This window comes from Dicentrarchus labrax, unplaced genomic scaffold (assembly GCF_905237075.1).
Source record: "Dicentrarchus labrax unplaced genomic scaffold, dlabrax2021, whole genome shotgun sequence".
Taxonomy (NCBI): Eukaryota; Metazoa; Chordata; class Actinopteri; family Moronidae; genus Dicentrarchus; species Dicentrarchus labrax.
This window is the reverse complement of record NW_026136715.1, coordinates 18,698,798-18,987,155: the sequence shown is the minus strand read 5'-3', so window position 1 is coordinate 18,987,155 and position 288,358 is coordinate 18,698,798. Positions and strand designations below refer to the sequence as shown.

Sequence of the window (288,358 nt, the reverse complement as noted above, 5' to 3'; positions counted from 1 at the left end):
AATCCAAGAGCACCGCAAATGGCTAGCAACCCTAAAAACAAGGCCACCCCCCCATCAAATCACACTGGGCCAATGCAAAGCTGTTGAACTGTACCAGCTAATGCCTTTGGCTGCTTCAACAGCTGCGCTGCCCTTCCTCGTCCCTCATGTGCACTAACAAGTGATGTGTGCGTAAATGCAAGTGTGTGTTTTTCTGAGGGGGGAGGCATGCGCACTTACTGCATATGTGTGTGTATGTATGCAGCCATTTGCATAGCACAGGCCATAAGAAAGACTTCATTCACAGCTTCTGTGAAGTTAGCCAGAGACTCACCTCAAGATGTTCACACTCCAGACCTGCCAATTGTAAACAGACTCAACTCTGTCTTTCTGAATTTACTCTCTACCACACTTTGGTTTTTTTGATTGGATGCCTCTGAGTTAGCTCAAAGAACCAGCACTTTCAGAGAAGTTTTAAGTTAATTTCTGAAATTTCAGCTGAATAAAATCAAAGTCTGTGTGTGTTTTTATCAACTGCCTTTATACAAGAGAATGTGAGATTACATACAATTTACAACTGTGCAAAAGTAACTCACAGTAAATCACAGCATTTAATTGCTGCTTCCAACTTAAGATGGCATTTTTGTTGTTTGTTAATTTTAACAGCTGCTGGGTTGTTAGAAAGAGTTGTGGCTTGCAACAAGGGAATTTGAACTTGGGATGCTGTGGCCAGATTTTTTTATTGGATATTTTGTATTTTAATTCTATTTTGGCTTTCTGATAGAGTGGAGGCATGTAACAGTCAGTGGCAACATGGTGATAACGCTTTATCAACAGTAGATGCAGAGGTACCACAACCTATGCAAGGTATGTTTGTAAAATATGTTTCTCGATACAGCAACTGTTCCATCTCAGCCTCCTGTAAAGACTACTTCCCTGACGAGTGGCTGGAAACATACCATGTAGCGTAGTGCACTGTGTTATTTACCAGCTTATCTTTTTATCAACATATGTTGCCTGAACACCAGTTGAAAATTAAAGGCTATGTAGTTTATTCTCAAGATATTATGAAATGTTTACTTCATTAAGATTTTCTGAAGCCTAGCATTGAACCACTGACCCCTCAATGGCCGGCACTTCCTCTGATGGCAGAAAACCTGCCGAGTCAATTTGATTAGCCGCCACTCTTTCTTCCAATACAGCCTCAGGTAATGAGGTATGTCTGGAAGAAGGTAAGGCAAAATAAAGTGGGGGTATTGGTGTTTGGGGGGTTGGCTAAGGAGGGTGTGCGGAGGGGCAAGGGACCCTTCAAACTTCAAAGGCTTCAGATTGGACACGAAACACACGTTTCGAGGAGGGGGAAGAGGAGGGACCACACAAATCTAATTTTCCTAAAAAGGGGAAATGCAGACAATGAGGAGTTGGACGTAAACTACTTGTGACCCCACTTTTACCTGGCTACCCCCACCTCTCTGTTCCTCATCCCTTCCTCCCTCCCTCCCTCCTTTCCAGATCTGATTAAGCCGCAGTGGAAGGGAGCCTACACTCGTTAAGGAACCCTGTCATGACAAATAGAAACACAAAGCATGACCTGCCTTCAATTGGAAACGGATCCGCAGTGGAGGGGCAAATAGGGAGGGAGCCAGAGGAAGAGAAAGAGGGAGAGAGATGGAGATAATTGAATCAAGGCTGCGGGGGAAGACAGATAAATCTTATTATTGATACTTCAGTTGAGCAGAGAGACGGAGACAGAGCGAGAGAGAGAGTGAGCGATCAGTCTCACTTCATTAAAAGACAACTAATATCTCTGGATCATTTAGCTGCCTGCTAACGTTTAGAAACAAGCTTTTGTTTTCATTTTAGTCAGGCCCATATTTTTGTAGGGTCCAAATTGTGGAATTACCTCGTCTTTGCTCCATACAACTGAAAAACTCAAACAATGCATCCAATGCTGTAAAACACACCACAATTTACCTCTTCTTACGTCTCCCATGATGCCTCTAAAAGATTTCCAATCATCAGAAGATGGAAAATAAAGGTGGAAAGAAAACTCTGATTTGTCTTTTCCCAAAACAAGGTATTCTGTCCAGAACAAATACAGAACACATGTGTCATTTTTCCAGCTTTCCAACTGGCTAATTTGTTGAGGCCTCATGTTGTTATTGTAATGTTCCTCTTCACAGAAATGCCAGCTAAAACAATTGTTGTCTTGGTAACCATGTTCAGATAGGTGGCTGAGCAGTTACTTTCCCTCACTTATTGGCTCTGCTGAACTGCTGGGCTCCTGCACCTGAGTTTGAGGAGGTAAACAGCAAAGGTACGGTCTATGTATATCTAGGTGTGTGTGTGTGTGTGTGTGTGTGTGTGTGTGTGTGTGTGTGTGTGTGTGTGTGTGTGTTAAATGTATGCAGCGTGTCTGAATGAAGCATTGAACTTCACAGCAATGCTGAGGAAACTTACAAACCTGTAAATTATACCGATGACTGCAGTGGTCACCTTGGCCATACTGATGAGCTCAGACCAAACACACACACACACCAGTTGGCAAAAAGTTGGGAAAACAAATGCGCTCTTCTCCTTAGAAAGCCACACAGGAGTTGTAATGTGTTCTAGAAGCTGGTGTGAATGAATATGGTCAATAATGGATGAAGAGGACAGCGAGGACAACTAGCTATGTGGAAACTCAAGAGGCCGGAGAGCTGAGAAAACTGTCTCGCTCACCTATTCTCTGCTCTCCCCGAGTCTTTATCTCTCGCATGCAAACGCAGCTGGCATGTACGTAAGTGAGCAAACACAGCATATATGCAACCAGACATGCGCACAGAAACACACAAACACACATACAGAAAGAGAGCCAGCTGCCATTTGAAACATCCTGATGTGTAAATAAACACCTGAGAGCCTTTCCAGCCAAACAAAACCAATTTTCAAAGCTCTACAAACAGCACCGGACCAATCGCGACACTGGCCTTTCTTTTCTTTAGAGGAGACGCTCAATTAATATGTCACCACAAGTCAAGACCACGAGACCCTGCTAAAATAAGCCAGCCACTTCAGCCCTCGCCCCTGGAGAGAGACGAGAGAGGGACATAAATTGCCCTCTTTAGAGTGAAAGAGTCATCCAAAAAACCAATAAGCTGTAAGCAGGCACCTGCGGCACTGAAAAATAAACAAGTTGTCTTCTTTTCATTCCCACTCTGCTTATTCCCTCATTGCCTCATGAACAACCTGTGAAAACAATCGTATTTATCCACTTTCATCAGGCATTCCATCGTCTCTGCAGCCACCTACATCAGTTTTCCATGCATGTTCTGCTCTTTATGCCAGCCGCTTAACCAATCCTGACCTCCATCGTATGCAAGAGTCACAGCATCGCACACAAATACTAGTTGTATCTTTAGCAGTACCATCATTACGTGTAATTTATGGCAGCTGTCTTCTAATTCAGTCCTAAAACCCCTTCATAAAAAATAACCTTTGCATACCTGTATACCAACAGGTGCTCCTAAGGACAATAATTAATGACCAAAAAAATCTGAAATAGGCTCCAGCACTCTTGCAGTTATATGAGGTTTCAACTCATAATTTATTAGAGCAAAAGTTGTCCAGTATTTTTAAATGTAAAAGGACATTACATGGAAAAAGAGTAAAATTATCCCAAATGGAAACAAAATATTAAATGATTTAATTGAAAACTTAAAATTGTATTTCAAGTAAATGACATCACCGGTGTCAAAACTGCCGCTTTCGTTCAGGCATTGTGGATTTTTTTTGGCCAGCAATGTTCCTCGCACACGCTGTGACTGTAGATGATGAAAGAGGAGAGGAGCAGCTTTGAGGAGTGCACCGCCGCCGTCACTGTCACAGACACCGTGTTGGCTCGCTGCTACGCATCCCTGCATTGTCCCCCGCTACACCTGACACTGCCCCTTCCACCCGTGGTGTGTGTGTGTGTCTGTGTGTGTGTGTGTGATCTGATCTTGAACACAAAGAAGGTATGAAGAGCGGAGGAAGTGATCAAAGTGTCGACCAGAACCCCTGATACTGAAAACCCACAGTGCCCCCTGCTCGGAAACGCTATCTACACAAGTACGTAATTTAGATACTCATATAGCACTACGAAGCTTTGATGCTGGTTTAATGGAGGATTCAAGTTTTTCTCATACTAATACTACAACACCTATTAACACTACTACTTCTTTTATACTAATACTGAACATTAGAACACTTTCTGATGTTAAGTATTGTTGTTACAGGCTAGAAAGGATCAGACCTAATTATCTTTGACCTCTTTACGCTTTGCAAAAGATGGAATCCAATAGATGCAATTTTGGTTATGATACACCTGAGCCTCAACATGGGAGCTGCAAACATTTAAACAATCATCTGGTATTGACTAGACTACAGATGTACTCTACATCATTTCACACCCCAAATGACCAATCAGAACCAAGTTTGAATCCGTTTCTTAAATCTTTAAATGTTATTAATTTGGAAATCACACGTAGAAGGGCAATATGTCAACTGTTCAACTCTGCTCAACTATCTGAATAAAAATATATTTGTTTGAGAAGAAAAAAAAAGCTTTTTGATTCCTTATGTCAGAACAAAAGAAAAGGGAGCGAGAAGTTGAGAACACAGACGGTGGAGTCCATTTATCGCTTCTCCTCTGTGTGATATTGGTTTCAAAGGTACAGTTCTAAGTGAAAGACACAGGTTAGAGCATGAGGACCCCTGTCCTAACTATGTTGTGTGTGTGTGTGTGTGTGTGTGTGTGTGTGTGTGTGTGTGTGTGTGTGTGTGTGTGTGTGTGTGTGCCTCTTGGCAGACCCAGATGGCAGGCGGGCAAGGGGGAAGGTGGGCCAAGCGGACAGGAAGCAGTAAAGGAGAGTTCTGGTTACGAGGATCAGACGCCGGGACGAACTACGCTCAAAGCTACCGCCGCTACCGTACTCAAGGTGTGGGTTACACTCCTGGACACAAGGGACACACACACATTCTTGTATATATGCTCCCCACAGGATACTGTGCTGGTGTGTATGTGTGTGCGCGTATGTCCGTTAGTATCCTAATTAACGTGCAAAGGCGAACGTGCACACGCAAATGCGCATGTATTCACACACAGACTCTCACAGCCATCCCCCCTTCAACCAAGCAGATCCACTTAAAAGGGCTCGTATCAATTGTCAACGGCCATGTTTAGTTGTTTAGGCCTCTTCTCTCCACTGATGAGGACCAGACCATGGAAAATGCAGCCACCCATTAGCCACATGTTGCTTCTAATACTGACCCAATAAAATGCCATTCCCCCCTGCCATGGAGAGTTCATCTGGCCTACCACACAGAGAGATGACAGATGGCGAGAGAAAGACAGGAAACAAAAATTTAAGAAGCAAGGTCGGCCAGAGAAGAAGAAGAGCAGGAGAGCGAGAACGAGGCACTTACAAATAAAGATGTAACAGTGTCAAGGAAAAAAGAGAAGGGCCTGGGCCTGCTGCTAATTTCCCGCCCTGAGTGCAGTAATCTGAGGGGAAGATTAAGGTGAAGGAGTTATTCTTGACTATTTTATTAAGAGGTGCTTTAGGCGCTGGAAGAAGGGGCTTTAGCGCTCCTCCAGCAGCGTGCCATACAATACAAGACAAACATTTGCTGTTATTTCACCAAAGTACTCTCAGATGTGCTGGGTCGGGGCCTTGCCTTTTGCCGCGGAGGAACTTGGCATCAAAGTTCCCTGCAGTGCTCTGAAAACAAAAATCTGCCCCTTCCTTTCCACGGGTCCTGCCCTGAGCCCGTGTCCGAGAGATAAACAGCGAGGTGTCAAAAGAAAGGACGGCAAACCTCACACCTAGTTTTAATTAAAATGGGAGGGAGCAGCGCAGATGAACAGAGAGGAGTATGGAAAGAGCCACGGAAAGGGGTATGAATATGTTCCTTATATTAGAAAAGAAAATGGCATCGGAGGCAAAGTGTAAACCTGGGGTATGTAGAAAGTCCCTATTGGCCTCACAGTTAAAGTTCAAGTTTAATTCCGTAGAAATGTATAAAATATCAGCAAAATGTGAAGAAGAATACAAACAGACCATCTTTTGTTACAAATATCTTTAAAAATATCTAAATGTATCTATACTGTAGGTTCTACTTCACAAGCCAGTCTTAGAAGGGTTATTTTTTATGTCATACAAAACAAAAAAGGAAATTGTAGTATAATAAAAAAAAGTTTTAAAACGGAGCCAAGGCCGGCGACAGGCCAGCAGCCGCCTCACCCACCTGCCTCTTTTGTTTGCTTTGTCATTGCTTCACCGTGCCATTCTTAAACACTTACTGCTCTTCAGTGCTGCTGAAAAACAAGATGCCTCTGTTAATGCAAGCATGCATGTGCATGTGGTCCATCAAAGTGAGATTTTACTACATTCAGGGAAATGAAGAGAAACAGATTTGTAAAGCCTAAAACAAAGTAATAACAGTAACACCAAGCTGCAAGTCTCCCCCCCCCCCGCCACTTGAACTAACATGTAGAGCTCTAACATTTGTTTGGAATAACATCTTCCCAATTAAAACAGCTTAATTGACATGTTTCAAAAACCTCAGGAACTTTGAGTCGAACGGTCAGCGCGGACAGACAAAAACCACAGAAGTGGCCGTTTCAACCACTCATAAAACACAATTCAGAAACCGGATCTTCCTCTTTCCTTTTCTGTACTCGAAAGAGACGATGTGGCTAGACTTGATGAGGAGAGAGGTGGAGAGAGGGAGACATGAGACTTGGGATGCCTCTCCTTAAACCAAACTATAGAAATTCTGAATGTACCACCTCAGGATTTAGAGACCAACTGATTAAACTTTTAAAAACGCAAATAAAATGTGTAATTTTGTCAATTTCTCGGTTCACCCAGAGATGCTTTGGTAAAGTCACTGTTTTGTTCATCAATAATACAGGGAGAAACCCATCACAGTATGGAAGAAGAAGATATCAATTTCTTGACTGACAGTACTGCCAATACCACAGACCAAGACATGTCAAACAAGTGTTTGAAGATTAATGCTCTTCTTCATTTCAGTGGAACAAATTCATGCACATTCTCTATAAAAATGCATCCTGAAAAAAACTAAAAACAACTAACCCCTGGAACACATCAAATAGTACATATTGATATCTAACAGTATAAAAGTATCCATGTGTGGAATTTCACTTTAATGTCCGGATGATCCAACATAGATGTAACATCCAGTTGATGGTTGTTATGGTTGAGACCGACAAGGGAGAAGAAGCCCAGTTCATGACATCATCCAAGTCATATAGGTGATGATGTGTGAACTGTACAGGGAAGGGCAGCTGTGGCTGAGAAATGGCAGCAACAGAGAGATACTTAGGATGTCCAGACTGGATGGCAGGCGATGTTTAAGACAAGCTGTAATTGTCAAAGAAAGAATGTAGGATTCAATCATTTATGCTTTATAAAACCAGAACGGCCATAAAAGCTTAATCTCTTAATTTAGTTTTTGATGGGAGCTACATAAATGTTCCACTGTCGTTATTTTACATCCAGACTCGGTTAAAACATTAAGAGCCAGTCAAAACATTTCTTAAGCTTGCTGGGACATTGCCTATCTAATTCAAAATCCTGGTAGCATTAACATTGTCTGTATGCTAACTAGCCAGTCTTAAGAACTAAAGCCAAACTATGCTGTACTAGTGTAACTGGTCTGGGTGTGTGCAGCACCCCGTACCACCCATTGCTTCTGATTGTGTTGTGTTGGAGTCAATACAGGACATGCAACCACTGCTTTGCTGAACATGAGGGTTTTTGTGTGTGTGTGTGTGTGTGTGTGTGTGTTTTACTAGAAACAGTAAAAATAAAAACAATACAGCAAATTACGTCTTCTGTCCACCATACATGGCTTCTTTTTTTTAATATGACTACATGCTGTTGTTTAGTAAATCACCAAAAAACGGTTTAAAATATGTAAATAAATAATATATTGACTCTATTCCATCTGAAAATATCTAATCATGATAATCAAACAATAAAATTCATCTTTGTGAAAAAAAGATCTGGCTAATGAAAGAAATGTAATGGTCCACTGAGAGATAAGTTAGCTACATATATACAAACTAACAAAAGCAGATGTTGCTTAAATGCTCCTTCTATTATTTAACCTAAGCCAGATATGTAATTAGCCAAAATAAATATTAAAGGCTTTGCACACAGGCATTAAGTTTAACAAGCATGGCACCTCTCCTCAATAAAATCAAAGCATGTTGTTGTGTTTTGTAACTTATTCTCACTACCGCTTTTTAGGAGGAATTTGACTGCACTCCTCTTTCTGGACTCTGCCTCGTGAACTTGTGTTGTATCCTTTTCCTGGAGAACATACAATTAATACAGGCCGAGCACTTTGCCTCTGGGACACTGAGCATCACAGAGACGCAGGCTTGTAATAGAGCTATTTGTTTTCCTCAGAAAGCTGTCCAAAGGCCCTCGCTGGGATCGCAAGACTGCACAAAGGCGAGCTATGAATTGGTCAAATCCACTGGGGCCGGCTATTGATTAGGCCTGCGGCTAGTAGAACGCAAATATGCAACTAAATGAGATATTTGTATGTGTGTGTGTGTGTGTGTGTGTGTGTGTGTGTGTGTGTGTGTGTGTGTGTGTGTGTGTGTGTGTGTGCATTACTGTTGCAGTAGAATCAACTTAATCTGCATCAAAAACTGGTCAGGTTTTATGAACCACAGACCTCTGCATGAAATATCATTTTCAAACCCTTTCTTTTGAGCAAAGCCTATCACACATTTTAAAATTACTTTATTTGGTCGGGGACAGTGCTTATTAAACAAAAGAAAAAGAAAAACTATAAATGAGCCATGAGCCAAACAAGCCACCAATTTAATGCTGTCACTCTTTAACTTAGCAAGATGTACCAACCACATGAATAAAGGCATTTTTAATATTTTTAAAAGAAAACCACCTTTTTGTTCTTGTTTTGCAACATGTTAAGCAGGTAGTTAAAAGTCAAAAAACCATATCCAGCCTCCTTAGGTGGCAACTGGGGTTAGTGACGGGTTGGGTGCTCCTTACGCAGACATACAGAGTCTGAATATATAATGGAAAAGGTACATGCATACATAACAACTTTCTACTGCCTCGGTCGTCTCTTCCATTTCTTGCTCACATCCGCTGCCCTCCCTCTTTGACATCTCCCTTTTCAACAAGAGCAGTTTGTCAGGGTCAGAAAGCAATTTAAAACCTCTAGTAATGAGAGTCAGTGAGAGAGGGAGAAGTGAGAGAGGGAGAAGTTAAAGGGAGGGAGAGAAAGAGAGATGAGGTAGTGGGGCGGAGAGAAGAAGAGGATGAGGAAGGAGGGAGGGGTAGGCTGGGGTGTCAGCCATCAAAGCAGGCCAGGAGAAAAGAAGGCCAGGTGCTGGTTGTGGGAATGTGCCGTCCATGGTTCCAGGGACCAGGGAGCTGGTGGGGGCTGTGAGGGGGGAGCAGGGTGGTAATTAGCCAAGCCTGGAGGAGAGAGAGGGCCCTCCAGGGCCCGCAGGGATAGCCCCTCCGAGAGGATACCATTTGCACTTCTACAGGAGCCGCCAGCCCCGGGCCACAAAGAAGGGGAAAAGGGGAACTATGGCATCCTTTATCAGGCCGGACAAAGACGCCGCATCTTTTCAAAGGAGACCGGAGAGAGAGAGAAACTCCAGTGTTCCAGAGAAGGAGGGGAAAAAGAGAAAAAGAGAAGAGAAGAAAGAATCCTAGGACTGGTCAGGAGAGAGACAGAGAGAGAGATGCCAGTGTGTGGGTTGCAAAGCGAGACAGGAGGTTACGGTCATACTGTGACCCACTCAGTCCTCTGAGACATCAGAAATTCACTAGTGTCCCACACACACACTTAGATAACACATCGTGCTGAGTTACACAACTATATTCCCAGTGCATAGCAACTAAAAACAATACCATGTTGTTTTTTCACATTTCTATCATTTTCCATCTCAGTTCCCATCAGTTTTGGACGTATGAAAGTATGAAATGTCTCTTCATCCAAAAGAATCGTTTTGCCACAAAAGAGGTTTGCTTTACACTCATGGGAGCTAAGTAGAGGCAGTGGATAAGGAGCCAAAATGGCCACCCTCTACCTTTGACATTATCAGGGGATCTTAAGAGTTTTGCCCTCCTGTAGAGGAAAGGAAAGTGGAGGTCACTGACATTACTTTTACCTATTACCTTTGGAGTGCAGCTGCACAGGGGGGTGAATGGTGGCCTTTGAGGCTGTGAGGCTTTGTGCTCCCCGTTGGAGAGCAGCCTGACAGCCTTAGCTGAGTGGGGACCAAAGGTCAGACAGGTCATGTGATAAGGCATTTCAGACCTGCATATAGGGCCCCATACTGAAGAGGCCTGAAAAACCTCAAGACCCCCACCACCACCACCCGACCCTTCTCTGTGTCTCTCCTCTTCTTTTCTCTTCCCCCTCTCTGTCCCCTCTCTCTCTCTCTGGACACAAAATGCCATTTGTTGTCCGTCAGTCAGTAGCGGAGGGCCCGGGTCGGGCCCGGCGCTGAAAGCTCCATTCACACACCCTCTCACCCAGGGATGTTTTTGCAATTCAATATTTTCACACGCAGGCAGCTTCATCGTTACTTTGGAACCGTACACTTGGCAGGATGAGGCCGGGGGCCTCTGGGACAGAGGGGCTGAGAGGTGGAGGGGTGGAGTAGAGGGGGTCAGCACAGAGGAATCCTGATGTTGGGAGGGGACGGGCCTGTGCCAGCTAATGGGCCATCTTGAAATGTTTTAGCCAAGACCCCTCCAACACCTACACACACAAACAAGCGTGCACACACACACACACACTCATGAATGGTTACACGCACACACATTCTGCCCTAGTCATCGCTTCCAAACCAATCTGACTCCAGGTTAACGAGGAGGGCTCTTACTTCCTTCATCAAAATTTCTGGGTTAATACAGTCACATTATCCTGCCAGTAAAAGACTCTCTTCCCCCTCCCTCACTCTCACAAGACAGCATCTTTCTAGCACACATCTCAAATACACAGCTCCTAGTTAGTAACAGCTAAATTAGAATGGCTGTATATGTATTTGAGCAAAGTACTTATCTGTCAAAAGACACCTTTAAAAGACAAAAAAACACAACATGATCATATTCAGCAACTTCAGCATTAGCTGATTAATGAAAAACAAGTTTTGAGAATATGCATTTGTTTTTGAAAAGGTGCTATACATAGATTACCAAGGCAAACAGGAAATATCAGGTCAGAAAACAAAAAACATCCGAGAACAAAAGCATTAACTCCGTGCCTCATTTTAACCATACCATTTCAGGAGATTTGTTCCAGTTCCACAAGTGTAACAGCTAAGGATTTGCTTAGCATACAGAGTGGCTGAGTTAAATGGAGGACCCGCAATGAGAGGGAACTCTTAATATATTTATCCTGTGCACCACACTCTACTTAATGAAATTAAACCACACCAAAAGTGGCTCTTTGTCTCCGGGGAGTTCAGTAATCAACATGCCACCAGTTTTCATTTTGTATAAAAAATAAATGGCAGCTGGTGATATGGGCCTAATAGTGTTGCACCAGGGAGGAGCTGGGTGAGAAAAGAAACTTGGAGCAGTGATGTAGTGGAGCCCATTTTCATGGACAGCGGTGCTCAATAGGTGTTCAAATAGTGGTCAAATAAGCAGAGGCATTCATCTGGGGACCGGTACCCTGCTTCCAACCGACCCCCCACACCCCTCCTTCTCTTTCTATCCATCATACTCATGAAGAAAGTTAGCCAAGTATTAAACAAATAGAGAACTGGTGAGACTTATGCACTAGCGCCTGGCAGGGTCACTGGATAATGACAGCTCAATTACGGTGAATCCCCTTGTACACCATCCCCCCCCCCGACCCCCCACCAACCCCCTCCAATCCCTACAGCCACCCCACCCAGCACTGCAAATTTGTCAAACTCACCAAAACGATGGGTCTGACAGTGTAATCGCTAACCGTCCCCACCAACATGAAAGAGGTCTTTATCTGGCCAAATCAAAGAACCTGATCTCTGAGAGAAAGAGGTGGGGGGGTTTCTAGAGAGAAATGTCCCGCTCGGCCCCTGTGAGACGTGGAGATGTCTCTAATCCGCTTTAATGAGACACTGCGTGCCCATCTTTGTGGTAATGACGAAACACAGTGAGAAAGACTGTGGGGGGGAGAAGAGGGAGAGATAGAAGTGAAGATGGAGCCAAGGCTTTGAACTGGCGGCCTGATGAAAGGGGCAGCAAGCAGGGGGAGTTTAGAGCCACGCTGCACACCACACACTACACACCACTGTCTGATTCAGACACAGACAGACAAACAGCCCAGGGGACAGAGCAGTTTGTCTGCTTATCATATCTGGACAGGATGAGCCATCATCAGCAGCGCCGGATTGGGACTGGGACTGGAGGCTGTGTGTGTGTCTGTGCGTCAAGAGGCAAGCTACAATTCGTGAAACCGCTACAGACAAAGAATAACGCTTTTGACAAAAAGAGATTTTATTCACCTTCCCATTATACTGTTTATGGCTTTATTGGCTTTAGTCCACCAGCAATGTTAGCTCACTGCATTAGCCAATTTTAAGGTTGGACCATATTAATAGGGAAATATTCCAGAATTGATAAATGTCATTATATAGTAATTGTCTGCAAACATACGCATATAAATAATCAAACTAGGTTGAAAGCAATGCACTGTCCTCCACTGTAGTGCATTACATGAGACCTGCATGTGTCTAAACCAAAAACTTATTTTGTAAATTTTTAATTACAACTTCCTCAGAATCATTCATGTGGATAACATTATAAGAATATATCATGACAGTATGTTTCAGTGAAAAATTTGCTAAATAATAATAAATTATTGCCCAACTCTACGCTGAAATTTTGTGCTCACGCCAAGATACACAGTGGGAACAGAGAACATGGCGTAAATGAAAGAAAAGGACAACATAAAGAAGACAGGAAGTTCTGGAATGGATAAAAGGAAAAGAGCAGGCTGAGGACAAATGAAGAAATAAAAGGAAAGAGCGAGAACGAGGGAGAAAGTGAGCGGGCTAATACCAAACAAATCGGGATTAGACCCAGATAAGACTAGTCACAATGCTGAGCAATCTCAGGGATATCGCAATGCAAGGGGGGAATCATGAGGGCTGCTAAAACACGCTAATTAGGGACTCGACACATTTGCCCCTTGTTTAGCAAACAACACACACTGTTTAACAGCGGGTGGTGCACAATCACACCAGACACACAGAGAGATAATCATTTAGCGTTAATCAGCACACTCAAGAAGTAAGGATGATGTATTTCCTACGGGATGACTCCAGCAGTCGGGGTGTATTCTTAGCCCTGAGAAGCTGGAGGAGTCTTCTAGACACGGCCCAGCAGCGGTTGGACGTAACTCGATAAGCAGCCACAGGTCAAGACAAAATGCATTTAACTGCAGTGTAATGGCTTTTCATTTTTTTGAACCCCCTTTTTCGCCAACACATACCGCTGTTCGAATGCTGCTCTGCTATTTTTAACAAGACCCTGCCCCCATCTGCAGGCTGAAAACGAGGGCTATGAGGAGAGACGAAAACCAGGGGGGCTGCTAAAAAAGAAAACATCAGGGATATATCTTAAACTCTCTCGGGCATGCCACAGTCTCCACTGCCAAATGATTGGGAGATTGCTGTGTTTTTACAAACATGGCGGATGAGGTCATGGTGCAAAGAGGCATATTTGCCAACTGGATAATGTGAGGTCAATGTATTAATGGAATGAATGGGATTTAGAGCCATGTGCAAGAGCTTAATGCAATGGTATTTGTATGTCAACTCAAAATTTTACTTAGCCAGCATGAGACCAGACAGGAAGCATGGGGCTGAAACATGGGTGCGTGTGTGTGTGTGTGTGTGTGTGTAGTGTGTGTGTGTGCCTGTGCCTACGTGTGTTCAGGTGTAAGGCGTGCCCACCCATCGCTGTGGCAGACTTGGCCAAGGTCAAAGCTCAGAACAGTGACAGGACCTCCAACAACTGTACAAAGTGGTGCACACACTGATTCTGTCTCTCTCTATCTCGTTCTCTTTCTCACTCTCTCTCTCTCTCACACACACACACACACACACACACACACACACACACACACACACACACACACACACACACACACACATTTAGCCAGCCAACAGTGTGCCAGCTCCTGCTGTTTGGATGACATTTACACTCAACCTTTCTAGTTTGTGATTGATTGGGGTTAAATCCTAACATTGCCCAAAAATCTGTCACCACTAAGGTGTGTGTGTGTGTGTGTGTGTGTGTGTGTGTGTGTGTGTGTGTGTGTGTGTGTGTGTGTGTGTGTGTGTGTGTCCATCCAGGATCCATCTGCATTACTGTATATGTATGGTTTCCACGTGTCACAGAGCTAATGAAAGCCAATCAAATATTTACAAACTTTCAATGGGTCTCAGCTGACATTAAAGAGTCACTGTGACTTCATCCTGCTCACTCCAAAAACCTTCATTTCTATGCTTTTACGCACACTGTAACTGTCTGGAATAAGAGAGTAGTGGCTATTTAGTAAATCAGTCAAAAATAATACAGAACACGGATTAACCAATAAACACACCGGTCTTACATTTGTGGCCATACAAGTTCCCTCTTCATCATTTGAAGTGATAAAATTAGAATTTGAAAAAAGAAACGTAGGGTGATGTGAGTCTTGTTGGAGGCTGCAGGGCCAAAAGATGAATATAATGTCTTGCGGATATCTGAAAAAGCTAAATGATTAACAACAACCTCATAATCACAGAAGGCTATTGAAAGGTTTTCTGGGTTTTCTAAATTATGTTCACATCTTATGGCACCAACTAGATATGAAACATGTCTTTTCCAAGGGACACTTGGCCAAAACAGCAGCAGTAGCAGCACATTTACAGCAGTAACTGACTGAATAACAATAAAAGCATTTCCCTGGAGATAAAAGACTGTGTCCAGGGAGGAGGAGAGCGAGTCATAGATATTGAAAGAAAACATTAAAAAGCTGGCAGCGAAACAGTCGTAAAACAGACTATTTAAACAAATTATTGTAATATTCCATTTGAACTATGCTCACATAATTTAACCTTCCCTCTTTAAGCTTTAGAGCACAGGTAATTCATAGAGTAACCAGTTCCTTACATTGTAATTCTTTATTCAGTGTATTCAGCGCACAGGTGGAAGAGATCATGGACATTTTCTTTATTGGCTGACTGCTTCATAGATTTAGGACAAGTAAGAAGAACTGAGGCTTCAGACTACACTGTCCTGCACATTTCAGGGTAATTTGAATACTTTACTGGAAAGAACATTCTTCAAGAGTCTGTTCTCATAGCAAATTTGAAGATATGGTTACAAAAGGCAATGCATCTTTATTTGTATCGTATTATGTGAATCAAATGTGGACCATATGTTTCTGAAACAGACAGTGGCTTGACATTGAACTAACTGTAACCGTGACCAAAACATTACCCTAACCTTAACCAAAGTCCCTTCCCCTGTGACAAATGAATATGTTTCAAATAGGCACATTTATGGCTATGTTATGAATAAAAATGCTTAACTTTTTGGAGGATATGACCCCTTATTACTCCTATCATACTGTATGCTCTGTGAATACAGCTGGACAGTACAAGGGTATTTCACTGAACACACATGGACTAAGACGAGAAAGCAGCTCTGGAAATAAATATGAAAAGAAGGCGAAGAGGCTCACAACACACACTAAACTGTATCCTAACATGTGCACACAACTAGAATGAGGAACTCACATCCAACAAACCTCCATAATCAAGTACTTGCAGCATATGCGGCTGTGCCAAATGTGAACTGATGCAATTAGTTAGGCTACACAATTTTTCAATCCTTCAAAATTAACACAAATTGTCCTAAAATCAGTCCAAAGGCTCTCAAAAAAAACTCCCTAACAGCATGAAAAAGAGACGTTTCTGTGTCAGAAACCTGATTTCACTAAATCACTGCAAAACATGTCTTCCTGATTGGACATGATCAGTATTTCTATAAATTGAGAGAAAAAAAGACTACTGTACAGAACAAACACACACAGTGTGACATCACCTGAATGGCTTCAGTTTTTTTTGGGATGCAAAGATTTGTGAGACTGTGATTCTTATAGCGGTCACTGCAGTCATTTTACACAGAGATGTAAAACTGCAAAACTGGTGTTGCCTGATTCAGAGCGCTGCTAAGATCATTCACATCATCACACATGAATGCAAATGGGCTCTGTGGAACCACAAGAGTCTCAGGTTTCCCACTGTGTTTTTATCTATGGAAGGTCTACAGCAATAATAAAAAAAAGATCTCGGAGGTATTTTCATTTTGCATTGTGTCCAGCACTACTCACATTCAAAATAAAACTAAATTAAATTAATTCAATCATTAGCCTTCCTCAACAACATTAAACTGAACTAGTCAAAATTACATTGCAGCAAGAGGAAGTCTTCTAAGACTATCAAAGTAAGAGTCATCAAGAAGTTTTCTATAAATTTCTGTCTTTATTGACTCTCTGATGCTCCAACTTCAAAATAAAATCAGCTAAAACTGAGACATGTACAGTTGAATGAATTTCAGTTACATTACTCTGACAGTGCATTTCCTTTTCTTTCGATGATCCTATCATTTTTATGTTCAGGCTCTAATCTGTGAACATGGTGGAGTGCTATCTGACAAACATTACAGCTGCATAGCAGTAATACATGGGAGCCTGCACGGGACCCTGAACGTTTAGCCAGAAGTTCAACATAGCTGCCATTGTTGGTTTTAAAGTGTTATGGGTTGGGTTTTATTACTTCTGTCAAAACATCAGAAGCTGTTGAGCCAGGCCAAGTTCATGACTGGGAGTCCATCTAATAAGGGGCATTTAACACAAAAATCAATAGGATATCTGGCAATTAGTATGCATAGGCCAGATAGAGAGAGACAGAGAGGGGGTGTATGAGAGGAAAACTGTCAACTGTTGTGTATTTGTTGTGGTGGGTTAGGAGAGGAGGGGAGGGGGCCAGTTCGTGCAAAATCAGCAAAAAACAAAAAAAGGAAAAAACAAATGAGTTGGTAATAAACCCATGTTGGCGCTATCTTTTATTTTACTGACTTGATAATGCAGAAGGCCTCTAAACCTAAAATAGGTTTAGAAAATCAATAACGTGTGTAAGTTGTGTATTCAACACCTTCCTGCTTCTTCGACTGTGTGCAGAGCTGATACATGTTTCTATTTTAATATTATTCCTTTAGGTTTCTGTGGAGACGTTACTGAGCGTTATTGCGTGCGTGTGTGTGTGTGTGTGTGTGTGTGTGTGTGTGTGTGTGTGTGTGTGTGTGTGTGTGGGGGGGGGCATGTTTGTGTACACTGTCAAGAAAAAAAAATCTACACTCACTCAACTGGAAGTCTTAATTGATAGAAACCAAAATGTTAAAGCTGCACACGGACCCAGCACAATGCCGCAATAAGACAACCGCAAGGTGTTAAAACTTTTCGCACTAACAGCCCTCTGCAGCGCACAGGAACGCACACATACACACACATATATATGGATATGGCACGTACAGAAACGTAATGTGAGCAAAAAGTAAATTCATTGTCACGTTGGTGCAGTATTCTCTGCTAGATCCCCTGTATGGATTTTTTAGTTTTTAAGATAACAAGAAGCTAAGTCTCATATGAAAGTCGGTATAATCGATAATAGACATGTAGTGTTAAGGCTCATGTGTGTTTTATTAAAAAATAAAAATCTGGGAAAATATTGAACATTTTTAATTCATAATAATCAACACGCTGATGTATAGCACAGAGGGTTTTGATCCAGATATTATCCAATGTAATCAAAAACAATACGACGTGTGGCATTTGATCTTAAATTAAACTGTGTTTGAGAAATCCACTAATAAACTAAATATTAACCTGTGGGGAACAGAGCAAGAAAAACGATATATTTTTTTTTTAGAACAACATAAAAACCCACCTGTGAGGACGATATCATATTATAATCCAAACACACTAACATTCATTTAATCCTGACCCCAAAGCATTATGTAAACAAACCTGAGCGACTGCAAAGTAATCAATGCGAGTCTCCATTAAAACACACACACACACACACACACACACACACACACACATTATACTTGTGGGACTGCGGAGTTTCTACATAGTCCTGGACTTTAAGGTGTCTATTCTCTGCCCCGAGAGAAGAAAATATACACGGGGGTTAAAAATAAATGATAAAGCAGCTGGTGGATATTGCTGTGGGCCTTCTGTATGCAGCTACAGGAGAGTATAGGCCTAGTTTACCTAAGCGGCAGAAAGAGAAGGAAAAAATGAGGGTGGAATATACTCCCACGCGTTGTATTCAAAAGTTGTGGGCCTGCATGTTTTGAATGTTAAGAAGAACAAGACTTTTTTTTTTCATGTCTGCTGCCTTCTCTGTTTTTCTCCCCTACCGCTGCAACACAACAGATCTGAGGCCTCTGGGCTGCAGAGGCTTCCAGGGCTCCGATGTGTGAGTGCTACAAAGCCAGGTATTTGTGTTCATTAGCACCCGGATCAACAGACTATCAAGGCTGTTTAGAGATCAAGACCAAGTGCAATTACTGGGCAAGAAGCGGGATCCACGACATGTTTAAGTATTTTCACAAAGTAGCCCAATTAGTGTTATGCTTTTCGTTCTCTCTCTTTCTCTTTTTTTTCTTCTCCCACTTTCTATTCTGTCTTTGTTTTTAAATTTAGACGGGAACTTGACCCCCATGTGCAGCAATCATGCAAGAGTAATAAGGTAATAACAAAAACAAAACTGCACATTTGTATTTTTTTTTATCTTTTTATTCCTCTTATTATTTATCTGAATTCACGTGTGTTGTCCTTACTGAACATTTAATAATAATCCTAACATCCTTTTTAAAAAAATGTATTGTATCAAGTCCAGGCTCGTTTAAAATAAACACGTTTCAGGTTTGTTTTAAAAACTGTGCACAAATATTTATTCCACTCATGGTCTTGAATGTAAATAGTATTATTATTGGTTTTTTTTAAAAGCCTGAATGATGTCTAATAGCCTATAAAGATCCAGGTCCACGTTGAATTAAGGCCAGTGGCTTTGGCAAAGTTACAGAGCTTTAAAGACCTGTAAACACGCAATCAAGCATGCTCAATATAAAAACAATAACAGGTATATTTTAAAATTATTCTTTTTTTTTTAATAAGCTTGTAATAATAAAAAATAAATAGCGTGCAAGGCTAAAAGTGTCTGTTTTTTTCACCTCTGCATTTTCACTAAAGAACAAATCGAAACTCCTCACAATGTAACAAACATATATTAGGACATAACAAACGCCAACAGGCCTACTTAAATCCTTCACTTGTTAAGCATTCGTCTTTCAAATGAATTGTCGATTTTAAAAAAAGCCGATTGACCCACACTGCCCGTAGAAAACACAGTGCATTCATGCAGGAATAATAATAAAAAACAGGCGGTGTAAATAAACGCGATTCATAAAATCAATCCGCCAAAAAAACAAGCAAATGTAAAACAATAAACATGGTCCATTTCCAACAACAAACAATCTCATGTTCACTAAACTGAATACATGAATTTTCCGTGTGACGCGAGCAGCAGTCCACTAAGTAGTAGTAGTATGGGCGCTTTCTTGCACAAGACGCATTATTGATTGGCATTCCCTGGAGGAGGAACCAGTCTGCAGCAGTCCGGGGGCCCTGGGACAAAAACAAAGTTGCCGGAGAGCGATATCATCTGCGGTTTCAAGCGGGATCGACTAAAAAAAAAAAAAAAAAATCTGCATTAAAATATTGCCCTTTCTGTCGAAATTCACATCTTGGCGTCTCCGTCTGCAGGGCGAATGAAAAGAGTGCGCTCAGCTCGGTGTGAGCTCTGCAGCAGCACAGAGCAGTGCCACAGCGCCCACTATTTCTAAAGCCGGGAATATTATTTCACAAGACTTGCTACGGGGCTCTATAAAAAAGTTACTATCCATTCCGACAACTTTTCTAGGTAACTTTCAGGGGGAAACGAATCTGCGCACCTCCACTGAACCTCCGACACCCGAAAAGAGCAAGAAATACAAGATGGAGCTCAGATTTTTTTTTTTTTTTTGTTGGACGGCAATGTTTATCTCTGCCTTTATAGGAGTGTAATCCACTAAAGCACCAGCGGCAATTCTCATCACACATGAAACTTTCTGACGCCGGGGAAACCGACGAAGCCAAGACCGCAGCGTGCAGCGGAACGGGACTGAGCAGCCGGAGCTGGACACATTTTTTAAGCAGAAAAAAGTTAACTCTGGACAAAGAGTCGCCCCCCTCTAACCCTCTCTTAAGGATATGACAAATGACAAGGACGCGTTGGACATCTACGGACGCAGGAGTTTGGAGCCGGCGGCTGAAAAAGCGATAAGAAGGAGAAAAAGAGAACACCTACTTTTGGCCAGTTTTCTCGCCCTCGCCTTGGATCTCATCTTGTCGGCTTGTAGATTCCTCTCGTCGTCCTCCGTGAGCCCAGAAGCAGCAACAACACTATCTTCATCTCACCAGCATTGTCAGTTTGGACACCTTCGCACATGCGCACAGGCCATTCAATCTGACACCCTCGCCGGGGCCAAAAAACTTTCCAATGTATTCATCATCATCACTTTTTTGTCCTATCGTCTCCCCTTTAGATCACTTATCTCTTCCCCTCCTCCTCTTCCTCCTCCTCCTCCTGCGCTCCCCTCACCCTCCCTCCCTCCCCCTTACCATCCCCTTACTCTCGTCCCCCCTCCTCACCCCGACAGCAACCCCCCCCCCCAACCCTCCCCACCTCCACCCACCCCATTCAGCGCCTGCCAGCACCTTTTTGGTTTTTCAACCCTTTAACCGCGACAACTTGGTTTTCCAACCGGCGGTGGACGCAGTGAGGTATGGTGAGGTCAAGGTCGCATTATAACAATGGAAATGCTTCTGAAAATATTTTGATTTAAAATATGATTATAGTTAGATTCTTTTATTTTGTATTTTCTCTCATAATATTTATATTTTTTGCCATAAATGTTTTTCTTTCTGAATTGACAGACTCCCGCAGACTTTGTATTTAAGCTGTTGGCGCAGCCGATGCACCAAAAAGTGCTCCAACTGCAGAGGTTATTTTTAACTTCATTGATGCACATGCGGGCGTAAATAGGTGCAAGACTCGATTGGACTTGCACTTTATAGGCTATGATTTAGTTGTGTGTGTGTGTGTGTGTGTGTGTGTGTGTGTGTGTGTGTGTGTGTGTGTGTGTGTGTGTGTGTAAACCTCGTTGCCCTCAGGACAAGCAGCGGCCAGCAGCTGTTTGACGCATGCATGGAGCCTCCACCAGCAGAGTCCGTACAGGGGAGAAGGTCCAGGCTTTTTTATTTTTTCCCCTGCAATGTGTTCACATTTGTAACAATCGTATTTGCAGCAGTTATTTCTTGGGGAAGTGTTTCTGCTCGCTGTTAGAGCCGCAGTGCCGCGTAAAGTTAAGCGCAGGTCACCTGAACGAAGGTGGATAGACTGCAGACTTTCTCCTTGTAAGTATGACTTTTGCCTTGCACCTGTTTGTTTGTTTGTTTGTTTGTTTGTTTGTTTGTTCGCTGCAGGCAGGAGGAGAGCGGCTTTACGTTAGTCCGGGCACCCAGCAGTCTGAAGTAGCCTGGAGGAGTATACAAGGTAATTTTTTGATTTTTATTTTTGGAATATGTATTTATTCAAACACATCGGGAAAGCATATGATCCTGCAGTTATTTTTTTTTTTACTAACTTGTATGTTAACACTGAAGGCCATTTACTGTATTTATATGAAAGGAAAGAGTAACATTTTATTATACATTTTATGAATCTTATTGTAACTATTTTGCATGACTTCAGATTTGTAATATAGCCTATTTAATTGCTACCAAAATTATTATTATTATTATTATTATTATTATTATTATTATTATTATTAATTAATTAACGCTGTATATTTTTGCTATGAGCGTAAATGCTAACTTCTAAAACAGAAACAAAGGGAGCACTGATAGAAGTTGGATATTCCCATTTATTTGTATTTTATTATTTATAAAAGTAGTAAAATCCAGTTTGACTGATGGTGGTAGGCTGGTCGTCATATTCATGTGGTGGCTGGGCCTTTAGCCTACATGTCATATGGGAATGGTTTCCGTCTAGTTTGGCTGAATAAAGGCGGCTCTATGCTGGAGCCTATTAAAGATCGGTGGTGATGGAGCAACTGCAGTCTGCTGGGAGAGCGGCGGGGATCAATTCTCCGCACACTAATCACACAGCACTTTTATGGGATACTTTCAAATCCATGCATAAAGAATTATTATTAATATTATTATTGTTGGTATTTTTATTTCCAGCCGTATTATTATTATTTTTTTTTTGCCTTTTGCTGAACATTACATTGGCATAAAACAACTGCAAATAGCGCGCCTGACATTTCTTTGGGTTTTGTTGCTTCGCGGTTGAACCGCAGCTTGTTGCTCATTATGATGCACATGAAACAACAATTGATTTGAATAAAGGCTCGAGTTCATCAAACACGTCTCTGGCCTGTTTTGGACAGAAATTTCCGTAGGGTGTTTTCCCATGAGTTGAGACAAAATGAATCATTAATCAATAATAATCAGCAGCAATTAGCATACATTATCTATATATTAGGGAGTTTGTCTTGGCATCCTGACGCGCGGAGGTTAATTTTATTGGCTTTGCAGAAGCAGGGGAGCGTGTGGAAGTGTGCTCTCTGGTCTACAGGGACTGTGAAGTGTCAGGAGGTGGCCACCATGTTTACACACCAGTAACATTAAAAAGAAATCCCTGGAAAACATATTTAATACGGAATCAACGGTCACATCCTAGAGCCACACGCTCCACGGCCATGCAGGCGGCGCAGAGTGTGCGAGGGACAAAAAGGGAGAAACAGGTCGATAAACAAATAATAAATTATGTGAATAACGGTGGTACAAAGGTTTTGTTTATTCCTTGGTGTCTGGGGGAAGCATGGGAGCGTGTCGACAAGCTATCAATAATCCATTGTCTCAATCGATTGGCTCTATCGATAACGCGTCCTTCCATCCAGCTTCAGTCAAAAGGAAACAGACATTCAGCAGAACTTTCCCCAGTCTGTGGAAATTATTTCCCTCAACCCGACACAGTTCAGGCCGGGCCTCTGAATATGTCTTGCACATCAGGGTGGACAAATGATTTCACATGGTGCAACACCTTTTTTTAAAAGGAGCAATTAACTGTGATTACGCTCGCCAAGAGAGAAGTGTTGCTCTCCGACAGTGGACCGTTGGGGAATACTTTTCTGCGTCATTTAAACGTCGACCTTTAACGGGTCTGTGGAAACGAACAACGGCTGCGCAGGAATAAGCTCGCATTTTGTAGTGCTTGCTTTCCAGAAATGTGGCTCTCTTATTTTTTTTCTTTCTCCCTTTTGTCCTCCTGCGGCTGGAGGGAGCGCAGGAAGGCAGCGCCGCTGGCTCAGTCCCCGGAAGAGAGGTGCGCTGCTGCACTCGTGTTCAGACCTCCACACAGGACCCCTCTCTGTTTTATTAATCCGCCTAATTAGACTGAAGAGAGGCAGCTTCATCATCAGCTCAAAGTGCCAACAAACAAACTAACTGCTTGTAGAAAAGGACACAGTGCGACCTCTGTGGCAAGCAGTGTGCCTGTATACACTCCTGTAGGCTACATTGCATTGTCTCATTCATATCGTCTCCACGGCTCCTATATCCTATAAGGCCTCTTACGCGCGCACTGAGGCCTGGTTCTGTATTTGTGGGCTAATTGTCTGAAGGGTTACACGGTGTTTAAAGGACCCAATTTGCGTTAAATCGCTTCAGTTTCCTTAATCTCATCTTGATGAAGTAATGGCGTCTTCACATCACCTGAGCTGACAGTGGGTCTGCGGCTATGGCGTGTCACCGGACGTCGTTTGTCACACCGGCATTGCATGGTGTTTTTTCCTCATAATATAGGCCTACAGGCTTCACATTGCATTTACCACTGACAAACAAACCAGCAACAGCGTGCAACATTATTGAATTACAGCCGAACAGATGAGATAACAGTTTATAGATTATAATGCAGGTAGGCCTACATGTAGCTGTATTTATTCTTTTTTTCGAAAATGTACCGGTATAAAAAGATTCATCTCAGAACTTTTAACAAATAAACACAATCTTGCTATCAACATAATCGCCAATCATTAGGCGTGTGCTTTGATGAGGACGCGCGTGTGTGTGTGTGTGTGTGTGTGTGTGTGTGTAGGTGTGTGTAGGTGTGTAGGTGTGGGGGGGAGGCTACAGAAGTTTATAACACTATGGACTGGTGTGGTCAGACTGCGGTGACTGTACAACCCCCCCACCACTACCCTCCTCCCACACACTCACCCACCCACGCAGACACACACACACGCGCGCACACACACACACACACACACACACACACACACACACACACACACACACACACACACACACACACACTGGCCGCTGAAACCCAAGCTTTATCCACGGTGGAAAAGGCTCCGGGTCTTTGGATTAGACGTTACGCGCAGATAACATCAGCTCACATTAGATATGTGAAACGGAGCACCTCGCGGTCCGGCCTGCGGATGAGGTGGGCCGAGGGGACATCAAAAAGCCGCAGGGCCCTTTTGTGAGCGCTGTGAGCATTAGAAAATTTGCGAACTGTAATTCTGCCACAGTCGATGTAATGGGAGAGTAAACATGGTAACTAGCTGCGGCGGGGCGCAGGGAGCTGCGTGGAGGCACGCGCTCATGCACGCAAGTAACACCGCTCTGGAAGAAAGAGGGACCGGTCACCCGCACACAGCTTTGTCATCTCAGAACAGAGAAATGAAGAACACAGTAACAGTCATTTCCATCAACAATGATTTTTTTTTTCCACAGAGAGATCGATAAATACAAATTCCCCCAGATCCCAGCAGCTAATCAATTACAAACTCCTCATTTCCCCTTTTAAAGTATTAGTTTACAGCGGCACTCCGCAGCGGGCCGCCACCCCCTTCCCTTTAATGAAGTCCCCAGAAGCGGTCACACTGAAGTTGCCTTGGTAATTATTAGCCATTAATTGGGTTCAGGACCTTGTGCGTCTGTGGGAAATGGGAAATCTGACCGCTAATCCAAGACGTTTCTTTGGGGCCTTTCGCAGTGTTGTTAACATGCTGTCAGAGACAGACGGGTGCTGCGCCACAGCTACCGATGGCAGGAATATGAAGAGGTTAGAGGGCAGCGACTGTACAGATACAGACACACTGCAGGAGGCCTGCACTGGAGCGGAGCACATCTGGAGAGCTAGAAGAAAGCCAAAATACAACATGTTTCAGATATATGGGTGTGCGTTTTGAGGGTGTGGGTGGATCAGGTGGTTTTGAAATTAGTCGATGAAATTTACAGTTTGCAACATTTTTTTTTGTATAATACAGACTAAAGTATTTCTGAATCCTTTTTATACAAATATTTTTGCAACGCATTTAGCAGCAATTCTAAATCTTACATTATTCTTGATCAATTAGCACATCAACCCCATTGCGACCTACAACGGGTTAAACGCATCTTATTTGATTGTTTAATTGTGCGTCAGTCAGTGATTCCCGAAACGTGCATTCAACTGTCAGTTCAGTTCAAACACAGCTGCTATCGATCCGACACAAACCAAACACAAAGCAATAAAATGCATTTAATCATTTTCGTTTTTCTCTTGGAGTCTGAAAAAAATAAAATGGATTTTTATGATTCTGCCTGATTTATTTTCAGCCACAAATGTTGGCTAATTCTGCATAAAAATGAGAAATCATATTTAAAGCCAGCATTGGAAATTAAAGGGCATCTGTGACTGTATTTTACGACAAATGCTAACGAAGATATATTTTTATTATTAAAGAATGTTCGGTCCGAGCAAAAATGAAACCACAACCGATGATCAATTTGCGGAGTGTAAAGAAGGAATATACAAAATCTGATTTAATCTGACTGAATTAGATATTCCTCCAAAAAAAACAGAACGGCAAAGCATCCCGACCGCCTCCCGTCCCATCATCATCAATGTTGTTGTTTTTAATTAATCGCTCGTTAATGTCGCCATTCATTTCCCCGCAGATCAGAGGAGCGAGGAGCCGACAACCCCCGCCAAACAAATGCACATTAAAATATCGCCGGGAGGCTTCGGTGAAAATTACCCCGATGTAGAAATGACCTTAATATGATGTAATCAATCAAGCTGTCTGCTGGGACACTGGGAATCACAATGTTAATCTTTTAGTTTGGAGCGGCGGGGGGAAAAAGCCTGTCATATTTTACTACTCAGCCAAAGAGCACACAGTTTATGCGTTAAGTTTAAGTTCAGTGACATGTATGGAGAAAACATACTGCGAGAATACAGCCTGTATAGTAGCAGAGAAAATATATTTACACGGAGTATTTACAGTAGTTTGTGGTAAAGGCCCAAAGGCCCTTTAGGCCTGTGATTGTTACAGATTTAAAAAAAGAATTATGGCGCCTCAGTGTTTGTAACTGAAGGCAAAATAATGGAAAAAATGTAGTGTTCAGTTTAATATGATTAGATCCATAGTCTAAAGTGTAATCATAAAGGCTAAAATCTATTCTGAAAAAGGAAAATAAGTTTCAGAAATATTACAAACATGATCATTTTTCACAAGATTTGGCCAAGATTCCTGACAGACTATAATTCACATTGAATTCATTAAAATAAAGCAATGAATAAAACCATAAATATTTTAGGAAAATATATTTGAGTCAAAGTCATGTTTCAATTTTGAATTAAAATGCATCTTACTGACTCAGAAATTCTGCTCAAACCTGATGTAAAACAAGCCAGAATGAGGTTTCACAGGCTTCATGTTAAATTTAAAGTAAAACACTTGAAATGAACAATGAAAAAAAAAAGGGTCAGCAGATGTGATAGCCTATTGGGTAAATGTATAATTATCACAGGAATAAATGCTGCTGTCGACAGCAACTTGCCATGCTAAACCTGATGAGAGCTGTCACACAGAATGAGTCCAGTAGGTACCAAACATGGGTGCACAGGTATTAGCACCAAGTACATACACAAAAGTTGGCAGGTGACAAGAGGCTCATGTGGGCAGCCTGAAGTGCTGAGGCCAGTGCATGTTATCATTAACAACTGTGGACAGATAGAACAGGCCGAGCCCACAAGTGTCCATTTCACACCAGCCTGGCATGGCAGCGGGTTAGAGCTCTAGAGAGCCGCCCACCACCCCCTCAGCAGCCCTTTGAAGCACACCAGCTTCTGGGATTTCTGGTTCTCATCTTTGAAACAAACCCCCTTGAAGGTTTCTAACCTGAGATGTGTGTTCTCACCTCCAGTAAAGATCTGATCTGGGATTTTGTTCTCGTCATACCAGCTTCAGTGACCTTTTTTCACTGCTACTGGGCTTTGATAGCACAGTGAGGCTTAGGGAAATGTGTAGCGACAAGGTGCAGTGGACAAATTGATATAGCTGTGTCTGTTACTGTGTCAGTAATAATATACATCCATGTGCTGCAAACGCAGGGCCAGGTGTATTTATTATAATGAGGTATAGAACTACTGTATATCCCAGGATTCATCACTGATTAAAACGTTACTACATTACATTGTCCATTCAAAAAATCTGTATAACTAATTGAAAGTCACAGGTAACACCCAACAAGCACAAGCACAAAATGTGTAAAACTATAAGCCAAATGGCTACAAAAGGGTCACACCTTTAAATCTAATGAAAATAAAAATAAAAATTCCTTTTCAGGAATATGGAGTTAGATTTCCAAACAGCTCCAGATCCCACGGTCTCCATACTACTACTGAAACAGCCCTGATGGATTATAATACTGTATGTGGGAAGTGACGTCACTGCAGCCAGCTAGAGTGGGGCCCCACAACACAACACACACATACTCATGGTGGTGAAAATGCTTAGCAGGAGGGATGGGAAAGGCTCAGTACTGAAGCATTTTCTCCGCCCAGTCTCGAAGCAAAATCAGCGCTAAAATACATGTGCAGCGTGAACATACTGGACATGTAACATGATGACGCACTTTCAGTTTGCTCGCATAGAATAAATATTCACGAGTGTTTTGTCTGTCAGATATATTCAGGAAAAGAAAGCTGTTCACTGTAGTGGAGTTATCATCTCTTACCCAAATCCACAAGTCTTGTTGACATTCTCAGGCTAAATGGATCTGCTTTTCAGTAATATGTTTCCACTGCCAAGGTACGCAGACCCTCAGTCCAAGGGGTACTGTAAGGGATTTCAGCAAATCACAAAAATGACTAAAACTCAACTTGATACACATCCACACAGACGCACACTTCTTCATGTGTACGCACACGCTCAAACTCAACCCAGTGCTGTGCTACTGAGTGCTGTGGTGCATTGTACTCGGAGGCAAACATTTTCAAGTTAGCCTCTTTTCCCCACAGGAGTGGATGAGTTCCCAGCATGAGGAAAAAATAACTTAGGCCAAGCTGCACACTTACACTATAAGCCTGACATCACATAGGAAACAAACCATAAAACACCAAACACTCTACAACCCAACAAAGGCCAATAAAGGTTTCAACAACTGAAGCACAAACACTGCAAGTAGCAAACAAAACCAGCAGCTCTCCTGTGCCGTTTCCATTTCCATAGAGATTATTTTCTCATTCTCTCTTTGGCCCGGCAGTGACCAGCTACATTATTTATTTGTTTGTTTTGTTGCACAGTGTATATATGTGTGGTGGTGGTGTGTCTGTGGCGACAAAGCGTGTGTGTGTGTGTGTGTGTGTGTGTGTGTGTGTGTGTGTGTGTGTGTGTGTGTGTGTGTGTGTTGCTGGACTGACAGGATGATTAATAGGAGCTCCAGCCAAGATGGGCGAGGGGGGAGTGATGGCGATGGTAGGTGGAGGTGGGGGCTGGGTGGGACTTCGGCAACACATCAAAAACAACAGCACTTCCCTGGGTTTGCCGCCACTTCCTCTGTAGGACCAACCCACTCCCCTAAATCTCCTCCACCGGGGCACGTAACCCTGGAGTGACTCGATGGGGATTAACAGACAGGAGTTAATAAAGAATTTCTTCATGACGCACAGACACAGGCTGGATGAACTCTGTTATTGGTGTGCTTGCTGCAAGAAGAGGAGGAAGAAACACATGCAGAGGAATTTCAATGTTCATCAGAGTTGCATGTTGTTTGTTGAAAGGGCACAGCGAGTGCTGAAGTGGCAGATAGATTCACGCACAACCTGGATAAATATTGACCCTGGACCTGGCTTTAGCAGGAGTTGCGACAGGTGATGTAGCGGAAGGAGTGAAAGGAGGAGGCTGGGGATGGAAGTGACTTTTTTTAAACTTTAGCAAAAAGTTGGCAAGTAATGGGGACAGAGGTAGAGAGCAAAGAGGAGTAAGGAGTGAGCAGTATTCTTGTGAATGAAACCATGATCTAAGCACTTAATAAGCACTTAACATCATTACTAGAGAATTTACATTAAAGAAATGAAAACTGCGGAGGCCCAGACCTGAGAGTATGGGGCAGCTATACAGTAAGCTGGTTTCCTCCACAGATGGAGGGAAGTTTTGAAAGACTGCCCTCCTGTGTCAGTCGCACAAACACATGTTGCACAATAGCCCTCTCTCTCTCTTTCTCCCTCTGTGTCTCTCCTCTTATTGAAAATTGGCCTCCTTTAAGAGACATAGCTGTGCATATTTGTGCTGGGAGGCAGAGGCCAGTCAGAACACAGAACACACCATTACTAAGGTAACTGGATCTGGATGAACGCATGTTTTTTTAATTAAACAGTATATGAAAGGAGAACTTTCTGTCTTAATTTGTGTACAGTATGTGTATTTATACAATTCCTGCATGTGAGTCAAGGAAGAAATTCTTTCTATTTACCGTATGCCCCTAGAAGCAACTATATCATATGAACCCTGCTTCATATTCTCATGCGTGTTTGTGTGCATTCCTTGCTCCACCTAATCATGAGAGAGAGAAACAAACACTGGATTTTAACAGGTTGTCATCCTCCTCTCCTGCTCTTTTCCGAAGGGAGCCGGCTGCCAAATCCCTGAGCATGCTTAACAATTCCATTACCGCCGCGCAGAACACCCACACTACTCTTTTGAAGCCGGGGCATTTTAGAGGAGAAGAGTTTATTGACTTCAAATTGTTACCACTTGGGCCTTCTCCTCTCATTTCTGAAGAAAAAAAACAATAAACCTGCATGTCAAAGTGCAGCGTGTGTGTGTGTAGCGCCAAGGTGAATTTTAGGTGATGTTTGTTCAGATGAGGTCCGGGGAGGAGGAGCGCACAGTGACAGTTGTTCAGTGGGATGCCGGCGTGCAAATGTTAGCCCCCACACTAATGCTGATTGCTCATCATTGGAAGGATTTTATTCGGCAGTGTGGTTTCTGTTAACATCCAATGGCTTGTTTTACAACCAAGCTCATCTGTGGACCAAATGTGTCACATAGCAAGATGGGAAAGACTCAGTCCTTCTGCTTGTGCTAATAAAGTGTGACAGACGATTGGATTCGCGATCCGCCCTGTCCTCGCTTGCCATTTTCATAAGCCAATATATGTCACAGGGTGACATTTGCCATGTGGTAAAACTGGACAACTTGCCACTCTATTTTTCCCCCCACCATCACGTCACACATATGCTGAAAATAATGTTTTGTTGTGACCCATGGAGTGTAACCTTTGAAGTTGTCAGCTGGAACAAGGCTACTGTGGGACACTTATAGCCTGTCAGCTGCTGGGACTTCAGTGCATGGAAGACTGGGCTTACAGACACCTGTAGGCCTAGGGTCATGGTGGCACCTCTCAACTTTCTCAGTCTTGTGGGATGGTTTGTGTGTATGTGTGTGTGTGTGCTCCTGTAACTCTAAACTATAACTACAGGGAATTACCTACATATAAGTAAACAAAGCTCAAAACTAAACCTCCAGAATTCCTCCACAATAACATGGTTTTATTCTGAAATTTAATGGTCAGTGTTACCATCTGGACTCTATTGCCATATGAGGTTCTACTTAACTAAAAGGTTATTGCAATGTAAAACTGAGTTTTATCATTCTATCATGTGCTCCACTATGTTCACACCATCAGTCACCACATCCCTGTGTTGTGATTTCAGTGACTGATTTACAATAACTGGTTGTTAGCGTTACATGGTCCTCATGTGTGATGTCATCTAACAGTTCAGCTACGGTCTGAACTGTTCCAGTGCCAGCGAAGAGGAAATGAAGTGGCCATGGTTAACACCAGCTGACGTCTTTGTGGTACTTAAAAATAAATGGAGTTCTGGTTTCTGGTTGCCTGCAACAACAACTCTCAATTGTCCAGAATCTGGCTGTTTTTTAATGTTGAATAGTGATTTTACAATCAAACCCAAAAACCAATAACAATGGATTTTTTTCATCATACTGCATCTTGGAAAACAATCTACTGTGTCAATTGTTGCCACACAGAAAAATTTATAATAAAAAAAAATGTTTTTGTGATGCCAATGGCTACTAGGAGCCGAACTCTGCCAGTGCGTCTGAGGCAATGTTCGTGGGATGGAAGAGAACGGGAAGAGGTTTGTTTGCAGAATGCTCTAAGTCCATTTTACAAAAGGAGGAATTTGCTGAGGTTAATCATTCAGTATCTCTGGAAAATATATGTCTTAGAGTCTAATTATGCAGACATGTTTTTTCCCCCTCATTTTGGAAGCTTAAATGGAAAATACTGAATCAGATGCAAGGAAATCAGAGAAAATGCATTTATTATATGTTGCACATACGTGTATGTGTTCATGACTACATCCACAGACACACACATCTTGAAAGACGGTTGTCGATGCAGAGGCACCAGTCATCATTCACATAGCAAAATACCGTGGCGCTTGTAGCCAGGCAGACTGATCTGTTTCCTCACATTCACAATCGGCTGCTGTCTGCTCCCAGCAGCTCAGCCCTGCCTGGCTGCCTGTCTGCACTGAGAAACTCAGAACCTTCACCTACAGTATACAAACTGAAAAGGGGCAATCAGAGTAAAAGAGGAAAATCACACTTGTCTTCGTTCCATTATGTACTGAGCATTAGATCAAGACAGGAGGGAAGGTGGGAAGGAAGGAGGGGAGGCGTGCAATATCAGAATAAACACGTGTGTGTATGTATGGTTGTGGGGGGTGTGGGGGGATTCTCTGCCACTTGGTGAGCTTATCCAGAGGATCTGTTCTGCTTCAAGAGAAGGAGAGAGGGGTCTGATAGGAACAGAGTGTGCCACACACTTGCACTGAGACACACACATAAGCCAGGTCTTTGTCAGCCTTACCTACCGCTGAGTGTATGAGTACCCCTGGTCCAAAATCAGAGCTCCAATAACAAACTCTACTGGCTCTTCTGATTGGTCGTGACGAATGCTCTCTGCTCACCGGACCCGGGTAATGTCTGCCACAAGGGGTTTGACGGCCTGTCACCTATATTTCATGTGAGTCAGTGACTGTTTTTGATTATATGTGTACATTAAGACTATTTTTTTCATGCCAATATACATGCACAGTGTGGATATGCATAAATATTCCTTTGACGCATCTAGACTGAACAAAAGTTAGCGAAGAAACAATATGAAACTATAAAAAGTCAAAATAATAAACTTTTCAAAAAATAAGGCCCATCTATTTATTCAAGCTGTTTTGCCCTGGCTTTAATTAAAATGTACTTTGTCTTTTATCAGAGAGTGGGCACGGGGGTGTGGTGGACTTGCCCTTTATTCTGTCCGCCACCTTTTTCAGAGAAAAAAGCCAGTAGGTGCCAAACGGCAAAGCCTGCCGGATCATTATTTGAGTGCCAAAACGGCGGGAGAGGAAAAGGCAGCAGAAAGCTGGTCATTAAAATTCCTACCACCTTGTTGACTGCATCTCCCCAACCAGCTTTCATTTCCCTCTCAGGACTTGGATGCAAGGAGATGGTGAGGGAGTGCAGCTTGGCTAAAGACAAGAGAGACAAACCTTAAAGTGGAAGTGGAAAGGATGTTCTGGAAAATAGCTCTAGACACTGAGATGTATCTAAGAGTAAAACAATGCTGACCTCAGATCTGTAGGAGTTTGTGAGTCAGAGGATGGAGTTTTGAAAGCTTTGACAGTAGCAGCCACGATCGAGCTAGACAGAGATGAGTGTGTTACATTCTCGTTTTTTTCAGTTTCTCCATTCACAGGAGATGAAAGAACCAGCCAGGAAAGAAGCTAGTTTCTTATCTAAATTCTCCCTCTGAGTCTCTGTCATAGATACAGGATAGGTGACCGCCAGAAAAAGGCAGAGCATCTCAGACAGACATGTCAGCTACAGTTTCTTCTTTGTCTTTGCTGAAGCACTGAGGAGGACCACACAGAGAGCTGAGGGCAGGTAATCGGTGTGTATTAACGGACTGGTTGGTGCAGAGGGGGATTTGTGCAGTGAACCTCAGAGGCTCTCGGGGGTCTGGTTGTGGTGGCCCCCGGTATTGGTGACAATGCCTGGGCCACTAGGCACTGAGCAGAAAGGGAGTGACAATAAGCCTCCATGGTTCACTGAAGACTGGTAAAATTTACAGTATCTTCATTACTGGCTACTCACTGTATACAAAAGCTATGTTAAATACTTTGAAAAGAGCAACTTTTCACAGTACTTCAATACTTTCTGCAATTAGTACAATTCTGTTGCCACAAAATACATTTATTTTTTACAGTTCTTGTCCAAATTTGTAAAAAACTAAACACTGTGAAACAGAAAATGATGAAATGAAAATGAAATGAAAAAATTACAATACTACAAGTATTAAACTGAGTAATTATGGATGAACATACATTAAACAACAGAGATGGCTGAGCCCATTCACTCATACGTAAGTGTGTGTGTGTGTGTGGGTGCAGACCCCTCCCCCCCAATGGTCTAAATTACCTGCTGACGGACCTGCCGACGGCTGTCAGCGAGGATGTGCTGATGGGCAAACAGTGACGGACTCCTCCTCCCTGTTGCCACCAATCCTGTCCCATCAGTCGCTGCTCCCTCCTCTTCCTCCCCTCTCGTTTCAGCCTTCCTCTGTGCTCCGTGATGCGCTGCGGTAGGTCGGGTAGGTAGAGACGGTGAGCAAAAGGGGAGAAAGGAAGAGAAGCAGGCACACAGGGTGAAAGGGGAGACTTTTATTATCACCATTGTTTCAAGCTCACTGATCCCCCCACCCCTCCACCCCATTGCTGACTGCTCAAATGTCCTGTCTTTTCAACACACCTGAGCTCTCCCCTCACCCTCCTCACCCCTCCGTCCCCACCGCTACCCTCCTCTTTCTCTCTCTCGAATCTCAGTTCTGCAAAATCCTTCCTTACCCCCACACAACTCCTCCACTCCCCATTTGCTCCTCTCCTGTTTCTACCTTCCCTCTCAATGGGCTCACACTGTGTTTGGAGGATTGGGGAGAGGGGAAGAACAAGAGGGGGAGAGGTAGAAAGAGAGACAGAGAGAGAGAAGGAGGGAGAGCAGCAGGCCTCTGGCTGTAAGGGAGAGTGCACCTGGATGGGCAGGCTTCCTGGACACGCTGTGAGGGGCTATTGTCCTGCATGTCAGCAGCCCCTCTCTTTTAATGGGGCCCGTATATCATCGTTCTGATTATGGCAGATGACTGGGACTTCGGGGAGGAGGGGTGTAGATGGTAGATCTGGGAGAGACGTATATGTGTGTGTGAGAGTGAGAGAGCGAAAGAAAAAGAGAGAGTGTCTTGGGGAGGGAGGTGGGATGAAGGCGAGTTTTGGGGACAGAGGCTTAAAAAACGCAGGGACCCCCAAATCCCCCATCGACTGAAATCCTAGCACTTAACCCCAGCTATTGCATTGTGTGCTGCCGTGGGGATTTTGTCCTTACTTTTTTTTTGTGGCCGTCATTCTTTTTAATGGACTCTCTCGCTCCATCTACCCCTCCCTCTCTCCATTCACCCAGTGGATTCTTTAGTTGACAAAGTTTTTTTTCTTTTTTCTTTTGGTTTATGACTTGTTTTCTTTTCAGAGGTAGGAGGAAGGGAGGTGAAGGCCGGTCACCTGTCCTCTCCAGCACAAACACCCCCTCAGACCAGAAACTGCTTACTGATTTCACAAAGGAAAGAACCGTGGAAACTGCTGCAATGAACCATCCTTTTCAACATATCCAGTTGTATTTTTTTGCAACCATCTAAACATCAGACAGTGACAGGTAGCTGGAGTTCAACACATGGACCATATAAAGTATGGCTTGCAAACCTAATGGAAAGTTTTACTCTGTGAGTACTTCATGAAAATCTCCCTGATACATGACATACTTATTACAGTATTGTACATTCATCTCTCTATGATTGACTTACAATTATTAGAATTATAAGAATCAGAATTGAACCTGGAATCCATTTATATATCTATAGAAATTTAAATCACTGGTGGACTCATGGTTGGCACCATGTTAGAAAAACACAACAATGTGATGTACCCACTACAGTGGCCCAATGAGTAAAAGAAAACGCTCTAAGGTGCCCTTCCTGTGGAGATAACCCTCTAGGGTGCCCTTTCTTTTTGTGCACCAGCAGCTGCATGCAGCTGGTGTTGTCCTTATTTGTTTTGCCCCAGCCCCTCAGACAGTCCACCAATGATTTGCATACATGTATATTAGGAAACATCTGTTACCAGCCAGTCACTTTCCTACAGTCTAGATTAGGAAAGGACTTCTGCCTCAGTAGCAGTCAGACTTCAGAATAGCCAGCCTTTTTATATCAAACTCTATGAAATGTTTACCTTACTTCACAGGCAGTCTATTCATCAACTTCATTTTTTTTTTTGCTGTTTAGATAACATTTTCTTACAGCATTTTGACTGACTGAATCACTGATATATGGCCTCTTTAATGAAGTGAAGCACTCATATTTCAGTAAATTACAACAAGTCCATTAACAATCTGCCATGCAAATACTCTCATTAAGTCTTCAGCTTAATGAGAATGCAACTATTCTCATTAAGCCTTCAAACTGTTAAATTATTTGTTCAACAAAGAATCTTTAAATATTTTGTTTATTTATATAGCAGTTTGTACAACTAAGGCATTTAAAGAACAAGAAAGCTCTTTTTCCCACATCTGACTGCTAAGTGTTTCAGTACTTCACTTGTGGAAGATCTGATCCAACTCAACAGCAGATCAAAGACTGAAGTGTTCGTGTTTTGGGTGACTGAGGAGAGAGCAAGTCATTCATTTCAAGGGGACAAATGGCAGCTAATTGAGTAGGTGTTGTAAGAGCTTGTCTGGATACCTTTCAAATGAGTAAAGGGTCATTTCCCCCATAATTAGCTACCTATGTTAGATTTTGTAGGGCGTGTGTGTGAGTCTGTGTCTGCATGAGTGTGTGAGTGTGTAGGGGGGTGTTAAGGTTGTATATATTTGGAAACATATTGTGTGGGTGAAACAGAGGGTTAGGCTAAGTTAAAAGATAGTAAATGAATGAAAATAAAACTTTTACAAACAGCAAAACTCTTCCAGCAAATCAGTCTAGAAAGTTTTAAACAGGTATGCCAACAAAAAGTCTTTGATAATGCTCACCGACTACAGATTTCAATAAACTAACTAAAAGTTTGTTCAAACTTATTGAAACATTACAGCAACTGGTTTGTGTGTCTAAATGCATGCCTGTGCATGTGTGCTCATTTCCCAGAGCTGATTAAGTGACAGGGGCCATACATCACAGTGTGACCTGTGGTGCTGAATCTGGAACAAATATTTACACAATTACTACTCATGGGCTAAAGCAACAACCCCACTGCTTTCATCATTTAAAAAAAATATATATTTTTTAAATTCTTGCATAATAGTATTAAACTCAGAATGCCAAATTCATTATTACTTTAGATTTGTACAAAGTCTGACATATTAACTGAAAACATTATGCTGAATGCTGGGAAAAGTTGTATACAAGCTGTGTGCTCCTTTGTAGTCGCAGACAGGATGACATTACAGGAGGTATTTTTTTCTTAAGAACAGTTTGAGGTTCATTACTTTTCTGCACAGATGGAACTTTATTCAATTGCTGTACATTTATTAACTACAAATAATTCGTCTGACTGAAAGAAACTGATGAACACCTATAGTAGATCATATATTCCTTTTTTATTTTTCCAAGAAAAAACACGAGGTGGTAGATTTACAGAGTGTGAGTGCATGTCAGAGTACTTCCTATTTGGATGGAGGTAGCCATGTAGAGGGCAGAAAGAAACCTATAATCCCTCTATGCCACTTGAACAGAGTCATTCTGAAAACAGTGAGTCAGTGTCCGCTCGCTGCTTGGTGCGTCAGATGAGAAGCAGTTAATGTGTCAGTAATTGGACAAGCAGTATATTTTGGGAAAAGCCCTTTATAAAAAATATCCACCCACAGAGTGTGTGTGTGTGTGTGTGTGTGTGTGTGTGTGTGTGTGTGTGTGTGTGTGTGTGTGTGTGTGTGTGTGTGTGTGAGTGTGTGTGTATGTGTGGTGCACAGGCAAGGCTCTTTACAGCCTGCAAAATAAACAAACAAACAAATAGAAAAGAAGAGATGGAGATGGTGGTGAAAAATAAATAAAAATCAGGTAGAAATAGCAGCTGTATTCTTCTGGTGTGTCTGGCTGGCAGCTCTCGGGGGATTGGCGGGATTAAGTGAGAGCTGCGGATGACATCACGGGTAAGGACGGCCGCTTAACTCGTAAAGTGCCCCTCGGTTTGTGCATCTACAGGTCGGGTGCCAGAGCCAGGGTGTGGGCGGGAGGGGTGAGGGGGATCATTAGTGAGGTTTTATTGGAGCACTGGGGAGGAACCGCTGGTACAAGGGTGCAGACTCACAGGAAAACAGGATTGAGACGAGCTGTGTAGTGCAGCTATTTGATTGCTCCCAGACCCTCACTGCATTGTGTGTGTGTGTGTGTGTGTGTGTGTGTGTGTGTGTGTGTGTGTGTGTGTGTGTATGTATGTATGTGTGTGTGTGAGAGAGAAAGAGAGATGGAGAGAGAGGAGAAAGGATTGTGTGTTTGATATGAGACTGATACGCATGTTGTGGAAGTCAGTGTGTGCAGATTTCACTTGTACTTGGCAGATCCACATAAAAAACTGTGTGTGTGTGTGTGTGTGTGTGTGTGCGCTTGCAAGGATTTGTTGGCACGTGTGTATAATTGTCCTTTTATACATGCTCGTGCATGTGCGTGCATGCGTCTTTCCTCGTGATGGAAACCAGAGATATCCTATAGCCGCGGGGGCCTGATCTGTGAGTGGGCTGTCCAATGACGTTTGCTCCGAGTTCTCATAAAGCGCACAAAGCAAAAGCCGGAATTCCTTTTGGTTTTCAGAGCTACTCCTCCTCCTTCAACTCTTTGTCCTTACGAACGTATAAAAGACGACAGCGAGGATATCCAGTGCTGGCTGATACAAATCCCACTCAGTCACCTCCAGATGGGATGGCTGCCTTTCACATTGAGAGCTCAGCAGTAGCCCGTCCTGACTCATTGTTTCACTCCATATAAAATGAAATCAACCACATCTTCTAGGGGTGGCTAAATACTGGCTACCTTTTCCAGTTAGGCTGGAACAGATCCCTTTTGAGTGATCTGTGTCTTCTGTGGAGATCTGTCGCACTGAAACGGCTCGTAATAGGCCATGTGGTGTTCGGTACATGAAGCAGGGCTGGCAGACAGTGGTTTGACACACTCTTTTAGGATTTGCTCTGTCTGTCTGTCTTGTCACTGACAGCCAGGAGGAAAGGCTAGAGGAACTGTATCCTCTCCATCACGCCACGGCTAGGAAATGAACCATTCATTCTGACCGCTGCTGTCGAGCCGTCTGACCTCTCAGGGCTGGAAGGCCCACTGTGGTCTCATAAAAAATGCCAGTCATAAAACAGCTGAGGGGGTAAGTCACTCTTGAGCTATTAGCTGGTGATACTGGATGAGATTTCAGTAGGTGTCAGGGTGTAAGATTGGACGAGGCTAGGAGGTAGGCTTGTGTCTCAGAAATGATAGATATGCTGAGCGTGGTGAAAACGTCAGATCATGCAGAGGGTGAGATGAAGTTATTACCTTGATCATTAAAGTGCCTCCATGAGCCTTTTATTTACAATATTAGTGGCACAGCCCATTTAACATAAATATGCTGCTCACGTCTGTCCAAAAAGAACCTAGTTGGCCTGAAAATTCACCCTAATAGTACCATTAGTTCACTTTCTAAGAGTTTGTATTCAAACAAATCGCTACCCACACACAGTCTCATAGCACTAAATGCACTTGTTATCAATTGGGGGAAAGACATTATTACCTATTAGCTGTTTTAATGGTGCAAATAGGGGCACACAAAGTAAATACTGAATTTTATGACTTCCCGTACTCCAGAACAGCGTATGTTTGATTGTGGTTGCTAATGTTAAACTAATTAGGGGGGTCTGAGCTGAAATACTATGCAGAACATTCGTGTTCACTCATTTGTGACTAAACACCGGTTAACTGTGAGTGAAATGGGAGCATCCATGCTTAATAATGGACTAAAACACGCATCATAACACATTTGGTAAGTATCTGTGATTTACTAAACACAATTAATCAGAAAAGTAGGATGGGATTTCCTTACAAGAGTTTCTTCTGTATTGATAAATGTGTTTTCCAAAGAAAATTAAATACAGGCTTATCTGATGAAACACATCTGAGGGACAATTATAACCAGCCATTTCCCCATAGAGATAAAGAAACAACATTACATTTATAAACCCATTAGTTGCCCCCTGTTTCCTTAAGCATTAGCTCTTCTGCACAACAAACAATGATCGTGCATAAAATATGTTTAAGCACATTTTAAGTTGAAAAAATACTGATGATGATGTAGTAAAAACACTATTATTTTACACTTTGTCTCAGATGACATGAGGGACCTATTATTTATTTATCAATTTTCTGGGAAAGATGTCTTCCATCTGAAACATGGGTCATCATATATGTAATATAGTGTGGTTAATACCAAATAAAATAAATTACTTGATTAGACTTTCTTTAATTCAAAAACATTTTATATATATATTCGTCTCTGTTAGTGATCTAAGGTTTCCTCTGCGTGTATATCTTAAAGAATGCAAAGGATTAAAACTATCCAGCAAATAAAAATATTGATACAGTTTAAGTACCCCTATATATCCATATTAGGGATTCTTATTGTAGATTCTATATTTTTGGTCATAAAAGGCCTGCCCAGAATAATGTTTCCATATACAGATACAGTATTCTAACACAAACAATACATACTTGGGTCTCACATTATCAAAATATGGAAACATTCTTTTAAAACATGGCAATGCTCTTAGGTCAGGTTAAAAAAACTGGTGTTATCTCAAAAAGCTGTGGAGAGTCAATTCTTCAACTGGACTGGAGTGTCTCAAACAGAGTGCGCGCTGATGGAAGAAACGGGGCAACAGCAGTGACGTCAGGTACAATGAGAGCAGTGACGGTCATCAAACATCATCAATTTCATTTTATTTTGCTCTTTGACTCCTCTTTGAAAATGACATATGGATCTCTGCAGTGGACTTTATAACTTTACAAGCGACATTATACTGGAGACTGAGTGTGTGTGTGTGTGTGTGTGTGTGTGTCTATACAGTGTACAGTATTAGCCTGGAGGAGTGACAGAGGAACAGTGCTGGCATTTATTCATAGACTAGATTCCTCCAACAAGGAAGGAAAATGAGAAAAAAAACAACTCCACTCAGCAGAAAAACTGCCTGGGTAGTATATCAGCTGACCCCTATCAAACACTGTCACACACACACATCCAGTTCATTCTTGACAGCCCACCATCCTCTTAATACCGTAAATGTTTTTACAACTTGGTCTGTCACAGAGCACTGGACACTGAGGTGTTTACATTAGGCTAACCGTGCTAGCTAGCGGCACTGAACGCCGTATGGTCGTCTATCACAATGAAAGTGCTCTCATAAACATACTAATTAGGCTGTGCTTTATTGTTATTTAGCCCACAGATCGTTAAGTTAGTGTAAACCACCATATTAACCTCTGATTAGGTTGGCTCTGTTAATACTGTGTCATCACTGTGCCACATATATCATTGCACTGAACAACATTTATCACAAGGTCAGTCACCTGTAGCAGTAATGAACTGCTCATTAATCATGTTAATATCCCAAATTACAATTTGGATCTATTATGTGGGTGTAGCAGCTCCAAATGTTAGGTTTGTCATTTTTTAAACCTTCAGATGAAAGCTAGTCACATTATAAAAACATGAATGTTACTCATGTTAATGTTCTTACTTCACTGTATTTCAGTAAGGCAAGAAATAACATCTTAATAATATTTAGCCTTTAGTACTTTAATGCTCAAACAAAAGCACAGTGTTTGGTGGGCTAACACCTGTCACTTCAGTATCTATTACAGTTTACACAGCAGCTGCCTCAATGTTTGTGCTAAACAGTAAAAATAGTTGGATGCACTCATCTAAGTTTATAATTTTAGATTTTCCAGTTACCTCTTGATGCCTTTAGGAGCCACCAATGTGTGATGTTGTCATATACACTGTTAACTGTATTGATAATGCACATATACAAGTTGTGTGTTTCAAAGAACAAAAGAGAGAGGGATACAAACTGGGACAAAAACGTGCATCTGCATTGTACTAATCAATATGTGTATTATAGCATAGCAGCTGTGTGAGGGGAATACATTCGAGTTCACGTGATCCAAGAACAGCAGACAGGCAATCTGTGGTAGGAAATGAAACAACAGGAAAGAGGAGGATGGAAGAAAAAAAAGGTATTGAAGTAGGACCTTCAGGTAGATACTGGACTATATCTACAATTTACTATACTTTAAGTCTGGACTGGATTGAAAGTCAATCTATGAGATGGACAACAAGCTGGTGGTACTGTACAACTCCACCTCCAGCTGAGGCATGACAAGTAGTCTTGAATCTTCTGAGCTGACAGCACATGGCTGTTTATAGGGAACTCCTAAATCTGTTATGTATTATAGGTAATATAAGATCATTTATCTCTCTTAATACTGGAAGTGTGCCTTCTCACTCAATATGTTCTAGGTAAGAAGCCAATGAAAGAAAAAGTAAAATCAGAGAAATGTGTCTATTTCAGCTTTAAAGACAGAATGTGTTGATGTGTAACACTACATACCTACTCAGAAAATAAAGTGTTTTAATGTAATCCTCAGAACAAGCCAAAGGATATATGATGGATAGATTATGAATGGATAGATTTTTGACAAACAAAAGAAAATGCAGTATCTGCCTGAGTTGGGAATTATTCTAATGGGAAAATATGCTGTTTGGGACATTGCCCTTGAATGAAAAGCTGTGTGTGAACAGAGAAGTCTGGATCTAATATAACACACAAAGACTTTTATTTTAACCGCAAAAACAGTGAAACTGAGTGAAAGATAAAATACTGTGGATCGAGTCTTTACAGTGCTACCATGATGAGTCTTCTACGTTTAGGAGACTTTAAGAACTTATTCCTTTTTTGGAAAATAATCTATTGTCTCCTCAAGAACTCGACCCAGTGGCATTTTATTGGGATGGAGAGAGCAGCCTGCTGTTAGGCATTAAGCTACAGGAAACTAAAAAATCTTTAATTTGCAAATATTTGGGAGTAAACTGTGTTGGCTGCCTTCATGTCATCTTCTGGAAACATCATCAGCTCACGTTGCATACATTTTCACTATCTGTTGATCCTTAAGCCAAAGGCCAACAACACTAATGTAGAATGTGCTTCCACCAGATGAGTTCTTCCAAAGCAGATCCTCTCTACTGTTTTACTGTTAAATGAGCTAGACAACAATGTAACATATTTTACAATTAAAGCCCCAGCTTTGGGTGGACATATGACCACTTCCTGCTGGCATTGTTTAATCGTCTCAATAAAGCTTCTGTTTCCGTTGTTCTCTCTCTGCCTCAGACATACACATTCACAAAACACAGGGATATGTACACAAACCACAAATTCATTCATTCATGGTTTAATTAACTGGCTGCTCATAAGCTAAAACCACTGATCCCACACATCTGTGTATAAACTTGGTTTACTTGTTAATAAACATGGGAGAGGCTTCTATACATTATCTTAATTACTCATTACACTTTCCTCGTTACCTGCACCGCCACATGTGACATAGCTTATTAGTGCCACTGTTGCAACCATGTGCATTTGTTGTTATGACTCATTTAAAGCTTATTTTATCATTATTTTAGTGATTTCATCTCATTTGCATATAGAAAGAATGCCCCCTGCTAACATATCTTCTGGACTTCAATCACAAATGCCAAGAAAAAGACCAATAGTTGTTTGATTTTTGTTTGCACAGCCTATTCTGCTAGTCCAAATACTGTATAATTACAGTTAGACACTCTGGCTAATATGTTATACATTTATACATATTTTACTGTAAGTATTAGGATGTTGTATGAAGTCAACATTCAGATTTTTTCTGGTTATAACTGTTGTTTACTATGGACCAGTATCAGTTGGTAATGCTGGTCAGAGTGCTGTCCATTACATGATCAAAGGCAAATATAGTATTAACACGGTGCTTACATGGAGCAGCACGTTGTCTGTCTGCTTTGTGTCGAATTTCCTCATGTCAGTGCTGCGATAAGCACTCAGGCTACAGAACACTGAAGTCATTGTTTCCACTTTTTCACTCTTGTATATTTTACAACAATGTTAAGGTTTGCAAATTTGTGCATTTTACGCCATTCATTTGATTTAATGAACACTGAAAAGTCTAATATTGTGGTGTATAAACATACTTCTATTTTAGAAGCTCAGACATCTGAGAGACGCTTAACAGCAGCCTCTTTGATGGAAGCAGATCCCACATTCACATTATCCTTTTACAGCCTCTACCGTTGCTTACAGTTTGTCTTTGGGTTTCATTTCTGATGTCAGAGCTTGTAAGTGAAGTGTTGTCTGCCATGTAGGACTCCAGCAACGCAACTCTAACAAACACAAACACAAACAGAATCAGAAATACTTTAATAATTCCAGGGGGAAATTATTTTCGTTCCAGATATACAAACGACAAACAGAGCATGCTGTACACAATTTGGCTTTTGTTTTCCACCCTGATTCAAATTGCAAGCATCACAACTCAGACTCTGAATTGACGCCTACTTAGCCTGACTAGTGTCTGACTGACTGGCTGTCTAAGTCACTGACAGGCCACAGATCCTTCTTACATGATTTACGGGAACAGTCATTGAGAGATAGGAAGGCTTAAAACTGATGCCGTTAAGTATGTCACAAGATTAATTATCAAATGTTAATAGTGACAGAGGAAGTGCAGGATCCCACAAAATGGTTGCTGGGCTTAATGCGGAGGGTTCTGGCACAAAGTGAGCCTAAATTCTGAACAATCAGGACATAAATTCAAGACAATTTTCTCTGTCTCTATGATTATATTCACATACTGCACAATGCTGGCCTTTCAATGATGTTCTCATGATTTATGTGAGCCATTATCAAGTTCACATCTTCCCTCCTCTAAACAATGAAATCCAAAAATCTATATACAGATTATTCTAAATCCAGAGGACGGTGTGGTGATTACAGTAACGACTTGAAATAGCACATAATGACAGACGTAGTGGAACAACATGCAGCAGGAAAAAAGCTTGAGGGTAGAAATCTTTCTGGGGGAATATTACTGCTGACATCACGCCGCTAATGCTTTTTATAGACATCTTCATTATCCATCATTGGCATTGACTTAGAAAGGTCAGCGGGAAATAATCCAGGTGGGTGAAAGGCCTTCAATTTCAGCTTTGAAAGCGGATTATGATTTTATCACATTTAAGGGTTTGTGCAAGCAGGTGCGCATGCTTATGTGTCTAAATGCACGCACAGGTACGTATACTGAAGTTCAATGTAAATCTGTGTGTTTGTGTGTTTGTGTGTGTGTGTGTGTAAGGAGAAAAACTCTAGGGCCGAGTAGATCTTTGCGTGAGTGTCTATAATTGGCGGCAGAGGGAGAATCTGTGAGCTGACATCTGCAGTTGATTTTTGGTGATAATAAATCAGGTTTCTTTCTCCGCTGGTGTGCTTCCACACAGCTCTCACTCTCTCTCGTCTGTGTTTCTCTGTGTATTACACACGCTCTCTCTCTTCCTCTTCTCCTTCTCATTTCCTCGAGCCTGTGGAAACCCAAGGACTAGCTGTACAGAGTTCCTGCTAAACTTTGGACTCAGCCACACTTTTTGGGTGGCCACACAAGTTGAGTTGTGAAAGCTCCTTCCTGGCCAAAGCTATAGTGGGAGAAAAGGAAAGGAGTGTAAAAAGGAGAGACCTGCTTTGTGATTATCAGCGAGTGGAGGTGGATGGAGACAACGAGGTGTGAACAGGCCACAGCTGAGGGGAGCACAGTCTGGCAAAACCTAAAACCTGCCTGTGTGGAGCCCAATTTTTGCTGACTACACCTATCTCTACCATACATGGCTGAGTTAATAGTAAAGGTTTGCCACTGAGCCATTTCTTTCCACATCAATTTCCTGTCTAGCCACAGCTTCGACACCAGATTTAGTGCTCAGTGGCTGCTGTTTTGATTATCCTCCTTCTTGTTACATTAAACATGATCTGGAGTCAGACGAAGCAAAAAAATATTAAAGGAAAATCCTTTTGGAGCACAACCAGGGTTGTGTAGGTTCTTTCAATACAGATTCCACTGGCTTACAGAATTCATGCTCCGAAACATAATCTGTATTCCTAAAGATTACCAAAGGTAAATACTGTAAACATTTTTGATTACCATGTTTTTCGTTTAACAAAGTCACTAAATAAAACAATTCAAGATTATGTTTACTTAAAATGTTTTGTGCAGATGAGGCATAACTGAAAAAGGAAACATATTATGTTTTTGCAGCCTGTAGAACATTGCCTCACTCAAAGCTTTATATCTAAAAAGAAAACGTCAGTGGTATCATTCAATTTTATTTTCACACGAAAGAAGTGCTAAATACTTTAAAGAAAGTGATTTTTTAGAAACATTTATCTTTTAGATTTTTTGCTAAGTGAGCACCTTGACACATATTCCAACATATGCTCTAGTGTACTGAATGCTGGGGCATTATCGAAAGGTCACACAGGCTGTGATGTTTTACTAAGTGGAGCCTAGGTGGATGCTAATGTTAACCTCCAATATGGATAAAAAGAAGTCAAGCCAGTTATTCTGCAGCATAAATGTTTTGAATTGAATGATCTAAAGAGGAAACTTGAAATACAAACACAGAGACCCCTTGGACTGGATTTACGTTTATTTTAACCAAAGCAGCCAATTCTTACCTCGTCAAAGTATACTGTACTATTGTTTTTTGACAAAGGTTAACATAAATGTGAAACCCACTGCAGATGTAAGCTCTGAACAGTGTGCTAAACAGAGCTTTAATGTACAGGTCAGGAGTTTTTTTGCGGAGCTTTCATTAGCATGTAGGGCTGTGGACTATTGCCTCCGAGCTAAAATATGTAGAATACAACACAGGGCACTGATTCATGTGTGACATGGAGACAGAGCCAATGATGAACAACCAAATGAACACACCGTGCATACCCCAATACTGACTATGAAACAAAATCTGTGTCTGTGTGCATGCACACATGCAGGAATGGGGGACCCGAGTATGAATATGGATCTGTCTGTATGTGTTTATATGAGAGTGCCAAACCTAGGGGCTATGGACAGACAAAGCTTGAAGTAATTTTTCAAGCCAGAGGGAAAAAGCTGAGCTGACACGGTTGGAAAAAAAAGGCCTTGATCGTTCACAACAACAACACAGCCTTCCTTCAGCACACTCACCACAGAGTTTCCTTGGATCATTTCCATTCCAGCAGATTTACACATGCAACTTCCTTCCTCAGGGTATCCAGGACTAGACAGGTGAAATGATCAGGCTTTAAACCTGGCTGACCTCTAAACAGCAACACAGAAAGTCAGTGGTTGGATCAACAGATGCCGTAACTTCCTACCTCATCTGTCAAAACTTCGAGAAGAAGCATTTCTAATAAATTTAAACATTCACAGCAGAATAAAAGATGAGGCAGGAATACTAACCCTCTGTGAAGCCAGTTATAAAGTCCACTGTGACATAGTGTGTTTTTGGGAACTTTGCTTTATTTATTTTATTAAGATTTTGACTAGAAATTCAAATTAAAGGTACATTACCTGATTGCAATCAGAGTCCAGTTAATCTTCAGGAAGATCACTCATTAACAAAGAGGAGGTTAAGTCCCCGCTGAGTGTCTATGCAATGTGTGTACAACTGATTTCCTCTAAAAGACTGTCTGTAGGGGGTGTTGTTGTATTTGTGCATCCAATCATCTTTTCTTCACAACCAAAAAAAGCAGCATCCTTCCCTCAGGCAACCGTAAACATTGGGCCTCAGCCTGTCAACACTGTTGTGTGTTTAGACATCTGTTTCAACCACAACTTTTCACTGATCGTCAGTATCATGTAGCTGGAGTCTGGAGTTACATCCGCACTCCCAAATACATGTTGTCTATTACCACATTTGGATCTAATTCTAAGGGGTGTTTAGCGGTTGCGGTGGTGAAAGACCTATCCTCTCTTGTTGTTATGAAATCTGTAAGAGATGGTTATGCAGAGAGATGGCATGCATGTGGTGCGGTGTTACAGAATTAGTCGCCTGTGCTTATGAGTTGCGCTGTGCATGATAAAAAGGATGTAAGTCATTTATCATCACATATCATACACTGAGGTTATAAATTGTTCAGTGACTCAGTGGTGTTGTCTTAAACACGCATTCAGTCCTGAATAAATTACAATACAGCACTTAAACAACAAACAATTAGCTTAAATTCATTTTACAATCCAATTAAATCCAAGTTAAATCTGTAAAAGTTGCATGCTTTAGGACAATTATCGGAAAATACAACCGTATCACAGTAATGAAGAACATCCTCCAAGTATTTTAATAAAAAGAGCAAAGACACAATCTTAGTATGTAAATCTTTATGAAGACAGAAAATGACGTCCTTTTTTCTCCATTACTTGGAGATGGTACTCATTAACATGCATACAGTACACCAACTCACAAGCTAGACCACAAACCTCATCCCGCTCCCTTAGCTTTTTGAATCTCACATAAGAGGAGAAATATATGACCTGGTCCAGTGTACCATTAAAGTATATGGAGCATTACCCATACTGCACATAGGGGCCATGCCACAGTTTTATTGCAGGTTTACAGCTCGCTGGTGGAATAACAGCAGCTTGTTTCCTTAGGTGGAAGATGGGAAAAGAGAGAGGAGTGGATTATGTGTGTGCGCGCCTATTAAGACCAGGTGTACTTTTGGATGTTTGACAGAATACCAGATAGCCTAAAAGAAGCAGTCTAAAAGTCAGTCCGTCACTAGCCAAGATGATGATGCAAAGGACTATATGTACATTGTCATGTGTGCTTTATTTATTTGATGCTAATTGGGAACTTCCACAAATCCAAAACATATAACAAACCTCAGACTCAACAGTCCAGCAGTCTCAGCCTGTATCCCGCCAACAAGCTCCACCAATTACAACCATAGCAAACTATCCTCAGTCCTTTAAAAACATTGTGGCAGTAATGGTAATACTATTAACACTAATAATAATAATGATAATCGTAGTCTCACTTGAACATACCACAATACTACAATACTTTACTGCAAATAAACAACAAACATCAGCATTTTTACAGAAAAACAGCAAAATCAATTACAAGATTCGACTCTGACTGAAAAATAACCTTGAAGCTTTTTTCTATTTTGAGGTCATTGATATAGTAATAGTGCAACAACTGACAGTAAAGTGATATTATTGTTTGTTATTGTTTATGAGCATTTCTGAGGATACAAAAGGATATAACAGTGTGTGGAAGTGTAATTAATATCAACCAGTTACAACAATAATGGAAAATACCAGACAGACAGATTTGACTCAGACATGTGAAAACGGACCCTGTGTCAAGCCCTGTGTATTGCCCAAGAGTAAATTTCACTGCTCATACAGTAAGTAATCACATTAATCTCTCTAATGGCAATAGATCTCAAATAACCTGAGTGACTTGGAAAACAATACCTGTTAAAAGCCTTTTTATATCTATAGAATGAGGTTTTGCAGCTATATCGCACGATTGAGGTTGTTAATCTATATAGAACTAAATCAATACTGGACGGTAGTGTGTGGGATCAATTCCCTGAGGGGGAGGTTTTCCATTGAACATGACACCAAGGGACGAGCGTGCCTAATCCATGTTTGAACTTTAAGTGAGCGTGGGCCTCTCTCTTCTTTACATGCCCACTCCATTCCAACAGACCCCTCCAAAGCTGACATGGTTACTCAGTGATCATATGCAAAACTCAGCGCCCATGTGTGAGATAGGGACTGGACCGGCCTCTGTTCCATATCCACTCATTTACCCGAACGTCTACCAGTTCCCTGAGAAAAGCAAACGTCTCTGCGCTCCCATAGTTCCAGGTGTTTTGGTCATTAGGGCCTCTGGCCATTAGAAGCACCGTGGTGCTTGCTTAACGGTTATAAGGCCAACCGTCGTGCTCGGATCACACCTCCACAGCTGTAAAGAGCGGCGGGGAGGGGTGGCAGCCGGGGAGGCATGCGCAAGGGGGGACCGGGCCAAAACGCCCGCTTTCTTCTCTTGGGGCTCCGGTTACCCCCAGCTCTCCCCACAGCCCATGTGACATTCAATACTGCAACTGTAAATTTTACATTAAGCGTGTGAAATCACAGATGCACATGTCACAGCAGTGTCATAAAGTGAATTTACTTAGCTCGACTTCAACACGCACCTCAACTCTTTAAGTCTCTGTAGGGGGTGGCTGGGGATGGGGATGGTGGACAAAATTACAGCAATTAATTCTTAAAAAATGGCTCCCAAAAAGTGCACTATATGTTGACGTGTTCAGGGTGCACACCTGGTCCTGTTCAATAGCCCGTCGTCCTAACATTTTCTTTGGTACTGCATATTAAAGAAAAATTGATATTCATTCTTGGCTTACAGCTTGTTAAAGGTTTAATGGTCTGTGAATGTGAATAATAACTATGGGTGAAAACTAAGAGAGTGAGAATGACCTTTACAGTACACACAAATAGCACAGGAGAAATGCAATGTGTACACACACAAACAAACACACATGAAGTACAATTTAGGAACAGGATATGAGACTGGAGTATGCAATAGACTATTAACTTTATGTACTATGGTAAAAATGTAGCACTTTATTTCAGTCTAATAACATTTTAAACATTCACAGACAACAGAGCTGCAAATCTGTGCCCTTACTGGTGACAGAGCCAGAGTCCACCTGTTCACTCTCAGATCATCCCTCCACTAAAAATACAAAGAGAGGAATCCAGACAAGTCTGAGTCGTAAACAGCAACCGAGGGAGACCCATTCATAATGCGCCTCCATTCGTGCGTTAAGCAACCATGACTGTGCAAGTGCCAGAATTATGCTTTGATTATGTCAGCCACTACAGAATTTGGTCATTTGTCGCTCTTTGATATTTATATTGGATATAGTTTTTAAATTACATATATATATATTCCATAATACAGTATTAGTTCAGCAGTTCCCAACATGTGGTCCACTACACTGTGTGACTAAATAGAAAGGAAAAAAACAACTTATGAGGGTAAATGCCATGTAACTTCCCCACTTCCTATGCATAAAATGCTGAATATGACTAATTCATGCATTCCCTTAACCCCCACAGTTCATTTGGCAACGGCTCAATAAATTCTGCAGAGCACCCTGTGCCGCCTACCCTGTAAGAGTATTCCCCTGCTCAAAGGGTAAGGGGGAGCCAACATTAAGACTGGTGGCTTGTAAAGTGAGCTGGGAAGTTTAATTGATCTAAAAGAATTTAATGTGGCGTAGTGAATCGCGGCAGACAGCATGGATTTATATCGCAACCCTGCAGAAACGAACATAATATTGCCAGGGTTTTACAGCAGAAGGGGGATTTTTTTAATTGTGGCCACAAAAATGATTGATTTTGTGTTGAGTAAAACTACAGTTCAATAACAGCCCTCAATGCCCATTTTAATTCCTACTCTTGCATAAAAAGTTGTGGAAAGTCTAAGACAACGTACTTTACTTCCGACTTAAATGTTATTTAGAAAGGTAGAATTATAGTATTAATTAAAGCCATCCCACTTGGAGGAGACAATTTTTTGGCTGTGACCCATTTCACACATCACAAAGCAATATTCACGCCTGAGCTGTATCATTTTAAACTAAGCTCTTGCTCTCTCAAGTGTTAAGTCCATCCTGCATGGACCTCTATGAAAGCACAGAGAACTCTGCAATGTGTTAGAGATTTTGAATGTAAAACCAAGATTACCACACAGCCACAGGGAAGGGGATTCAGCACAATCCCCACAGGATGTGTAACGGCCAAGTCAAACAAGAGTAGATATTTACTAATATGTTCTGGATACTGTGGCCACACAGATATAGAGATGCACACAACAAACAGATGGATGTTAAATAATGTCATTTCTTTGGCTCTGACTTATTCTGACTGAGTATGTCGTGTAATGCATGGAGTGGCACCAAATCTATCTCTGTGCCCTCAGTAGACGGTGCTTTTTCTCATTCTACTGCATATGTGCATTAATTATGAGTAACAAGCATTAAAAGCATCAATAAATGCATGCTAAAAACAGATCAAAGGATAGTTTGATGTATTTATTTTTTAGGGAATTAACAAATTTAAAACAGTGTGTCGATTTGTGCAGGACTTGACTGATGACAAAAAATAAAATCTTGTTTACATAGGTTGTGAATTGACATCTTAGAGGAAAACACGCTATTTAATATTATTAAAAAGTTTGTTGTCCTAGTTCGGATAATTCAATTATCTTATTCTTATACAAAAGCACTGTAGGACTGTGTGTGGATATTTCTTTACATGTGCACTTGTCTTTACCTTCTGAAGGCAGAGAAATGGTTTTGGTTGCAATGCTATTAAACATTGACTGAGGTAATCATTATGTCAAACTCCTGAGTAGTTGGTAAAGTCATTTTAACGCAGGTTTGTACTGGCTGAACAAGGGTTTGAAACCAATGATGTGCACAATTTTAGCATGTAACTAAGCATAATCTGAAGCTCGACTAATACTGCTGTTGACTTAACTTAGCCATCCTATCTGGGAAAAACCAGATAGACCACAGCTCAACAAAATGTATTTACATTACGGTAGAGAGCACCGGATGAGGAAGATTGAGTCAGGGAAAATGTACGATATATCATAAAAAATGTGATTCTTCTCCAAGGAAAAAATGTTCCACTGTGACTTCCCGCTGGAATGATTTTCAGACAGACACAAGCTCGAGGGAGGAAACCAAGCACTCGTTAAACCTACCAGACCTGGCTCAGACCACACCTAGACCTGGCCATCCATCAGACTGACTGGACAGAATTTACAGTGTGACCTGATCGGTCATCATTTATTACTTTTACTGGTCCTAAGTGGAGGCAATCACCGGCTGGTGTTTGTGTAAGAGAAGACCTCCACCTGCGAGGGTCTCCCATTAACACAAACCTAACTTGGGGGGAGATATGTCATCTGTCGGCGTTCGTTTGGATTGGGCCTGGAGTTTGCCCTGACACAACTCTGTGGGGGATTTTTTTCTCCCTAAATGAGCTACTAATCAAAGATGCCTGACTAATCTTGATTGTGTAATACTGTCCTTAAACAATTCCTCAGAACCCGGACTTTTCACATGGAGGAACTGCTTTTCAACCAGTCATCTGGAACACTATCAAAGACAAAGATGTGCAACTCAATTACCATATCTTAGCATTTAAACAGCAAACAGAGAATAAGGCACGGACCGCAGCACAGAAATCGACCATGTGTGCAAGACACTAGCTCTCAACCAGATCTTGCTGTAGTCTTATCTTGATCAGTGAAAGATCTAAGAGAGAGGTTGAACTAAAATACCACAGATTGGATGATGGTATAACTGCTGGAGCTAGTAACACAGCTCCCCTGAGGCTACAGTCACCTCAGGGGGTATAGGTAGCTTGTGGCTTTGAAGTGCTGCTGTTATTGGCTTCTGTTCAAGCTTATGACACGTCCTTTGGACGCTCCACTGAACATGATCAGTCATTTAGGAACTAAATGTACAACCAAACAGAGGGACAAAGAGGGCCAGATAGAGACCTAGAGGGAAGCAACTGTAAAAAAAAAAAAATCGGATGGGTGAGTCACGTCATGAAAGAGTTCAGAGAAGGTCATGACCTTCTGGATACTTCCACAAAGTTCATGTTGAACACAGCTCATGTTTGGGTCAGGGTGCTAATGTTTCAAAAAGGACAAGGAAAGAAAGAAAATGTGGAGAGAGTGAGATCGAGTGCCAGGGCATCTGACGAAAATATGTTTGGCCCTGCATCACATCCCTGTTCTGGATGCTCATCAATTAGCCTCATTTGATCAAATGCCACAGGTGAAGCGTTCCAGCGTGTGCACCCCGACATTCTCGACTTCACAACGTGGGGCTTATTCTGCATAATGATTCCTGAGGGGGCTGTGTGAGGGGCTGTTGGGGGGTTAACAATTGGGTGAGAGAAAGAGAGTAATAGAAAAAGAGAATAATAGACAGACATAGTCCACCTGAGGCTCACCTTCACTTCCCTGTCTAATCACTACCACATGCTGATGAGAGGCACATGGGAAGTCCCTCCAAAAAATACACATTCTTTCTCATTCACCTCACTTCCCAGGTTTTGAAACTTTTGGGATTTCCTACAAACATTTTTATATCATCAAGTTACTCAGTGTATGTGCATAAAATCTGGCTTGTAGCTTTAGTTATAGCTAACATTTAATTTGAAAAGCTAATATTAACTGAAACAACTAATAAATGACATAGAATTCAGAATTGGGAATTGTAATGTTGAAATGATATTTCGAATGATCGTATGGGAAGTAAATTCCTTTGAATACATGGCGTCCTGGTCAGGTTACAACCACTAAAAAGGCAGAAAGTATCTCTTCCTGGCTCAGGCATAAAAAAAGCCTCACCAAAAGCAACCTTAACTGTTCCAGTGAAGGTGTGGGAACCCAAGCCACAACCTGGCATGACATAGCTGACAAATAAATAGCATGCCCTACCTCAACTCTCATCTAATTACAGGTATGGTTTACCAGCTACGGCTTATTAGTGTTTCCTTAGCAAACTATAAAAACTAATGACACCATTTTGTAGTTGCCTTGGTTTTCTTGCACCTCCCTTTCTTTCCATGTTCTTGGACAGCGCAGCTTATTTTTAGCCCTGACTGGTGAGAGTTAAACCCTCACAGCCAAAGCCAACGTCTGTTTTCTCCCTGGGTCAGCATTTAACATCCTGCAGAGTTTCGCTTTGAGTTTTAAGACACTGTGGCTGCTTTGACTGAAACCAAGATGGAGCATATTTGTAATAAAATGATACCTGTATGTCTGCTGTGGCAGTGTCTCTTACATTTTAGAAAAATAATCAACTGTATGTTTTGATAGTGAAAAGGGCGACAAATTTAAAATGTTTAAGTTATTCTTCAATGAATTCACCACAGAATCCGCCACAAATTCACCACTGTGTCTTTCATCCCAATCCTCTTCTAACACTGCTCTGACGCAGCAGTCTTCTGTAGTGAGTACTTCTAATAGACTTGCTCCCCCTAGTGCCAGGGGCTTTAACTTCAGTCAGAGCTGTTCTGAAGCTGCATTGCTGCTTTTGCCCTTGGCTTTTTACAAACCTGATTCTTTTAAACATGCATGCTTGTCACTGGTCATCATTTAGGATTATACAGATTAATATACAGATTTTAGCCAAAGCTCCACACCTTTTTTTTTTTTTTTTTTTGACATTGTCAATTGACAGGCCTTACTATTTCATAAATGTGAACATTAGACCATTAAGCCATGGCTATACAGTGCCAACAGTATTTAAATACTGTGACACTTTGGCCGAACATAAAGCCAAGGCCACCATGTGAGTGATCAGAGACCACAGGCTTATACTCAGTTTCATTGCCACAGGTCATACTTGAGCTATGTGTGAGTATCAGGGTGTCTGGACACTAAAACAGGCTTGACTGACTTTAGTGCTGTCCTCAGGGCAGCCAGAGTCCTCTGACCTTGCTGAACACACTTCACAGACAGTGCTGCTGAATACTCTACGGGCATGTTTATTAACGTGCAGTTCTGCATGGGTAGGAATGGACACAACACAATGGTAGAAAATAAGACTAAAGGTCACCATAAGTTCAATGAGTTAAACTTGCAGTATGAATAATTGTAAGGATTTTTCTTTCAAGCTGTTATTATTAGAAAGTTTTCCAATAATTCGGATATACACGTCTGCCTTGTAAAGTAGCAAATGCATGAATTTCTCATGCAATGTTCACAGATGAGCAAGCCTACCTGTGTGAGCAATGAAAAGCGGGTTTCAAAAAACACATTAAGATTAGTGAAACATCATCACTAAAAAATACAAGCAAGCAAAACTGTCAGAGTCCTTTTGTCTAGAAAACCGTGTGCATATAGTCTCGCATCCATTATCGAACATTCCCCACCATCCATTAAAAACATCTTGTTTGCTTGTTTGTTTACTTGTCTATGTAGAAGCCCACGGGTTGTCACCACCTCCTATACATTCCACCCATTCAGCCATGTTTCAATATTCACAATGATGTAAAACATGCACATCTAATATATTATTTAGTCATATTCCCCAGTAATAAAACACATTTTTGATTCTCTCTGGTGTGATCCTGACATTGTATTTCCATTATTTTCTCTTTAAACATTAACCATGGCTTTGTTGGGGATGCATTCCAGCTTCTTCTTCTGCTTAAAGATTCAAATGGCCTGCTGGTCAGGACAGGCAGGCCATAATGTTTAAACAGAGCTGACAGAGGAAGCAGAGGAAGGAATGTTTTGCCTAAAATCTGCTGAAATTTCATTTTTTCCAGGTCTCTCTCTCTCTCTCTCTCTCTTTCTCTCTCCCATTACAGTACAATGCTATGACTGCAGTTTAAGGCTCGCTAGCTGCTGAGTGGGGACTTCTTCCCCACTCAGGCTGATAACCTTGCATAACATACACACACACAGTATGTATTGTATGTTTACTAAACTATATATTGTAAAACGAGCATCTTAAATGCTTTGAAAGGAGAAATAGGAATATTCATTATATTTTATATGTTAATGTATTAAAATATAAATCTCAACCACTACAATATATTACAACACATCATGTCAGTGCTTCTTTGCAAAAGTCTGGATATTACATATTTCTAAAAAGCTAGTATTAGTGGAGTGATTTGCCTTAAGCCCAGCAACCACTTAAAGCCACATGCCATACATTATCTAATATGGAAAATAATAGAATTTCTGTGCTGTAACTACTTTAATGAATTTTGAAGTGTTTCTTTGGAACATTTTGTAAGTTTCACAGTAGAGAAAGATGTTGAAAACCTGAAATAGATCACTGTAATTGGGGCACAGAATAACGATGGTTTATTCCCTCCTAAATGGCATATGCATTAGTCAATCAGTTCTTTTAACTCTTAAAATTGAATTGAATAACGTAGCCTTATTTTACTGTTTAATCCCTTAATGAATCCATAACTCATTAAACAATTAAACATCACTTAATTTAGTTTGGCTAAATATTTGGAAACCGCTTGATCAAAAGTAATTTTAAAAGATGTGTTTTTTAAATTGCTACACTTAATCCACAATAGCCATTGCTTTATATTTATTTATTTTAATTAATGAGGCATTTGAGAGACATTATAGTGACCAAGTGACTTACTGGAGTATTTCCGAGCACAAGTAAACCTGAATTAAAAATATATAAAGTGTAAATGAATATCAAAATGTTATTGATACTGTGTGAGAAGAATGGGTACAAGATATTTTTAGCTTATAAAACCTTCTGGCGTCACCAATTTCAAATTTTTTACCTAATATATCCCATGCACTGTAAAACAATGTTATTTCCTGAATCACTTGACTGAGGTAGACCTTACAAGTGTTAAGACCACCCTGCAGGTGGAAGAAAAGAGCCTTGTTAACCCAAAAGTTCCCATTCTGTTTCAGTGATTATAGGAAGCCATGGGTCTCCTCCAGAAGCGCTGGATGTACCCTCTTGCTGCTAGTCGGCTGATTGGCAAGCTGCTTGAAGCCTTTCTCACATGGTGTCCTGACTGAATCTGAATCAGACCCTGATTAGATCAAATTGCAGAGAGAAACCTGTGTATCCCTGTGTGCCCACCTTTGTATCGCCTTAGTACCAGCAGTTAAATTGGACTTTTGCAGGTAGGGAAGCCCTGTCTTTGATTATACATTGACATCTATGGGATATTGAAATCTATGGGGTTTTGTATCTGCGTGTCTTGAACAGAGGAACTCAGGCTTTAGGTGTCAGAGCTTGGTTCCTGCTGGCTTGCCACCAATTCAATCCCAGCTGGCAGCAGAGAACAGTATGGAGGGAGGATGTAGCCACACAAACTAGAAACTCAAAACTATTGCACAATTACTTCTTAGTCTTTCTCTAGGCCTCAACCTTTGCTCAATGACAAAGCAGTGGCCACAGATTCCACATTGTGACATTCATGTATCATCAAAGGGACAGGCAAACTCATTTCACAGGCAGTGAGGGGAGGGGCAGCACCCCGACTGCCTGGTTAACATTACAAATGAGCGAGGTATGTCTCTGTCTCATCATTTATCTGTCAGGAACACTCAGGATGTTAGTGCTGGCTTTGACACAGCTCAGGCAAAAGACTGAGTCTATAGACCAGAAATGTTAATGAGAGGATGTAAAGAAAGATTGCAGGAGGGGGGAAGGGGCAAATGTGTATAAGTGAATGTGTCCCCTCTCTATAATTGTTTTATTATAAGTGCAGCTCATTATTAGTGAAGGAGCCATGAGGGTAATGAATGACACAAATGGATGTCCTCTACAGCTGACAGCTACGCCAGGATGAAGGAGCGTCTCCTTGGGACGGAGACAGAGAGCAGAGGAGTGTGCGAATGTGTGTGTATGTGTCTAGCAGATATGACTATACTTCTACGCCTTCAATTATATTGCAACCACAGTATACTGTAAAACTGCAATTACAAAGCAGTTGTATTGTAAAAGTATCCAGTTGTTGGTCATCTGTAGGTCTCAAGGGGGCAAGTACAGTAATAACACTGGCTATATTGTATGTGTGCACATATGTGTGCTGTACATGTGTATCAGAATGTGTGTGCATGTAAAGGCAAAATAAAGTGAGCCATAGGGAAAAACTGGGAAAAAAAGAGACAGGGGTAGAGGAAAAAAGATGATGATCATTAGCTTTTGATGGATCTAATGACCAGGTGGATTTATGTAAAGCGGAGCTGGATAATGGGAAAGAGGCGAGAGGAAGGAGAAAATCATTTAGAAGAAGAGAGGAGGAGGGGGAGTATATCAATGGCCTGCTGAGGGGCTAACGACAACAAGCTGAGAGGCATCATGACCAAAGATATAGATCAATAACTCCTCCATTATGTTATGAAGAACAGGGAGATGGGAAGAGGAGGGGTGGCAATGGAGGAATAATTTGCTTGATAAGTACACAGGGGAGAGGAGCGTGTATGTGTAGGGGGGTACTGACAGGGTCACATAAACAAGTGGCAGCATCTCTCCCCAGAGGACCAGCAGTGATGATGAGGAGAGGAGGCGCCGTTGGAGTCTGGAGGGGTGAACGGTGGGACGCGCTCCAACAGCATCCCTCTCTTGGCAGGCAAAAATAAAAGTCAACAGGAAAGGGCTGGCGCGCGGGTGCTGCCGTGATAGCTGCCATCCGTTACGTGTAAATTGAACTGTCAGCCCCTCGGTGTCATTTCCATGGCTGGATGAGAGGGAGAGGCAGAGGCAGAGAGAATTATGGGGGTATTCACTAGGTGATCACAGTGTGCAGCGGGAATGTTCCGGCAAATTAACTCCCGATGGAGATGGGGAACGATGTTAGGGCTGTCAGGGAGATAGAAGGATGTGAGGATAAACAGGCAGAAGGGAGGAGAGAAAATGTGCGCCAGCATGTTTTGAAAAGGTATCGCCCTGTTTTCTTTTGCTCAGTTATGGTGTTAAAACTCATTTTGTCAGTGGATGCATTTGGTTCATGTTAGCACCTTGCGTGCGGCTAAAACATGGCCGTTGTTTATATTCTGCCAGTATGATTACCATAGCTAGGCTTGCTGTGTTTACAAAAAGCGGTGTAGCTCCGAAGTTGATTGCCTGTGATTTGAGATATACACTATGTGCAAACATTAAAACATTTAATCAGTTTCGCTTAAAGTTGCCCATGTCATTTTTGTCATGCATGTGTGCACATCTATTATGAATTAGCCTACATGTGCACATCCACACAGATGTACTCTTACAAGTGCAAAACTAGAATTACCACCTTGTGGTTGTATGAACCCCCCCAGTCAAGTTGCAGTTACATTTATGTTCATTCCAGATGTTTGGATCTGGATCTTCATTCTTCAGGAGAGCCTTTCTTCTCGTCCCTCTTTCCTTTTGTGCATGTTGTCTTTGTCTCTTTCTCCCTCTGTGCGTTTGTTCTTGTTTACTATCTGTGTGAATGACGTGCTCGAGCTTTGCTTTTGTAACTCTTTTTAGTCCGTCCTCTTCCAGGTTTCGATGGCGGAGTGTAGGTCTGCTTTGTGACACCTGGGATTTCTCATCAATGGCCCGGATCTATTTTTCATTTACCATCTAACATTCATTTTGTCATCATGATTGTACATGTAATGTTCGTTTATGATGCATGTGACATCTATTGTAATTTGTCCAGGGTGAGGGGTCCTTCCTCTGCTGCTCTTCCTGAGGTTTCTTCCATTTGGCCCATTAATGTGAGTCATTCTTCATCCATGATACAGGGAAAATCTGACTTGACTTTGTTAAGCTTTGTTATTTTTGTTCTGCTACATGTCTATTAGTGTGTAAGTTTGTTGAGAGAAACAAAAAACAGAGTCAAATTCCTTGTATGTGTTCACATGCTTGGTCAATGCAGCTGATTCTGATTCAAAGTTGTAGTCATGACAGTAGACAGTGCTTCAAATATGGATGTTTCTGCAACAAAGAAGCTACAAATTCTGAATGGATGCTTCATAAACATCTTCAAGATCTATAAAATCATGACGTTTTTTTCAATTCAGTATCCGACCAATTGTGAAATATGGTCACATGTTTTTTTTGCAGAACATTATGCTATTACTGTGTTGACCAATGTAATCACTTGATAATTTCATCCTATTAGATGTCTAATCAGTTCATCCTTGAGTCCAAATGGATGTTTGTGCCAAATTTGAAGAAAAACCCTCAAGGCGTTCCTGAGTTGTCCGTTTACAAAATGGGACGGACGGACAACCCGAAAACATAAAAACACGTTCAAAAGTTAAGGCCATAAAGTAGACGGTACAAAATGCGGACCTGCTTCTGCCTGTTAATCTGCATGAGTGTGCATATGCACCTGTGTTACTCTGTGCACTCAGTAGTACACACAGCTCCTCTGACTTTTTGCCCCCACCTCTCTATCCTCTTACTTAAATATTTATAAAGATTCCTATTATTGTATTAACTATTTATTGATTTATAATTTAAAAGATTTATACTGGGCCCCTAGAACTGCAGGGGAGAGTGTCTTTCCCCTATAAGAGGTAGACATCCATTGCCATTGTTTGTCTTTTAATGTTAAACCTGTACCTGTTTGCCTCTTGGCATTCAGAAGCAGAAAAAAAATACACTCAAACAGAGAGAGACAGAAAGAGAGAAAATGAATAGGAAGGACAATCTGGCTCAATAATGGTCCTGGTTAAACGTCATTGAGCTATGCTCCGTCTCCCTCTGGAGCAGGTCACGCACTGGCAGTCCAGACAGAGCCTCAACAATGAAAATGTATCGCCTTGCTCCATCTCTTATTGATTTACATCTTTGGATGTAAAGTGCTCTTCTATAGGGCTGCAGCTCTCACCTCTGCTGTCAGTGGACCAAAATATAGACTGAGAGCAGCATGTGTCTTGTGACCAACCTACTGGCATTTGGGAAAATTTCATCTAAAGATCAGGGAAGGGGCATGAGGATATTAAATGCTCATTAAATGTCAGTTGTCAGGCTGAATCTCTAAGATGAACTGCAGTTGTAAGAAAACCAGTTTATCAATAGCACTGCATCATTTGACATGAAGATACTGTGAACTAACTATATAAATGAAGAGGCGTTTCAGACCATGTTTATCTCCACAAGTGTTTTCTAATTTGTGACTGTCAAATAACTTTTAACACTGCAGATTGTGGGGGGGGCGGACACTTGTTTATGTATACAGTACTAAAAAAAACAGTTACTTAAGTCCACAGTCTGTTTGGTAAAACGGTATTAGTTAACACGAATGCAGCAAGTGAGTAATTTGTTCTCTCATTAGGGAGGAGTGGGAGAACCTCCCAAAGCAGACAAGGGGCAGATTCATCATAATTTGAGCTCGATCAAAAGACAAGGGATGGAGTGAGGGAATAAAAGAAGAAGTCTGTGGTGGTCAGCAGGAGGAAGGATGCTTGGGCCTAGGAGTGGTGTGCTAGGGTAGGAGGGCCGGAGGAGAAAGAAAGAAAGGTGTCGGGAGTGAAAAGCAGAGCGTGCTTTTATGCAGGGCCCGGTGAGTGACAAGGAAACCATTAACGGAGTAGCGCTGGCCAAAGGGATTAAGTCCACACATGCATGGCTATTATTCAAGCTAATTAAAGGCTCTTTTTTCTGAGAGGCCGGGTTTACCTCTACAACAAAGCCAGCTGAGAAAGAAGCAGGAAACAGCTCAGTCGATTTTGCTTAGCTGGCAAATCTTTAGCATACGTTGATCCAGGGGGGACAATGATTTGAACAATTTGGTAGAAATCTAATAAATGACAAGCGGTTTTAAAGGCCTGCTCCAAAGGACTGATCTTTCACAATCTTTTGATTCAATACCTCCTCATACAATCTGTTCAGAACACTGAGATTTTCTTACCCCACTCCACCAAAGGGTAGGTAAAGAACGCCCATGCAATGCTGGTGGGTTTAAACTAAATAAAAAATAAGTAACAGATTTTGCATAACACCAAATAGTTCTGAAGACCAAAGGTCTACTGAATCTGAATATATTAAACCAAATGTATCAGAAAAAAATAGCACTTTGGTTGAGAACAGTATACTATATTGTGGATAGTGTTTGACAATAATGACAATGAAGCAATTACATTATTCTACAGAGTAAGTTTTATTTTATTTTATACATTTTAAGATATTTTAGACATATGGGAAGCAGACAACACCCACACAAAAAAATTCAGCGTAAATAGACATTTGATTTCAGCCAGTGAGTAACAACAAGTGAGGCATCCGTCTCATCCAGCAGCAAAGTTTAGAAAAAAATGCAATTTTTTAAGATATGTTGCAAACTAAGCTAAAGGCAACTTTTGTTTTAGCTTGTTTGTAACATTTCGCTGTTAGTTGAACTAGTGTGCTGTGTTTCTGTGTGGAGGAACTCAGCCCAGACAGAGAGCTAGGGGAGAGGCTGCAGCACTGCAAGAAATACCATGGTTTTTAGCCCCAGTTCCAACTTAATACTGGGTTTTGGTACCCATTCCTCAAAAAAAATATTTTTATTATTCATCATGTTTGCACATGTTCATATCGCAAGGAAAATGAAATCCTGTTTAGTAAATATCCTGGTTCCAATAAGTTTAAGGAATCCTATCCGAAATGTGTGGTTATGGTTTTGTGTTTATTTAAAGAGGACTCTAATTTATTAATTTATTTTTATTAGAATCCATTGCACTGCACTGAATCTAATAACTACCTGACAGGCTGAGGGGCCTACTGTCACACACCTGTCTCCTCTGAAACCCTATAGCCAGACCTAACCCTTGACTTGGTCACGATGACTCTTATTCTGGATGGAAGGTGTTGGCTGGTTGCTGGCAGCAGCATTAGGAGCCAGAGGCAGCATGCTACAGGTGCAGCTAATCGAGTTAATAAAGAGCACATAAAAGGACTGGCCTTTGTGTGGTTAAGGAGTAGTAGTTTTAGGCTTAGATTTTAGGGTTGATTGGATAGTGTGATCCAGGAAATATTTGCCCCTCGCATGTTAATGTGATAGGAAAATTGAGGATAGATAAATGTGGATGGAATATGAATGGACAACAGCCAAGTGTAACATAGAGGGAGTGATAAATGAAGAGTGTGCAGAGGAGAAAAATGAGATTCCTTATATAAATTTTCTGTTTATATTAAAGTGAAATTATCTTTAGTGGGCCATTTTAAGTAGTGCCATTAACTAAAGAAGCATTATTAAAGAAGATGCTTAAGGATTACAAGTTTATTTACTTCCGATATTACCACTACTACTCTATTACTTTTAGTTTTAGTTTTTCTTGATCATTTTTATTTTTACTATTTTATTAGTGTACAAAGTGTCATATAACATATTGGGGTTTGAAGTTAATCTTTCTGACCTTTAACACTAGTAACCATGAGCCCTGAATTAACAAGTCAGTCACTTGAGCACTGCTATAGTCTCGGAGACTGCAACCCGTGAATGGCCTGTGAGACACAGCCTGCTACTCACCAACAGTGGCGGTACAACACTGGGATCAGTAGAGGTTCTGTCCCTAGTGGCTGTAAATGGCTGGCAAGTATCTTTGCTGGGGGGATTTCACCCTAACAGCTCCTTGGAGACCGCTGAGGGCCTGCTGGCCTCTCAACAAGCAAGAAAGAGCTTTACCGATGCAGACAGCTCTGGGGACAGAGGGAGGGATGTGGGAGAAAGGGAGCGAGCGAGCGGGGGACATCACTTTACTGGTTTTACACCCACGCACACGCCACTGCAGATCAGTCAGCTGGGATTGCACCTGACACTTGACATGCAGCCAACAAAGCAGACAAGCATGGAGGGATGAGAGAGCACGTGAGTGAGAGCGGGAGAAGGAGAGCGGCAAAGAGAGAGGGAGTGGATGTTAGAGCTCAGTGAATGACAGACAACAAGCTGATGGGAAGAGGCGGGTGTAATGGGGTGTGAAGTGGAAGACCTCGGGAGACAGCGAGAGAGACCATCTGCCTGTCAGCACAGCACAGACTCTCCTCTCTCTCTCTCCATCTTTTACTGTCTCTTTCAGTCTGTCATTCAGACACACACACAGGCCTGCAAACACACCACTCAGGTCAAAAGAGATAAATTAATAAGACAATCCCCATTCATCTCTTTAACTCCCTGACACTTGTTGGAAATAGGCTGCCAGTCAGTACATTGCAACACCTGAACCGTAGTTAGGAGCATACTGCAGGATGGGTGAGCGAGGAATTAGAAAAAATCCTGTTGGAATTTGGATCTACTCGTAAGGAATTTATAAAATGAGAAATTATTACTTGACTCCATTCATCATACAGGAATGATCAATTTGCCAGGGATATCTGTAAATGGCTGCCAGCATTACATTATGTGAATAGCAGGTCAGTATTTCCTCATCTATACTTGGCAAATGAACTAATTTCTCTGGAATATTAATTGCCTTTAAAAATGTATTGCAACATTGCATCACAAAAATCGTCAATTGAAGACTGGATGAAGCTATAACTAAAGGGACGGAAGACGGGTTTTGTGTGTGCTTCAAATAGTACTGCAACATCTGTAAAAAGGGTAAGCTTCAGGAGAGTCAAATTTTCAATTCCAACAAGCTTCAGAGTAAGGCCCCAGGTGACGGAAAAAACACTCGAAACCTACAATAATTTGTCTTTTTAGCCAACTGATCCATGTAAACAAACATGTAACATAGGGTAATGTAAATAATTTCAAAAATGAATGTTTCCATCATGTAGTGAAGATTAAACTCAGACATAATGTTTTCATTTTATCAGTCAACGTTATATATAAGTAATAATAATAATGTATAAATGAGCCACAAAAAAATAAAGAATCTACACAAATACATGCTTACTCAGTGGTCTACTTGAAAAAATACCTGTTGTGTGGTTTACTTTATCACTGTGGGCAGCGGTTCAACATTTGTTTTTTTAATAATTTATATGCTACAATATACACATACATGAAATACACATATATAATAGTGTGAATTTCACTATATGAAAGGTGCACAACGTTTACAGTTTAAAAGACTTGAGTCCAGAGTTTACTTAATAGTTCTTTTCCATTACTAGTCAGATAAGCAGGTGAATATTGGTTTAAGGAAAGCTCAAGTCAATTTTATATATATTATAGCTAGACCGATAAATTGGCCAAGATTAGTTTATTGCAGACACATCAATAGTGGTAAATGTCAGACAATAAGTTACAAGGATTTTCAGTACAGAAATGCCAAACAATCAAAACAGGAAAAATGACATACTATAGTCTATAGACTACTGACAAGTAGATTTGTCAGTGTGTATATGTGTCAATAAAAAAACAAAAAAATAAGAATTCCATTGGCTCCGTATCAAGATTGTTTTTGAGTTTTTAAAAAAATTACTATTGGCCAATACATCGTTATTGTTACCGTTATACAAAAAAAATGTATATCCACTACCAGTATAAGACTGGCTATAAGTTACATTTATAGGCCAAAATCACAAAAATACGTCCAAGGAATTTACAGTTTGTGCAGCATACAACACCCTATATTCTTTAACCTTCAATTTGGATAGGAACATTTTCCCGAGCCCATTCCCCATTTCCCAGCCAAACAGATAGGACCTGAGCTACACCTCCTCTTCACCATTCTTCGTCAAGTGACATAAGTTACACTCAAACAAATATAGACATACAGAAATAATATTACTATATTTGAGAGGGCTTCAAGTGAGCAGTCTTATATTATAACCGCTAATACCAACATTAATCCTCATCAGCACTTAATAAACTCTGCATCTGATCTAAACTGCGGCAATACCATGACATGTATGAGTTCTGGCAAGTCTGCATTTTGGAAGATTTTTCCTCTATAGAAAAAAAAATACACGTGCATGAGTAAACTGATTGAAGAACATGTCGGAGCGATTTGAGCTGCAGTTGTTGACCAAGACCAGAAGTTGCAGAGTTGCATGAGGGCCTATTGCCACACTGAGACAGTCTGAAGTCATTCATTCATAATCTGCATTCTCTCTCTCTGTCTCTGTACATGGGCCACCAGCTCTACCAGGTGAGCTACTGGGGCATTCCAATATTGATTTTTTTAGGTGGATAAAATACATTTGGTTCCCTGCCCACAGCAGTGCATTGCTTATATTCTTCCCCGGGACTATAATTAAGTGCCTCATACAACACCACCATCAGAACTAACTAGTTAAAAACTAAACTACAATAAGATGGTTACTGTATGACAAACACATCTGCTTTGGGAATTTTGATTTGATTCAATTCCATTAAAATTATTTTGATTAAAACATGATCCATGTGCCAAATGTTATTGTATTACTATTATTATTATGTACTTTTATATGCTTATGATGTGGTGGCATAGTGATATAATATGTGATTGAAGTATAAAAAGTGACAAGCCAAGAAGTAAAGCCCCAAATACTGCTAAACATATCTACATTCAAGTCAATTGTACAACAATTATTACTTGATTATGATTAAGAATAAATATAACAATATACATTTGATTGAAGAACTGTCATCAAGACTATCCTGATGACCAATAAATAAATATAAAAACAGTTGTCCTGTTGATAGTATTTATTTTGTTGGTGTAAGAATAGTTGTTGTTTATTGCTGAGCCAGACAACCACGTATAGAGGGGAGACACGCAATATTTCCCTCATCTGCCCTAACCAGCCATCCATCCATTGCTTCTTCTGAGGGGTCTGTTTTTGTTGCCTAATTACCTCTCTCTCTCTCTCTCTCTCTCTCTCTCTCTCTCTCTCTCTCTCTCTCTCTCTCTCTCTCTCTCTCTCTCTCTCTCTCTCTCCCTCCCTTCTGTTTGGTCTCTTTATCTGTCTATCTGCTGACTCTCTCTCTGTTTCTCTCTAGCCGTGATAAAAAACAGTAACACGGGAGGGCAACCAAACTGCTTCTTAATTTTCCCTGACAGCCTCCTTTAAACACACGGGCCCAAATCCACACTCTAATTGAAAACACATTCCTATTCCAAACAAATTAAGCACAATTAAGGCCCCTGAGTTATGAGTATCTATCACTGTGCGATGTTTTTGTAAAAATCACTGCGCTCTAGATCAAAGTCTCTCGACCCCTCAGCTTAATTGCCTCATTAAGAGCTCCCTTCTTTGTGCTACGGGCTTCATAAATACAGGGTCTGCTCGTTTCATTTGGGAATTACACTAAAAGACGCCCCTTAAACTAATCGCTTCCACGTTTTCAATAAAAGTTCATCTGTTTTTAGGTAGGGAACAGAATGAGATTTTCCTCCATTTATAGAGCATAATTTGCAAGGCCCTTTTAGCTAAGAGTGTGATATATCATTTCATTGTGTCTGTGACAAGGCACAAACCTGTAACCATGTTTAGCTACTTTATAACACGTGTTAAGAAGGCTTCCATAACATTTCAAAAGTATGGTTAAACTTAAAAAAAAAAAAAAAAAAAAGGCAAGAGCTCATAACCCTGGATACATTAGCTTTAGGGTCTTAGGTGTGGCATTTGACACATCATAGCAGGTGACAGGAAGAAGGTGTCACCACCAGGAACCAGCAAATCACATGACAGGAAGATGATTGTGTGCAGCTGAAACAGTTCCCTCCTCCCATAACCTCCCTCCTCCTTCTCCTCATCATCACAAAATGCCATCCGAGCATGGCTGGCTTTTAATTTAATCTTATAAATGAGGTGCGCACTCCTAGACAACATGCTGTTCCAATTTGAAATGGCTGCTTTATTGGGGGACAGCGACACAGGAGAGAGGGGGAAAGCGAGAGAGAGTGGGAGAGATAGAGTGAGAGAGGAGGGGGAATGGGGGGGGGAGTTGTGAAGAAAAAAAAGAAAGCCAGAGGAAAGACGGTGGTATGGAACATTTGTTAGTAATCCAATTCCACATACCATATGGCTTCATTACCATTATGCGGGAGAGAAGACTTCAGTCAGTCTGAAAATAAAGACCTACTTAGCCCCATCCAAACTGACCCCAAATGAGACATGTTTGTCTCCGTGTGACAGTGTTAGTGTTATTGCCCTGCTCTTGCATTCTTTGTGGTCGGTTGAGATTGAGCCTGCAGCTGTGCATGGTTTCAATGTGTGCGTATGTGTGCGCGCACGTGGCCGCTAAGATAGGGATCCGGCGGGTTCCCAGTGACTGATTATTACGGAAGACAGTCCTTAGTCATTACTACAGAAAGAGAGAGAGAGAGAGAGAGAGAGAGAGAGGGGGAGAGAGAGAGGGAGAGAGAAGAGAGGGCCCATAAGCCAGCTCCATTCAGATGTGAAGATGACTGATAATGCAGGAGCAGCAGGACCCCTCGCTGGGTTCATTGGCCCCTAAGTGCTCCTTTGCTGAATGTGTCCCTTATCTTGCCCTGACAGCAGTAATAGAATATGCATAGCTCTATTAGCATACAAGGTAATGGCACCCTTGAGGGAGGGCACTGACATAAAACTTTAAGTAGAAATCAAAACATTGGTGAAGGCAGAAGCAGAATAAAAGGGGTTATTGTCACCCAGTGCAAACATGGCCCGAGGCCTTGACTGTGGCTGCGTGCAAGGTATGCTCCCTTTACGCTTCCATGCACATCTGTCTATACACACACGCTCTCTCACACACGGATACACAGAAAATTTAATAAGCTTGGTATACCCATACATACAAATATGTGTCATTCTATCATACACAAAGAACACATTCCATATTATGTACATATTTTGCACATATGAACACTCTACTAAATCCTCCTCCTCAGGGCATCTAAGTAAATGAGATGAAATGGGGTGCAAAAAATGGCACTGTACCATCTCACCTTCAAATAAAGGAGAATAACCACACATTTATGGCAAGAGAAAAAACATTTGCCATTTTCATGAACATTCACACAGCACAACAGACCTGAGAAACATCAAAATCTCTGCTGAAGTGCCAAAATGAGCTATAATGAAAAGGCCTTTAGAAGATATTAAACAGTACCCGAAGAAGTCTGTAGAGAAATTTGGCTGACATGAGATGCTGACAAGAAGAAGAAAGGTGGGAAGGTGATGGGTAAGCTAAGCTGATGAGAGGCTTTGCACACACATTATCTGACTGTATTTTCCGCCAAACCCCAGGCCGCAGCTATGAACGTTTAAATAAAAGCAGGTCAGACAAACAACACAAGGCCGCCTGCAGAAGGAACACTAGCATAAGAAAGCAATTTGCTGCTCCTCACACGTCACCCAAAAAAATGATACAGAGAGGCCACGTCCAGAGAGAAGTCTAATTTAGTCTGGTGGGGAAGATCTGTAGAGTGTTAGCTTTTCCACATATTAACTCTTATTAAAGATATTAACCTTGAGGAAGAGGCCGAGGAAGCTGTGTCAGTGGAGGTTAAGAATTAACGCCACCAAGGCAAGCAGTTAAAGAAGTATAATAGTGCTCAAGTACAGCACAACCTCGTCCTTTTCTCTTTTCTTTGTTCAGCTTTGGTAAGTGTGCAAAACAAAATCAACACTAATAAGGCAATAATATCAGTAATTGCATCCTCAATTGTAATTATGGTGATTATGCAGTCCTCTTTGATATGCAGTTCTGCTCCACTGTCGATACGAGCCATATGTGAACATGGGACAATTATGCTAATCATTCCACATCCAAGCATGTAATTCTAAAGTGAAATAAAGTTCACCACCTTGAATAGGAAAGCCCAGTGAAGAATGCCCCCCTAATGTTGAAACTTGGACCATTAAGAAATAAAAATTAGGGTATGGTCCGTCAACAGTGTAGGTCTTTGAAGGAGGAAATTCAAGAATGACTGACCAGTTATTGACTGTTTTATGTTAATTGCCATAAAGACGCAGGCTAGATATCAACTATAGAGCAATGTTGACGCATTCCAAAATACTTAATATTATAAGACTGGCACATAATTAGACTTGGCCCAACTTTTATGGGCTATTTTGGCCCCTGCTAATGGCTTTGTGCTCGGACTCAAACAGACCAATAAAGCACAGTCTAGCGTTGTAGACTGGGCATTATTAAAAAGAGGCAGACACTATTAAGAGCCATCAAATCCATCTCAAACTGGGCAGCACAATTTCTTTGCTGAGAGACCGGTAAAACAAAAAGACAGCCTTTTCTAATCTGTGGTTTATTTAATATGTTTATTGCATGGGTGGCCAGTTTAATGAGCAGTCTCTGGGCTACATCTCTTCAGGAATATAATCAAGATCCGTTCCAGCAAGAATCCACCAGACAAATACAGCACAACAACTGCGTAATGTCAAAAATATTTTGTCTCCGTGGTAACCCCACAGCATTCATATATGCAGCGAATGTTCATTGAAAGTGGCTTTTTCATTGCTAAGGATTTCAATATTCAGTTCAGGCTGTGGGGTCCCACTGGTAGGTTGCCCCCACTGGTTGGTCGGTTTAGTTAAAGATGGATGGGGAGTAGAGCAAATACTGTTCTGACTTTCCCTCTGGTCTATACAGATGGTTTGGCAGGGTGACAAGACAAACTGGGCCTGGCATCAAACCCCAACTTCTATTTCATGGTGGCTTAGCACTTTCTCTCTCACTAGATTACACTTGCTGTGTTATGAGGGTCCAGCCCTTCAGACTGATTTACCAATCCAGTGACCAATCCATTTTACCAGATATTATTGTGGAAAGCTTGTGAAAGGGGCGCAAATAAGAACGGATCATAGACACTACAGTCCAAGTCAATCCACAACTTTCTTTATTCGATGCAACTGCAATTCATTTTGAAGGTGTGGCGTTAATGTCAAGAATGATTTGTTGATTAGAACCATAACTGCTACATGAGTGTTAGCCTGACTCAGAGAGCGTAGGCTGTGTAATGTGATATGCATTGTGTTAATGACTGTTTGAGCATGAGCTTCTCTCTACATGGCCTTTCCTCCAGGCTCAGGCTGAAAGCCACTAACACAAAGTGCACAGTACACACTAGACACGCAGGGAACACATATCTTTTCAAGAAATGGGACCAGAGCCTGGATTTCCTGGATTTCTCTGTGGGCCTCGTTCTCCACCGCATATTCACATATACACGTGCATGAACGTCCACACAAACCACATGTGCACACACGCGTACATGGACAGATTCAGTTAGCAGAGGGACAGGCAGAAGAATGAGGTGACTCATACTGGTCTATTAACCATAGTGGGAGAAATGTGATGGTGCCTCAGTTCAGCCTAATACCAACTACAAACCAACAGTGGAGGTTATGAGGATTTAAAAATGAGACTAATAAGCATCACTAGCTTTTTAAACACCATACCTGAGGGCATGTGAGAGTCAACCTCCCCATTTGTGTCTACTGAGATGCAAACGAACACTAATTTCTATGAAAAATACGTTATTGCTGTCATTATGCTACAGGAGGACAGATGAGAATTTCCTCATTAGGTCCAGCATTATTCCTTTTTATTGATAAATGAGCCTTTGAAATGTCAGAAGGATTAGGCCTAGTTGCCATTTTGGCTACAGAATGAGTCAATGGATGTGTCATTGTGTCATCACAATGTGTTTTTTAGCCAGATTACTCTCTTTTCTCAGGGCAACAGGAGCAGCTGATTTAGTTACACAGGAAAAAACAATTTCTTAGCAGTAATAGAAACCTAAACAGTAAGTTTAATAGAAGAAACAAAAGAGAGAAATAAAGAGCTATAATGCACTAGCACTGACCTAGTAAAACATTTTCCAGGATGTGCTGTACATATTCCACAATTCTAAGAATTGATTTCCACTCTCAGAGTGCCTACAATATACATAATCTTGCACACTGTCTGTTTTGATGAGCAAGCACAATGATATAAAAGATTTACTAAAGTTTCAGCACAATACTCCGTTGCTTTGCTGGTAAAAACAATTAGTTTAATTTCTGTGTTAAAATGTCCATTAGATTAATTAATTTTGCTAAAAAAAAATCAATAAGGGAAGTCATGTTTGAATATGGCAATTATATCAATAGCTGTGCCAGGATGTACAACAGCAACTGCATCAGCGGGGTAAATATAATGCCTACACTTCATACTATGACAAAACAAGCAAGGTACCAACCTTCGATGCCCCTTTACTTTGTCTGCCCCTCTCACATTCTCTCCACCTCTTTGTTGATTTATTCATCAAAACTGCCAGGTGTCCAAAGGGGATTCTACCCAAGCACAGATATGGCTCACTTAACCATGAGATTGAGTGGAGTATGCATACACACAGAAGGTACTATTTTGATTACTTATTACTTAACCTGTAATGTATTCTGCCCCTTTTTTGTCTGCATGTCCTGCTTCCCCCCCCCCATTCCTCTCTTCCAGCCCTCCAAATAAATGGAAAAATATTCAATGCCCTGGGCTACTGCTGAACTTCTCACTCTCTGCATCCAATTTGAAGCGGAGCTGCTGTGATGTCACCAGAGCGTCCAAACAGAGAGAAAGAGGAAAGGGGAGGAGGCTGGGAGGGAGGGAAAAAGAGAGAAGAGCTGGCAACCTTCAGACCTCCAAGGTCACACTTCTTAACCCCACTGCTAAAAATCCAATAACACTTTATGAATGTTTTAGTTAGAAGTCGTTAATGCAGCCGAGCATCTGTTTCGAAAAGAATACAAATGAGGTGCTGTCTCTCACTTTTTCCCAGCTTCTCTCTCTCTCTCTCTCTCTCTCTCTCTCTCTCTCTCTCTCTCTCTCTCTCTCACACACACACACACACACACACACACACACACACACACACACACACACACACACACACACACATACACACTGTGCCTCTGGGCACAACATCCTGATGTTCAGGGAAAAAGTGGCCCCTAGGACCTGGACTCCACAGTGCTAAGTCAGAACCATCTCTTTGGATTTGACTGGCCGCATATTTAAAATCACTAGTCAGGTTAAACATCTGGCCCTTCAAATTCAAAGCTATGCAGCAACTCTGTTACAAACCAACTTGCTGGCTCACATTACCTCTTACTGAAGTTGCAGGTCGAGAACAAAGGGTCTGCTGTGTATTGACTGTTTAACAGCAAATTTTAAAATGACACAGGTTCAGACTTTGCCATTATATATACACACAGACACACACACACACACACACACACACACACACACACACACACACACCACTATATGTACCAAGTGTGAGCCAGGTAGCAGAAAGTGAAAGAAACTTAGCCTCAATGTCAAGGTCAGCTGAAATATCCTTTGGTGAAATCATCCCAGAGGTTTTAGTGGCACAGGCTTCCAGCAGAGGTCTAAGTGCTGCAGACCTCAGAGTGGATTAAGTGGTAGACCTATATTTCCAGATAGAACAGTCTCTCAAGCATGACTCAATACCAAACACTCCCCGACACACTCTGCAAGCTACATGCTCAATCCAATTGGTAGAAATAAATTCAATACACTATAAGAAAGCCTGCATTAAAGGAGGGAGCAGGTGTTTGTGCGTCTGTGTGTGTATTGTGCACGAGTGTCTCTGCAGCACAAAAGTGAATAAGAAGGCTCAGCGGTTTAAATAAGCCAGCAGGGTTGTGTACCCTCCTATTTACCCATGTGGGAGCTTGTGGTCACAGGAGAAAAGGCCACGAGGAAGAAGGGAATAGAGGTGTCGCAGTGGCCATGATGATGATGGAGTGTCTACAAATATGACTCCAAACAGGGTCATTTTGATTTGGCGGCAATACGCAAAGGCTGGCCCGTTAACTCCTGACCTTTTGAGTGTGACCTGTGGGGGAGGGGTCTATCCGCCAGGAGAGGACAGAAAGAAAGGGAGAGAGAGAGAGAGAGAGAGAGGGGCTGTGCAGTGTCAGGCCCATTATGACCCGCTAAAAACTCGGGCCGCTCTCCGACGAGGAGCCATCCATCATCCGGGCCTCTCTAATCAGCATGTTTGTCACTGTAACTAAACAGTGGGCTGAGCCACATCGCCACGCTATTGGCCCTGACAGGGAGAAATAAATCTGCTGCCGGCCAATGGGCTGCAGGCAGCCGAGCGTGACAGGAAAGGTGACAGACTCTTGAGGTCTCAACTAGTGCGAGATTAAGGGGAACTAGCCCAGACTCTGGGGCGGAGGAAACATTTGAACAGTTTTACTGGTCTTTAGGCAGCAGTCGGGGCTGGGGGCTGCAGTGGCGTGGGTGTTGAAAGTGAGAATGCCTTTGTCCCCCTCTCGCGCAAGACAGGTCCATTTGTTCAGTTAGGAGGAACTCTGGTTCCCTTTGTAAAAGGTAACAGATAGGTGTTCTGTTCGCTTTCCCCATGACATCCCCGGAGTGAAAATCCTGCGGTGGTCACACAGGATTAATCCCGGCACATTCTTCAGGAGAAAATGCTTCTCTGAAAAACAAGGTGGACTACAGTGCATTACGATATCATAATCGTCACATCTCCACCTCCAGAATATTTTATTTGACTTCTGTATGTCTTGGCAAAATGTGTTACATTATGATGGATAAAATATTTAATAAATACTGACCATATAGATTTCAGAAATGTTAGGAAAAGGGATTACTCAGAGCACTGAAACAAAAGGCCCTCTAATAACATTACTTTTGCCTTTGCAAAGGCAAGCCAGTCCATTGAGCCTGCTTACTGTTGTTTTGTTTGGTTTTGTCTGGCCCCTTGCTTACATCTCAGCGGGCGGGCTGTACACAGAAGCTGAATAAGCTGCAGTTATTTGACCACTTGGAGCAGGGACCTTTTTTCCACTCACAACAGCTAACAGCCCAAAGAAGGGGAAAACTAAAGTTTCCTGACGATGCAATGCCGTTTACTACCAGCAGTTTGAGACAAAAAGATTCTGGGAAATCTCAGGAAATCACAACTGGCACTGTTATTTTGAAGGCTTGATGGCTTACAACATAACATTGTCCTTCTAGCTTTCTCCTCTGGTCCTCAGAAAACTTGGCTGGCGGTTGTGCTGTACTGTATTCTATGGGTCCTGGATTCCACCCAAACACACATTTGTACTTGCAGCCTTCTGCTTACAGGCTAAGAACACTAATGGAAATCAGTCCTTACACAGTCTGTCACAGCTTTATAGTTTCTACTCGTAGCCTTTCTATTCCAGCAATACTACATGGAGAAAGCTAAGAAATGTAGTTTCTGAGAAATAAGGTTAAATAAGGAGTTGGTGCCCTGTGAATGCATAGTGTGGTGAATATAATTTGAATGGTTGAGGTAAAAAAAAAGGAAAACTTAGAAGAAAAAAAAAAAGTAAGTCCAAGGTCTTAATGACGTCGTACATGTAGAGAATAGAACACAGACACTGCCAACCACTCCTAAAAATACAGTATGATTTATGTAAGGAAGATTTATGTAAGGAGAAAAAAAAGGATTATGATTGATTTACCTAAGCGTATCGTCTTTAATATTAACTAATCACCATAGACCTAAATATTTAAACCGTAAATACCTTAAATTCTGTGAAATGACAGAACTGACACAATATTGTAGTGGCATATAAGAAATACCCTATGAAAAGATTTTGGCCAATGAATGTAGGACATTTTTTCCAGTATTGTTCAACGCTTATGTATTGTGTTGAAATGTCTATGACCAGGTACCATTGGAAAATCCAGGGGTAATATGCTTTGCATATCTCCTTTATGCAAGCCTTGTAATACATACTGTACCATGCCTTCTTATTAGGTTTACAGTGACTGATTCTCAGAGTGAAAAAATATCTACACGCTCCAATCAATAATCTTCTTGTGTCAGTAGATAATTATTTAATAATAAATGTGTTGTTTTTTAACAGCACTGGTTAGTAAACCTGGCTCACATTCCACACTCCATGGGTTACTGTGGTGGTGGTGGCGGATTGCAGAAAGGCGGAGAACATGCATATACTCATTTCTGCAAAGTAAAATGACACTATATCAAATCAAGCATTTCCATATGTGGACTGTTGCTGCTGTTGTGGGTCTGGCAGTGTAAGGGGCAGGGAAACCGACCAAAAGATGGGCTGTACTCTTTGGCTTAGTGAGAGACAAGAGCATTCTGTGATCTCTGGAGCCTCCTACTGAGAAAAAGCAGGAACTGTCTCTCATCCCCACTGGGCTGTCCCTAACCTATGTGTGTGTATCAGAGTGAAGGCAACAGTCTATCTCTGGTCCTCTATTTTACAGACTCAAGACTTATAATATTGATTAATATAAAAACAGTATTGATGTATGATATCACATCATCATTTACATGGAAATAAAGTTATAAAATTACTTTCTGCCCAAATCCCCTGCCCTGTAGAATAGCTGTACTCATTGTTAATCAGGCAGTTAAACTAAGCTTGTGCAGACACAAAAATGAAGGGGGACATGGGTGCATGGGTATGAGGGACAGACGTACTTTGAAAAGTTAATAACTTCTGCTTTACCATTAGACATGGGAATTCAGACCATAAATCTCAAGGGCACTCTAGACTTGTCTGGAGGCCAGCTAAGATAATTGGGCGGTGTTCTGCAGTGTTGGCCTTTCTACTATAAGAGGATGTGTTTCGTGTATTAGGGAGCCACATGTTGTCAACCGTTGCAGATTCGCAGCAAAGGTCAGCATGACCCTCTTGACTCTCATCACAAGTTGTCTGGATGGGGCAGGGAAAAAAACACATCCAGGAGAACATCTGTGTTGCCCCCAAGTTTCCAAGATGGCAGATTTTTTTTCTTTTCGTGGTAATAGAGACATTACCGCTTCCTCCTCCCATCTAAAAGAAATTAAATTAGCCACTTTGCCGCAGTGTGGGTCAGTGGCTCAGGCAGTGGCCTTTTACTGGAAGCTCCCCTTTGCCAGGCTTGTCTTTACAGACATAAATTAGGCCAGGAGTGCTTGGCTAAAACATGTCAGAGGCTAAACGAAGATTGAGTGATGAGGTCGAACAGGGGAGACTGAGAACCAGAAGGACTGGCGAAATGGAGAAACTCTTGTCCTTCACCCCTCCCACGCTGATCACCCCCCTCCCCACCCAAAATAAAGGAGGAGGGGACCTCCAGCTCCCCAGTACATGAGTTGGCACAAGTTAGAGCTCAGGAAGTCCAGGAGACGCCTCTGCCTGCCCTGAGAGTGAAACCTAAAACCAGTGACATAGCCAATACATGTCATATTCCTTCAGTCAAGAATGGTTTATTTTTCAAGGAATTTCAACCTAAAACCTGTTCTTCATAATTATCCTGATTTGTTTGAAAAACCAAGGTGGATAGGTCTGGCCCAATTGCCAACAAGAGACCACTGTTATGTTTGGTTGTTAAAAAAATACGCTTCTCAGCAAGACATAATTTTTCACATTTCCAAAACAATGACAAAATGTCTTGTTCTGCAGTGGAAGCAGTACATATCTTCTCAGCAGTTGTGGTTACTGAGTCAAAGAATTCAGCAAAGACAGAATATTGGGGGATCAACATGCATGCTGTAAAGGCAGCCAGAGTCACATACATTCAGCCTGAGTGCCTACGGGTGTTTGGAGCTACTCCAGGTGCTGTTCTCCATCTAAATAACCCAAGTCATTGAAAAAGGCCAGGGAGAGCCCGGTCCAACTGCTCCCTGCATTTGGCGGAATCTCACTACAGGTCTCAAGGAGACATTTTTATGTAAAGGAACAACAAGAATTACTGGACATCCTCCCAGAGCTGTGTTGAACCAGATTGTAGGAAACATATTTAAACTTGTGCAACTGAAGGGTTTAAATTGTGTAGAAAATCTCTTTCTTCTCGTTTTCAATAACAAACACAAGCATCTTTTTCTGCCAATGAACTGCTAATGGTTTTTCATAATACAAATAATTACTGAGGTTGTGTGGTGTAAATGGAATGTGTAAGTATAGTAATGTCAAAGTTTATATTCCCCTGACGAGCTCTCCTCAAACATTATGGATGGAAGTAGAGTATTTATGCCTCTGCAGAAAGTTTGCATGTTTTTTCCTATGTACCACGTGGTAGGGTGGCAGGGTGCAATTACAATTAATACCTATATGACAGCAGAGCAGGAAATAATAGTACATATATTTTATATATAACGTATTGTGTCTGTATCTTTTTTTAATTTAAATAATTGTGTTTTGTCATTTCAAGCACCATTTTAATTAACATATTTAACATTTTAAAAACATATTTGGAAAATTGTGTTTATTAAATATTAATAATATTTCCTAAACTGTCTTTTGTGATCATAGTTTACATTGTTGAGCATTTTTGGGGGGTATGTTCACTTTTATTTTCACTTAAAAATAATTTAAGTTGCATTAATTGGATTACACTAGAGATTTGTTTATAATTTGGTTATGTATCCTGACTCTTCAGTAAGGTGCAACTAGCACTACTCAAAATGTTATCATAATCGATTATAATGGACAAATACATACAGCCCTCAGTTAGGGATCCAAACAGAGAAAAGCGTATCCACCTGCCGTGCACCTTAAACCCTAGGTTTATAGGCACCCCAAGCTCAATATCATTCAAATTAAATAATCAAAATTAACGTGCAGAAAGTAAAAATAATTCTAAAAATAATGATGATCATCATTATATTTAAGTGAAAAACACAGCTGAAAAAAATTACATCTGTGCCTTTAAAAGTTCTCGTTCCACTATTAACACCAAGTTGGTGAGGCTTGGCGTAGAATGGGTGGGGGCTGGAGGGACTCCGCTCTTCTGTTTAAAAAACCCTGAGGTATTAGGGTGGACTAATCTTTAAAAGGTTAATTTATTCATAGAGATTTTGACAGAGATGTATGGGCGAACCAACATCTCAGGCACCTCTTCCCAGAGGGAGACGACTTGTGCAAAGAACAGAAAGGGAGAAAGGGAGGGGGAGGTGGGGGAGTTAGGCAGAAAGATGGAGTGCAGAGGAGAGACAGAGTGTGGAGTCAACATGCTATAAACACAAACACATAATTACCTCATAGGGGCTGACAATGACTCTGGCCTTTAACCCAGTACACTTAGAACTCTCCAGTCTGTCCCTTTAGCTCAGGAAAAGAAATGTAAACTCAGTGTAATGTATACTCTGCACATAATGTTTAGATAATAAAGGCAGACCACATATGTTTGCATGGTGTGAGAATTTGGTTCTTTAGAGATTTTCTATTTTTTATTTTCTATATTGGCTGTTTAATGACCCTAACGATTATTTACAATGGTTCAACTGTTCTTAATCACTTCATGTATGGACTGATGAAAATTCATTCATCAGTCTAAAATCCACCCCGATGGCCAACACTAGACACTAGATTTTTTTCAAAGCAAGACAGGCTTTTAGACTGATGAATTCATTTCCCACTTTTCCACATGCAAGGAATGAAGCACCGAGAAGCATTAAAATACTAGTTCTCTACGGCATTGCCAGTTGGAGTGTAAGATAATATAAAAAATATTCTATCTGGGTTTTTTTAATTTATTTTTTGTTTGTTTATATGTTGTATTGATTCTCAAAAATACTGTACATTTTTATGTTTAAAACCGTAACTGCTAGATAGCAGTGTTGTTGGATGTTACAGGGACTGTGATAAATACAAATGCAGATCCCACTGTTCTAGTTGCATTAAAAAAGTCAATTTGTTTTTTTACTCATATTTTATGCACATGGTGGTGTGTATAAGAAGACAGTTTTCTTAAAATTATATTTTCTTTTAAAATCACAAAATGTTGCTTTGCTTACAGTATGGCAATATATTGAATTAAAACCCCAATATGGTGACACATATCATATCCTAACTGACAGCCAACAATAACAAAATTGACAACACAAAAGACATGCTGTTTACTGTGCTGGATTACTTACAATATCTGTAGTAAGTTTCAAGTCTCCTAAAAAGGAACAGATCAGGCTGGTTGGGTCCAACTGAAGCCAGAGACCCCATGACAACAAGCCTGGACTTCCCAAAAATACAGTGGCATTTTCTCCCAGGGGTCAAGAGAGGCCAAGGCACACCTATTAACACACCTATTAACTATAACTGTTAATAAAAACACAAAGATTTGTCAAAAAACTGTTCTCAAAACATTGCCTTGCATCGTGCTATTTACACACATTACTACCAAATGAAGAAGAAAATCCTGCCATCCTTTGAATGAAAGATACTGTAAACAAATCAGATGTGGCCACAGTCATGCCAGAATTAAACTGTGAATGTAGCACTGACAATGAAAAAAAAAAAACAATTAAACAAATTATCAACATTACTAAAATGAGACAACAATGAACGTAGTAGTTTACCAGTATTACTAATGACTAGCTACTGTTCCGTAAACTATTCAGCTAAAAGAGGATGGACTGTGGAGAAAACCAATTGTGCAAATTCACCATCACATCAAGTGCAGTGGAAAAATTATGACACACACACACACACACACACACACACACACACACACACACACACACACACACACACTCTTTTTCTCTCTCTCTCTCTCTCTCTCTCTCTCTCTCTCTCTCTCTCTCTGGTTTTGTTTATCTTGTGGCTTCACTAATACTGCCATTTACTAAGAAAAATAATCTGCCATATATGTATAAATATACTGCAATTGTGTTTGAATTGCTTGCCTAGATTTAGCTACTCTATAGTTCTTTATATAAGTTGCTGTGTCATTGCATGCATTCTACTGAACTGTGTATTATATATATATATATATTTATATATATATATATATATATATATATATATATATATATATATATATTATTGTATTATATAAAGATAAGACAAGACAAGACCAGACTCATATTCTGATTTTATTATGATTGTTATGTGAAAAACAATACAGGAGGATTTTTTTTAAATGGCCACTTAACAAAAACGGTGATTTGAATTTGGGTTCTTGCACAAATCTGTATGATGAAATTTAAGGGGGCAGCCTAAGTCTTAGGTATCTGTTTAAGAGCAGCTTTATACATGGCAAAAACAATGCAGCTGTAATGAACATCTTTTAAAACAGCGACTTTTAAATATTCTCTTAGCCTCTTAGTGTGGCAACACTTCGTCAGGCATAGTGAGAGTTTATGAGCTTTGGAAAATTATATACAAATGCCCATAGGAGTCAGGTTTTAAAGTAGACAGGAGCAGACTGCAGGAATGAAACTGCATGCATATAAACCCTTCAGTTTGAGTTAAATGATGCTGAAAGCATAACATAGAGATTTCAGACTGTCACTCTTTTATGGTAAGGGGTTTTCTCTAAAACATTTAGAGACTGTGAAAATAAACAGCAAATTCTAAACAACCAGGGCTTTTGCATGGCCGTGCCAACAAAAACCTAAACACAGGAGGGGCCGATGTGGCATTTCATACAAAAGCCCAGCACTCTGCATCGGCATGACGGGGAAATGAAGTGATGCCTTGTAAGACTCTATTTACAACATCTGTGGGGGTTTCAGGCTCATCAGCCAAATTTAGAGTGATCATATCATTTGATTTCAAATGCATTTCCGCTTTTGCACGTCGTTTATTTATTAACAACATTTTGCAACATTAAGAATGTTTCAGCAGGGGTACTCAGCTTTAGAAAATCTAAATCAGTCTCCCTCATCAGACATCTCAGAGAAAGACCTCATCAGAAAAACACCTGGTGTATTTCTGCAAGTCGCTCACCACTCGTTGAGACATAACTTAATTTGTACCGTGAGGGGGTTTTCCTCGAAGTGGCCACGCATCACAGCACATGGTCACATTTTTAGCTTTCCTGTACTCTACTTGGATTATCTTGTTCTGTGAACTGCTGAATTGCTCCAACTGCCTTAAATATTTTATGTTTCATGACCAATTTCTTTCACATTTTCCATGTAAAACCTTTTTAATTTGACCTTCACAGCTTGATAATACATTGTGAAAATACCTAAAAACGGAAAATGGCATGTGTTCTGTTTGTGACACCGTCAGTAGGGAAACTGGGCAAACCACAAATAGACAAGGCATGTACATTTGTACAGCTGGCAACCCGTCAACACTGATGTATATGACAGCTACTGTATGATGTTAAAAGGGACAACTACAGGTCATCAGGCAGACATATTATAACTGCAGAACAGATACGGTTAAAGCGTCTGTGTGTGCAGTGGGCAGCATGACCAACGGATGTCACATAGACGAGTGTCATGACCGAAAGGTTCCAGTTCCTAAGATGAGTTACATCTGTGCTGTTCTAGATATTCAGTGGCATTCACTGGCATGGAAACCCTGGTCCAGCCATGTGCCATCTCTGATTATGGCTGATGACACTGTGACGCCAGAAATCATATCCATAACTCCTTCTGAGGACATACAAAGGACACTGAAAGCTTTTACAATTTGGCCTGCCAGTGCCATATACTCTACATTATTCTCATCTAATTGATTTAAATTTCTGCTTTCCAAAAGTGAAACGAAAATGCTAAGGAAAATATTAAGATTAAAATATATGGTTATGTGTGTGAGATGAATAATTTTTTGGTGTATATGCATTGAAAGAAATACTTTTCACCTCACTGACCCCGATGGCAAAAGTACCCAGAAGAAGAGAAGTGGGTTTATGACCAAAAGGCTGTTGATGTGCCCTTGAGCAAGGCCACAAAAGGTCCAGTGTAGCTGTGTTCAGTGGCCACAGCAGAAGATGAAGTTGTTATGGTAAACTCTGAATGTCTGCATTTGAGGGCAGAGCATCACTAGGAAGAAATAGCTAGCTTAGTCTGCTTGATGAATGCAGGTTAAAACAGAAAAAAACAAGCTGGTGGTGGTGCTGTCATTGTGTGTTTTCCCTTATGACATGGATATGGTGTACTGCGACACACAGACATGACCCGGACAGCCCAGACTTTGGCACTGACATGCAGGAAGAGGAGGAGGTGGGAACACAACCCTAACTTCTCTTTCACCTTTCCTCCCCTCCTTCGCCCAGACGTTTTGGGCCATGCTGGTCTCTCACCCTCCCTGTCTCCCCAGTACCCTTGCTCTGGGCGCATCTAATTGAAAGCGATCTCGGGGCTGAGAGAGTTCCGTTTCTTCTCTAATCCCTCCACTGGGGTAGGCTCACATGGTCTCAATTACCCCCACCCCACCCCAGAACACTGGGTCCCCTCTCTCAGTTCTCTCTCTATCCGTCTCACCGGCCTGCTCCTCTGCCAATGCACCGGGCCCGGGCCCTTTTTCAGCAGTTTATGTTATTAAGCACACACTGCCGAGTTCCTGTCCTTCACAGGGGCCTGGAGATGTTATCTCCCCTGCCGCCGTATACAGTTACCTCCAAAATATTCCATAAATTAGATTGGGATTGGCAATTCGGAATATAGAGGTGGAGGCTGAGGTGGTCAGGGATTGGCTGGGGATGGGAGGGTTTGGGGGCAGCAGTGGGAGCAAGGATCATGGAAGCACGGTGTAAGTAATAGCACAGGAGGATCTCCTTGTGTTTACACTGGATGGAGAACCACTGGGAGGTATGTCACTAGCAAAGTGAAGGTGAACAGAGCAGTGGAGGTTGCTTAAGGGCTTTGGGATAAGGAGGAGAGGAGACCCAAATCCAGTTCCTATTTGGATAGAGATTCTATTGGAGGTGGAGTTGAATATCTAGTCTGAAAAGAGTTAGACTGGGCATTTATTGGGCTTGGGGGAGTTGTGTGCGGTGATACGCATGCATCCCCCACCTGTAATTAAACAAGGCTGTATTTGGACAAGTGACTTTTCAAGCCATGAACAGCTCTGTCAATCCCCAGAGCATGGAGAAAGGTCCTGAGCCAGGACATCCGTGGACAATTAGATTAGGAGGAACCTGTGAGGTCTCCAAACAATGGGCTCTCAGAGGATCTGCAATAACACAAACATGGCCCCCGACACACAATTCCAGCACTTCAAAAGAAACCATTATGGGTCTGAGCTGAAGCAGTTAAAAACACATACTAACAATCACAAATTAATTACGCTGTCCCCCTAACTGCAAAAGTTCAAGGCCATTTGTACTCAAGAAATGATTTGTAGTCTTATAGAATATGACTGAATTCATAACTATTGGTTGGTTATTAACCATTAAATTGCATACACAGCTGTGTAAGTAACATCCATCTTTTAATTTCTTAATAACCTCATGGCTTTCATCTAATACAAACAAAACACTGAAAAGGCAACTGGACCAATACTAAAAAAAACTACACAGAGAAACATTGTGCAGTAATTTCTATTGACTACAGCCTAGTAGTTCCCTAATCTGAGCTGAGAGGACGTACTGTAGGTTTGAGAGATGTGGAAAGAAACATAAACAGAGCGAGGGAGGGAACCAAATGAGACATTGTTTGGTCCTTGTTCAGGTATAAGTGGGAAGGCACTCAGCTAAGCTAAGCAACGTAGGGTATGAACAAGCATTAGAAAAGAAAAGGGAAATGGGGGCACTGGGTCTGGGTCAAGGGTTCAGCCTTAACCTTGGGGGCTGACTAATCTAAATTCTGTTACCGGCTCCGACTCCATGCATGGCTAATGTGGCACACTGTCCCTTTAATTAGGGCTGACCTCCAAGGGAGGCAGCAGTACTTTAAAGCATTTCAAGATAGAGCACCTAATGATCTGAGAAGGGTGGGGAATCAATTGAAAATGAACTCCTACCAACTTGCTAATTATCACAGTGCACATTTGGTAAGAGCTCTATGAGGGAATTGTAAAACTTTATTGGAATGGGGGAAGAATGGAAACATAACACTGAACAACAGGAGTGAATCAGCAGCCCTAGCCTGCACATCAGTTTTATGAAAGAAAACACCACAACTGACATGTTTTCCAATAACTTAGACAGCCACCATTGAGCAAACACAGTAGCTCTGGTAACAGTTATCCACCTAAAGAGGCTTTGGAAAAATGTTTTGGGAGTTTTGGATGGATTTTTTGGATCAAATCGCCTTTGTTATGTTTTGCTTTTCCTCCTTTTTGCTTAAAATTACTATCAACAATTTTACTGTAGTTGACAGAAATGTTCGGAAATTATGTAATGCTATCTAGACTCTGTCTACTTGATCTTGTTCCTGCCACTTGGGATTTACATCCCCGATCTGAATTGGTATACAAAACTGTATATCATGCATGGAAGGAGTTATATAATACACATTGAAATTGATTTAGAATCCACCCTCCTGGCTTAAAGTGGCTGAAATATCAAATTCACTGAATGAGAGTTGATATGGCCTGCTGTAAATTGAATAATTCTGTTGCCTTTGACAATTCGCCATTGACCCCACCTCTTCACCGTAAAGTCAAATGCTTTTGCCCACAAACTCTGATAAACTCAGATAAACTTTTGCTAATATTTTGTCTCATAGGTGGCCCCTAGTTATTCCATGGCTGATTGGCAGTTATGTTTGGCATGTTGTATAAGTAACTGTGAGCTGGGGCCTATATGCAGGGAGATACAGTTTAACATCCCAATGTACAATGTTATGCTGGTATCAAAGGTAAGTAAGGTCCACATTTCTTTAAACTGTCTCAAACACCCATCTGCATCATCCCGCAGCATTTCTGTCAGGGACAATCTGTTCTCGATTTTAGTTTCCTGATACATGTAAAATGCACCATGTTGAACGAGAGTGTTGCATTGGAGTCAAAAAGGAGCCCCTGAGCCCCTGATGATAGGGCACCACTCCTGATGTGGAGCTGTAGAGGCTGCCTGTGTTTGTCTGTCCTCCACTCTGGAACATGTGGTTTTAGTTACAGAATGTTTTACTGCTCAACAATGTTTCTGCCTTGGAGCTCGGCACACTGCATAAAGACTACTTTGTCCCCTGATGCCCACACGGGAAGAGTCTGCCTCATTGTACACACACGCACACTGGGTGATGATGACATCAGCAAGACCATTGAGCCCATGTCGATAAAGGTACTATTTTCTCCCTAGATGGTAACACTTTAATAGTGCATTGCCCCACTGTACCCCTTCTCAAACAGCTCAACTAAAAGTCAAAACTAATATTTTCAATGCTGTTCATTTCCACTGTGCTGGTATTAAAGTCTGCCTGCCTGTCTGCATGTCTGCTATCCACTACAGCACCAGTGCATGCTAAAACAACACCTGGTACTACCAAATCCTAGGCCTGTGACAGACAGGTCATTGGATAAAAGCAAAAACAGACGTGCCAACATGCCATGTGTGTAGTGCTGAAACTAATAAAGATCAGACACACTGAGTAGTGCATTTAAAAAAACAATTAAATGAGAACGAAAAAAAGCAATTACATATGTGCAGCAAATAAAACTTCAATATTGAACTGTTACTTACTGAATTGTAACAATGGGATCTCATCAGCCAATAATCCTTATTGGAAAACTGTACAAAGTCAAGCGGGTGACAAGTAAGCACATTTAATGTCACCAACGCAACATCACACCTGCAGCTCTTTTCATTTACAGTGGTCTTTTACAACAAGAAAATGTGATTGTGATCTCATGGCCCTATTTGAAAAAGGTGATTAGCACACCCAGGGGTGTAAAGTGAAAGGCTACGGGCAACTTGGAGGATGTCTGGCATGAAGTCACTGCGGTTGTCACTTGGCACACTTATATCGTGTTCTACAGAGCCGAAGTGGTGCTGAACACTGGTCATATGCATTGACAGAGTTGGTAGAGAGGGGCCACTTAACAGCTTCTACCCTGTGCTATGTTTAAACTCCATTTCCCAGCAGCAAACCCACCCTGGCCAGCAACCCCTGACAAATAGCATAGGGTAACACTTATTATATTAATAAATTGAACTATATATAAATCTATATTTCTGAACTGAAATGTCAGTTGTCACTTTATTTAGAAATGTTATTGAACTAGGAATTGAATGAAAGATGAAACGGCTGCATCAGATACACTGCATATACAGTTGGTTCAACTGTGCTTGAACTTGAAAGGTCCGCACATGGGCCAAATGTCTACCCTCACAGTTCATCACAGCCTCCACCTAACACCCAAAACATTTTGCCCACACCCTGAGGCCAACAACATGTGTAGCATTCGGTAGCCTTCTAACCCTGGACATGGGAACAGATGGGCGAGGGTCAAAGCTGAGTCTGAGAGAGCCATCCAGGAATTCTACAGAGTGCCAAAAACATCTCATCGCAGCACAGGAGAGGCTGAAAGGTTACATTTGTTCAACATTACTGCTTCTTGGGTTCAGTGCATGGACTGGGAACCTCACACCTGCTGGTGTCTTAGCTCAGCTCATTGCTGTTCCACGTCAAAGAGAATCTGTTCAACTACAAAGCAGATTATTGCATTTCCGTAAACTAAAGCTATATTTTTATGTAATCAAAAATGATTGCAATGAAAAAGGAGTTGTGTAGTTATTTTGGTGAGCCTATAAGGTTATGAAACAGTATAGATATAAAAGTATACCGCAGTGACAGTGAAAAACAAAAACAACCAGTGCCAAGGATTAATTTAAGAGTTTTTAATCTTGCCCGAGGAGGTAAATTGTAAAACATAAGAACTCAATTTCTAACATCAAAACATCTGACTTTTATGAAATACTACCCAAAATGAATCCACAGCTTAGGGGCGCTGATTTGGTTATAAAATAAATATTCTCCACCATCCACCTGCTACATAGCTAATGACTGTAACATGTGATGTGTGTGGTTTAGCTTTACCTTATAGTTTTTAAAATGTTAAGTAATTCTTATTAAAGAGAGGTCTGAGAGGCTTTTCTTCATCAATAAAATGATTGTTGTTGGTGAAATTAGAGCATTTTAAAAATTAAACAATTTTAAAAAGGTGTACATGGGTAGTGTAATTCTAAGTAATATGAAATGGTTTACAATATACAGTATAAATGTTTAATCATTGTGTTGTGTGCCATTGTGGCCCGATTTCTGTTCAGTTCAGTTTATGAAGTACCTCTTATTTGGATAATGCAAAGGTTAACAGCCTTTTCACTGTGTGAAAGGCTCCAAAACAGTGATTTGTCGCCATCTTGTGGCACAAGACAAAAAATGAACCATTGAACTCCTGTCAATTTTCAGGAAAAGGACTCATTTCAGGCACATCGACATTATTGATTTTCATAATTTTTTGGAAACAGACACAAATATTTACTGAGGAATATCCTGCATAGAATAAATCATATGTAAAGCAATTTCCTGTTAAATGTCAACAACAAGCAAATCAAAGTTTTACCTGTCTTTCAAAACTCCATTGGCATCTGCCCAGCGAAGTCTTTCTTGATTCATTTCCACTGTGTAACCTGGAAATGAATAAACCAACTAACAACCTTGCTTCTGAAGCTCATATAATGCATGACAGTTTTATGATATAAATCTTTCTGTGACAAGAACTGCAACAAGAAACAAGCAAGAGAATATAGTAATTAAATGACCATTACAAATAATGCTTCATGTGTCATATATACATTTTTCATGTTAAATCCCTGTATACTGTACTGTACTTGCCTGGGTCCAGACCTTTGAATCCGCCTGCTCCACCGGGTTCTGGAGATGAAAGTGGAGTGAAGTGAGTTGACAGTTCTACTGCTGACAATGACCCTGATGAAGAGCTGACTTGGTCACATTTTACACTACAGTGTGCGTTGGATTGTTGGACTTGCGTTTGAAATTTTTACTGAGATCATATTTTACCCACGCAATGAAGCCTTCAAAAGATGGAATAAACCCAGTATACCTGGAATATCTCAAGAGCACCTGAATGTGATCACCCTTAAGACCCAGAAGCGCTTCTACTCCATATTAGATTATATTGTCTTCACTCACATATCAATGTCCTGATCTACAGACCTTTAATGGCTGCCAAAAATGTATCATGACTAATTGGCAATGAACTCAATATGACCCATCTTTCTGGTAGAATTTATGACTTCAAATGAATTGTTATATGAGTCATTTTACATTAGGCAGTTATATCATTTTCTCTACACCTCTATATAACAACCACATGTCTTAACAATAGCTCAAGAGGCTCATCAGAGCCTTGTTGGCAAATGGATTAATAATGTGACTGATATTACTGCCCAAAAGCATTAAGTCACTTGATAAGATACAACATCTATTCTATTAACATAGAGGTCATGAGCAAAATGTTAACAACCAAGGTGATATAAAATAAAATACAATGGAAGTCACCTGAATATGAATGGTGGAGGAAAGATAAGGTTGCTTATTTAAGGTTGCTGCCATGACTTGTTTTCCTCTGTTGCTAATGATAATTAACATGCAAATGAGCCCTGGGAGCTAAATAGTGGCACCGTGGTTCTCTGTTAATAATTACTGTGGAACATCATGGTTATAAATGAGATCTTTGCAGGTACAAGACAGGACAGTAATTGAGGTTGTGACTAAAGAACCTGTAACATAGAAAAATTGTATTGGAAAGTGGTTATAATAATGGTTTCTGTTCATTTTGTGTGTGTGTGTGTGTGTGTGTGTGTGTGTGTGTGTGTGTGTGTGTGTGTGTGTGTGTGTGTGTGTGTGTGTGTGCGTGTGTGTGTGCGTGTGTTCCCAGGGGAAGGTGATCCATTATGGGTATAGAAAATTATCATAATTAAAAATATTTTTCTTTGGTCTGGAGTAGTACCCTTTCACCCATTGCGGTACTAAATTTTAAAAACCCTTGTTCTCCTTGAATTTTCAGTCACTTGTTTTAACGGTCTGCTCTTGTATTTTAAAAACAAACTGCTAAAAGATCCAGCACAGGACGTAAAGGCAGGCCTACTAATTTGATTATATCAATAACAAAGGAAAGATAATCAAATACACATGGTGGTGCACACTGAATGTGCATAATGTGTAAATGTGCATAATGTGTATAGTATTCCAGTTGTTTGTTAAAGTTACTTATCCATGCATCTGTTATTTTACTAAGCTGCTGTGACACATTAATTTCCCTTTGTGGGCTCACTAGAGTTTATCATATCTTATGCAATGATAAATATTCAAAAACATGTAGATATGAGTTTTATATGGGAAATTATACTAGAAACAAACACTCCATAAGACCGACCGTGCTAAAACTTTGAATATAAACTTAAAACCCATTTTTAAAGAGGAAAATAAAAGAAAAAGAAGGGCCCTGGGATTTTGTACATTACTTATGAATGTTTTAAATCAAATTCAAACATACAATCACTGGTGGGCTATAGGACTTGATAAAAATGAGCAAAAGGGAAACTGTTATAAGTTAAAATCCTTTAAAGCTAAATATTTAGATCAACAAATATTGTTTAGATACTGTGAAAATAAGTCTTAAACTGAAAGGAACTGCTTCAAAACCAGTGTGGACTTTTTACAGAAGTTAATTTTTTTTAAAGACACTGAAGCAGACTGCACTAATTTTTCTTATTTCTTAAAAACTCACTGCAAGGCTCACTCCAATGAAGAGGCTGTTTGATCTTATAGAAAGCCTCTGATACAAGTACTAGCTCTTCTCCTCTGTAACCTCATTACATCCTTTAAACTCATCAGCTGAACATAAACTATCACAACAACAAAGTATTTCCACCTGTCATACACTCAAAAGGTTATCTGTTAAGCAGAACAATTAGAAAGGAGATGCATGGATCCAAAGTGCTCATTTAAAACAGGTTCAAATACCTCACTCCCCCAAATGCCACAAATTATGTCACTGACATCCTCAGAATTTGTTTTTATTTTTGCTGAACACCTAAAAGACAACCCTCTACTAATTTTGTCCTCTTACCTATAACTGTGGCGGCATCATGCACACAAGCTGTACCTGCATATAGCCTCTAGCTGTGCCACATCACAATTTACGTATGGATACATACAGTACAGAATTTTCAGCCTACATTTTACTTAGGAAATAAATGAAGCTTTGGTCCCTCATCTTGTCAGAATGCTGCAGCAGGAGCACAATACACTGACTTTGCAATCCAGAGTTAAATGGACCAAAGATATATGTTTAATCAGACCTGGTGTGACCTGGAAAAAGGGAAATCCACCTCTAATGTTAGCTTGTATGCAGAATTATCCTTCTTATAATAGCTTTAACATTGTCAACTAAATTTAACAGACCTGGTTAAAGATGCATTTTGTAGACATCTTATCTACACATGCCCATCATGTTGACAGTAGGTTGTTTATGACTATTTGAACTATAACAATGTCCTGCAGCTGTACAAAAAAAGGCAAAAAGTTAAATGTCACAAAGGGGGGGGTTGTGAGCAGGCTGACAGCTGAAATGTCACTGCAATGGTGCTAGGGCTGCACAATTAATCAAAGTATTATCGAAATTGCAATACAGCCAAGTGCAAATCGCAGAAGCTCCAAATTTTTGGATAAAGGTTAAATGTGTGACAAAACAGCTTCATAATGAAGCACTGTAGTTCTGCAGAGATGCCCTGTCCTACAAATCTTATCCTCCAGATGTAAGAAAACACGTTTGTTTGGTACAAACCCAAACAAATTCACATCATCATGATTTTAATATTCCCACTCATTGTGAATCATATCGCAATATCTATCAGAACAATCGAAATATGATTTTCTTTAACATATCACCCCTAAATGGTGGCCTGTTTACCTCAGACTACTATGCTATGGAGTGGAATTTGAGCACCTTGGAATTGTAATAGTTATTTTGACAACTTTTCAAAGTTCTAACATTTAACCCAGAGTGGCTTTTCAAAAGAAGCATTGATTACAAACATTTGGTGATAATAAAGTTGCTTAAAGGACGAATATTAAACAAACTAACCTACCGAAGGGCAGGTACACTTCTCGACGACATGAAACCTAGAAAACAGGAGTGTGTAAAGTCACAAAAACACAAATGACTCTGATTGAGCACAGAACGTACCTCTAAACTGCATACAACAAATAGGTTATCCAAGATGGCGACTCATTTCTTCCTCGTTAATGGTCGGACAGAGGAGCGTTTCCTGAACAGCGACAGCCTCCTGGCTATTAGTGGCTTCTTCAGCCAGGCTTGGAGCCGGTGTCTGAGCTGACTGAAAAAGTTGGTCAATACATTATTATTTGGGTTTAAAGCCCTTGCCAGCTCCCTCTGTTTCATCTCTTTTCTTTTCTGGTATCCCAGTTTATGTGCAGGAGCGGGCATGACAAGCAAATTTACTCAAACATTAGCTTACTCATTATTTTAGGCTACTTTTTACCAAAGCAACAAATGTTGCTTTGGCTAAACAAAATGTTTGGTTTTGTTGTTTTAATAACTAATGGTTTTTTGCTGTCCTCCATGAGCCCCCCCCTAGCAGCTGGGCATTAGGAAGCTTTCCTCCTTTTTTTTTGATACTGTCAGTGCTTCCCCTCACCCTTATGGCCGGCCCTGAGCAGAGGGGGGCAAGGATGGGTCTTCAGAGGGTTTCTGAGCACAGCACAGGCTAAGGATAAAGAAAGCAAACTTCTATTATTATTTATATAATTTAGAGACAGGACGCTCCATACTCCGGTACAGCAGGCGGCGGTATGCATGTTTAAAGTTGGATACGGTCCGCCAGTAAACACAACGAGGAAGACGCTGGGAAAGGAGACGAAGAAGAGGTAGGTTGTGCGCGAAGGTATATAAATACATAAGTAAATAAAATGAAAACTGAGTCAGTCTGTGAACATTATTGTGAGAACAACATGGCACGGAGTTGTTGTGCTGTGAACTGAACGAGTCGAACTAGTGATGGGTGGAAAATGTTCAATATCCCAAGACGGAAACATCCCTTCCAGCTACGGAGGATACAGACTTAATTTTTTTTAGCCTATTATTCAGCCAAATAATCAGAAACTCACTGCATTGACTATTTGAAGAAAAAAATTAAAAAAAAAAAAAAAAACAAATACAAAGGGAGGGAGAAGATCAAATAAACTATTTCAATATTTACAAACTCAAACAAGCAGTTTACATAAAAGCTAAAGCAACACAATTATCCAGAGATGTGCAGAGAGAGTAAAAGAAAAGGTCAAATGTGCCCCACCACACCCCACACCTATTGGCTGACGGCACACAAGAGGAGAGGGAGAGACCCCAGAACTGTTGACAGAAGAGCTGTAGACTGCAATGACTCTGAGTAGCATGCATGGGAATTAATTACAATATAATATACTTGAATATATTTCTCCCCTTTTTGGTCTGAATAAGCCACTTCATTTGTTGCTAGATATATTTTTAGAAATAAAGTCGCCAAGAGGGTCTGGAAAGTTGCTAAATGTAGCAAGAAAGTTGCCATGTTGGCAACACTGGCTCTCTCTATGATTGGTTTTCTGTGTGTAAACACTCATCTGACGTAGCGTAGACCTTGTGCCAGTGCCACAATATTTTGAATTTTAACATCTAACAATTAAAATGATATATATTCCACACTGTATCTTTTTGTCCTAGGTGTTATTTTTATTGTCCCCGGAACAACGGGACATCCTAAATTTTGAGCTCTGACAGCTAATACGGTATAAACAATATTGCAAGATCTTTACAGATTGATATAGTTGCATGGTATATATTATCATATGACCCATCTCTACTCTTTTGTGTCACACTGTTACAAATTTTAGGTTTATGAACATCATTATTTTCTGGCCTTTACATTCAATCTTCTCATATCAGGGAAGCCATCAATGGACTGTGACAGCCTATATTTTGTACCTTCTATATTTAACCACAACGTCCAGAAGACCACACGGGGAACTGCAAGGTTGGTGGTTTTGTCATTTAATCTGTGACCATGTTCTTCTTAGCCACTAGAACGTTTTCCATGTTTGTTTGGTGTATTCCACTTTGATATCGTGCAGTGTTATCTCAGGCTGGTTGTGTAATTCACAGGAAGAGTGAACCAGAAAGAGTTGGGAAGGGAAAACTCACATTGTTTGAGTTTTCTACAGGTATGCAATGCTAGAAGAGAAATATATCATTTATATGTGCTTGTATATATATAACTGGTTGTTTTCAGATTGTTAAAGTTTGTGGCTTTTTTTTCTCTTTGAAGTGTTGCAGATAAATGTGACCAGGTGCCACGAAAACAGATGGATGTCCTCATCCTGCAATACAACCAGCTATTTAACAGCTGTGGAGCACTGAAACGAAAAATGAAGACAACACTGGAAGAAAACAAACAACTGAAGGAGCAACTGGGGAGACCAAACTTTAGGTTTGATTCTATTAAGGATGAAGACTCCAAAGTTCAGTTTTATACAGGAGTGCTGTCATTGCAAGTTTTCCTTTGGCTGTTAAATAAATGGCTGTTTTTTTAAGGGATGAGCTGAGTTGGGAAGACCATCTGCTTTTGGTTCTCATGAAGGTCAAACATGGATTCACAAACAGATACATTGCTGGGAAATTTGGACTATCTATCTTCACTGCTTCAAAGATCATCAGGGAGTGGATACCTCTATTGTCTTCTATACTGCGACCCTTTATAATCTGGCCAAGCAGGGAAACAGCAAGAGCTTATCGAGCACGAGCTGAAACGTGGTCAGGTCAGAAAAATCAACACATTATCAAGTAGCTTATCTAATTGGAATAACACCAGCAGGGACTGTTTGTTTCTCATCGGATGGATTTGGTGGCAGGGCCTCTGACAAGATAATGGCATCAGAGTCTGGCTTTTTAGGGAAGCTTAAAGATGGCTATGTGGTTCTCGCTAACAGGAGGTTTCTTGTCAGGAGGAATTGGCGAGTGTTGGAGCGTCGTTAAAAATTCCACGTTTGACAAAAGAAAAGTCACACTGGTACGGCTCCTGTTCCTGTTGGCTGTCAAGAGTCCACATCCGCATGGAGCAAGTGATTATTCTCTTTAAAACCTTTCAGATACTCAACACTGTGATACCCATCAGCCAGGTAGATCTCCTGGATGACATTGTGACGCTGTGTGCGGGTCTCACCAACATTAAGACCGGTATTCCAGTGATTGTTAAAGAGGAGATGGAGGCCATGTGACAAAGACTAACAGGAAGACACGATGAGAAGAATTTATCATGTTTCTCTGTGTGCAGAGTTGTATGTTTGGGTGCATTGTCTTGATAACTGTATGTTGAAATGATGCCAGAGAATATTTTTGTTAGTTTACTTTAAGTTGTTAACACCAGGTGTTATTGGAAGTTTAAAAGGTGGTTATTACTAATCAGGTGTAATTTGTGTAACTTGTGGCCATCACAGTAACACACATTAAAGATAGCATGAACCTCTGCTTCCAGTCAACTGTTCTCTGGGGAATCTAAAATTGTGTGTCTACAGCAGTTAGGGAGCCTTATCATTTGCCAAAGTGAGACCTTTTGCATTACAGGCATTTAACTAAGGAGATGGCCCATGACTAAACATATGACTATAGCTGAAAATCACTAGTTCAGATGAAACAGTGAACACTCAGTTTAAGACTTGGATTTTTAGTAATTGTAATAAAAAACTTGTAAAGTTTAGTGTAGGCTTTAGCTGATGGGTATTTTGTTTAAGGTTTCTAACAAACACATAAATACCATTAAGAAAACACAGAAGACATTAGATTAACCACTACATTCTTTATTTGATGTTCAAGTGCAACAACCAGCACTAACACAAAGATCCACATTTTAGTTGCTGGCCATCACCTGGGAAAAAAAAAAGGAAAGCGTGAAGTGTTTTAAAATGCTCCACTAGAGGACACTAGAACATCTGTGCTTCTTTATCACATTTCCACTATACAGTTCTGAGTTACTGAATAGTTCAAATTCAAATGGAGATGACTGTTACAGTGGTGTTTACTGTAGCTACTGTGTTATAAGTTAATTTTATTTTATCTTATATTTATTTATTTTATTTTATTTTTAGGGTTAGGGTTTTTAATTTTTGTTAAATGTATGTTTAATGTATGTAATGTATGTTTTGTATTTTGTATGCTACTGGATACTTGAATTTCCCTCGGGATAAATAAAGTATCTATCTATCTATTTCATAATTTGTATTATTTCTGGAAAATAATAGAATTTTGCAACAGACGAAAAATGCTCCTTTTTGAATAAAACATTTCTCAGATATTTGTCTGATATTAGAAGCCATGCAATAGTCACAAACAAATGGCTGTCCAGGTCTTTCTGTTTTTTGACTTGGCTTTACTTACGTTGTTGATCCAGGAGATGTAGGCGCTGACCCTAGTGAAGACGGAGGGCTTCTTGTAGTAGTTGCAGCCCATGCTTGAGCCGAAGCTGACCACACCATGGACGTCCCAGGAGCCATCAGGGTTCTGACAGTTCAGGGGACCACCAGAGTCTCCCTAAAGGGGAACAGAGACAAATGTTGAGTGTAAGGCTGGAATTTAGTTTCACAGGAACTTTTATTACACATTACATACGTTAATCAGACTCGTCAAATACAGTGAATCAGACTCACATTGCAGCTAGCCAGCTGTCCATCTCCTCCAGCACAGACCATGTTGTTGGTGACCAGGCTGCCCCACCAGTCATACCTGGTGCAAGTAGCATGGTCGACCACAGGAAGGAGAGCCTGCTGCAGGATGTCAGCAATAGGACCTCCAGCTTTAGAAGAGAACAGTGCATTGAGACTCAGGGCTGCAATCAAGACCACCTTATTCAAGTCTCTTCCAAAACTAGGTCCGCTAGATCCAGTTTCCATTCATAAGTGGGTGAAAAAGTTTGTGGAAAGTGGAAAAAACTGAACTCCATTAAAGATATAGCAGGACATTAATGTTGCCAGCCTTGGTTGACAGATTCTTTTTTCTTTAGTTGGTAGAACTTACTCCAGAGACGGCCCCAGCCAGTCACGTAGCAGGGAGCATTGTTAGGCAGGATGTCCCCAGAGTTGGGAAGACAGGCAGCCATGATGGAATCAGAGAATGTGACAGGAGTTGACAGCTTGATCAGGGCGATGTCGTTACTAGGGCAGGAATGTGAATATCACAATTAGAAACAGGATGTTGATGAGCCTGGGTAAAAAAAAACAGTAACAGTATATAATCTACTCTGCAAGAGGAAGGGAAAAGACTGAGCCTACCGGATTCTGTAAGAGTCCCAGTTCTCATGAACAACAATCTTGGAGGGGCTGATGGCCAGGGAGCCAGGCTCATTGTTGGACTTCAGATTGTGTTTTCCCAGGTACACTCTGTAGGTGCGACTGCTGCTCGGCCAGAAAAAAAACACAGGAACAGAGTTGCTTTGATCTGGGTTTTATTCAAGAACACTTTATTAAAATGTCTCACTTAATTATAATCAATTCAATTACCTCTACTACCATTATATCACTATAGGACTACTGCCAGTGTTAACAAAGGAGGGATTACCGATTATTTATATCCTGATGTCTATAAAATAGCTTTTCTTGAATCATTTCATTGAAAAAAAGTAAGAATGCATTCAGATTTCTTTAACTTTTTAGCCATACCCGATGCAGTGAGCAGCAGTGAGGACCCACTGGTTGGAGATCAGGGTGGCACCGCAGGTGTGGTAGAAGTTGCTGCCACTCTGGTACTGCAGAGACACCTGAGGAGGACAAATAACGACAGTACAGCAATGTTTAAGAAATGGACAGAAGAGAGAATTTAAAGGAGAAGCATGTTAAAGTGGCATACCTGCCAGGGCCAGCTGTTCTCACGGACATCGTCTCCACCAACCACCCTGGTGACGACGGGAGGGAAGGTGGGCAAGCCACACCCATAGGCTAAGAAAAATCAGTACAGAATAAGGTGATTTATGACTGTGCCTTAACACCAGCAATAATATGCAAAAACTGTATTCTTTCAATATCAAAACATTCTCACAGCAGTATTTTAGTGTAAAAATGTGAATCTGTTAACTCAATGAACTCAGTGCTTCATATCAAATTTCCACACCACGTCACTTATAAAGAATGTGGACTAGTTGTGTGCAGCAGCGCTTTTAATCATCTGGTCGGAATAGCATGAGAACTCACCACCAGCGACAAACAAAGCCAAGATCACAAACTTCATGGTGACTGTCTTCAGCAGACATTCAGGGGACCTGCTACTCCTTATATAGGGCTTTAACACACCTGTTTAAAGAAGCCTGTTGCTTAACATTTGCCCCAGAGTGACCAGGAAAAGTTGGTGGGAAAAATAAATCAACCTTGGAGATAAGTAACCACAGATATCCCTAAATACACCTTATCTCCCCAACTCAACCTCTGTGTGAACCTCACAGGTGTCTCACAGTGACCCGAGTTGCTCAGGTCTGTTAACTTTATATAAGAGATGATGTTCACACTCTGCGGTTATATGTTCATTTGAAAATGGTCAGTCAAAATAAAATAAAAGTACTATCCTTTTTTATATATGAATATACACAATCTTCACAGGCTTTTAACATAACAGAACATGTTTTTTTCTCTGGGCACCAGGAATTCTGCATCTCACTGTATATGTTTGCATATGGATGAAAACAATCTGAAAGAACGGCAAAATATGTAATAATGTGATTATTCTAGTATATATTAATATTAGTGAGCAAATTAGAATAAAAACAACAAGGCAATTAATTTTAATTAATCCCACATCAGTGTTTTAAAGTGATAATAAGAAGTTTAGACACATAAACACTTCTTTTGTAGATGCAATTGATAGAATTACATATAATTTCAAAGGTGTAGAATTAATGTTCATATTTTATGTGCAGCAGTTTTGGAGAATAAATGTTTTCTGGAGTTGTAGTCTAGTGGTATTCCTCAATGGGTACTTGGTTATGAAAGGCATAGATTTGTTTTGCACCAGTGCTGACATTTACAGTATATAAAATCACATGTTTAGTCAATTGTTGCAATATTTTTGCTTTGATGCAAAGGTTTGTGGAGAAGAACCTTATTAACAGTCCTTTTTTTATGTAGATACATGCAAGGTAAGTGGGATTTCAGTATTACACGGCATTAATAACTTTGCACTACTCGATTGCATGTATGTAATACAGTACAGTCATGGGAAAAATTCAGTGCTTTCACAGGCAATGGAAACTTTAGCTCCTAGAGCAGGCGAAACATTTCTTTGTAAAGGAAATCAGAGTAGGGAGGGCTTCATCTGATAGGGAGCGAGGCTCTTTGTGTCAACTCCCACTCTTTATGATAAAAGCTAAAAACCCTTCATTCCACTGACCCGTTCAACAAACAAGTTCAAAATTATACATCACAGAACTCCAGGACACTTTGGCCTTGGCCTAGTATTCCTTGTCATTTCTGGCCATTTTCATGTCCCATTAGCTCCACCCCTGAGTTATGATTTGTCGAAGGGAAAATATCAGAGAATTTGAAGGTTGCGTAACATCATGAAAGGTATAAATAAATTGGATGCTGTACTGAAAACTGTGGAGATACAGACATGATGAAGTTTCTCGTTTTCGCTCTCTTTGTGGCTGGCGGTAAGCACACACAACACTCTTACAACCGTCTGTCTTGAGCCATGTTCACATGCTGTATTTCTCTACAAAGTGAAACTGTTCATATGTGTGCATCTGTTCACAATTTTAAAAGAATCTGTCTCTGTCTGTCCCCTCAGCCTATGGGTGCGGCGTGCCCACCTTCCCCCCTGTGACGAGCAGGGTGGTTGGTGGAGAGGATGTCAGGCCTAACAGCTGGCCCTGGCAGGTAAAGCATGCTGGGAAGAGTTTTCCTCAGAAAACAAGACATCAACTGTGTGAAAAAGACTTATTTTAGACTGCAGACCTCAACAGAGTAAATTAAAGGCTTATAGCTAAAGAGAAATATGTGAGTACCTTAGACACTAAAACTCTCACAATATTAAGTATTATTAGAAATATTCATTTCAAAGTGCTTTACATAAGGCAAATAAATACATTAGAACAATGTTTACAGGACAATAACAGGGAAAATAAATATTTTTTTTATTGGTAAAAAAAAAAAAAAAAAAAAGAAAAACAAACAAAAAAGGTGTGGTTAGATTAATTGTGTTATATGTTTTAGATTTCCCTGCAGTACAACAGACAGGGAGAGTGGAGACACACCTGTGGAGGTACTCTGATCTCTAACCAGTGGGTCCTCACTGCTGCTCACTGTATCAGGTATGAGACAAATGAGCTAATACAAATCAGGAAGCACTGACACAAACATCTATATCATGGTATATGGAATAATCCATGAGTATAAATTTGCAGTTAATTACATAGGGAAACTATTTAGTAGATAGTAAAGTGATGGGTAAATTATCTCAGCTCACTGTCACTTTTTTTTCACTTTTAGGACTTAACAGTAGATTGAAATGCTTGTTATGAGGACCATTTATAGAATCTGAAAACATGGTTGACTAATTGGCTAGTGATTGTTCTTAAGAATCTAGAAATGCAATGTTTGAAAAGGATCTCTGAACTCATCTGTCACTGCTTCATATTCTTCTCTGTCAACGTGCAGCAATGGCAGAGAGTACAGAGTGGCCATGGGAAAGCACAACCTGGTCCAGACTGAGGAGGGTGTTGTGTTCATGGGCACCGCAAACATCGTTGTGCATGAGAAGTGGAACCCCTTGTTCATCCGGTAAAAAGTTGCGTCTCACTAAGGATTTGGCGATGAATTTACGGAACATCAAAAAGTTAAAGATAATTACTGTAAAAATTACAGCTGTAAGTCTATAGTGAATCTAAGTGTGTGTGTGTGTGTGTGTGTGTGTGTGTGTGTGTGTGTGTGTGTCATTCGCAGTAATGACATTGCCCTGATCAAGCTGGAGTCCCCTGTCACCTTCTCTGACACCATCACGGCTGCTTGTCTGCCCACTGCTGGCTTCATCCTCCCCCACAACAAGGCCTGCTACGTCACTGGATGGGGTCGCCTCTACAGTGAGTGCACAGTCTACTCCCTCTCTTTAAAATCAGTTTACTGTGTGTAATACGAAGTCTGGCAGTTGCAGTGGAGATAACATTCTTTATTGCACTTTTGATAATAAAAAATTACAGTATATACTGTATACAGTATTATCTTTGTATCTATATATTTGTAGTATTTGAGCTCTATAGCTATTAAGGTGAATGTACTGATCTATTACTTGGCTTATAACCAAAGACAATACTAGTTACAGTATCTGACAGAAATACTGAAGATAAATTATTTAATTAAAAGCAAAGTTATTTAAAATATGTTTTTGTTGTTCTAGTTAAATTCATTAGATACTGGCTATATTTCCTTTTACTGCAGAGTGGTCAATTACTCTGAAATTAAAAGCTATTGCAGCTGTAACTGTTGTAGAAGTGTGACAGGATGGACGGACAATATTTGTTTACCTTTCTAACCAGACTGTTTTCCTCAAGGCTATTGTCTGATGAAACATGCCTCACCAGTCCTTTACCCGAGCTGAACTTGTATTCATCTGTCCTCCACACAGCCGGGGGTCCCATTGCTGACATCCTGCAGCAGGCACTCCTGCCCGTGGTGGACCACGCCACATGCACCAAGCCTGACTGGTGGGGTCCTCAAGTGAAGGATACCATGGTCTGTGCAGGTGGAGATGGAGTTGTGTCTGGTTGCAACGTGAGTCTAAAATAATTGACACACACATTGACTCACTTCTGTGTCCAACATTGAAAAAATTAATCAGCAACTATTTTGATAGTGTTCATGGCATTTTCTAAGAAAAACTACAGGATATTCATTGGTTCCAGATCCTCAGATGTGAATATTGGCTGGTTTTCTTAGTCTTCTATGATATAAAACCAAATATCTTTTGATTTTTGTACTGTACGGTCAGACAAAACAACCACTTTAATGTCAACTTCAGCTTTAGGAAATTGTGATTGGCATTTTTTCTTTTTTACATATGGAACAAACAATTAATTGATTAATAGGGAAAATAATCCATAAATTGATCGATGATGACAATAAATATTACAAACCTTAGTCCTTTAACTGAGATTTTTCTTCTTAACTCTATGCCATTCCTAAAAAATCTTAAGTATCTTAGATTATGTTAGATGTAAACACTAAGCACGCACACTGACTGTATTTACAGTTACATGTGGAATTTGCACACTGATTATATGTTTGCTGTCACATGAATCAGGGTGACTCTGGCGGCCCTCTGAACTGCCAGAATGCCGCTGGTACCTGGGAGGTTCACGGCATCGTCAGCTTTGGCTCCGGCCTCAGCTGCAATTTCCCCAAGAAGCCCACCGTCTTCTCCCAAGTCAGCTCCTATATCGACTGGATCAACTCTGTAAGCTCCTGAACCTCTCACTAAATCAATTCAGAGGTTGAAGTCATGAAAACTATATTTGCTGTTTTATCTGTGGATTTCAGTGATTAAAATAGTAAGAAAGATCAGTTTAAAATATATATGCTGTATATATATGTCCCATTTGTTATTGTTGAAAACATGATGCTGCACTAAATCTAACATGTTTCTATCATCTCTTCCACAGAAAATGGTGGCCTATTGAGAGGGCAGGCTTTCAGGATCAAAGCCACAGTGTGCACATATAAAATAAATAAAATATTAAACAATTATGTAGCATGTTGTCTTTTGTAAAACCTTTTCTCTTAATTATTGGGTTAGCAGCTTGCCCAAAAATATTTCAAAAAAGCAGTAAAGTATAACTGAATCCCAAAAATGAGGAGTAAAGTTGAATACTCTATTAATTTTATTCTGACAAATATATCATCTTTTAAGTATTATCAAGGATACTTAAATAGCAGATCCAATGTCCCCCAATGGGAGTTGTGATGGGAAAAACATATCACCAACCACATGCTGTGACCTCAGTCTCCAAACAGTTGTTTGTCTTTCTGGACGTGTCAGACAGGTTTCCCAGGACAGTCTATTCACTGCTTAGAAGTTGCTAACATACAGTATAAATACAAGCCTCTTCTTAACACAGGAGTTGGGCTTACACCACATACTCTACAATCATGAGGAGCCTGGTGCTTCTCACTTTTCTGGTAGCTAGCGGTAAGACAGTTTCAATCTTCTCACATGAGTTACTTGAAAGTAATTTGCTGTAGTGTAATCAAGATGAAGAGTCCCATATTAGTCTTGCAAAGAGTGCTAATAATCAAATTTGTTTTTAAAGATATTAATTGTTTAAGTTTCACTGAATTCAGATGTTCATTTTTGCCTATATTTAATCCAAAACTTGCCACAGTAAAACAATGATCTACTTTTAAATATATAGTCTGGTGCAAAAATCACAATATACATTACTAACCTTATCCCAGCATATGGATGTGGCCTTCCCACTTTCCCTCCTGTGCTGAGCAGGGTGGTGGCAGGGGAGGACGTCAAGCCTCACAGTTGGCCCTGGCAGGTAATGTCCGCTCTAAATGTGCAAAAACAAGTTCAGTCTGACAACCGCAGAACAGTGCCAACACAACACTTTCATTTATCACAACAGATGAAAAAAGTGACACCTCTTTTTATACATTCACTCTCTGAGTCTTCTGGTAACTTCTGATAATGGTTTCTCCCCCAGAGCAGATATGACAGATGACAGATAAAATGGATTTGTAGGGTGTTGGAGTGACATTTTAATGTGTAGTAATGCTCGCTGTCCTCTGCCCGCTCTGCTCAGATCTCGCTCCAGTCAGACAGCAGTGGGCGCTGGAGGCACGTCTGTGGAGGCAGCCTCATCTCTTCTGACTGGGTCCTCACTGCTGCACACTGCATCAAGTATGTGTAACCAAACTCTGGCGGAAGGTTGTCAATATAATACAAATTACAATACAACATGTTCTTTTTAAAAAGGATTGTTCACTAAGGGTGGGTACGTTTTTGAACATAGATGTTTATGGTTACAAATATGTATATTAGTGGTCAGAGTTGGAACAAACAAATTTGTAAATTGATGATGATTCACACTCAGTAGTGTTTCAAGTTCATGAAAGTATTCATATTTACTATACCAAACCAAAGGTCTGTGCCAAGAAACACTCCTCTGCCTAACAGGAAATTATGTGTTTTGCTTTGTCTGTGACTGTAAGGGCTCTTAGTTTTGGGAATGAACAGAAGCACAGGCTAAGACTAGTTCGTCAAAAATCAGGAGCAATGGCTGCCATGCCTGACCAAACAGAAAAGGGTGACCAAACAATAAAAAATAGTTTGGTCACTCAAACAGCCATGCATTGCCTGCATGGACTAGCTATTAAGCTATCAGCTTAATCACAGTGCAGAAAAGTCAGTACAACTGTCTAAACCCCCCCACGGAAACACTGTGTCATTCTCCATACCACAGTGACCGCTACAACTACAGAGTGGAGCTGGGTAAACACAGCCTGAAGACAAGCGAGGAGGGCTCAGTAGCTCGGAGAGCAGCTACAATCATCACTCATGAGGACTACAACACCATGCTAAGCCGGTAACAGCAACAGGCGCCCACACAGCTCAGTATCACCTCATCAGTCCAAAAGCAGGTCACCGTGTGTAATCAGTCACAGGTATCAGTCACCACTGAACTGGTATTTTTTCAAATGAGGAAGTTGATGTATCAAAACAACAAAAACATAAACCATAGTATATGCCTTTTTTCCACTTTTAGTTGACATTACTTCCTACATGTGCATGTACTGTTTTGCCTTTTGCAGTAACGACATTGCCCTGATCAAGCTGTCTTCCCCCGTCACCTTCTCTGACACAATCACGCCCGCCTGCATCCCAGACCTGGGCGTCGTCCTTCCCCATGGCGCCCCCTGCTACGTCACCGGCTGGGGTCGACTCTCCAGTGAGTGAACACACCTCAGCAGAATTAATGCACTGTGAATCCACGTTACAAATTTCCATCTTGGACTTATTAAACGCCGGCTTAATGGTGTCTAGAAGATGTCTCTGCACCTGTCAGTCAATTTAGGTCAGATATTCAGGTCAAAGACTTTCACAACCTTTAATTGGACAGAAAAATGTGACAAAACCATCAGCCTGCTAAATGAGCAGAGACCTAATTATAACAAGGACAGGGATTCATTTCCTACTGCAGCTACCAATGATCAATTTAAGAGATCTTTGTAAAAAAAAAAAAAAAAAAAAAGAAGAAGAAAAAAAAGGGCTGGGATACATACATTCATGGTTCTACAAACCACCTTGGATGAAATGCAGTGATTTCCCTACAATATTTATAATGATCAAAGAGTCCACAATTGGTTATCTATGTATACTTTTAAAATATATTTTTGGGGCTTTATTTCCCTTTGTTAGACAGCACATCTTGAGAGATAGACAGGGGGGAGGGGGGTGACATGCAGCGAAGGCCCAGCTTTACCAGGGGAGAGTCTGGGGCACGCCTATCCATTTATAGATTAAAGAAAAGGGATACTATTATTTAACCCAGATGTTACTAAAACTGTAGCTTTAGTTTCAATTAAAAGGCTACACTGCTGCACATTCTCACATAACCAGACTGCAATTTTAGGGCCTGCACTACCAGTGGACTGTGTTTAAGCTCAGTTAGAAGTTGCAACTGAGAGGAGACTTTGGTAGTACTAGCCATACCCTGGACCCCATCTGCAACAGAAAACTTTATCTCCATCCAGCACCCCACCTGTCCCCTGAAACCTCCCTCAAAGCATTATCTTTTCTTACCCGATTTAAGCGTGTTTCTTCCCCTACAGCCAGCGGCCCTCCGGCTGACATCCTGCAGCAGGCTCTCCTGCCAGTGGTTGGCCATGATACCTGCTCACAGCCCGACTGGTGGAGCGTCCTGGCAACAGACAAGATGGTGTGTGCCGGAGGTGACGGCATCACTGCTGGGTGTAACGTGAGTTCATCTTAAATTGAAACTATAATTGAATGGTCAGTTACCATTATTATCAGTTATTTCATCTGTAACATGTCCATCTAGCACAGGTATACATGTATATAAATAACTCTATATTGTTTTTTTATATTGTTTTTTTTTATTTTATGATATCCTTGCTTAATTATGTGACATGTTCTCTGTGTAGCATGAAGGAACTACAACTTTCTTTTCATTGTGCAACCTTGTGTCTTTTTAATGGCTGTATTGAATTAATAAATAACCTTGTACCTTGGGTAAAAGATTCAGGGAAGAGTCAAGAAAAGGAGATTTACTATGAAATGTTGTGAAAGGTCTGTTGTGAGTGTATACATGCTAGCAAACAGTGTGTGTGCTTACCCCATAGGGAGACTCCGGTGGCCCCCTGAATTGCCAGAACCCCGATGGCTCCTGGGACGTCCACGGTGTGGTGAGCTTCGGTTCTGGTCAGGGCTGCAACGTCCTCCAGAAGCCCACTGTCTTTACACAAGTCAGCTCCTACATAAACTGGATGAACACAGTGAGGAACTTTTTCATTTTAGGATGAGCTTGCCAGCATAAACAATGCAACCTGAAGCCAACAAAAGCCTCAGCTTTCAAAAACAGGAAGTGGATTATAATTGTGTTTTTCTGTCGTTTACTCTGCAGGTTATGACCAACTACTGAAGAAGCTATTCAAGTGCTTTGGTCAGCAATAAGAACAACTATGGTTTATAATGTGTTGTCTCATTTTTTTTTACTGCAAAGTACAAGGTAAATGTTGTTGAGCAGTGCAAACAAGTGGAATACATGTTAATGTTAAGCTAAAGTACTGTCCATGTCCTAAACAGTTAAAAACAGCTCTTTTTTTTAACTTGGCCATGCAGGGCCTTAACAACTAGATAGCCTCCAGATGTTTCACTCACCTTATAGCTGCATATTAACCAAGAATTGGTGAACAATAACAAAGTTAGAAAATATGGATGGTCAAAATTTTATACTTACAATTATTCAGAGCACATCAAAATACACTCCTTAAACATTAGGTTAATTAACACTTTGTTTTATTTCTCATAAAATATTCATGAGATACATTTGTTTTTACTCAGAAAAATAGAAATAGAAAATAGAGTTATCATAGAAAAGGACATTTTCACAGTACATATAAAATAAAAATGTAGATTTAAGTAATACAAAGCAATGATAAATGAAACTGACAACAAAACTGCACGTTTCATCTACAGTATGTAAAACAGGAACTGACTGCTAAATCAAAACACTCAATGTTTCCATCACTGTAAAACACTTACAAACACTACATAGTAATAAAATCAATCATGTAGTTAACTGGTCCTTTGCAAATGAGGTACAATGTCTGCAGCACTAAACAGGACAAAAAAACCCCAAAGAATTTATAAACTGTGTGGCCAGTTTCAATTTCAAAAACAAGTCAGAGAAATGTGGACACACTGTAGCTGTTGTGAATTACAATGACAAACCTGAAGTGACCTTGTTGCCTTTTGCTGGACAGAAAACCTGACAATGATTGAGTAGCTTTTCTGCATTAACTACACTGAGTTTTACTTAAAGTGTACTGTGTTGAGCTGGGTGATGAAGTCACTAATGAAAAGTTCCTTTAGTCCCACAAGACAAAAAAAATAGTTGTGCAATTATTTTTCACAAAATGCGTAATGTTTGTCAGTGACTGATAAATCCTTCCATTTGGCTTCAGCTGTTCATATCTTAGAGAGTCTAACCTGAAGGTATAGATACAATAATACATGGTGATGGCACTCATTTCCCTGAACAGAGTGTAGAGCTGTCTGCATATGTCAAAGTGAAAACAGGGCAGTGAGTCAAGCTGTGGTTGGAGGAATGGTGATGAGCAAACCATTGAGCAATAGTTGCTGTTATTATGGCGCAGCTGCACAGTGAATGAGTCTTTCTGTTGGTCATCTCGAGTAAGAAAAAAAAACACTACACTACTGCCTTCACAGCTCAACAGTGTTCACCATGGCTACAGGGCAGAGGCTTTCAACTATTCACAAGCTCCGTTCACCATGCTCTCACACAGAGTAAAACCAACACTGCATTGGAAAAGCAGCATTAGAGCTCAGGTTCAGTCTTATAATATCCATTGAAATGTTAGGAACACAAAGGCACTTTAGTACTAGTGTGTATAACCCGAGGGAAAAGTCAGGAACAGTTTGCTTTACCACTCCTTAAATACTTCATGAAATGAGACTGTCATCTTCCTGGGGACTGTTTTTTTTCCCAGAAAGTAATTTCTATTAAAAAGTAAACCAATGGTGACCCTTAATGGTGACCATTAGTGCAGCACTAGTAAGTATAAATATACATTTCAGCTATAAAATCCATAACAGCACCCTCCCATTCTCTCCTTTAGACTCTATGGTTGAGTCTCAGGAGACATGTCGACTGCTCTCTGCCTAACACAAAGCATCCACGACCAAAGTAAACCACTTCATAGTGAGGAGAGTTTAGCATTTAGGAGGCTAAAGACCCAGCTATCTTTCGGGAGGCAGTGGAATCCAAACCAGAGCTAAGAAGCAAGTGAAACTTGGACTTTCATTTGTCTGTTAGCCAGAAACACAACTCCAGTGGCATGCTAACCATGACCATATGATGACCTGACAGTGTACTAGGGCTTTGTTTCTAAATGCATACATTTACTGATTTTGTACTGCCTAAGAAAAGAAATATGCACAACCTTAACATCATGAACAGTTAATGTCTCATCCCATTTTAAAGCTAGCCCTTTCCACTGCCCTTGGCCAGACCATGTACTGTACAGGGTTTCTTTTATTAACTAGTCTTTCTAAAAAGAAACTAAACTAGGGTTCTCTTTTCTGTTAAATAAATATACACCTACACTGGACAGTAACATTCCAAGATAAAACAAGAGATATTTTGTTAGCATTTTACAAATAGTGCTACTATTCCCATTAGGTTTTGGTAAAGTGCCTATGGCTAAGAGTCATGGGAGCTGTAGCTGATAACTGCTAACAAGGATTTGTTTTGTCTCGGGTAAATATAGAGGATTCTTGAATGGTGCGGTCCAAAACCCCATCTTAGAATATGTAAAGAAACCCCTCTGAACCAAAAACTAAACAGTATCTAACATAGAAGTGGGACAGGACTCCAGCTCTGTATAGACTCTCTCCAACACCGATCAACATCTATCAAAATTGTCTCCTTTTAGCTGACAAGCTCTAGAGGACCAGGAGAGACAATATTTTTGACACTGGGGGAGAGTTTCAGTGTAGCATACCACATCAGGCTAGTCCAGCAGAGTACACACAGCACTCAGTCACTCAGTCTACATTTGGTAAACCACTGGCAGTAGTAATCCTCCAGGGTGAAACACAAAACTGCAGCTACTTCACAAGATGAGTGCCCTGCACATATCTATGTTAGTGTGCAAACAAATCCTCACTACAACCGCGCACTGGTGTCCTATGATCTCTTCCACCGTCACCTCACACGGGCAGTCAGTTACATAAAGACAATTCATAGACAGAAAACTGCTTTGACATGAAGGAAACTGCATTTGCTGTGTGCTTTTAAGCCAATGTGTCAAAGGATCCAGGAACTGCGTCTGGCAATATCCATCTGTATCAGAGATCCAGTGAGAGTCTCTGTTCAGAGCTTTAGAGTGAATGATGAATTTGAACAGGTGCTGTATTTTATAACAAAGTGCCACGAGAATGTTCTGCAAGAACCTTCAAGTCTCGGCTTCACAAGGCAGATCCAGAGCCACAAAAGGTGATCAGAAACACCTCCGAGACAGTTCCAGGAATTTCAGTAGATTGTTTTAAACACGATCAGCTTGATCTTAAATAGGAGGCACTTTGTCCTCATACTGCGGTGGTGGAGTAAGTGGTTCTATACTGATTCCAGCTGCTGGCTGAGAGTTGTCAATGTTTTTCATGTGCATCTTCTCTGATTTAATCCTGCGGATCTTGATAGGCAGGAGCTTGCGGCTAGTTTTCCCAGGTTTATGATTTGATGTGGAAGCAGTGGAAGCCGGAGCAGGCTGTGATCCAGGAGCCGTGACCTCTGACCCCTCAAATTCATACTGCACACCATCAACTTGGACTAGGTCATCGTAGGAAGGTAGTTGGGAGGTGCTTGGGCGAAGGTTGCTCTGACGGACAGGGTACTGGCCACTGCCTACTGCCTCTTCATAGCTGGGTACAGCGTAACGCTGGGCTTGTTCCTCAGCACTGCAGACATTTGTAGAAGAACACACATGAATCATTACATGTACACAGATAGGTCCTGTACTGGAGCTCATACATTGGTGATTATAGTCAACATCATCATCAAATGTTTCATGTAAAATCAGTGCGACTGCTGTCAAATATGTGCTAGCTTGTGGGAAATATTCAAGACCTGAGAGTTGGCCACCAAGCAACATGGACTTGAAAAAAGATAAGACAAGATTGATATTACTAAATGTATAATCTGGATAGCTTCTCCAATTAAAACATTAAACAGCCAAGAATCTCAAAGAAGCACTTGACCTGTGTCTAATAGTGACCCATATAATAGTCAAAAGTGGTGGAATCTTTTGAGAAGTTTTAAGAAAAATAATAGCTACTAGCAAATCTTTCTCACATGCACGAGATAATTTTTTTTACATGCTTAAATCAATTTCCTGCTCATAGACATAACAACAGCAAGCAGTCATCTCAGAGATACATGTATTTATTCCTAAATGTTGTAACTAGAAAGCTACGATTGGACTCACGTTTCTCTTTGGCCCTGCGCACTAGCTGCACGGTTCTGGGCCTCCCGGAGCTGCTCCCGCTGTTTGTTCCTCATTCCCACACACAAGGACAGCAGCAGCATGGCCACCCCAGATCCCACCAACACAAACGCCACGGAAGACGCTTTATTCTTCCTGCCGCCAGAATCCCCGTGCCCTCCTGAGCTGCTGCTATTACTGGCCGGATCTGCAGGTACCACGCTCCACACAATCATCACGATGCCGAGGGCAATAAGCCCAACCCCGAGAGCACATAGTGCATACTGGGAACCTGAGTTTCCACTGTTTTCACTGCTGTTGTTGTTGTTGTTATTGTTGTTGTTGCTGCCAGTTCCTCCTCTGCCAAGGGGGATCGGTGGTACCTCCACACTGGAACGCATCTTGTCAGTCCCTAAACTTCAATCACAGCAGCTCCAGTGAGGTCAAGAACTGTAGAGAGGAAGGCATACAAAAACAAAAAATTAATTCATATAAAAAAACTTTCCACTCGCCCTGAAAAGACACAAAATATCCCCCTTTACTCTGGTACCTGAAGTGGCTCTCACCAGGTATTACTGGACATATGGCTGTCGCTCCGAGATTTGCTCTTTATGAGAGTCCTAGCCCCTTTTTCAATAGCAGTAGGCTTCTAAGAATGGGTGTGTTGCATGGTAAAAATTTACAGCAGACTTTCAAAGTCACTAGTTATCCAATGTCAACACATTATGAGGGTAGATAAGGACAGCTATGGCCACTGTAAAACAAAGGAGCTCATGAAATATTACCATATCTTGGCTGTACATGGAGGTTTGCTACAGAACTTGTTTTCTTCATTTAAATCTATCGCACTAATCATTATGTGCTTTCATGTAACTCCAAAGCCAAAGATCAAAGGAAACATCATTAGTTCAGCATTCATTTAACGGTTATTAACAGGAACACAATTCCCTGAAATGCAGTGAGCATGTCCAATGAGCAGACTCGCACTTTTACTGCATACTTAGAACATGCCATTGATCACAAGGCCAGTCTGCACTGGAACTGTTTTATCTTTGCTGGGTCAGTAGAAGAGGGAATTGCCGGGAACTATAAATAAACTCAGAGAAAAAAAAGAAAGATATGAACTATCTATATATAACCTCTGAGACAACTCAATGTCTTCCTGAAGTACTCATACCACAGATAAATCTTCGAATACACCAACAAAGGTGTGTCAGTGTGTAGTCCGCAAACATGCCTAGACCTGCTGAGGGTGAGAGGGGGGCTAGTCTAATGAAGGTGAACCCATCTCCAATTTAGGAATACCCTCTCCCTGAAGAATGTATGGCATGACACTGAATTATGCTCATGATGACAGCTGGACACAGACAAACCAGCACACACACACACACACACACACACACACACACACAGGCCTACACCCCCTCACAAGCCTGTTTACAGTTGTGCAATCCAGAGGTGCAAAGTAACATTTGTATGAAGATGTCACATATTGTGGGCGTGTTTACAGTCCAGCCTCAAAGCATTTATGCCACAGGACAAGTTTTCACAGTCAAGTAAGACATTAACATTCCTGCTCATAAAAAAAAACCTTAATTCCACAAAGCCCTGTACAACATGTAATTAGATCATGTGTGTGAAGTGAAAGAGTTTCTCCACTGTAGGAAAAAGTTGCCACTCAGCAGCCAGCTGTTAACAAAACGCCTCTTCTCGCTCACATTATATATATATAATGTCTCAAATGTTACATTGAACAGGCTCATGATATTTGGGGGTTCACGTTTGAGCCTCACTCCTCGTACTGCTCGTCTCGCCCACACCTACCATGCAGTGTCCGTTTTACTTTAACGCTGGGCGGGTTTCTAACGTTGCCCGCAGCAGGATACGTAAGGCGGCGCAACAAAACTTTTCCAGGACTGACACCGTTACAAACTTCGGCCATTGTGTAACTCTTAGTAACATTTCAGCGACACAAAAAAGGGATACTTCAGCGAAGCATTGCGTCGGCTTTACGCTCACCTTTACATCGTTTGACAATGCTTCTTCGTCCTTCCTTTTCTTCTTCTTCTTCTTCTTCTTCTTCTTCTTCTTCTTCTCAGATATGGGAGGTGTGGGGTTTATTTGCAAACTGCCGACGCCGACAGCTCGTTTGTGTGTGGCAGAATCTGGGGACAAATTGCGTTTGAGGGTCGGAAACTTTCCTCTGTTTGAAACGGATGGGCCCAGAGAGAGAGAGAGAGAGAGAGAGAGAGAGAGAGAGAGAGAGAGAGGGAGGGGGGGGAGAAGCAGAGAGGGGGGGAGAAGCAGAGGGAGGGGGCTCAAATCTTCACTTCCAGTTTCATTAACCCTTTCAGTCTCGGGCGTGTCGCAAGAGGATCTGTGAAAAAAGTATGTGAGGAAATATTTTAGGTATGTTGGCTCTGCTCGCTTTCCCAGAGTCCAGCTCTGTAGACAGGAGATATGAACTGGTGCTCGTCTTTAAACACGCTGGGTGGTTTTCAGTGCATTGTACTCTCTCTGTGCTGGTTCCTTTATTGGTGCTGCTGCGATGCAAACTGCCGGGAAACATTTAACAGTCTAGATTTATCATATCTTATGACCGTAAAAACCAAAGGGTGACGCTCATTGGGGCACCCTTTATCACATTCTATCTGACACTGTTCTTCATGTTGGCACATGTTTTAGTCATCAAAGACCTTGAGAAATAATTTTTGGGGAGGTGCTGTATGGAAATGTTTGGCTATGAACTGAATGGAAATCCCAGAGTGGAATATTTTTGTAGTGGACAAAACTAATAGAGGAACAAACCCCAGCAGAAGTGAAACAATGTGTTAATTATGTGTGACAGCTACAGTCAGACTGACTGATCCTTCTGTTTATTCTGACTGACACTCTTATAATAAAATACAGGAAAGGAGTCCAGTTGCTGTAAACCGGTGAAGTGAGGCCTGAGGGCCAGCAGGGGTCACTGAAAGGGTTTGAGGAGATCTTGAGAAAACACAGTGTTGTTGACTGTGTGTTATGTTGTTGACATCAGTAACTTTCACTCTGCTTACTATTTTTTTGTTTTCACCACTGTTAGATTTGCATAAATCCCCTTTTGAGTCAAATCTGGCTTCAAAACGGTGATGCCCATGAAAATATATGAGACCCTGTGTCTCATACTGTTATCGAAATCCATGACTAAAAGTCGCTGACTCACTCTTTACTTAATACTTCCTCCTGCAATAAACACGGACAAGTCAGTCAGTTTTATGTCACTGGATTTTTTACTTCCTTTTTGTAAATTTATCACCTACTCACCGTCACTCCTTTTGAGCCCTTTGGACAGAACCAACCCAGAGGACGCTGCAGCCACTCACATGACACACATGCTCTTCTATAATGCATTTAGACACACAGTACAGACATTTGTGTGCTTGTGCTAGAGTGTTTGTGTTTGTTTACATGCTGGTATTTACTCAAGACAGTGAAAACAGGCCCCACTTGGCTCCACTTCCTTGTCCCAGTGTCTTCATCTGTAGCGGCCTGCTGAACGAGGACTGGGCTGGTTTACATTAATGACAAAACCAGTCCCAACTGTATTGTTCCTTTTAAGTGGGGCAACCCTGTTGTTCTGGGCGCCTCATTACGGAAATTTCCTAAATATGAAATCCTATCATATCTTAGGTTAGGGTGACATTTAGGATTTTTGGCATTACAGAAACAGTTTCCTAACTGTATTGAAGAAAAAAACATATATTATCTTAGGATTGGAATTGAGCTATCACAGAACTGTCCTAACCAAATAATTTCCTCAGTAAGGATGGCATAGACCCTGCCTTAAATTCAAAATAACTATGTTGTATCTGAACATAATCATGGTTGTTACCACAATGTAATTATGAGAACAATTTTGGAATGCAGTTTCGAGGAGACATGGTGCATGTATGGCAGCACCACTGTTGTTAGACCTGTATGGCAATGACAGTGAAGATGGGGAACAACGTGAACACCAGAATATAATGACTGAAAGGCAACTCAAACTATATGACACTTTAATTTTCCAAGACTGTGTATTAATGGTATATCTTGACTGCCAAGACAATTTTGAATTGACCAACATGCTTTTGTGCTACGTCCCAACTCATCAAAGCTAAAATAGGATAGATAGGACACAGCCATGAGTTTACGAAATCACTCCTGTAATAGGAAGATAGGATTTACTCTCCATCTTTATAAGTTAAATTAGGGTAGGACAAGCATTTAGGAAAATGTTCTACAATGAGGCCCAGATCTCTGGGGAGGTTTTCTTCCTCCTAAGCTCTTGTCTGGTTCCTCCATTTACCATACACATACTCTTCCCCCCCACACACACACACACAGAGGATAGACAGAGAACTACTGTGAACAAGTCTTGATTACATCTGGAAGTCTGGCTTGATCTCCTATCACTGTGAGCCTGTAATCAAATTAAGTGATATGTCAGCAGCCTCGTAACCTTAACTTGCTATGAAATGTGGCATTATCAGATTATTTAATCAGTGTTCTGTGCAGTGTATATTTATTTCAAATAAAACCATACATAAATCAAATAAAATAATGATTTTAATCTTGATTTTGCCGTTGTAATCCAACTTGTAAACTCAGTCACATCCACTAATGTGTAATTATTGATCTTGGTTTTATTGCTGCTATACGAGAATGTTATTACATTTCCCAACTGAATGTTTCCCTAACAAGTAGTTCAGTTCATTTCTCAGGTGGAACTTCACCTGACACGCCTTCCCATGTCATACCTCTGATATCCCAGAGTACATTTGTTATATTTTTCCCAGCTGTGGGTGGATTACCAGAAGGGTAATTAATTTAAGAGAGGCAGCATTGCTAGCCATACAGTAGCTGTCTCATGTGGTGCTGTATCATCCTTATCTTGCCCCAAAGGCTCAGCCACCGTGAGTAAGAGGAGGAAGTTGCACCATGTTGTATTGCGTAGAGAACTAAACAGATGCTTGAGGTAACAAGTCCAACACAGAGCAAAGAAAGGAGGAACTGGAGTGACTCACCAAAATACTGTTGAGAAATCAGTCACCTGAACAGAGTCAGTAGCACACAAAGGTGATCTGTGTTTAGTATGGACCCCGATTGCATTACAGTGGAGGTAGTGAACCATCCAGCATCTCCATCATTTCCTCTTTCTCACACTGTCAAAGCTCCTCTCATTCATAAATTTCCTACACAACCACAAATCTGACCAATCAACTTCCTTCACGCAAACTAGGCAGTTGTTGAATGTTGATCTTTAAAGTTGACAGACACAGAACCCTTAAATATTACCACCTTATAAAGTTGCTGTTTTACACCATTTGGCAAACAGTTGCCCATTTAAACATCCAGCAGAGGCAGTGCAACATTAGTTTTCATTTGGTGTTTTTGGTGGCCTGATACATTTTTGTAAAATATTCCTCCTCCTTATAGCTCCCCCCTCCATCAACTCCTGAGGTGCTTGATGTAGGAATGTAACGTACAGTAGTTTTTTTTTTTGTTTGTTGAGATCTGTAGCACTGAACAGTAAGGTCAATTTGCATCCGTAAAACCAAAACAATGAATTAAAAGAGGCTAAAATACAGTTTCAGAGTTGGCTGATAATTTTCTGAAAGTTTGTAATTGTGAGCAATCCCTTTAACATTACATTTAGTAATTTACTCATTGTAGGATTGGGCTTAATTTTTGTTTTGTTTAATGTGCATTTGAATCTAATCCCAAAACTTCCCTCTATAGTTTCAGATTCTTTTTTAATTGATTTTTATTGAACCTTCTGCTGAAGATTGGCACAACAGGACTACCAAATATGGGATGTCATCTTTATTTCATTAAAAGAAACTCTTTTATTTTCATATATATGCATCCTCACACCTTTCAGCCACCAGCCCATGGACATACAGCTCAGCAGTCATCTTCTGCTGCCATTGTTCAAATAGTTTTCCATGTTTACTGCACAGTATAAAACATCAGAAGAGAGTGCTACATCTGTTTAGACACAACTGTGTAAATGTGCAAGATGGAAAATGACTGTCAAACATAAACTCTAGAATTTTAAATTCAATTAGTCTTTTTTTTTGTTCATTGTCCTCAGCTACACTGACAAGGCTTCACGAACAGCAGAACTGGATGAAACAAGAACAATTTACATAGAAACTTTTTTTCATTTCGTCATCAAGTACCCTGTATTTTACAGTCTTTATATCATTTCGGTCAGAGAACCAGACTGTTAATAGCAACTAGTCAACAAAAACAAGTCCCATCCTAGTTCACAAAGAACCATTTACACACAAAAAAATAGAAAAATGATCATTTAGCTTGAATCCTTCATCTCGTGATTCTGGCGTTGAGGAAGGGAAATGAGCGCCTTCAAAAACGTTAAAATAGCACCTGCCCACAATGCGTCTTATAAAGTTTTTCTTAAACCAGGAAAAAAAAGAATCCTGTCCCGTTTAAAAAGTGCAATCTGTCCTGTAAAGGCTCATCTTTAGAAAAAAAAATAACATGTTCAGGTGCACATGGAAGACAAATGTCCATGATGTAGATTTAGCTGTGATGAAGCTGATGTCTGATGACCTCACACGTTGGTGACCTCGATGCTGGTGAAACCACGGATCGGGCTTCCCTCGGTTCTGGGCGGAGTCTGGTCTCGAACTTCCCGTGGCAGGGAGCCATAGCTGCTATGGCAGCTCAAATCCCGCCCACTGCGGGCTTTGGGGCTGAACCCTGTTGGAGGCTAGAACAGAAACACAAATACACTGACACAAGGCTTTTTTTTTTACATTGTTTATTTTCATGGGGGGAATATTCTCTGTGTAAGCCTAGTTTAAGTTTTGTTCTTATACGTTGTCAGCCTGCTGCCATACAGGTTGTCTCGTGTGCACCTTTAATGTTGTACTGCTGCTGTGTCAAATCTGTATTGTATTCTTCTAATATTTTTTAATGTGTTTCTGAGTATTTATTCTGAGTAAAAGTGACCAAGCTTGATTTGGATTCTTAAAAAAAGAAAAAACCAAGTGAAATGACTCATGAAAGTTTCTATTGCAGTAACTTTATACCCACCTTGACAGCTCTCCTTCTCAGCGAGCCTTCGTCATCAGTGTGCCGGCCGGTAGAGCTGGGTGGTCTGCCCAGGGAGTTCTGGCGAAGGAGGGTTGGTGGTGTTCCTAGGCCCAGACGCTCATAGTCCTGCTTGGCATCCGCCCTGCAGGGAAGATGGGGAGGAGGAGAGTGTTGGGGACAACTGCGAAGACACTAGAATACTTCTTTGTACAAAATCTACAGACAAACACAGTTTATGTTATCCAAGATCGACAGTAGGGTCTGTCTTGGTGTCGTGTCTCCTCTCACCTGGCCGAGCCAATCAGGGTTTTCATCTCCTCAACAAGGTGTCGGCGGACCATATGCTTGTTGTTGGGGATCCCCAGCGCTGTTGCCATGGCGTCAATGTTAAAAGTGGGGTCAAGTACCATGACAGCACCGTGAACTCCACTATTTAGAAGATTTTCTGCAAACTCCTGGACAGGTGGGCGGAAAAAAGTTACTTGTTTCATTCATAGCATCAAATCTAGAATTCTCTGATGTAATACCGTTGCCATTACTGGTTAAATGAAAAGGCACTGATATCAAGAGTCTCACAAAAAATATGTCAAATGTGCTCCTGGAAAAAAGAATATATTGATTTTATTTGCTGATGTCAGTATAAATTCACACACCCCAAGGATATTAACAGGAAGTCAGTCCAGACGGCCTTATCTCTGCGCACTCTGAATGTGGTCATGCTTCATAATGGAAACATGTGTTCTTATGCCAAGACAGTAGACAATGTTGACTGGGGAGATTCATATTACACCACAGAGGCTGGAATCTGAAAGGCTTTGTAATCAACTAGTAGCAGCTTAGAAGTACAATAACAAAGGCCTTCTATCACTCTGTGGAGATAGGGAGCGCTGAGTAAACGCAAGAGCCCAGATTACCCACAATGCCAAGTGATAGTGTCGTTCTAATGCTCAATACATTAGTATCTCCTGATTATTAATATTTTATTAAAATATTTGTTTGGTTGCAATGACTGCTGGGCATGTTTTGCTTGAAAATTTGTCAGCTTCAGCTTTTTCTTTTAGAATGTGAGTTTAAAAAGACAATATATATACATAGTGAGTGTTTTACATGTGTTCAGTCTTTCTCTATGTCCCCACCTTCAGGTCAATATCTCTGATCCATTTGATGACCCGATGAGAGGTCCATACCAATGGATCCACGTTCTGGTGCTCACACTGTATCCGGCGAGCCTGCAGTGCCTGGAAACCATTTTCACAAACAGCTTTTACTCAACGGATCACCCGCCACTAGAGCACAACCAAGTAAATTCACTGTTATCCTCTGCTTGTGGACACACTGTGGACTTACGTACCTCCTTGTCGAAACTGAGTAAGTGCAGCAGTTCGATGCCCAGCAGCAAGCTGACCTGGTGGAACTTCTTGGTGATGTTGAGGTGACGTTCAAGGTCACGACGTGTCAGGGAGTTCAGCATGCGCCCGTCCACCAAGTGGTTGTGAAAGGCTTGGGAGTATTGAGGCAAACCCACGTCGCTTAACCAGGCCTTGGCCACCCAGTGGTGGTCCATATCTGCAGCCTTGGACAGCCTACAGACAAACAGTTTCTTAAAGGGTCACTTCACTTCACATATAGAAACATACTTACATTTTGTGGTATCCATACATGAAGATATAACAGTGGTGTGGATTTATGGATTGCAATGTCTGTCGGTCGATCCAGACTTAAATATCTCAACAGCTATTAGAAGACTTGCCATGATATTTCACACATACATTCAAGGTTCCCAGAGGATTAATGTATTTTTTGGGCCTTTATTGATAGGACAGCTCAAGATAGATAGAAAAGGGGAGGGGGAGGGAGTGACACGCAGTCAAGGGCCACAGGTCAGCTTCCAACTCACTGACACTGCAGCAAGGACTCACCCTTGATTCCTCTGACTTTTGCTCAAACACCACCATGAGGTTAAGATGTGTGGTTTGGATAGAAAGGTCTTGACAATTATTGGATGGATTGTATCAAATTTGGTACAGATGTTTCTTTCAAGATGAACTGTAATAACTTGGTGATCATTAATCTTTACACCAACACCCTCATCAGATCCAAATTGTAACTGTTCTAGGAGCAGTGGACAGCCCCTGTGTGACACTTAAGGACCAAACATGGGGATAACATGCAAACTCCCCCATTCAGAAATTGAACCCTGGACCTTCTTGCTGTGAGTGCTAATGACTCAGAAACCATGCCACACGTGTAATAGGAACATTAATGATATTGAAACAAAAATATTACAGGAAATGCAAAACTTAAATTTCATTTCCTCATAGTTAAGGTATTGTGGTGGTGTAAGGGAGAGTGATTCTGGAAAGGTATATTGCCATTGAATGTTGTGTAATCCAATTCTTTGAGGACGCATAACAAAAAACCTGGACACAATAGGTTTTCTTTGTAAGTGAGGTGGAACTGACCCTTTAATCTATTTAAAATTGTTGTTCATAAAGGCAGGCCATACTGTGGACAGATGACTAAAAAGACACATTCATATGGAAGTGAGACTAACCTGCTTCTGTTGGAGGTTGTAACAGTTGTACAGACAGTGAGACGGAAGCTTCATGTCTAAACATTTGTATTTAAAGTCAATATTATGACTCCAGAGAATAATGGGATGATCCCGGACTACATGTTGTGAATGTTGTAACCGTATATCACCAACAGATGGCCCTCTTGCACTACCACATAATGTACAGTTTATACAAGAATTCTGTTTCCCTTCCTCACCCTCTACCGTTCTCAGCATCTCTGTAATCCTCAATGGCTAGGCGGAGTTTCCGGCGATGCATTAAGCTGCTGACACCTAAACCCAGCTCCAGGTCTTCATCTGTTAGTCCAAGTAAAACCTGCAAAATATCAAAGTAGCCTGGTACAATTTACTGCAGCCTGTAATTATGTATGTAAAATACAGAGTGAGTCCACTTCATGTGAGAAATTTCATTCTACCTTTCCACTCTTGACGTTTTCTGAGCAGGTGCGGATGTACATGGGCATCGCCATGACAACTTCCAGCCAGGCCTGCACAGTGCCCGCCCTCCACTGGGACATGGGGGTCGTCCTGGCCAGCTCCACCTGCTGGAGGCGGTCCAGCTGGTCCTCCGACCCATCTGACAGGCTAAGGCTGTGGCGGGTGGGGCTGGAGAGGCTGTCCGAGTCTGGGTGAGTGGGTGAGGGGGAGACATGTGGGTGATGTAGTTGAGGGTGTGAGTGAAGGCAGAGGTGGTTGTGGGTATAGTGAGCAATGACAAAACAAAATGTTAATTTCAACGTACTGTAACAAATTCAAATGAGTTGAACAGAAAATCAGCCCAGTGGAAAGAACGTAACTAGATGGTGAGTAATATCTTCTAAACAAACATGCTTTTAACAACATCCTAAGCTTTTGGCTGCATGTCAACAAGCCATGCGCTTGCCAGGGATGCTGTAAACAAAGTTGCCGCTTTTAAAAACAAGCTCCTCACTTAAGAAGTCCATTACATGGACAGCTGTTTAAGCTGTAGAATTAACATGACTCATCTGTCTAAATTAGCCTGCAGCAACAGCTTGATGGAAACGAAAATACTCATATTTTGATGCATTATTGTCACAGGAAATCTGCCACACAATATCATAATTTACTTTTATTTTTAAATGCTCCATAGATTATCCCCTATAGTCTTGCATTGCTTACCTGTTTTGTTACAAGATTGGGCCAAATGTTTCCTGTTTACATTTTTCTTTGTCAGATTTCAATGTCTGGAGGAATCAGGCCAAGAAAATATTGGCCAATACCACAGTTCATTTAGTTTCACTGAGAGACATTTCTCTGTATTTACCAGCAGGTGGAAACATAGTACCAGTTTTAGTGCTCAGCAGTTGGTAAAGCATCATATATTGCTTTTAATATTGAACATAGTATTATTGCTCTGTTTGCTCATGACACATATGTGTGTGTGGAAAACGATTATCCACCTGAGGTGTGAGGTCTCTTTTTAATGTTTTGTTTTTCACTGACAAATAGTTGTGCCTGTGCAGCATCACTTATTTTTTTCCTATTTGATACCAAAAATGACATACCTCAAAGTCACCTGTCACCTCTAACCCTTTCTGGAAAACCTCTACATCAGCACAAATACTGCACTGATCTTGGTGCAGTCCTCAGAATATAGCAGTACTCTGTGGCTCTCCCGCTGACTGTCATCAAGGCTAAAACTGCAAGGATTCCTGGGATGCTAATGAGTCTTGGACAAAAACCACAGAGAGTTCAGTCATAAAGGATGCAGTCTTTGCTCTACTTGTCGGATGCTTTACTCGCCAAAACATCAATTTTGTTATTGTTATTCCAGTGGAAAAATAAAGATGTGAAATTGAATGATGTTTTCTATCTGAATCATTCAGTTTGAAATTTTGCTTGTCAACAGGTTCTTTGTTTCATCTGTGGTTCTGTCTGTTTGTGTGTCCTTGTTCCAAGCAGAGACAGCAAATGGAAACCTTACTTTCTGGCAGGCTTTACTGTACAACTGTGTTTACTCAAAAAGAGATTCACGACTGAATGATTATAGGTACCAAATAAACTGATTCTTATTAAACTCGACTTCAGCAATTCATCTCAAGCTGGAAGCTTTTATGAGCCCGTCTAAGAGCAATGCATAAACTGAAGGTGCACTTCCAAGAGCTCCTCTGAGAGCAATTCATATTAAGCTGAATAAATCTGCTCTATGGACAGAAATGCACTCTTGTCCAGATACAAGGTCTGTTCTTCACTCCGGAGAGAGTCCTAACAAAGGTATGTCACATTAAGTACTGCAGAATTGACTGTCTGACATCCAGCTGAAGGCCAAACTGTTGGAGACTGGAGCCTCTGTGACCTGACAGGTAGGTCCTCCTGTGGGGTTGACCCTCTTATGCCTTTTTAAAACCCACTGAAAGCAGAGTGGGCCAGAAGATCATCCGACGGCTATGTAGCCGATTACTGTAAATAGTTTTTGTGTCTTTAATCTGAGGCCATGAGTGTTTCTGTAAACACTGCGATGGCTTACTAATCATTTTGTATGTAGACATAAGTCATACGTACACTTCACATAAGACACAGAAGACTGTTTTGCTTAAGCAGTCGATCGTTAAACATGCCCGTCAATAGCCAGTGTAATGGATGTCACTGCCACTACTGCAGTGTTTTGGATGCAGCAGGTAGTGTTCTGGACCAAGACGCACATCATACATTTGTCAGAAATGTGACATTTTCCAGATTTACCATGTTTAAAATGTTACAGCTGAATGTCAAGAGCCTAGATGGACATACGTTCACAATTCAAGAAATATGATTACACCATAGGTGGCTAGCCAGTGCTGTCCCTAGTACACTGTATCTGGAGAGTAAACTGGCTTAAAGGAATAGATCAATATGTTGGGAAATGCGCTTATTTGCTTTCTTGCAGAGGGATGAGAAGATCGATGCTGCTTGGATGTCTGTATGATGAATTTGAAGCTACAGCCAGTCTGTTTTTAGCCTTTGCGCTTAGCGAATCGAAGCAGCTTGAATTCTATTTAAAGGTAGATAAAAGAATAGGTTTTACATCCTTGGGAACATGCTTATTTGCTTTCTTGCCAAGAGCTAGATGAGAAGACTGATGCCTCTGATGTCTGTACAGTAAAAATGAAGTTACAGCCAGTCTGCTTCGCAGTCTATGCTAAGCTAACCGGCAGCTGGCTGTAGCTTGCAGACATGAAAGTGGTATCAACTCTTGACGAGACAGCAAATAAGTACGTTTCCCATAATGTCGGATGTTAAATTTAAGCGGCCACTGTGAAGTTTTGTGAAGTCTATAATATCAGAATGTCATAATAATATCAGTTCAGTACACAGGAAAAAACATTTGCTTTTGCCCCAGAAGCATATATATATGTATGCATATATACAGTATATACACTATGGCACTCAATTTTTGCATCAGAATTAGATTCAACTTGAAGAAGTGCTTAATCCCAAGGTCATTTTGTGATGTGTTAGAAGGCATCTGCAAACACAGCTTGCAACCCAACAGAGCTAATATCTAAAAGCAATTGGGACTGGTGTACCTTGGTCTCACTGAGTCTGATTGATTACTTCTTGGGTCACTTCACTGTGTTGAGAGTCCAGAGGAGGTCAGACAAAAGGGGTCAGTGTTAGAGGTCAGGGGTTCAAATCAAAGCAGAACAATTATTGACACCATGTGCTGACACATATGAGTTCTGTTCCGACAATCCGACATGGCTTCCTTTCCCCTCGCCTCTATATTTTCGTGATGATTATTGATTGCGGTATCACAGGAAAGAAGAGGAGAAAATGCTCTTCGGTGTGTATATGGAGTTCAAATTGGGAAAGAGAGGAAAGGAGGCCATTTGGAAGCTTTTGGGATGCAGTCCTCTCACAGATGGACTTGCAGGACTGAGGGAGGCTAACACATATGTTAAAGATGGCAGCCCCCCCAGCATAAAGGGACCAGGATCAGGATTAGAGCCATACCACAACAAATGAACACAAACACACACAAACATTAACACAGGGAAAGAGAGGACAGCCACGTGGAAATTCAACGTTATTTATTTTATTTTAAAATAATCTTATTTTTCTCATTAAGTTCTTTTAAGCGTAATTTTGTTGCCATGCCTTTAAAGGTTCGCTACTGTCCACTTCTAAACATCTCAGGACCTCACAATAGAAGTCCTCCACTGAGGCCTACATCTTTGACTTTAAATAAAACTCTTTAATAATATTATTTTTTATTTCTGTAATGTTATCTCATTTACAAAAAAGTAAAATATTTGAGGAAAATAAAAAACAACAACAGAGAGACCGTGGCTCAAAACATAATAATCATACAATGTTTTTCATTTGATATGTTTTTTTTACCCCCATCAGCAGAGGGTCATAATGGTTAGTTAAATGAAAAAAATAAAAAATAGCCTGGATTTTCATACATTTCATTAAATGTTTAATGAAATAAACTGATTGAGCTGTAGTTCTTATACATACAATTTAATACATGGTGACTTATGTTTGAATTACCTTAATGATTCACCTCTACATCCAAAATCTGCGAGCCCAAATGTGGGTTGAGCTAAGGGTTAAATGATAATCCCCTCACTGCTGCTTACATGGACGCCCCTTTTGACAAGCTCTGTGGTTAAATACAGCTCCAATGTAATCTGTGACTCTATAGTGTTTCAGATGAGACAAATACCCAGTGTTAGTTTAATATCAGGGAGAGAAAAGATTTCCTGGGGGTGGCAGTGCAGACTCCGGCTCAATCCAATGAAAGGATGAAAATAATCCAATGTCTGTAGTCATTCTTTTGCTTGAAGAAATGCTATTAACCTTTGGCACACACTTAATTGCCTTTTTCAGCAATGGCCTGAACTCTGCATCTGATTTTTTTTGGCAAGTTCACAGGGTCATGGGAGAAGGTATGCATTTGCTTCAGTTTGATTAGCCTGCTTAAGTCTGATTTTTAACCTCCAGGGTTGGCACTCGTTATTGTTATAACAGTTCATTTAACGCCTGCTCCATGCTCGGGCCTCTGAATTGAAGCTCTGATTTTCTGGTAAAATATCCATCCGCCTGATATCTACTATGTTAGTATAATTGATGTTTAAGCTACCACTTATTTTGGGATACTAGCTTTCTTTTTTTAGACCAACTTTTCCCAGAATAATTCTACTCCCAAAAGTATTAATAAAACTGTATAGCTACAAGCTACTGTAAGATCATACAGAGGGAAAACGGTAGAAAGCCTCATGAATAAATTTAATAATTATTTAATAATTTAAAAAATTTAGCGATGGGTTTTCTTTGTTACTGTTGACTTTGCGGACCTTTAATATTTCAAAAGTATTTTTGCATACAAGAGCCTTGTAGGTGCAGATTAAACCGCTCTATGTTTGCTTTGGGGTGTTAATCTCTTGAACATTAATCATAATGTTTTCTGAATAACAAATCTAATAACTTCATTTGAAATGGAGGAAATCATGAATAAACACCATGAAATCAGTAACTGACCTCTCTTTTTTTTTTTTTTTTTACAGACAGTTTATCACCTCCTCAACAACATACCCAGAGAAAGACATTTCTGTTTAGTAGGGTTTTATTCAACATGCATTTAGGGACTGGGACTATGTGCATGCATGTCACACATGTACCTCAGGCATGTACCTTCTATCTTAACAGATAGAAAACACGTTTCTTATATTTCCTGTTTGGCTTCATGATGCCGTGGAACAAACTGTTCTGCATAGAAAGTTCGTTCCTCGCTTAGCAGTGTCTTTGAAGGCTCATTTGAGCAAAACATCAAGGAGTGCACAGTTTTCTTGGCGGATTGAGGGATGTGTTGAACAACCAAATTGGAGGTGGATTTGAGGAGTCTGCATGTTGCCGACAGGAAACTGTTCTCATCATGGCAGTGTGGAAGGAGGGGGATGGACCAAGCAGGACAATAAACAGGGAGGAGTTTAAGTTAAAAGGTAGTGAGGGGAGGGGAGTACATGTCAAAAATAACAAAAGGCATTCAGGACAAGGAGACATTTACACGCACAAAGTGCACATCAACTGTTGTTATTTACAAGTACAGCAGTCCTTCAAGTTTCCAGTTGAGTGAAAACAAAAAGTCAAAATGTAAAGAACAATTAAAAGATCCAATAACACAGCCGTTTTGGAGGGCAGATACAATAGAACATATCCACATGGTCGCTGTGTCACACTGTCCACTCTATTTACAGGACTGTACATACATACAGGTGCAATTTGCTCGTTAAGGTTTACACTTCAGCGAAGCAAGAAACGCCTCCGGCTTCTGACATGGCCTCTGACCATGGACGACACACGCATGCACACACTCTCACACGCATACACACGCAAGTATGCATGCATGTGAGACTGCACAAGCACACACATTGTTATAGCTGTACACACTGACATCAAACGCACGCCCATCCTCTCACGCTCGCGTTTTAACACAATGCTGTCTTCTGATAATTGCCACAGAGGCTCTCCGGGTGGCTCGCTCGGACATGTGTGCTTTTTTACCAGTCTGCATCTTCCTCTATGTAATAATCAGGCGTTGAAGTACCATCAAACAAACCGGGGTCGAGGGATTTGCGCTGCTTTCCCCGGGCGAAGACACGCGACAGAGAGCCCAGCCCCATCTTCTCTTTCTTCTTCTTACGCTTCGCCTCCTCCAGATCTTCTAGGGACTGGAGGAAGAAAGAGAAAGGGAGAGCAGAGGGAAGAAGAAGATGAAGAGATGGGCAAAGGAACAGAGAGATGCAAGAGCAGAGAAGTCAGCGAAGGGGTGCAGAGTGGGCGATAAAGACCAGGATAGATAAAGATCACAACACAGAAGGGAAATGACACTTGACATGCTGGCAGACATGCACTTATTCAACAAACACAACTGGTTTTTCACATAAATTCAAGTCACAGCTGCAGAGTGAGTACACGACAGGCTGCGTGGGGCAAACATGAATTCAGCCAGAACGATGGCGGAAGGAAAACGGCAACGGCCAGGGAGCAGGACAGTCGGCAGTTACTACAAAGGAGGTGATTACTTTGGAGGGTGCAGTGGTGGGCAGCGCTTACATTGCAGAGGGAGTGAGTCCGATGGCGTGGCGAGTTGATGTCGCTGGGTGTGGATGACCGGTCTCCCTCGACTGCAGAGGCGTCAGAGATGATGGAGGGCTGACGCGAGTGGCATGGGCTCACCCGCACGGCAGCCACTAAACGGGACGAGAGGGAAAAGAGAAAAAAGGCTTGTTTTCTTTGGGGTGTGTGTTTGGGCAGCGAAAGTAGTGAACAGGGACACAATGCCACAACACCCTTAAATAAAAATATATTTCAAAAGCCTGGAATTATTTGCAATCATCTGCAGTTGCTAAGCAACAGTGAAAACAGCTTCACAGAGGTTGAGCGAGTGTGTGTGTGTGTGTGTGTGTGTGTGTGTGTGTGTATGTACCAGTGAGACTGATACATATAGTACAGCCAAATGCATGGCAATTTGGGGGTTCGTGACTGTTCACACACTTTCCTTGTTTTTTTGTCTTTTTCTGCTTCTTCCTCCAGACGTCCCCAATTAGTCAGCAACCCGTTTGAACCTGTGGCTGCCCTTTAAAACAGCCTCTAGGAGGACTGAGATGAACTCCTACTTTAGTGGAAGCAAGAGTAATTTGTATAGAACTTTTTTTTTAGGCTGGGAGGTGCCACTAGTCCAGTTGTTGCTACTAAGTTTAGATATGTTTACTCTTATGGTTTTGGAAGTTTTGGAGGAACGTCTCAGTCTGACAGCCTGGATAACAGCACTGGCTCCCTGTAAAATTCAGAATAGAATCTAAAATACTCCTTACCTACAAAGCTCTTCATGGTCAGGCACCATTAGCTCATAGAGCTCATAGTACCCTACTACTCCACTACAACACTGTGTTCCCAGAATTCAGAGCTAATACAGGTTTGTATAGTCTCCAAAAGTAGAACAGGATCTACTCAGCTCAGGTGAGTCCTGAACCATCCCTTAGTTATGCTGCTACCGGCCTAGACTGCTGAGGAACTTCCCATGATGCACTGAGCTCCTCTCTTCTCCTCTCTATCTGTACTGAGTTTTTGTGCTTTCTCGTCTCACAGGTTCCCTCGGATTGTGGTTGCACCTGTTGCTGTGGTCCTGCTTGATGCCCACTGCAAAATGTATTATTTATCATTCGCATTTGCACTTCTGAAAACTACTCCCCGTTTTATATCAGGATGAGCCATGATTGGCTAGCTGCATTGCTGCAATGCAACACAGGAAAAGAAAGGACACAGTTTTATTTTCCAGTCACAAGAGTCCCAAAAGTCAGAGTGGCTGAGCTTTGCAAAGAAAGGCTGCGTGTTGACTGTGTTTTGAATTTCAAATGGGAATTTCAATGATGGTTGATGCTTCGGCTTGCAGTTTGCGATGCATTTCACCTGCAAATGTCTAAAGCCATGGCTCACGTACTCTAAGCAGTGATAGAGAATGTTGCTTCTCCTCCTCCGTCTGTGGTGTATATCTGCAAGTCATGTAAATGCTGAACGTACAATAGCAAATGTTATGAGGGGCCGGGAAAGTAGAAATAGGGGCCAAAAATGAATTACAGCCAGGTGAAAAAGGCTGAAAAATGTAGACAGTAACTTTGAAAAAAAAAAAGACGTTTTCCTTAGAAGCTCGGTCAGGTTACTCCAACATCACAGACAAAATGTATGAATTCATTTACATCTAATTTTTTGTAAAAATACATTTAACCAGAACAAAACAGTCCTTGACACCCAACTGATCCTCAGCTGCCACCATTCTCTAAGGAAACATTTCTGTGCAGCAAAGACAAATGGGAGCCGTAAAGCCAAAAATATGTTCACTGTAACAGCTACATAAAGCGCATGAAATGTCACGACCGGAGCATCATCAGTGGCCAACAATGTGGTCATACTGAGCAGATGGCAGGAGTGAATGTGTGTGAAGCAGGTTCACATGAACATGCAGAGGGTAAATGACTGTAAAACCACCTTGTGTGAGGCAGTTCGTGTACAGGATGAGGGTGTTACGGTCATGTTCGCCTACCTTGTCTGTCAGTGGGATGCCCCGCGTGGACATAGAGGGTCTGCTGACTCTGCCTGATGGCAGCAGTCAGGGGGAGGTCAGCCTGCATCACCCACTCCTGGTTGTTGCCATTGACAACCGTTTCCGTGGGCATGGCCAGAGAGTGACGCTTGGGCACGTCCTTGGTCAGGGTGGCTAGTGACTGTTTGGCCTTAAGAAGGTAGACAGACAGATGCAGTCAGTCAGAAAAAGCAACAATCCTGAAGAGAAATGTTACACTTTTATGCAGTTTCAGGGTTGTTTTTGAGTTGAGTTTTGATTCCACTCGTATCTATGCATACATCATATGTGTGTGCACATATACATGTCGAGTTATGTATCAGAATCATACTACAAGTATCTGAGTGCATGCAGACACAAGAATTTTCTCCCCAGGGCTCCTCATGGTGTTGTTGTCTCATGAAAAATGCAGTTGTATTCATGTTGGTCTTTTGTTGTGTGAAATCTCGTTACCACTCCTGAGAGCACGGAGGGGAAAAAAAGGACAGAATATCTGGAGGAGGCGTTTGCTGTATGCTTCCTTTTGGGGGTGGTACTTACAGGAATGGCAAGGTGGAAATAATGAAGCTTTCCTATAATTTAATGAATACATCTGCTCTGTAGAGCCTTGACACTAAGCACAATTCACCATATTTCAGCAGGAACAACAATAAACTGCTGGAGCCTTGGGATATGTGTTTGTGCCTGTGTATTTTGTGCCTGTCAAAAGTTTTCGTTTCGTTTGTGTGAATGTTTTCTGATTAGCCTTGACATGTCGGTGTTTCACAAATGCTTGAAATCATTGTGCGAATCTTATCATCATGCCAAGCGACGGCAGGCTGCAAATCAACACACAATCAGCTTCGTTGCAATCATCTCTACCTACCAACGGTCAAACGATTATCAATCATAGTCTTTCACATGCAAAACAGAATACAATCACACACCTTTGCAGTAATCATTAGTTGCTAGAATATTGTTGTATATTTCTCCCCAGGCATTTTCTTCGCTTAATTAGACCTAAAACACATTCAGATCAATCAGGGCTGGAATTCCGTGGGATCACTTATGTTAGGATCACTGGGATCATTCAGGGTCGGCTGAGGGGTTAGTCAAAAAACGTGCATCTGAGGAGGGGCTTTCCAAAACGACAATTAGGTCACATGTAGGAGAGATTTCCAGGGTGCGGGAGGATCAAGAAAGGTCAAAATTTAAAAAGCTCGGGGCCCATCTTACCGCCATGACCCTAGGAGAGTAGTCCCTTTCTGCAACCCGCTCAAACACCCGGAACTCCATTCTCTGATTGACACAGTTACTCATCTGGTGGAGGGGGTTGGAGACATGAGGGATAGCTATACTGTACATTCAAAGGCTATATGCAGTATATCCAAAATAGTGCAGTGACAGACAGCGTACTGTACACCCATGAAACAGTAATGAAACTTACATGACCTGCTATTGTTTGTTGAAAATATCTTCTTTTCCCTGTGCATATGTGTCTGAGCCTCGATAACTGTACTTCAGTTTAATATGCATATAGTGTCCTTCTTTCTTTCCCATATTCTGGCTTTTTAATTAGTAGCTATATTAAAAAAAGATGGATACAAAAATCAACTTACATCAATTTACATGTTTTTAAAAAGGCATTAAAGAGAGAGTCTGCCTCTCCGCCTGCCTGCCTGCCTGTCCGCCTGTCAGCGTAGTTACCCCCCACCCCCACTGTCTGTCTTTCTGTCTGTCTTTCTGTCTCACCATGGCCAGTTCAGCCTCCAGCTCCTTGATGCGGTTCTCCTTGAGGTCGAGCTGGGAGCGCAGCATCCCCGTGTGCTCTGTGGCTTCCTTGGTCTGCCGCCGCAGGTCCCACTTCTCTCTCTCCAGCAGGTCCTTCTCTTTGGCCAGCGCCTTCACCGCATCTTCGCTCTCCTAGTAGACACAGAGATCCTGATGGATTGGTTCACATATCAAGCATACCTTCAAAAATTAACTGAGCGAGGCAAACTTGCTAAATAATAGCACTGAACCAAATTTCAAATCATTCTGAGATGTCATTAAGGCTTTTGTCAGTCAAGCAAAGGCAGATTGACTGACAGGTATCACAGCTTTCTTAAGATTGTTGTATATGTAACAGATGCTACATGTTCTGTTGCTGACTATGCTTGTGAATGACAACATAAAATACAACAGCAATACACATACCTGAACATCTAATCTAATCTAACTCCAAGAGAAACTTCTCATTGATAGTCATGTTAACACCCTCACAGTCACCAAAGTCATATATGCAGAGAGTGCCACAATTTGATTGTTTGTACACTTGGGTAGATTGGTCCATGTATTGTACATCCAACCAACACAAGCTACAAGAGATTTTTCTTACTTTCTATGGATCTTTTTTTTGTGCATGCACTTGCGTGTGACTGTGTTGGTCAGAACATGGGTGCCATACTTTTCTGTGCTGCTCATAGTTGCGTATGAAGTCGCGGAGCTGCTCCTCCCGGCTCTCCAGTGTGGCATAAAGCTGCTGCATCTGGTTCACCAGGTCTGCTTTCTCCGCCTTCAGACGCTTGCGGTCCGACTTCATGGCTGCAAGGAAGGATGACAGAGCGAGGCAAAGAGAGAGAGACAAGGTGTTAGCTAGCATCAGAGACACTTGTGCAGTGAATTGTCTGTGCATTGGTGTGTGCGTATGTGTGACAGCAATAGTGCATGTGTTGTGTTTGGAAAAAGGAAAGAAAGAGAGAAAATAACTATGCGTTAAGTAACATGTTGGTGGTGGGTTAAATTATATAAAGTTGTTTACACCATAATAGAGAGAAAGAAAACGTGTTATGCATATCTATTCCCACAGGGCACATCAACAATAATGATATAAATGCTTCCCTTCCAGGTTACTAATGAGTGATTTTAGCAAGCAGTATGATTCATGACATTGGCTAGGCCGTCACAGAATGACAGCCTTTGTTTTATTCTTTTGTCAAAACAATCGCACATACAGACTTATTAACTGCAGAACTGTAAATAAAAAGTGTAATTACCTTAAAGCGGCCACGTATACTACTGCTAACATGCTTTGAGGTGATTCATGTTCAGTATTTCTTTGTTTTAAGTCAGTATGTGTAGTCCACAAGTTATTAAGCACTCTCAGATCTGAAGCGTTTTAAGTAAGAGCATGAAATACACCTGCTGTTGTTGGTCTAATGAGGCTGTGACTGCGTGCTGATAAAGGGGTGAATCACACATGAACCCGACTGTCAATCTCCTCTCTGCTGCTGGATTCGTTGGAGGCTGGGTCTCTCCTTTTCATCTATCTCTCTGCCACACACTCTCTCTAATCCCCTGGCACCTCACCCACGCATCATGATAAAGAATGTGGTGCACTGTAGTTATTCACAGAAGCTCTAATTTTCTCAAAGACAACATATCCTTTTTTTCTCTTCTCCTCTGCATCTGCCTCTTCTCCTGCTTTCTCTTGATTTTCATGCAAGGCTGTTTTCCAGACATCTGCTCGCTTAAAGCTGAGCTTGCCTCAAGCTATCTTTCCAAACTGACAATATATGCTTTATTTACATTTTATGTATTCTTACTGTGTCTGTCCACCTTTGTATTCTTCACTTTGACATCTATGTCCTTACAGCACAGCTGCTCTGACTGTTGATATTTCATAACATCACACGGTTGTCTGTTTTCCTCTTGATGCTTATTATCACGTGTTCACCTTTCTTTTCCTTCCCTCTTTTTTTCCCCCCTCTGAGCCAGCTGTGTGTCATTAATTAACTTATATCACAGCCTGGTTAATTGCTTGACATTCACAAGTTGCGTCCAGGGAGCATGCTCAGGCAAGTGGAATGGAAGTGCAGTTTTACAAGGACAGATTCACCCTCTCGTTTCCTTTACTTCATTTTTTTCTCCTGTCACCCTTTCACCCGTTCTTCAGAGGTGGAATCCCCAAGCAAAAGGGATATTCAAGCCAAACTAGTCGGCAAACGAAGACAAGAAACATCCCACACTGGCCAAGAGAAACAGGAAACCTCCCAGCACCTGCCTCAGGAAGTGTAATCAAAGCCGTCTTTGAGATGAGCCAAAAATGCTGCTGCTGCCTCACATCCTGCACCTGTGACCGTTTGGCAACATCAACCCTCCTGGTGTCGGATACAAGAAAGCACTCACAGTGACTCGGTAAAAGGGTCTATTCACGCTCGCAAATCACGTTAGCACTGTTACTTACCATTTATAACCTATGTATGAATATTTTTAAAGCGCAAAGATGGTCCTGGGGCTCACTGCAGTTACCTTACACTGAAGAATGTAGATGAGATGGGGAAGTACTAGCATGTTTCCTTCTGCTAACAGCCATATAAATGACTACGTACTCTGCAGCTCGGTCCAAGCCTCCAAGAATTATTACCAGATGAAACAAAAGGAAACCACCTGGGAGCCATACAGAGCTGAAGCTAATGTCTGTTGAGCTGGAGGAGGAAGAAGACATGGAGAGGAATCTATAGTAGATGCTTCAATTTAATAAAAAAGGAATCTGTGCAAGGACCTATCTTCTTTCTTGTCATGCACTGTATGACAATATTTTGTGTATCCTGAGTATCTGTGTACTTATTTTTGATTTTATCTAGTTTTGCTATGTGTCGAAATGTACAATCATTGCTTGTCTTTGTGCAAAATTGTGTGTGCCTGCATGCAAATTCAGATACTAAAAGCTCCTCCGGAAAAGGAGATCAGGACACAAACATTCACCATTAAAAGTTCAAGCCACTGTTCCTACTGCCCAATGTTGAAAACCAAAAACACCTGCCTGTATCAAGCTCTCCCGACACACAAAAATCTGCATAAGTGTTTTTTTTTTTCAGCTCATCACACAAAAGCTCTTCTGCTACCAAAGCCCTTGTGCTTTAAAGTAGTTTAATGTGAGCATCTACCACTGTAGTGGGCTAAAAGCCTTTGTCTGTTGGGCTCCTCTATGACGCTTTGCTATACTGGAGGGCTTAGATTGCCTGCAATGAGTGGGCCAACTCATTAGCTACCAAACAGGAACGTTGAACCCCTCAGGGAGTTCCTACTGGCTGGAGGCACTCCTGTATCAAACGTAACTTAAAAGGAATAGATCGACATTTTGGAAAATTATATTTGCTTTCTTTCTGAGGATTACATGAGAAGACTGATACCAGTCTTGTCTGTATAATAAATATGAAGCTACAGCCAGCTGATTAGTTTAGCTTAGCATAAAAATTGGAAACACTAGAGTCTCCATTGATTGCCTGGCAACCTGATGGTGACAACAAGACCAAGTTCATTTCAGGATACAGGATATAACATGTTAATTAGTGAGCTGACAGATAGGGATGGGAATTCACAAGATTTTATTATTTATTATTATTATACCATTATGGATTCATCTTATTGCAAAATGGTTACCAAATGATCAGCTGTATTCCTCTGAATTACATAATTCGCATAACTTGTGTTGAGTGCTTGTCATAGTGTGTTTTTTTAATTTCTGTGTGCATGTATGGACAGAAGAAGAGTGCATCATACTGCAGGAAGAGATATTTCTTGTATGTGTTGACATGTCACCACAGGAATCCTTCTTGTAAACGACATGAATCCGACCTGACCAGAGCTGCTTCTGTTTGTGAAGAAGCAAACTACAAACTGTTTAAAGCTACCTTTTAAGCCTACAGGGGGTCACTGTTTGATATGCAAAGCATGGATATTTGGTTGACTATCACTTTAAAACACTATAAATGAATGCATGTTGTACTCTGTGGGTATGTGTCAAACATTATTCAGACCAAGGACAGACTTTCTGATGATCCTTGACTGTAAAGAAAGCCATCTCATTCACTGCGGTTGGTATCACTGTGGAACGCTTTTCACATCCCACTCACTGCATCTCTCTGGTTAAAATACAACCCTCATTATCCGGCGTGCCCCATCTATCACGGTAATAAATATATAAATAATATGATAACAAGATCCCATCCCTGATTTTCTGCTTAATACCACTTTCTACATGGATAAATAAATGACATGGGGCAATGGCAACAATACAGATGTCTCTGCTTTGAGGAATTAATGTCCGTAGTAGCATGTACAATTTTTCAAGTTGGGTTTACCTGCCACAACAGACAACAGGATCACAAAGAGAGACCCACTTACCAACACCCCCTTAGAAAATGTCCCTCACATTAATGAATGAAACTACTTCACACTGACGTTACTCCATATAACTTCAGTCCTAAAGAGATGGGACAGGCTTTTAGTCGGCTCTTAACATAATTATTTGGGGAGAGAACAAAAGAGACATCGGCTCATTGGAGGGAGTCCAGTGTTCACGGTTTGGGATTTTAAATCTGCCAGCTGAATAATGAAGTAGAAGCCTCAGAGCTGCACAGTGTGCTCACCTCCTCACTTTCTCAGTAAAAACAAACTCACGGGTTGTACGAGGTTGATATCATGTTACTACTGTATCATACTTATTTGCTGTCATGGAGATATTCACCAACATTAATTAAAGTTTTATCATGGATCTACAAACCTCCACAATGACATCTGACCCTTGTTATAGGTTTAACCTATAAGCTATCCATTAAAAATAGATCAAACATTGCTCACTAATAGGTGATCTAGAGGTGTGTGTGTGTGTGTGTGTGTGTGTACAAGCTATTTCAACTGCACAACTGACACATCAGGGAATCAGTGGGAGAATCATGCTTTGATAACAGCGCCTCGTTACTAACCTCACTGTCTTCACTGGATCCAAAACAAAATGAACCGGTGCTGTAAAAAGCTGAGCCTGAGCTATGTAACACCCCTGTAACAGGCGAGTGCAAAGAGGAAGTCAGCTGCCATGTATTCTGATACAGTGGTACTGGTCCAATGTCTCTCTGTCTGACTGAAGTACACTCGATCACCACTAGGGGCCACTGTGATCCAAACACGTGTTCTCACTCGAGACCATCCAAACTGAATAGATTGAGGTGCAAATTTAATAGCAAAACCGTCCTTATTACCTGTTTTGATGAAGCTGCTGCGAGTGTTGGGGAAATAAATAACAAAAGATTTGCGAACACACCAGCCCACAATGATTTCCCCTGGTTTCCAAAATTTGATTGGAGTCTCTTTTTTTAAAAAAAACCTTAATTTGTTTAAAAATAAAAGACATCACTAAAACCACTGCAATTACTTTAATGTTATCAGGTTAAGTAGCCAGATGAGATTTGGCGGCAGTGAGTGTGTGTGTCTTTCTGTGTGTGTGTGTGTGTGTACTGGTGTTTAAACACCTAGTGAAGGAAGAGGCCTTGTACTCAAGGACAGAGCTGCTTTCTGAGTACAGTGTAGCGTGAAATGACACTAAACAGTGCAGGCAGACTGTGCTTTGATGATACATAGCTGTCTGCTGCTTTCATTTGAGCTCTGGATTGACTGGGAGTCCCTCAGTGATAGTAATTAGCCAAAGCAGAAATAGCTAATTAAAAACAGCAGAGAAGGCCAGCTATACTTTGAAAATTCATTAAACACAACTTGGATGAGAAAAGTCCAAATAAACCTATAAACACTTTACGAGAACAGTCCAGCCAAACTGTTTATTTTCTCATGGCACCTTCACTTAAGACTTTGGAGATTACCATGACAGTTTCAGTTCATTGTCATTTGTGTACTTAAAAGGTAGGGGGGATGAAATGACTCCAAGCAGCAGTTCTTGAGCTGGACCGAGCGCCCACGGGCATCATAACAAAACCTGCAATTGTGAGAGGTTGGCAATTACCCACGATTACAATTATAGTGCTCACAGGCTAACGTCTGGCACACAGTGGGAGTGAGCTCAGGCCTTAACATGGAAACAGTGTGGGCATCACACCAAACAAAGACAGGGACAGAGGAAGAGAAAGTGAGGGAGAAAATGAAGTATAACTGGAGAGAAAACAGACTGAAAAGTAGTGTTCCTCTCTGTGTTCTCCATTTTGTATTCATAGGCACTGGAAAAATCTGCATGTAATTTAGCCACAAACCATCTGAACTGAAGGTAGGAGTGGCATCACAGTTTCTGTGAACACTTCCCAAAGTAAACAGGTATTATCTCAAGTGGCACAGAGCAAAGGAGGGGATGAGGCATTTAGTTCACGCTACTTCATCACTCCAGCCTTTTGCTTTTTCCATCAAAGCCGAACAACAGGAAAATAAATAAATAAAAGCAAAAAAAACCACGCAAAGCTACTCTGCTCACAATAATTGTTGGTAGCAATTCAACAAAACCCCCCAGGGTGCTTAAGTTCTCCAAACATTGCTCTCATTCTTCGAGGGAAAAGCTTTGCCAGAGCATCTGGTGGGATGTTCACAATATGCCAGTCTTGTGAAAACTAGGGGAAATCAAATAGAGTCGACATCTTGCCTCCAATCAATTGGCAGCATACGGAAATTGCTGTAGTTAATGAGGTATTCTCAAGAACATTTGGCCTATGTTTTTTTTGTTTTTGCCACTTGAAGTTAAAGCCACTTTAAAACCCACCTATTTCAAACTCCCTCTACAAAAGAGTCTTTCGTTTTGCTGTTTTAAAACCATTAAAACACAAAAAGTAACCAGACAAAAATGTTGAGGGCATCAGGAACATTAGAAATACAGGTATCTGTTTTCTCCAGAAGTCATCCAGTATAAACAAGACTCAGATGTGAGCGGGGTCATCAACTGCTGAAGTGCTCCTCCAGTTCTACCTGACAATAAAACTTTATGTAAATGCATACATACCTGAAAGGTTCTATCATAATACTCACTTACTGTACAATAAAAAATAATTGCTAGCTAGTTCGTATTTGCCAATATTTTTCTACATCCTCGCTTTCACCTTAAATGTCTTACTGTCGGCTGTCGTTTTATTAAACATGGTCATTGCCTCGCTACCTTTTTTATTTTCTCTTCCTTGTTGTTCATGCCTGTGAAAGCTCATCAACACATTAATATACACAAAATAAATAAAACTCTTTTCTCGACTTTAATGGTGTCATTGCTTCCCTCTGCATACTGTCCTAACTGCAGTTATCGCCAGTACCATGGCCAACATGGCAACACAGAACATGAATGCATTTGGTGGAAGCAGCTGGAAAAGCAACACAAACAAGAAAATGAGACAAAATGGGATGACAGATGTGTTTCCACTTTCTGCTTGGAAACAGCTGTAAATATTGCTGGGGACAAAGCCAGAATTCACTGGCTGCTCCCACCACACTGCAAAATGCAGGCTAATACTGTTGCTGGCCTTTCACAGCTGTCTTAAAAAATAGTATCCTTGGAGTTTGAGCAAGCCACAGTGTCAGTGTATGAAGATAGAGGGTGACAACCATGGACTAACAAAAAAGCTGGGAACCAGCTATGGCTGCCCAGGGCAGGTCATGTGGAAAATAACAATAAAAAAATATAAATAATTCAGAATTGCTGCTTTCACAACTGAATGCAAATACAGGTTTTTTTTCACGGGTCACTCTCTCTGGCCAAAACTGGTACTTGAACCTCAACTTCTGCTCCGTTACTTACATGAAATGGCTTTGAGAGCAAAAACTATTACAAAAAAGCAAAAGGAATGTCTTCACGCTTAAGTTCCCAGTCGCTTTGCCTTTCTGAACCTCCTCCAACAGAACCAAGCTCAAATATGACAACAGCCAATTTCCTGTTGTCCTCCCACATACCCCATCTTAATTGCAGACCAGATCCACTCTGCTTAATGTTTCTGGACCATATAAGCCAACCAAAGTCCCACTTTATAAAGCTTTCATTAACTGCTGATTGCTGTCAGTGCCTGCTGGGCTTGGTAGGCTTTGGCCTTCATTAACATGCCTGAGTCATACAAATGACTGTATGAGTCTGTGTGCAGTATGTTCAGGCAGCCAAACATCCAGCTGAAGAAGAGATAAGTATTTATTTGATGTGTGCTCTATTGTACTCTGCCCCAGTCCGTTTTGTTTTTGTTCAATTCTTCCAAAAAGCGTAGGCTGCAAGTGTCAAGTGAAATGTCGCAGCAACAAAATCCCCTGACAACATGTCATGCGTTTGTCTGATACCAAATGGCGGTTTTGTGCTCTGCCTCATTCCATGGGCGATAACTCTTTGAAAAGAATGATTCACTGCCACGCTGATGACATCTCTGCTTGATGCCCTGCAATCCACTGTGCACTGCCTGGCAGAACGTGTTCATTACTTTACCCTGTGCAAAGACTCCATGAAGGCAATATGTAAGTGTATTCCCATTTCACATTCACTCACGCACAAAACAGATACAGAGCACCACATACTGTGGTTGTTGGTGATTAAGAGAGAGGAATCTGTACTATACATTGGTACTTCATCAGTTCTGAAAGGATAATTACAGCGTGTTCTCCAAGGTGCTCTGTTTGGCTAATGAGATTTTTAAGGTAACCTGTTGTCAGGAGGTCTATGTTTATGTAATTGCATTTAATCTGTATTTTAACACTAAACAAATATTTCACAGCAGCTAAGACAAGAACTTTTCCTTTTTATTAAACAATTACTCAGTGTATCTGTGCCAAAGAATAAAACATCCATCTTCACACCTTATCCTAATCAGCACTTCCAGGTGGAAAAACACTAATTTAGAATTGTGCAAAAGGGGCAGCGTGTAAACACTAAAGACATTACTAATTCACAGAGCTGTTTATAATTATTTTGGGGCAAGTGCAGGTAAAATCATTATAGACAAGTCCAAGTGAAATAATAGGTCTTCATAAGAAAATTGCAAAAGACGCAAGACTGAATAAAGTCTCTAAATGCTGACCATTTCAATGACACATTTTGAGTCTTTGAAATCAGTGTTTCCTTCAATGTAACTGAGGCAAAGTCCTTTCAGTGCATTGCTCTAATAATTAAAAATTCAAGACCTGCCGGTTACTGTCTAATAATATTGTATTTCAATTTCACCAGAAACATGAGACTGGAATGTTTTGTCTTTTCAGTCTCTAGGGAGTCAAGTATCAATGAAGTGGTCTCACAGCATTCAAGTCCTCCTTATTTTTGATGAAGTCTGAGTCAAGTCTTAATCTAAAGTGTACTGCTCTGGTGGAAATTCTAATATACACAAACAAAATCATGGAGCTGAGAGGTTTAGGTGAAGCAAATATAGACATGTTTAAATGCAGAATCCAGCATTGCTGTGACGATACAGTGAAGCTTCTACAGTTCATTGTGCTCTATGTACATCAGGGTACGTGGGTGGTGCAGAGTGGGAACTGAGCAGCCTGCGGAGCGGCTTTTCTGAAAAGTCAAATCATCAGCGTCCTTTCTCAACCCCCAAGATAACACTCCATCTCTCGAATGGAACACATGCTAATGGACCATCATGCAGCTAATGGGCAGCATTAACCACATTGTTACAGACACTCGTGTTAACATTATGGTGACAGAGGAACAAAGGAACTGGTTTCCAGCCTGATGCAGTAAAATGCAGCAGGTTTTTCCCTCAGCATGAGTGGGGAGTGGCAAACAGAGAAACTAAAGCCTGGGAGCAAAATGATGAAAAAATGTTTTGAGCAGGAAAAGAGAATTACTGCAACTTTGCTCTGCTTTGTTTACTTCCAATTTTCACATTTTCGCCTAACGGGGCAAAACCACCTACACATACCTTTGTTGTGTTCATCAAAGTAGGGCTTTCTAAAATTACACATTTGTTCAAATGCACAGTAGGTGGATATAAACGGACCCTCTCCATTGTGAATTGCAGCAAACTACGATGTGTTTCTATTGTTTGTTATTGTCAGCGTGTGTTTACTGAACTTTCTTGTGCATAAGTTCTTTGCACATGTAAACTTTAAAAGAATTGTTGGTTTATTTAGCTTTATGTGGCCGTTCTAAAATCTAGCTGGGGACAACATATTAAAATACAATTTCACGGTTCATTAACATTATGATCTTTTTTGTGCATATTGACGATAAGATTTCTTCCTGACAAGTAAAATAACACATTACATTTACTACTTTGGATAACTTTGATTCTATATTCAAAAAGTAGTTTCCGTATGTTTTTAAGTCAAATAAAAGCAAATGGCTTCCAGATGTAGGGAAATCAGTAAAAGGATAACTTTTTCTGGTGACAGCATGTAAAAATAAACTGTATTAAGGAATTAGGTCAAAACAGAAAATTGGCTAATCATTCACTAGAGTTACATTTAATTATTTCTGTTTCAAAAGATGTTTGGGATAATTTTGCCTTTATTTGACAGTTGAAATAGACAACAAATGTGAAAAAAGAGAGGCATAAAAAAAAGTATGAAAACAAAAGTCCCTGTGCAGCCCAAATCAAAATTCTAATTTATTCTAACTACTTTTACCATTAAAAATCCATTGAAAAAGAGCTAAACTGTACTAATACTGTTGGCCTTCTATCTCCGGCAGCATCAATGTCCATATTTTATAATAATAATGATGTTAGTGTTTTGAATAACACACACAGCTTCTTGTCTACTGGTGAGGTCATTACCTTGCAGAGCCTCCTTGGCTCGGTCCAGCTCCTGCTCCTTCTGGGCCAGCTGCACACGGAGCTCTGTGGCGGAGAGCACGTCGGCCGAGCAGCTTCCCTGGGTCTCCTCCAGGTCCTTACTCAACATGTCCTTCATCTGCCGCAGCAGGTGCACCTCTTCCTGGAGCTGGGCCACCTCCTCACGCAGCAGGACTACAACACACAGAAAGAAAAGGGAGCTTCAGCAAGCTCACACCAAAACATGGCCCAATGTATTCTTAGTAAGGAAGTGTGTGGCTCTGATTTTGCCAGACAGGCTTAACAGTGATCAGTCTTTAAAGCCAAAGTAAAAATGTAATCCTAGTAGCTAGAGAAGGGTCACATGCATACTGGTATCCAATCTCACAGAGGTGCCTTAGCTTTGAAAAGCTACAAGACTGCAGAAATGGTTATGTCTGAAATGCAAAATCGATTTAACATCACCATAGGAGGTTATGGTTCCATTTGTAATTGAGATAACTGCAGTGCCAAATTACTGTCGGTAATAAGCATCACAGGGGTAGGTGGGGTCCAGTAGATGACTAGAGACAAGACTTTGATATTATAATGAAATTTGTCTTTGCAGCTGCCTGTTGAACTTGCTCTGTGTTGGCAGGAATTATGAGGAAAGGAGTGAGGTGTACCCATTTATTATTCAGTGGCTGGTGTTTAAAAGAACTCCTCCCTGGCATTGTCACAGAGAAACAAACAATAAAATGAAAACAGCGGCAAAGAGAAGTAGATATTTTTCCTCACAATTTGACTCACTGAAAATGTTTCAAAGCGCTTTCAAAGTATCTGCAGCGGGAATGACTTCACACGCGTTTAAAACAAGCCACAACAGACAGATGTCACACTTCAATTTCTCACATCAAACCTCAAAAGTGAAATATTCAATATAAAAATATGTCTTTTTCTGCACACTAAATGTGCTTGTCTAGGTGGAGCATATGGAGAGTCATTTATATAAGGATGAGTAGAGCCATTTGCTCAATTTCATGCATCCTCAGGGCAAGGGGGGGTGGGGGAGGCTGAGGAAAACTGCTCAGTCCCATCTCGCATTTGCTCCACTATCAAGTGTCTCGCATAAATCACACTTCATACTCTCATATCCCAGCTCCCAATATTACTGTCTGAAGAACTAAAATCAATCAGAGATGGATGGAAGAACTGCAAATAGGAGACTGAATATGACAAAGCGAGAGGAATAGACAAATTAAAGACAGAATACAGACTGCACTTTGGCTTTTTAATAAAGGGTAGGGTGTTTGTTTTGAAGTGTGAAAATGCATAGCAAGGATCAGCATACAGAGCTAGAAGTGGATTTCCAACAGTGTTTGCCAATTCAGCAAAACAGCAAATGCTTTGCATTCTGCATTCTGCAAAGCATCGGTGGAAATAATCCTCTCATTGCTCATTTAATACTCGTGGTGTCTTTCACCATTATTACACCACAGCATCAGTGAGATTAAGGAATCTGTTAATGATCATGTAGAAAAGAACATTTATATTTACAGTCCAGTATTTTCCACTTAGAATGAGCAATAACTGAGCCTCTTGTTGTAAAGTTTGGTTATTAAACTAAGAACCTCCTTGTATACTGCAACTAGTTCTCTGTGCGTGTGACAATAAAGGTTTTGAAGCTTTTAAGTGCAGACCGGAGTGCAAATTCTGTGACCCTATCAGGAAATTCATCTAAATTGTTAATGTTTCTGTCACTATCACATTGTCACTGCATTCTGATAGATTTGACCAAAACAGTTTGGAAAAAAAGTGATTTCCAGTAGTATGTACAGTGGGATGTTTTTTTAGTAAAGCTGAAACTCTAGTGTCAAGAAATTGGATGAATCATACAGGAAACAATCTGTAACTCTGAACAGTGATCCAAGGGGGCTAATTTTGTTCATTGATGTTGTTTGTAAAATAATCAATCTTTTGCGCAAGCACATCTTTTAGTTGAAAGAAAAATTTTACATTTGGTCAAACGCATTGTATTTGCCCACCGTTAGGATTTCAGTGAAGGTTATAATATAGGTTATATAGGTTATATATATATTGCAGAGATATTGCACTGAATTCACTACATTGTACATGTGTTCATGTTTTTCTGTCTTTTCCCTGAATGTGTCATCGGTGACACATTCACTGTTGTTGTAGGTTGTTGACTGATATGTGAATGACATATCATCATCTTTAATCCTGTGGTTCTGACATGACACTAACAGTACCTGACTCCTCCTATAGAAGACCTGGTGTTATACTCCCATCTTCCCCTCCTGCACACACAGTTGTGATTGATATGTTACACAAGGAAACTAGACGGTTCAACACTACAACAAACTATTTCAACAAACTAGAATGTAGGATATGTGGTGTATGCAGCCCTTGCTCTGATACATTTTAGCACCAGATGGATCACTTTAGCTCTCACCTTTCCTCCACCAAAACTAAAACAGACCTTTAAGACCAGTTCACTCTTTTTACGACATGCACCTGCTTCCCAGAGCTTCTGAGTCCTTTAATTTGTGTTCACTGAATAAATGTAAGTGGCTGAGGATAAGGGCTGCCCGCTAAATAACGAAAATGAAATGTAAAAGAGGTTATTAGGAGAGGGGTCGAGAGAAAAATGTCGGCGAGTGGGGTGTCATTACAGAGAGGTATACTTAATGGACCCGATAATAGAACCACATTTTATGGAGCAACTCAAGCAGCAACGGCCTTATTGGCAAACCAAAGAGCTGGCCCTTTCTGGAAAGAGTCAACCACAAGATACAGTTCACTGGTGTTTAAAAATCCTATAATAGTCACAGACTAGATTACTTATTCGTTAAGTTTGCATGTATTGATTGTGCAAAGGCAGCAAAAAAGTCATAAATAAGGCACAAGCACACTGAAAATATGGGCTTTATCTTTAATAGCCAACCCATAAATACTGGCAAACAATTATGGTTTATATGACACTCCCTCCCTTATAGATTTAAGTTGCTTCTTTGGTAACTGCGGCATCACGTGTTTAAGTGTTGTGTGATGTTGTAGATAAAGTCATCAATACAAGTCTTTGAATGCAAAATATAGAGGCATTGATTTAAAAAAAAAGAAAACACTGCATGCAACACCACTATGTTCTTCTTCTTGGGTTGTTCTTAATTGATTTTTTTAATGTAAGCTTATCCACCTCGTTATCTCCCACAGTAAGTTTCAATAACCACAACTTACATTAAAATTGATTTCACCGCTGCAACAAAGACAGGAAACTCAACATGTTTTTGCAGACTACAAAGATGTAATTTTGTACTTCCTCCTGTTTATCACAGTGGGACATCAAAAACCTATAAATAAATACCATGTCATCAAGGTAAAAGATAAAGAAAATGTTAAATTGGTAGTGGTACCATTCGCAGCCCACACAAAACAACTAAACAACACAGAAAGATAGCAAAGCAACCTAGAGCTTACACAAACGTCTAGATGATGTTGGACTCTCGGCTTTCATCATTATCCACCTTGGACTTACATTTTGAACTACCTTTAATTTGTTATTGTTTTAATCTTTGCAATTTATTTTGAAATGTATTATGGTGTTTGCATTTATTGCATTATGTAAAGCACTTTGAATTACTTGGAATGCAATGTGGTATATTAATGAACTCTTATTTTCTTATTGAATTTCATGACATTAACAATAGTATGGCAGACTCCGGTTCAAAGCGACTGCATTCAACCTTCACAGGAGGTATAAGGGCTACTACAGTGATGTCCTAAAACCAACCTCCACCTTTAAGTGCATCCCTTACAAACAAACAGATAAGAGCATGTTCAGTTCCACAGTACAGCAGTTTTTGTGATGTCAGTCGGGCTGAACCGTGTGCTGACGTGTGCTTAATATAATGACAAACATGTTAACCCAGGAAGTATTATAGCACCACAAAAACAACCATGAAAATATTATTATATATGAATTGAACATGTTAGACTGACTATGTGAATTTAGAATGAGGCTGCTATGTACTGTACATGACTTTACAGAGGAGAGAAAAGAACTGTGCACAGTCAAATCCCTGGCTTCATACTGTGCATACTGAATGTGTGATATAGAGAATATCTTGCAAACAAATATACCAATTCTCATAGATTCATGAGGACACAGATGCTTCATGATAAAAATAAACTCATGGAAAATATGGAGAAGATTTTATATCCTTACATTGTTGCTTCCTGATTTAAATTAAACTCTTGTTGACTCGGTTATGTGTCATAACACTGAATAAGACAACCAGGCGGTCTACACTGGAAACTGTTTGCAACAAGAAGACCCTCAAAATCTATGATAGGAAATGCAAGATTAGCTGTCTAAGTATGCCACAGTAGTTATTAGAATGTGTGAGGTGGAAACAGATATGTTATTGTCTTCCACAGCTTTCTGCAGGCGAGCACACTGCTGGAGCACTCTAGATAAGACAGTCAGAGGTTGGGGGTGGGGGCGGGGGATGGAGGGGAGCGAAGACAGCCCCCTATTTTTCAATGTCCGCTTCATCTAGGTTGGCAAGAAGCAGGCAATGTAGCTCTGAATTACAAATAAGAGTCTGAGTGGGAGCTTCCTGATAAGTGCAATCTTTCCTACTCTCCCCTCCAGGACTCATTCCCATAGAGAGTCCTCACTGCAACGTTTGCCAATTTTTGTGTCATGGAAAGTGTGAGGCTCATAATTTAGCATGCTAATGTATATGCAAACTCACATAATAATCCTGGTACTTTTTTTTGTATTGAGTTTTGTCTCCCACTTTTTTTTTTTTTTTTTTTTTTTACATCTTTCTTTTCTTTTTATTGTTCAAATAAACAAACAGTTTTGCCAATAATATGAGGCTGTGCATTTTTGAAAACAGCATGTGCCTCTGATTTTCTTTATATTAATGTTCCTACAATGACAACTGGTGTAGAGTAGTCATTGGAAAATATATTAAAACACATGTATGAAAGACTCTTTATTTATTGATGCGGAGGTCTGGAAGAACTACCAAAACAAATTAATTACAAAAAAATTAAAAAATGTAAAAATGTAAACGTAAATGTATTAGAAAATCATAGAAATTGGATAGCATTAATATTAAACCTGGACCTTTGGTAGTTTTTACACAAAGGTTTAGTATGTTTTTCAGTTTGAGTTCTTGAAATCTTTATTTCACACAGCAACCACGATCAAATGTTACACATCTCAACCAAGGCTGCTCTTTTAAGCGTCACTCAACTGTCAAAAAAAACCTTAGCCTTAATTACTTTTCTACCCAAACAGAAAAAAAAGACACGAAAGAGATGCTTCTGCCAGGGTGTGGGACTGTGAGCACACAAAAAGTTTGACAACACAGGTCTGTGTTTTTAGTTTGCAGTGATGCGAGTCTGTCTGTTGCCATCACAACCTCAGTACTAGCAGGGATGAGAGGATGTATCAGGGTCGGATGTTTGCTGCCTCTCTGCTGTTAGCTCAGCCTTCAACACCACCTGCTCCCCACTGGCTGACAGATGCAGCAGGTTTTTTGCTCCTAAATGACAGCTTCCAAACATAAGTCTGACATACAGTAACATATATTCAAAAATTTAACGTCTGTATCCGGTATTACATCTTGGGTCATTTTTTTTCTTGTATAGTGTTGATCATTATTTGGATCAATTACGATAACTCACTGAAATCATTTGGATGTGTGATGTGAAAGTGATTTGGGAACATGGTATATTGTTAAAACAAAGTCATATTTTACAGGGAAAGAAACCAACATATTATCTAAAGACTTTAATCTGGAGAAACAGCGAACACACCCAATATGTCTGGGATAGTCCCTTGTTTCATAGGAAACTGTAACTACAAACTAATACGGCACACTATGCTGAATCAGGAAGTCAGTCTGTGACTTGTGATGAATGTTTATTGGCCATTTGGGGAACAAGCTGTGAACATATAACCACTTTTTAAGTTAATACAGTGAACTTAATAGCAAACAGTTATTGAGCAACATCATTCATTTGGAGCCATATTCCTGGGCATATGACGAATGAATCCCTTTATTCGTCATATTCGTCACAACTCCTGAGTGACATATCTGAGTCTATAGCTGCTAAATGCTTGTAGCCAATGGTGTCTGTCTGTGTTCTGGTGCTATGTAGGTTTTTAGTGAGTTTTTAGAGCTTTTTTACTGAAAAACAGTCGCCCCACAAGAGCTAGTGAACCAAAACAGTAAAGTCACCAGCCGGACAGCTAAACAATGAGCTGAAACTCGCTATAAACCTCAATAAAGCCAGGAGGAGCTGCAGATTCAGGTCATAATTCTCAGTAGGTTCATCATGGCAATGATCGCTCTCTCATTGTCACTGTCATTTGATACATTGTTATTATAAAATGCACATATTAAGAAGAATCTTGTTTGGCTTGTTTTCAACTTATCTGATTGTTTAACTGTTTGTGTTTCTTGCCCCATCTTACATCTCTTTACCAATGCTACTGTTCTTCCAGATCTCTAACTAGTACAATGCTATTATTATTGTGCCAGTAGGAAAGATTCTAGCCAAGCCTACAAAAATAAGACCCAAGTTGTGACAAACCCGATTTATCTTTTAGCAGTACCCCCCAGATTCAGTGTATCTGAAAAGTACTCAACTTATCTTGAGTTTATTGTAATTCTGCAGACAAATGTAACACTGATAGCACTTTCTAAAAGAATGGTCTTTACAATAGGTACAACATATTAAAAAGGCAAGACAAAAAGAATGATACAACTATTTACAATACAATAAAGCAAATACAACAATATAAGATAAAGAAACAATGAAGAGAGCCCATGCATTAATAAAGATCTTGTATTGCAGCATTCACTAAAAATGTACAGAAAAGTATAAAACTAGATATTAAGATGCATAAGCAGCTCTGCTAGTAAAAGCATTAGTTTGGTGTTTGCATTTTCTGTTTGTAATACCCAGAAATACACAAAGTTGTGAGCAGGACATTTCTTTAAATAGTACAGGCTTAATCTGTTTCTCTGACTGAAGTCTTATGCAACTGTGAAGTACCACAGGGATTAAACTGAGGCTAATGACGACTGATCTTTGTCTCGGACTCGATCTGCAAAGAAATATGTGCATTCATTGACCCTCCCTCCATCTCTGCCTCCATTTCATTCCAATTCCCTAAACGGGCTCGCCTCTAGTTATTATGATTCATCGAAACAGTAAATAAAATCTCCATCCTCGGCCACTGATGTAAATGACTGCTTAAATGTGTACATTTGCATAATAGCGGCCATGCATCAGCTGACATGCATTTGGTACCAGTGAATTATGTATCTGATTAGTGTCATTTCCTATTTGTATGATTTAAGCAAAATGGCTGAAACTATCCTCCTCAATAATCCTGCAGCCATTGTATAACAGCTTCGGTATGGTGGAAACCAGTCATAAAATTGTTCAAAATATCAGCACTTCTCTGGGGACACAAAATCTGTCATCCTTTTTCCTGGATTAATGGTGCAAGAAAGAGATTAAACATTTGAGGAGGAAAGGGACCTTTTCTAAAAAATTTCACAGCCTTCTTCCCGCTGTGTGAACACTTTTTAGACCCTATAAGATTTTACAATTTGTCTCAAAATCTGCTGGTTTTCTGGGTCTACAAAGTTGTTATGAGTTGTTATTATGAGTTTATCGTATTCTATAATAACACATTACAGTAGTTTTCTCTGGGGCATCAATATGGAGGCCCCTCTCTGTCTCCATGTCATCCTCAAGAGTCTCCCACAAACTTGTCTTGTACTGTTCTTCCCTCTTCCAGTTCCTCCTCTCCCTACTTCTACAAAAACAGAAGAACTCGGAAACCAAAGTTGCAAAAGGTCCAGCAATCTGTCAGAGAGTCCAGTGGCCACGAGGCAGCTGAAATTGGAGTTGGCTGAAACGGGATTGGAGGTCGAAAATTGATAGGGAATGACAGTAAGTGTCTAGAGGGGGGAACTTTTTAGATTGGTTCTCCCTTTGCAGAGCGAGTGGGAGGGAAAGACAGGGTGGGGTTCAATTTTTGCCTGCTACTGGAGACAAAATCAATTAACGGACCTATTGTTCCAACAGAATTCTTATTCAGCCAGCTGGCAGAGTGAGGACAAACAGTACATGCCAACGGTACAGAAGAGCAGATGATGGCTGCTGCTGTGGCAGGCAGTCCTACTCCACCACACATACTGTATAATGGGTGCATGTACTGCATGCAGACTGCTTAACAATGTATAAATAATAGAGCAGGCAAATAAACTTTAGAAAATCTTGATAAGATGTTTGTGTCACACAATAACTATAATTTAGACACAGTATGTGTATGTACAGCTTCAATTACTGCAATATACTATCCCATATAATAAAGCAAGTCCAGCTAATCGATTCCCTCCACACATACATCCTCATGAAGAATGTCATATTCAATAACAGGACAATGCTGCGAAGAAGTCCAACACTAGCTAGGCTTCCCAATGATTTCTCTCTCTATGTACAATAAAACCTTATCCCTCAATCTGAATGCAGAGCATATTGTACAACAGCTTTACAGGACAAAGGAACAACCCAAATGAGGAATGTGTTAAATAAAAAAGTGAATGAAAGAGCATTTGGGTCTAGAACGCAAGCTGCAAGCGCTTTCATGACGTGAAGCAACAGCCCACATCCTCTTATTTGTTTTGGACTTGGCAACTCAGCCGTGGCCCTTTTTGAATAATTACATTCAAACAGATTCTCTCTAAAAACCCATTCAGAAATACCATGCTGGGTTAAGAGCTTAACCCTTCACAACACTCCTTAAAATACACTTTGATACAACACAGTTGATTTTCAAATGCTCATGCTAATGTGATTACAACCAAATATTGCACATTAAGGCAAAAACAGACAATGACAAAAACTTTCTTGGAAGTTCCTACAATGAGCGTGAAGTGCATCAGCCATCTCAACTTCCATCTCCTGCCAAAACCTGTACAATGTTACCTATTGACAAAGTCTTTATCACAATGGTGAGATAAAATATATAGTGATGATGTACTTGTAGTTAATAAAACCTGCAAGATTTATTATCCTTGTTAAAGATAATAATTACTAATAATTAATTAGAATTTGATTTATCTGTAAAGGAATTTTCTGTTATCACTCCCTACACACAGATACTTATCTATAACACATCTGAAGCTGGGGTCCTTAGGTTCAGTCAATATTTGGACTCTCCACGCTTCCTGTTGCCTCTACAGTCCGTGACAGAGCAAAGAGCAACCGAGCAAAGAGCAACCAAGCGAGTACTTTACCAGCTAAACTCCTATGAAATCCTTGAGAATCAGCAGTGTTATTCCTACATGCAAGAGAGTCCTCAGGCTAATGCAATCCCTCCGATATGGTTTTATTTCCCCGTAGTGATTATATCCCAGGAAGCACACGAATTTCATGGATTTTATCCACAATCTGCAGTGATAGAAAAATTGACACAGAGAGATATTGAAAATTCTATGCACTCAGTGGTGTTATGGATGCCTTACACGCAACAGTGCAGTACACACACACACACATTCAGATAGGTGAGGTGTGCGCACACCCCCACACATTACTGAATGCATGATGGGATACTCATTAATGTTTGCCCTTTGCAGGCATGTATACAAACAGCAGCCATTATCCGACCTTTCATTCCTCAGGGAATCTGTGTCCTTAGGACAAAAAAACTGCAAAGTTTTACAAATGATGTTCAACTTAAAAAACTTCCTACTTTGCCCTTCTTAAAGGACCATACTCATGATTTAAGCTTATTTCCTACAAATCATGAACACTTTCCATCATAAATTACCATTTTGGAAATGGTGTTTTTGATTTTGTGTTTTAGAAATCTGACTGTACTGTTTTAGTATCACTGATTTCCATCCACTTCAGCTGTAGTATAAAAATCTATTATCATACTCTTGAAACTCGCTTAATTTATGTAATCCATCACAGCAACCATCATGTCTGCTTAAATTTTTGTCAAAGTTACATAAGGTAATGCCTAACAAGGTAATGCACTGCTGACTTTTTCAAATACATCTGCACTTGAACTGCATTACCACATAATAGTAACACTGGCAAAGATAACTGCAGACTTAAACAACTCAAGCAATTCTCAAGGTTATGCTGATTGATTTTCATATTGCACAGATATGAATGAAAACCAGTAGTTGTCTGGATTGGTGTACCCCCCAAAAACTCTATAGAATGATCAAAGAATGGGCAGCATAGATACACATGAACTGTAGACGAGAAACTTAAACATACAAATACACTGACATGGTCCCTTTAAGTTGGTTGCAACTGGTTGCCTGTGATTCAAGCTATTTAATATTATTTAAGTGTTAAACACAAAGAGAGAGAGATCATCACGGGTACAAATGAGGTGTTAAAAATCTGCCAGAAGCGCGGCAAAGGTGAAACGTGTCACTTTCACATTCAGATCTTTCTGAAAGTGAAAGCACGTGTGCACACTTCCACAACAGATCATGCACACATTTTCAGAGCAGTTATAAATAATAAATATATAAATAAATAATAAATATATTTTACAGAGCCCTTCATCTCGAATGAGATACTGGAGTCATTAATAAAAAAAGTGTGTCTGTCTCTCTTTGTCTCGCATGCAAGCACGCACGCACGCGCACGCACGCACGCACACACACACGCACACACACACACACACACACACACACACACACACACACACAAACTCATCTTTATGGACCATTGAAAGCAAATTCATCAGTGGCTCATGACGGTAGTAACGCCTAAGCTCTGACTGATGAAGGCAGTCTGCAGTGTCTGCTCTGTCTGGGAGTGCTTTGCTCTGGATTAGCTAGTCAATTCTCATGAGCAGAACAATCTCCCTGCGTCGCCTGAGGAGATGACAGGGTCACGCCTGATGAAAACGGAAAAAAACACACCTTGCCTTGGGGCACTCCATCATAGAAATCAGGCTCTAATACTCTGTATTAACGGAGACAGTGATGAAGAGAGATTGGTATTCAGGATAGCACATACGGGAATGGATTGCTATTTATTGATGAGCCCACCAGTGCGAAAGCAAGCCTCAAGTCCCCATGGTCTTTAGCCTCATATAAACTCATGATTGCTCTGAAGTTGGAGGATTATAAAGAGGAGGCTATAAAGATGTCACTGCTGCAACATGTATGGTATCAATTAGCCTGTACAATGTCAGAAAATGGTCCTAATAATTTGCATGACCAAAATATGATATGTTTGAATTGTTTTTGTATGACGTGAGATTCATAACTCGTATACAACAGAGAAAATCCTCCTACTTGGAAAGCCAGAAACAGCAAAGACAGCTCTTCATGAGTATCAATTATTATTCATTAATAATACTATTCAACCATGATGATGCTTCAGCTTGCATGACTTGATGCTTTCACTATTCAAAATAAAACCTGAATTCCACAGAATTTGAGCTCGTCACCGTTAATTCACATCAAAGGCATTTAAATGGCGATGTCACTCACTGCATGACTCCCTCGCTTCTAGTCAGCCAGTGTCGATCAAGTAGTCCATGCTTTAACATCACAGAATCTGACATCCACATGCTGGCAAGCCTATTTCATGCTTCAGGTCCTTGGAGTAATGGGGGCTGAACTTGTGCGAGAGTGGGGTTGGAACAGAGCTCGGCAGTGAGCAAAAAACTGATCAAAGAGAAAGATATGCAGTAATCTCAGCCGCATTCCTCCACGATCTGTGTCCGTTGGCTTAAAACCCTCCCGAATGTCTGTGGATAGTATCAGCCACACTCGCCACAACTTGCATTGTTGTTCTCAAAAAGACACAAACATCCAAACAGAGCTCACTTACATATGCAATTTCTATAACTAAAAAGAAGAAAAAAAAACTCTAGAGATTTAAATTTTTTACTCCCACAAGTCTAATTTTTCTTTGGAAGACTGAGCAGGAGAGATTTACAACCATCTTCATTTTTCCAAAGTTACAAAAGCTGCGTCTCTCGCATTTTCACAGTCTGTACTTGTGCGGAACTGACAGTAATCCATCAAAACAATGTGTTTGTTTTAAAGTTGTCCCTATCTATGACGTGAAAAACCACAAACAGTGAGATTACTGTCATTTTTAGGCTGCAGATGGACAGATACGCTGAGCAGCTTTTCCAATTTCTTTGTCATGGAGATTAGCAGCAGAGTTTCCATGAAACTGGAAGAGGTGCTGCTCAGGTCATGAGGGACGAGCAGTTGGACGGAAGATAAGATGGCTGGTAGATACAAGGATGGATGGATGGATGGATCCATTAAAATAAAACTGGGGGAGACAGACTACAAATGAGCCAAAATGGGACCCCTTCTGCAGAGGTGATAATGAAGGTGCATGCAGGCTGGCAACTATCCTCCCTCAAGATCTTTGTATCAGCTCCATGGTAGTTATCATCCTCCAGTATTTTGTATTTCTAGTCATTCAGGTGGCAAAAAATGCTAGGAAGCCAATTCTAGGATAGTGTAATTGCTAAAATAATATTTGCTTATTTTGTGGGAACTACTTATTTGTACATCACTGTCTGAGTTTGTGCACTAATGAATTTGGTGCTTCTTCCAGATAGAAGCTACTGTTTGCGGTTTTATTCGGGGCAGCTCATACCAAACATGATGAGAATGTTAATTGGTTGCATGAAGCCGGGCAATAATTACTGCCATGGTTCTGCTTGATGAGCTGTGCTGGTGTTATAATGTGAATGAGAACATATCATTCATTCAGTCATGATATGAAATAGCATCTACTGGATGTGAATGCGCAAGCTATCAACATTTAGCACATTTTGCAACATCTATATTCACTGGCTTTTCCATCTGGTTCCATTTTACTGTTGTTGTTAACATTGTGCTATTATGTGTACCTCATTTTCCCAGAGTGTTACTGTGATGCATATTGCAAACAAATAAACAGTTATTTTGAGATAATAGCCTTGTTGTGCATGAGTGGGAGTCAAGTAGATAACAAAGCAACAATTTCTGAAGCAATAGGAACAATAAACTATTTTGTTTTGAAGAAAGATATCAGTGAAAACTTATTCAAATTTAACTGATCAATCTTATTATTTGGATGAACAGATTAGGTGAGACAGGTGTGTCAATGCTTGTGTGACAGAGCAGGTGTGTATGTGTGTGTGTGTGTGTGTGTGTGTGTGTGTGTGTGAGTTTGTGTACATATAGTTCAGAAATGACCTTTGGTGGCGAAGGCTAACGGTGCGTTTATTTATAGTCTGGGCCAAATGGAAGGGCACACATAGTGTCAGCACGGATATTTCATCAAACCAGTGGATGAGTCCACACACAGAGAGTTAGTGTACCTGTATGAGGGGTCTCCTATCACTGTGAAAATCAACAAGGAATCCAACATTAAAAACAACCGAAAATAAATACTGCCACCTAGAAAAGTCCAGACAAGATGACAGTGATGATTTGGCTGACAAATTAGGGTATGGAGGTGCCAAAACAATCCTGCTTTCCTCCTGAGATACCCGATAAGATTCTGGGACTGAAATATGTAGCTAATGGTTGTGGAGTTACATTTGTTCCCAGTTTTTAAAATGAGCAGGGTGTCTGCTGACAGCTTCAGTAAATAAAGTCGCAAGACTGAGAAGTCTGTCACTGCAAATGTGAGTTAGCTTTTCACTGACTTACAGAGAGCAAGTTCTGTTATCCATCCATGTATATTTGATGAGCAGAGGAGGAATGGACGGTGTCTGAAAACGGCAGTCAGTGGCGGGATAAATTTGATTAGCGATAGTGATGACGAGTAAGCAGCCAAATTAATCAAATATTTTTCTTTAGAGAAAATGTGATTAGGGTTAGGGTCCAAACAGAGAGAGATAGATGGAACATAATAAAGGCTCCAATCAGTCCATCTTCACTGAAATACAAAGCACTTTCTTTCAGAAAGTAGTGGCAAATCTGACTTTGCATGGCTCATGATTATTACAGTTGCTTTACCATTATCCCTGACTTGATTCTGACAGGCAGCTGATTATCTTTAACTCGTTCCAAATTGTCTTCTGCCACAACGGGAAGAAACAGGCTAGAGCCTAAGGGAGCTGCTAGCTGCATTCACCTGCAGCACAGTCAGTGAAAGAAGGCAATTACACAGCTAGGACCAAACTCAGCTGCTCTCGCAATTACGCTGTCAACTCAGCCTGCTGGAAGCACACACATGCATACATGCATTGATTGACACACGCACATGCACAGATGGACGTATATGTTCATCATGAGTGCATTTAAATACAGGTAGACCCCCATGCCCTCAGCTGATCCTGAGTGTGTGTCAGGTCAGTCAGAAGGTAAAAGGCTGTCCAGTGGAAACCGACAACGGCACCTGTCTTTATGGCCTGGTTCACAGAAGGTGTTAATCCACAGGCTTAATCCTTCTCTGACTTAATGTCACTCATCTGAAAACCTGTTTTCTCTCTGAGTGACAGCCGTGAGACATAAAGGAGCAGCGTAATCTGAAATGATTTGGGGTGTCATTGCTTGACTGGCAGGCCCGGCAGAGCTGACGAACTCAGGGTTTGATGTGTATTCAACACAGAAGACCAAAACCAGATCATTTCTCCGGTATTGTGCTTGGAAATCATCAACAGCAGATATGATTATACATAATCTGCTGCTATCTGTACAAGCAATAATGGCAACTAATGTTGTCCAATTTCAGTTTGCAAAGCCTGACAATGAATGACCTCAGTGATAATCACAGAGGCTGTCGCCGAAATGTGAGACGGAAAGGTGAGTACAATTCACAAATCCATAACCACACCTGTGATAGTAAGGGTTAGGCAAAGACAGCCATCCATAGCCTCCGGGTGTTTGTTTTGCTTTGAAAGCACTAATTGTGTCACAACCACACCTTGAGCTGAAGCTTGTAGGATTTATATGACGTGCTCGAAAACCATATAACTCAGTTCGACCAATTTTACGTCACATTTCTGGGTCGCTAGCACGTGGAATTTCTACAAAACCTAATCAGCAGAAAACACAAGGTTTATCTGTCTTTCTATGTGAACTTTTACCTCTGTGTTTGGGCTATTTTTCTCTCTCAACATTTCTCATCTGTGGTAATTGTATGACTCTCTTGCTTTTGAGTTAAAATAGCCTGAAACCAGCCTGGCTGACGTAGCAAAAACTCCTGTGTGAATGTACAATGTGCGCTCAGGCTAAAGAACGCAGCCCACAACCCCAGACCATAGTGTTTACAGTACAAACAGAACACAGTACCCTCTTTACATGACCATAAAAACACCGTTGTTTGGAGACGAACCTCACCATACAAATCCATTGACAGTGATCTAGTCAGTGACTGGCAGTAAATCTCCCCAACAACTTGCTCAGAACAAATACTAGACTGCACTGTTGACATCTCTGTCCTGAAATAACTCATGTCATGGCCATATTTTTTCATTTTTTATTCTACAGGTCAAAGGTCAGATCCCCATATTAACAGCCATATGCAGGTGCAGTAAAACAGTCTCAGCTCAAACATAACTCTAAAGACAACCCACTGCAAAATGATCAATTAATGGCAGAGTCTCCGCCCCCATGATCAGACAATAACAAATATTCCAAGGTTGGTGCAGGTTAAAGTCTCCCAACGGCTCAGCACTTAAACAGGTGACTGACTGGGTGACTCACTATCAGACATGACAGCTGCCGACATGTGAACTCCTCAAGCTAAAAAGCAGACATACATTGTCTTCCCTCCAGAAAGACACTGAACAACCCATCTTCTCCTTTTCAATGTAAAACCTTTGAAACTCTGAAACTCACATCGAACTATTGTCTAATAAGGCACAGAGTGACAGCTGCACTTGTCATTTCCACTCACTCACCAGACTTTCCTTGCTCCCCGTCTGACTTCATCCCCTCCTCCGAGGGGAGTTTTTCAAAGGATTCCAGGATCTGTCAGGTGTGTCCTAGAGACTTTCAGGACAGACACAAAGACAAAATCCAAAAATCCCCTTTTCTTAAGAGGTCCTCACTCAAACCACTATGTTTTTTTTTATTTTTTTCCCATTAAAATCAGACTCTGTTAACACCAGGAAATGCATCCAGGACCTGCCGCTGTGTCTTTCCCTCTCTAAGTGTACCTGTTCAAAGTGACTCGCATGAGTTCAGTGATACAGTACATACAGCCCCTCCCCCTCAACTTAAATGGTTTACTAGGTAAGAAGGAGGAGGAGGAGCTCAGCGGTGCTGTCACTAGTATTTTCCCACATTCGCCAGAATACACACACACACCTACACACCTACACACACACACACACACCTACACACACACCTACACACACACACACACACACACACACACACACACACACACACACACACACACACACACACACACACACACACACACACACACACACACACACACACACACACACCTGCACACACACAAACCAACAAATGAACCACAGAGGGGAGGAGCTCAGTGTAGGTGTGGGCTTGCCTGCAGGTGAGCGTCGATGTGTGTGTAGTCTAACACCGACAGGCAGCACAGCAACAGGTCTGCCAGCTGTTGACTTGCCTGGGGGTGTCAGTAACCTAATACCATTAAAGCGCCATTAAGATGACCAGTGCAGTGGGATACACAACATAAAAACACTGTGATGTTTGTTCTTGTTAAAAAGCTTTGAGATTGATGAGGGGTTTTTTCTTTTGGTTTTCTTTCAAGGTCATCACTCCTCAAGTTGAACAAACTACACGTACAGTGAGGGAGTTATAGAGTATGAGCCAAAGCATCACAATAATGGATGGATTCAGAACTACAACCATGGGATACACACAGGATGTTGTCGTCTTTTAATTAATTCAAATAGAGCTCCTTTTTAAAATGTAATAAACTGGATGTGTTTACATTTTATTGTAAAAGCTATCTTTTGAAGCCTTATACATTTTAGTTTAATTACATCTTTTTAATATCTCTGGTTGGCGTGGTAGGCAAACATACTTTCACGGTTAGTGCAGAAAGAGGTGCACGCTATTTGTTCACACAATCTCTGTATGCTTGTTTTATTCAGCCACCTTTGCAGTTAGTTTAAGGCTAGCAGGTGAATGAAGGATTGTTGATGTGTGAGTCGTCAGACTGACGAAGTTCGGATTTTAAACAAAGGTGATAAGCCCATGCATTAATGAGGCTTTATTCATCTGCCAGCAAGGACAAAGATAAAACCTCTTAAAATAAGCAGAATGATGAGTCAGAGCATAAATGTAATCCCTACAACTAAAGTGCACATAGACTTAGTCATAAAAAAGGCAGAACAGCAGACTGATTGAATTGTATCTTGAAGTTATTTCCCTTTCTTCCTCTTAACAGTTTAGAATAAAGCAGCGTTCTCTGTGGAGCCTTTGTGTGCCAACCTGAATATTATCAGTGAGCATTATCATAAGTAATTCCCATTTTACCAGGTGATTAAGTCACATTCAAATGGGACAATACATTATTTTTGCAACTTATTTTTTTATGCAACTTTTCCCATCTCGCACTTCTTCTATATTTACATCTAATATGTGGGCCACACGGCCAGTGTGCTGCTGCACACACTTTACTGTAGTAACAGGAGCTTTCAGTGGTCCTCCTGGTGGCCTGTGCTGAGTCCAGATTCTCTCAAACTCCATTAATCAACACGGCCACCTTAGACTCAAGCTTCTACAAATATTCTCTTAGAACCTGCTTCCATGTGGCATTCCAAATAATGCAGGGCGTGAAATGTAAATTTAATTAAACTCTGAAACTTGTTTCAATGTATCTATTAATTAATCAGCAATAATTAACTACTGACCTATGCTTAATTACAATGCTCATTGGAGCCTCCATAATACCCAGTGATGAGAAAAGCATGTTCTAGGCTCAACAATGATAAATCACAAAACTATGGATTCATTCAAATTGTTTTTATTGTTTTATATCTAGCTAATATTGATATCAAAAGACCACATGTACATTTCAGTACAATGAACCAACATCACAAAAGTGTCTGTGATGTCTGTTGCTATTGTTTCAAATTCAACCACAGCCAGAAACCCTAACAAGGTTCTCTGCAGTGTGTGACATTTGATAATCATTCAATGTATCATCGCTCTCTCCGAGACAATAAAGCAGCTAAAGAAAATAATCTCTTGTTGTCTATTGTGTACATGCATAATGGACAAAGTGAAGAAATTGAATACTGCCAACTCAAGGGGGGGTTTGGAGCCCGTGGAGGCTTGCATCTCAGTTGCCCCCTCCTCTGCTCAACTGATACGCAGCAGATTAAAAGCTGAAGGTGTAGGCACAATATACTTCTAGTTACATGTTTGTGAGGCCAGATGCGTGAGGCTTTGTGTTGTGAGCATGTGAGTATATGATGATTTCACTTCATGATAACCCTCAAAGGCTGCTCAGCAGATAACACGGAGAGAGCTGCTGAGCCACTTTGCACACAATTGGAATCCAGTCATTGATTTTTGTTGGACTTTATTTTCCTCTGACAGTCACAAGGCCATTTCATGAAATGGTAACAAATGCCTTTTAATGCCAGTGAAGAGGGAGGCTGCAGCAGTTATATTGGCTATAAAGAACATCGTGTGCCTCCGCCCAGTACCGAATGGTTTAAGATTAGAAATCCAAGGATGAGAGATGACTCAGCAATTTCCCCATTCCGGAAAAAAGAAACTCAGGGAGAGAATCTGAGAAAATATATAATCGTGTCATTTATCATGTGAAGCTGTGGGTTGTAAAGTTATTTAAAGAATCGTGCTGGTAAAATTGTCTGCTGGGGTGTATGAGAAATGATTTCAGGGCAGTTCCCTAAATGCTTGATGACCTGGAAGAAGGGAATTTTATGACAAAGGGCTTTTACCATCTAAAATGAGGTCATGCTAGTAGGATACCGCCAATATTATCATTCTGGGCTACTAAGCTTCCAACCATGAAAATACAAAAACAGTAACTTACAAGAAATGTACACAGACCACATTAACTAAACAATCCTTGCTAGATGGCAGACTACAACATATTAATTACGATATTCTGGCTCCAGACCTGCTGGGACATGCTAGCCTGAGTGTAAGGTAACTAGGAAGTGGTCCAGCTGCAGCTCAGGCCCAGACACTTATGAAGATAAAGTGCTAATCAGCAGGCCTGTTGGGTTTCCTAATTAAAAGAATGTACTTGGCACGCGCTGGCTATTTACACTACATTAAGACAACATCAAATCACACTACAGGGACTGGGGAACAGCAGGAAATTAGCTTTCTGTGACACGCATGGCTTGGAATGCATGGTGATATTGTAAAAAAAATAAAATATTTACATCTAAAAAGCAGTTCAGGTGACATTACTGGTGCTCACTTTGTATGTTTCGGCATCCCGCACAAGCACACACATTTTTTAAGTTTTGTGATGCCTTGAGGGGATGAGCTGAGAGCACTATCCCTTAAATGAAAATCAATGGAAGCAGCCAGTATCTCTCTTTCTCGCTCTCTCTCTCTCTGCAGTCAGTTTATATACAATACCTCAAAGGACAGCAGCACCACCTCACAGTGCCAAGAAGACGTCAACCGTTCAATGTTTATGTGAGAAAGAGATGTGAGTAAAACTGAGACAATGAGAGAAAGATTAGAAATTCATTTTACTTGTGTGTGTGTGTGTGTGCGTGCAGTCAACATTTTATCACTGCAGCTCTTTTCTGTGACTTGTAAACAAAGTGGTGTCCATCTTTTTAATGCCTGTCTTCAGCACCGCCTAACTGCCCTTTGTTACAACACACAATGCACGTGTTAATGGAAACCCTCTCCTCATAAATTCCCACTTTCCCGTTTTCCTATTCCCATGATTTTTTCCCCAACACTGCAGCTTGCACTGCAAAACCTTGAAACAACCTCATACGAAAGATTAGCCCACGAGTCACAAAGTGTAACCTAGTGTAGAGAAAAAACAGCCAGTGAACTGTGAAGAGTAGAATGAAAGAATGGTCAGAACAGGGAGTTATTACAACCTACACTATAAAAAATAATGGAGGGAAATGTTGTGGTCATGTAGTTGTAATAGAAATCTAAGTCATTATAAAACATTGTGTAGGGTAACCCATTTCTGGATCACATTCAGCAGAAATCTGCTGTAATTTTCTCCACAAGCCAATCAGTGAAGTTGAAGTAGATGTTTTCCTTCAGCTGTCAAAGGCAAGAGCATTTTTCTGCTCTACAGTATATAATTCCGTGTTCAATTACATTTCAACATACATACACATAGACATACAAATGGTTGTTCATATTACGTCTATCAGGCCCTTCAGAACAAAAAGAGCCCTGCATTAAAAACAGACAAGTGGTGTGGTGTGTTGCTATAGGTACCAGCAAGAAGATCAGTGGTGGAAACTAAGTATAGTTACTCAATTATTGCACTGTACTTAAGTACAGATGTCAGGTACTTGTACTTTACTTGATTATTTCCATGTTATGCTACTTTATACTTCTAATAAACTACATTTCAGAGGGATGATATTGTACTACTTACTGCACTACATTTATTTGAGGTTATAAACATACACTGTAATCAATATATAAAGTATACTGTAAATATACTCAGGAAATATGAAAGATAGTTAGATAGATAGGTCTAGATAGATAGGTTTTTATAGATAGGTAGTATTATTAGACATCCAAGTGAGATACAACTTTATCCATTACAACACAAATGGTGTTCACATCATATTTTAAAGAACACTTTTTTAAAAATTGACAGGGCCAGTGTACATAATGAGATACTTTTTGTCACAATGCTGTCAATGTGAACACAATGTTAGAGTATAATAAGTAAAAATGACATGTCAGTGCATACTTTACCTAAATGGGTCAACCGCAGAAAACTGCAGGGGTTTAACTAGGAATGTTGAGGTCCCAGGTTTGTTGTGACCTACAAGAGGATGTCATTTCCTCTCCCATAACCTCCTTCATAACCCCCACCTTTTTACTCTTTTACCTCAGGCAAATATGTGTGGAGGGTGGATCAACGTCAAAATGTCAACTTGAAGTCTTTTGTTTGAAACGGGACCTAATGGTGTGCAACCTTATATTGTTGATCTACCGTGAGTCTAAAAAGTTGCTGCACTTTATATCATCTATTGCTTACTCGTCTGGATTTCTCATTCTATGTACTCAACCTGACCGGCTCCTTCAATCTCCCACCTTCAAACCTTCATGTTTCGTAATCAGCGAAAAGGAACTGCCAGCCAACAGGTGCCACTCAGCTCTCTTCCAGATCTGCCAGCTCCGACAGCCACCGTCCCTCTCCGCCATCAACTCCACTGCCAATTCACTACTGCCAGACGCCTGCTCAGATTAGCTGCCCATGGGCCTTTTTAACAGCCATTTGAAGGGCAAGCAGAAGGTATTACAACCAGTGACCGGTTGGACCAGTTGGCGGTCAGCCTCATGTCAAGACTCCAAGGTGGAATTCAGAAATAGAAAATACACCTCTAGTGGCACCTTGGTGCAGTGCTGCACAGGGGTGTAAATCCAAAACCCAATGAGGTGTAGGTGTTAAGTGAAAAATGTAGAATGTTTTATTAAAACTGCTAAACAAAAACACGCACTAAACACAATATACTGTATAAAGTGACTATAGACACGTGTTAAGTACTATACTGCAAAACATGTATTTTAGTAGTTATGTTGTGCATTGATTAAAAGGAACAGCAGTGAAGAAGCACCACGTCTATTCTGGATGTCTAATCTCCTCAGGGTGAGTCCAGACACCCTGCAAAGCAAGTGTATTCCTGCTTACATGATCATAGCTGAGGGTTGTAACTAGTGCTGATGGGTAAATCGTATTTTCACTGTCATCGCATATGAGCATATGCGATAAACACATAGCAAAAGACTGCGATGAGCAAGAAAAATAGTTTCATTTAGGGATGGGTACCGAAACTTGATGTTAAACGGGCCTCGGGGCTGAAGACCGTAACATTTATTGTCACGCTGCAGTCCCGCTAGAGTTGAGGACAGCTATGCTCATTATTAGAAGTAAGTGCAATAAAACGTTTGTGAGTAAAAATACTTTATCAATACATACATTGTTCAATAAGCATAAACGTGTAAACTGTAGAAAAACAATATTCTATTTGGCTCTGTCCGCAGACTCTCAACCACCTATATTTTACAGCACAGTGCACTACCTTGGCCGACAGAGAATTGTTATAAGCTAAAACAAAAGCCATCTCTTTCCAGTAAGATATTACTGAGTTGACATAGTTGTTGTAAACATTACTGTTGCTGCTAGAAACACAATTTAGTTATATTTAAAGTATTCAATTGTTATACAGTTAGGAATTTAAAGACAACTAGGCAGACACAGGAACTGTATAGCTAATATACACACTTCAATATCTCTTTATTTATTGCAAGTCATATTGTCATTGCAATATTGAACAATGTTACTGTCTATCACAGCTTTTCCTCATATTGTGCAGGTTGTAGTTGTAACAAAACAGTCAAGCACAATGCCCACATCACTGCAGAGGCTGCACATATCCGCTTGTTGATCTCATGCTCTGTCTTCGCACCGTAGCCTCAGATCCGGAATGCATGGTCCAGTGAAGCCAACAGAAACACTTCATTGGCAGTAAGCAGAAATGCAAACTTTGGCAGAGCCCAAACGCCCACAGACACAGCTCTCACTCCAGGTATACAAGGACAGAATTTGTCAGATTAATTGTCCTAGTACAACCACAAACACCCAATGGGACATGCTTAATAAGCCTTCTCCAAGTCTTCAAAACACATATACTGGGTGAGCAAAGTCCCTCCAGCACCCCTGCAAGACTAAAAGCTGGACCACACTTCACAAACCAGGATGGAGCTGGCATGGAACCAAGCCTTGAAAAACCTCCTAACAGCTTCCCTAACCACTGCTGGCTAACAGTAAGTTCTTGGGGTTACACTGGGTGATACAGATCAATCAGTTTACATTTCTGGTTTTGATGGGAAATGTTTAAAATAACACACACAAAAAAAGAAAGGTATTAAATATATCTTAAGAAAGTACACAAATATATGTCAAAATACATTTGGTGTGACTTGGTGATACTATTACCAGCAGACTGAAGGCTCGTTGAGCAATCAGATGAAGGTCACTGAATGCACATTTGCTGTTTCTGGTCCATTTGCTAAAGAGAAAGTGATGTGCTTACAACAAACATTTCAGACAGTCTGAGACCTGGCAATTTTGGATGCATTGATAGTGCGCATCACACACATTCAGCCTTGCAGCGGGCACACTGCTTAGCAACCGTCACTCTAATAAAATTAAGAAAAACACAAAAGTGTGTGCTAGACTTATGTGTGCTCAGGAATATTTTTAGACCTAGTATCTAGTATATAGTTGCCAGAGCATATAAAAAATTGATTGATTGACTCAACTGCACTGCTCCAGATCTAAACTTAGATCAAAATGCAATATATGGCAAAGTTAAATGGGAAGAGGGAAGTAGAAAACAGCGAGAGCAAATAATGCTTACTTTGATGACTTCTCAAATTAAGTCCTTTTAATCTAGGCCCCTTGAAATTTTACTTTTTGACTTTATGACCTATACTTGTTGGCAGCCCTCTTTAATGAAGCAGTTAGAAAGTGACAGCAGATAATCAGACTGCTGCTCTGCTCCCTTTGTCAGTTTCAACCTCTCAGTAGCCTTTAATGGAAAGGCCAGAGGCACAGAAGCACACAGAAAACCGCTTTATCCATGAACATTGCATCACAATTTCTGAGATTTCGTCTGTGGTGCCACAGTGTGAAACGCCCATTACATGTCAATGATGATTATGTCCCCTGCAATCTCAAGTCTATATTACCTTCTCTCTGTGGTTGTGTGAGCAGTCTGACTGGTTATGTCCACACTCTGCAGGATTTTGATCATGACCACTACCAAATCTGATTTTGAAGATAAATACAAACAATATTTCCAGTCACTCCATTATAGCATAATTACATGATGAGTCAAATTAAAAAAGCCAAGTCTAATCATTGTGTCTGAACATTTCTGAATAGATATTTTGAATGTGTGTAAATTACAAGAGAGAGGCCTGAGATATTGTTGCTGGAGGAGATTTAAGTGCCACTCTCCCAATGGCTATAAGAGGGCTTTCAGTGGGGGCAGGTATTTTGGAAAGTGTCAGCGCATGAGAAAAATGGCAGTTCTCAGCAGAGACCACTCCACACATGCACCTACACCCACACATACACCCTCACATTCTCCCTTTCTTTATTGTTCTCTTGTTCATTTCTGTCTCTCTCTACTCCCCCTTCGCTGTATGATATTCTCTCGTTAATCAGAATACATTCACAAGTGACACGATGTCCTTATGCAATCTTTCACCTTGTCCTCCTCCTCACAGTGCTTTTCGCTGTTTTTTCCAACTATTTTTGCCTCTCCCTCTCTGTCTCTCCTTGCCTCCTAAGCCTATTTTTTTCTGGACGCCCTGTTTGACCTCTTTGTACCGACCTTCCTATTTAAACAAGCCCACAAGCCGAGCTTCACCCAGCTAGTGACATCATTGCCAGTTAATGTGCAGAAGCAGCACCTGTCTCCATAATGATACAGTGCTCACTGCTTACGTTTGTTTCCCCTCTCCTTCCCTGTCTCTCTGTCTCTCTCTTACTGCGGACCTGAGATGAATTTGCTGATAACACAGCCCCTCAGTTCCCTGTTCCCATTCTGATGAAACTTGTGGTGATATACATGGCCTTGGCCACTGCAGGGGTTGTTGGTGTGTGTGTGTGTGTGTGTGATTGTGTTTTTCCTGAGTCTGCACATTTACAACACCCAGGAAATGACCGAAGACCTAATGCACCAGCTGGTTCGTGCTGAAAGAGAGAGTGTCACATGTGCTCATACAAACGTACTTAACTTAAAAATGTGCATGGATCGGTCCATATAACTAATATCAGGTAGATGATCTGCTCTGTTCAGTTCCAAATAACTCTCAAAGAACAAATGTACACAATTGTAATCAAATCTTTCAGCATGCAGTGCGCCCTGGTAGCTCGCCAGGTAGAGGTCCTTGCTGCTGCGGCCATGGGTTCAACTCCAACCTGTGGACCTTTGCTGCGTGTCATCCCCTCTCTCTCTCTATTACTATCAACTATTGATTAAAGGTGCTGAGAAGTAAAAGTAGTACTCCATTATGAGTCCAGCATTGAAAAGCTTACTAGATCTAGCTGTGTAGTTGCTGATTGCAGATCCCTTGGTTCACCCTCCCCTTCCAAGTGCAAAGGAGAAACTATCTAAAGCCAGTGGGTTTTTCCATTCTGGGCGACTGTAGAAACATGGCAGTCCAACATGGCAGCCTAAAAGGCTGTAGATATAAAAGACTAATTTGAAGGTAACAAAAACATAATGATTCTTACTATCATTGATTAAACACTAATGAAAACATAGTTATACACATCATATTCCATTTCTGTCAAGAGATCCTTCAAAATGTTGCAAACTGGACCTTAAAAAGGTAAAAGATAAATGTAGTGGAGTAAAGAGTAAAATAGTTAATTCTCAAATGTAGTGTATAAATGATCAGAAAAATGAAAATACTCAAGTACAAGTACCTCAAAACTGTATACATACAGTACTTGAGTAAATGTATTTAGTTATATTCGATCACTGCAGATCAGGACCACATATGGTAACAAGCTTGCACACCACACTAACCAAAAAGCCAGCAGTGTTCTCTTTTTTTTTTTTTTTTTTGTCAAACAATGACTTGTGAACACTCTAAGTATCATCACAACATCGACAGACGCTAATAGGAGAGAAGAGCGAATTGGCAGCCAAACAGACCCCTAAGCAGGACACTCTAATGAGGAAAAAAAGGAGCCCTTGGGGCTCTCTGGGTGACACTAGAGATCCATACTGGAGTTGGCAGCCTTACAGCATCCACAATCCAAAAGATGCGTTTGTACTGGTGCCATGGTTAGCTACTTTTCCTCTCTACAAGACTCCAGCTCCTTGAAAGAAGCTTTTGTCATGAAAGGGCTGGAACACGGAAACAGACTACAGATAAACTGCTGTAACTGTGTTTGTCTGGAGAGCTGGTGATGCTGACGTGAGACACGTTTGACCACCCACTTGAACAAGAGTCTGGAAATAAATAAAGACTTTTCGGGATGATTCATGGTGACGCAGGAGACTGAACACTAACAGCAGATGACTATGAAGCATGATAATATTCACTGTTGACCACTGGAGCCATATTGTAGCATCGGTCCATATAACTAATATAAGGACTGGAAGGTATGAATGTATTAAATGCAAAAGCAATAACAATTCAGATTATCCTACGAATGCCATGAAATATATACAAGCAACTACTGACTCAGCTCACTGAATTGAAATATTTTATGAATTTGCATCAGTTTGTTAGTGTAAACAGCTGGGGCAAGAGGTTTAAATGTACCTTAGGTACAATTATAAGTTGGTTGTAGTAGAGTCAGGAAGAAACTATGAAAAAATGTGGGAGTAAATTGATCATTCAAACAAATCTTGAGTTATGAAAGATTAAAACTGAACTTTAAATTACCCCTATTTTTAACAGCATTATTTTGTGTATATATTCTTACTTCCCTTCAACAAGAATTGAATAAAATGTAAATAAAGTTTAGTAAAATTTCAAACTTTTTAAACACAGATTATATCAAACTTGCATTTACTGACACCATACTGAGTTGTTACATTGTTTTCACAGATACAATTTATGTATTTATACTTTTCAGCCAGGACTATTATTTACTCCCTGTATAATTACTGTGCACACTGCAGTGAGAGTTATAATTTCTGCCCTGCTGGTCCACCAAAGCATGCAACCAGAAGCCAAACTGCAAGAATACAAACTGCACAACATAACAAGCAGTGGTCAATTATTTGTTCTGTTCCTGACTCAATAATAATGTGCACACAGAGTACATTAAGAAGCAGCATTTGTTATAGTGATTATTTGAAAAGCTGCCTGTGTTGTTTTTCAAAGGACTTGCTGGGTTCATTAGCCGCTGTTAGCTAGAATAATGTGTAATGGATGCCTATTGCTCCAACGACAGGTGCAAGCAGCAAATACTGAGAAGGGAGAGGAAGTGATGACTGCAGATGTACTAATATTAGCTACGATTGCTTTCTTTTATCCTTGGTAAAGGCACTTTGTCTCAAACATAAGCTCTTGAAGATTTCCTCAGGGCAAAATGTATTTGCAAGTGCAAGTGCATATTTATATTTATCTATTTTCTCACCACTGCTGATGTTAATTCTTGGATGCATTTGTATGCCCCGCCTTGCTACAACATCCTCCCATGGTGGTACAGCAGGAAGAAAAACGACTTTTAAGACAACCAGCTCTGGTTGAACAGAACTGATAAGGTCTTACCTTTGTCCAGGGAAGCATCCGGAGAGTTGAAGTCCATTAGACTGCTGATTTCAGTCTTGTAGCAGAGGTCAGTGGCCGGAGGCTTCTGCCTTGGCTGGGAAGAGGGATCTAGGAGAAAAGCAAATCATGAACAAGGTTAACTTACTGACGACAAATGAAGGGATTCAGAAAGAAAACAAAGATAGACAGATAGCGGGATTCATCTGCATTCTTGGAAATAAGATTTGAGGTCAAACATGTGTAACAAGATCATGTGAAAATAATAAATAATCTAAAATAAATACAAGAGAATTGACCTGTGACATTTTTGAATATATCTCTCACTGTTTATAATTAGCTTAATGTGTTTCTGTGTGTGTGTTGAAGCCTGTAGAATAGACTTACAATTTTTTTTTCTTACATTTAAAAACTAATGTGGAGACAGCAAAAGCAAAATGATAACGAGATAAAAAGCCTGTATACACCCAAACTGCATGAATGAATGATATATTAAAGTCCTCGTCAGAGTAAGTTTTCCTCCATGCACAGAATGCACAGGGACATTTGGGAAACAAAATGATTAATGCGGCAAACCACACCATCCCTCTCAATACACCCATAATGAACTTTTACTCCTCACTCCTTACACTGTACTAACTCCACAGTAGCTAACCATTCATCAACACAGCTACTGTCTCTGGGGAGAACACACTGCTGTAGCAAAACCATACAAGCTTAAACAGGCACACAAACAAAGTTGTTACTTTGAGACTGCTGCATATAAATATTAGCATTTTTATGACCACAGTGTGATTTGATTTCTGGTGGGGTTCAGTGGTTTCTAATATAGTTTTGGCCAGCCTCACCAGTGGCACGCAGTGAATGCATATTGAATGCATTGCTCCAGGTCAGCACACATAAAAGTGTTTACTAAAATGACTTTGTCACTTCAACATGTGCAGTCCACGTCTACCGCTCTCCCGGTCGAGCCGACAGACGCATGGAGAGCTTTATTCCAAAGTAAAATGCGCAAAAGGTCAATCCAAGTCCTACAAGACCCAATCTTTGAAGAAAAGTTGTCTTTGGTTGGAAAAAATTATGAAAGGATTTAAGATTCTGCTTTGCTCACACACACACACACACAGACACACAGACACACACAGACACACAGACACACAGACACACAGACACACACACACACACACACACACACACACACACACACACACACACACACAGTTAAGTTCAGATTCTAGCAGACTACATCCCTTCCACATCACTCTTCAACCTCTGCTCTTCTCTGGCCTCCTCCTCCTCCTCCTCCTCCTCCTCCTGTTCTTTCTGCCATCACTCCGCCACCCACCCACTAAGATGTTGTTACTGGTTGAATTATTTGCTCTAATTGAGCACAGATGTGCCTGGGTGAAGAGCTCGAGGTGTCTGCTGTCATTATGGCAAGATTAGTCTTCACGCTGGTCGAGATGGACGTTGTATGGCTACGAATAACATCCTGGCTGCCTGTCCCCACCTGAGGTGATTGTTAAGAGCACATGAGGGCTGTTTTTAAAACTACGCATAACACTTTGCCACACAACACCTTGCAAATGTATGAGTTTTCAAACTTGCCCACGGTGCAGCCTTTGGCACCGGGAACACAGTTGTCACTTTTTTGAATAATGTAAAAATTCATAGCGCACACTTATCTGGTATGCTGCCCAGTAGCCTCATGAAAATGTTTTATCTTCCCTGCATCGTGCCCTTGACAAGCTCTCACCAACATTTAGAAACTTACCAAGAGAAAAGAGGGAAGAGTATGGTGGAATAAATGAAAAGGAACAAGTAAACTATGATGGTTGCTTAATGGGAATGGAGAGAAAAATCTGCAATGAAGGAGAGCAGGAAGAATATGCTAGATTGGACTTGACATTTTGTTTACTGTATAAGCAATGAAGTTAGGCTGAAACTAAAATATTAGGTGAAAAATGTTGAAAATGACAGCAGAGAACTTGGTTTGATGTATTACTTAACTCATGCAGTATTTTTAAATTAAAGTTCAACTTTGGCATTTTCATAAATTGTGACTTTCACCTTTTTACGTTTCTTACAAACTGCTTACTGCCACACTGTTGCATCAGAAATAGAAGTGAAAATAGCCTATTAAACCTAAGATAAATGAAATTGCACACACATTTTCTCACTATTAATATGACCTAAATGTGATATTGCAATTGAAACAATACCTTTTTTGTGAGTAACATATTGCCCAATTTGATTACATTGGCTAATCAACAAAAAAAACTATTTTGCATCCGACTATTATGTGAGAGATTTCCCATTATTGCACAGAACACAAAAACAATCCAAATCATGGTTTAGGCACATAGGGAACATTTACTGTGTCACAATTATGAAGGGATGTTTTTCTACGCTGGAATCCTACTTTGAGATATAGACTGTTAAACAATTTTTCCTTTTTGATGACTTGTGTTCCCCGGTAGAGCAATTGGATGTGAGAGGTAAGGAGAGAGAACAGTCAGGCTGCTGTTCTTCTTATTGCTCCAGCTTTCAGACCATGTAGTGATGTGTGCAGCGATGTGTGTATGTGCAAGAGCATCGCAATGAAAATGGCCTTCTTTAAGCTACACTGAGTTATCAAGCAGGTAATTGTAATGTTTACTGGGTCACTGTCCATGCCTCTGAATCAATGTCCTTTTCAACACACTGAATATTTGGGTCTCATAAGGTCCAAGTGCCTCATATTGATCTTATAGTCTTAATCTCAGCTCACTTAAGTTAAAGAAACACTACAGACAGTGACGCACAGAGCAGATACACACACAGTGGGTGGGAGACAAAGACCGGGTGAGATATCAGGGGCCGATAGTATAGAAGAGTTGTAGAAATAATCAAAAACATAATCTCTTTTGTTGCTCTGGCTCCCTGCACTTTCTACCTGCTCTGCCGCACCTGAATGAGAGTGAAGCTTTCTACAAACCTTTACTTATGCTTGTCATATAAATCACATTTGGGGTGATCTATTAAGGATTTGAGATAAGAGTACAATTTCCTCTCTCTGCTTCCATCTTCACTCTGTTCTTTCCTCATTTCCTAACATGCCAGTGGGAATATTATCTGACAGAGACACAAGCTCGCCTAGCATCTCACTGTGAGTGTGGATGCCTGCTGCAGTTTTCTTTTTCAGTCTGGCATAAACTTAGAGAATATATGTAGGTGTACAGAAGTAAACGACTCTTACATTATACATTGTAATTAAAAAAAAAAGAGAGCAGTTTGGAAATTCTCCAGGTTGGTATTGGAAGATCGTCCATCTTTTTCTCATTTAATTGAAATTCCTGAGAACTGTTCCAGTAAATAATTTCAGCTGTCTGAAGCTCCTCTTTTAAGCTACAAAGAGAAACACAGGCCTGTGGGAAATAATTTGATGTTCACATCGCTTTTATCAGCTCTGTCCTTACTGCTTCTTAACATTAAAGTTCTATTTGCTATTATTTCTGCAAAACGGTTTATGTACACACAATAGCAGTGAAGGCATGGATGGTAAAAACTCTTTCAAGATATGCTTTGAAAGTAATGAACTGCACTGCAGCGTTTTGGGTTGGTTTTTTTTAACGCTGCTGAGAATTTATCACACTTTATGGTTTGGCTTCATTTTCCTCACCATCAAACTTCCTCGATTCCCTTTATCAATAATAAGCGGTTTAACCAGCCGAGCACACAACTGAGGGAAAAGGTAATTCTGCTGTGATGAAATAAATAACGATTTGGCCCAGAGACTAAAACAACTGGTACCTCATGTGGCTTTGTAATGATGTAATTATCCAAATCACTGTGTCCTTCCCAAACAGGGTCTACTTGCATTGAAAGAACAACTTTCATACTTAAAACCGTTCCTTCCCAGCGTGAATACCACTTATGGGAAATGTACTTACTATTTAGTCTTAAGCCTGCAGGTACAGAGATGATGTGTGCAGTTTTGGTTAGAATTAGACTGCTATATCAGGCGATATTAGCTCATTGCTAATATTTCGTAATGTCTGTATGTCCGCTGATAAGGACTTAGAAAGAAAAAGAAATTGCAGCACAAAAATAAAGTCATTTAGAAAATGTTTCCGGGACATAGTCTGATAACTGTAATATTTGCTTAGTATTTATTTTTATCTCAATCTTGTAAAAAAAAAATCTAAGGGATCTAATGGGAAAGAAAGACACTATCTTCTGCTACACTGTTATCAAATTTATTTAACTACCATATATCAGTATCTGCTTCAAAAATCCAGTGTTGTTCAGGCTATATTTCTAGTATTAATGTAACTCCTAAGACTCCATGCTTGACTATGAATACCTCCTTACAGTATATGCATATATAAGATAAATGTTTATTGTAAGGCCAAAGTCCAAAGGCAAAAGGTAAAACAGATGCAAAGTGCAGATGCATTCTGACAAACACACATACACACACACACACACACACACACACACACACACACACACACACACACACACACACACACACACACACACACACACACACACACACACACAGTACACTAACTGCATTCATTGGTGTTGTTAGGTCTGTGTCATCTTTAAATTAGTAATGAAATACTCAACAAAAACACTACAGTTTTTAATTTGCTTGTTCCAGCCTTAAATGGAAGGATTTGCTGCATTCTTCTTTTATATCATTGTAAACTGAATCTTTTTTGGTTTTGAGGCGTTGGTTGGACAGGTCAAGTCTGTTACATTTAGGACAATATAATGGTAGAAATTGAATATCATATTCATAGGTATGTTTTCATTCGTGTATAATGAAAATAGGAATCGATGTGGTTTTGTAACCTTAGAGTGAGCCGTTTTTAACAACAGAGGGAGCAGGTCCTCGTCTACAAAGTCCGCCATCTTGTTTTTAAAGTAGCCAATAAGGGACAAACCTAGTGCTGTGTTTTTTATGCATTTCATTGCCACACTTGCAAGGGGAGGGTGAAACAATGGAGCAATCTGTAACTGCAACACTAGATGCAACTAAATCCTTTTCCCCCTGGTTAACACACTTTTTGTCTGACCATGAAAACTGTTCTTCTTCAGAATGAGAGAGACAACAGATGTGCATCTTCAGTGACTCTACCTGACTATTGATTCCTATGGGAGTCTGATTCTAACCTTTCCAATGGTGCAGTAAAACTTGAATGGAGGACTCAGCCTTTGTCAACAAGAGCCCCCTGTTGTTCCTCTTCTCAGTGGGGATGAAACACAAAATCCTTGTCAGAGAGGGATGCATCTCCCAAAATAAACTATTCCCTCAGAATAAAGGCAGCCAAGCCTCCTTTGCCTCACTGAGTCTGGAGGAAGATTTAGTTCAAACGATTGTGCTTTTTTTTTTTTTTTTTAAGAACTCATACATTTACTCATAGGGAACCAAATATATAGTAGTTGGTCAAAAAACACTAGTTTGACACCTTAGTTTGAATGTTGTTACTGTGCGTGCCACTGAAAATAGGTCTCATTTAATATTTCTGTTTCCCAATGCACATTTTTCATTTTACTTTAATGGAGTACGGAGGTGGGAAGTATTACCATTTATTTACATAGGCATTTACATGTCTGTCTCTGCACAATGAACTGTATAATCGGCCCATGAACACTGCAATGATTACTGGTTTGGCCGTTATATATCAAAGCCAGTTAGGTGTAATGTTCTCAGCTGTTGGCACAAACACTAGCAAAACATTCCTCTTCTCTTTTTCTCGCTGTAAGGTTGTGGCAGTGCCAACCACTCTCAATGGAAGACATTAACCAGGCATAATGATAACAGACCTCATCTTGTGGAAGACCTTGGTACTTATACATAGCAAGCAGAGGACTCCTGTGCTCTTTTAAGGTATGGAATGATTCAATAAAACCACCAATGTACACTCAGTTACTGGAGCAGAATGCAGTACTCTGCTTTCACAGCTCAAGTTCACAAGTTTGTGGAGATTACTGGAGACCTAATTCAAGTAGTCACAGCTGTAATGAGCTGAACTCCTGTATGGCTAAAGTATAAAACTTCCCATATTGTAATGTTCTAATGGTCCTAAAGGGAAGATCGAGATGAATTACTAGCCTTCATGGTTGGACAGTTCTCTCTCCCCGTGTCTCTCACATTCCTGTCACCACCCCTCTCCCCTGAGTCCTCTATTCTTTCTTAGCTGACTGACTCCACCACTCCCAACGTCACCTCTCTCTTTTCCTTCCTCATTTTCTATCCTTTCTCTGTCACTGTTTAATGGGGTTCCCCGAGCTCTTCTCTCTTCTCAGCCAGCCATATTTTATCTGCTGGCACAGCGCAGGAAAAGACGACGGCTGGAACAAAAGAAGGCCCTAATGAGTAGTGGAGGTGATTAAGGAATGAATAGGCGCTGTTGCTGGAACCTTCACCAATCCACCCATGTTCCCCGGCTCGGTCTGCAATCTGCAGATAGGCACTGCCTCTCTTTTCTTACGTCTGCCACCCGCCTTTAATTGCACTGACATTCTCTGGTCTCGAGGCTGCCGGACTTGTGATAAAGCTTGCGTATTCATGCATTAATCACCACCAGCCAGGACAGGCCTTTTCCCCCCTGCATCACCTGCCTCAAGACCCCAATTCAAGGTGCCCTATAAATATCCAACAGATAAATGGAACTAATGGACCAGGGGCGTGATTGTGCGGAGCTAGCGGTTAACGTTTAGCCGCCCACACTAACCATCCCTGATCTCAAGACGACTCGTTGTCAATTCATATTGAAATGAACGGCTGCTGTATGTACTAGGCGGGCTATTCAAAGGAAGTGTGTAGGCAGGGGATGTTATTAGTTGGCGTAAGGAGGACTCGGGAGAAAATGAGCTGCTGCCCGAGAGACTAAACCGAGGAGTAGAGGGCTTTTGTTAGCACGTGAATGTCATTTTCACAGTGGCCATCAGAGGAATGAACACATCACCAATGTATGCAGAGTGAAAAATGGCCCATTTGCCGAGCTCCATGAGAGATCACAGAGACAGGTGCCTGCAAGCACTACAGCTTTAAAATGGCCTGAGCATGGCCACTTCAACAGCATTTGTCCCTAGAATCAAAGCACTTGGGGAGATGGAGAGCTGTGTGACAGCTCCTATCAGTAAACTGAATGGTGATGAAACTTCGTCCACTTACAACATGCTGCATTCAGGTCTCATCTGATAGGCTTTAAATAATACCTGAACTCCACCACCTCCAGTATGTTCTCATCTTCACTGATGCTCTTGAACAGACTGTTGTAGCTGCAAGGGTGTTTATATTATGCATACAGAGATAATGAGAGATTATAAGTAGATATGTAGATAACATGCAACGCTCAACTGTTAGAAGATGAGACAGCTGTTAATTGATCTGCCAGTGTTTATGTGTGAAGATCCAAAGTGTGGTAAGAAGATGGAGGAATACATTTAAGAATGTACTTTAATGCATTTTATTTCACAGATCAAACACAGTTATAGTATAGTTTGTTGGTGAACAATCAAAAGTAATGTTTTGCAACAATAAGGAGAAAGGCAATTGTCATAAAAGAATAATTCGACATTTCGGGATATATGCTTCTTCACTTTATTGCTGAGAGTTCGATGAGAAGATCGATATCATCCCTCATGTGATCATTACGCCAATGAAGCAGATTTCCCAAAACTATTCCTTTTTAAATCTAGAATATTCCTTTAGTCAAACCATAATACTGTATTAATGATATTCTGACAAAATGTAATTGTACAATATTAGCTAAATGCACCCTGGGACTTGGCATTATGCCACATTACTTTAACCAACCACGTTATAATAGAAAACAGAGAAACTGTGGATACTTAATAAACTAATTCAAAATTTGCCTCGAGAATGAATATGAAGATATTTGAATAATTATCCCAATGCAATTATGCAAAAAACCTAGAAGGTAAAATTGAAAATAAATCCTCTTCAGCGCCCCTCAATTTGTTCAGAATCAATTTAATAAATACCATCTACACCAAATGTGTTTTATGAGCAGCTTTTAACAGCAATTATGACTCAAAGGCAGTGCAAAATTATTCAAGCGTAGTATTCTCCAAAGGACCTTGGGAGGCTGTTGTTCTTTTTCATATCCCCTTGTCTTAGAAAAGCACATTGAACAATGGTGTTAGGTGCATTGTTGGCAGCTTATCTTATAGTGCGGCTAAGTGTAATGTTATATAATATTATAATCTGCTTTCATAACATATGATCTGAAAAGCTACTTAAATACCAAAGTGTTTGGGGTGGAAATTGTATATTCTACTTTTGTCACTTTATTGGGTTTCTAATTGAGTGTCTTGCATTGGGAAGCAGGTCTGACATAAATGGTTCAGTCATTAAAATTGTACTGCCTCCTCAAATCCATGATCGAGTCTAGATTAAGAGTTAAAGATGTGGATGTCCACTGAGGCTGGACTTTGGCGTCTAACATCACAGGACCTTGATGGACTGGTCTTCATCATTTTGATAATACAAAAATTCTGTCTCCTTTCAGTTGTCATGAACAGGGAATTTAGCTATAGGGACCAAAACCGTTTTTTGTACCAGGCTGTTAACATGTTTATTTCTGCTGTAACGTTGGGCATTTAAATATGGGGAGTTTAGCTGCCAGACACAGAGGTTGTTGCTTGGTGCAGACCCATAGCGCATCACTTAATTTCATAATTTACTCAGAATTTGATTGACAGTTGGTTCAATCATCTTCACAATCGTCTAACTAGCACATTTCACCATATTTCCATAATGTTCTGGCTGAATGAAGTAGGTTATTGCTAGAGCTATATTAGCTATTGGATGATTACAGTCTCTTAAGATCGTGGTTTACTTATGTATTTTGAATGGATACTGAATTTCAGATTATTAGGTTTTCCATTTCTGAAAATATCCTGTTGATATAAGGCTGTCAAACTAGTGGAGACAAGAAATGAAGGCTTTCAAGATTGGGAATAATTCACAAAACTAAAACATGATTGAAACATCATGTGCAAAACTGTTAAACAAGAAAAAAGACTTGCACCACTTGCAAGGCTGTCATCATTATGCATATTCAAAAAATACAGGTTATCCTGTACAGCTACAGACTGTCAGTACCAGATGCTTAAAGCATCTACTTTAATAATCAGTTTAAGTACAGAGAGCACAGAAACAGCTACACACTAATTTAATTTACTGCTCCTGATGTTTAAACTTGTTTTTTATAAAATTGGTCATCAGAACAATCAGAAAATTGGAAGTAGTAGGCAAGAGTAACAAAAGGTTTCTACTTATTTACACAAAAGAAAGCTATTGTAGGTGTGTTTCACAGCAAAAACTTGGTTAATGACGGGTGGCAAAAATAATGAATAAATCTACAATCATTCAAAAATCTGCCTGACCTCCTCCAATACTGAGGTCTAACAAAGGAATACGAGCAGCAGGGAATCTGCTCTGAGGCTTAGTGTGCCAGCGAATGCAAGCAGACAGACAGACGGAACTGAGCAGGAGAAAGATTAAATGAGAGCAGACATGTCGATGCTGAGAGGGTGAGGGACGGCAAAGGGAGGAAAGACAGAGAAAATGAGACGAACCGAGAGACACAGGGAGTAATGACCAAGTAGGAAGAAGGTTAGGAGAGAGAGATGGCAGGAAATAAAGACAATAAAGATGAAGATGAAGTTTCCATCTCCTCAATCAACGAACAATGTAATTACAGAGTGGGTGGGAATGATGGAAAGAGCTCGGCTGCTGATATAGAGAGGAAAAAGCGAGAGATCACAAAAGAAAAAGAAAACTGTCCTCATCTGAGTACGTGTACGTGTTTGTACCATACATTTTCACGTCCATCTTAAAGGAACATTACGTAACTTAACTGTCATTTTGATGCTACACAGAGTTTTCTGATAGACAGTAAAGATACTGCTGTGAAATGTAGCCGCTATTAGCTAGTTAGCTTAGCCGTACTATCTGGGACTTGGTGCTCAGAGCACTGTGGGAGTGTTGGTGTTTACACTGGTAGCACAGAGGCTTTGGACTGCCAGGAGGAGCGGTGCCAGAACCGGAGCCAGGCAAGCAAGTAATGTAATCAGGCTCAACAGCTTCTATGGGCACAGCTAATGGCAGAGGCAACGAGGACTGAGAGGACGACGGAGAAAAGAAGAGAGAAGCCGCTGGGCAACAGCAAATCTCTGAATGACTTTTAGTCTTTAGATCTTTGTGTAGGGCTGCCCCTCAAATAGTCGACTTAGTTGTTTGTCATTGAGGAGAGTCTAAGTCGGATAGTCGCAGAAAAATGTAAAGACCGAACTCTGTTCGGGAGCAGCACCTTGTTACTGGGGATGCTAACTGGGCTAGCTGCTGCTACTAGCTAGTTAGCGGTCCTACTAACTGACTGTACTCAGACTGGGAGCTTGAAGGACAGGGGTACTTTAAACACTACTAACATAGGAGTGGGTGACCCAGCGGCTCAGAGCCTCAACGGAGGCCAGCTGACTTACAGCGGCTCCGACCAGGACTAATTCTGGGGATGAAGACACGGTGGGTTCAGGCAGAAGGAGGGGCGAGTTTGTAGGGAGTTCATTTGTAAGTAACTGTTAATGTCATCGTTTCTATCGATACTGTCCATATTTACGACAAAATCGCAAATACCAAAACTTACACAGTGCTGCTTTAAATGCAGAGAATATCAGACCTTTACTGGTTACATTAGTGTCAGACCTTTATTTCTATATTTTAGATAATAAGAAGCCTCCTTGTGTTCAGGTCCTGTTTTAATTTGCTGTCAGTGCTGTCTTGGCAAATTCATTTGAATGTATCAACGACACATGCTCAGACTTTGCCTCTCTTTCACTCAGTTTCTTATGTTAACAGAAATTCTCAATTAATCAATTATTTATTTAACTGATTTATAACAGCGTTATCATCAATGGAACTCAATACCTATTTTACAACTAAAGCCTTCCATTATTAGCTCAAATGGCTTAACCCTTCACCTTTTCTGATTTTTATTCTGAAAACATCTATTGGGTTTCATTGACAGTAGCTAAACACTGAATGAAATCATAGAATAAGGCAGTAGAGCTGACTGGAATGAATTTGTAGAATAAGAAAATGATAGGACTGACCTTTTATGTGAAAATGTACAGGGTATACACAGTATGCATGTGTGTGTGCTTATGTGTGAGTCTAATAGCAAAAATACTTATTGTGCGGCTCAATACGTCTCACCTAAGCAGCTGGGAGAAAAAGATAAACACACACACACACACACACACACACACACACACACACACACACACACACACACACACACACACACACACACACACACACACACACACACACACACACACACACACACACACACACACACACACTTTCCATTATGACATAAAGCACCCAGTCCTCTCCAACTCATCCCAGACAGTAACAACTCTTCTATCCCTCTCTGATGAGAGCCTTTCAGCTGAGGCTCTCCTCCGTTCCACTTTCTCCCTTCACTCTCAAAGGCGCTAACACCTGACAAATACCCATCTCTGTTTCCTCACTTTCTCTTTCATCCACTGACTGTAGATCATTTTTCTCACACCCTCCTCCTCCTCTCCAAACCAACCCCTGCTGCCGCCTCCAAATCTCAGCTCATTCCTTGTCTTCTGTCTCTGCTTCCACTCAACCCTCTGCACATTCAGCCGTTCCTGACTTCATCCTCGTTTCTCATCCATTTTTATCCCCCTCACTCTTGGTTTGTCTCTGTGTTGGCTCTCCTTTCCGTCTTCCTCGCACTTGCATTTTTGCATTTGTCTTTTTAAAATGTGAGATAGCTTAATGGGAATATTCAGAGCAGACCGAGCTGTATTTCTCCTGTATTTATTTCTTCCTCTGCCTCTCTACCACACAAACAAACTGTGTTTCAGTCTGTTTATCTCCAACCTTTAACACTCTGTCTCAGGCAATTTTGGGGAAATGAGGCGAGCATCAAAAGCCAATATTGAGTGATGACAGTTAACTACCATCCAAGCACAATAACAACACCAACAGAATATGTGAACAAGAGAAGAACAGAATAGATGGCAAATTGATGGTTTCTGTAATGTGTGTGTCTTTTGTTCATGATGTTCATAGTTACCAGCAAAGGGCACTTTGTGGAAAATGTGAACCGATGCAGAGTTTATGGACACCGGAGAATCTTCTTAGGCTAGTGGCTAATGTCAATAGGGCTGTAATGAGCCATTTTTGTTTTTGCAAGATACTTTGTAAATCTATTTTACATTATATTGGGATTTCTTTCTAATCTAACATGACTACAATCAATAGGTTTTTTATTTATTAAACCACATTTTTCAAAGATTTTACCCTTTACCCAACTCTCTGTAGTCACATTTTGACTTGTAGTTTAACTCCGCCTTCAATTCTGTGCTCTAATTTAATATCCAAAAATGACCTTAAAATCTAGATGTTTGGCCTTCTGGCTTGATAAAATTGCGTAAAATCTGGTTGTTATCTGAGATGATATTACTGATTCAACATTGAACTGAAGATTAAATAACTTATGTATCTTTGCAAAAACATCATGGTGATGTCCATAGAGGTTGAGTTCTGTCCTGCCCGCCTGGTGCATGTTTTTATTTGGACCACGCTGTAGGTGAAGGACACCAGGAGAGGGCAGTGAGAACTGGGAGCTCTCGGGAAAACTGGGCTGGCAATGTCTTCTTCTCCCCACTGATGTGGCTGAGTCTTTGGCAGGAGGATTTGATGCCATATTGAAGACATTAAACTGCATGCTGTGTAATTTCTCTCAAAGTGAGGAGTCTGGACTCGTCCAGGCAAAGCATGCAGTTTGATTCGTATTGTCCAACGGGGAGTTTTAAACTAGGCTACCTAAACTGGATTTGTTTGAATGATGGTTCAACATTTTTAACATTTATAAGTTAATCTTCTGTTCATCTAAATTATGAATTTTCTCATTGTTATCTTAGGGGATTAATGTTGTTCTTTCTCCTATAGTGTTATAGTATTTATTTGTTCATAATGTTTGAGCAGCGCATAAAGATCGTTTGCTAATTATTAACGGCATACTGTTCCATTGATCCTTAAAGGTCAGACATCGAAGAGCGGTGTCCCTGGAGTTATGGGTACGGGTTTTACTGTTTTTGTGAATTCAAGTTTGATAATAGCTTTGTGCTCATGGACCTGGAAAACAGGAAAACTGCAAAAAGATGAAATAGCTATAATCAAAAACTGAGGCATCAAACTGCTCATACAAGAAAAAGACTTGGATCAGAATGAGAAAAAAAATCAAGAGGGATTTGGGTGAACTCATCCTTGCTGTGAGCGGTGCAGTTTGTCAATACACAGAACAGCGTCATGCACTCGTGAATTGGATTTTTCTTCCTAATTAAGGCTGCTGAAGGCAACACAGGAGTCTGTCCATTCAGGGATTATTATGCATACGTGTGTGTCTGTGCTGGTGTGTGTGGCACATGCATGATGTGACAGATGCCACAGCGTTGCCTGGAAGCAGCAACAAATGTTCCCAATTATAAAACAACATGTGAAAACTGACAGAGATCGAGCAAAGCCAGAGGGAAGTATTTACAGCAAGCCGTGTGTGTGTACTGTATATGCATCCATGGTGATTTTTCATATTTTGAGGTGTCATTTTAATTTATTTATATTCTATTCTGTTTACCAGAGAAAGAGAATTATGATTCTGTGTTTATGCTGCATGTGGTATTGTGTAGAGATGACTGATGGGCTTAATGAGAGGGATTTGGATGCATCCATTTAACTTTTCAAATTGGGCCAAAGCTAACAAAATGTTTATACATGCTTGTCTGTATCTGAACAGCTGAAGAAGACAGAAATATCTTTTTCAGACTGACCTTAAAATGTAATTAACATGAGCTGGTATCTTATCTGTGCCAGAATCGAAAGTTGTGCTCTGCTGCCCCATGTGGCTGCTGTTGCGAAAATGTACAACAACTTTGGACTGAGTTGAACTGTGTGAAAAAGTGGAACAATGTTTGCCAGTGCTCCACTCTACTCTGCATGGACAAAATCAATTAGTGGAACCATTTCATACTAAATAAACACAGCAGCGAGGTATAATTACAACGATGCCCTGCTTAAAAGCAGTAATTCGATTGTTTTGTTGGTTTTAACAAATAAGACCTTAAAAATAAAATAAAATATGAAGATAATTTTACTCTTTCTCTGTGTAACTTTTTGCCTCTTTTCTGCAAACAAAGGTAGAAATTCTGTATGGTGAACAACTTGTGACTGTTTACGCAATCAAATCATAACGCTCCACATTGCATTGATTCTGTGTCAAGATGCACATCAAATTGGTCTCAGAAGAAAGGAAGCACACTCCTCCTCCAGAGAGAGCAAAGCTGTGCAGATACAACAAATCAAACAGGTTACCAAAGTACCATGAAGTTCACGGAGCATGACGGTGCCCAGCGCTACACTACTTATTCAATATCTCAGACTCCAAAACAAATTGCCAGTAAAGCATCGCTTACCCCCACTTCAAGGCCAACCAACTGTCAGACATAAACTTTGGTGGGCTCTGAGGCATGTTACACATCGGGCTAAATCTTTTCACAACTCAGCACTCCAGTTGTCGACTGGGGAAAATCCTGCATCATGAATACCAAATGATGATCGTGGTATTCCCTCCCCACTTCTGGAGGACACGAGATACGGATAGTGGAACAAACTACTCTAGTCTCCATCTCTCGGTAGCTATGCTATGAATTTTTCATACAGTGTATATGGAAAAAAGTGGTTTTATTTTGTAATTCTAATTGCTTTGGTCAGTTAAAGGCAAGCTGAAAAGTAAATCACAACAAACTAGATGCTCAAGGTGACCAGATTAATAAGCATAACATCCATTTTCACATGTACTGAACAGGATTCATAATTAATAACTTGAAATTAAATCGCATGTGAAATTTATAGCTGAACTCTTGAACTTTTATCATCAATAATTCCAGCACTACTAAATTATATCTGACTGAATATTTCTGCAGGTGTATAGAGGAGAAGCCCAGGCTGTGCTGAAAAATGCACAAAACACACTCCTACACTCTACCCGACTGCAATTAAAACAAACATAACATACAGTAACAAAGTGATCTTGCTATCCCAAAAATACAGAAAAACTGCTGTCAGGCCCACATGGTGGCAGCTGAGACGGGAGTGGGTCAAGGGGTTCAGATCCCAGACTGGTTTGGGAAATGTGGGTGGGGAATGTGAATGAGTGCCTCCTCCATCAACACATACAGCTGAGGTTTGTGTTCAACAAGCCACTTAACCCCTCGCTGCTCCAGTGGAGTGTTTCAACAGCCAATAACAGATAGCTGAGGAAGCATTGGAGGAAGCAACTCCCAGATGCTTGTAGAGGTGGGTCAGTGTGTGAGTGGGAAGCAGGGTGAAGCTGGGAGAGAACAAGAGTGCTTATCAGCTTATAGACAAGGCATATCACATCACCTGCATAATAAATCAGGATTGGGGGGGGGTGTATTTCTTTATTTTATTATTTGTATACTTTTATTTTGTCTATATTTCTATACTGTCTATACTTTCTTAACTCAAGCATAGTTTTTCCACTGAAACTTTTTATTTCCAATAACAAGCCCCAAACACACAGACTCAAAAGGTCAATATGTCCCACAGGCCTGTGCACACTATTTACTGTTTGTAGACTGACTTGACATAAAACAGAGAAAGATTAATGTTATGAATCATTTCGGTCATAGGTATAAAAGAGTCCTGAAGGATTTAAACAATGACTAGTTTGGCTGCTTTATTCTGCTTTTTATCCTCTGACAGACACAGACACAGAGACACACACACACACACACACACACACACACACACACACACACACACACACACACACACACACACATCAGAAATAATGATCCAACAGTCCGCTTAAAAGTTTGGTTATAACTACACAGCATCTCCAGATGCTCGTGTGACGGCTCTTAGGTTCTATAAAGCCTAACAAAACTTCATCACTCCACCAAAGCCCTCAGTAGCAGCAGCATTGAGGCAGCAACCATTCAGGTGTGCCTTAGAGCTTTATCGATTGGCTAATGGAGAGAGGAGGGGACCGGAGTTTTCTGTGGAAAATTCAGCAGGGGGCAGCCGGAAAAAGTCAGCGCCAATCAGCATCTGAGCTTCAGCAGCGTTCTTGCGTAAAGGATCAATCAACACACACTGTGCTCACCAACGCTGACAACATACTGTTTTCATATATCTGTATTATGTATTTATATGTGGAAACAACAAGAATAATTGTTTCTTTCCTACCATCTAACAGCAGAATTTTCATTTAAAAAGTGTCAGTCGGTAACTGCATCCTACATGTTAATCTACATAAATTGCCACATTATTTATTTGTGTATGTTTGAAGGAAACCAAGAGGGCAACGGGTTGTTGGACCAAAGTTGAGTTATCCCATCTAGAAAAGGCAGTTAGGAGAAAAGAAAGAAAATCAGTAACTTTTTCAGCTTTCAGGGAACAAGCGAGGGCGTCTGGGTCACTGCAGGTCCATGGCTAACAAGCTCCTAAGAGACATATTGGTTGGGGGTTGGCACTGGAGCGGTCACATTAGTCAATGTGCCATGAGAGAACGGAGTGGAAAACTCAGTGGCTGTAAAACCTTTCCTTCTAGCAAGACAAATGTGCAACAAGGCCAAGCATTAACCCTAAACTGTGGAACATCCACCCTCCCAATATACCCCTTAAACCGTGCTATGCTTATATCTTTGTACTAGCGTTGACATGGTATCCAGAAGGGAAATATATGCATTTATACAGTAGCCTATTATACACGCAACTTTACAGACTTACCCTTGTAGGGGCTGACAATGGCTGTAGGGCTCAGGCCTTTTTGATGAATATATCCCAATCACAGATGGACAGAAATATCTGACATTTTCAACCCAAATGAAGCACACGTCTCATTCACATCTCTGGTTTTCAAAAGGCAAACAGGGATTCATGTCACAATCCACAAAGAACATCCTCTTGTACAGAGGCTACACAACATTCAGAGGTGACATCACCATCACCAGTTTAAATGGCAAATGTCTGAATAACTAAACGTGTTTGCAATATGTTTGATCTCAGTACAAACACTTGATATTTTCTGTGTCGGGAGCTGCAGGATTATTAGGAAAGCTTAAATCCCTTTGTGTGTTTTCACAGATAAGAACAAAAGTTAACGCATTGCATTGCGTTGCACTGAACATCAAGGTGATTACTTCGTATGTGACTTTGATGTGATTTCCCTCTCACTACATGTCAAACCATCTCACAGAGAACCTGCAAAAGATTACATGTCATCAATGTCATCTTCTGCGCTCACATTGAGTCATACTAAACATGCCTTACATTTTAGGCCTATACTGTATACCCACACAGATCCTATAGCAGATTTTAAATTCATAAATTCATGTATCACTGAAAAGCTGCAAGTGCACATACTGTGCCTGATGACATTCATGGGACTCTGTGCCTACAACTGTGTGACTGTTAAATCGCCATACCTAATACAGTAACATTTTCATCATTCATGCCACCTGGGATTCATAGAAAGGGTAGGAATCAATCCAAACCAGAACACTATTGTCTGATAAATGTAAAAAAGGAAAACATAGTTGTGGAAAATTAGATAAAGACTGAGAATACAATGTATATTCATGAAATTAATATTCGTATCCTTCTGTACACTACTGTGATAGTTGAATTTATAATAAAAAGCAGATGCAGGGACCTTATGAGGGATAATTAGGCTCCCTGTTGCCCCACTAATGTAATAAATGACACAAAGCTCCATTCCTATAATAAATACATGTCTCTAAAGACATGCGTTACCAATGGAGAAGTCATTAACAATGGGAGACATCATTTACAAGAGACAGAGACCGTGAAATTCATGACTGCTGCCTGGAAGTGAAGAAATGAGATTGTTAGCCGAATGGCATGAAGGCATACATCACATCCCATCATACACAGGTACATAATGACACTCAGACAACACTATCTGGTTGGCTTGAAATTATTCACTGCACTTATGCAAGCGTAGCCATCAGAGACACAAAGCAGACTTCAGACAAAACCACCATTCACTTACAAGAATTCATGTCTGGTTTCCCACTGACAAACAATATCACAAAATGGGCCTAATTGTTGTCAGCTGGAGGCTTTTTAAGCATTTCCTGTCAGTTCTTCATATTCCACGCTTTGCCTTTTCCCATTTACAGATAGCCACTGAAAGGATTGTAGCAGAACACTCTGCCATGCAAGTTCGGTGATGTAAGCTGTCACTGCAATGTGTTGCTAGGGAAAGAAGAGGAGGGAGTCTCTAAGTGCGTTGGTTACTGGGTGTTGACATTTCTGTCTACCTGCCACCAACAAGAAGTGCTGTTTTGAGTAAACACTGCCAACCACAGCAGGAGATAGACAGGCAGAAGTTGGTGCTCTCTGAACCATGACGCTGCCAGGTTTTTGAACCCCCCCAAGTAGCTGTATTGCTATATTTGCCCCCATGCTACGCTACAACTGTCCTTGTCAAGCTGCTGCATTGTCCTGCCAATTATTTGTCTAATCTCCACCCCAGCTGACATAAAACTGACAGAGGGGCTCATGGCTGTCGCACCAATAACCACTAGTGGCTTCAAAACTTGTGTTTAACTCTGAATCTCTTGCCACTAATGAAATATAAGCTAGCATGAGCTAACACTGTAATACCAGTCAAGAATCAGAGCTGATTAGTACGGAATCAATTATTCAAATAATCAATTAGCTGACCCACAACAAATAATGCGACGGCAAATTTTAATCAAGTAATTGTTACAGTCGTTGAAGCTAAATTCACTGGTTCCAGCTTCTCAACAGCGACAAATTGCTGCTTTATATCGTCTTCATGTTTGTGTGATGAGGATTGTTCACTATTTCTTTCAGTCATTTAATAGACTACATAACTAATCAGTTAATCCCAACAACAATGGACAGATTCATTGGCAATGATATTAATTGATCATTCTATGATGGATTTCCTATTGGTGGAAAATACAGTCGATGCAACATCTCTTGCTTTTTGACTCTCACATTTAACATTAGTTTGAACATTTCTGGTATTATACATGTGTAGTTGTGCTGGAAGGTTCACTTTTGGCCAGTAACCTGTGGGAGGAGAAATGAAAACTTTCAAAGAACAAAGATTATGCATAAAATAGACACTCAGGAAAAACCAGTACGCAAATCTCATTCATTTACATGCATCTAAAACAGAAACTGTCTGCAGAGTTACAGGTATGACATCAGGGAGCTCACTGAGTGGACTCGATAGTGTCCTATATTCAAAATAGCACAACGGAGCAGCCAATCCGGCAGTATGGTCAGAGGTCACCTACAGTAACGTCTCCGCTAAATTAGGAGGAGCTCTCAGTTAAAAACAGCTTCTTGTAATGGATCCTACACTGCAGCATCACCACTGGGGTCAGTGTCATTTACACACAGACTACATAGTGGAGTGTTTGGTATTCTCTTGCACTTTTTATGAATAGAAGAAGCCTCTTATGCAGCATAGTGAAGCAGTCCATGTTTTTACTAAGAGACAAAAGAGTTTGCCCTCAGTACAACCTCGAGATGCTGAGTGGGACATGTTTGTTCAAGGTTACAACAGGCAAATCATCCTTTCTGTTCTTTTGAGCTCCCTGGCCCTCATTCAGTAACACAAGTCTGTTCTATACACCTGCGTCCTAGTTGGTAGCCCTAAATATGTCCAGTGAATAAGCCCACCACAGAGCAAGCTTGCCTCAAGAGCCACAGGAGACCTCCCTTCATCTCCCTAAAGTCCATCTCTCCTCCTCCCCATCCTTCACATATTCATATCTATACATAAAACTCTCCCGCTGCTCCTCAGGTTCGTCTCTATAGTTGCATTTTGGGTAGTTGTAGAGTTTAGTTTGTGCCCTCCAGCATGGCAAAGGAAGCCAGCAATAGTGAGAACAGCTGTGTGTCTTTGTAAACAAGCTTAGGGTCTGACCTGGCATCATTAATCCCTCTGCAGTAGGTTTGCAGGCCCTGAGGCTCGCCTGCCCCACAAACTCTCTCTTTTTAGGTCTGTCGTGCTCTCCGTTACTGTGTCACTTTGCCTCTCTCCCTCTTTAGATCTCTCGTTCTCTTTCACCGTGTCTATGGCTCTCTCCCTCCACCTCTCTAGCTTTAGATCTCCCCATGTGAATCGCTCCCTGTCACTCCGGGCTCTCCTTCACTTCAAGGATACTCATCCAACAAGTCAGCATTTTGTGGCAGTCAAGGGTTCCTTGACGTTTTGTTTTTTTTGTTTTCTGTCAGTTTACCGTACCTTGCCAGCGGAGAAGCTGTCATTTGCTGTCCATTCTAACCTTCCTTGCATTTTCTTAGTGCTTCAGTACAGACCATGCAGGCAGTGATGGAGTTCTGATCAATTTCTTTTGACATTATGTTTCTTTCTTGGACAGTTTTTCTTGTCTTATGTTACTGGAGTGAGACTAGTTTGAAGATTAGGCTGTTATATCTCCCCAGCACGCTCTGTGTCTTGTACTTTGATTGCTTTCTTGTATTTTATTTTGTGTGACATATTGCCTCATTTCATCCTATGATTGATTGTTTTTTTTGTTAGATCTAGACACACACGTCACGTATCAGTAAAGTCATTTGAGAAACATTTGCAATGAAGAGCTATTTAAAACTGGAAATTATGCTGTAAACTATTACCCTGAAAATAAATTGCCTCCATTTGCCCATAATGGTAAATGTAGAAACGGTAATGTTCAATAGGTACCATTCCTTAGAGGCAAGACAGCAGCTTTTACTTTACAATTGTGGATTAATGAAGGACTTTGATACCAGTTCAATAGGTGATTCAGAGCCGGCATAGCTCTGATTCCCTTTTCATCAACTCATCAACTTCACACAAAAAATATTACCTTGTCAGCAGAGCTATTGTGCTGCCTTCAAGCTGTACTTTAAGGAAAGTTTTACCCCCAGGGGACAATCTTGTACTGTTACATGTTATCAACCCAAGATCTTCAGGGCATTCCAGAAGGTATTCTGTAATGAATATTGTGTCATTACTTTACCCACTAATAATATGAACACCTTCACCAAATAGCTCTGCCACAAATGCAATCTTCATAAAGCTTATAATATTTCTAATTTTGGTTTAGGCTGTCACAGAGGGGTTTAGGTCATAATTTGTAATGTTGTTGTAGTGTGTTGCATTATATTGTATGGTATTTTTGTAGTATGATGACCCCATATGATATAGCCTCAAAAAAGACATTATGAGCTTCACAGAGACAGATTCATTCAGACTTACTGTATTGGATTGCATTGGCCTTTATTTTAGAGCAAGAATAATAGTGATAGTGACGGCACAGAAAACAAAGAGAGATTTTGTCAGGACAAAGAGTGATTTTGTCCACTGTCAGTGCACATTTTGCTGTTTCTATTTCAGTGATTGATTTCTTCCTGTGAGACTGGATAAGCATAAATTGCTGGATTTAACTTGTTTATTGTTAATGTATAGATTGTTAGAACATATACCTGTCATGATACAATGTCATCTCCTTTAAAGCTACAACTAACGATGATGTTCACTGATCAATCGGATGATTACTTTTAATGTAAATCGGTTGGTTCGTACAACGTCAGTTTCCTAAAGTCATTCAATTATTGTTCTTCCATGTAAGGAAAAATGCACAGGAGAAAAACATATTCTGACATTTGAACAGCTGGAATGACTTTTGGGGGGGGGCATTGTGCATGCAATATACTTAAACTATTAATCAATTATCAGAATAATGTCTGACTACTTTCCTGTCATTCTCTTTCATTACTTTTTTTTAATCTCCATCTTGAATTCTCCTCGTATCTCTTCTCCTTCCCCTGACTCTGTTTCAATTGATCGTCCCCTGTCCCTTCTGTCCACCCATCTCTTATTACCGCTATGTCTTCACTCTCTAAACAAGAATAGGTTGCTCTCATCCAGCCTGTGCATGTCCGTGTCAGATAGGTTACCATAAAAATTAGAGAATGATAGCTTCTCAGCTCCTCCTCTCACTTCTTTCCCCCAAAGCCATGCAAATATTGCAATTAACTCAAATGAAATGATGGAAGCAAAATGAAAAATCTCTGCAGACTATTTCCACAGTTGCACTGCCGAAGGATGACAGTGTGCATAACAACACTTAAATCACTGATCTACACTGACACAATCCTGTGCCAGCTAATGATTCCCCTACCAACTCTGTCAATAACACAAGAACATCTCATCGGGTGTGATTTAGGTGCCCTGACATTGAATTCACAAGTGAAAAGTGAGGGAGATATACAGACAAAACAGACTTTCTACCTCCTTAGCTTCACCATCTCATCGTTTAGACAAATGTATGACAGATTACTCCATTTGTGAAGAAGTAAAGACTCAAAATGAAAGCCTGACTGAGCTTGTCGAAAGTCAATCTGATGCTTTGTGTGTGGATTCTAATTACGTTGGTGCCAACTGACACCTTTTCTGAAAAAGATGGGGATACAGAGGGTGTTTGGGGGCAGATGATTTGATGAATGAAGGTCTATACTGTATCCCAGCTCTAAAAGCATGTGTATCGTGGGGGCAAATAAGGGTTTTTATCAGTTAAGCCTCAAGATCCAACATCACAGGCCAGATGACTCATTTTGTCTCTGGCAATAAGACTTCAAATGCAACAATGAATTCAGATAGTAGAAACAACTAATTACAGCCTACGAAAAGGTCATCCATCCTAAATTGAGGCCAAGCTGTTTCAAGAAAGACTTATATTAGCAAAAAGACCTCTGATCATTCTCTTTACCAAATAAAACTGTAAGACAACAGTAAAATTCTACTTTAAAACCAGAAAGCCTGCAGTTATTCTTGCTGCTGCTTTGCTTATAGTTCTGGGATTTACTGTTTGAAGAGATACAGAGTATTGAGTATGTAGGACAACACAAAGCCATTTTGTTCTGTGACAAGAGCAAGGACATTAGGTTAAAAATTGTTTGCGTATGTGAGGCTGTACTTTGGAACAGAAGTTCTTCGAGCTAAATGCTCATTTCTGCATGCTAATATGTTCACAATAACAAAGCTTAAATGTTGACAATTCATTCTCAAGAGAACATGACTGACTGTACAAAAAAATCTGCCAATCTAACAAGTGGATCCTGAAATATTTTACTGGATGAATATAAATATTTCCTACTGGTAGTACTAGACAAAAAAATAAGGGTATCACTGAAATCAGAGGCACTGAATTTACTGATAGTCCATTCAATAGTTGTGGAGATATTTCATTCTGGACCGAGGTGGCAGACAGACCAACCAACATTGTCCTAGTGCTGTCAACATTGCTATAAATCACTCTATCGATAGTATCCATGCAGCATGTTATAAAATATGTTAATGCACTATAAACTTAAACAGCATGACATATTTGTGCCACAAAGGACATGCATGGAATAACTCTTGAGCTATGGGAAGAATGAACATAGCTTCTAAATTTAAAAGAACATATTATGAGATGCACAAGGCAATTACAAGACTGCTACAGCAGAAGAATTCATAAAAAAATATCTAATGGTTGAGCAAGCTGATGGCTATTGGGAAGAATCAGCCAGTTAGTCTACACCCAAGTAATGGACTTTTTGGCTACGTTCAAACTGCAAACCTTAGCTATTAATTTCAAGAATTCTTTGTTTGGCTGTTCACAGGTCACTGTCATTAAGGGACCCACTTGATGAATGTTAATGTAGAGTGATGTTAAAGTCACATGAATTCTGACCTGTATCTTATTTGAACCACATATGAAAGTGCCCCAAATCAGAATAGAAAAGACCAGATTCCATGTGATTTGTGCTGTTCATACTGTCATGAAAAAATCTGATTTGGGCCACTTTGGCCTGCAGTCTGAACCTGGCCTTTTTAACCATAAAAAACCCAATCACACTTTCTATTCACAATCCTAGATTTGCTGCTGAATTGTTTTGCCAACAAAGCAGCAGCAGGTAACCAGGATATCTGGAGTCTATGACTGCAGTGCCCAGCTTTGTTGTGACAGCATGCCATTTTAGTCAATCACTTATCAGAGCGTGACTAAAGGCTAAGGCTCTGAGGTGAAATCAAGCTGGCTTAGCCAAGCGAATGTGCCATTTTCTGGATAAGAGGCAAAGAAGAGCAGAGGTCAAAGCTCCATGGCTGACCTAGAACAATCCTGTCATTGCCTCACCGGCTGCCACAAATTGCAGAGTTGGGAGTGAGTGGAAAATTTGGGCAAAGAGTCATTTGGGAACAGAGTGACTGAAAGAAACTGGCTCAATTGATAAGCCACGGCATGCTGCTATCATTATGGAAAAGAATGTTACAAGATCTTGTTAGATACACCAAAGCTCAACTAATTTTGAATGGAAGAGAGAAGAAGAAAAATACATCAGTCCACCCACACAGACTAACCTTTAAACAAATCTCAAGAAGAAAAAAAAGCTGGAACAAAAAAGCTAAAAACAAGCTGAAGAGTGAGTAGCAACTACACAAACAAGAATTTTAATTAAGAGAATGCAGAAAACACAACGGCAGGAGCAGAAAAGAAACACCTGAAGTTGACATTTAGAGAGAAAGAAGAAGAGAATGAAACCTACATTCCTATCAGACAGATATCCCTAAGGGGAAAGAGATAGGAAAATGAGATGAAGTAGAAGAAGACAGCAAGTCTTTTTTTCCTTTAAATAAGATGAAAAGCTGAATCGTCTTCCATCACGTAGAAATTGACATTTAGCTGAGGGAAACATTGACTGGACACAGATTGATTACTGCACCTAATACTGTCAAGTATAACATTTTGCCTGTCATAGAGGAAGTGTCTGCAAAATGTGGAGTTGCTTAACATTTCTGAGAAACACAGAGGGTTTCATAAAAGAAACAAACATCAAAACACTGTAATCGAAGACAAGGCTATAATGTCTGACTTTGCCAAAGCAGTTCAATAACAGGAAATTTCCAACATCAAATAAAAGCTTCCTACAAAGCCTTGTTGTTTTGCTGGTTTGTTGGTATTAATCACATTATGAAACTGTATGTTCCAGAGAAAACATAGTTTATATTTTCTCAGTAATCCAGGAACAAAAATTGATTTGCCAGAACCCAAAGCTTTCTGTAACTACATATTTGATTTGCTGTATATCAGCGATTTGTTCTTCCCAGAGAGATGGCATTCTGGTAATCAAACAGTAATTTGTAACATTACTCTGCCTGTTTGTATTTCATTTCCAAATTCATTAGGCAGCAAATATGTTCAACAAATTGCTTTTGGCAATATCAACAAAGATTGTCACTCTGAATTATACCTTCAATACTGACAGACAGAGAAGAAACACAGTTTCAGTCCAGGTGCCTTATATTATTTGCAGGGCTCACGTTTGTCTGTTGGCGTTGGCATGAGTATTGGCACCACAGTTAGCTTAAGATTGCCTTTGTTTGCTGTAATTTGCTCTGTTTAAAAGATGACGTACAGACAGTGTGAAACAAGGGCAGGTAGTCCATGGCCATATGCATGCATGGTAAACCAACCAATTCTGCAAAGGTGGTACACTGGTTGCCTGACACTAGCTGCCTGTTTAATGAGGTCATCATGTAATTGAATGCTTTTTCATTCACTACGATCACTGCTGTAGAGTGGTGTAACACATTAGTGATCAATACGGACATAGGCAAGCCTAGCATGAAAGATACATAGGTCTGATTTGTCTGCTGAGTCTGAACAGTGGGAATTACATGTGACAACATCAGCAGTCTGGAGAGCTTAGCATCAGTTTGCAATGAGGATCAATATGTAGTATAGTGGTATAGTCACCATGGCTACACCGACCAACCATAACATTATGAGCACTGACAGGTGAAGTGAATAACATTGATTATCTGGTTATCATGGCAGTTGATGTGTTAGAAGCAGGAAAAATGGGCAGCGTGAGGATTTAAGCAACTTTGACAAGAGCCAAATTGTGATGGCATCTGCAAGTGCAGCTCTTGTGGAGTGTTCTCAGTCTGCAGTGGTCAGTATCAAAAGTGGTAAAAAATGGAGTGAACTGGCAACAGGGTCATGGGCAGCCAAGGCTCACTGACGCACGTGGGGAGCGAAGGATGGCCCGTGTGATGCAACCAAACAAACGAGCTACTGTAGCTCAAACTGCTGAAACAGTTAAAGCTGGTTCTGATAGAAAGCTGTCAGAACACACTGTTCATCGCAGTTTGTTGCGTGTGGGGCTGTATCGGTGTATGTGTACTATGTTCTACTGTTTGTGACAGTGAACTGATGGCTTTCTAGCTAAATGTTCTGTGGACTTGACAAATGCATCCTGTTGGCTCCCTCGGCACCAAAAGCTATGTTGACTGCTGGAGCCATATAGCCTATAATAATGATGGGATGGGTTGAAATTAATAAAAGAGCACCAATTATTTGTGTACACTATGTACTTACACAAAAATATACAAAAAACAAACTGAACTTGTTTGCTCCCAGTCAAAAAGGTGATAAATACTGTTTGGTAAAAAAAAAAAAACTGTTCATAGCTTGTGTACTGTACTGTATGTGATGTGCTCACACATGCATCCATGTGATAAAAAGAAAGGGAAAGGAAAAAAGTAAAGAAAGAAGAAGCTGCTGATCAAAAGAGGTCAACCTGCTAAATCTTACATCATGCATCTTCATCAGTGATAAATGACAGCTAATGCTATTATATATTTACCACGTGTCTATGTCACATTTAGATGCATGGCTTTTCTCTCTCATGTGCACCTTACAGCTGTTAATATGAACAGTCATCTATTTCAATAAGGCGCCCGGCATCTCCCGTGGTGGGGGAGATAATGTTTGTAGAGAAGACCCAGCTGCAGTCCAAATCAGAGCCATTGATTTGGCCCTCAGCTCCACGGGACAGTTAGGCTCCCAGAGGAGACAGCACAAGGGCAATTGCAGGACTCAGCTGGCCTCTTGCCCCCCTGCATTAATAATCATTCCAATTAGAAAGAAACTGTCCAGATGCTCATCTGGATACAAAATTGTTCTTCCCTCCTGTTTGCACCCCCAAGTCTGACCTGACTGACAGGCACCTGGATATTCAGACACTGCATATTTTGAGGATGCTATCTGGGGCTGCTTCACTCTAAGGATCTTTTTCATGCTTGTGGTTTGTTTCTATCCATTTAGGCTGCACATGTAATGCCTCCACCAGCCAGTTTACTTTTGGATAAATAACAGTAGTATTAGTAATAGTGACAGGGAGCAGAGAGACAAAAATGATGAAGAATGAACTCTTACAAATGCTTTTTCCGCTATAAACAGACTCCAAAATACCCAAAACACTGTCTACCTTTGTGACAAGCACAGCCAGATCCAAGAGAATGTGAAATAGGGATGTTTATGACTGCATCTGAAGAGAGTAAGGTCCCCTTCTGACTTCAGAAGCATTTTCTCAGGTAGGATTCCTCTTGTGTTGTGAGGCCTTTTCATTATCCAGCAGAGATGGTGACAGCATATTTTATATTTTCCATACATTTTGTCTTTGTGCCCCCTCCTCACAGGATACCACATTTAAAGCACTTCACAGCCTAACCACTGCTTTTCGTACTGCCAGAATAACAGCAGGATCACTGATATTACTAGCAGCATGTTAAGTTAGGGGTATTCATGTTTCAAGCCTGTATTCTCATGACTTTCCATGCATGTCTCAGCTTAATATCTGTGTTGCTAATACAGAGAGAAGGCGGAAGATAATTGTGTACACGACAAAGTGTAATCATAATCTGCATACTATTGTGCACCCTACTGGTACATCCTTTTAAGAATACATCCAAGCTGAGACGGAGGACATTAACATGCTATGGTCCATCTGCAGTATTATCATTCAGGAGAAAAATCTGCATATATATGTGTATTAACACTGTAAGCCTGACAGACATCTTAAAGTTTCACAAACAAATTTTTGAGGCTATTATGTTTTAGTGTTGTAATTATTACTTTATCAAATCTGCAGTAAGACAGAAGGCATTTGCTCTCATGCTTTCCTGTTTTTGAAAATGTGATATCTTTGAATTAATCAGTCAGACAAAACAAGCAATGTGAATTAGGAAATTGAGATTATTGAGAAGCCATTTTCCCCATTTTCTGACATTTTATCAACTAAATGATTAAATTTAGGGTAGGTAATGGATTTCAGAAGCATTATTTGTTCTATTGATTGAAATTCTCTTTACATCCCAAACACTGTTATCTGTTACAGTCGCAGGCCAATAATCATTTTCTGGTGTGTCTTGTTTTGGGGGGAATTTGTTATTTTCCTTACTATTTAGTATGTAGAAATATGTACGAACGAGACATGAGGTAGTTGGATACAGTTAGCGATGACAACGATGCGCTGTGCTCCTCTCCCCAAAGCTCTCTTGTGGACTTGTCCCCCAGCAGTAGTCAGGCACTGCGTGTTCATGTGTGTTGCCCCTTGTCCACACAGCGGGCGTGAGCAGTGTGTGACAGCTGTCTTGCTGGATGGCTGCCGAATTGAACTGCTGCGTCTTGCATGCCTGTGGTGTCCTCACAGAGAGCGTCTCTGCTGCAGCTCTGCTGCTGCCAGCCCTATCTTTCTATGAGTATGCCTTTGATAAATACAATACAATAAAAGAAAGCCTTGTTAACACATGAATGGATTCTGTCCTAGATTCAGGAGGTAAAAAATATTTTTATATTTGTCATGTCTGTGACATATTCTACAGCTATAAACATTGAAACTGTATCAAAAGGTGTATATGTTGCTGGTATATGTTGATATGACTATGAACACATCCTTTTCACAGTTTATTTTTGGGAGTGGCTTTGGAGGAAGGCCTTATAATTATTAAAAATAATAAACAAAAATATGTTATTTGCAGCCCTATTATGTATAGAGAACACAATATTGATATTTATATGTAAAAATGGACAAACATGTATTTTTTTTATGTTCTGTTGTACTCTGAAGCTTGTGACTATATGTTTAAACCACTTTCAGCTTCAGTTTCTGCTCGCCATGTTGTGGCACGTTGGTTAATATGATTTGAGTTTTGATATCAATGAATGTGTGGTTGAACTTCGCCAGCCTGATCCCAGTATTAGTCCTGAAATCATCTGATGTCTGCAGCCTTCTCCGTGTAAGCTCTGATTAAGCCATTCGCTACACCCGGGCCCTAATTTGCACAGTACTTCCCTCAAGTGTAATTTGCGCCTACTTTTAAAAAACTGAAACATGAAGGATAAATCAAAAACAAAACACTTGTTTAGCGAAAGGGAAAGATGCAGCCAGAAATATCTGTGTTTATCTTTGATGTGAGGTGTTTATTCCTTTTCCCATTAAAAAACATGGAAACTGCACTTCAGGCCAAGTTTATGCTTTATAACTGTCGGCCTCTATATTTTCACTCCAAGACTGAAGAGTGATGAAAGGCTTGTTTTCATTAGCGGCAGCTGATCCTCTCTCGGCCTATCGGGTGATGTTTGTTATCTTTTAGAAGACAGGCAGCTGGAGGATCAGATAGACAGGCTGTCTGTCAACTGATATGCAGACTGTCTGCTTTCTGTTGAATTACAAATGGCCTGTCTAACCGATTAACTAGTCATCAAATCTCTGCCTGACTACCGAGATAATGAAAATGATATTTCCCCCCATAAAATCCATCATGTGTCAATAGTTTTAAACAGCACTACGGAGGCTCTTAAAGCCTATATACATAGCCCATAAGACTGATATAAGCTAGAACTGGTACTTAAAGGGTAACCGGAATTAAAACTGACTGTTGACTGTTGCTGTGACTGCAATATCTGAGTGTGTTCACCATTCCTACCCTGAAAAATAGCCTGTGATTTCACTCCTCCACTTCACTCATGCAATGTTTCAGTTTGGTTTATGTTCAAAATGAAATGTGAGCTGACTTGACTCCACACTCCTAGTGCTTTGAAAAAAAAAGAAAAAACTCCCCTCAGCTCAAAACCAACATCAAGGCCAATAACAATTTACAGTTTGTTTGAAAACACCATCAAATGCAAGCAACTGTTTTCTTTTGCACTCTGCTTTACAGGGAGAGAGAGAGAGAGAGAGAGAGAGAGAGAGAGAGAGAGAGAGAGAGAGAGAGGGAAAAAAAAGGCATATTCAGACTTATTTGGCTTCATTACCATCTCTACCACCTCTCATCCTTCGTGTGTGGCAGCAATTCATGTGAAGCATCTTTTGACAGCTTGTGCATAAAATCTAAGCACCAAGTGTGCAAAGCGCTATGAAAAACAGCCTCTTTTCAGTGTTTAACATATTTTAGTGGAAGTTACCACAGGGACCTAAAAAGAGTTAATACTGGCAGCACCACTGCACATCCCTAGTGAATGGCATCATTAATGCTTGGCTGGCGCATTGGCAGCTGGGTATTGATTGTCCATTTTGGCATGTGACTGGGGAGTTAGGGTGAGGGGACAGGGAGGTGGGGGTGGCTTTTGCCTTGCTAATGTGATTCAAACACGCCCTTTTTATAATAGGGCTTGTCCCTGTGCCAGGGGAAGCGGGTGGCATAAACTAGTGGGTGATTACGTTAAACAAATGACTGCCTCATTAGCTAGACCCCCAGAGTGTCGCATGCATATATACAAACAGAGACATACACACACACTGTCCTATGATTTCTCTTTTCCTCACACACACACACACACACACACACACACACACACACACACACACACACACACACACACACACACACACACACACACACACACACACACACACACACACATTCAGACATTTACACTGACATGAGCATTAGGTTGGCTTTGTACACAGAAAAGGGCAGCGCACAAAGGCAATACTCAGGAGGGTACAAGCTCCATCCAATAGACTAATTAACATCTCCCAATTACACCAGCCAGCACTCTATGGTGCTCCAGTTAGCTTTGGATGATACTACACAATACAACAGAATGTGTCACTATAAACGTCCATGTCCAAACAACATCTGAGCCGCTCCCCTAAAGCCAAGCTAATGACTGCAATTAGCATCATTAGATTCCGAGCGCCTCAGCTGGTGTAAAGTTGGACAGACATTTCATGTTTTTTTTTTTGCCACACAGCTCAATGTATGAAAATTAGGGATAAATGATTTACCTTGTTGTTTATGCAACAGTATAATGAGAGAGGCTAGATTGATATCTCGGGTCCTTAATTAACTTGACCTGATTTGCCCCGAACTATCTACCCCATACTGCCTCAGAGAAATGTAGAGTCTGGCATAATCACAGCACAGTGCTTGGAGGAACACAGCTCGGCAAAACAATGCCAAGACAAATAGGGCTACAACGAGCAAATATTTTCATTACTGACCACTACCTTTAATATTTTTTTGTCCAACACGATTTTCCAGACCATACGGTAAAGTTCAAAGACAAAATATATTCCATTTGGGATGACACGAAACAAACAAAATTAGCAAATCCTCACAATTACTTGATATAGTGCAAATCAAAATCAAAATTCAGTCAAAATTAGTACTGAAAATTTAAAATTAGTACTGAAAACTGTCTCGCAATATATCTTTATATTCCTATTTCAACACTAAACATCTGACTGATTGGTAGATGCAGCCACCTTCCCCACACCACCTTCATCTGTGTATATGATATGTAGGGTTTTGAGAAGGGAGCACCACCTGAAGTGTAATATATCTATATAAAGTAATGTTTTAATATGGAGGCAAAAGGAAACTGTGCACACAGCTGGATTTATCTCAGAATGACAAGTACATCTCTGAACTGCTTTGGTGTCCTGGTGAGGCTTGTCTGATTTGGTTTTTTGATCATGTAAATGTGATGGGTAGTTTCTGCACTCAGACTCAGATATTAGCTTTAAAACTGTGGGTGGCCGAAAACTTTCAAACATAAGCCCATGGGAGGCCACAATAACTACTGGGAGGATACCCAGAAAACCCACAGTGAGCTCACTGACCAGCAGAGAGGGACATCACTGATCTTATTCAGAAAGAAATGAGGTGATTGCAGAGGTGAGGAGGGCAGCCTTTGCCCAGTGGGACACTGGTCTCAGTACAAGCACTCAAGCATCTGTCACCTGACCATTAGCTAAATAATGCATGGTGCTTGTGTGAGGCCTGTCACAACCAGCCTCATACTCATTACTGCTGCTGAGTGGTGTGAAAAGTCAAGTCAGCAAAGGAGAAACATGGCAGTGCAAGCAAACACATCCACACACAAACACACATGCACAGTGCAGCTTCCCAGAAGCTTATAGTGAAAGCTTGCAGACATCCCTGGATTAAAGAAGGTTCTTGAGATTATGTGGAAATGCTAAATGTGGGCAGATTAAGCCCACTACCAAGAATGTGACCAAAATTTAGGACACGAGAAGTTCATCTGTCTCCATCACAGAGACAAGATTAAGCAGCGTGTGTATCAAAATAAGAGTGAGTGTGTATGTTTGTGCGTAGAAGTATATTTGTTTGAGTCTCACAGCTAACGCAGGCTTTTGAACATTGTACAGCAGCATAGACTTGCAGTACATCCACATCTCTAAAGGCCCAAAAGTCACAGTGACCCAGGGCTCTCGCTCCCTTCAGGAGCATTTCCCATCAGAAGCCTGTTACACCGCAAAAGGCCATTTTACTCCCAGAATAGCAAATCTGGGGAAACGTAATCTTTGAAGACTCCGCTAAAATAGCTTGACAAAGCCATTTTCTGGCAGAGCAACAGAAGGAAAGAGCAGACACCAGAGCTAAATTTCAAATGACTCACTTTTAGGCCAAATGGGGAGGAAAAAAAAAGACCTTGACATTATTAGTTCTCGATCTGACATTACTGTTATACTGGTTGACCCAGAAGCACAGTGCATGTTGAGTACAGTACATGAAAGTCTCTGGTAGACCTTTCAAGTCATGAAAACAGTTGGTTTGGTAAGACAGGGACACCGACCACAGTTGTGATGAGTTGTCAGGCCAAGTGACAATTCAATTTTCTTTATCTTATCTTCTTTATTGATTTTCTTTATTTTATTTTGGTGCTATTAATAGATTCATAGCTTAAGCTAAAAAATGTCAAAGAATGGTGAAAATGTCAATCACAGGCTCTCAAAACCCAAGGTATCGAAAAGCAGCATATCCTCACATTTGAGAAGCTGTGAGTCTGGGACAAGCGACCATATATAACAACAACTGTAGGCCTATAACATTCTACCACAGGACTCCATCAAAGTGCCCCTATATCCCCCCCGCCACTTGTCCCCTTGCCCATCGCTTTCATCAACTCCCCCATGCTCTGGATAATTAACAATTGGGTAAGGCCTAATCATGTGGACACGGGAATTGATTTGATTTAACCTTGGTTTAACTGGGAGAGCCTCCTGAGACACTGGCAGGAGGTTCGTACATCGGACATGAATGGTAAAGGGACTGACAGAGAAGCAGTGGGAATTTGATAACCGCCATCAGCTGCTCTCCCAATCTGGCGAGGTGACGGCGGGAGACAACAAGACAGGAAGAGGACGAAAGGGTTTGGTGGTGTTACTACATATACACGTGCGCTAACAGACAAATACAAAAGCAGATGCACTTGTGCAAACAGGTATGGACAATCATCTGTGCCCACACACATCCAGCTTCATTTGATCTGCATCATTGAGCAAACCATCTGTTCTGGACTAGGTGTTGTGGTCCTCATTCTGCATAATATCCAGTGACGTGACTGTATTAAAATACGACAGAGCCTTAACTTGTTTCCCTCAAACTTTTTTAAGCATTTCTGAAAGAGAAAGATGCTGGTGATGATGTTGATTCACTTCAGTCATACAATACAATAAAGGACCTTACACCTAGTTTACATACTATATAGATACAGTTCATAGGTTACCAATGTCTGTTAAACAAGATTAAAGAACAGTGTTTCTCCTGTATGATGACTGAAGCCAAGTCTAGACCAAATAGCAGAAATCTTATTTGAGGTGTGGGTTTTAGGAGGATGCAGACCTGCGTTGCCAATATATAAATAAATACATCACTAAATCCTGAACTAACCCCTAAAAGTCACACTGCACAAATACCTCAAAACAGACTACAACTGACCCTCTAAACCCAGTGAGCGAGGTGTGCTGGGCAGGTATGAAAAGAAAACTGGATGAAAACATAAAACCAGCTATCTACAAGTAAACATCTTACATCTTGCTCAGAAAGCAGTTCAAAAGGTTGCTTAGACCTCCCAAGTTTCTTGTCTAATAGACTGTGTATACTGTATGTACTGTGTCTTTGGGAGGACCAGTTGACAAAGGGGTTTTCTGAAACCCAAACAACTGTTTTTGGACGTCAAATCTTTTTGGACATGAAAGGGAACAATTGCAGAGAACCAGCCAAAACAAGCCCTTTACTTGTCAAAAGTAAAGTAAAGAAAAGTGAACATGATGTCTCTAGACCTTCAAGTCGATACTCCTTTTGGGGCATCGTTTTCTTTTGTTGTTTTTTTTAGCAGATATTCTTTTGACAAAGTTTTTTTTGCTGCATGTTTACAGCATATTCAGCGACAACAAGTCCGTCCTAGAAATGTCAATGTGGCAAAATGAGACTCCGGGATCACAGTTAATGTTTCGCTTGGTAATTCCTAAAGCCTGCAGTGACACTGAAAAGAAGGTTTCAGTGTGAGTAAATTGAGTTGGGCAACGGAATGGGCCCAGAAGATGACAACCTCTGAAAGCCCTGAGACGAAAGGGGATTTTAAGTGTCACAATTCAATTTGCAACTTAAATTGCACTGAGCCTTACCTATTAGTTTTGACTTTTCTTGTGGATAGATGAGGGACAGGCTAATGTGTTTGGCACTACAGTGGAGTTGAATAAAGTGTGGCTGATACAATTAGTGCTCCAGAGCTGTCATGCACTCCTTTCCTCATAGATTCATTGTTTTCCCTAGCAAAAGAAATAAAAAATGATTAACACTCTTGCTTTCAAGTACCTACTAGCCTAGAGTCTAACCCCATAATTCAAGATCAAGCTTGGCATCAAGCAGCATCCCAGCCAATTAGGGTTATGATCATTTCAACAGTTACTCTATTTAACCTTCATCTGGACTGAGTAGTGGAGGATTAATGTGCCAGATCACTGTTATCAACCCTAATGACACCAGTTTCATTGGTTCATAACTGAATATCAGCATCAGGCCATCTGGCCTCATAATGTACTGTAAAACAAGGGTGCATGTCCCTGCATAATACCTCTGCTGCTGTTTCTTATAAAACAACACTCACATCTGGAGCGCTGCAAATCATGTCACTTCAGATACGAGTTTTGGTTTAAAGTTTAGATGTAGAAGTGTAGGTCTTATTCTATTATATTATTATATATAATTTTCTACAGTTTCATGTATTCTATACAAAAAAAGATAGAACAAATTCAAATGCTGCCAGACTGTTGAGGGGAAAATGATAAAGATTGATACACAGCGAACAGACCTGCAGGGGCACCTGTCCTTGATTTGTCACTATAAAAAAAGACAAGGGATTTCCCAGGCATCCCAGTATTTTCTGTCTTCCAGGGCACAGTGAACTAGTTTGCCCTTACTATTCCCATTCCCACTGCAGTTTGCCCCAGGAAAAACAACAACAAAAGACCACACTGGCAGGTGAGTGTAGTATATGTTAGACATTACCTCCACTGGTTCCCATTCTCCCAGGTTCAGGGCTGATGCATATCCAACGTGGCAGCCGGTCGCCACCACTGCGCCGGGATGAATAGTTCGTCATCCCCGCGTCGCTCTCTCCCTCTCCACTCTGCTCTTTGCCTCTTGCCAGAGCTGTTTGCTCAGCTGTTCCCCTCTCTGACCGCATTTATCCCAGATGAGCGGCACAGCTTACCCCGTTAATCTGTGTGTGAGTGCGTCTGCGAGCCTCAGTGTGTGTGTGTATATGTGTGCCTCCATTCCAGGCATCCTCTCATTGGCCCCCTGATGACCATCTGAAGACACGCCCTGATCACACACACACACACACACACACACACACACACACACACACAGAAGACAAACACAGCACCCACAGGACAGGCATTGTGCTTAACGTGGAGGTCATTTGGAGCATATCTGAGGTCCATAAAATGTCTATGGAGAAGTCACAGCACATAAATGTCTTATAAATCCTCTAGTCGAAACTCCACCCCAAATTAATTCAGCAAGGCTACAATAATAGTCGCTGAAAGCTGAAAGCGTGGAATGTGTATAAGCGTGTTGATGCTTGATGGAATATTAGTGCCGTAATGCATTTCCCAACCTGCCCCAACTCCTAAGACTGAAGCCATAAAATAATTCACGATAAGTAAAACATTTCAAACGGCCGTTCTTTAAATTATTGTTTGTTTACATGGTCATAGAAGGGCTGACAATAATGAGAGTGGTAAACAAAATAAAATGGCTTATATGGCGATATCAAGAAATGTGTTTTTCCAAATGCTCACTTCGAACATTTCTAAATGTAAAAATGTTATACTTCAACAGTGTAATGGGATATAGCAGAACGATTTTTTGAGAAACAGAAGTGTAAAAAAACACTGTGGAGCTGATATCAGCAACAAGTAAATGTTTTCAATTGACTCAAACTGTGATTCTGGAGGGAAGTGAAAATTCATTTAAATAACTAAGGATAACTGCAAAGTTTCACTCAATTTAAGACGTTTTCAACACTTTGATCTAAATTCATGCCTACAAATCCACATCTGTTCACCTCTATTTGCATGTTTCCATCGACTTTGCATTTACACTACTTCTAAATTGTCTTCTCACACTGTATACTACAGCTGAATAGCATTAGATTTTAAGAAATTGGGCTGTATGCCCACCTAAGGATGTTTGGAGAATTTAAGTCAAAACAAGTTTGGGCATTTCTACAGTATCTAGAGGGAGGAAGCTCTTTGTGGCTTTAGGTCCCACAGGGGATGAAGAGTATTAAGAGAGAAGACTCTTAATGAGGACATTTTAATTTAGATTTTACTCAAGTTTTATTTAGATAAGGATCTGTTTGTAAAACAAGCTAATTTATTTTGTTCTGTACCACTCTTTGCATTCCCTGACAAAGTATACACTGTTAACTATCTTAGAAAACTAAACTTTGAAACACTTTTTGTACATTTTCTCATCTATTCCAAGCAGACCCCTGTTACTAAATATATTATTGAGTAATTAACTGCACCCCTCATGTCCACATTGTGTAAGGTACAACAACTTATTTTGTGTATGTGGTACAAATACAGCACAAGCTTTTATACTCTGCAAATACACTATGTCTTCCGATCCACAGACTGGCTGGCTGCAGCTAACACGGCAATAGCCAGACATGAGCAGCTGTTGTTGTGGTTGAACCAATCCCCAGCTACCTATTTATCTGCCAATGTGAATGTGTGTGTGTGTGCAAGAGAGAGAGTGAAAGAGTACACGTGCTCTCAGAGAGAGAAAAATGACATGCACTGTCTGATTTGAGGCATTTTACACACAGTACAACTCTACTATTGTACAGGGCAGAATTACCATTCATCCTTTCAGTATATACTGTATACAGTGTTCCGTATATACAGTGTGTGTGTTGTTTTACTGTAAAGAAAAGTATATACACACACACACACACACACACACACACAAGCCTGCCAGTCTGACAGTGTTTTAAAAAATGCATTTCATGGCACAACACTATCATACATCCATATCTGTCCAGAGCCTTACTGTCTGCTGTCCTAAATCTTCTATCAGGCTCTAAAACCTTCCCAGAGACGAGATGAAATCGCTACCACCCACCTCCAACGGACTCCCTGCAAAGTGAAACAAATAACCCCTCTCACCCCCCTTAGAGGAAGCGCTCTGTATGCCCTGACTGAGATTTATGCCACGGACGACAGAAAAGAACAGTGGGCAGCTAGGAGCTTAAATGCTGGCTTTGTTTTTCTAGACACTGCCTGTTTTGCGATCCATCATGTTTGCGAGGGAGAGATGTAACTGCGCTGCTTCTGCAACTACACGGCCTACTCTTCCTGCTCAGTTGGAGGGGAGACAGGTTGCTGCTGTGTGGTGCAAAGTTTAACTAACTGTAATTTGTAATTTGATATGATTATATTACACATAATATTCAAAAAAAGGGAATTTTATAAACTACATTTATAGATTTTCCAGATGAGATGGAACATCTTTGATAATGAAACTAGGAAAGAAAGGAAACGGAAAGAAGAGATCTTAGCTCCTATATCACCCACTTGAATAGCATCCTCAGAGCTCTTAAGAAAATTCTTCATCAAGCTATTATTGTTTAGAGCTTAAAGGTCAACAAATTATCAAGAAAATCAAAATGGTGACCTATCTATATATGGACTTTTTGTTATAATGTGTCCATTCTATAGATCTATGCACTGATGTTCTGTATGACTGTGGTAGAATATGCCATAAAGATATTGATTTTTTAGGATTTATTCCCCGTACTACAAAGTATTAGCTGGTTGGTTTAAAATATATTTTTTCTTCTCCTGTAAAGTCATAGTTTTTTTGTTCTGTGATGCAACCCAAATTAAGTTGAAAACCTATTTAAAGACAAGACAACAATATACATGGTCATTATCAGGTTGTTCAACTATTAGCTTTACTGAAATTAGATATATTATATTAAATGTATATAGAATTCAAGAGCAAAGATAAAGATCCCTTTGGGTCAAACACTACCAACAATGAAGCCGTAAATATGACATAATCAAAATGCTGTTAGCAACTGCGGCAGAATCTGCAATGAGAGCTGGTTCACAAACTTCTTTCAAATATGGCACTCTTTCATAGTGACTTTTTTTTCTCTCTCACAGCACCCCACCACCACACATGGGTATTTTGTCTCAACATGTCTCTCGAGCTTACTCTGGACCATTGCCGCATTTAATAGCTTTTCCCTGCAGATAGAGCATTCATGGTCGATCTCCTTCAAATTGTGCCATACACTGTATCCCACAATTTTCTTGGTTTATCGTACACTTTAACATTATATAGCTTCAGCTCCTGAGTATTACAATGGAATTCACAAATAAGTGTGAAGTCTCGAGAAAACAGTGAAAAGGGAAAAGAAGACTGTCAAATAGTAAAACATTCATCATCTTAGCTGTCTATGGTGAATGAGAGAATAGAAAGATTGCTCTTTACAGCGAAGAGATGTGGGAAGTTGTGTGGGCTGCATGTGTGAGTCAGGGGGGACATTATTGTTTGGATCATCAAAAAAGTCCTTTCTGAAACTCTTCAGGGATGCAAAAAAAAAAAAACACAGTGTGACTGCAGTGGAAATGATCTGGGAAGTGCAGGTTGTATCTTGCATCCTGACAGTCTTATTTTGTGTGTGTAAATGATAAATTCAGTAACAATTAGACTTATTGTATGCCACTGACGGATCCTGGTGTTTTTTGAGAATATTAGAGAATAAAATGTGAACGGTAGTCTAATTCAGTTTGTGGGAGCAGACGACATGTCTCACCAGAGTTCCAGTATCTACAGCTGGCGTTTGTTAAGTTGCAATCCGCTCATCAGTACAAGTAAACAGTGACATTAATCATAGCTGACAGTCATTCAAAAAGTTTACAGTAGAGTAGCCATTCATTTTCAGCATGACACTGAGGCTTCTTGTCTGGTTTAGTATGCCAAGCGCTCCATCTTCTTGAGAAACCCCACTGCTAACAAGGCTATATTGAGATGCAATGGCCAGCTCTCAGTTTTAATGGTGACTGATGGAGGGCGCAGATGCATTATTGCTCGCCGTTCATCAAGTTAACTTTGCATATTAGGAAGTTGAATAAGTTTCTAGGAGATTCTATCAGTGGTAATTATAGGATGAGCTGGGATTTAAAAGAGGGCACGATTTCAAGTGGGTTAACCATTTCAGTCCTCCTGACTGGGGTGTCCACATACTACGATGTTGTATGTGAAATCATATGGCCTAGACAACAGTATGGATCTGGCTTTTTACACCACATAAATACATTTCAGGCCTCACCGACAAATTAAGCCTAAATTCTAAGACAATTAGATTTTCAAGCACACAATAAAGATGAACAAAGAATGATCATAGCAAAGTGCTATAATTACAGCTAAACAGAGAGGCACCAAGGGATTTTAAATTTTTCTGTTTCTATGTATATTTAATGTCCTATCTTTCTCTGTATTTCACTCTCCTTCCTCCTCTCTGCACATCCTTGCCTTCAATCCCCTCACTGAATGTTTGTCACTTTCTTTCTCAGTCCCTCTCTCAGCCTTCCATCTCCCCCATTTCTCTTTTCCAATTTCCGGTCTCCTCGTCTCTCCTCTCCTCCCTTAGCTGCACTGCAGATTGCAGTAAACCCAGAAAATCCTCTTCATCACACAGTGCAAATACCATCTGTATTGGGTTTGCCCTCAGCCCCAATTAATGGCTAGATGTATGCCCCGTAGCATCTGGGAGAGCATTGGACACTGACATGAGAGCTGCACAATTTATACACAAACACGGCATCACGGAGCAGAATGTCAAGCACCTGCACAGTTACAAGCCTGAAGGGTCGCAAATGTTGCTAAATGCTGTAGTTACACAGCTTATGAACGATTGACAGTGCTGAGTGTCATCACACTAGTCTAAAATTGGTTATAATAACATCAACTTTGGGAGAAAAAACAACAACATCAAACCGGCAGTGCAGAACTTTTATCTCCCTCTTCTGGCAGTGAGAGTAGTACACAAGCAGTGTTGAATGGGGTTTTTGACGTATGCCTCAAGGAGAGCTCGCTTCAAATTTTCCTGTGCAAATAATGGCAGAGGGGAAAAAAATGCCAAGAGCAGTAACGCGAAACTGTCTGCCTTCAGTCCAGAGGAAAAGCTACAGCAGTGGTTATCTTGCTTGTCCTCACTGTTGATTGGTCTGAATTAGGCATGGGACGATTTTAAAGCATGGGACGAAAATTTTATCTTGGCCAGAATAATTGCCGTACATGATATTATCACGATAATCATGAAAATATACTTTAAAATTGCACACTAAACTGGAATCACCTTACGTTACATTTGGTTAAGAAACATTTTATTACATATATTATATTTATTGCGTTACAGATAAGCACTTTATTTCCCTGTTCTGTATTTTGAAATCTGTACTATTCTATATCTGGTTTAAACTTTTTTTGTAGGGGATATAACAGGCAAGCAAGTGACAGGCTTAGAAATTTTGGAATGACTGGAAAGACGCGGGCTCCCCCTTGTCCCCTCGTTGAAAATAAATCAGAAAATCAATATAGGACTGTATGCTGGTGAACTAGACAGCGTTTTCAAGTCGAGCCATGAGGTATTCACGGTTATCACGATTATCACAATAATAGAAATTCACCAGTTTTTAAGGGTTTTTTGTTGCAATACATGATAATATCATCCCATCCCTACTCAGTTTCTTTTTCATCTGAAGCATCAGAAACTTTTCATGGACACTTCTTTTCTTCCAATTGCTCCATAGTCCTAGTTGCTGTAGCCTACTCCATAGCTACTGTTGTTCCCCCCTTCAGTCCTGGCAAATCAAGTATTGCTGGTTGAGGTAAAATGGTAAATTGTACATGGACTGTACTTATATAGCGCCTTTATAGTCTTCCGACCACTCAAAGCGCTGTTTAGTACATGCCACATTCACCCATTCACACACATTCATATCGTAATGGCAAATCACAGTATCCTGGGAAATACAGGGAGATTTGCCTGGTGGTGATAGGCTTAATCAGCATTTTATAAACTTGTAATTGTAAAATGTAACAGATATTCATTTATATGTAAAAGTCCTGTACTCCAACTTTAACATTACCATTTTGACCTTTATAGAATGGAAGTGCTGTGCAATATTTCAAAAGATTTTGGTATCTTAGTATTATTAGTCATAGACCACATAGTCGATGTTGTTGATTTAAAAAAATCTTTCTATTTTTTATTATATTTCTCCTTTGCTAAGAGAAATAGAGAGTTTGGTTTTTAGATGGATTTCTTGGGGATAAATTAAAATGAAAGTAACTTGTGGACTGAGCTTTCCAAACTGGATGTTTATTGTTGGAGCAGCTGATAACAGCAGCAAAGCAACTGCATCTTAATTTAAAAGTATTTAAAAATGTTTGATGATGAAGATGCTGATAAATCAGGCAGCATTATGTTTCTTTCAAAAACGTATGCGTTGCTGCAAATTGGCAGCATTTAAATTTAACTTCCAAGACACAGGGTTGTGCAGGGTTTATTACTATTTAGTTCTCTGGTTTAGTCTAAACTGAAGTGAAATTTCGCTGGTTGCAACTACGCTACAACAACTACTGTGTTGTGACATTTCCAAGACACAGCTATGCGCACACAAGCTCCAGATATGACCTAAAGTTTACACTGAGCTCACAGTGCAAGAGAGGCTGTCTTGACAAGGAAATGTGACAAACCACCCATCTGTGCTTTGTGTGTGGGCAGGTGCCTCTGTATGTAATTAGCCAACTAGTAATGACTTGTGACTCTGCAGCAGCAACTGTGGTAACAAGAGAGTGACTCAGAGCTCAAAGGCACAAATAAACGACATAGCGGCTTTGTTCCCTCGTCTAGAATTAAGAACATTAATAATTAAATCAAACAATAAATGGAGGTGGCCACGGGTGGGGGTAGCAGAGAAGAGAGAACAGCAGGCAACAGAAGGACAAAGAGGGCATTTAATAGCACAAAAACATAAGAACGCAGTGCTAAGGAATAATCAAAACACAAACCAGTTTGCATTAAATATGCTGGGCTAAAGCTGCATTGGGATGTTAGAAAATAAAAAGGGGTGTAGAAAGTTCACTCTGGGACCAGGCAAAAAATGAAACAAAAGGATGGTAAGTTAGAGGTTTGCACTTGAGAAAAAAACAAAGTGAGTTGGGTGGTAAGTCACGACACGGGTGGTCTAGTGAGTCTAATGAAAAGGTTGAAAAGATGACAAAAAAACAAGCTCCCACGACATCCTCAAAGACTGCGGTGTGTCTCTGTGGTCGCAGATGCTGAAGCAAACCCCAAGAAGCGCTGACCTTGGCATTGTTTACTCTAGCCAGGGCCTTCAAAGACACCAGGCGCAGACAGTGCCAGCAACTTTACCTCAGTCTCCATGGAGACGGTGTACTTTTGACTAGGAACTTTCCAGGCTCATTACCAGATGAGGTAGTGGGTTCTACCTCGCTGCCTCGCTCTATTTGCTTCCATTCCACTCATGGATCCACAGAAATACAAGAGAGTGAGAGAGAGAGAGAGAGAGAGAGAGAGACAAACAGAGAGACAGAACGAGAGAGGGGAGCAAAAAGAGTGGAGAGATTGCCTGAACGAAACTGCAAGTCACAGAAGGACCGGAGGAGGGGACGACAAATGACTGAGTAAAAAGTGAGAATGTAGAAGAAGAAAAAGAGGGAGAGAGAAAGGTTAACCAAAAAGAAGGATGAAGAAGAGGAATGACTGAAGGCGATGTTTCTTAAATGTCGTCCATCCACAAAGTGCCAGCATGGCCAGCACACTGCTAATGGTCTGTTTGGACAGAAGGGGGAAGGCGGCGGAGGGATGAGTGGGACAGTGTACTTACTGAACTGAGGGTCAGATTGTCAAGGAGCGACAATTAACTGATTTAGATACAGGATGCACAGCTCATACTAAAACGTTCAAAAGCCTTCCGTTTGATTAATCCTAATGAATGACGGAAAAATATAATGTGCTTTTGTGTTTTGGGCGCTCAAAGAATCCAGATTGAAGCCTCTGCTAATCACCCCTCTCGCACCTCTCAGATCTTTCACTCTTCGAAAGAATCAAACACACCAAAAAAACACCCCAGAAATTGGAAGGCACTCAAACTTTGCAAGGAATGACCTGCACTGCTGAGATGTGCGGCTCATCCGCTGAAAGGCTGAGGAGTGAGAGGCTTTGAAAAACAGAAGATGGTGAAGGCGAGAGGATGAACAGCCACTTGGCTACTGACAGACCAACCGCATGAAGTGAGTCAGACTAATGGAGCAGAAAATAGAAGAATCATGAGCCTCTTATCTCTATACTAATCACAGTCAGAACAGCAAAACTAAAAGGAGATAACAGGGAGAGAGAAGAGATGGAGTGAAAGAAAAGAGAGCGAGCAGAGAAAAAGCTTGAGGGTCTCTATAATCTTCATCCTTCCCAATCACAACCAAGACCCCTTCTTACTGTTATCAGCATTCCTAAATACTTCCCATCATTAGCAGGCTAGCTCGCTCCCTATTGCTATCATTCTCCTGGGTGCCTCTCTATCTGCAATCCAGTCAGACAGCTCCATTTAGCGTGTCCAGCCTTACAGGGCCAACATTCCTTCCCTCTCCGTGCCCACCACTACTCTGGACTCCAGTTTGGTTTTGATCTATTTCTGGCCCTCCGCTGCCTCTCCTCTCATCAGCTCTTCTCATCTCAGCCTCGCTCAGCGGCTGCTGCAGAATCCTAATGAGCAGAGTAAAATCACAATTCTTCTCCCAGTGCCCTCAGCAAACAAGCTGCCATGCATTCCTATCTTACATCTACATAGACGCTGTGACTGAGCTTCCACATAGGTGCAACCATCGGGCACACCTACAGCAAAAGGATACAATTAAGCCGTTTTGCATGATTGTGGGCTCTTCATCTGGTGGTGCTGTTAAGATCTTACAAGGGCTTGCATGCACTTACGCTGAGGCATGGGCATGAGCTTTGATAGTGTGATCCTGTGGCTGTGATAACTGCGTTGCTGGATTGGAGGCAAACGCTTAGAAAGTAACTTTAATCCTCAAGCAACACTCTGATATGGGGCAGCAAGGCAAAGCCCTGACCAGTGTAAAGAGAGTGTAAAGCTTTGTTTAAAGAGTCCAGAAGGTCGTGCCAGTATGGGGGGTTATTTTACGTGGTGATCTAACTTGCTGTATTATACTTGCAATCAAAATGACCATTACATTTTTTGTATCTCAATACATTTTGTGACAGGTTTTAGAAATACAGTTTCATCAATATATTCCAAGTATTTATACTGTATAAACTGTTAAACCATGATATCAAGTAAAGTCAGCGTATGAAAACTAAACATCACCATTAAATTATAGTTGTATAACCATTATCCAGAGTGTAATAACATGAGGGGAGCAGCATGAATAACAGACACTGCCGAACAACCACAAAGTTGTATTTCTAGTCACAGCTTCAAGAGAGGAAAATTGGACAACTCGCCTGTGCTGTTTCAACTGCATGGTCATCATTCCATTTCCTCTTTTACAGCCACAGGGCCATTTCTTAGAACCACTGCATATTTACCTGCTGTCCACTGAACAGCTCCATGTCTCTCAACTTACATTAGATGAGGTTCATTCAAACACACGCTCATATTTACCAGCAGTCTTTTCGTGAGACAGACTTGCTGTAATATTATACTGACTGTTTGTCAGAGTTGTCAATATGGGAAAGGAGCTCTATGTGAGTCAGTGACACTAGGACTGGGTATTGTTTAAAAGGTTTTATTAATAGTGCTGAGAGAATATGTTTTGTTAAAGATACAACACTCAAAATGAAATTTAAGAAATGTAACTAATATACACGTTTCTATATAAAAAAACATTTCCTTTAACAAAAGAAGCCAAAGTTTTCAACTGTTTTCAAAACAAAACAGGTTGTTCAAGAAATTAAGTAACTAGAAATTAAGTAACTATCTTTGGCTTATCTTTGGTTAACAATGGCCATGAAAAAGGTTAAAGATCACACTGTAGTTACATGCTGATTATGAAACTAGAAAATTTTCTATTGGCCCAGGAAGGTAACCTAAATAAAACACTTATTTCTCCTGTAATACATCCTTTTTAGATTGATTCTAGATAATAATTTAACAATATAAACTCTATACATATACTTAGATGCACTTTTGTTCTTCATAAACCCTAACCCACATTGAAAATGACACTGTGTGTAGCAGATGTACTGAATAGCAAGGACTCTGAGAGGCTGACAATCAATGAATCAATGATACACTTTGGCATCATGGTGTGAAGCATAAGCCAGGGAATAGTTCTCTGACACCCTGAGCAGCAGAGCAATATCTTCGCGCTAAGCCTAATGTAAGTTCAATTTTGTGGAGGGAGACAGACAATGCACGGGCTGGCACGTCACTCCTGACAAAGATTGATTGTCTATGAGGCGATAGACTTTATTCCTCCTCACAAGCCGTTTCACCCGCCACCCCAGAGCCGCCTATCCATCTATCCACTCAAGTAAGATATGCAAAGGGAAAACATCGATTGCATTACAAGCTGCAGACTTTATAGGACATTATAAGGTTGAGGGTTTTGGCAAGCCGTCAGTGAATTTTTTGGAGCATCCAAATAAAGTTTGTCTGAATGGTCTGATTATGGATTATGGAACGAAAGCCAACATGTTGTTCGGTGATCTAAAGGATTTAAAATCTAATATAAGCAGCTTATTGCTGCAGATCCAGATACACACAGACATCAATCTCTGGGATATTCTTACAATAACAAGACGTAATGATAGGGTTCCAAAGACAGATAAATGCACATACCCTCAACATGATATTCTACTCATACTCTTTATGATAATAACAGCACTGGTTTTTTACTGTGATTATGAATGCAATAGTAGTTATGAGAAAAGAACATTCCTCACAGCATTATGTCATCTATACACCAGTTGGCAACTCATGAACTGACTGAACACTCTTCCTCAAATTAATATACACACATTAAATCTTGTATGGAGGAAATTCATTGTCGAACTGATCTCTATGGCTTATTTGTTGCACTTGTGATCATAATGTAACTTTGATTTGATTTTGCTAAAGCAAATAAGCATTTAGTACAGCAAAAGTGAAACATGATATGATGCGTACTGGAAGAAATAGAGTTGGGACAGTAGCAGCACAATAGCCCATTATCCATGAATCTGTTCAATGATGGCATCAACTTCCTTTCAAGGTAAGGGCCTTGTAGATTCTGACAGTGAAAAGCTATAGCATTGTGCTTCATGACCTGTACCAGAAATCAATTCTGTCTATGTAGCCAAGCACATCAGTTAATGGCCACAGAGCATGCCAACACATGGATAACTCACTGCACAAAGCAAATAACCGAGTAAGGATCTTTGTGTGTGTGGCAGGTGGCCCCCACGTGTGTGTGTGTGTGTGTGTGTGTGTGTGTGTGTGTGTGTGTGTGTGTGTGTGTGTGTGTGTGTGTGTGTGTGTGTGCTTGTATTGTGTGCATCCACACACGCAACAAGGTTGCCGAAGGGCCTCAAGCCACCAGGCCCACAAAGTCCCCATGAGATGAACATCATAACTCATCATGCTGTCGTCGTTTTCTTCCCTGAATCTATAATCTATAACTCTCCAGGATTAACAAGTGGTGTTTTCCTCAACCCTGCACCATTTCTAAATTGTATTGTTGTCACATGGGGTTTTTTATTGGCCAGGTGGATTGTACAGAATTTCTTCACAATCTGCATCTTTGATAAGTATAAGTGTTCCCCTGGGGCTTCCTGAGTCAAAGATTCCTCTTGATATTCCCTGAAAGATGCCAAACCGTCTTAACAGCTTACTTGTTTCAAACAAGAGGCTGGTAGAAAGAAATAGGTCTCCGTATACAGTATCTGCAATGTACCAGCTGTCAAACCAAACACTTCTCTTGCCAGGTGGGGAGTAACTGACACAGGGGGAAGCGAAAATCTCCCTCTCCCTCTCAACTTCCCTTTGAACTCTGGCTGAACTCTTCCTGTTTGGATGGGGGATATGAGACAAAGCCTCTTCGCTCGAGAGAGATGAAGTGTCATGACTACTTCTAGACTGACAGAGCAGCTGGCAGTACCTGTCCCTTTGTTAATTCCAGATAAGGACCAACTTTTAAAATACAAATAGGACATGTCACAACATTTTAGAGGCATTTTCTGTGGCAAGACACATCTTCATGACTTGAGTTTTAAGTAAGCAATTTACAGCTTTTTGGATGTCTGTCTGCAAGCAAGCAAATACAACATTAACAGGTCAGGTGAAGGACAGAAAATATATAACACAATGAGCAAGCTATAGAAATGACAGCAGAGATGCAAAAAAACAAGATGTGAGGAAGTGAAATCTCTCAAATATCAAAAATATAACTTTTTACCATAAGCTAATTTGGTTTGAGAATAAAAGGTGTTACGATGCCAGTGTAGCACAAGCCTCTCTGTTTGAGAAAATGTAACTATGTGGGGGTTTGTTTACTAGAGTACGGGCCAGAATGTGCAATTCTGAATGCCAGAAATCTCAGAAATGAATAAACTAATCATTATATGACTGCTGTTTATAATGAACCTTGCCATAGACCTACAGTTTTACAGTATTTTGGTCCAAAATTATTGCTAAAATCGTAAATAGCACACATTTACCAAACTGAAAGTGTAGGAAAGATAAAAGGATATGATGTCAAGGACACAAGAAAACAACATCAGCAATAAAATGTTAAAATAACATCCTGTATATATCATAGATCACTTTTAAAAAGAACATATTTAAAAAGTGAACCGATTTCAGTCTTTTTCATTCAGCCTTGTAAACAATGGCTCAAAAAGAGAAGGTCAAGCACTTTCTCTGGGTGACTGCTTACAAAAGAAACATTTGGTAGCAGTGACTGTTCTGTTCCTTTATCCCTGCCTATTGATCAAGTATCTGCATAGCTTCCTGCTGATAAAGATTCAATAGGCCCTAAACAGGCATGGTGACACATTGAACACTTTCTAATGACTGTGTGACGACATCACATCCTCCGTTTGGAGGTCATGTGGCCCATGGTTAAGGGTCAACGAGAGTCAAAGGATGCCTTCAGATGCATTGATCTAATCTAACACCCTGCTTGTAGAGTCTTAGAGGCCATTCACATCGCCTGCATTGTGATACGCAGACCAGCAGTTCAGATAATCAATGTTAGTTAAATTCATTTACCAATGCAGAGAGACTGCAGATTGCTCTCAAAAGATCATCTAATATCTTCTCACTTACTCTGTAATGTCTTCATTACATAATGAAAGCTGCACTAGAGTAAGCTTCGGAGTCAGTCATTGCAGTTTTATTCCGATCAATAAAATGAAAGACGATGACAGGACAGATCCTTAAGTGGGATAAGGCAAGAACAGATCTCCGTCTGCCAACAAGGGTGCTGAAACGCAGCCTTTGTTTATGTTTTGTCATGACAGTAAATCAATTTGAATTAACAAATCCTCAGCCCATAGGACAGAGAATAAAAGGTAAGTCTTTGCAACTCAGGAGAAATGTCCACACTTTAATCCACACTTTTCTGTGGTGAAACCAACTGAGAGAAAATTTGAATTTCTTCAGTATAGTGTAAATGAGCAATTTTGCTTCAGCTTGCTAATGAAGGCCTGACGTAATGATGCAAAATACTGAATGCACACCTGCAGTTTGTTTGACAGTTAGCCGCCTGTTTTTTTCTTTTTGCTTGGACTGGAACGATAAGTGAACTTAAATTCTTGCTGATAATGCTGGTAATAATTGATCCAGTGACACAGGTTTATACCAGCCAAATATAAAGTACACATTTGAGAGTGATCATTGTAACTTACGGTAACCTACACACACACTACACAAAAAAATATTACCAAATGGACCGTTAACAACCACATCTATTAAGTGTACCTAATTCAGTTTAGAGCCACTTGTATTTTCAGTTAAATGTTTGCAGAATGACACGACAGTTTTCACCATATATAAAATGTAAAGACACAGCATAACACTAATTGAACTGCATCAAATTTAGTGTTTCCAAATTTGCTTTGACAAGCATGTTTCTAAATATGTAGGTAAGATAACACTTCTACTACCCTCAGGCAACACTGTTCACTTGCTTAACTGCTTTTCCGCAGACTGCTATGCGCTTTCTCCTCTCTCATTCAGATGGAACAAACAGTGTAGCTAACCTGACACTGCAAGTCTGTGGCCATTTTCAAAGCATAAGTGCATCAGCAAATAAAATATGACTTTCAAGTCATTTTTCATACTAGGTAATAGGAGCAGAAAGGCAAAAAAAAAAATTGGTTTATGACACGTGAAAAAACTAATGAGGTAGAGGATGAAGAGTATCCCCAGACAGACATTGTATACGTGTGAAACTAGCACTATAGGCAGTATTTTTTTAGCCGTATTACAGAAGGGCAGGTCCTCTCTCTTTCTCTCATGCACGCACACATACAGAGACATACAGTCTGTTTACGTCCATTTGCGTAAGTAATGCTTCTCCTTCAGCGTGATGCCAGGGTTGTGATGACACACACATCTGCTCTCCGCCAGCCTCACTCCTCCCACCCTCAGCCCACTCCACCCACTGTGCCAGTCCTCTTCATATGTCAGTCTCACACTGGCACTGCCCTTCCTATCCACCGGAGGCTTTATCCAATTTGTCAGGGTTGGCATACACATGGCTCAAGATGCCTCCCTCTCTTCCCCATCCCTTACCCATCATGCAGCTCTGAGACGGACCCGTCTGTGCCAGTGGGCATTACGATACCTGATGGCGGGGCCCACCTGCCACCACGGTGACTTCCAGGCTTGCCCAATCTGCCTCTCCAACCCAGCAGGCACCAGCTGGCCGGACAGCCTGCATGCTGATAGATGGACAATTGTAGGCTGAATGATCACTCATATTCACAACTGCCAGGCCTGACTAACTGACTAGAACAAACACAGACACAGCACTGTGTCTGTGCATGCTGATTGTTGCTATGATAATTAGAAGAGAAAACCAGAGGTAAGACAACGATTAATAGATTAAAAGAAAAACTGTTTGGTGAATCTCTGCCTTTGTCAATTTATACTACTTTTTTTGAATCTCTTGAAAACAAAGGACGCATTGCATTAGGGGTGCACTCCTGGGATCTCCAATTATAATATGCCTTTTTAACTTAACTTAGCTTTGATTTATCATGTGTAAACTTAAAATGAGCAAATAGTAAATGCACTTTCTTCTTAGTCTTAGTTGCGTTTTATCAAAAGTGACAACAGCAATCACACATTTGTTTTGCATAGCAATAAGAATGATGATGTAATGTGTCTGCACCCATTGACCTCTGGCTCTCTGTGACAAGCAACAATCACAGCTGCACATTTTGTTTGAGTGTCCCTTGTGATCACAGCCAAAGAAGAGCCACGCCTACAAAACACTTATAAACATCTCTCTTTTAACCTCCTTTAAAGCCAAAGCCATGCTTAGAACCCAATGTGATCAGGACCTAAATTATTTTACAGAGAAAGCCTGAATGGAGGAAGGGGACTATTATTGGCATACCTCAATAACATGAACTCATCTAGAAACAACTATATCAACAAGATTTAAGGGCATCATTCCAAGCAGCATGTCAAGTACAAAATGTGGGAGGTGGAGGGGAGTGTTTAATACTCAAATAGCTACGTTAGTGTCTGGTGTGCATGAGTACCTCTACACTCCCACTGATTCGTGTTGGTAAACACTGAACGTCATTGGTTTAGGCCAAGAACATTACATCCTGTGCCCTTTTCTAAGAGCAATGTAGCAATTTCAGGGCAAAGTCTCACAAAAACTTTAAAACACCTTGACAGCCCCCTTGACCGTTCCTTGTGAACTGGTGGAAACTGTTTGACACAGTAGAGTAGAGGCTTTACAGAATCACTGATCCGAGATCCTGCTCTATTTGTCAGCTCCTAAACGGCTGCAGTGGGATGTGTGCAAGGAGAAATCCGACCCAGGATCAGTACATATGTCTGAAAATGCTCTGAGGCAAGCCAATGCCTCTGCAGAGCTATGCAGTAATTCTATTCGGCTATACCTGCGCCCAAAATACCCTTATCATCTCGGGTTGCACACACCATGTACCCCACAGCTAGGATCCAAAATTAACACCCCGTTGTAGATGTAGAGCTGAAGACGATGATCTACATTAAATGCCATAATTATTTAATAGTTAAGTTATTTAAATATATGGAACAGTATATTAACATTTAGTGCTTAGTAACGTTTCTTTGGATGTCCCACAGGGATAAAAAAAAAAAAAAAGCCTGTCAATCAAATGAAGCCTTGATTTCAAACCTTTTTTGAAAACATAAAATACTTTCCACTTTACTGTGATACCTGCAGAGAAATAAAGTATACGCATGATGTGAAGATTTACAGACTCCACACAGTGCTGCAGCACTTTGTAATAGTCGAACACACATACTGCACAGCATTGGCCTCACAGAAACGGAACAGAGGACAGAAATAAACAAAACTCACATCTTTATGTCCAGAAAGAAGATGAACAGAAGAAATGTCATTTCATCATTGCTGCTGCCACAGCTGATCGTCTGGTTGCACCTCATTGTGAATAATTGCTGACAAAATCTTAGGACGCCCCGCAGTGGACCCCCTCCTCCCCAGTCCCCTCCCTCTTCCCTCAGTCCCCGTCACATCACATCATTCAAAAATCACTGGGGGGGCTCTGTGCCTGACGAGCACACACTTTTCCTCATCTCCTATCTCGGCCTATTAGGAGCCATTCTCTGGGGCGATAGAGCAGACCTATCAGCTTCCACTGTGCTGATTTCTACACGAGTCCCATCTGATGTAATTGCAGTATAGACTTGCATAGATTCTGCATTATGATATCTGGATCACTGGCAACAATACAGTTACAAATTATTCTCAACCACATTATCTGCAGGAGCAAGTTTGTTCTAATATGTTTGAGCTGGGCCCTATGGCAAACATGTAAAATAAGGGCCATCAAGAGACTAATGGGGGATCTTAGTGGATGCAGCATTAAAACAAGGATGCCCACCACCCACCATCATCTACTAATGAAGCTTTCCATCAAATTAATGAGAGTTTTAATCATTGTTCACAGTGGTCTATCCACATGGTGCATTCTATTATACTGGCCTGTCACCTTCATCGGGCTACAGAATTTTCCAAATCCTTTCTTAAATGTCTTTTTCGGTTACATTTACGTTGTACCAAAGAACTTCTCTCTCTCACCCTCTTATTCCACAGTCTTGCATGCAGCTCGGCCTTTGCGCTTCATGACATCTGAATATGTGCAATGTCACCAGTTACCGAGCACATTCGCTCGTGCCATCTGCCGCTATTCGTGAGAGTGCTGTTAGCATCAGTTTTCAGGAATAGGCAGGCTGAAGGACAGAGGGCAACATTCATTTACATACCCGAGAGCCACTCAAACTCATTAATGCATGCAGTGACCAATCCAAAACATCAAATATATGCTACCGACCTGACCTACCCAAATGAAATGAAGGGAATCAAACTGTTGTAGAGAAAAAATAACATGTGTGTGTAGTATTGGGGGTGCGAGTTAATTAGTATTAGAGTTGTAATGTCAAACAAAGCCACTGCTAGCTCGTCAAGGCCTGCTGGTAGCTGATGACTGTCTGGAAAACACTTTCCTTTCCTGCTCAATAACTTATGACAAGGCCACAGCGAGGTGTGTGTGCGTGTGTGTGTGTGTGTGTAGCAGCTCTGTGAATACACACTCAGAATATACCACATAAGAGAGAGCACATCATATATTTTAACTGTATACTACATTGTAATCAATCTAATTCACAAGGTTCTCTCCTTCAGTTGATGACTACATGTATATGTAAATGAATGACCTTTAAGCATATGGTTACAGACTAACATCACTCATCATTAACATGCTTTATAGGCAAGTAATTACTACCTTCAAACACATGTTCGGGTTTCAGCCTTATTAATTATACCGACATGGGTCGTTCCATTTGAAATACAACCTCCAGTGGGTGGTGATTCATTCTTAACTTGGGATTCAATACGAAAGTTACTCCAGTCGACGCCATGAGAGGAGCTAAATTAAGTTTGCCAAAGGCAATTGTAGTGTTTCCAATTTTTTTGGCACTTTTGAGGACTGCTTTCATGAACAACCATCTGTTGGGTAACTTTGTCAAATAAATGTCCATAAAACGTCCCATAAACATGAAACCTGAGGAGGACTATCATCTTTCCTCACACAAGTCATTAAGTTTCTCATTGCCACAGACAGAGAGGGATTCAAAAGCCATCTCCATCGACAAAAACACTAATGAGATTTGGTGCCATTTTCACAGCTTGGGGTAATTCATTGCAGGCTTTTAAGACTGCATTACCCTGTTATATCTTTCCAGTCTTTTTGTTTCTTTGTTTGTCAGACACCCAGCTGGCATTCTGCACCAAATACCTCTCTGAGTGACAGTAGCTTTACACCTATACCTCTTCATCAAATCAATGATGGGGAGTGTGAAAGGGTACAAAGGTAATGGCATGTTGCAAAATGTCAGGTTCTCCAGACAATGTTTGCACAGACAAACGTGGCAGGAAATGCAATTCATGATAAATCCTGTAATCTATGTGAGGACATTCTGCACTTGAATGACTGCTGGGAGTTTGACAGGACCATAACTCAACTTTTCGCTGTAGGGCTTGATGCAGCAAAAGTAGTGATCAAAAACACACTGGTTTCCAAAAGTGTTGCCCTGTGTTTTTATATATCAAACACTGGGAGGTAATCACATATTATTCATAAGTAGCTAAGTAGCTGTATTATTATATTTATATTTTTTTATTAGTTATTAGGGCAGAAGTAGGTCCGTCTGTAGGGACTTGGAGGACCAGCAGGTTTCCAGTTCAAGTCTAGCACGGACAACAGTATGAAGTGTGGACTGGTAGCTGGAGAGGTGCCAGTTCCACCTCCTGTGCACTGCTGAAATGCCCTTGAGCAAGGCACCTAACCCCTAACTGCTCTGGAGCGCCCTCACTTGGCAGAGGATCACTCCACATTTGTATGTCTATAAGCGCTGTGTGTGCATAATTGTATTTCGGGTAAAAACATATTTCCCCATTAGGGATTAATAAAGTAAACCTACTATATTTTATTAATAATCTAATAATTGAAACCATCTGAAATAATTATAATTTACTGGACATAATATATTTCCCGGGCCATTGATATGTATTCATAAACATGAGTGCAGTATAATGTAACTAATCGACCATTCAAATCATACACTTAAAAAGAAAGCAGTGACATTTGAAGCAACTCTAGCTAAACTCATTCCAAAGACCCCTTTTTGCATACATTACCCTAATTGAAGAGGGTAGTACATTATGTGAAAGCCTGTTGACATTTTCAAATAGCTGAGATATAAAAGTGCCTTTCCAAATTATGCAAATCCTGTCTTTATTCCATATATTTAAGTTATGAATCAACTGTGAGGCTTTTCTTATATAACTGTTGTGCCTTTGAGGAGAGATAATCAGCACTTTTCAAATATTGTCTTGGAAATTAAATGCAGAAACAGTTTAGTTGATAAATAAGTAGTGCTGAAATGACACCCTCTAACTTTTTAAGAAAACTACTGCAGTTAGTGTACAAATTCACTGCATGTTCCATGTACAATATGTAAAATAGCAAGTAATAACTGCTGTACAAGGAGGGAAGTAAAAAAAGAAAAAAAGAAAAAAAAGGGTTGAACAGAAAGGATCAGAAATAAACAGCAGCAGCAGAGAAGGTGCTGCTGATCTGCAGCTGCAGGAGGGCAAAGCTCTAGAGAGCTTCCTGTCCAGAGAGGTGACAGTCTGCACTCAGCTGACACTCCGGAAAAAAACATGTTCTAAATGTAAACGTTCACTAGCGAGTGTCAGGGGGTGTGAGAGGTGCAGTCTCAACTGGGCCAGGTTTAGCAGTTTGTGAACAGCACAACAATGCAAAATAATAAAGATTTACATCATTATGGGTTACGGTTAGGTCTGTGTTTTGGTAAGAGTCTGGTGATACAATATCTATCACGGTACAGGGGTTATAATTCAATATATTTCCATACTTTAAGCAAGGCAATATGTTGATTTTTTTAAATTAATAAACTGTCAGAGTATAAAGAACACCAAATGCGTTAAATCTGAGTTGGAAAAGGTTTACTTTTTTATGCAACCAAACAGTGGGATCTATAACACAAGCATTTGTTTTAGTCCCTGTAACATCCAACATCACAGCCCTGTTTTCAACAACCCTGCTATCTAGCAGTTGGGGGTTTAAACGCAAAAATCAAAACAGTGTTGTTGAGAACCAATATAATGTCACAAAACAAAATAACACTATATATTACACATACATCTATTTTTATTTATTTATTTATATGTATTTATTTTATTCCCTAGATTAAGTTTAGCATTTAGCATAGGTAAAAAATACCTTTATTATCTCTACTTTAATTAATCACTGGTTTAATGCAACCTAACTAACAAGTGCACACTGGGTCTGGCTAACATGCTAAATACTAAAATGCTCATGGGTCCTCCAGTGGTGACTTCTGAGTTCACTTAGGAACATCAAACTCACTGTGGTGGTTGTTACTCTCTCTGGAGGAGGACGTCAGTGCTGCCTGCGCAGCTCTTTTTTTGTCTTGATATGTTTGTCGTGCAGGCTGTAAAGTGCCTGTAGAAAAGAAATATATCGTTGGTTTGGACATGCGGCTCTGTAGTGTATGTGTACAGATAGATGTGAAGCAATTTCGCTCGTAATTGAGTAAGATATTCTTGTACTCTTTCCATCCCTGGTGCTGTATATACATTGATTGTTACAGTGGAAATTAGCAGTGTATATCACATGTGTTAGTATATGCATGTGTGCACGCTGGGGTAATACAAATGTCCAAGCTCTTCGCAATGTTAATGAACCATTTACTGCACGAGTAGGGTCTCTCTAATATACCAAAAATTGAATGTTAACGCTGTACACAGAATAACGGGAGCCCCACTGAGCAGAGAGGATCTGCACTCACGCATAAAAATTGTAATCACAGAGCAAAGTAATTTCACTGAAATGCCATGTTACCTTTGTCAGCCTGAGGTGTGAAACCAGGGAAGTCAATGTTGGGAACAGGCAGTGTGCGCATTTGTTTCACAGAAAGTAAAACAAAGGGACATTCGACATTTCTATAACTGTTTGGTATACTCATAAATAGAGGAGGTAGAAAGTTGTTGCCCTTTTCCCAAATAAAAAATGCCAATGGGGTCTGCCACACAGCTGGTGAAGAAAAACTTTGCCTCTTGCTTTTGCTTTCAAAATCCTCTATTGGTGAATCACAATACTGCATTGATCTGGAGACTGCAGGTGGGGCCAGTTTGACAGAGGTGTGGGCTGTCCCACTTGTTTTAAGGTGCTTGTGAAATAGAGGTTAAAGCAGATAAAAAACACCCAATACCACATGCTGTGCAGATGGCGGTCTGGAGCACTGGTGCCTTTTTCATACCAATTTAAGCCCTGGCTAATAGTATTGAAAGCATGAGTAGTCTTGTCATGTCTCTGTTGCTCTTCTCTTCACCTCTAAATGAGCGACCACTTTTTACGCAAATAGCCTCCCAATATTCTTAATCCTGTTTAATATCTAATGTCAATGACCAAGGAGGCTTTTTCGTGAACAGAATTACAGAACGCCAAATAACTGTACTCTCAGTAATGTTTTAAAATGCATAGCTTGTGTGCTCATTAATGATGTATAGAGACAGCAAATCCTCCATGCTAAATGCTATAATAGGCCTAACTCATTCTTGATCTTCTGGATAACCCTTCCTTGAAGATTAATATATTTTTGTATTTTTAATTATCATGAGGATCAAATTTGTGTTTAACTCAAATGATCACCCTGACATTGTGTAAAACATTTTGATGAGCCTCAGATACAGAAGCAGGCCGTAATGTAGTCAATAATCTTGTGAATGCCTGACCAACCACGCTTAGCTGAAATGCTCTCACCCTCAACTACAAGAATGGGTGAGTCATTAAGTGCAAGAGGACTGACCTTCTCTCATAACCTTTGAATGCTGAATAAATAAACATTATCGTCCCTCACGAGGGGTGGTTAGAATACAATCAGCAGCAGAAAAACATCCAATGTTTTATCCCAAATTTGCATTACCAGCACTATCAGCTGATTTTCATACATAAGTAAGCAGTATGGAACACTACAAGTGCAAAGTACCCAAGGTTGATAGTATATTCAGTGGGTTGATTTATACTGCTTGTAGTTAGCTATCTAGCAGATAGAAATCCGGTTAAAGACAATTCAAATTGTCTAAATTGGAGGTAAAATGTTTCAGAGTTGCGGCGCTGGAATGCTAGATAATATTTCCCTCCAACGATTTGCCATTGTTTATTTCTGTATCAGGGCATGTTTGTAGTGGAACAGGCAGCTACTGCAACGGTAGCTAACACAGTAGCTTTCGCAGCTAACAAGCGAATGTTAGCCACCAGCACAGTCAGGCTGTCTTCATTAGCCTGTGAATGGCATTGCCCCATGATAAACTTATCTTTAATTGAAAAGAATGAAAAGATGAACATTTAATTTGTATTTATTATATGGTTCCAAGCATTTTTTTTATTTATATTCAGCAGTGCTTAGAAGTAGTGATTAAACGGCCGATAACCTATCAGGTCACGCAATGATAACCGAGCCATCTCCTTGACAACAGAGACAGTGTCTTCCCCTGATAAATTTCTTCCTCTGTGAGATGCTGTTGAAAGCTCTGGAAAAAGCTTCTAAGTGGACCCTGTCAAACTGCTGATAACTGTGTTTAAGATGTGGCGAAGTCTGTCTGTCTAAATCTGACTCAACTTTCAAATTTAAAACAATGTAAACATGTAAAATATAATTACAGCATTTGTAAGGTTTATTCAGTTCATAAATTTCTTCCAACAAACAAATTCTTGTTCTTGTTCTTGTCGGTCACACTGCTCTAAAATTTAACCAAAACAGTCATATGTTCCATAATACATTAACTAGTTTGTGTAGTTGCAGACATAAGAGTTTTTCCACCTTTATGCACCCCTTTTACATGGGCCACAAGAATGATTTCATTCTAAATCTGACGCAATCAGAATAAAAAGCTACAATCATTACTGAAAACACCTGAAAAAATATCCCCTATTAAACGATAACCACAATGAAATATATAGCAATGGCATAATGAGCACTAGAATGGGCTTCTCATTCACCTTACCAGTTTCCAGAGTGGAGCTGGACCTGGCATTCTCTCCCATACACAAAGACAAAATGAGAACGGCACGAATTGGGGCCACAGGCACAAGTTTTGAGTCAGTTTTATGGCTGCTCAGCATTTCTCTATATAAGCAGCCCCACAGCCCCACAACAAAGCTAAATGTAGTCCATTTGTGTCCAGGGGGAAGCTTATGAACTACCGCATGAGGATACCAGTGAGCTCGGAGGACAGACAAGGTGCAAGATGGTTTGAGAGAGATAAGTGGAGGCTGGATCTTGTGTGTGTGTGTGTGTGTGTGTGTGTGTGTGTGTGTGTGTGTGTGTTTAAGAAACAACTGTGAGAATATACCTCTTCACAGACCACCACAAAAAGATAATACATGAAGTACTCCCATTTATTCATAATTTTTGCACTAGCTGGGATGAATGTAAGATGCAAATGCAAACCCCCCAGGCAGTAGAAATGCAATTAAGGTAAGCTACCCTGCTAGCAAGGTTAGTGCTGCCGGTAGTGAAGTGCCAGGTAGCACCTCCAACACAGCTTCCCTCAGGACTACCACTCTGCCGTCTGCGCAATGAACCAGCGACCCTTAGCACACACCTCCCTTCCCAACACAGCCACTGGTGATAAATTACCTAATCCCCCTATCCCCAGCCGTTTCTATTATACACCCTGGGCTTCTAAAGAACAGCTTGGAGGAGAGAAAGGGTGTCGAGAAGAGAAAACGAGAGGTGGGTGTGTAGCAGGAAAAAAAAGACTTATTGACAGAACCACAATGACAGTGGGAAGATATATAGGCCAAACAAAGGCAGGAATCAGCAACCATAATCTTCAGTATGAAAAGGACCTGCGTGTCATTTTTGATGTTAAAAAAGGGGCACTCAGAACCACTTAACGCTTGTATTTCTAGACAATTTTGTCTGACAAAATCCATCTCAAGAGCGATCAACACATAGGTGTCAGTTTCTTAAAGTGTATTATTTCAGACATATTACAAACATTTTATGAATGGGCCACTCACAAAGTCTTTTTCTGATGTTAATGTGGTATTTATGTGCATTTTATGAATCTCTTATACAGATGAATGTGATGCCACCACTGAACATGCACATCTCGGGCATCATTTCAGCTGAGCAGAGAAGCAGCTACAAGGGACAATGACATCAATGCTCAAACCCTCCCAGAGGAATGCTTGTCGTCACTCACACTGGCGCAAACACACACACACACACACACACACACACACACACACACACACACACACACACACACACACACACACACACACACACACACTGCTATGGAAACAGCAGGAGTGTGAGCGCGGATCAGGGTTAAAGGGATACCGCAAGGCGCACACACACACACACACACACAAATACACAAGCAGAAAGAAATAACTGAAAAACAAAGCAACAGGGACAGCCCATTGAAAACAGTGCTGACACATGACCAAACTGTCCCTGACCAGCTGTGTTCACATTTTCCTCTTTAAAAAAGCCCTACAGAGGTCAACTGAGGACTAAACGACTCTCTGTCATTGCAGAGGGAAAGTTAGCCAACAGCTTTTCCTTGTGAATGTGAGAGGGGAAACAACAGCAGACCTGAGCTTACTGAGCTTGATCTCGGGAAGTGTATGAGAGATATGCGGTTTCAAAGCAGAGTGCTGCCAAAGCCAAGATGGAACGTATCCTATCAGACAGCTCACTATGCCAGCTGACTGCTATGGAAACAGCGAGGGTGTGAGAGTATGTGTGTGCCAGAAGTTGAAAGGACATGACAACCCATGGGCACACATGCTAATGCTGCCATCCATGCTTGTGCATGTACACATGCATGCGCGCAAAAACAGACATCTGTTACCTATCTATATGTTAAACTGAGTGTAAAAAAAAGTTGGAAAAGGGCAAACAGAGCAGCTGCAGCGGGCGCACACACACACACACACACACACACACACACACACACACACACACACACACACACACACACACACACACACACACACACACACACACACACACACACACACACACACACACACACACACACACACACACACACAGGACAGCATTCTACAGACTGGGCAGCCATTCAAACTGCTCTCGGTAACAGTAACCCACGGCAACCCTAAAACCAGCCCCCTTTCCCTTCCTCCTCAAGAGACACAGATCCATTGCCCAGTTAAGGGAGAACAGAATGAACTAGCAGACAGAGTGCCCGAGAGTGAAAGGAGCTTGTAACTTTACCCACTCTGCCCCTACTAAAGTGCAGCACTACTAACCCCCCCCTTAAAGGTTCAGGAGGTTAATTATTCAACATGAGAGGGGATTTGTGGGAGAACTGAGAGTGGACACAAGCCAGCAAAAAAACCCTCACCTCTTTCGTTCAACTCATCCACTCACTGACTTTCACTTCTTCCCATGGATAGAGGCATGAGCGGACGCTTTTTCAACTCACTCTTGGACATCATCCATTACACGCAGAAACACATGTTCACAAAGATACACTCAGGCGCACACATCGCAAAGGCTACTACACACATCTGCATCAGAGTTCATGTTTGCAGCTTCTTAGCACACAGAAAGTCTCACTCCACTCTCCGAGCGGCTCTCCTACCGTTGTGGTTGTGCTGCAGGGTCTCCAGCATGCTGGCAGAGTCGGTTGCCCCCAGCTCGGCCAGTCTGCGGCTGGTGGCGCTCAGCTCTGACCTTAGGTTGGTCACCTCCTGGCTGGCGGACTGAATGGCCCCATCGATGCGCTGGGCCAACTGCTTGTTGTCATCCATCATTTTCAGGATTTTTGCCTGAGGAGGAGAGGGGAATCCAGACAAGGTGTCATGCTGACAAGTTGACCATTTCCTGTGAGGGAAGGTGTCCCCAAATAAATCCCTCCTCTTTGCCTTATTTATCTGTTCTCGCTCCTTTTTGATGAGAAAGCCAAGTTAAATCCTCAAAGCAGTTTGTCCTTTCCCTTAAAGAGAGGCATCCGGCTCAGGGGAAACGTGTATCTGTTGGGAGGAGTGTACGCTTTAGAGATGTTGTTTATGTGGTGTGCGTGTGTCAGTGTGCGAGCATGTCTGTGTGTGTGCCTGTGTGTGCGCCTGAGAGTTCTGTAAGAGCACAAGAGTGCGTGTGTGTGTCTGTGTGTGTGTGTGTTAGAGAGCCAGCACTGCCCCTGTGAAATGTGCTCCCTGCAGCTGACTGTTGAAAGGACACAGAGCACTGAGAGATGACAAGCACCTTTTTAAATGGACTGTACCATTTGCAAAGAAAGCCGAGGGGGTGGGGGACTGAACGAGACCATATGAGCACATGGAAGTCAGAGGTCCTCAGCACAGCTGTCTTTTGGAGATACTGCTGTGAGGTTCTGGGATTGTGTGTTTGACTGAACTGACACTAGAAATTTCACTAAGGCTTTGAAAATGGAAGTGAGTGAAACACTGCAGCTTTTCCTCTTTCTCTCTCTCTTTCTGTATACTGCCTGCACCTCCCTCCACGGACTCATGGACAAAGGGACGCAAATCATTAGTTTGACAAACAAGCAGTTGTGGGGAGAAAACAATAATAGTTATGCAAACAAAGCTTTTATCACAGTATCACAGTGAGGTATTCCTCCTGCGAGCAAATGCGTTTTTAAAGCTCTGCTGTAATATTTGAGAAAAGTTGAACTAAACAGCTTGGATTACTCGTCCGGCAATAGCTAAGGAAGGTGCAGGCATTCAAGTGTGCGCTGGGATCTAGCAGTGATGCAATTCCATTAAAATTATACATTTTGTGGTCCATAAACAACAATGTTAAAGTGATAATCATTTAGCAGAAACCAAACCAAAAATGAACATTTGCTTGTTCCAGTCTCTCAAATGTGAGGAAAATGGTTTATAGAGGAAATGTTATATATTTGGGGATAAAACATGCAATTCATTGTGGGTTCTGGGCAATTGTGATGGGCATTTTTCACTTTTTTTCTGACGTTTTCTAGACTAAATGATTAATAAAATGTAAAGAAAACATTAAACGTTCATTTATATTAACAGATAATGGACCACAAATAGTTGCTGGTTGCAGCCCAGAGCATAATGATCAAATGCTCATTATTATACAAAGATTAGATAAATCTTTTTTTTCTTTTTCAAATTCAGCAAATATCTCCTCACCGCTCCGCTAGCTGACTGCCCCGGCTCTTAAATTGGAAACAAACAAAGTGGAACGAACAAAGCCACACAAACACTACATTTTTATTCCAGCCATTCCAGCCAGGATTTGTGTGTCAGGTAACGTTCAATCACTTGCCCGCAGACATTCAGCTCACTTTCTAGTTTGCCGAGACATGCTGTTGTTGTGATGTTAGCTCTAGGAGCTGGAGACTTGTGAGTATCGATGTCTGGAGCCGGTGTGCTGGCTCTGGGAAACCGTCTCGTCCTTTCTTCATGTTAGCTGTGCAGCAGCAACTGTAGCAGCAGTTTTGCTTACCCACAACCTACCTAACGTTTGGTAGAATACTTGCTCGGTCACTGTTCACACCATATCATGGTATTTATCATGGTATTGGATTTCTCCAGAACTGCATAGCCCACTTTTAAGCAGGGGAATTTGAGAGTGCAAGTATGCGCTTTTTCCACATTCAAGCTGGGAAAGGGGAGAATGTTGCTCACTCATTTTTCCTAACCGGACTTTCCCAGTCAGGGTTGTGAATTGGAACCATTTTTCTAAACTTACAGATGACTGCCACACCTCAAAAGGCCCTGCATTATGTGATCAGCAAAGCAACATAAATGCATCTTTCAGTATGTCTATATCTATGTATGCTTTTCTTCTCCTTTCTTTATAGAAGAGTACAAAGCTACAGGTAAAGGCAGCAGACACAGTGACTGCCACCTGTTTACAGATAAGGCTAATCAGTCACAGCGAATGAAACATTAATGCTTCTTTCTGCCCGTTGCAGCACCACAGAGGGGTATTGCTGAAAGTATCTGCAGCAGGGTGTGAAAACTGTTGCTTTTATTGTAGTTGATGCATCGCAGGCCAATGACATTACTTCCAAATGTCAAATATACCCCAGAAATCAAATAAGAAACAGATGGATACTAGAAGCTTACTGGATAGTCGCTCGACACAGAGCGCAGAGCTGATAGAGAATTAACATGTTTGTCAATATAGACATCAGATATGAACAGGAGGATACTGCATTTCTTTTCTTGGGAATATTGATGTGTTTGAGCCACACAATAACATATTTCCACATTCCAATCAGAATTTAACAATAAGGGTCTAAATGAGTCTGGTGGCAGATGTGCGGGGTGTTGCTTATGTTACCAGGGAGACAACAATGTCAATCAAATCTGATCCAATCACACCCACACAGTCCAGAAGCTGAGTTAGAGCATGCATTAAATATTAACTAAGGATGTTTTTTTTTCCTAACATTGACTTTAAATGTCGCTTAAATAGAATATTTATGAGTGAATATTTAATGTTAAATCATAATACTTAAAAATGGGCAGACAGCCAAAATGGGTATATGTGATGACATATAATGTGAAAATGGTCTCATTAAGTGGCAAACCCATTTTTATTTATCATCTGATTCTGCAGGTCACCTCAACTCTATGAAACGTTTGGCCTATTTTCATCAAACTTGAATGTTTTCAGTAATCAGCCTATTTATAGTGGAAAAGTTCTGAGCGACCCATTGAACGTCCAGCACATAGTAGGAACTAGTAGCAAAAAATGCACAGGTGAAAAAAAACAGGACATGTGGTGAAACAAAGAAATCCCCCAAGAAATATTGAGTGGAAAAAAGTACGTATGTTACAAGTCAAGGGAGAAAGCACTTCCAGGTCATTGCTTCAGGTTCTCTTAGACAATTAAAAAAGTCTGCTAAGTCTGGCTCTGTCGTGTTATTACAACATAGGACCCTTGCTAATAGACGTGCTGCTCGGTTGGGAAGCAGTGGCACTCGTGTGTGTGTCAGTGCCAGCATTCCTGGAAGTTGAGCCCATGTAGAAAGATGTTTTAGCATATTGCTGGTGAAGCCACGCTCTGAACAGATTCCCTTCAGCTCTTTGGACTTCTCTCCCCTTCCGCGTAGACGCTTAAGTTTGACATCATTGTTCTACGGCACACAACTGTCAGAAAAACCTTTTACCGGCATCGATGAAAGGAACTGACGAGCACAGAGACATACAATTTTGACGGATTGGACAATTTGGAACCACTTCTCAGCTCGAACCCGTTCTCAATTCCCATCCTTACACAGAAGTACTTTTCAATATATTTATTGAGGGAAAGCAAACTTTTTTTTTTAACCCATCTATTTTTTCTCTCACCCATGTGTTTTTTGTTTCTCCCCCATGTTCCCAAAGGGCCTCTATAAAAAAAACATAGCTAAAGGGAGAGTGAATAATGGACTTACATGTGCCATGTTGCCAGAGACACAACTACTAAATAATGCTACTGTTACATCTGCTGGATGTGTAAATAAACTGCAATATAAATAATGTGATAATATATTAATGTTGTGTTTACAGCCTACTGTTCTCTCATGTTTCCCCAAAAAAGCAATTAATGCAGGTTTAAGACATGAAACCCAGTATTAAGTTTTCAACAAAAGGAGTTCAAGAGCGGAAATTCTTCCCCTGCACAAACCAGAGGGTCAGCTACAAATCATTTCCATGGAGCTGGGAGAGATTAAGTGTCTGGTGGTTAAAGGACACTTACAGGGCAGGGGGCTTGAACTCAGGACTTCTAGCTGACAACTGTGTAACTGATAAATACACAATACTGCTACTTCATTGAATGCTAGAGGAAAAAGTTGTATAGGACATTACACAGAAACAAAAATCCAGTCTTAGGGCGCAAGATGTCTTGACAGTATAGACTCTAATTGTTAGTTGTAAAAAATAAGCATGTGTAATTAAATATTTGTTATAGTTGTCTCTGGGTTCGCAGGGTGGAGGAAAACTGCCCCAGTTCCCACCAACACCCCCACTCAATCCTGCATTCCTCTGCTATAATCTGTCAAAGCATGCCCACTCACTCAGCAGTACAGCTGTGTTGTTATTGTTTCCTAAGGTTATGTGAACTTAGACCCCAACCCATCCCGCATGTGGCAAGCACGGATCATCACACCACGCTGCACAAGCCAGGGTAGCAAACAACTGCTGTGTACTCCAAGAAAATGTTACTGTAGACCCTCAGGCACTCTGCGAGTATGTGTGTGGGCCAAATATTGAGGTCTCAAATAAAACCTAACTGACCGCCTGCTAAAGTATGCAAGCAAGGGGATGGGGATCACCACACACACACACACACACACACTCCACCCGTTCATCCATCTGCCCAGACACAAGTCACCCCTCCCGCTCAGTAAATGAACATCATGTTGTTATTTATAGACGACCCTGCTGCCGCATATGATACATTAGTCACAGGGCAGAGCAGGCACAGACACACACATACTGTACGCTCATTCACACACACACACGTACACTAGGGGGCTAATAATCCCAAAGTCATTTGATGTTCATTAATGAAATTCATCTCTTGTCAGGTGTCATAAAAGTCTGTCGGGCCCTTGTGGGTAATTAGGATGCTGTGTTGTCTAAGTTTGTAAGAGGATGTTTGTCTTTCCTCAGGACTATGTATCCTGTCAGTAAACCCGCATACTGTATACTGGTATACATCTGCCTACAGCTAGGGGTTTAGTATGGGGTGGCTGTTAAGCAGGTGACACTAACTGGGAGTCAGATATATAGTTTCCATATTTTTAGGTTTTTGCTTATCAAAGAAAGCAGAATGTTACAAAAACGAAAAAAAAAATGTCATAAACTACACGTGACGTTTTTCCTCAAAAAGTTGACATTTAGGTGATTCAACAGGAAAAAGGATGACATTTTACTTTGCCTTCGGTTATTTTTGTCTTTATCACCTTTACTCACAAAGCCATATGGAACCGCAGCTAAACAATGAACGTGCTCATATGAATGTTCTTCGGGTTGTGTTGTTCTGATTTACACTCCTCCTCTTAACAACTCAACATCTAAGAGTGGTTACTGGTTTTTAGTGAGTTAAGCTCTAAACATGTGAACACGGGTTGTAAACTTGATTCATGTCTGTATGTACATCACATAAATGACCCATCGCTCAAGTCTCTCTCTTGGGGGTTTTGAATGTGTCGGCTGGTCAGTGGAGTGAATCAGGACCCAGTGGCTGACTGAGGATCAGTAATTAGTGGGTGTGCTGGGGGTTTGGATTAGCATATGAATAGAGACAGTGGGGAGTGGGATCATTCTTCATTGCGCTGCTGTTGAGTATTTGTCCACACAGAAGACCTTTTGCATGCCAAGTCACTGAATTCAAGTAAAGTCGTGCAAAAAAGTTGCAGCACTGAGGTCTGTATACAGTAGTTTTTAAGCCTCAATGATTAAATTTTTTACTTACTGGGGTGGAATTTTGTTGCCAAGCAATAACAGTCAGGACTCAGAAGTACTCACTGGGATTGTATTTGTTGCCTGGCAACAATTGAAACAGAATTCAGATGTGGTGGTAAAAAAAACACTCAAGAAAGTGTGTACATCTTTCAAGGTAGAGTTTTATTTTTGTGTTTTCATTCAAAAGCATGGTGTACAAAAACTACTAAGCTCTGAAAATACTGAACAATTATAACTTAAGAAATCCTGTTACTATAATTATTTTTTTAAAAGTAGTTTCTCTGACATTGTATAAGTAAAGCAAAGGCTAAACTTTTCCCTTTCAGACTTTTTTATAGGCTAATTTTTTAATAGTTGCAGGTGTATATGATGAGCAAACTACAATGTTAATAGGTAAAGTGTACTTGTGCAAAGAAAAGGTTGACATGACAAAAAGTGTGGTTATCTACAGAAAAGGATTTTTACTGAAGCATGCAGTGGCATGTGTGCATAAGTGTTATATGGGCATGGAGTTTTTTTCTTTTCTGTAGTGTCTCATAAAATTGCTGAAAGATTCAGGCAGACAGCCATGGGCTAGGATAAGTTATTTAGTTTTTTCCCCTAAGATAAGCTTCATTAATTAATCCCAGCATGTGCCTTGCATGCAAAAGACACAGAAATTAAGCGTAGCGCAAGTTCAATCAGGAAGACTATCTTTATGCCTCATTCATTCACAATTCTCTCTAACTCTCCTTCCTAATCAGCGACTAAGTTAAACCAATCATACTTCTCCATGATCTTCTCCAGCCAATCATATTGTTGCTGTCAAACTTTAAGTATGATCTCCTCTCTGCTGCTTTCAGCTGTCATTTCAGTGCAAAATCATTGCGACCCTCCTCCACCACATTCACCATTCAGAGCTCAGGCTGAACTCCTCATCACATCCAGATCCTGAGTCATTCTCTTCATCCTTCACCATCACCACCACTAGTATTGGGGTGGTGGTACTTCAAAATGAAGTATCTCCTGATTGAAATACTGTATGTGTGTGTTCAATCACAATCTTTGTCATTCTTATAGTAAAGAATACATTTTCTGTGCATTATTCATATGGGAAGAAACATTTGGTACAACCCAAATATGACACTAATCTGATAATCTGTTTTCCTTCTAGAAAGGAGAATTTATTATATTTACAATACTTTGTGCTTTCAGCAGCCTGACTGCTGTGATATATATACAATGTGGAGATACCTACACCACAATCTGTATTTAGTGATTCAGACTATGCCTCTGCAATGCAGAACTTATGGGCTGCACCAAAATCACCTGCTTATTGATAGCATCTGGAAAGACCAGCCAATGAGGTGGAAAAGAGGCTGTAATGCGGGGCCATGCTTATGTGGATTCTTGGGTTGCTTGATTTTTATTTTTTCAAACAAAAGGAAATGGTTTAATATCCCTTGAGGAGTAAGGAAATCGGGTTTTTGTAGCTGAACGGTATCTTGATCTGTTATCAAGATCATCTTATCTTATGGGAGAACAGGGCTCAGCAAAAAAAGTCTTCCTCTGCAGAGTCAGAACACACACTACACCCAAATAACAAACACAGTGGTGGTGGGGCAGGGGGGGCTAGAGGGAGGCATTGAGGAAAAGATAGAGAGAGAAAGAGACAGAGTAGATGAGAGACGTTACCCAATAAGATCATAACATTTACCACATCTCTGTCATTTATGACCACTGTTGTGCAGAAACTCTTACATCTTGTCAGTTGTGGGTAGAGTCTGCAGACAGCACCCAAAGGAAAGAAACCGAGCATGCCCTCAGGCTCGTTCCACAAATAGAGAGCTTACATTGGGGCAACAGATCCTGCGTGACAGGATCAGAATGATCAGAAACTATTGTGCTCTTCTTTGTATGAGTCACTGCTGCACAAACAATCCAGAATTTCCCAGAAAATGTTTACCAAAGTTTTTGTTATTCAGGATCACATCTAAGCACACCACTACAGGGACATTTTTATTTGCTCTTGCTGGATTGTGACTTTCTTTATATTGGAGGAAATTGCCTTATCAGATGTGAGGTCAATCTTACAATTATTAATGATGATTTTAATAAAGTTCTACATAATGCAAGAATTCAGTTTGGTGATGTAAGAAGAACAAGATAGCTCTTGCAGACATACTCTAATACTCCATGCATTACTGTAACTTCGCAACTGCTCATAGGTCGTCTTCAATCCAGCTGCTTCACATTATAATCAATGGCGGTCTATAAACCTTAGACAGAGAAAAAATGTTTGAGAAGTGCATAATGTTTGAATTAAGAAATTCATGTACAGTAAGAAGCAACAACAGAAGAGAAGGCCAACCTTGAGGTGGATTCCACAGGTTTTACTCATATGACACACCCAGTTGACTGAAATGCAAAGTGATGCCCTGCTGCTTTGTGCCAAAGTTTCTTGTGAGCAGTTTTCCACACCCACAGAATATGCATAATGGATCATTTCTGCAAAGAGGGAGCGGACAAGTTACTGGTTGACACAAGAAGAGTCAAGGGCTCATTCCACCGGGGTGGGTCAAACCAAGACAAAGAACAGACACAAGTCTTATGAAAACACAGAATTATGTTCACTGCGCTAATCGGTTTATTCTCATCCTTCCTCTTACTTCACTGTTTAAAGTATCTGAGAATGGATAATACAGAGCAGCTGGAGGATAGGAGAGAGACTGATCTGTGCAGTGGCAACTAACCCAGAGGGATTACATTGACAGTTGTATAACTAAAAGGTCACCAGTTTCACGCCAAATGTTAGTCCAAACCAGCTGAATTCCCAAAGTCTTAGTGAAAGAGACTTACTTCAGTTCATTATCTCTGAAGATAAACAATGTTAGGAACTAGCTGGTCAAGATACAGGAGCAGTTGGAAGCTAAATGTAAGAGCCAGATATTCTTCTCAGGAGTTGGAGACCAACACATGCTTAAATAGAGTGAATATTGGACTAAATTAATGCTGGATGTGTAAACAGGCGATTGTTTTTTTACATATTCATCATAACAACTTTATAAGATGATAATACGTGTATGTTGTGTATGCTGCCCCTGTGTGACTGCAAAAAAGTAACACAGGTTTAATTCATATTTTATCCGTTATAGGGTTGGAGTTGGACATGATTTGATCAAATCTGAGTCTAGAGTCAGATCCACTTCTCAATTCTGAATTGTTTCAAATCTCTTACAGGATCTGATTAAGTTTTACTTTCAACACACATAAATAACTTTGTTTTGTTCATGAGCTACTTTCTCCAAATGCTGAATTATCAAACTGGTAAGCTTAAATTGTTCTTTGTTACTCTAAAGACTCAACCCTTGCAATAGTAGAGTTTCTTTCTCTAAAGAAAACATGAGTCAAATTAGTTACGCGTTAATTAACTACAGATGATATAATCTGCCAACAGCAACGTTTGTCATTAACCAGCAAAATAAATGTTTGTTTGTACATTGCTCTTTGCTGGTAAAATAAACGTGAGAAGAGACAAGAGATTTGCTAATAAATTTGTTAGCCTCCGAGTTTAGCGATTCCAAAAATTCTGCCAACTTGGAAGACGATCCAAAATGGAACTGGCTTTCGGAAACCAATCCTACTTAGCTGCTACAATCGAGCCCTATTAACATTTCTGAGTTTATAGTGCTGTATTAATTGGTGCCAATAAAGAAAAGGTAAAATGCTCTGGGTTTATAAAAATGGGTTGATAAAACACACATCAAAAGGCTTTGCTTTAGATCTCTAAAGCATGTTTTCTTTCTTGCAACTCATTTCAGGCAGCAAACTGGCTCTCAGTGAATGGATATTAATACCTCTACTGTTCTTTCTACCATCAGCACTGCATGTACCGCTGGCTAAGAAATAAAATACACAGATGCATCCAGGTAAACACAGTTTCTTGACACACAGATTTCCATTCTCACTGACTGGGTGGGGAGGATAGAGGTGGGGAAGTGTGCTATTGGAATATCCTGAACCTCATCCCAACTCTCCCAATTTCTCTAATCTCTTGTTCCATTCACACTAAGCTCTTGCTCACATCCTCCTGCTTTCACATGGCCACTGTCAGCGTGAGGCAGATCTAGACAGCGATGGCAAACATCGACATTTTTGGGCACGCCATACCTCCGGATGGACGCTGGCTCCATGGTAAAGGCTCAAGGCTAATCTCAGACACAAACAGGTTTGCAGGCTTTGATGGGAATTAAGATAAATGCTCCTTTGAAGTGACACAAGCAGGGAACAAAGATCTCCTACAGGTATATAGGCAAAAGAGAAAAATGCTTTTATGTCAGTTTGAATTTGGTTGTGTGATATCATTGATCGCCTTCCACGAAAGGTGGTGAAGATTGTGTTTGTGATAGAGATGACGGAAGTAGATTTTGTGCCATAGCAGACAGCCTAACCTTCAAACACAAAACCCACCATTAAAAAAACCTTCAAACTGAATACACGATCAAGAGTATTCATCAAAATGTCTAAATAGATTTTAAAACTCATGTTCCATATTGGGAAGGTCTTGGCGGCCCCATTAGGACAAGTTTGGTCTATATCAAGTACATGTGGCAGCTACCATGTTTAAAATGACAACATTTATTTATTTTTCATTGTCAAAAAACAAAAAAATAGGAGTCAGGAGTCTCATTCTCCCAGTTAATCTTTAAAATATATCAATGACTTAAGCTTATGACCTTAATATTTTTTTGAAGATGGACCTCCAATATTTGGTAAAGTAACTCTAACTAACTAATAAGGTATGTCAGATGAAGTAGGCTACAGCGGTGTATGTCAAATACATATTTAATCCATAAGTAATAAAGGATTAGCAACTTCAAAATTAAAGGATTGGGATCTTGGATCAGGATTGGGCCAGTAAAACTAGATTGGGATCCCTACTCAATATAATCAAAGGGAAGACAATAACTTTCTATAAAATATTCTTTCAATTCTTTCAAACAAAGCAATTTGGAGATCTCAGAGGACTTAACTCAATAATCAAACTCATAAAATACAGTATCACAATAAAATCTCATAAGCATGATGACTACATGTTTTTGCCACCTCCATACATTTGATCAAAGATGACTGTGGTTAACAGTTTGCAGTAGCTGAGAAATTAGTGAAGCTTAGTTCTATTAAAGAGGATCTTTTCACACGCATACACAGATGTTTGCAAAACAACAAGAACAAAAAAGCCTTTTAAAAAAACAAATGCTGGAGACGGATGAACAAAGACTCAAAATGCAGTTCACGACTGCCGTTAAAATGAGTCCTAAACAATGTCATTGGCTGGTGGCCTGAAGAGCTCACAGATGGTCCATTTTTCCTGCTGAAAGGGAGTGTGTGGTTGCGCGTCTGATGCTGTTAGCGTTCCGAGCACTAAAATCCCTGCGTAGGTGTGTGCTGTTTCAGTTAGTGTAGTTAATTGCATGTGTGTATGCGTACGCATGTATGTCTGTCTTTGTGTGTGAGAGAGTGAGAGGGAGAATAATTGTGTGTTGCAGGTTGAGGGGCAGCTCCTGTCTCTTCTGCTCAGTATGCAGCAGTCGTCGTCTCTGTGACGAGGATTGAGAGAAGCTCTGTTTAGGTGCTGTAGGGGGGTTGTCACTGGCTGGCTTGATGCATCCTTTCAAAACCACTTTCCTTCAAAGGCACAGCACATGGATGACAAGCTTTTCTATACAACACCAAAAGGTGATGAAAAAAATAGCACCAAAAAATGTTTTTTATTTGTAACAATATGAGAGGAAGATATTTTATGCTACAGAAAATCTCTTCTTTTGCAGGTTAGAGCCATTCAAATATAAAACAGCACATTTCAAAATTAAACTGTAATCAAAATTTTTAAATTTAGCTAAGTAGATCCTTGGTATTTGTTTTGTGCACTTAAGAGGTCCAGTGTGTAACATTTGGGAGGATCAGTTGGTAGAAATGGAACATCATATTCATCGGTATGTTTTCATTAGTGTAAAATCACATGAAAATAAGAATCGTTTTGTTTTTTAGACATACATAATCACAGTGTAAAATATAACAGGCAGTCGAGTATTAAAAGAAAAAAAGCAGCACCACCGCGTCTCGCAATCTCTCGCGTAGGCCTGGGCCACTGAACTGAATTGATTGAACTGATTGATTAAAAATGAAATATGGGTCTAGCTGAAACAAGCGAATAATTCAGCTACATCCGAGTGGTAATAATAATAATTCAATGGCGCCAAATCATAACAAGTGTTACATTGGCTACTGGGGGCTGGATCACGACAGCAGCTAAGGATATCGTTTCCATGGTGCAGAGCTGCACTTCCACATCAACCTTTCTCACTAAAAGAAGCAGTGGAATAGCTAAACATTTGACACACCAAGCAACAAAGAGCAGGAGACAGAGAGAGAAGCCATCGCTAACTGCAAAGCTGAAGTACTATAGCTAGCAGAACTGAATAGCATGTGGGATTAGGGACACATTTTCTAAATGGAGAGAGCTATGAGTGCTTTAAAAGATCTGGTAATGTATATTGGGTAATCATCTGATGTAATGAAGAATATAACAAATTTGAGTGAGTTGAGCTGAAGCAGCAAAAAATATGCAACCAGCAACACATAAGCACTGAATCGGAAATAATACGCTGACCACTACAAGTTAGAGAGGGTCACGTCTTTTGGTCAGTAGACAGCATACTTATGTTTCCTATTGGTTTATGGACACACACACACATACAGTATGTGCAAAAATAGACAAGATTAGGTCAAACCTATTAAATCTTTTTGAACAAATAATCAAACATCCTTTTTGACCAATTTTGACAGCACTACTTCTGATTACTAAAAAGAAGCAAAAAAAGATGTAATTTATTCTAAAGCGACAGCAACTCCTACAATATTGGTAATGTAGCTTGATCAGTGCAATATCTGTATGGACGAAGAATAAAAAAATGTCCCTTAATACCTTTTTAAAATGCATGCTGTCAATCCTGTATTACGGTATTTTTCCTGCAGTTCCAAGCAGCTGCCTGGTTTTCAGTCATTTCTATACACTATAGAAAAGAACAGCTGTTAGCTGTTGAAATATCCTTAATAATGTAGCAAAAATAATGCAGACTTGATGTTTACTGTGATGGAATACACAACTCAACTTTTACGAGAACAGAATTTCATGTCTATGAAAATAATGGAAACTAAAGGATACCAGGAATGGTAGACAAAACACATCAAAATACAGGGCCAGTAACGTGGGAATGAAGAAAGATCTTGACAGATACTACAAAACATCAAAACTAATGAATATGATAAGATTTCACAGTCAGATGTTAAAACCAGTCACCAGAACCATCACTTAAGAATGTATGATTGCTGCAATATGCAAAGACAAAAAAATAATTCAATCATAAATGAAATTAGCAAAATGATGCTGTGTTAACAGTTTATTTCCTGATATCCATATCTGGATTCAGCTCAATGCCAATGAGTTGATCAAGTGGAGAGTACCAAACCTAATCTTGTAAATGAATGCAATTCATAACAACACCTAATGATGTTTATACTTGATTAATTTGCAGAAGAATTAAGTCACGCACTGTCCATTACCATTACAGAAAAGAAACAGGAATCACTTATAGAAATGGGGAGAGAAGCCTGGAGTCAGCTTTTCCATCACTCCTGCCGTTTTGCATTGTACTACTCCTCAAAATATGCAGATCTTTGCAAATGAACTCATTACCTCAAGTATTAAATTAGTGTAGAGTGCTTGCCAACAGCCTAAGTACTGATTAAGGTAACAATAGGATGTGGACACCTATGGGTGCTTTGTGATTACAGCCTGAGCCGAGCAGGCAGGGAGAAGCCAAAATCTGCACCTGTATTGTATGAGGTGTGTTTATGCGTTGTTGTGTCGGACATGAATCCCTTATGATCCATGGTGTGACTCTTAGTCTGCTCCATATGGTGCTTGGTCATAAGCTAGACTGTAATAGTGATGCGACCATTCACAGACATTGGGGCAAATTCACGAGGATTGCGCTGTTTTGCAGCCGCTAAAGCTGCACAAATAAGACAAGAAGAAACCGTCTAATTCCCAAAGCACCAAAAAAGAAACTTAACTTAAACTGCGTTACCGAGAAAATAGCATCTCTTTTGTGAAACAAACACAGCAGCAATTGACTCCACAGCTACGTGTAAAAATGCTTAACTGAACTTGAAGGACCGCATTGAGCAAGTGGTGACAAACACATTAATGCGCCTGTTTTGTTCTTGCCAGCGCTGCCTATAAAGGTTACTTACATATGTATCTAGAAAATAATTCCTCCTGTCTATGCAGAGTCAGATAAAAGGTCATCTCTGTTTGACCCCGAGCTGACAGGGAAGTGCATGGCCCAACATCCTCTAGCACTTTACAGCTGTGTTGTGAAAGTAAATAGAGAAAAGGACTGCATTAATGGAGTGGGTGAAAGATGAGCTCAAAAAACTGTGATTAAAAAAAGAAGTCTTGCAGAGACTAATCCGAGTTTTGCTAATAGGGAGATGAAGCATTTGAGGATGCCTTGCAGCTGTTACTAGTCCAGTCCGGAGTTCTGCGTGGTTGGGATTAGTCTGCTAGCTGTGTATCCAAATATGATTTTCTAACTCTGTCAGCACAGTGAGCCCCCCTATGAAGCCAATTATAATGGGAAAAGTGGAGTCTTAAAGAAGTGATATAAGCAGAGGCGCAAGGTGAGGTAAATATTAACATTTCAGTTATTCTATATAGCTGTGTGTATGTGTGGATATGTATATATATACACTGTGTTCCAAATTATTATGCAAATATGATTTCAATTAAAAAAACATTAGATTTTTTTTGTGCTGCTACCAATGTCTGTTTAGATCACTGACATCAATCTCAGACAGGTTTGTCTTTATTAGTTTGCCAGGTGAGCCTAATTAATGGGAAACTACTTAAGGATATTGTTCCACATTATTAAGCACAGGTTTCATGCAATATAGGCGAAAAAAATATCTTGCAGATGAAAAGCGTGAAATAGTGCAGTATCTTTCAATAGGTATGAAACCACTGGATATTTTACGAATTATTAAGAGAGATAATCGTACTATGCAAAGATTTGTGTCTGATTCAGAGCGCAGACGGGTTCGTTCAGATAAAGGCGTGTTAAGGAAAGTTTCTGTAAGGCTAATTCATCATATTAAGTGAGCACCTGTGAAAAAGCCACTGATGAGTAGTAAAAAAGGTATTTGAAGTTGCTGGTGACTCTGGAGTCCCAAGATCCTCTCGACGCAGGATCCTCCAGAGGCTTGCTGATGTGCATAAAGAAAAGAAAAAAAGAAGGACCATGCCTTCCGGAGTAAAATCATTTTCATATAAGACAACGCACCACCCCATGCTGCAACAAATACCATTGAGGCCTAGGCTGCTATGGGCATTAAGGGAGAAAGAATCACGGTGTGGCCACCATCATCTCCTGACCTCAACCCTATTAAGAACCGGTGGAGCATCCTTAAAAGGAAGCTCTATGAGGATGGGTGGCAGTTTACCTGAAAACAGCAGCTCTGGGAGGCAACTCTGGCATCCTCAAAGGAAATACAGACAGAAACTGTACATGGACTTACAAGTTCAATGGATGAGAGAGTTGTTAATGTGATATCAAAGAAGGGCTCCTATTTTAATATGTAACTCAATCTTTAAAGATGTTTTTTATTTAAATAGCTTTGATTTGAGAAAAATTATCCCCTCTAATGCAAAAAATACAACAGATTTCAGTTTTCAATCCTTTAGACTTAGACTTCTCTTTATTGATCCTTTTGGGATGACTCCCGCAAGGAAATTGGGTTTCCAGCAGCTTACAAAACACTTGTGTTGAAAATAAAGAGGTATAGAAAATACAGTATAATATAAACAGTAAACTCTTAGCTAAAATATAGAAAGTAGACAATAAACAGTAAACAATAAACTCTTAGATAAATATATAAAGTAGAGATAAGAATAAAAGTAAAATAAAATTCACAGAAAATAAAATCAAATAAGATAGATGTAGAGAACTGTATAGAGGTTAATATAGATAAATATATAGGACAGTATATGGCATTGTGTTATTATACAGTGGGTAAATGACATTAGCAGAAATTAGCTGTTCAATTAAATTATTGCACTTAAGTGGTGGATTAAGTTATTGCACAAAAAAAGAAGAGGAAGAGTGTCCAGGTATGTATGAGTAGATTATTAATTGCACAGTGAGTGGCTACCACTCCTTCCCTTCTGTCCTCTTTACCCTATTTCCTCCTCCCCCTGAGTGAGGAGTTGCAGAGTATGATGGTATGAGGGACAAAGGAGTTCTTGAGTCTATTGGTCCTACACGATTAGAGAAATTATTATTATTATTATTATTATTATTATTATTATTTATTATTATTAATAATAATAATAAAATAGAAATAGAAATAGAAATAGAAAAAGAAATTATTATTATTATTATTATTATTATTATTATTATTATTATTATTATTATCATTATTCTAAATTATTATTTAGAAACTGTTAAGTGTTTTGAAACTCTGTTTTGCATAATAATTTGGAACACTGCATTTTGAGTTATTTTGCAAAAAATGCCATTAGATTACGATATAATTGTTGAGGAATAAAAAATCCTATTGACTGCCAATTATATCGACTATTTAGTAAGAAAAAGAACAAAAAATGCAGTACATGCATAATAATTTGGAACACAGTGTATATGTGTGCGTGGATGTGTGGCTCTCCTTCAATGTTCAATGAATCGAAAGTGAGAAAAGTGCTCAAGACCTTGGTGACATCTGAAAACTGCAGCATCTGAGGTTCATGTCATGTAAGTCAATCTGATATGATATTTTATTGATTTCTCCTTGCTTGCGTGCCCATTCACAGGGCTTCAGTGTCTGACTTTAGGACACTTTGGTTCAGAGGTTCCAGTAGGAAGGACGTTCCGCTTGCTGACTAAACCACTCTCCAGCCCAAAGGAAGAAAATAACCAACAATCAATAATTATATTTCCTTAATCTATCTACCCTTAATCTAGTCTGTTAATGACAAATTAATGATTTTATGTTAATGCCTCCACACATCCTGTATGGCAGAAATTACTCAGATACAAAAGGTTACTATTGTGCATAATTCCCATAATTCCACTTAATTTATATCAGCGGGACAAGACTCACAGGTGGACCTCAGAGGCACACCAGTGATCAATCAGAATGAGAGGTCTGGAGGAAGAATTACCATGATTTATGGCCTTTCTCACAGTTATTTACTACTCGTGTCAACACCAGCCACATAGAGGGTAACTCGTGGGAGCATCCCGACGAGGGCAGAGGAAATCAAAGATAGCTAAAGTGTAATTATCCGGGGGAGAGAGAAGAAGAGGTAAAGGAACAGTACTGAAATCCTATCCTTGTGTCAATATCAGTGAGTCAAAATATTTACTTCTTGTAAATTTTGACAGCTGGAAATAAACTTGAAAAGGAAGAAGCAATAACTTGTAAGACACAGATTTCTTTTTTACATTTTTCCAAATAGATTGGGAAGTGTACCCTGCAGGGCTCAGTCAAGTGAATGATCAATATTCAGCAACACTCTTCTGTGATGAGTCATTCAACTAACGATACAGCCCGGATCAATGGTGTGCTACTGAAAAATTCAAGCTATTCTTATTCTAAACTTAATGCACACCCTCGGCAAACATTATGAATATTTCATGATGGTAACACACATTCTGTCGTTTCTATTTCTTTTCCGTTAAAATTTGGAGAATTGTCAACATCATTTGTACTGCTGAGGCAGAATCTCATAGTTCTCACAGGAAAAGTGGAAATAAATTATGTTCATTTCCAAAAAATAACCGTCAGTAAGGACACTTTCATATCTCCTTTGTCAACATTTATTCTTAATGTTTCGACAATCTGACAGGTCTCTTGAGAATATACTGTCACATGCTACATTTAATATCTCAACAATATGCAGGAAAAGGCCTTTGTTGGGATTATTACTTATTAGTAAGTCACAAAAGCAGTGTGAGGGTGAACTAATGCCTTGCTAACGTGCTAACAACCACACAACACACTGCTGCGTGTGATGCATCAAAGAGAGGCAGGTTCCTCCATTATAACGCTGCTGTTTACATACTGTGATCATCTGACCTTTTCAAACAGAGCCACGGCACTGCAAACACAGGGAGGAAGTCAGACGTAGTAACTCTGACCTTTTTTTAATTTGGCAGGAGCTCTGTCTGATAGTGAAGTTATCAGACCTTTTCATCAAAATTAATATGAATCGACATCAATCACAAATGACTCAGCTTTCTTTCACTCTCCTGGTTGGAGCTGTGTAATCGACCCCTGCAGAACCTCGAATGGATCATGCTAATTCTACCTTAGCTAGGGTCATTTCCATTTCGTCCAGTTAATTAATGCACAAAACCTATTAAATTCATCTTGCAGTATTTATTGAAAAATGTCAATCATTTTCCTGCACAATTCACCAGCTCATGATTTGCATATGACTAATTTCTCATATAGTGTCTGTAATTGAAATGTAAATTACTGCGAGCCATTAATATCCATATGCAAACTATGGGACACCGCTAGCTCACCCTTATTTGATAATGAATGGCGTTGTCTTCAAAGAGAGGTCACACTGCAGCTAAATGGCTGAGGACAGATTCTGCAGTGCTGTGCAACATTACCCAGATCTCTCCAGGTGAGCACTCTCACAGGGGATTTTTAATGCTTACAAATTACATTCAGTCTAGAAAGACAGAAATATGCATATAGGCAAAAACAAACAGTCATTTTATTTATTTTCCCATCTATACAGTGTCAGGCAAAGAGGCGTTAGTGTTGCATTTGCAACTGCATTGCAGATGTGCCAACAAAAGGCTGCCCTCCCCAGCAAAATGACAGCATGTTTACATTAAGTAATTTGTACAAGTCCTCCAAACTAGGCACGGTTACATGGTGTTCGTTCATACACCGTTCACAAAACTCGCCCAACGCCCTCTCCGTCGGTTTGCTTTTATCAATACTTAGTTGGTTAACAGACACCACCCTTACAGACTGAAAGTGTCTTCTCCATACAGCAGCAGTAGGAGAGCACCAGAAGTCAGAGTTTACTTATCACATGACAAAAGTAAGTAGAGTTGACCAATAAGACAGTGCCTATTGGGTAACAATAATAATAATGATATCAATAAATGATTGCTGGGAAGCTTATATTGCACTAACAGTAACGTAACAACCTGTTGCCAAGTCATGTAATGAAACTGGTCTCTCCTCTGCTGCGTTCCGTGCGTGTTTCACCGAGCCCTGCCTTTGGTTATTAATGCTGATGACTGGATATTGAGCGTCAGTGACAAATATCTTTCCTTTTAATCTTTCCTAAAAATGTCTGATGGAATCTGTAACACCAGTGTTGTTATCTGTTTATTAACCAATGGGAACATTTCCTCACCTCGTCATCCCTGCTACAAACTAAACAAGGGTTCATTTAGTTTGCTTGCCAATGCCTTTCAAAATGACCCATCATCAGTGCTTTACCACGTGGTACCCAATGTCGAGGATGACGTTTGAGTTTCAGTCAACACCAGTTTTCACTGCTTTGATCCCAAAAACCTACAGTACCATGAATGCATATTGTTTCCTTTGGTTCGCACAAAATCAAATCCCAGATCAAAGCCATTTTTAGTAATCCTGACATTACTCATCTTCCCAGATGGCTTTTTTAAAAGACCAAGAATTAAGAGAATTGTCTCCCTACACTGAAGGAGAAAATATATGTTATGTCAGAGACATTCATATCAGTGAGCTCCATGTGCCTTTCTGTGCTGTTTTTCTTAGCTATAATTCCACATATACAATGTGTAAGAGGTAGCATGACAGCCATATCCACCCCTTCTGACTTTGAACCAAAGAGGAATTTAGGACAGTAAATTTACACAAGAAGAGTACGTACTGTACTGTATATATGTTAGCTGGGATTACCTTGACTCACATTACATTTTATTCAACCACAGGACTGATTACTACAACTACAATGTGTGTTTATTATACAGTATATAAACATACATACTATACAGTGATTGTAATAGATACTTTATGACTTTATGAGTGTCTTCAATATATAATTTTAAAAAAGATAGTAAGTTGGCTTTATAAGAGTTCAAGAAAACAAATAAATAGACCAATAACATGCCAGATAAATAGGTAGGCCAGCAGATAGATAGCTATATCAATATAACAAAAATTGATTTAAGAACAGCGATAAAGCAAATTGCATACTTGCTTCAGGATATTGCTCTGACTTCTCCACGCTGAGGTCTTGCTGCTGCTACACAGAGAGATATAAGCCATCTGCAGCAGCTTTCAGCATGGCAGCAAGTCCCTATCACACAAACCATCTAATAACTTGTGCCAGATAGTCAGATGCTACACAATATTACCTTCATCCAAAAGTGTTCCCCCGGGAGCGACACCCAATCAAACTCACTTGTCTTTTGCCATCCAAATCATGTTATACTAATAGTGTTACACACTCAAACAGGCTTACAGGATTACAACCTTCTCTGGAACCTAGGATCTGTGCTAAAAACAAACATGAAAAGGATTTGCAAATAAGAGTATTTCAGTATATATGTATGAGACACTTATCAAAAAGCAAAAAGCATTCCAACAAACCAAATCTAGCTTTAATTTTAAAAGCCCGTCTGAAATCCTATCCTCCACATTAATGAGGAATATTCATAAATGCAGATTCAATGAAAGAAATGTGGTGCATTTAGCAATTTGTGAGCCCCCTCTGAATATACAGAGCTGATCTGAATAATGTCCAGTTATCCAGGGGAGGCAGCTGGACGGTTACTATCAATAATGCAAAGGACGTTCATTTTGCAGTTCAAACATGTTGGTGTGTGTTGTGTTTATTCCATTCCTAATTACAGATAGCAGCATTGGTTGTTTAGCTGATGCTTTAGGCCTCAGGAGAAGAGGACACAATTGCATGCTGAGAAAGTGAGAGTCATTTGTTCTAATTTAATATTTATCTATTTGAGGAGGCTGAGTTATCAGAAGGAGCTAAATTGAAAGACGCCCAAGCGTGCCCAGACAGAGTCAGCAAAAAAATACAGAAAAACAGCCAGCTCTGATGACCGTTAAACAGAAAGGGGAGGAAGACAGGGATACTTTGTGTGTGTGTGTGTGTGTGTGTGTGTGTGTGTGTGTGTGTGTGTGTGTGTGTGTGTGTGTAAGAAATGGTGGAGTAGCAAGAGAAAGATGCACATTTTGTGCTCTCCACAACTATAAAGTCAAATATACATAGTGATATGTGGTGTAAATTGTCACTTTGGCCCAGTCGAACCGCAGTGTCTCTGTCACTGTCTGCCACAATGTCATTCTTTATACCTGTGGTTCTCGAACTCACCTTGGGACCTACGTTTTCCCATGGTCATTGACTCACAACCCACTTTTATAGAATTCAAACCAAGCAGATTTACTTTTCAAAAAGGTTTGTAAAACACATATAAAATGTTACATTTCCTGCTTTCCTGTCAAAATAGATAGCTAAGCTTTTAGTTTAGTTTAGTTTTTTAGAGACCCCTCCAGACGTTTTTTGGGTCGCAACCCACCATTTGAGAAAGCATGCTTTTTTTTTTTTTACCAGCAACTGAATAATTGTACACATGGTGGCTATAACGATGTGGGAGGGTCTTTTACCTTGGTCATACACAAGGTTAACATGAGTTTTCAATTTTAGCTAACATACATCAATGACACTGTCCAACCATCAAAAACAATCACCGCCAAAGCTTTTTTGGAGAAACATACAAAGATGTAGACTCTTATTAGACTGCATCAGCATGATAAGACTGTAATTGTTCAGTTCATTGGGTGCAACAAATGTACTTAACTGAATGTCCTGCAAGTTCATGGCGAATACATGTACCATTTCACACTTCAGAGGAACCAGAACCTATTACAACCTTCCTTTTATTTCATGGTCATGGAATAACCTTTAGAAACTCTGAAACGCAGCTATGGTTCTTCTTGACAAAAAAGGATAAGCCATTGTATTTTCTTGCCCTCAATGTACCCAATTTAATAAGCAGTGGATATCCTATCCTATCCGTAGGTCAGACGCAGAGCTCACTGAACTGAAATGCAAAGTATGGTCAGTCTGGTTTGCCTGTGGTAACGTGAGAGGCACAGAGCAGCAGCCCTCACTAAAGTCCTTCAATAAAATATGTGAATTCATTGTTCTGCCCAGGTTTTTAGAAATCAATTAAAGCCATGGCAAGTATACTTTTATGCAAATCCAGTCTTCTGTCCAGGTAAGTCCTTTGAAAATGCCTCACTGAAATTAGAAAGCACATACAACGGCAGTATGAGCAAAGGAAAAGTGCTGTTATCTATTACTCGGGCAGCACTGTGTTCATCCTGAGTGTCAGTTTTGTAGGCTCAGTAGATCTCATGGGAAACCAAAACCTAATCCCATTTACTCTGGTATTTAACCACAAGGATCCATCCTGTCTACTTTTACAGACTGTAATCGCTGACCAAGATCAAAGACGAGACTGATATCACTCTAAGTTAGGCATAATACTAACAGAATTTTTCCTGACCAAAGTCCAAGACACAAGAAAAGTGAACAGAAGAGCATGGACCACGTGTGTATAAGGGCACCATTTACCTTTCTGGAGTGTGCAATTTTGGTCCTCTGCTTTTTGCTCTTGCCTTGAGTGTTATTTTTGTGTCATATTTAGGGAGGAGAGGCTTGACAGACAAATATGCCAATAAGAGCAGGCACTCTTAAATATTTCTGAGAGTATGATTGTAACTTATTATAACTTGTAACTTGTAATTTGTCAGGAATGTGGCAGTTGCACAGTTGAAATTAAATTTTAGAAGCATCTGTTATTAAAGTAAGACTATACTGCAGTGCATATACGCTATAGCTGTTTAATTTCTTTTTCTTTTTCGGATGGATGGCTGATTTACCACGAGGATTACCACCATTCAGTGTACCGCCCTTGACCTTGGAGTCTTGCAACTGAGAAGAATCTGCATTAGTGATATAAGTCGTACAGTGTCTTGGATCTGTGTACGATTGGATGAGCATACAGAAGTAGCACACAGAGCAATTCAATTAGATTCCTCCATCTTTTATAAAGATATACTCTGTGTTTTTGTGTGGATGGATGTGTTGTGAGGAATGGAATTCTAATTAATTCACCCCTCTTTATGGTTGAAGACTATAAAATCTTACCAACAAGATTATTTAGCAATCATGAGCTTAGTCCCTGAAGATACAATACTTTTTTGTGTCATGAATGCCTTCAACACTGGCTAGCTTGTTGTTTCAACAGACAGGTTGTATTGGAGAAAATCTCAATCTACGCAAAAGAAAAAAATCTAAATCAATTTAAGACAATTATAACCCAAAGTCCAAGTGTTGCACTGGGTATTCTTATCGCAAGGCTTCAACAAGATCCAATAAGCTTTTCCCACAGCTGCACTACACAGATAAATTCTTCAAAACTGTTGAAATGGAGATGGCTGGCCTCAATTCATGCTTGAGCACAACATGTTAATGATTCCAAAGATAATACAACCCTTGATTATTTTTCCACTATGAGCCACTGAAAAAGTGATTATTCCAAAACTAAACACTGCTGAGCGGGGTATTGTTAAGTTCACTTTCGTTTTATTGATTCCTTTAAACCTCATTCAAGAAAGAATAATCCAAAGTGACAAGAGGGCTTTGATGACAGCACCAGTGCTTTTCAAATAATGGATTAGGCCAGTATGATTGTTCTATTTGTCAACTCCTGCTGACTCGCCTAGCTGTGTTTTCTGAAGTGATATGTGTCTGCAACATGACGCCCCTTCTCCTCACCTTCACCATTTATTTCAAAAACGTTTTATCATCTTTCAATCAGCATAGTCCAAAGCGGGGCTCCTACTCTGTTAGTTTTCTCCATCAAGACCCACATGAAATGAGCAGCTTCAGGCTAAACAATTTCCATTATGTTTAAAAGCAGAAATATCTGATATGAGGGGGAAATGTATTTGTCCATGAATCCAACATCATGAGACCAATCACAGTAGCATGTTTGGCAGAAGGGAGGAAAGTACAGTTCATCAGGATCTTATTGATTCTTCTCTGTCTGACCTGAAATACGATCATACACTTTTCTCAGTGGGCCCCAGCTGCGATTGTGTCTCTGAATGTTGCATCTGTCTGTATTTGTTAGCCTAACAGACTGGTGGCCTGTCCAGGATGTAGCCTGCCTCTCGCCTAATGCATGCTGGGATACTTTTTGTATAATGTGAAATAGCTGAAGCGTCCTAAAAATGCTCATTTGTATGTCACCACATTGCTACATATTGGTGTAAAGACCTCCATCAAAGTGATACAAAGTCTCTTCAAAACCAACAAGATTCTACATTTGTCACTATAGGTGCTTCAAGATAACTAAAATCAAGTCTTAAGAAAGTCGCTAAATCTAGCAAGTAAGTCACCAGGTTGACAACAGTGGCGCCTAGTGACCCTGAACAAGCAATTGAAGGATGGATCAATACAGTTTTAGGTAAATCATTTCTATTGATCTATTTAATTTTCCTTGATTTACTTTTTGTTTTCGTTTTCGTTTCAAAGCTGCCTGAACAACAACTGGAAGTTAGTTAGTAGTTTGGCCTACATTTGGCCCACTTATCAACAGCAGATGCAGCAGCAGCAGAGGCTGTGACACACAGCTCATGGAGGCAATTAAAGTCCTTTAACACCCTTAGTCCCCAATTGTTGCAAGTTGCATCAAAATTTGCACTCATTGTCTTAGTCAAATCTGAACACACAGCGCAGAGCTATTGTTATGAGCCACCTCACTCATAATGTAGATTTCGAACTTTAAAATCACACCTACACAACCTCCCACTATCATTAGATTGATTTACTTTCTAGAGTCTTGCAACCTTGATACGGCCTGCTATTACCAGGGGTACTATGCTGCACAGTTAGATGCAAAGTAAAAGTTAATTTTGGGCGGCACAAAGGCAAAGATAAGGTCAGAGCAGTCATCTGTGGGGCAGTTTACTTGTTGCAGGTTACAGAAATAGATGCAGCAGTGACTCCATGTGCATGTTTGCACACATGAGACCTAGAGGTACACCTGAGGGTCATGAGTTTACATCCACTAAATAGTGTAGCTATGGGCACAGCACATCTGCGTCAGAGGCAGCCCAATATAGCTCTGATACCCCATTCTGAAATTGAGGCCAAAGCTTTTGATCTTGGGAGATGGCTGGTTCTGCAAGGTAATATGAAGAAAACTAACACAAGGAGGAAACAGGGAGCAAAAAGACAGAGCAAGTGGCCAGGGACTGACATATAAACAAGCTGGGGCTATTACCTCTCTCTGCCTATATCTCCTGTTTATATGATCAAAATTATCTCCTGATGGCCTGTTTCCTTAGTAACGGACTGCCTGATGTGCACACACAAACACACACCTGAGGCAGCAGTCCAGTCTACTGTGTTTTCCACTTTGACTGCATCAATGTATGAGCAAGTTAGATTAGTAGAGTATTGTATCTGATGTGACCTGGCCTCGCTGGGATAAAACCATCCTCCACATGTAAATGAAGGTCACTTGGCCCCTTTAACCAGCAGGCTACTAGCTGAATCATCGAGCAGCACCCTTCTCTTAGTTTGGGGTTGTTTAAGTTTAACCATGACTACTACTGTAAGTGGCTCGGGTGAGCTGGCACAGGTCAAAGAACCTTAAAAAAAAGACAAATGAATAAAATCAAATCAATATGCAATGCCAGAGCACAGACACCCTTGAGATAAAGGGTTCTTTCTTCCATGTCAAGCCAATAAAAACAAAGATGAAAACAAAATTACCAAAACACAGATTCAACCATGAACATGGCTGTCTGTGACAGTGCCTGTCAGACATGCCAGGTTGCCTAGCAACCTAGGTATGACTTGGCCAATTATGCAAATATTTTTATTCAACACCCAAAAGCATAAGTTATTGAGCTGATTCAATTTCCCTTGGGTGCCATATTCAGGGTCATTCAACACAACAATAAATGCATTGTTAGACAGTCTGATAGGTCTAATAGCATATAATACCCCTTAACAGCCTGCAGGAAATACAAAGGATGGGTCTGATAATAGTAATGATGAATCTGTATCAAAAGGCAAAGGTTTTCAACAGTCTGTAAACACAAGCAACTTAATAGCTTGCATTGTAGTGGATACACTAAATGTGGTTATTTGCTTTAGTTATTATAATCCCCCTTTATCTGTAACAATTTATAACCTAGCAATGGACCTGTATGTCTTTGCAGAAAATCCCACGAGGTTCACAACCACTCAATGCAGCCAGATCAAGCTGATGCGGACTTCTCACTCAATACCTAAATCAAACACTACTGATTCGAGGAGGACATGTCCTGGTGTTTCAAACCGCTGCCTAATCCACAATGTGTTTTGGGTTAAATGTCTTTACTTAGCCTGTTTGCTAAAATCTGACCTCACGCTTACATTTCACCTTGAAGGATGCACATTCATCTTTCCTGATCCCAGGGGACTGGAAAGGACACTTCGTCACTGCTGCAGCTGTGTTGAGAGGGTTGGTAGTCATAGAATCTCTGAGGCATTGCATTCAGGATCAATGCCGACTATTAACCATGTTGAGTTGTTATTCCCACAGCTTGTGTATGTCTTTGTTAGAGCCAGACCTTGACCTCTGATGGAAAGGGTTAAAGCTTGTTGAGAGTATGGCTTGCACAATCATCAGCTCTCTCCCTCGCTCTGTTGAGCACACCTCCCGAATCAATAGACTAGTCATTTTCAGTTTTCGCTGCAGAGCTAGTTGGAACATGCCATTATTTATTCCATGTAATGGGTCTTTAGATGTAAGGTGAGTGGAAAGACTCTGTGTCCCCACGGACTTCTGCTGTGGGAAAGTATTTACTGACTTAAGATTTCCAAAGATGTTAGCACAACACGATGTGCAAACACGGCCACAAATACCCAAAACATGATTCATATTTTACACAACTACTTCAAATTAACAAAGTGGAACAATGATTCAGAATAATAAACAGCTCTTTTTCAACAACAAAAACACCACGAAAGACACTGTTACTCAAATCCATTTGGAGTAATAGTGGATATAACATATAACACAGACACAGGGGCAGTTTCTACCCACAGGCCATCAGTGTGATGAACAGTTAACGCCAAACACAGTGTCAGGAATAATCCCTGTGCAATAACCCTGTGACTCAAACTACCCACTGTACCTGCAAATTAATTATTATTTTTTCATTATTGATGTTCAGTTACCATAAATATCATCACTCAAAACACATCAATCCATGCTGTTCATGTTGAAAATACTGTATATCATATCATATCCACCTACCTCTTGTACATAAAAATAACCTGCACACATTTATTCCAGCATCCTTTTGCACTCTACTCAATTGCACTGTTGTCTTACTGTCACAAATGTTTTTAATATACATATAGGTGTATATATGTTTATGTGTGAATACTGTGTATATGTAATATGGAGAAATTGTGATGTGCTAAGCAGGACATTTTGCACTAGATAAATACATTTGTCGGTACGCTCTGGTGGGAATCCTTCCTTGTTACTCATTGGCTGACATATATGCTGATAGTGATGTCATAGCTAAGCTATTATCAGCACTGTATAGTCCCTGCAGATTTATCAGTTAGACTCTACTGTATATATTTAATACAGTATGTGCCCTATGTCTAATTATTCTCTAACTGTTGTCTGTTGACACAGTTTATGGCAGCTCAGCCACTTCATGTTGTTGCGGAGACTTGGCAATGTTTACTCTCACTCTGATGTTCGAAGCAAATTGCAGAAAGTGCGTATTTAGTCAAAAGCTCAGAGAACTAATTGCGATTCATGTCAGGTAACAGAAAATAGTCAGGCAATGTAGTAGTGATAATTAATCATTAGAATCTTTCATACAAGAAGTATAACTCTTTATAATGTGAATTTACTTTAAACTGGTAATAGTGGTGGATGTAACCAAAATATTGGAATATCATGCTTTTTAGAAATTCAGTTTCAGGTCAGCAATATTTAAAGATGTGAACATAAACATAAAAAGCAATGCCCTCATGGGGTAATTCTGCTGTTTACCTGGCAATCAGTGTGAGAGGATAGAAATGCTTAGCTTTATATTGAGCCTTTATTAGTGCTGTGCACTGTTTTGGTATCTGATGGGCCTTTAAATTCATGGATCTATTACTTAAATCCTACACTGTATTTCTTTAATGCAGCTCCTTGCCATTTTTTTAAGAAAATGGTTGGTTTAAATGGCTGGTAACACACGGGGAGCATGAAGGAGTGAAAGATTCACAGTAAAGGTAAAAAGCCGACATCAGCCAGTGACCAAAGCTCACTGCTTGCGGTTCCTCTCTTTGTCGTACTGTTTATTGGCACGGTTCACCTGGGCTCCTCAGATTCCACCTGTTCAAAAAGGATTTTTATGGGGCAAATATTGATGTGGAAAGAGGATTCTGTGTTTGAAATCTAATGTGTTTACTTCTGTGTAAAACTCAGACAAAGTTCTTTAAATCTCTTTCAGAAAACAAATGTTGAACTGCACAATGACAAAGTATAAAGATGCATTTTGATCCATTTGTTATACATTTTTGCAGCAAATGATAACGTTTGACTTCCCTCACTGATTATCAGAGTTCAAGTCGAAGGATACAGTTTCCTACACTATGCTTTTATACTGACTCATGACAATTCCCATACCACTACTGTTTCACTATGATAGAGCTCCTTTCTCTGCAGGCAACATTCAGAACTGTATTCCTATAATGAAATGGTTTTCAATTTATTCCTTACAAGATAAGCCATCATTTTCAATCTGCTCAACATACAAGTCCACCAGCCATTGGAGTAATATCATACATCTCGCATCGACAATTCAATTTTTGTGTGGCCCCCCAAAAAAAGAAAAAGATCGCAAGTAGCAGATAAATAGTAAAATACATCACTTTAGCTATTCCTTCTGGACACTATCCAGTCAATGAATGAGATATCTGCAGGAATTTCATTATGTCCAATACTCTTGACAGCAGCAGCATTAAAAATGACAAGAGTTTGACCTTGTCTTTATAAGTACCATCACTGCAAATACCATTACCAGAGATCGGGCAATTATTTCATTTTATTCCATTTAATGTGTATTTGATAGGGACCGATACAGTATACACAGAGAATTGCATAATAATTATCCAATGTATCACAGCATTTATAGTGCTAATCTCTAATGCCCGGCCCTAGAACGGCCTTTAAACTGTAACTTTGAGGAAAAAACGCAAACAGAACTAAGAAGAAACTAATTGAAAATGTGGAAATGACAGAGACTTTTTAAACACGCAACCTCAAGTTCGAGCGTGCTGCCTTTGAAGTGAAAGAATCATTTTCAAATTCAAACAACACAATGAAGCCGTGAACTTGGGTGAGCTAATTCTAGTATTTTGAAAATACTGGCGGATGTTTTGACAGCAGAGTAAAAACCCAGGAAACACTCCGGCTCTTTCCAACAGTAGATGAAGACAAAACTCTCTTTGAACCAAATTACCCAATTTCCATTCTCATTTGTCACACTCTGGGATTGAGCTGAGCCACAATAAGCCATCACCATAGTAGCACATGGCAGCATATCTGGCTGGCTCTTAGTGAAGCAGGGCCTATTAGACAGGCCTGGTGGAGTCAGCGGAAGGGTTGAGAGGGCAGATGGGACCAAGGTGATGTATTATGCATGGGTAAGAACCATACTCTGGAGGGCCAGCTGAGGCCCCAGTCGGAGAGGGACAGACTGACCCAGCCAGACCCATCACACACTCGCTCCCTCTACAGCACCTCCCCCCAGTCCTTTGAGACTGTGGGCAGCCTGCACTCTTCCATGACCCTGGGCACAGGTCCAGCACTATTGGCTAATATATGTGGAAGTCAGTCCTTTGTGTTGAAATATTAATTCAGACACTTCCAGGATAGACATTTGATTTGATACTGCTGATATCCAGTTTATACTAATTGTAGATAGCGATTATTACTTTAGGATATATGCTGTCTTTTAATAAGTAAGTATATACTGTATAAGTATAAACTGTTTTTTGGTCACTTTGGGGCAATAGAACAAGCAGTAAATACAACATTGACATTTTAATTTACACATCCAGCAGACATGGAGCAACTTTAGCACTTGAAATGAGGTTGGCGAGAGCAGTGAGACTGCACCAAAACAAGTGGAGAGCCATAACACCAAAATCAGTGAGCATAATGCTAAAATGCTCCACAGAGGTGCTGGTAACTGCTGAGTTGGGTGATAACTGCCTGAGGGAGAGACCTTTTTTACATTACACATTGTCATTTGACCTGTTGTTAATATGAAAAGGTTTAAGTCACCATTATCATTATCATCTAATTACTCCCTTATAACATTTAAATAATACTGTATCCATGTCACAGAGTTCAAACTTTGTAAATCTACGGTTCCTAATGACGAAGCTAAGTTTGTAACCTTTACAGCCGTGCAATATTGATTCTCTCAGAATAGCCGGCAATGCTAGCAATATTGATTTGCTCTGTGTTCGATACATATTACGAAAGGCTCACAATCACTGGCTTTTTGTGATAATTTCATTACACTGACTATTGACCAGATATGTTTCTATATTCATTGTTTTTAGCTCAAACTGTGTGTTTGACTCTGCTTTGCTTTATCTGTAGGAGTGACAGACGTGTCTGCAGCTCTACGCTGACGATTAGAGCAGAGTGGAGGTCGGAGGAAGTCAGAGAGATCTTATTTATCAGTGTCTGCACTCAGTCACTGTCAAAGTCACCTTTACTGGCCCTTCAAACTGTGTCTACGTCCCCCCCCCCCGTCCTTAAACTCTCCCTTTCTCTCCCCCGACTCACCCCCACTGATGAGTGACAGCACAGCTAATGTGGTCACAGCCGGGTACAGCACGGGGAAGGGGAGATAGAGGGAGGGTCGTCGGCAAAAGCTCAGCAGCCAATCTCCTCCCAGCTTGATTGCAGGATACGTAGCAGATGGGCCGTTGGAGGAAAAGAAAGATCTGCAGCAAGCTGCTCTTCAGTGGGCTGTCGCTTGTAGGACAATAGTAGTAGTTTGTTAAAATTGCCATGTTCTAATGATATGTAAAAAAAAGGTGTTGAAAGTTGAAAAAGACTTCATTAAGTCACTGTTTTTCTCAGCTATGGGACCCGTCAAGGTGGTAGCAAAACAAAATACAGAGGCAGATTCATTACTCATCGTGCCTATAGCATACATAATAATAAGTGGATTTGGGGCCACAACAAAAAAAAAAAACAATATAAATCATATCATGTAATAAAGGATCAAATGTGTCATCTGTTGATTGTTTTTTCCAATTCTCCATTGTGATCTTATGCAACATAGTTTTTTTTTAACTTATTCATTATTTTAGCCAAATATGACATCTTAGTCATCTAAATTTTGCTATAATATTTTTTTCAATTTTAAAACAATACTAGCCACCCATATGTGCCTCTATTTCAAATGTTTTATTTTATTATTAAACACACCATTTAAATGTGACAGTAGTTATCATTACATTTCTTTTCTTGAATACAGAAAACCTAAAATTACTACTTAATCATCTTATATTTTGTACATGAATGTTTTCGGTTCTGTCATCACCATCCTTTCCATACCAGAGGTTGGACAATTTACAGAATGTTACACAGTATAGTCTCTATACTGACATCAGCCACTATATACTGCATGGAGCTTCTTGTTCTGAGGAGACCAAAATGGACAGCAATCCTTACTGACAGACTTTTTACTTGTACAATGACTAAAACAAAAAGAACACCGTTCAAAAGAGTGCTGACAGAATAAGAAGAACCTGGGCCGCAAGTAAATTAACAAGACACAGTCTGCAGTGTTTTTGAAAGAGCGATGGCTACTTGTCTTTTAGAGGGAGAAGGGGAGATAAAGTAATAGAATGAAAAAAGGAGGAGAAAGGCGTGTGCAGTGCCAGTCAGCAGTCACTCAGTAGTCTCCACGTCTCCTGTCCTTGCATGCAGGTAGATTTTCCTTGGGCTTGGTGCATTAAAAAACGCTTTTAAGCCTCAGAGAGAAATAGAAAATGAGAGACTTTGAGAATCAAAGAGACTGATATGCTATGTACATACACTTTGTTTTTAGTTTTAAAAAATAAATGATGATATACAATGATGGTCAAATAGAGAGGGAACCAGCAAGCACTTAAAGCCTTGCAACTTTGTAGATTAGAGTTCATGACCATTATTATTCAACAACATCTGTTACATTGTAGCTCGTACAGTCAATTTTTCAGCACAAATGACACTGTAACAAATGAACACAACAAGCATATGCGTATTGAATCGCAAATAGCTCAATCACACTCTTGACATTGCCACTCCAGCTGGCTGCATCCTCCCTCCCCTAATTGGAGCTCGTAGGAATCCAGGCTCTCATCTCCTCTTCTTCCTCCTCTTCCCTCACAAAGGTTATGTGAAATTATCAGCAAGAACACGAGCGAAACAAGAGGAGAAAGCGGAGGGAGAGAAGTACATGTAGGAGAGAGGGTGCCAATAATGTCATGTCCCCATTGTCTCTATTTGACACAACAGTAATGGTTCAGCAAATTCATTTATTAGTAAAAGCTGCCACGCTAGCAGTCCGCAAACATCAATCCTCAAACATTCTCACAGCTGCTTACTTGGGTGATTGATGCCCCAGAAAATTCATTTTTGAGGACAATGGGGTCATCTCCGAATAAGAGGACTTGGAACAAGAAAAAACAAATCAAATGTTAGAATACTTTCTAACACTACGTATTCAGTAGTTCTGTGAGAATTTAAGTGGCAATTGACTCTGATGGAGGAAATATAACCTTGTTGTTGCACCCGTATTACACACAGTCAATATTTTCATTTCATCTGAGGCCCTTTGGCGAAGCAGCTCACAAATAGCATTCTGTGTCTTCACAAACAATTTGCACTGGTACAAAATGAAGCATGAAGTCTACTCCTACACTACAAGTCTGCCAGGTATTGGCACAAATTAGGGTTTTCTCTGTTGTGATTTTACAAATTCCAAGCATCTTTTTTTGACCTTTGTTCTCCAAGATCACATTATCCAGAAATGTAAAGGGATTATCAAACTGATTATCCCTTAGTTATTTTCTATTTTTAGCAAGCAAATAATCATAATAATTAAGAAAAAAATGTCAATCTCAACTTACCCAAGGTGAAGTCAAGAAATTACATATCTTTACCAAAAGACCAAAACATAAAAGCAACCAATTTTCACTGACATGAAACAGAGAAAGGCAGTACATCTTTAAATTTGTTAAGCTGGAACGAGCAACTGACTTGAATGTTTGATCAGTTATCTAAATTGTTGCTGATTCAGTTTCAGCTGATTGACTCATCAGTTCACAAACGTAATAATTGTACATATATAGCATATTGTATTCATACAGTCAAATCGCTTGGTCATCTGCAGGATTTAGGTCACTTCAGAAATCTTTTTAACAAACCAAAATTCAAGCAGGGATAGCAATTGTGGTGGTCAATGGTCAAACAGTGCAAATTTGTATATTAAAGTTCGCCAAAGCTGAACTCTAAACAAAAGCACTGCACTCATTCACTTCACCACCATCACTGATTACAACGGTTTCATTCAATTTAATTCATTTTGGTGAAAATGTTTTGAGCTGCCCCCTAAAATGGGGTTAATTTGAGTGGTCAGTGGCATTGCAGTGGCATTATACCAGTTTCACAGTGTACCGTGGAATGAAAATTGGCCATCTATATTATTGAATTCTAGTGTATTAGTGTTTTTTTCTTTTTTTTTTTTTTAAATGCAACTGGACAGAGAATCTCACCTGTGAATGTCCTTTCCTCCTCGACTGCCTCACATAGTCACAAAAATCCAGTGGAAAAAATCTCAGAGAGAAGCAAATCTCCATCCCCCAATCCCACCAATCTCCATCCCCCCAAAAAAGAAATTAAAATCAGCAGTGTGTGATTACTTTGAATAGTGATTGTCATCGTGGATGGGATGCAGTTTGTGAAAAATGTAGATGCAAAGTGGCTGCCAAAGGAGGAAACACGGCTCCTGGCTACACCTGCATTGTCTGCCTGTTCGTTAACCTCTGGCTTACAAACACACATGCACTGACCCCGATCTGAGATCATAAAGAAACACAAACACAAACTTCCCCGGCTCAGGGGGCCTGACATAAGTGAGTGTGTGTGAGGGGCTGTGGGGCTTAGCTCCGGGTCAGAGGCATGACAGAGAGCGGTGGAGAGCGCATACTCACTATGCCACTGCAAGTGCAACAAAAGCACTGCACACAAAAAGTAAATAAGAGAAATGTATTCATATAAAGCGCACAAAAGATAAGCAGATGAGGAAAAAAACTGCAGAATACAGTTCATTGAGGTAACTCAGGTTTGCCAAGGCTGCACTGAAGCAACAACACACTTTTAAATAGGGAGAGAAATTCCCTCCAAACAGCGACAAGACAAGATGGACTACACATACACACAATGTATAAAAAACGTTGAGGAACAGTTTGTTGCAGTCATTGTAACTGATAATACTAATGATGATAATTGTGTACTAACGTATAGCGTGGCACATATTTTCTGAGGCAGTTATTGTGAAAATATCGTACGTTACAGTCATCAGTTGAGAAGAATCAATGCACTTGTGTCTTTATACACAGAGCAAGGCCAGAGCAGCAGCATGGCAGGCTGTAAACTCCACAAACTTTCAAAGTTATACGTTTCAAAATGACCACAAACCACAAAAACAAACTTATTTAAGCGGAGAAGGGTGATAGAAAAGGCAGAATGGTGCCGGACAGCGTGAGGCAGGGCAGCATGACTTGCGTCAGTGAAGTTGGATAAACCAATCAGACGGTGGTACAACTGCCTCTACTGCCGTCCACTGTGATTGACTCTTTGGCTGACAGTGCTGTCAGGAGCCCGACAGGAGAGATGCTCCGTGGTGCGCTACGATTCTATAACTGAACTATGAGTTTCACATTTTTACTTTATCTGACTGTGTGGATATCTCATCTTGTCTTACAGGTAAAACATGAGGCTCATGTAGACTGATATAGGAGTTGACACTGACACTTACAGGGCAGGGGAGTTAAATATATAACCTTATTATTCTGAGGTAAGGTGTATTAAAGAGAAGAATGTTCATAAAAAGAAAAAATATTAATACATAAAAAGACTCTAAGTCGAAATAAATACCAACTATTTTCTTGAAGATGAGTTTATCTTTCTCTAACCCCACCTGCCTTCTTGTGAGCTAATTGTTTCTTGTACCTGTGCATCCACAAGGAGGTGCCTCATCAGGGTCATGGACTTCTGCAGCGTCTCCTTCTCGGGAGGACGGAAGGCATGCTCCTCCTGCTCGAGGGGCTTGGGTCCAGTCACCATGAAGCTTGCAATCTGGTCATTCAGGCTGTTCAGAGATTGCACAGCTAGAGGGAGACACAAAAATAAATGTGATCACAAATAGGCTGTTAACACAGAGCATTTCCTCTGTTTGGATTTTGACGTGGTGATTAAAACATATCAGTCATTAATCTGGTGACTTTAACTTTAACTGCACTTCTTCTTCTTCTTCTTCTTGATCCTCCAGGAAAAAGATGGCATTACAAAAAGATAATTAAAGAGTAAAAATTACGTCTCGTTTTATGTCCTCTCTATCAGAGTGCAGGCAGGTTTAAGTAGATCATAAAATGCTTTCAATACCAAAGCACCACTATATACACACACACACAGACACACACAGACACACACACACACACACACACACACACACACACACACACACACACACACATTTCTTCTTCCTTTGTGAATATACTGCCAGCCTCTTACTGAGCAGGAACTACAGAGATAACCCAGTGGAAGAACACGGTTTCCTACTGTCACACTGTCACCGACTTTCTCTGTCAGCGCCCTTTCTGGTCCAGAATGTTCCATGTAGGCCTGAGAGCCATCCTGTTTTTGTTTCCCTGTTCTTGCCTTTGTGTGTCCCTGGCCAACCTCTCCTTTCAGGTTTCCTCCCCAGCTAAGCTTCCACATTAAAAACTAGCCAGCCCTACTGTATTTCCTCTTCTCACACACACACACACACACACACACACACACACACACACACACACACACACACACACACACACACACACACACACACACACACACACAGACTTCCTCAAACCTCTTCCATTTACCATTAATCCTCCTTAGTCTTTGAAAGGTCAACACAACTATTTCCGAGGCCACCCACATGGTAGAAATGTTGGATAAATGAGAGAGTTGGAGAAAAAGCAATTTCCATATTTTTTTGCCTTTTTAGCATAAGTATCTTTTGTATTTTTCATGAGCTGCTACAGTAACCCCTAATGTCTCATTATCCATCTTCCCGGCATTTAAACTTTGCTAAAACCTCCAACTCACAGCTTTGTCAGTTGTAAAGGGAGACAGAGGCGCAGTGATCAAGGATTGACCTTATGTCCAGAGGTCATCCGATACAGACTCTGACCCATTAAATATCTTGTGTTCTGCGAGAATAATGCACTGGCACATTTCTGCCAAATAAAGAAACCCAACCTGTTAAATCCATACAGAGAAGGATGATTTCAGGGCCAAGAATCTGGAAAGGGTCTTTTCAGGATGAAAATATAAAGCCTCTTTCACACACAAAAGCCCACGCAAAAAAAAAAGAGAGAGCATAGATTAATGTGTTACATAACCAAAAAATTCTTTCACCGTGGCTGACATTTCCAAGCAAACAAGCTTTGAGTAGGAAATTTGACAAGTCGGCACCGAAGGCGGCAGAGATAAGAGGGGAAAGAGGGGGCTGGAGAGGAAGACTGTGTCCCCTCGAGGTGAGAGTTGAGCAGACGTCAGATGTTTGAATACGTGAGTGAGCTGATTGCCGCCCGAGTTCAGAGACACTGCGGCCAGTTCACCACTCCACACGCTGTCTACACATAAGTAGATAGACTACAGTAAGCTGGTGAGCAAGAGTCTGTTCTTACACATTTTATTATTAGTAGTATATATGTAATTGTGATTGATTCTAAAGGGAAAAGACCTCATTTCTACTTCCTGCTAATTTCAGCATATTTCGACTGAAGTGGAAACCACACAAACACACATTAGCAATTATGTATAAAGCCTCTTCTCCAGTCGAGCTTTGGCAGATGTGATTTCAGCCGCTTACTCCTAGTGCCCTCTACTGGTCAATTAATGAACATGCAGGCACTTGTGGTTAAAAAATTGTGCAATATTGATCTTTCCTGTTCATATCCTGAGAATACAGACACTTAATTGGTTTTGGTTTGTATGGGAAATAATTTGATGCCAGAGAAAGAAAGCAGGAGCAATGTCAGAATGTAAATTTGGCTCTGGAGAAGTAGATAAGATCGGTGGATTGTAAGCTTATGGGTAATTTTTTAAGAGCTTGTTCACTTGTCTGCACTCTAACTGCCTAGAGGCATGTAAGACACTTTGTGGTAACATTGATTTCCATCAGAGTTGGGCTCAGTGGCCACTTTCGGTGTAAAATTGAATGAAATCTAATACAACAGCTCGGCCATAAATTCTACCTTTACAAAGAAATGTCCTCTTTTGATTGACACTGTCAGAGAGGTATTGATTTAAATATATGTTTATTATTCAGGCTGTAAACTCAGTTGACAGTTAATTAGGTACACCTATATAAAGCTAGTCTAATTATCTATCTATCTATCTATCTATCTATCTATCTATCTATTCATTCTAATGTAATCTAATACAACAGTATAATAAATCTCACCTTCATGAAGGATATAATGTTCAGGTTTTGTTCAAGCTGTTTTAGTGAGGTAATAGTTAAACTGCATATCTGCGTATTTCCCTGTACCTCATTAAACAGAGAGGCGTATCTGTTATTCAGCCTACCCTCATTGATAAAAATATACATGATCAAAATAATTAAACAGCCTCACCTCAGTCACGCAAAACAGTTCAACAGCACCACAAACTACAGCCTTCAAAATCATTAAATGAAAGTTCAATCAAAACCTCTCTAAAACTATTTCAACAACTGAACATTATAACCTTTATGAAGGAACTTATGTATCAGACTGCATTATTTTTATCTAAGTGAATCTAATAAACTGGCAGTGTAGTTTGCAGTGGTGTTGAAATGGACACATTAAATTGAAATGTGTTTCTAATATTCTTCCCCCCTCAAGCTTGACATTTTTTTTGTGGTGGGCAAAACATTAGAAACATATCAATTAGAGGTGAAATTAACTGATTAGTTGATTAACAGAAGATCCATGGATAAACAATTGTTTTTTAAAGTAAAAAAAGATACTTCACTTATAAAATGTGAATATGTGCTTGTATGACCATGAATATAATATCTTTTTAGACCAAAAGATGAATTGAATTATCAAGAAAAATACCAGTGGATAAATTAATTAAGAAAACAATTTTTAGTTGCAGCTACTCTCAATCTTATTCACACCACTGCAAACCACAGCCTATGTAATTAATACATCAGATTTTACAGGTGTACCTGCTGTAATAAAGTGACCACTAAGCGTATGTCATGAATTGAAATGTAATCACAAAATAAATGAATTTAGCACATCAATGGGCTTTCGATATATTAGCTAACAACAGATTAGACAAAGTGTCACTGTAGTGTAAACGTCATTGATCAAATTTTAATTAATAGCCATTGATCATGAAAGCTACACTACGCACTGAAATCAATATAGATATTTTGCTGTAGTACAACAATCATGCATGCGCACACACACAGTAACCTTTTACCCACCCTTGATATTCAACATAAAATATCGGTTGTCCACTCCAGACGCCAATAACGCGATCATTAAGCGGTTGAAGTGACAACGTACAACCAAATGGTTTGGAAACAACACGCATCATTTCACAGACAAACTATGAGCCCGTTTAATGAAGCACAAAATCAATACAGTTTATAAAACCTGTTTCTTCCATGTGTCAACAAAAATCAATTCAGGACAATAATCATATACACACATGAACACGTATCTCTACGTGCTGCACTTTCATCAGCAACAGACCAAACAATTATTAATTATAGATTTCAGCACATTATAGATCATATAGTTCATCAATACTAATAGAAGCAGGGGCTTTGGAGGCCTGAGCTGCTCCCTCAGGTCAGGCACTATAAAAACAAGCATTATAGCATAGTGTAACATTTTACAAGCTTTAACTGATATTGGCCGCATAAAACATTTACGATGTAAACTTGGTTACTTTCAATCACAAATTCTGTGTTTCCAAAGTAACCAATATATCACTGTGACAGACAGGGCAATGCAGTGACATTGCTGCCAAGGATAAGAATGCAGAAATATAACAAACTACAGGGATTGTCATTCTGTGTCTTCATCTGAAAACTGAAATAGATTTCACCTGCAGCTTGCCTTCAGCAAACCTGAAAGCTGACGAGAGAGGCAAAGGTATGGAGGTGGGAAGGGAAAGGAAAGCTAAAACTGGAGTAGTTAGATTACAATGGATGCAAAGAAAATAAAATTGTCATTCCAGCTCAGCCCTTGCACTTTTCCTGTCTCCTCTCTGCTTTTCTGTCTCCCTTTTTTCTGTCTGTGTCTCGCCAGCATTGGCAAATCTCAAAGTACCTTACATGTCCTCCTATAGAGCAGGAACAGCACAACAAATGAGGAAGAGAGGCCACAGCAGCACCCTGTCAGGCCTTTATCTGTTCAGGAGGGAGAACTCTGGGTGCCAGGGGAAATAAGATCACTACAGATGAAAAATGTTTGAAAGACTGTATGCAGCAAACCTAATAGGATAAGGTGCAGTAGTCAGGCTAAAGTCGAGATAAAAGGAGCTTATTTCATGGGAATTGTTCGCGGCACACATGAAATCTTTGAGAAAGGTTGAGAAACATGGAGAATGCTAGTCAAAAATCCATTTCTGCGGTTTTCTGATGTCAGACTTACATTTGCTGCTACGCACTGAGCTCTACAAGGTCATACTCAAAAGTTCTTCATTTTGGTGTTAAGTATCTAAAAACTTTACTTGACATTAGGTGTAATACTGCAGTTGTAGTTATTAACTTTAAATTGTTGATTGTGTTCATTAACTAAAAATGTATTATGGATGAAGGCACATTTACCCTCTGTGTTAGAAAGCAGTAGATGTTTTAGTACAAATTGTGATAAAAATGATCATATATCACTTATGTATTTATAATTGTGTTAAATAGTATAAAAGGAATCAGGAAAAGTATTGTTTTAGTAGCACTGAAACTCTTTTGTAGGAAGGAATAGTGAAATCTTTACACAGTACCGAGGCCCACTTATTATATCTCTCCAAGATGCTGTTGCTGTATATGATGTATAGCTTCATTTGTCCTGTGATTGATTATTAATTAATTAGATCTAAGCAGGCTATTCTCCTTCTCTGTAAAATCCTTTGAGACAGGCGGTATAAATTACATTTAAGTTTATTCCCTTTGCAGTTGTCAATGAGAGTTGGCAACAATTTCACACACCGATAGCCAGTGTGAAATACAAATTGTAACCTTTATTCATCAGACACTGTGCATGGGTCCCTTTGGATTTTTCATACAATGTCTCAAGTTGACTAGAACTTCCTCGCTGTTTTCTGCCATTGACACGTCTAATAAAAAGGAGCTGAACAGTTTTATTTGGCCAGTTGCTTTTCTGAAATAATATTTTCCAGACGGGTTTGCATCAAAGTATCTAACAGCCACACACTGGGAGACAGCATATGCCAGGAATGAGTCCTTTTTGTGTTCATACTTGTGAAACTAATTCCTTTGGTTCTTAACTGGAAGCCTGGCATGTGGTTTAGTGTGTGGACAATTAAGCACAGTTTAAAATAATGCACTTCTTAAACATCTGGCAAATGGAAGGGACTGGCTATTAGGGCTGTAAAGATAAAACTAATGAATGAAGTATGTGTGAGTCCATAAATAGCATCATTAACATCATGATAATAGAGATTATTTTAGGCTATGGTAAATTTGGTTCTGAGAAGCAGTTAAAAAATATGCCCGTGAATATGCAGGTTTTACCGATTTTCAACATATTAATAAAATAATTAATATATTCATGCAGAAAATGTTATTCTGCATTTGAGAGGACAAATAAAGAAACCAAACGACAGCCCAGACCATGACTCTAAAGATAGAGCGACCAAAGAAATGAGGACAGGAAACACCCACAAGTTAAACATATATTTGAATTATTATATTTTTAAATCAGAAACATCAGAAAATGTTATGACATAGATTTTACTTGAGGCAATGCAGCATCCAAAAGCATAGAGTAAATGCTTGGTAGTAGTGCTATACAACACTGCCCCCTAATGATAACAATAAAACACCACAGTATTGGCCTATTGCTAATCTCGATGACAGTAAACCGTACTATTCTAATGTTGTTCACAGCACTCCCATTTAATTGAATTACACTGTGAAATAAATGGAAATCAGTCAAATCACTGGGGTGAGAAACATTTCCAGACTTCACATCATAAAAGATAAAAAAGGAGCACAGCATTTTGAAAATGAATATTAAGTGTAAGTCTCTTAGTGTGAAAATCTATTACCTGATAAAAATGTGATGTTTTCAGTTATGTCTCATGAAGGAATCTCCAGTGCTTTTGCAAGGATAATTTTCAGCATATAATATCTTATTAAGTGATGTTATTACTGCTCAACATGTGTGTATTCAGAAGTTCTCTGGGTTGCCAGTGTGGAGGCTGGTGGGAGATATGTAAGCGGGCCATCAAAAGCAACCAAATACCTTCACTGAGAGCTAGGCACAGTAAGCATCGGCATGCAATATGCATGAATACAGGCTAAAACAAAGGATTTTTAGTGCAGGTTTTTCCTCCTGAATGACGTCTAACAGTGATTTTGAGTTTCTATAATAAATTTGACTTGACCACCTGGCTGCACATTCACTGCCACCCGGTAAAGGATGGACTATATTCTGACCTGTTGTGGACACATGCTCACAATCTGCATCAGTGATTAAATTAAGTTAATGAATCTATTAGTCTCATGTTTAAGTCTTACATGAAGCAAAAATGCTAAATATTTCCTGGAGTCAGTTTCTGGTGTGAGCCCTTTATATCACTGTAAATTGAATATCTTTCAGTTGTTGACAAAAAAAAGCAATCTGAAGTCATCACCCTGGCCCACAGAAATTGTGATGGCATTTTTCACAATCTTCTGGCCTTTTGTGAATAATGAATAATAATCTTTATTCGCAGCCCTGTTCTGCATGCAGTCATCTATGCACACACAAAAACACAACATAACAGAATTTAACACTTGTGAATAAAACCGCAGGTCGTGGGCACATAAACAGGTTGCACATATGCTTACACATTAGGCGTGTTTTGTACACAACGCACAAGGTGCACGTAATGCCACCCGACTTCTTCTCCCACCTGCAAGATTTACATGCTGGCGATAAAAAAAGACAGAGATGGCGCAGGAACACACATCATTCGTTCGGTGGAGCCGAACCCCGGGGGTTCTGTAGCTGTGAAGCAGAGAGCGGCAAGCAGAACTCTCATCTCTGCAGAGCTCATTAAACTCCACTAATCGTATCTGTTACCGCTGTAATGGGCGGAATAAAGGGAGAGAGGCAGGAATGAGATGTGGTTTCCTGGAGGTGGTTAGCTGTGCACTTAAAAAAAATGGTTTGTGAATGTTTGTGTGTGTGTGTGTGTGTGTGTGTGTGTGTGTGTGTGTGTGTGTGTGTGTGCGTGGGTGTATTTGTGTGTTTGTGCGTGCGTGTGTGCCCATGATAGAAAAACCCGGCGCTGGCTCACCATATCGGCCTATTTCTCCCTCCAGCAGAGAATGCATCCCCCTCGATTTTTTCCCTTCTGTTTCTGCTGAGCTTTTTACATGACTGAAGCTCTCTTCTTGTCTCTGCCCTCATTCTTGTGTTTTTCTGCTGCACTTGTAATAACATACTCAATTGTTGGATGGATTACAGAGCAGCTCATACTTGCATTTCAGCATGAGAGACAGAATAACAAAAAACAGTATCTGATGTCTGGGCACAAAAGGGACAGCAGCTGTAACATAATTGGACTAATGTTGTTTGTGCATTAACTTCATCTTCTAATAATGTAGCCTCATAAACACTGGTGGCTCATAAACAGACGCAGGGCTCTTAAGTTAAAAGGAAAAGCCTAGTCTCTGGTTGATCACGGCAAACACAAAGCTTTGCACAAACAGGAAGGCTTCAATACAAAGATCCCACTGCCAAAGTCTAGATAAGATTAAACTGTAATGTCAACTCAAAACTGTCTGGCTTTTATGCCTTGAGAACGTCATATATGGAGTCTTTTCATAGGAACTGGGTGGTCTGAAATTGTGCTGTTTGCGGCGCATCTCTGAACTATAAGAACTTCCTTTGTAAATACTGTCAAAGTCTGGATCTAGGCCAAGTGTCTAGAGGCTGATGAATCTCTGCCTGTGTTTGTTGTAAAAACAGATTTTCATTTGTTTATTGAATCCGCTCGACTATGATGATTAAAATGTGGATCCCAGGGTAAACACCTCAGACTGCAAAGTTCAAAGTTGAACGTCAGAGCACACCACGGACATCTCACGTCCACAAGGCAGGACTTTTGAACGCGGCACTCTTATTTTCCTCGACACACGCTGTGTGAATTTTAAAGACAAAAATGCTCTCGCTGTGAAATGATTTCCAATGCTCTCTAACAGGATTATGCACTTTCTCTGAACTCACAGAAGAACAGTTAACGGCTAACGCTGAGTGCATTAGCAAAGACATTATGGCAAATGAACGGAAAGGAAATGCGTGTCTTGCTAGAGAAACTAATATTTTTAATGCTGTTTTTAGATCGCATTGACGACAACAACCTACAACCCCATCTCTCTTTAACATTCACGGAAGTGCTGTTAATGGCGAAGGTGTTGGTCAGTGAAAATCATGCCGTGAATACGAAGCAGTCCGTAATGTAAGTAGACATATCTGCTGTACTGCAGCTTCTCAAACTACACTTGAGAAGTCTGTATACTGGCACCAGGCGAGAAGGGGGGGGGCATGAATCACACTTGACAAGACCATTTCTTTTCACTGTCATCCCTGCTGATTTGGCTGTGGGGGATAGAAGCTGCTGCCAAAACATAAACAAGAGGGATTACATGTATAATGACAGTCCTCTGTCAGGGTTTAGTGTTTAAGTTAAAACCGAATGTTGTATTTCATCAGGGGAACTTCCATTTAATGAAACAGCTTCTGTGGACCTGTTAAATGAGATTTAAATGGTTTCAGAGTACTACCAAATCAAGGAAATGCTCATTAAATTGCTGTGTTATATTGCTAGCTCTTGCATAGTTACCTACAGAAACAAGAAGAATTTATAAGTGCAAGGATGATGTAGAGACGAGGAATTGAGAGCGTTTTTAAAAAAAAAAATGTAAATGGTTAGTTTCCTTTAGTGGGATCTAGTCGTGTAGAGAGTTTTGGTTTTATTCGCCCTGCTTTCCAGATATCTGTCTCTTATTTCTGCCCTCAACCCAATACAATGGAAGTTAAGGAAAATTTGTTAGTGGTGCTCACAGCAATAAAAGGTATATATATGGTGAGCGTTGAGATAAGAACATTTTGTAGTTGAAAAATAAACATTAAAAATTATATAATGATCAAACATCACTTGTTCAGTCGATCAACAGATCTCCAATCTGCAACAATCTTAATAATCAATTCACTGTTTAACTATTTTTGCAAGTAAATATACCAAACGTTGGTTCTGGTTCAACTTCTTCAATGTGAGGATTTGCTGTTTCTTTAAGTTTTCAATGATAATAAAGTGAATTAAATAAATAAACCGAACTATGTATGGGTTTTGGTCTGCTGGTTGAAAAAACAAGCAATTTGAAGACACAGGCTGGGAAATTGTAACGTGGCATGTTTTGCTTTTTTCTCGTATTTTATAGATCAAAGAATAATAAATCTATAAATCCATAAAAACTCATTGACAAACTGTTCACAGCAAAGTGAGTGCATTGTTTCTGGACAGACATGTTGGTGGTTATATGGTTATATTTTCAAGTAATGTTTCAATGCTGTGATCATTAGTAATGAAATTGTCTTCATTTTACTGGGGTAGCAGCAGAAATTGAGACTAACATTCTTGAATACAGACTTATTTCCCAAAACCTGAGCAAATTACACCAAAACTACCTGCACGATAATCGGTGAAGAAAATGACTTTATAATTTGTGTGAAATGCCCCTTTAAAAGGAAAGGTCGATGCATTTGGGGAAATGTTTTCTACGGATTAAACAAACTGGTTACAACAGTGGTGCTTATAGGAACATTTTGTTACCTTTGCACAGTGCCAGGCTTGCCATTTCCCCATGTTTTCACTCTTCATCCTAAGCCAGTTACGCCAACTGCTGGCTGTAGCTCTAAGCATACACACGAGAGAGACACGAGAGGGGTATCAATCTCACCCAACTGTCTGCAAGAAAGCTAATTTTCCAAAAATGTTTACCTACTCCTTTAAGCTCATTTTAAATTCATCATAATATTTCATGTTAAAATAATTCATTTTGCCACTGGAGTAAATACATTTCTAACGGGTTGTTACGTTTGGTTCCCCTTGAATGTCGTCACAGAACTTGCAGTTGAGTCAACACTGACTACTTGACTATTTTAGACCTGACTGATCTTTGGGGGTCAGCTCAGTCTAGCAGCTCCGTGTGGTTTTCTAGCCTGCTGTGCTGTTCCATCCTAACACCTCAGCCAGAGTGAGATTACTCCCTTAGGCAGCGGGGGCCTCTGATAATTACAGTGGAGGGTGAGATTTTAAGCCTCTCCACATATCCGGAGAATGAAACTCTAACCTTGGTTAGATGATACAGTATATCATTTTTATTATGTCTTTGCCTGATAACCTGAAACTGATAAAAAACTATTCAATTAGCCCTGATTGAGTATTCAGCTTTTTAATTAATGTTTAACATTTAATGAGAGCATAATTTATCCATCAATAATACTGTTCTCATTAATCCACAGCCTCAAGACATAGCCGCTCTACTACACTCAGCAAGGCATTATGGTTACTGTTTACTGGACGCCCATTTGCAGTAAAGGCAATCTTATGTTAATTAGGTTACTAGTGCTGACATCTCCAGTATGGACTTCTAGCTTCCTTCTCTCCCACTGTTTTTTTAATCAAGCTAATGTAAGTGTAGGGAGTTTCTCGGGGGTAGTATGTGACATTGACGACCAAAACAGAGAACTTTCTGCACAACCAAAATATTGTGCGTTAAGTGTATTTAATGCGCAGCAGCTGGCCCCCATCAGGGTTTCATCGTTCATTTCCCAGCACACTGATATAAGGCAGGGGCTGCAGGTTGTTTCTTAATCTACTGCAGTCAATTACATTATTTTAATGTAATGTTTGAGTGGAGGTACTTCAATTTGTGTAGTTTTTATTCCAGCTTCTGTGTTACAGTGTTGGTATCATAAAGTACAGTGGGACAGCTAATATTATTTCTTAGGAGTGATTTCCTGTGAAGGTGTCTAATTTGAGTGGGTACACCAAGACAAGCAAATGACTGTATTACAGGCTCAGAATCTCATGCTCTGCAATCCAATTAGCTTTTGTAAATCTTTACGTTACAAGCTGAAAATTTCCAAATACACATCAGAAGAAAACCACTGTAAAAGAAAAAGAAGAAGTATTAGACAGCTAATTGTTTTGTTTGTGGTTATTACCTACATTTATCTGACAACTATTTAGTGTAGTTGGATGAGTTCTTGAACAATTATTACAGCACGTGAACTACAAAAGTTCCCACTTAGTGTTCTCAAAGTCACAGCAGGGGCTATTGCTTTACTTCAAATGTGCAACACTTGTCCTATAATCCTGTATGTGTTTAGGATTAAAGCCTAAGCTTTTATCACTCATCAATGATCTCTCGTCTCACAGAGGAAAGCTTTGGCGGAGATAGATTGTCTAGATGGGAGAGCACAGGCGCCTGAAGTGAGGATTTAGAAGCAGGAAAGTGAAGGATTAGAGACTAGGATTGACGTGACTGACAGAAATATCACATGCCGCTGCTGACGCATCATCCACCTGCCGCTGCAGATAAATGCAGCCAACAGAAAAAAACAACACGGGAAAGGAAACACGTGTCATCTGAATACCAGAGAATACAAAACACGCAGTGAAACAATCACAACTGCCAACATAATCAACTTTCGGTGATTAGTGAGGATTACAGCTGCCTTGCAGATGAGCCAGAAGACAAATTATTTGTCCTAAAACATCTCCCCATGATCCCTCAAATAGAGTTAAACCGACACTTTGTCAAGTTTTAATCTGAATCCCATAATTCTATTGTAAGCGGGAGGGGAAAATCTGGCGTAACACTCCTCACCGCACACTGTGCCTTCAGACTCCTCTCTTGTACATTCTGGGAAAACTGTTCCAGTCTGTCAAACACATAACCACCTGAGAGCAGAAATTAAATTTTTACTTTAGAAGCAGAAATATGGATTCTATTTCCCTAATTATACCACATCTGCCACCAAAGGAGGGCGATGTGAGAGAACAAGACGCTGGACACTTTGACAAATCATTTGAAGGGGTACATATTTTGCCATGTCATATGAGAAAACATCACAGGTGTAATATGTAATAGGTGTAATATCGGCATTTCATGTTACACCTGTGCTTTTCCTGCTGTGTTCCAGCTGTCTACCATTAGAAAGACCCATAGCTACTTTCTAGTAGTCAGTTGAAACACTGAATATCACCACTTAATCATCATCATCACAATGTTGAGGATGAGGATAAGACTGTAAACTCTCAGCCATAGAAAGAAAGCAAAACACGATAGACAACTGTTTGTTACTATCCAAATTACAAGCTTGAGGGCACCATTTACAAGTGATTAATACGTTAAGATTAATATATCCATGCACTCATTCAGCACTTGTCAAATTCTAAAAAGTAAAACCAAAAAGTTTCAACCCAGCTATGTTGCATGGGTGACAGTGGACAGCTGAGGAGGACGAGCAGTAGCTGGTTGAGGATGCTGCAGCCTTGCTATTGGCCAACATCCAGCCCTGCCAGCTTGTGGCAGGGCCTGTAGTGCTACTGTGCATCGCTGCTAGCTGATATGATAATCACGGAACCACAGAGAGCCGACTGGTAGCTTGTACGCCAAGTGGGCCGCTTACGCCAACTAAATCACTATAGAGGCTGCAGTGAGTGTCAGTGTGGACTGTTAATGTTGGATTCTGTTTGCAGGCACCTGTGCAGTTATATTGCCGTATGGTTATAGTACGCTGCAATGTGAGCATGAAATTTTACTTTTGCTCAAAAGCCAACATTTTAAATGATCCTCAAAAACTGGAGAAAAAGGATGACTTGCCTGCTTAAATCACATTTACTAAAATGACAAAGTAATCTACAATCTCTCAGAGAACACACTGGTTTTCACTTAACAGATATCAGTGTATCTGATATCAGTCTAATTTAAAGTAGCCCTCTGGGTCCAGAATAACATTACTTAATACAATAATTGATTCCTTAAGATGATGTCGACCAGTTTCTTACTTCAAAATACAAAAATAATAAAGTCAGAGTGCCCATTCACCTTAAACATCCATAGTCTACCTTTGGAACATAAACAACTTCAAGTGCTTCATCATACAATAGAAAAAATGGGAATCATTTATTTTTCCAGCAATGTAAACTTGCTTTCACACACATCAGTGGCTCACAAACACACATACACAGAACACACAAACTCCATCTTCTCCACTAACCCCTTCATCTCTGCAGTGCCCATCTCTCAGAGCTGTTTAAAGCATAAGAGATTAAGTGTTCATCCACCACAGACTAAGAACACAGGGAACTCCACACAACAGAGATCCCTCACCCATGAAGCCTGTATTAAAGTCATGCCAATAAAAACATAAATATTTGATGTCTAGTACAAAAACACAGGGCTGCTTTAAAAGCACCTGCATGCATCAATACAGGATATCATGAGCAAAATGAAATCAGCTGCAAAGGGAACATCAAAGGCTCTGTACACACCTGTGAATCAGTCACCACACATCTGTCGGGGACAAGAAAATGTTCTGCGTTATTATCCGTCTGAATGTATCAGTCACCACCTCCACTGGGACTGACTGACAGTAACTCATTCACTGAGCTCCACAAACTGCACTGCTGCTTAAAGCAACAATAATCGTTAGCATTGGTAGTAGAGCAAGCTGTCTTACCTTGTTTCCTTAAGCACTGAGGCATACAGTCACTGCACTCCAGGTCACCGAGCAGGCCACACTCCTCTTGGTATTATTTACTTCTTTCTTTAGGTCAAACATCCCAACCTTGGAGAGTAAAGCAGCACTGGCTACCTGTTAGCTGCTGCCCCATGCACAGGTGATTCCTGTTGCTAGCAGGGCTAATGCTAACGTCAGCTAGCGTCAAAGTCATCTCCTCTCCTCGCGGTTTTCTTTTCTTCTAAAACCTCTGCTTTCACTCTCTGCTGTGTTATTGTTTTGGTTGCCTATTTCTTGAAGTTTTTTTTTTTATTTTTTATTTACAATGTGTCAATGAAGTAGCTTGTTTACACTAGTTTCTGTTGGGTTAGCCACTGCCACCATGTGGTGAAGGGTGTACAATCAGGATGTTTGAGGCTTTAATGGACATAACGTTAGTAGCCTTCGTATGTCCATGTTTTGAGATATCCATTTTGAGTTTTCATGTTTTGTTGGGATTATTTCTTTGGTAGAAAGTAGTTCCAATAACAGCTGTTCACAGTAATGTTTTTTTTTGTAATTTGGTTGAACTTGAAGTCATGCAATATCTGTTTCTGAAAGATTTTACCTTTCTCTGCTTGCTGCTCTGATGTGCACATACATTATTTAACAGCAAATCAATAGGCATGAATGCACCATATTCACTGCATCTGGACATATTGCAATTCCCGCTCTTGATGAATGTGTAACATTTTTCCTTCCTCATTGTTTTTTGTTATTATTATTGCTGTGTTTTTTTAGGGCAATCATTAATGGTGCTGGTATTAATTGATTCATGTATTATTTATGAACACACCAAATAAAGGTCATTTTTGCAGTTCAATTTCGGCTTGCTTCAATATTGACTATTCACTGTGAATGTTATTCCAGTCACTTGTGGTGTTAGTCATGCCCATCTACATCTGCGTGTCAACAAGATAAAGGAGTGCAGTGAGTTGATTGCTGCCTGACAAATGTAAAAAAAAAAAAAAATGAACAATGGACACTTTTTGTTTCATGGGATTATCCAAAACAGCGTCAGAAAACAAGTGTGTGTGTTATATTCTTTTCTTTATTGAGGCACATGGCTCCAAAGCACAGATACCATCCTTGAAGGTATGTTATGGTTTTACTATAGCACAGAATTCCTCTTCTTTTATCAAACATGTTTTATGGCTTTCAATGCACTGTAGATACAATCAGTTGGCTGAAGTGTTTCTTTTTAATGGTCCTATATATATGGTAAATATTCCTGAGATGAATGACACGGAAAGCACAACAATTTTAAACACATGGAATCTGTTTTCAGAATGACCATCGTGTGTGACAGGAAGCGCTAGCATACAAAGGTTATATTAGAGTGGCAGTTAAGTAGAGGGAAGAAGAAGGGACAAGTAGGAGGAGATGCTGAGACAGAGCCTGCTGACCCTCACTCTGCTTTCAATCACACTCCTCTGGCACTCTCATTCATCTGAAGGTTAATGGAAGTTGGAGATGTCCAATTCTAAGGATAGGAATAGGTAGGAGCAGGTGGCATTGTACATTTTTCAGAGTGTGCCAGGTGTCCCATGGTCCGCCGCTTAAACTCAAATGACTGCCTTGACAGCAGTTTTCCTCTGGAAGGAATTCAGAATAATAAACTTGGGTGATGTGTGCTCTAAAAACCGTTCTCATAACAACTTGATACAAAGCATTTTGCTGCCTCGGAGGAAACAGGAGTTTCAAGCACCCATCATCTATGTACATTAAACTTCAAAAATAGTTCATAGTCTTCTGCATGGGTGGCTGGGTGAACAAGCTCTTTATTTCACATGTGATCCCGATTCCCCTTCTGGCATTTAGCTCCACAGATGGCAATATCACGGTTTCTAACTCATGTGAGGGAGAGGTAGGCCCACTGGTGCAGACGGATGACATGCATTCATCTGTGACTGACCTGTCAATAACAGGTCTAGACATAAAGTACACCGGGCATGTTACATAATTATTATTTCTCTATTTTCCTGTGGGATAGACCTGGTTTTATTTTTTAGTTATGCTTGGGGTCATAAAATTCCTGTTAATCCAGGTGTCAAATGTTTACTAAAGCTACATTAAAGTCACTATTTTAGTTATGCTGCAATAAACTAAAATACTGCAGAGAAGCCACTGCCACAAAACACATATTACTAACTTTCTGTATGTTTGTGAGACACAACTGTGTAGACTGTGCACTTGGTATGAGAGATTGAGTATTAACCCAGCCATATAATATGAATATAATGTAGAAATGAGTAAGTATGCAACATTTTCTAGTGTGGTAAAACATTTCTCCCTCACTGACTCGTGCAATAATTTTAAATCTGGCTGAGTGATAATGTATCACCCGTGGCCTCATTTCTTCAATTAAGTAACATGAATTTATTTTAATGCACATCAAAATGACAGCAGGTGGAGTGTGAATGATAGTACCAAGGCACAGATCTTCTAGTCACAGCTAGTGTGGGGTTTTCATTTTCACCAATCAACCGTTTCCTTTATGAGCAAACAAAATTACTTAAACTAAAATTAACGAGAATCTCCAACTCTGTGACTCACCCCGTGAAAAAAAAAAGATAGAGAAATGATATGTTACCTTGCTGAGTGCACACACTTGACTAAACCAGGAAAACTTCTTGCAATGTGACTCCTACATGATTAGCAACACCAGGAGCATGAAGCTAATCTCTTACTGCAGGAAAGCCCACCGGGTAAGGAGGTGTGAGGAATCTGTGAGTGTGCTGGAGCCATAACACAAGTGGAAGAAGGAGAGGAATTAATCACTTCAAAGAAGACCAAAATATGTTCTACACCTGCAGTGGTCACGTATTAAAACTTCCAATCACGTCCACCTCTCTTGAGCATGGATTTACCAACGGTTTATTGAGGTATTAGGGGGATATTCAAGGGTAAAGTGTTAGGTAAGAAAGGAAACTTTGACTGCTAAACTGAAAGTATATGGGCTCCTCCTGTGTTTACGTTGTCTCTGAAAGTCATAATCTGATTGGGGTTTTCAGTAATCATCATCCTCTATCAGCTCATTCAATTAAATTCATTATATTGTTAGGGGGGTCTCCACAGATAAATGGAATTAGTCTTAAGGGAAATTATTAATACAGTACCAGTCAAAGGTTTGGACACAACTTCCTATTCACTTGAATGAAAAATAAATAAAATGTTATTATAATATATTCTTTTTAAAACCTAATTTATCAGATGCTCTGTTCTGTTCAAAGGTTTAAATAATATGTATTGTGTTTTTCAACACATTATAGTGGAAAACTATAGAATTAAAGTGTATCACTGCAGCTTTAAACATAACAAAACACATAAAGAGGATAAAGGAGGAAAGCAAAATAATCAAAACTAGTGTTAAACATTAATCAATTCACATGCAACAACAGATTTACATCTAAACTTTGGGCAAAGAGGAAGCCGACATGGGAAAACATGTTAAAATTGCCAGAAATCTCAATTTCTGTGATTCTGTGATTCCATTGATCCACAATCCACAGCCTACAGGTACACTTTTAATAATTTTCTACTATTGAGCAGTAAACTCTTGCCTGTTTGCTTTTTAAACATTCCTGTGCTGTGAATTGTCTTTGATCCTCAAGATCTTTTTATTTCCATTACAGGAACGAAACATGTAGTGTTTATTTGATAGAACATTTAAGGGTGATTGGTGGAAATAATGCTCTACCATGAATGGAGTAGCCTTAAAACGTCATAAGCATAAGAAATTAATTTTCCCCAAATACGATGACAGTTTCGAAACAACAGGAACTAAGTTGTCACGCTCCCTCGACAAACAGGAGCAGTGACTGCTCAGGGATTTTTGACAACACATCATAACACTGAACACAGAACAAATCACACCTCCAGTGGGGAGTAAGAGAATTGTAGCAGGATTATGCACCTGGCACTGCCACGTGAATGTGATTCATGAGGAAAAAAAATTCTGTCAAGTGTTTATTCTGCCAGGGTACCACCAGAAGGTTGTTAATATTCAAGTCTTTGGGCATGTGCAACACTCATGTAATGGATTTTCTCTCTGCAATTCAGGCAGGCCTTTGCATATAGCTGAGGGACTTCTGATCCAATGATGGGTGACAGCCAAAGATAACAAAAAATCCCACTATAATTACTGTTCTGATATTGCCAGCCAGCGCTACTGTGGATTAGTCTTCCAGCAGCTGTGTAACAGTATGTAAGGTTGTTGCTAAAAATAGAAAGAAAACACCCATCTCTTATTCACACAATTTGCAGCTTGCTCACTTTCTTGCCCCTATCCCCTCCCCTGCCTCTTCTCTCCTTCCATCTCCCCTTCCCTTCCCTTCCCTTCCCTTCCCTTCCCTTCCCGCACTCGTACATCCGAAATCACAGACATGCAGCACGAGCTTCAAAGAGCATAGATAACTTGGGGAGCACAAGACTGACTATAATTCACCACAACACATGCAATGATAATGTCATTTTGCACCAGAGTGGCATTTAGGTTAAATTCAGTGCTCCCAGTGCTCTCACCTATGCTGTGAACGATAAGTCAAGGCATTGGAGGCAAGTCACTGTGAATAAGCTCCACAGTTTGACTTAAAGTTGTCTTTAAGTTTGGTTTGAATGGGGGAAAGCGGCAGAAAGGGAACAAAATAATACCCACAGGGCATATGTAAAAAAAAAAGTGCAACAAAGACTGAATATTCAGTCTGAGTAAAGAAAGCTTGACGTGCCTGTAAACATTTAAACAGTCATGTCTTTTCCATTGATTTTCCATGGTGTCGGCCGCCTGCTGTGTTCCCCACTCTGCCTGGATGTGAAGTGAGTAATCATTTCACTCGTTCAAATCAGGAAACCTATCAAATCTGAGCCATTCTGATTAAAGACTCCAACAAACAAACAAACTGCAACCCCTAACCTACAAGCAGCACAGATCACAGAGGAGCAATTCTACAAAAGAAGCCATTCAAAAAAAAGTTTCTGTTGTACATTGAGAGAAGTCTAACATTTGCTTTCCTGTTGCACAACAGCAGCCTAAAAGCAAGCCATTATTTATTGATGAATAACAAAATCGAATCAGACAAGGTATACCGCAAACTAAATATTAAAAAAAAGCTCAAGATCGTGCCTCATACAGCAATTGAACTGAAGAAAAAAAAAAATCTATTTCTGTACCACAGTGGATGAACTTGCCCTGCAGACACAAGCATGTATATACAATCACCTAAATCTGCAGCAAACCCGTGAAAAATCACAACTCACTACGCTTTGCATCAGTGCAGCCATGGCCAAGGGGTGCCATTTTCTGTTTTAGGAATTCTGTGACACCTTGTAACAGAACACTCGGGGCAGATTTTGTCATGCAGTGTGGTTTGATCCTGAAAAAAAAAAAAAAGCCACAGGGCTCAAACACACACACTCATTGCAAGTCATATATACAAATAATGCACAATTTCGCCCACATATGCAGAGTTTGAATGGGGGCTGTGGGTGTCTGGCACCCATACTGCAGAGAATCCCTTCAAATATTGATAAAAAAATAATTCCCATAAGCATAATTATGAGCAAACATCATCTATTTTTCATTACAAATTCACTCAGCAGCCTCAGACATATTTGCAAAGATGAAATCTACAAAAATGAATTTGTAGAGTTGGTGCAGCATTTAATGCAAGAGCACTTGTTTGACTTAATGTGGACTGGAGAAAAAAAATAGCAGTTCTGTGTAATCAGTCTCAGCAAAAATCAAAGCCTTATATTGCTTTACTCTTGTATTTTTGAATTTGAACTGTAATTTTGGACTGTTTATAATTAACTGGGGGTTTTTTTTGTTTTAAGACCTGTGGCATGTTCGATCAGACATAGATCAAAGGTTTGTACTCACACATGAAAGGTGAGCTCCACTCTTGCACACACACAAGACACATCGCACAGACATTCACACCTGACATCTCTCTTGTGCAAGAAAGAAGCATCACAGTCTATCAACATTAACACATCATTGTGTCAAACAGCATTACACCACAAACGATTCAATATCGAAAATATAAAACCCATATATTTGAGAAAGCCATGCTGCATGAAGTAGCGTGAAATATGAATTGTGTCTTTTTCACAGTGATTTCACCACAAAGAAGACAGACCAAAAATATGAATAGCCCTTATAAAGGATAAAAGGGTAACATGATTAAAAAAAATTGAAAGAACTGAATGATAAATTGCACCAGAAGCTTCTTAAATTTTTTTTTAAAAATAAAAGGTTATTTCCAACCAGCTTTTGGTGAAACTGGGACACACTCTTCAACTGTTGCCTCCCTAAACGCCTTAATTTTGCACACCAATATCACAGGATTTAAATTTCTGTCATTATCAGAACAGTCCACTTTTAAATCTGTTTAGCATTAAATATGAAAGAACAGTGGGTGCACCCCATTATTGAAACACTGCATGCAATCAAGTTAAACTTAATCAGCATCAAGCAAGGTAAATAAAACTTTGATGTTTTGATATGTTGCAGACTTTAGGTGGCTCTTAACACTCACTGGCTTGCATGAGCTGACCCTGACGCCCAAACACCTGGGAGAAAGGGCTGCGACGGCAGGTGAGCATCTCCTCCATGGCTGAATTCCTGCGGGAGGGGAAAGGTCCTTCGTCTTGAGGAAGAGTGAGTGCACTGAGGGTCAGCCTCTGAGTCTGGAGAGGGTCGGCTCTTGCACTGGAGAGATCCTCTCTTCTCCCTCCCTCAACTGACTGCTAATTTGCAGATAAAGCCACCTCACGACCTCTCCTACGCTTTTCCCAGGGCTGTCATTTGCTTTTTACAGCTGCCTCCCGACTGACTGCAGATCAGTCCTGTGTCTCGTTGCCTCAGACGCCGTCAGAGATGCTGCTGCTCCTCAGCTGATGGGAGATCTGCGTTGGGTTGCTCTCAGCCTGCTCATTAGTGCTCCAGTGTAGCACTGCTTCAGACAGAGAGCACAGCAAACACAGCATGAACAAAGCAAGAGAGAAAGAGAGAGAGAGAGAGAGAGAGAGAGAGAGAGAGAGAGAGAGAGAGAGAGAGAGGGAGGGAGAGAGAGGGATAGTAAGCAAAGAGAAGGAGAAGCCTGCTGCAGAGAGAAGACAGACTCTCTCTCCCCCGATAGAAGTGAGAATAGAGATGACAGTGTGTGCATGTGTGTTAAGTGTGTGTATAGCCAGTTCTGACATTATACTGGAGCTGCTGCTGTTTGTAGTCTCTGGCTGGTTTCTTCTTTTTCTTTTATCTCCCACTTTTTTTAATACAACCTCAATCCTCTATAGAGAACTGTCAGGCATATATAGGAAATGGACAAAATATCCAACAGATAAGCATGATAACATCTGTCATAAGCAGAAGTAAAAAAAAAAAAAAATGAACCAAAGAAATTTGGTAAGTTCATAGACTGCAAGCAAATATCAGCATACTCTCAATGTTGCCTGGGGTCTGTTCATTCAGTGGCATCCATATTAAATGGGAGCTTGGAAGTCACAGACAGGGAAAACAGGACTTGCAGTTCCTCAAAAACCAAGAGCTAAACATAGAACATTGAGGTAAACTGCAAAACAACTGATGCAACCAATCATGACTTTGTGCAGCAGTAGAGAAAGGTGGAATGGAGAGAGGGAACGGGAAGAAGTGCAGGTCTCAAACCTGTCATTGGATTTGATTTGGTGTACACCTCCATCATTACTTTTTCTTTTCTGTGATCTACTGTGTGGGTATAATGCCTGGCTCTAAACCAAATTTGCTTCAGGATAATAAAGTTTTTTCTTTTTTCTTACTCCCCCTTACTTCCGTACTCAGGTATTATATTCCAAATATAGACAGATAAGACTGATCCTGCATC

General features: G+C 40.4%; 7 protein-coding genes and 1 long non-coding RNA gene across 18 annotated transcripts in view; 3 read left to right on the top strand and 5 right to left on the bottom strand.

The window, feature by feature from the left end:
* prdm16 (PR domain containing 16) overlaps nucleotides 1-20,705 on the bottom strand; it is a 181,810-nt gene extending 161,105 nt beyond the window's left edge. For 4 of the 8 annotated variants that reach the window (XM_051425919.1, XM_051425920.1, XM_051425922.1 and 1 more), the window contains exon 1: nucleotides 20,489-20,705. In XM_051425919.1, the coding sequence (XP_051281879.1) occupies nucleotides 20,489-20,525 (37 nt within the window). In that variant the 5' untranslated portion in view covers nucleotides 20,526-20,705. The remainder of the gene's footprint in view (nucleotides 1-20,488) is intronic. The other 4 variants (XM_051425924.1, XM_051425925.1, XM_051425928.1 and 1 more) reach the window with 2 other exon arrangements.
* A 71,964-nt stretch (nucleotides 20,706-92,669) lies between these two features.
* Nucleotides 92,670-96,125, top strand: LOC127377771 (uncharacterized). Of its 3 annotated transcripts, XR_007887752.1 has the most exons (5): nucleotides 92,708-92,752; nucleotides 93,582-93,646; nucleotides 93,804-93,891; nucleotides 94,020-94,078; nucleotides 94,183-96,125. It is a non-coding gene; the product is annotated as an uncharacterized LOC127377771 (long non-coding RNA). The 3 variants fall into 3 exon arrangements; XR_007887750.1 differs by lacking the exon at nucleotides 93,582-93,646 and having other exon boundaries at nucleotides 92,670-92,752; XR_007887751.1 differs by lacking the exon at nucleotides 93,582-93,646 and having other exon boundaries at nucleotides 92,722-92,752; nucleotides 93,752-93,891.
* Nucleotides 95,695-98,242, bottom strand: LOC127377768 (chymotrypsin-like elastase family member 2A). The gene is made up of 8 exons (XM_051425948.1): nucleotides 98,093-98,242; nucleotides 97,752-97,840; nucleotides 97,565-97,662; nucleotides 97,178-97,300; nucleotides 96,924-97,060; nucleotides 96,557-96,702; nucleotides 96,288-96,440; nucleotides 95,695-95,778 (listed from the first exon to the last, which is right to left on the bottom strand). The coding sequence occupies exons 1-8, from the start codon at nucleotides 98,127-98,129 to the stop codon at nucleotides 95,761-95,763; spliced, it is 801 nt and encodes a 266-aa protein (XP_051281908.1). The 5' UTR covers nucleotides 98,130-98,242; the 3' UTR covers nucleotides 95,695-95,760.
* Nucleotides 98,243-99,413: 1,171 nt separating this feature from the next.
* On the top strand, nucleotides 99,414-102,631 carry LOC127377766 (chymotrypsin-C-like). The gene is made up of 8 exons (XM_051425945.1): nucleotides 99,414-99,543; nucleotides 99,681-99,769; nucleotides 100,106-100,203; nucleotides 100,550-100,672; nucleotides 100,835-100,971; nucleotides 101,514-101,659; nucleotides 102,189-102,341; nucleotides 102,547-102,631. The coding sequence occupies exons 1-8, from the start codon at nucleotides 99,504-99,506 to the stop codon at nucleotides 102,562-102,564; spliced, it is 804 nt and encodes a 267-aa protein (XP_051281905.1). The 5' UTR covers nucleotides 99,414-99,503; the 3' UTR covers nucleotides 102,565-102,631.
* Nucleotides 102,632-102,964: 333 nt separating this feature from the next.
* Nucleotides 102,965-106,602, top strand: LOC127377767 (chymotrypsin-like elastase family member 2A). The gene is made up of 8 exons (XM_051425946.1): nucleotides 102,965-103,073; nucleotides 103,340-103,428; nucleotides 103,693-103,790; nucleotides 104,353-104,475; nucleotides 104,702-104,838; nucleotides 105,722-105,867; nucleotides 106,253-106,405; nucleotides 106,534-106,602. The coding sequence occupies exons 1-8, from the start codon at nucleotides 103,034-103,036 to the stop codon at nucleotides 106,549-106,551; spliced, it is 804 nt and encodes a 267-aa protein (XP_051281906.1). The 5' UTR covers nucleotides 102,965-103,033; the 3' UTR covers nucleotides 106,552-106,602.
* Nucleotides 106,603-106,906: 304 nt separating this feature from the next.
* On the bottom strand, nucleotides 106,907-112,880 carry tmem51a (transmembrane protein 51a). The gene is made up of 3 exons (XM_051425949.1): nucleotides 112,655-112,880; nucleotides 110,639-111,085; nucleotides 106,907-110,111 (listed from the first exon to the last, which is right to left on the bottom strand). Exons 2-3 carry the CDS (start codon nucleotides 111,034-111,036, stop codon nucleotides 109,721-109,723), a joined length of 789 nt encoding a protein of 262 aa, XP_051281909.1. The 5' UTR covers nucleotides 111,037-111,085; nucleotides 112,655-112,880; the 3' UTR covers nucleotides 106,907-109,720.
* Nucleotides 112,881-116,464: 3,584 nt separating this feature from the next.
* Nucleotides 116,465-124,222, bottom strand: LOC127377765 (kazrin-A-like). The gene is made up of 7 exons (XM_051425944.1): nucleotides 120,710-124,222; nucleotides 120,491-120,609; nucleotides 119,070-119,301; nucleotides 118,855-118,956; nucleotides 118,007-118,173; nucleotides 117,719-117,860; nucleotides 116,465-117,392 (listed from the first exon to the last, which is right to left on the bottom strand). Exons 1-7 carry the CDS (start codon nucleotides 120,809-120,811, stop codon nucleotides 117,234-117,236), a joined length of 1,023 nt encoding a protein of 340 aa, XP_051281904.1. The 5' UTR covers nucleotides 120,812-124,222; the 3' UTR covers nucleotides 116,465-117,233.
* An 87-nt stretch (nucleotides 124,223-124,309) lies between these two features.
* Nucleotides 124,310-287,420, bottom strand: LOC127377764 (kazrin-like). 2 transcript variants are annotated; one of them, XM_051425942.1, is made up of 11 exons: nucleotides 287,033-287,420; nucleotides 266,431-266,588; nucleotides 231,151-231,337; nucleotides 169,340-169,447; nucleotides 141,852-142,043; nucleotides 131,807-131,943; nucleotides 131,113-131,283; nucleotides 130,597-130,680; nucleotides 129,343-129,532; nucleotides 127,356-127,492; nucleotides 124,310-126,970 (listed from the first exon to the last, which is right to left on the bottom strand). In XM_051425942.1, the coding sequence occupies exons 1-11, from the start codon at nucleotides 287,106-287,108 to the stop codon at nucleotides 126,800-126,802; spliced, it is 1,611 nt and encodes a 536-aa protein (XP_051281902.1). In that variant the 5' UTR covers nucleotides 287,109-287,420; the 3' UTR covers nucleotides 124,310-126,799. The 2 variants fall into 2 exon arrangements, with proteins under 2 accessions (XP_051281902.1, XP_051281903.1); XM_051425943.1 differs by lacking the exon at nucleotides 130,597-130,680 and having other exon boundaries at nucleotides 287,033-287,417.
* Between the last annotated feature and the right edge of the window lie 938 nt (nucleotides 287,421-288,358).

Coding starts and splice junctions, on each gene's coding strand:
- LOC127377767 (XM_051425946.1), top strand. CDS start 103,034: ATGAGGAGCCTGGTGCTTCTCACTTTTCTGGTAGCTAGCG. Junction 104,476..104,701: donor TACAACACCATGCTAAGCCG/GTAACAGCAACA, acceptor TGCCTTTTGCAG/TAACGACATTGCCCTGATCA. Junction 104,839..105,721: donor CGGCTGGGGTCGACTCTCCA/GTGAGTGAACAC, acceptor CTTCCCCTACAG/CCAGCGGCCCTCCGGCTGAC.
- LOC127377765 (XM_051425944.1), bottom strand. CDS start 120,811: ATGTCCCAGTGGAGGGCGGGCACTGTGCAGGCCTGGCTGGAAGTTGTC. Junction 118,957..119,069: donor TACTCAGTTTCGACAAGGAG/GTACGTAAGTCC, acceptor AATGGTTTCCAG/GCACTGCAGGCTCGCCGGAT. Junction 117,861..118,006: donor ACCCTGATTGGCTCGGCCAG/GTGAGAGGAGAC, acceptor TCTTCCCTGCAG/GGCGGATGCCAAGCAGGACT.
- LOC127377764 (XM_051425942.1), bottom strand. CDS start 287,108: ATGGAGGAGATGCTCACCTGCCGTCGCAGCCCTTTCTCCCAGGTGTTT. Junction 266,589..287,032: donor GGGTCAGCTCATGCAAGCCA/GTGAGTGTTAAG, acceptor GTCTCCCTCTAG/CTGTGCAATCTCTGAACAGC. Junction 130,681..131,112: donor TGGAGGCTGAACTGGCCATG/GTGAGACAGAAA, acceptor CCCCTCCACCAG/ATGAGTAACTGTGTCAATCA.
- LOC127377768 (XM_051425948.1), bottom strand. CDS start 98,129: ATGAAGTTTGTGATCTTGGCTTTGTTTGTCGCTGGTG. Junction 97,301..97,564: donor ACTGCTGCTCACTGCATCGG/GTATGGCTAAAA, acceptor CTGGCCGAGCAG/CAGTCGCACCTACAGAGTGT. Junction 96,441..96,556: donor GACAGCTGGCTAGCTGCAAT/GTGAGTCTGATT, acceptor GTTCCCCTTTAG/GGAGACTCTGGTGGTCCCCT.
- LOC127377766 (XM_051425945.1), top strand. CDS start 99,504: ATGATGAAGTTTCTCGTTTTCGCTCTCTTTGTGGCTGGCG. Junction 99,544..99,680: donor CGCTCTCTTTGTGGCTGGCG/GTAAGCACACAC, acceptor CTGTCCCCTCAG/CCTATGGGTGCGGCGTGCCC. Junction 101,660..102,188: donor GAGTTGTGTCTGGTTGCAAC/GTGAGTCTAAAA, acceptor CACATGAATCAG/GGTGACTCTGGCGGCCCTCT.
- tmem51a (XM_051425949.1), bottom strand. CDS start 111,036: ATGCGTTCCAGTGTGGAGGTACCACCGATCCCCCTTGGCAGAGGAGGA. Junction 110,112..110,638: donor GCGCAGGGCCAAAGAGAAAC/GTGAGTCCAATC, acceptor AAATGTCTGCAG/TGCTGAGGAACAAGCCCAGC.